The sequence below is a fragment of the Rhineura floridana genome, chromosome 14 (assembly GCF_030035675.1).
Source record: "Rhineura floridana isolate rRhiFlo1 chromosome 14, rRhiFlo1.hap2, whole genome shotgun sequence".
Lineage (NCBI taxonomy): Eukaryota > Metazoa > Chordata > Lepidosauria > Squamata > Rhineuridae > Rhineura > Rhineura floridana.
Window position 1 is genome coordinate 2,287,698 of NC_084493.1, and position 220,671 is coordinate 2,508,368.

A 220,671-nucleotide genomic window follows, 5' to 3' on the forward strand; every position below is an offset into this window, starting at 1 on the left:
TAGCTCAACCTGTGTCTATGCTAAGTTTACTTCAATAAACAGAAGACAAAGTTTTGGCAGCACGTCGCCCTTAAGGGTTTACTCTTTCAACCATGCACAACCACAAGGAATTTGTAAGCTTTTGTCTTCTGTGCTATGCAGATTGCTGCTGCTGCTGCTTTTTCCCCCTAAAGAGACAGCAGCTGGCTTCTAGATGAATCCTTATTTTTGGCAACAGAGAATACAGAAGAGAAAAAGAATAAAACACTTGACAAAACTTTGCTGTAAGAGTTTTGTTTGTTTTTTACGTGAAAGCTTTTTAGCCCAACCTATTCATTTAAATGTATGTTGTCAGCTATTTTGGGTCCAGCACATTGCACTTAACTATGATAATTGCACACACTTGTCCCATACACCTGACTAGCAAAAGTTGTTTCCCACCAACAATGGGTGAGAAGGAATCTGGCACAAGCAGGCCACTGTAATTCCAAGGATGAGAAGCACAGATTTTAGAGCTACAATTTTCAGAGTTCTCTGAGAAGAGGGATTGACTGTTAAACCACTCTGAAAACCGTAGCTCTGTAGCTGAGGGGAATAGCAGTCTCCTAACAACTCTGAGCACCGTTCACAAATGACACTGTCCAGGATTCTTTGGGGGAAGTCATGACTGTTTAAAGTGGAATAATAGTGGAATAAATGTCTGGTGTGAATGAGGCCCTATCTCCTTGGAGTCATGATTCATTACAGCCATGCACTTCAGGAGCTTTAGGGTGAGGATCAGTCTGCACTTATATAAGATGATTTCCCTGTTTATATATATATATATATATATATATATATATATATATATATACATATATATATATATATATATATATACATATATATATATACACACACACACACACAATAAATGCTTGGAATATAAATGCCATCTCTATAGTAAACACTAATTACTATGATGCATTTAATTTTCACATGCTCTAGGTTAATAAAATCCTTCTTGTGTGGCCTTTCATCTTGACAATTTAAACTTGATGATGGCATCAAATGGGACCAAGATAGAATATGAACAATATCTCTCACTCACATGTATTTATTTATTTATTTATTTCTCTTCAGCACTGGAGGCATTCAAGAGGCAGCTGGACAGCCATCTGTCGGGAATGCTTTGATTTGGATTCCTGCATTGAACAGGGGGTTGGACTCGATGGCCTTGCAGGCCCCTTCCCACTCTACTAGTCTATGATTCTATGATTTATTTAATGTACACAGCATGTACACAGTCCACACCAAGGTTAAAATATGTGAAGTGAGAAAAGAGTAGTTCACCTACTTCCAAAAGAAAAAAATGATGGCCTTGAAGAGTTAAAAGCAGTCTCTGATTTCCAGTCTAAATAACAGTAATCGAAATGTCTGCAGAATGACTAGTTTTCAAAAGCAAGAATATGTAAGACAGCTTTAAAAGGGAAGCTGGTTTCTTTTCAGGATTCAGGTTGCTGGCACATTCTGGCTCTTTCAATACTGCAACTGCAATCCTATACCCCCCACCCCACTCAGATGATGTTGGACCCCAACTCCCATCATCCTTGATCGTCAATTGCCAGTTCACTTATGGTCCTAGTTTATCCAGGTGCAAGTTGCCTCTTCACTGTACACTTTCAGTGAATGCTGAATACGTGCTTCTTTAATCTGGCCTCTAACATTTGAGATGTATCTTTTCAGGACCCACCCTATTACTCTGATTGTAATATGTTCTAATTTTTTTTAACATTGAATTTTAAAGTGTTGTAACCGATCCTGGGACCTGCTGATGAAGGGTAGGCAATGGGGCTGATGGGATTGGAGTCCAACAACATCTGCAGAGCCACTTAATTGCAATTACCATGTCTAGTTTTAAACATTTAAATAGGAGTGGAGGGTGATCAGGATTTGGACTGTGGTATGCAAGGTGAGGGTTAACCCTTCCCCCCAGGTCATGGTCTCAATGAGAATCCCCCCCCCAGCTGCTATTGACTCCAAGAGGAAAGCTTTCATTTGGGGCGGAGTGGGGAGGATCATCAGAATTGCCGCATGGGGAAATGGGTTTAAAAAAAACCTCCCCTCATGTCAAGGTGAGGTAGCAAAGTTTGCTGGTAGCCAATTGATCAAGGTGGTTAAAACAAAAGGAGCTCCAAAAAGATTTCTCCAAGCTGGGTAAATGGGCAGTACATCAGGAAATGCAACTCAATGTAAGCAACAATAAACTGATGCATATTGAAGCAAAAAATTCTGGTTTCACACACACGGTCACAGGGTCGGAATGGGCAGTGACTGACCAAGAACGATGCCTTGGGATTGTAGTAGATAGCTTGATGAAGGGTAGGGATGCACATTTACTGTTCTGCTGGTTCCAGTCTTTTCTAAAAAAGGAGGCACATGATGCTAGTCAAACCTCACCCCTTTTTACTGGAAAATCTGGTGGGATTTTCAGCTGAAGTTACTGTTTTGTGTGTTTTCTTATTCATCTTCAAACAGATTTCACAATTGATCAGCAGATCAACCCATTGCCCAGGTGTGACCAATGGAAACTCTTTGCTGTAGGGGACTAGTGTACTCATAGTCAAAGATGTCGACCCCATATGCAGCAACTGTGAACAGGGCGATTTTATCCTGTTTGGAAAAGAGATATTGCACCTGGACATTTAGAAGAGGACGAAGGGAGACTTTTGCAATAGTTTCATCAGGGACACGATTATAAACAAGTTTGCCAAAGTCATTATGCTCAGACTGTCTTCACTCTTTGAAATGAGAACAAAGTTATGAAAGATCTCCAGATCACAAAACAGCTGAGGGGGGATGGGGCAATTAACTGAAGATCATAATTAAGGCAGGTATAAAGTTGGTCCTTTCAAAACAAGAAAGAAAAAAGCAGGGATGCATTTCCTACTGGAGTCCCATTTCTAGAAGCTAGCCAAGTGTCCGAGCATCTTATCCTGGTTCGTGCTAAGCCCTCTGATGCATTTGTTTGGTTGGAGTGAACAAGGAGGTCAAAGGGAAGGGGCAGGGGCATGGAAAGAACCGGAGTGAGAGAAAAGGTGTTTGGCTTAGTACGAGCTGATAATTACACATTTCTCAGCAACTGCTGGGATAGGGGGGTGTACAATGCCCAATGATGAATATGGATTCAGAGAGAGTGCAACTTCACCAACTCTGGATAACAATGCAAAGCTCAAAAATAGTAGCATCTACTATTACACAAACAACATACATATAATTTGCAGGTAATTACTGCGAAATAATTAGCAGTGCTGGTTTTATATATGCCCTGCTTGAGATCAGTCAGCACTGCTGCTTCTTACTGCAACTTGGCTTGGTGCCTAACAGTGAGAGAGGAGAGCGAATACATTTGAAAGTTAGCAAAAGGCAGAGGTAGTTCAGGGGTCTTGGCAAATCAAACATCTGGGCCAGGGTTGGGGAACCCCAGTCAGCCGTCCAGGGCTCTCTATCTGCTCAGGCCACACCTCTTATCAACTTGCTCCTTCTCGAGTGCTTTTACCTGGCTGGGAGTGTCCTTAAACTATAATAATGCCCTCTGCCTGCCTGGATGGAGGGTGGAGCGATGGGCGTGTATAGAGGCCTCTCAGTTTTGTGTGGCCACTGGATTGGGCTGATGGGAGTTATAGTTCAAGAAAGTAACTTTTCCAAGCTCTGCTGGAGAGAGTCTTGAATGGCCAGACAGAGAGGCCTGGGGGCTGCATCTTGCCCCTGGACCTGTTGCAAGTTGTTGATAGAACTAAACCAAGGAAGAAACAAGAAGCATCATAGTTTAACTATGCACCATGTGAAGAAGTCCTTCCTTTTGTCTGTCCTGAATCTTCCACCATTCAGCTTCCCAGGGTGTCCCAAAGTCCTCATGTGATGAGCAAGGGTGAAAAATTTCTCTCTCACCTCTTTCTCCACACCATGCACTGGGGGACAGAGAGGATCAAGAAACGGAGATTTACTTATGTAATATCAATTAAAGCAAAGGAGAAGCGAAGCAACACAATGTGAAATTGTTGTTGTTCTTAACTTTTATAGCCCTCTCCGTTTATGAAAGTGTGACGTGCCAAAACCAACCAAACAGGTTCATTAGACTTGGAATTGTTGCTCAGGAAATGTTAATATGCAACAAAGCATCCAGGTAATAACAGCAACACAATTAAGTCAAAGATATTAAAAACTTTGAGTGAAATAATGAATCTCTGGCCAGCGTTTGCTAGCAAGGGTGCCAACAGGATTTACACTCTATGTAGGTTGGGCCTGCTAGACTGCAGGCCCAACTTGTAGTGTTACAAACATCAGAGGCACACTTGGGTGATCCAGCATAGCAATGATGACAGCCACTCCCACCAAGACTCCTACAAATCCCAGCACTGCTCTTCATGAAGCCTCCAAGTTAGCCGTGTGTTGTTGTCATAATATGCCTTCAAGCCATGTATAGAAAGAGCCAATCCAAACAAAGTTGGGAAGGTCCATTATGCAGAGTCAGACCACTGGTCCATCTAGCTCAGCACTGTCTTTACTGAGCAGTAGTGGCTGTCCAGTGTTTTAGGCAGGAAGTCTTCTCCCAGCTCTACGTGGAGATGCCGTTGAGGACTGAACCTGAAGCTCTGCCACTGAGCTACGGCCCTTCCAGACCCAATTCCAGACTCAGCCACAAGCATGCTGCCAGGAAAAAAACAACCTTAGCCCTTGCTTCAGGGTGCCTCAGGAACAGGAGCGATGATCTCTAGGGTTCCCCTAAAGCAGCCCAGAAGCCATGGCAGGTGAAATATAGACAGCAGCAGAACAAAAAACCCCTTGTGCTAGGGAAACAGCTAGCATCACGCAGGAAGGAAGGAAGGCCTTCTATTCTTACCTCAACAAGCTAACCACCATTTCAACACCAAACAGCTGGAAGAAAGCCTATATGTAGCCAGGTTCAAGGTTCTTGTATTAATTTGCAAGGCCCTTAACAATTTGGGTCCAGGATATCTTAAGGACCACCTGATCCCTTATATGCCAGCCCAGTCACTGAGATTTTTCAGAGAGTCTCTCTTGGTGGTCCTCCATGGCTCAGATGTACAGCTTATAACTGCTAGAAGCCGCGCAGTTCTGTGTAGGAAGCCCAACCAACTCCCTCCCAGTTGAGATTCGACAGGCACCCTTCTTGCTGAATTTCAGGTGCATGGCAAAGACTTTCTTATTCCAAAGGTATTATTACTGTTTGTTGTTGTTATTGTTATTCAAGTAAACTGTAAAGCAAGTAAATTTGACATTCTGCTTAAAACAGAATAGTAACCAAGAACACCTAAAAAGTATATACAGCACTCTTTAAGCATTGGTCAATTAACCAAGGATACCAAATAACAGGCTTTGTCATTTGAATACACAATATTATGAAATTATATGTATATTTCTTATATACATATATATATGAAATTGCATTTCTTTTGTGATTATCTTATATTTTTTACAATTATAAAATCCTCAATCTAATGCATACCCCCCCCAAAAAAACCCAACGGTGGTCTGTGTGTCCCCAACCTAGCGTATGCCTAGTAACTTAAACTGATGGAGACTGGAAATGAACAGCTGGAAACAGAATACTTAGTTACTCCTCTGTGCTTTAGGAATTCATGAGCATTGAGTTGTCTGGTCCAGTGGACTGATATTCTCACAGAAACATTTTGTCCTCAGATGGCAAGCCACAGATTATCACAATCTGCAATTGGAGTGTCGGAAGCACATCTGAAGCCACATGGGGAGACATTAACAAACCCCTCCCTAACCAGAAGATGATTTTCCAAAAGACAATCATGACATTGGTGTGAAAATGAAGTTTGTGGGAGACCAACCCAGAAACTGCGAAGCAACAGGAAGCTATACAGCATTTGGCAATTCATTGCTGGAGAGGTGAAGGGGGGAAGAGGAAGGGAGACAAACGGCAGGAATTGGAAGCCCCAAAGGCCAGAATGACCAGTTTCTCCTTTCATGTGCAGCAGCAATGCAAGCCTCTTGCATGATCTAATGCTTTGGGGTTTTGATTTAAGCACACCAGTGCGTTCAGGACAATGTGTCCCACAAAGAAATTGAAGTAAATAGCTTGTCGGTTAATTACAGTTTGTCAGTTAATTACAGCCTGTTTCTCTTATCAGCTCTCTGCTGTTACAGAACATGCAGTTATACAATGATCCTTAAAAAAGAAAAGAAAACCATGGAAAAATAGGTTCCCCTTCCGCAAAGTTGGCTTCATTGGCCTCAAGAAGCCACAAGACATCTCAAGTTGAAATGCTGCAATGAATTTATACCATCAGAAACTCAAGAGGGGAGCACGCCTTGCCTGTCTTCCACGGGTTGTGTCCAACTACGTTCTACTTAGAGTAGATCCACTGAAATTAACAAACCTAATTGCCCATTCATTCCAGTGGGCCTCCTCCAAGTATAACTAACACTGGCTGCAGCTCCGTTGTGTTCCTTGTAATGAAACTCACGCTGGTGAACGTTTTTCTTCCCTTTTTGGATCTATTCTTTTCCTGTGCAGTTTCTCCTGACACAGGGCTAGTTATTTATTTATATGCCGCTTACCTGCTAGCCAGACAAGGGCACCCTGGACAGCTCCATACAGGACTCAGGCTGGAGAGTCCGGATAGAGATATGCTCCCTGTGCGGCCGGTTCCAGCTCGACTCCACCTCTCCTTTCTGACAAGGGGGCATGTGGTAGTAGTCAAACCCCACCCCTTTTTACTGAAAAACTTGGTGGGAGCAGCTCAGCTGTGGGTTTTGTTTTTTTAAAAAAATTCGCTTCAGACAGATTTCACAACTGATTGTTATGCTATGCTATGCTATGTTTCTCTGCCACCTTTTGGCCAAAAAGGCCCTCAAGGCGGCTCACAAAAAATAAAGACAAATACAAAATACACATCAGAAAAGAAAGGTGTGGCCAATGGAGATGCTTTGCTATGGGCAACTCCTGTGTTCACAGCCTCCATAGGAGGAGCAGCATCTCAGTTGCCAGCTCCAGCTCTCAGGAAAGGAGCCTCTTCCTTGCAAGGGGCCCAGCCTGCTTTAGTAGCGATGGACTCCAGTAGAGTCAGGGAGACTGTGGTTGCACGAGAGCTTCTGAGTTGGTAGGGTACTGGCTCTACAGGCTCCCCTTATGGAAGGGCTTCCAGCTGGGTAGGTGCTTCTGGGTCTGGCCGTGCAGACAATTTCCTCTCCCACTCTGAATCCCCAGCCTCATGTGAGAGCTGCTCCGGGCACTGCTGGCTAGTTCCCACCTGGCCTGGGAGGGCAGGACTCTGTGTGACTCCATCTGCAAGGGCCCTGCAAAACTTGCTGCGCAGAACGTCCAGAGAATATCAGGCTAGGATGTTGTTTAGCAATTCTTGTTTGGGGTCAAGATGTCATTTGAGAGAAGCATCGTTTTTGTTGCTGGGATGATTGCTTTGTATTTTTATTGTTGCCCCTTATTATGAAGCATGTGAGGACCACTTAACTGTATAATTATCGAGATGCTTTCATTAGTTTATTGTTTATGACTGTTTACATTTTGTTATGTTTCCGAAACTGTCAGAGTGAATTATGCAAATGTTTTCACACCGTAAGCCGCCTTGAGCATGTTTTAACTATGCAAAGGCAGCATGCAAAATGATGGTGATGATCCACAGAGAAGGAGAACCCCTGACTCCAGGGACATGGTAGAGGAGAAAAGGGCCTGAAGGATGGAGGGGTCAAAAGGCAGAGGCAGGAAACCAAGGAATGGGGAATGCAGATAGAAGACAGAGAATGAGGGACAGAGGAGTGGACAGGGAACCTGGCCAGGAAAGGGTAGGGGGCAATGCGGGCTGAGGAAAGAATGGTGGGCAAGGCAGGAGGCCATTAACGGGGGCAGCTGTGTTCCATGCATTGATTTCAGACAGCCTGCCCACCCTTTGGATCAAGGTCTCTGTTCTGCCAAGGAATGCACGGTCTCCAGTATGGACCCTTTCCCCACCCCTATGGCCAAAATGCAAAGATATGTCATCCGCAATCACATGTGCTATCTCAGCCTCCTATCTTGGGATACAGCTAAACTGATCTCTATTCTTATTTTTTCCAGGAGGAAGGTGGGATGAGGAACCTACACCCTTTCACAGCCTCAAACATTATGCATTGTTTTACTACTGTAAATCCAAGACTAGCTACCACCCCCGCTCCCTCCCTCTGTGCATTTGTACTGCGGATCTGTTGAAGGGTGGGCAGAAATAACAAGGCAGTTCTGCACAAAAAAATAAAATGAACACTCCTTTGGCAGTCAGTGAAAGTAGCACGGTGTAGCAGCAGAGCGAAGGGTGCATAATCATGTTTTCAGTGCTTTCTGTCTCAGGAGCACTGTTAAAAAAAACAACTTGGCCAATTAACCCTTTCAGTGTTGTTGCGAGGCAGAGGCAGGCATGCAGAATGCTGTGTTTACAAGTGCAATCTCTGCGGGGCTGCAAAGTATTATAACTTCTGAACGTTTATGTCAGCCTTTCCCAGCTTGATGCTTTGGACTACAGCTTCCACCAGCCCCATCCAGCATGGGCAATGGCCAGGGATGATGGAAGTTGTGGCAATCCAATAAAAAAAAATCTTATTTGCAGCAAGACTTTCTGTTTCATTTGGCGAACATTTCCTCCACCATTCATTGTTTTACAAGACAAACTGATATAAATCAGGGTTCATATTATGGCTACTGAGAAAAGCAGTATGGGAACCAGGAGGGCACCAGGTTGACAAAGGCAGGTTTATGTGGTAGGTGGAGAGAATGTTGGGTGATGTACAGAAAAAAGGGGAACAGAGAGGTCAAGAATAGATCGCAGGAATGAGAGAGTGCCAAAGGGTCACAAAGGAGCATGTTAAACAAAGCTGTTGGTATCACTGTTGGCAAAATTTAGATGCAATCCAGAAGCCCTAACCAGGCAGTAAAGGCCCTGCCATCTGACTGCCAAGCTCACTGGTTCAAGAACATTGGTACTTTATAGCTGGCTTGGGAAGGGCTTTGTTGGAAGGCTCATGGGATACCCGCCACATGGAGGCCACCTTTAATTGTTTTGTGCTTTTATCTGAGCACATACAAAATGCTGTGTCCGCACTAGAACCATCTTTCCCCTAGCATCTGTGATTTGTGGATGCAGGGAAGGTTTACAGAGTCTTGGGAAGACAAGTCCTGGCCTCTCTCTTTTCAGAAATTTAGTCCCACTGGAATTAAGTCTCAAATTACAGCAGCCAATGTATTAAGCAGGAGTTTAGCTTTGCCTAAGATACTGAGACCTTCTGAAGGTATCCAGCACAATCCCTCCTCGATTCAAAGCCTCCACTTCCCAGCCAGATATTTAGAAAGTGGCTGCTCATATGGACTCCTAATGGAAACCTGTCAAAGTTGCACGGTCGGGCTTTTTTAGTTGGGAAGGCTGAATTATTGCCTGCTTTCAGTTTTCCCTCTCCACTCCCCTCCCCTCCCTCTGAGTGAGCAGGCATTACTCCAGGAATAATGCCAGGCCCCAGCTGCGCTGATGAAAGCCCTCATAAATTCATGGCGATGCCTGCAGCCCTGGGATGATGGGACTGGCTGATCTGCCAAGCTGAGTCACCGAATGCGCAATGCCCGGTCAACATCGGCAGAGGGCTCTCTTCTCCTCTACATGACTGAGCTGGTGCTCCACAGCCCATTGGGTTCTGTACTCTTCCTGTCACATCCCAGACTCCAGAATCTGGTGGCTGTGTAGGAGGTGTGGTGTGTGAGGGTTCACAGGCTCTAGGGGTCTCACCAAACCCAGTAATCTTAAACAGTCATATACAATAAGTTTGTTATGCGTAGTGATTTGCTGCAGAGAACCCCAATAGTCAATGTTTGGCTTTCCAGTGCTGGCAACTGTTTTGTCTCTCTTGCTAACTACATAAGAACAGCCCTACTGAAACAAGCCAAAGGACCATCTAGTCCAGCATCCTGTTGTCATAGTGGCCAACCAGATGCCTCTTCTGGGAAGCCCGCAAGCAGAACTTGAGTGCAACAGCGCTCTCCCCACTTGTGATTCCCAGCAACTGGTATTCAGAGGCATCCTCAGTCATACACACTTCTTGCCATTTTATCCTCACAAAACCCCTGTGAGGTAGATTAGGCTGTGATAGGTTGACTGGTGCAAGGTCACCCAGTGAGCTTCATGGCTGAGTGGGGATTTGAACTCTGGACTCCCAAACCTTAGTCCAGCTCTCTAACCAATACTCCAGACTGGCTGTCTTGCAAAGTTTGTACTAGGTACTGTCCCTAGTTTTGCCCTGCCAGCCCCAGCAATGGTGTCCTTGTGCTGGGTCATCGTCCCCTTATTTTTTGGGTAGGCGGAGCCCAGCCAGAGCCCTGGGTCTACAGTGTCCTACAAACCAATCAGAGTGGAAGTGGTTGAGTCAGCAACTGAGAAGACCACACGCTTCCCCTTTCATGCTGATTGGCTCCTAGGAAATGTCTGTTGTGAGAGAAGGGCAGAGAGACAAGTGAGTGGGAAGATGAAAGAATGTGGGAAAGGAAGTAGGTGGAATTGAGCTGCATAACAGAATTTTTCTCTCCCAATACCCAAAGTAAATGTGCTTTGGACTGCAGCCTTACAGAACATTCCTATGCATGCTTTCTCGAAAGTAAGTCCCAGTGTGTTCAGTGGGGCACACTACCAAGTAAGTGTGTATCTCAATAACAATGGGAGGAAGATTGTCAGAAAATGAAATCTCATGTGACTGATTTTTTGGGATGGGGGCTCCACTCTAACACAGTAATGCATCTGCCCTGAATGGACAAACACTCAAAGGGTGTGTGTGTGGGTATGTGTGTGTAAGAGTGAGAAACACTCTAAAACATCATAAAAACAGACTTTAAAATATATTACCACACAACCTCCTTAAAAACATATTAAAACAAAACATCTTTTTAAAAAAAAGCTTTAAAAACACCTTTTTAAAAAAGCAATTCCAACACAGACGCAGACTGGGATAAGGTCGGTGATACCAGAAATAATCTGTTTGCAAGCATGGGAACCTGGAAAATCATGGGAGTTTTTCGCTAGCTGCCACTCATGTGGCAGGCATCCCAGCATGCAGTGTGTTCCCGCCCTTTAGGTGCACTTTTTTTTTTGCCTGATGAAAATTGTACCGGTGTGATACGTCAGATGCTAAAGGGAGAGGGGTTGCATGGCAACAGGATGAGATCTTAGACCTCCTACACAGTGGGGAGTTACAGTGCGCATGTGTATAATGGGTGAGGGACAAATACAAGACGTTGTTCATTGCAGCCACATGAAAGACAGTTGAGTGAAATGCCAGTATATCAGCTGAAAAATCTACGGTTCCTTAACGCAACAGGTACTGCAGCGTGAAAGGAATTTTAGAAATCGGGACAGAAGGGCTACCATTTTAATCCATTAAATTAATGCAGTAAGCCCCATGTCTGAAAGCAGCCATGATGAGACCTTACTAACTTAGCCAAGGCAATGGGAAGCTGGAATATTATGTGTGTGTATGCATGTATGGGAGGCATTTCTTCCCTAGTTTATTTTTTAAAAGTTGAAAAATAATAGTGTACCTTATTTAACTTTTGTCATACAAACCTATGTACTACCAAATTAGGGTCTGTGAGATTTGCTGGTAGAGCCATCAGAAGCAGTGTTAGCTGGGTGGCCCAGGCCTGTCTGTAGAACAGAGATTGTGTGCTTGTACAGTTGATTCTAGCACCTGTAGTTTGGAAAGACATATAGTTCTTGTGTGACATGCTTTCCTTATGAAAAGTGATGTTTAATTTTTAAAGTAAAACTTCTCTTAATTGCTTTCCTGGCATGGCAAAGGAAACTAGGGACGTTCGTTCCGGGAAGCAGCTGCCTCAGGAGAACTGAGGCAAAGTTTATGAGCTTCCTAAAACATTATACCTGGACAAGGAAGCCTTTCCACGCATGCACAGTTTGTGTGCTGCAGGTCACCCCTTTGGTGCATCCACAGTTTGTGTGTGAAAATTCATTCTGAACTTTGACACGCGTTGATACCACACAGTCATTCAGTGCTTCATCAGGGAAAAACAAACTTCAGAGAATCAGAGCTGGAAGGGGCCTATAAGGCCGTTGAGTCCAACTCCCTGCTCAATGCAAGAATCCAAATTAAAGCATACCTGACAGGTAGCTGTCCAGGTGCCTCTTGAATGCCTCCAGTGATGGAGAACCCACCACCTCCTCCCAATTGGTTCATTTGTCGTGCTGTGCTAATAGTGCTAGAAACAACTGTACAGACACATAATCAGGCTGCCCATTAGCTACCAGGCCAAGTTGAAGGTTCTGGTTTTAGTGTACAAAGTCCTATGCAGCTTGGGACCAGGATATCTGAAAAATTGTGTTACCCATTATATACACAGTCAGTCTCTATGCTCTGCAGGTGAGGGTCTCCTGCAGATACCATCTTATCAGGAGGTCCGTTCCGTGCAACAAAAGGAGTGAACCTCTGGTGAAGTGGCACCTACCCTTTGGAATTCCCACCCTTAAATATTAGACAGGCGCCATCTCTGTTATCTTTTCGGCGCCTATTGAATATTTAACATTTTCAACAAGCCTTTAAGTAGAGACCTTATCACTTGGTGCAACCTTGGTGTGCCAGCCCTGGCCTGATGGTTTGGGAACTGATGCTTTGGAGAGCATGGATCAGTGCCAGAGCCCCTCTGTTACATGCATGCAGAGGATTCCAGGGTCAATCTACACCCTCTTCAGTCGGGATCAGTACAAGATATGTCACTGCCTTGAGGCAAAGAACAAGATGGCGCCCCCACCTCCATCCCATGAACAGAAGCTGCCCCATGGAAAACATTACCATCCCTGTTTGGCTTCTCCTGTCTTGAGCAAGGGGCGTCTGCACTTTCATTTAGGATACAACACCCTCTAGTGGGTAACTGGAGGTGTGCAATGCTTTCTTTATTCAGCAAACCCTACCAGAAGCCAAATCTATCAAATACACACTTTCCGAAACAACATGAGAACTGACACACATCCATCCTTCTAAATTCACACTTATCTGAATGTTACAGTGCAGCTCGGCATACAAACCATGTTTACAAAAATGCATATCTTTGGGGAAAGTGCATAAAAATGAATATATAAGTGAAAATAACATGCAACAAGGCATTGTATGAGGAGAAATGGCTTGCAAAAAAGTGTACACTATTCAAAACTGCCTACAAAATGTGTTTGTTAGGAGAAATTAGCACTGAAATGCTGGATAATTTTCATGAGGATTTTTTTTTAAAAATCAGAAATTGCTGAAGAAATGTGGAGAACTGGATTTAAGATTGGAAAAATGAAAAACGGAGAAAACCAAAATTGACAGACCGTTGACAGCCTTGTTTGTATCCTGTCTGACAGCTATGCTGACCCGCTTCTTTTTTCCTGATGTTTTTATGGAGTAGCCTTTATGAACATGCTTTTATGGAATGTGTTTTGCCTCACTGGTTTTATGATATTTTAATTAACCTATGGCTTATTAAGAATGCTTTTTTATGGTTGCCACTATTCTGATCTCATACGTACTGAGTCCCCTTGGATTATTTTTAGGAAAGGTTGGATGTCCTTTTTAAAAACAAAGAAACAAATAGATATTCAAAGGTGCACTGCCTTTGAATGTGGAGGTTCCATTAGCAACCATGCTCAGCAGTCCAGTATCTGTCAGTGTGTCCCCCATGAAGGGCTGTTTTCCTGGAGAGCTTTTCAGCCCTTTGATTCTGAAGAAAATCAGTATCAACAGCGACATTCCAGCACATCTACAAAAACCTCACTCTCTCTCACCTTGGACCTTGAATTTATCATGGCTTCAGAAAGAGGCGGATCTTACTCAAGTGCTTCTTTGGTGCCAAGCTGATTATTGAAAACTCCCCCATCTAGTTGGCTCTTCATTTTATTTCTTTCCAGGGTCTTTTATCCAGCTATTTGAAGGCACTCAGCGGCGTTGTCTCCCCCTCACTCAGACACTGACGTCTCATTCCCTCTAATTATTTCATATTGCACAGACTAGATCAGTTTCATAATTTCTAGTATATTAAGCACTTAATATGTTGTGTCATTTGAAACCACATCTTACAGTCAGCAAAGTACATTTTAATGAGAGCTAAGTGGTGTGAAAATACTAATCCCATATAACAGTTGGGTTGGTATTTTGTTCTGTTTTTTAATTTTAATTTTAACTCTCAGAGTTTATAAGCTTTGGCACCCTGCACAGAATATTGTTTGAGCAGGTGGTTATGCTAAAATAAAATTTGAATATATGGGTGTTTTACTAAAGAGTTTGTCATGTTGCTGTATGGGGTTGCCAACTTGTTGACTGCCCCCTGCTCCTGTGCCTTTCAACAGCAGCTTGGTTTGTACAAACTAGCAGCTGGCAAGGCTTAGTGCCATGCCATGAAAAATTTCCTTTGCTTATCTCTGCAGTTCAAGCTGTTATTAAAGGCACTAAAGCAAACTGGGGTTTTTACTAGACAATTGGCAACCCAATTGTAACTCTTCCATTAACAGTGAGCTCTTGTTATTGTTATATGCCTTCAAGTTGATTACAACTTATGGCAACCCTATGAATCTTTTTGGATGTATTCACAGGGTTTTCATGGTAAGAGGTATTCAGAGGTGGTTTACCATTGCCTTCCTACGGCATCTGGTATTCCCAGGCAGTCTCCCATCTAAGTACTAACTAGGCCTGACTCTGCTTAGCTTCCGAGATCAGAGGAGATTGGGCTTGTTCAGGGTAGTATGGCCGCAGGCAGTGAGCAGAGAATGGCTTATATGCATGACCTTTGGCCATATAGCAACAATGGGTGATTCCTCCTGCAGAATCTGACCACTAGCTCAGTACTGTATACCCAAACCTGGCAGCTCTCTCTCTCTCTCTCTCTCTCTCTCTCTCTCTCACACACACACACACACACACACACACACACACCAGCCACCCACCCACCCACCCACCCAGTCCTGCTTGGAGATGACAGGAATTGAGCCTGGGACCTTTTGCATACAGAACAGGTACTCTTAACACTGAGCTATGGCCCTTCCTCAATGCTTAATTTGTCAAACAGCCTGGGTATACAATGCCTGGAAGCCACACCCCCTTGACCACAGTTTAATTTCAGCCCTAAAAGCCCTATTCAGTCTACATTAGCTCTAACCCAAACCCCTGAAAAACACAACACAAATCGTGTTTGGGTACATTTTCCTACCTTGAGCTAATTCCATTGCATCTTAGAGTAGGAAAATGTCCCCAAACCCAAATGTTTTGTGTTAAAAGAAAGTCTGCATCTTAAATCTGCATCCCTTGGTCAGTTTTTGTTTGAAAAGGCCAGGTGACCTTTTAAAAAAAACAACCCAATACATTGCATTGGCTGGGTCACGAAAATACTCCAATAGCAAAAATGAATAATTTCTTTTTCTCTTCCCTACAAAAAAAACCCACAAAAACTCTTGGGCACTTAAACCTGCATCATTGGATCAGTTTTTGTTGGGTTTTTATTTTCTTCCAGCATGCTACAGTGGTTGAGATTAAAAAATATATTTATTTATTTATTTCCCGCCCTTCCCAGTAGGAGCCCAGGATGACAAACAAAAGCACTAAAAACACTTTAAACCATCATAAAAACACTCGTGAAAACATATTAAAACAAAAACATCCTTAAAAACATATTAAAACAAAACATCTTTAAAAAACATTTTTTAAAAAGCTTTAAAAACATCTTTTTAAAAAAGGTTTAAAAACACCTTAAAAAACAATTCCAACACAGTCGCAGACTGGGATAAGGTCTCTGCTCAAAAGACTTGTTGAAAGAGGAAGGTCTTCAGTAGTAGATAACAGAGATGGTGCCTGTCTAATATTTAAGGGGAAGGAATTCCGAAGGGTTGGTGCCACTACACTAAAGGTCCATTTCCTATGTTGTGCAGAGCAGACCTCCTGATAAGATGGTATCTGCAGGAGGCCCTCACCTGCAGAGCACAGTGATCGACTGGGTATATAAGGGGTAAGACGGTCTTTCAGGTATCCTCGTCCCAAGCTGTGCAGGGCTTTGTGCACCAAAACCAGAATCTTGAACTTGGCCCTGTAGCAAATTGGCAGCCAGCTGGTGATCTGTTTTAATTTTTGTGTGGTTTTGATTTTATTATCATTGCTGTAAACCACTTTGCTTTTTTAAAGAATGAAATTACCGGGGGGGGGGGGGGGTCCCAGGCAGAAAGAAAACTAAAAATGGTAAATGGCTGAAATTTACAGACATTGCTTACTACTGCAACAAAAGGTGCACTGGGGTATAATTTTATCCCCAGAGACCTGGATTATGGCTAGACAGATAACATGGCTGGGCTCTTGTAACTTTTTTTTTCTCTCCAGTTTAGCATCTTATCTATTCTGCTACCTGAAGAACTGTGTGTATCTTTAAAAGATTGCATCCTTGTGCATTGGCAGCTTTTGAACCACAGAAAACATCAACCTTGGAATTAAATACTTTGGTTCTTTGGAAGCTTGTTGTTAACCATTTTCAGTATCAAACAACCTAGCATCAAGTGCTACACAGATTTACTTGCGAGCAAGTCCCATTAAGCTCTGTGGGGATGGCTTCTCAGCAAACATGCACAGGATGAATGGCTCTCATAAACAGGCTACCAGTGCCTGCAATTCTGTCCTGTGTTCACGAGATGGCAGCCTTGTGATACGAAACTAAATTAATACGCCATCCAATGGGCACAGTTGTTTGTTTTGTGTTTTAAATGACACCATATTTTTCCTATTAATGTTTCATTTTACTTAATGAGAATTTCGGAAGCTAATTAAAATATATACCAGAAACCACAATCAGCAACAAATTGTATAATTATCAATAATTATGCACATTCCGATAGTTTGGCGGTTAATGCCTCAAAGAGGTGACATTTCAACAGTGTGAGAACAACAGGGGCTGCCTGCGCAATGGGATTTGGCTTTCCTCGTGGCAAACCTTAGGCTTCAAGTTTTAAAGCCCTTCCGTGAAACACAGGAACATGTAAAGCGGCTTCAAACTGAGTCAGGCCACGGGACCATGCAGCTCAGCATGATCTATGCCAGGGTGTGGGGAACATCTCTGACCCTCCAGATGTAGTCGGGCTACAGCGCCCGTCATCCCTGTCCATTGGCCATGCTAGCTTGGGGCAGATGGGCTCCCCACACTGACTGGCAGGAGCTCTCCAGAGGACATTCCTGGTCCCACCAGGAGATGCCATTGGGGATTGAGCCTGGGCCCTTCTGCATGCCAAGGAGATGTTCAGCCACTGAGCTATGGCCCTTCCCTCTGTGACTGCAGGCAAATTGAGAGTAACAGGATAAGCAATGCAAGATTCAAAAGGGGAAACATCCTCCTCTGCCATAGAGTGCATGGCTAGCAATGGCTACTAGCCATGAGGGCTACGCTTTGCCTCCAGAGTCAGAGGCAGGATGCTTCTGAATACCAGTTGCTGGAAACTGCAGGAGGGGAGGGTGCTCTTTGCACTCACGTCCTGCTTGCAGGCTTCCCGCTATGGACATCTGGTATGGCCGCTGTGACAACCAGATGCCACACTAGCTGGGCCACTGGCCTGATCCAGCAGGCTCTTCTTATGTTCTTATCTTGCCCCATAAGTAGTATTTATTGGTTTGTTTGTTTGTTTTATTTATATATACCCCACCTTTCTTTTCATGATAGAAACCCAAGGCGGCTTGCGTATGGTCCCAGGCAGTCTCCCATCCAGGCACTGACCACACATGACCCTGCTTAGCTTCAGCAGGGTGCTGGCCTCATGTGCCTTCAGACCATAGCCTGGGACCTAGTGTAGCTTCGTCTTGTCACATGCTCTCTGCCACATCTCTCATTGCCCTTCACAACTTCAGACTAGGTGGAAATTTAGCACGTGAGGCTTTTCCTTGTACCAGAGATGCAACTATAGAGGGGGGGAAAGCACCAGTGGTTGAATTTCAGCTTTTTTTGCAGCTGCTAAAGGCACATGAACTCTGCCTCAGAAAAGATGACAGCCACATCATGGATAATTAACCTGTAGGACTCCATGCCACCAGAGCTAGCAGTTTTTTCTCTCCTCCAGGGTGTGTGTGTGGTGGGGGTGCTCACTGGGCCTTCCACACTAGTGATGCCAGTTATCTCTTTGCCCAACATCCTCCCCTGCCTGCTGTATCAAACATCCTCTACACTCCTCCCTATTGACAGGCAAGGAAGGAGGATGGCCAAAGGGACTAGCGGACCAACAGTTAACTCAAGCTCCATTAATCTCAGCACAATTAAGTGAGTTTGGAATGGGGTCACTCAGTACATATGTGCATATGACTTGACATAAGCACGCTGAGTGATTGGCTGGTATACTATAATTCGCAGATTGGTAGTTTAGATCAGGGGTAGGCGACATGGTGCCCTTGGTAAATTCTTGGACTCCCACCTCCCATCACCTCCAGCCAGCACAAAGGTCTCAGATAATGCAGTTCAGCAGCATCCAAAGGGCACTTTGTTGGCAACCCCTGGTTCAGATGAGTAATTAGAGGGAGACAATTATGGATTGGTTGGGAATGATGTTGGAATTGGATTATCTCCACTCTTCCCATTTGGAAGGCAGGGTGATTAATATGTTTTAACGTAATAAAGATTGTAACAAGTCAGCTCACTATTTCTGTCAGTCTTCCCCAACCTGGTGCCCTCCCGGACTTGTAGACTCCAAAACATCTGGAGGGTGCTAGGTTGGTGACGGCTGATTTATGCACTCTGCGGCTGCAAGCGTGAAAGTCCCAGAGATGGAATCAGTTTCCCATTTAGCAGTTCCACTGCAACACTCTCCTCCTTATGAAAAAAGCCAAGTGCCATGCTTTGTACTGGAGGTTTGAATGAGCCACACTGTTGCCACCACCTTGGACATCAAGAGTGAAGTCGCTGTGTCTGAAAGAGGTCGACATTTGCCTTCCCCTTGCAGGGCTATGCAGTTTTCATATTTGATGGTGGAAAGAAATGGCTGAAAGAAGCCATCACTCAGCACAACCAAAAGAGGGTAAAATAATTCCACCTTGCATGTGGCTGCAGCCATCCTAGACCGTATAGGCATGTTTAGAAACGAAACAGGTGCTTCACCTTCACTACCCTATTGTGAACTACCCACATTGCATTTTATTTGGGGTAGGGGAGGGAGATCGATACAATTCTTCCTCAGATTGTGGGCCTTGCATGTGGAGCCTGGCAGATGTCTTAAGGAAAGAGCAGGAGCCCTCCTGGATCAGGCCAATGGCTCCTCTAGTCCAGCATCCTGTCCTCACAGTAGCCTTCCAGATGCCTACGAGATATAATTACATCCTAATTATCTCTGCAGCCCATGAACTGTTATTTCTGATTGGCTGGGGTCATTAAGTGAATCCTCGTTCAGCTTTCTGCCAGACTTTGCCAGTTCTAGTAACTGGAGCCACCCGTGGCTACTCCGTCGGAGGAAAGGCCTATAGCTCAGTGGTGGAGCATCTGCCTTGCATGCAGAAGGCCCCAAGTTCAGCTCCCCGACAGCGAGACAGGCAAATGGTCTGACTCAGGATAAGGCAGTTTCTTATCTTCCCATAGGAACATACGGTAAGTGTCGGCATGATCTTGTGCAACATTCAGGTGCTCCCAAATGTGCACAGGATGGCCAGCAGCGTCAGCTCCACAGGCCTGGTAAAGTCATCCTCAGAGATAACATGAGAGTATAAGAAAGTGCTACAGCTGGATTGGGCCACAGGGGGGCCCATCTAGCACAGCATCCTGCTCTCATAGTGGCCAGCCACATGCCCCAATGGGAAGCCCGCAAGCTTGACATGAGCACAGCAGCAGCAATGCTCTCCCCATCCATGTTGCCCAGCAACTGGTATGCAAAGGCATCCTGCCTCTGACAGTGGAGGCAGAGCCTAGCCACAGTGACTAGTAGCCATTGCTAGCCTTTTCCTCCATGAATTTGTCTAGTCCTCAAGAGAACTCTGCGGCTGGATCACACTAAGGGCCCATTGGATCCAGCACCCTGTTCTCACGGTGGCCAACCAGATGGCCGTGTGATGCCCACAAGATTCCCACGATAAGGAAGCAATCTCCCCATACATGAGGGCATATTCACATGTCCAAGCAAGCACAGAATAAGTTAAATGTGTCACCCAGTAAACATGGTTGTGTAAATCAGTTTGCACTGATTGCACAGTTTGTTGAATGTGTTTGTGTAGACTGTTCTCTCTCACACACACAGAGACACACAGAGAGAGTCCTCTTTTTCCCAAAGATACAGAATGGGACACTATTTCCGTTTTAAATTATCAGTAGATTAGGATAGCCCTTTGGTGCTTACAGTCAGCAAGGAGAGAAGGGCATTTTGTTTCTGGAGCCCAGAGGTGCATCCGCTCCACCATCCACCAGTGTCTTATAAATTATTATTATTATTATTATTATTATAGTTATTATTATTATTATTTATACCCGCCCTTCTTTCCAGCAGCAGCCCAGGGTGGCAAACAGAAACACTAAAAACACTTTAAAACATCATAAAAGGACCTTAAAATACATTAAAACAAAACAGCGTTAAAAACATTAAAAAAAACTTTAAAAACATCTTTTTAAAAAGGGTTAAAGATATTAAAAGACATATTAAAAGCAATTCTAACACAGACGCAGACTGGGATAGGTCTCAACCTAAAAGGCTTGTTGGAAAAGGAAAGTCTTCAAAAGGCGCCAAAAGGATAGCAGAGATGGCGCCTGCCTAATATTTAAAGGGAGGGAATTCCACAGGGTAGGTGCCGCCACACTAAATAAACCCTTTGTGGAAAGAGAGAATCATAGAATTATATATTTGGGAAGGGCCTTGGATGAAGGCCTAGCTGGCCTCCAATCAATCAAGTGAGCCTTCAGTCAACCAATCAGCAGGTTAAGGAAGGGTCTGAACTGCTGGCACCCTCACCAGTTCTGATATACTTTTCTCAGAAAGAAGAGGGAAGGCATGTACATCCACTGCACAACAAGAAACAATTATTTTAAACTCCAAGCAGCTACCTTTGGGTCAAAGGCTGGGAAGAGTGTCCTGACTGGGACTGCGTGTGAGCCCAGGAAAAAGCTGCCGAAAGAGGTTGTGGAATTGCCTACCTTCTGTCTGCATGCAAGCCAGGTGCTCTACCACGGAGCTATGGCCCTTCCATAAATCATACTAACAGAGGTAGGATTCGAACTCACACCCCCAAGAGACTATAGCCTTAATCCAGCACTTTGGACCGCTCAGCCACACATCCCCAGCAACTCTTGCCAACTTTTGCCCAACTGCAGGCAGAACAGAAGAAATTCCAAGCAAGGAATCATGGCTCAGGTCATCCAATTCCCGAGTCCAATGAAGTTTTTATGCACCTCATGGAACACTATACAAGCCTCTGCCCAACTTGGTGGGTCATAAGTAAGGGCATTTTTTTCTAGGGGTAGAATAATAGGTGGCTCCTTAGTGTGGACAATGGCCTTCACCTACCTACTGCCAGTGTTTGATGACTCAAGGACAACTGTTGAGGTTTCTTCCAAATTCAGTGTTCTGCCTTCTTTCTAATAGAGGTGTTTTTTTGGGGGGAGGGGAAGTCCAGACATGGCTATTCAGTACTGAGAAAAAATATACTCTGCATATGCTCAAAGGTTCTTATTGTCACATGTTTCTCAGATAAGCCCTGTTTTTGTCAAGGGGCCCATGATTTAAGATCTGCCGAAACTTGGTTGAAACAAAACTCCGAGATGGAGGCTTGGCGGGGGGAACAAGGAAGGGCTCAGTGGTAGAACAACTGCTTTGCATACAGAAAGTCTTTGGATCATTCCCCGGCATCTCTTTTCTCAGTAGTGCAGGGTCCCTCCCTGATAGTCATGCCACACTATCGTGTCCACTTTGCGCTGTCTCCTTTGCTCTCCCTGACTTATCACAAGTCCACACTCCACTACAACAGATATCCATAGAAACTGACCTGCATGAAAGGGGAGGCTGTCTGTGTTAGCTACTGAGAAGAGTCTTCTCAGTGGATGGCTCACCTCTTCTCAGTGGCTCCCTTTTTCATACTGATCGGCTCACACATAGGGACCTGGGTGGGACCCTGCTCCCCACAAAAAGTAACGGGCCTATGACCCACCCACCCCGTGACCCCGGACGACTACACCCCTACGCTTTACTTTTCCCAACTGCAGGCAGGAGCCAAGCAAGGAATCATCGCCCAAGGCCATCCGATTCCAGCGCCCTCTGCTGGCGGAAGGGAGAATCGCACGGGCGCTTGGGGAATTTTGATCCTTAGGAAGGGAGGCTGTTCTCAAAGTTCCTTTTAATTCATACTCAACAGGGAGGTTTGGAGGAGTAGCTGGAGAGCAAGGGGCGGTAATCTGACACCGTTGGAGAGAAGCAGATTGCAAGCAGGCAAGCTGAGCCACAGGGCTCCGTCGGGATTTATTCAGGATTAAAAGGCTGTTCCTGAGCCCATAAAAGCCGAAGCGTCTGGGTCAAGGTAGTGGTGGCCCTTCGGAGGATACAGCTAATAAAGCCGATCGGGAAAGGGGCGGAGAGGGTGGAGAGCTCTCTAGTGTGGAGGCCAGGCAGAGCTGGAGGGAAAGAAAGGCGGCGGCGGCGGCTTGTGGCCGTCGGAAGCCGCCTCGTCCTCCGGCGCCCCGGCTCCAGCCCGCCGCTCCGCTTCGCCCAGGAAACCCTCCCCCGGCAGCCCACAGCCCTGCTTGCCCAGCCCGAGAAGAGCCTGCTGGGCCGGGCCAAAGGAAGGCCCGTCGAGGCCAGCGGCCTGCGCTCAAAGCGCCCCGCAGATGCCGGGCTGGGAAGCGGGGCAGGCAGTCCCTGAGCGCAAGAGCGGCGCCCTTACCTCCGCGGGCTGGATTCGGGAGCGGGCTGGCTCCGGGCTCCGCGGAGGAGAGCAAGGCCAGGGGGCCGGTCGCCCTCCTCTCCACCGGCAGCCGGACGCGGAAGGGCCCGCTCAGTCCTCGACTTCTGCAAAAGTCTCTGCCCGATACCCGGAGAAGCGGCCTGGCCTCCGTCCTGCACTGCCGCTCGGCGAGGTGCCTGGAAACACCGCATGCCTTTCAAGCACCCCTGGCGATTTGCTGCCATTCCCGGCCCCGTCGCCCAGGCCTGTGCTTGACGCGTGTGGTGTGAACGTCAGACCTCAAGCGGGGCTGCCGTCGAGGCGGGACTTTGGAGCCAAAGCTCCGGGCCGCGCTCAGCAGCGAGAGCGGGAGGGTCCCCACGGGCCGGTGTGCCCCAAGGCGTACGAGGCGGCCATCAACAGAGGGGTCCCCGGCCAGGCCACGCCGCCCAGAGCCTCAAAGGCCCTCATTCGCACCTCTGCAGCCCAGCCTCGATGGGTCACGGAAAGCTCTCCTCGCTGTTTTGCAGGAACTTCTGGGAAGCTCAGAAACCTCGACCCAGGCCCTCCTTCCCCCCCAAAAAACCCCATCACCGACCAGGCGTGGCTTATGAAAGCCCAGGGGGTTGTTTAAAAGTCGGGTTTTATTAAAGAAGAACCAAACCAAATGGGAGAAGAGGAAAGCAAAACCAAACACCTGACAAATTTTCTCCGGGAACAAGGGGAGGGGGGAATCCGTTCTGGGAGCGGTCAAGGCTGGCGATGATTTGGGAGGCGCCCGGCGGGGTCCCGAGAGTGCCCCTCGCTTGTCTCCTTTAAAGTGCTGCTATACATCGACAGTTCACAAGAGATGATGGCGGGGGGGAGGGGAACAAACATACCGAATAAATAAACCAGTAAATAAATAGGGGGAAACCTCCACGAATACTTGACGGGGCGGGAGGAATCACAGTACGCTTCTATCCATTGCACGTCGCCACTTTGATGGCCGCCCTTCCCGCGTGCGCCACGATGGAGAGCAGCGGACGCAAAAGGGGGGGAGGAGGGAGAGAGCCGGAGGCCGGCCCAGGAGTTCGGCCGCGGGGGGGGGGGGACTCAGGGCCTGGCTTCCTCCTCCGTCTTCCTTTCCCTCCACCCCATCCAGCGGCTCTCCGCCGTCTCGGAGGTCTTTCGAGCCTCCTCGTGGTCCCGATCTGATCGGCGGAGCAGTCCGACGCAGCCTCTATTTACACGGGTGGGAGAGGGAGGGAACGCGGCCCACTCCGGATTCCCTCTACTGTCTTGTATTTATTTATTTACACGGCTGTGCTGTCGAGGCGGACGGGGCTTCGTCTCTTGGGGCGGTTCTGCCTCCTGGATTTCTCGGCTGTGAGCTGGTGACCCCCGCCCCACTCTCCAGCAGCAGCGACGGCTTCGGCCCCAGGCCTTTGCCTGAGGGGCTGGACGGAGGGGGTCGCTCACTGGGGCAGCAAGGGGGGCTTGAAGGAGCAATTCCCGGTGCAGTGGCGGGGGGTCAGCATTTTGCAAGAAAAATGGTGCAGTGCATCGTGCGCCTCTGGGAGGGGGAGAGAAAAGAGAGTGGTCAGATCCGGTAGCCCCATATCTCACCCCACGGGTGGAAGCGAGAGGCTCAAGATTCTTGGCAGCCAAGCGCTGTGACTGGGCCCCCAAATCTGGACTCTAAAGCACATCGACTGGACGCCTCACAGCCTTTTTTCTGCAAATGTGCGCGCACGGATTCCCCTTAACCAGCTGTGCGCGGGGCACCCCATTCCACACCTCCTCAGGGCCCCGATCCCTTTGAGATCCAAACCGGGAGAGTTCATCCTCTTGAGGTCTGGGTAAACCGGTCTTAAAGACTACATTGCTTTGCAAACATTGCTTTGGGGTTTTTACTTTTGTTTTAGTACCTTGCCTTGGAAATGTATCCAACCAACCCTCTCTCCCCCCCCCTTTCTCTCTGACTGGGCTCCTCACACCCTTTTTAAAAAAAGCTAAAGAAAGTTCTGTTGGCCAAAGACACGTAAAAAGGCAGAAACACCACATACATATTTAACAGGGCAAACCTGTACATCAGCTTTCAACAACCTGGTGCCCTCCAGACGTTTTGGAATACAACTCCCATCAGCTGTGGAAGTCTAAAACATCTAGAGGGTACCAGGTTGGCAAAGGCTGCTATAGAGATCTCCTTAAAAGTATATCCTGAGGAGTTCAGTTCTGATTACTTCCAGGTCAGTCGATATAGGACTGCAGCCTTAAAAGTTTCATTGAAATCAGTGGCACTTGCATCTGAATATGTTGCAGAGTAAAGATTACACCTTCCCTGGAATTAGTCAGATTGAGACTTTCAGCTTCCAGAATAAAGTAGTTCTTTCTTATTTTAAAGTACATACTTGATAGGAAAGAATTCTACATCTAGCTAAGTTGGAGACAAACACTGAGTGTTTGCCCTCATGCTGTGAGGAGAGAGACAGACAAAGAGAAGATATCTGCTCTCCCTGTCAAGAGAATGAAGGAGCCAGGAGATGTAGTCAACATCCTGAGAATATCAGTCTAACAGGAAGGAAGAGTCAGCAGGAGATCAAAGGACTATAGCCTAGCAATCAGGAGGTCTCCTCTCTATCTACCCTTTTAACACCATGCAGCCCCAACCCACCAGTTCAAGTTGAACTACATATTCCAACAGAATAAACATGCATAGGATCCACCAAATATAATGAGCCTGGAAAACAAACTGGCCTACCCTAGTGGGCTCTTGTGAGGCTGACAGAGATCATTACTGGGAAGTGCTATGACTGAACAAGTCCAGCACACTAAATAGATGCTTATTGCTCTGACTCTGATAAGCACCTGAAAATCTTATGATATTTTTATTGCTGTTAAAACAACTACATCAATACTAACGATATTGCAGAGTAGCTGAGAAGCACCAGAGGTTGCTTTGGGTCTGTTGGAATCCGTGCTAAATAGGTCCCCTTCCCTGGAATTAGTCACACTGAGACTTTCAGCTTCAAACTAAGGAAACTGCTTTCTTCTGGAAGGGCATCCTTGGCTAGGAAAGAGGTTCCTCATCTAGCAAAGTTGGAGATGCCACCACTGAGCCTGGCATTCACCCTCATGCTGGGAGGAGAGAGACAGACCAAGGGAAGCGCCCTTCTCTGTCTCCCTCAAGGGAACTAGATGCAGTCAGCATCCCAACAAGATCAGTTTACCCAGGGAGGAGGAGAGAGCAGATCACAGGCCAGGTGGGCCAGGTGCAGCCTAGTCCTCTGGGCCTACCCTTTTTCACCCCATGAAACCCAACCCATGGTTGGAGTGGAACCACACATTTCCCACAGATGAGGCGAGTCCCTCAGGTGAGAATTTTTATTTTTTTTTGCAGGCACACCAAGCAAACATCTGACTAGGCATCAAATGTTGGAAGGTGGGAATGCGGCTTGGACTTTGGTGGGTGTGCACGGGGTCAAAGCAGACAGAGACTTCCTTTGCATGTGGAAGGTCACATGCGCTGAGGGGCCCCAGCCTCACTCTCTAGCTTCCTCTTCCGTCTTCCTTCTCTTGTGGGGAGGGAAGACATCTTATATTTCATAGAATCATAGAATAGTAGCTTTGGAAGGGGCCTACAAGGCCATCGAGTCCAACCCCCTGCACAATGCAAGAATCCTGTTGGAAGTGGGGCAAGAGCAACTCCTGTTTGGGTGCTTCTGTTTGCATTCCAGAAGGGAGATTGAGTGAGGCTCCTCCAGCTGGCTAGGCTTGCCTACCTTTATCTGTGCTTTTCTCTGCCTAACTTCCTTCCGTTGTAAACTGATATGCTCAGGGAAGCTGACCTGCCCCTCCTTCCGTCTTCTTCTCTGAATGTCAGAGAGAGAGGAGACACCTTTGTCTCTGCTCTCTCTCTCCTAGCCATGGGGGCAACTCCCACGCCTGGGCATTGCGCCTCCAACTTAGTTAGAACGAGATATGCCTTTCTATCTACTATGTATTTCTATAAATAAAGTAGCTTTTCTTATTTTACTAAGCCTTGAGTCTCAGTGATCTCAATGCAGGGTAAAAGCCTGCTACTTAGGTAAATGCACACTCTGGCACACACACAGCTCAGACTGCTGACGATCTCTGCTCATTTATACATATTTACATAACATCTCCCCACAACCACCACCCAGCATGAGGGCAAAGACCAGGCATAATCTTTGCGCTTCTAACTTAGCTAGCTAGTTAGAACTCCGTTTTTTTTTCTATCAAGCATGTATTCCCTAAATAAACGGCTCTCTTATTTTTACCAAGCCTGAAGTCTCACTGTGACTAAACCCAGGAAAGGTGTGTTCAGGCAAAGGTGTGCGCACACAGAGCTCACTCAGCCAGTGTAAGCAATCTCATCAACATGAAACAGGGATGATTCTATTCCCAAAAAGGGCCCGTGATGGGGCTCCCAGCAACCAACCTTTGAGCTTCTGTTGGATGGCATAGCGAGCTTTTCTCTCTTGGTCTAGTTCATTGCACAGGGTATCTGGAAAGAAAAGAGGATTGGGGGGGAGAGGGAGGAAGGGTCTTTGATCCTCCCATACAGGCCATAGCCTTTCATCACTCAGGGCCCCAAGAACTCGCCCTGACTTACAAGACACTTTGCTAGCCGCTGAAGTTTTCAGGGCAGCGGGAAAGACTTTTTCTTTTTGCAGACACACCAAAGGAAAACCTGACCAGGCATCCAATGTTGGAAGTGCCAGGGATGTGGCTTGAATTTTGGCGGCTATGCATGATTGGGGCGGCACCCAGAGGGCAGCCCGCTCGCTCGCCAAACCCATGAAAAGCTGCTCAGGGAAAGGCCGTGGGCTGTAAGAGGGAGGAGGATCGTCTCACCTCGCACAATCTGCAGTTGCTGCACCATTTCCTCCCGGTATGCCAGCTCTCTCTTCATCTGGTCTTGAAAGTTATCTGTGGGGATTTAATTAAAAGGATATCTGCTACTTTTGGGGAAAAGGGAATCCTGTGTAGAGAATGCGAGAGAAAAACCAAGCAAACCAAAATGACCTTTCAGAGGTGCCCAGATGACATTTTCCTCCCTGAATGTATTAATCCGGATTAGCTGCTGGTTGCCACCATTCCCCGCTCTGCGCACAATCAATCCAAGATACTCAGAAACAATCTCAAACGGGCGCTTTCATTTAAATACTTTACTTTAAAAGTTTATTTTTCATTTCAAGGTTTTCATTTAAAAGTGCAGAGGCAAACTTTTCCCCCTTCCATGTCATTACTCCGGATTAACTGCTGGGATTTCCCTCCTACTGCTGCTTCTCCCACAATCAATCCCAATCCACGATTTACAGAATCAAACTCAGCTGTGCGGTTTTATTTAAGGATTTGTAACTTAAAAGTTTATTTTTCACTCAAAAGTGCTGAGACAAACATTTTCCCCGAATGTATCGATCCAGGTTAACTGGGGGCGCTTCCTTCCCCGACCACTACCACTCCAAATGCACAGAGCCCATCTAGATTTTATTATCATTGTTTAGGCTAGATTTTATAATAATTGTTTTCAGATTTTTAATGTCTAATGTATTGTATATTTTGTACGTCGCCCAGAGTGGCTGGATAATCAGCCAGATGTGCGACTAATAAATTCAATAAATAAATAAATAAAAATCTCGAGGGTGTGCTTTGCTTTTATTCTGGCTTTTTTTTCCTTTGGACGCTTACCAGGTGCCTGTTAAAACAATCTCTGCATTGACGATTGCAGGGTACCTGAGAAGCACCATGGCGAGCTTTGGATCTGTTGGAATCCGTGCTAAATAGGACCCCTTCCCTGGAATTAGTCACACTGAGACTTTCAGCTTCAAACTAAGGAAACTGCTTTCTTCTGGAAGGGCATCCTTGGCTAGGAAAGAGGTTCCTCATCTAGCAAAGTTGGAGATGCCACCACTGAGCCTGCATTCACCCTCATGCTGGGAGGAGAGAGACAGACCAAGGGAAGCGCCCTTCTCTGTCTCCCTCAAGGGAACTAGATGCAGTCAGCATCCCAACAAGATCAGTTTACCCAGGGAGGAGGAGAGAGCAGATCACAGGCCAGGTGGGCCAGGTGCAGCCTAGTCCTCTGGGCCTACCCTTTTTCACCCCATGAAACCCAACCCATGGTTGGAGTGGAACCACACATTTCACAGGCCAGGTGCAGCCTGGGAAGCGGGAGGGCGCCTCTGGGCCTACTCTTTTTCACCCCATGCAGATCCAGCCCACGGTTGGAGTGGAAACCCATATTTCCAACATCGACCTCCCTTAAAAGAGAAATTTGGGGCGGGAGGGGAGGGAAGCGGCCACCTTTTACAAGCTAACAGTTTTGAAGAGGGGGGAGAAGAGAGAGACGAGCTCCAGGCCTTGGTTTGCCTTCCAAGCCTGAGACCTTTGGCAGCTTCGCTCCCCTCCCCGCTGCCGCCGCCAGCAAGCCTTGAAAAGTCGGAGAAAAGTGGGGGATGTACCTATCAAAGTGCCCTCCCTTCCGTGCCGCGTCGTCGCTGTAAAAGTTCGCGGTCGGAACTGGCAAACGCCCCTCGAAATGCATGTTTGGGTCGCTCCAGCATTCCCCAGGCAGGGGATCTGAATGGATGAAGGCGCAAGCCGCCCGCACCAAAGCCCCTGGCAGCCCCTTTGCATCATCGCTCATTTATTCCTTGGATTTCTTACCCGCCTTATACCGCAACTCCCCAGGGCGAGTCACAACAGCACAAAACTACAGTATTAAAACCCGTCAGAAGCTTTTACAGTCAGGCGGGCTGGGCCCCGTCTCGTCCTTCGAGGGGCGGAGAACGAGTCGTTTCCTTTGAGCCGCAAGCCAGTCCAGCCGAGGACTGGGACCGGCTCGACACCGGGACGCCCGCATCGAAACCAGAAGGGCTTTATTTATTTATTTATTTATTTATTAGATTTCTTTCCCGCCCTTCCTCCCGGCAGGGGCCCGCCTCTGTTACTGGGGGCAATTCCGATGGGTTCCAATGGAACTCCCTTGCACGCCTTCAGTGGGAATGGCTCCCAGGGCAATACAGGACTGAAGCCTTAGAAGCGGCCCTGTAAGGAAAGGAAAAAAGGTCTCCTCCTCCTCCTCCGATGCCTGCCTTTCGGGCTCGGACACAAAATCCAGCTTCCTCCAAGCGCTTTGCAGTCGGGCAGTCCAGCTCAAAGCCCCTCAGGCGCAGACCTCGGTCACGCAGAAACTTGTCAAGATGAGGAAGAGTTAACCGATAGACTTGCAAATTAATAATCGATCGGTTGCTTCAGTCACGGCAAAGGCACGGAACATAAAGATATCAATTTCTGGCGCTTTCCAATGGCTGAAGAGTTTTAATGTCGCTTCCAGCCCAAACGTCGATTTCCCCTCAAGAGAAAAGCCGGCTGGTGAGCTGAGTCCAGGAGGTCTTCTCTGGCGACGCTCAACTACGCGGGAAACGGCCAGGAAAGACGCGCTGGTGCCTGTAAGTCCCTTCAGCGCAGCGGGAAGCTCACGGCAAGCTTTCCGAGGGGAAAGCCCACGTTTTATTCTCCAAAATCCAGACCAGGATTTCATTAGGCATTGCTATACGCGGTAGTAGCAAACTTTGCGTTCTCCAGGACTCTTCATCAGGTACCCAAAGCAATATCGCGCCCGTTGAAGACTTCTGGAGCGCTCCAAAGCTTGCACGCTATTTTTGTGGTTCCTAACAAAGGTATAGCCCCCTTTGTGACTTTTAGAGCCTTATTTGATTTTCCTTAGGGTCCTTTGCCTAATCGGATAGGCAAGAATCCATTAAATTGCAGCCTTGTGATTTTTTAATTTTATTTCAAATCATTGTAGAAATAACCAGCCGAGGACTTAAGCAGGGAATGAGGAGATACCTTTCAGGCTTTGGAATTCCCGTTCCAGCTTTTTCCTCAACTCCATTTGCTCCATGAGAAGTTTTTGCAACTCATCTGTTAAAGAAAACAACATTTTGGAGTGACCCTAGCAGAGAGGGAGGGGAGGGGACCTCCAACTGCTCATGTCCCCATGGATAGGAAGGGCAGCTTTTCATCTACAGCACGATAGTTATAAAACTGAATCGATTACTACATGGAACCAAGCATTTAAATTCGCCCAAAATAATTGAACTGCTCTAGTAATTTCGCGTGTTCCTTCTAAAAAATAAAGAAAATAAAAAATCGAAACATATCGAAACTGTCAGTGCAATCCTATGCGTCTCCACTGGGTTCAACGGGGCTTATCTCCCAGTCTCCCCTCTGAGTCCGAGACAAACCCCAGTTGCAAAACTGGGCTGAATTTGGGCCAGGAGGACCTTCCCTCCTCTTGTAGATCCTCTCCGGGATCCGTGACCCTGTGCGGCAAACATCCACTTTCCTGGATCCGCTTTGACGCTCGCAAAACATCTGTTAAGGGGAATCTTAAATTATATCACGACCGCCACCCACCCAAATCCACAACCACCCGGAAAGCAGCGAGGCTGTCAGTACGCGCTAGGAACGGGGTTCCGTTCTGGCTTTGGAAATTAGGCCGGATCGCTCCTAGATCTCGAGGCATCATCGCTGCTAACACATTCCTCTCGACTCTACATTAAGACAGGCAGACCGGTCCCCTAACCCGGAAAATGGGGCGTGAAAAGGGGGGCGTTTGCTTTATCCGGTGACCGAAGAGCGCTTTAGGCAGGTAACTGCAGAGTGCAGGTCAGCGTGAGTGGATGTATGGAGAGACAACAGTGAAAAGGAGAGGGGGGAGCACTTTATAACAGGGCACACTTTTATATGTTGCAGAGCAACGAAATTAGAGAGCATCTGAGTGAGCTTTGTGTGTTTGAGTCCTTGCTAAAGATTACACCTTCCCTGGAATTAGTCAGACTGAGACTTAAGCTGGAGAAGCAAACACTGAGTGTTTGCCCTCATGCTGTGAGGAGAGAGACAGACAAAGAGAAGATATCTGCTCTCCCTGTCAAGAGAATGAAGGAGCCAGGAGATGTAGTCAACATCCTGGGAATATCAGTCTAACAGGAAGGGTCAGCAGGAGATCAAAGGATAGGTATAGCCTAGCAGTCAGGAGGTCTCCTCTCTATCTATCCTTTTTAACCCCATGCAGCCCCAACCCACCAGTTCGAACTGAGCCACATATTCCAACATTATAAAGAAAGCAACAGCCTTTTTTACAGACTTCCCCAACCTGGTGCCCTCCAGATGTTGCAAGGGCTGCAGCAGGGTGGGACTGATGGGGACTATAGTCCAATGACATCTGGAGGGCACCAGGTTGGGGAAGGTGAACTAGGATAAAACAGGAAAACAAGAATGGCTGTTGATTACCTCTTTGGGAAAAGTATTGCATGCTTTTCACCATGCTTGTCCATGGTGGCCCTTATTTGCACACGCCCCGCCCCTTTCCTTGTTTGGTCCCAGACCAATTCCACCTCCACCCCACCCCCAAAAAGGCACTCTTACCTCTAGCCAGGTTCCCAATATCTTTCTCCCCCAGTTGAGTCCTGGTGATGTCAATGCTGACCCCCTCGTCTCCTGAACCCCAGAAAGAGGAAAGGCAGAGGGTGAAAAAGCCAAGCCCCAATGATCTCAGGCACCCCTCCCCACAGAACACACCCACCCTGGCAAGGGCTGCTGGGAAGCCCCCAGCTCCATCCTCTGCCCCCTGTGGGGGAGCAACACCCCAGCCTTTGATAAGCAAAGGTATTTGGAGCCTTTGATAAGCAAAGGTATTTAGAGTCTCTTAGCCATTTGTCTACATGACCAAGGAAAGGGCTGCTTCACGCAGCTGGACCCTCTCTTGGTGGCTCCTACATCAAGCAATCAGGGGTGAGCCCTCACTGGTCCAGAAAGCACATGCGAATGTTCTTGTCACACCTCTCCCGGCTTCACACATGCACCATGATTTTCTGCGGAGTCAGTTCATGCATTCAGCCCTGTTCAGGTGAAGAGCAATCAAGGGATGCCCCCACTGCACTTGTGAACTAGGCCTTCCTGGCATTGCCACTGCTTCTAGGAACACTTCAGAAATGTGCCTGGCCACTAACATCTCCTTTGGGTCCTGCTGGGGCCACCTCATCTCACCTCATGGAAGAAGTCTGCCATGAACCTGACAGAGCTGGGACCAAGTCCAGCCTGTGCTAGACTCTTTCTCTGAAAAATGGGAATAAAGGGCACTCCCTCTACCCGTTAGTCAGAACCAAAGTTGCAAAGATGGCTTTGAAAACAGATAAAGGCGACCTACAGCTGATTGACACCAGAGATCCTCAACCCCCCCTGCCTCTTTCCTTGCCAGCTCAGTTTGCGCCCAGCATCGCCTCCTAAGCACCACCCCAGGATATGTGGGTGTGAACAGCCATTCACAGATATAAAGGCCCCTGACAGGATTCGCATATTGTGCCAATGGCAAAGCTTTCAAATTCGCATGTCCAGCGGAGTGGTATGAAGGGGACCGTGACTAATGTTGGACTATTGGTAAAAGTTAGCAGAGTGTAGTTTGCTCAGCATTTCTGTGCAGTGTGAGTGTGTGTGGGGGGGTCACCTGAGAGAAAGCAAGCTTTTTTTTTTTTACCTTGCTTTGAATCCCTATGACTTAGACTTGGTGTCAAAATAAGAAAAGACTCTTCTATTAATAGAAAGGCATGCTGGGCCAGGACAGGCAGACCTAGTTCTATCTAACTAAGTTGGAGGTGCACTGCTTAGGCATTGCCCTCCTGGAAGAGGAGAGGAGACAGAGAGAATGTCAGCTCTCCCTCAGCTGCCCTAGAAGAAGGAAGGAAAAGGAAGGAAGGAAAGAGGGCTGCAAGTGAGGTCAGCTCCCTGAGAGTATCAGTTTACAAGGGAAGAAAGGCAGGTAGAGGAGGAAAGGGCAGGAGAGGCAATCTAGCCAGCTGGAGGACCCTATCTCTATCTCCTCTTAAGAGAACCAAAGGGCAATTGCTCTTGCCACATTTCCAACAACTAAGACCATTCAGAGGACCTGCATTCCAGGATGGACCAGGCCACAGCTTAAGTGGCTTCTGGATCCACTTAAGACACAACACAGGTGGAAACTACTGCAAAGTTTCCACTTCAAAAACACATACCTGTGTACATAAGTTCAGTGAAACCTCTGGCCAGAGTCTAATTCATAGCAGACAAGATTAGGCAAATTAATATTATTTTTATCTTAATATCCCTTTTGTCCTACATTTGGTCCTGTTTTAGTGCAGCCGGATGTTTTGGATGACAAGCCCCCTTGGGGCTGTACTATGCTGGGGCCGATGGGAGTTTCAGTCCAAAACATCTGAAGGCCTCCAGATCAGGAAAGGCTGTTGGGGGGGGGGAGTGTGCTGTAACACCAGATGCCCCCCTAATGTAGTCGATGAGTCATTGCCTAGCAATCAGTATCCATAAACACTTCCCCCCACCCCTTTCAATCGATTAGGAATTTCTCATTATCTCAATCAATAGAAAGGGGTGCCATTCGTGGCAAATTACAGCCAGATCTATCCATGGTGAAGCCTTCTTTGACCATGAAGGGAGCCTGGCTGCAAGGGTACTGGGACAACTGGCCTGGCCTGGTGGGAGAAGGACTCCGAGTGCAGGTAACACAGCCCTGCACCCTCTTGTGTGCAGCCTTGGTGCTGTCCCTGGGGCAAGCAGTGCCTTGGAAGTCCCCTTGCCCGCTCGGTGACCCCAGATGCTGTGAACTGCAACTCCCATCAGTCCAGCCAGCACAGCTGTATGGGGCTGATGGGAGTGGTAGTGCAGGCCATCTGCAGACGCCAGGTTGTCCGAGGCTGCTTTAAGGGGCTGGTTTCCAGGCCCCACCCCTTCCCCAAGGCTGCCCATCCTTTTACCTCGGTCGGCATGAGCTGGGCTGGACTGCGAGGCGACCCTTTGGCTCTGGTAGGATTTCTTGCTCTCCAAATCCTCAGCTGCCGAATGATTGTCTTCTTTATCTGGTTCTTGGAGCGAATAAACTGATTTTCAAGCACAAGCAACGAAAGTACGAGCCTGATATATCCTTAATTACATAATTAAGGACAAAGTCCTCATTAAAGCCTTCTTAGGGGACAGCCTAATCGCCATGCCATGGAAAGGAGGCTTTTATCCCACCAGTTTGCTATCTGCCTCTCCCCCCCCAGCTTCTCCAAGCAGAGTCCCAGCTGCCCCCATCCAGGACGGGCAAAGCTCCTCCTTCAGGGGAGGGGGGAGGGGGCGATTGCGCCTCCAAGGGAAAAGCACGGCGGAGCAGCGGACATTTCTGCAGAGATGCATCTTGGGGGGGGTAGAGGGGAATGGCTTTTCCTGTGGAGCGCTGAAAACATTTCATCGGGACCCCCCCCTTATATATTCTTGCAAAGGGGATGAAGGGCGGAGAGGATTGCCCTTCAGCAGAAGAACGATGGACTGCAGGCCTCCTCTTTCAATGCCATTTTATCCCCTTTAAAAATAAAATAGTGATAAGCCAAAAGCAGTATTACATAAAAAAATATTACCAGGGTAGATGGTTTAGGTGTCCCGAAAGACCCTAGGTTTCTTTGAAAAGTCATATATATGTATATATGGGTCAAAACATCTGTCTGTCTATCTTTAAATTAATGAGGTGGGAATGTTTTGACTCCAAACCAGACAATTATTAAGACGTTTGGAATTAAACACAGGGGAATTTCATTATTCCGCCCCCCCAACAACAAAAAAACCCACTATGGTTTCAAGGTTTCTGTGTATAGCCACGTGGTTCATATTTACCATTCCTCTCCGGGGTGCAGAGGTAAGTGGTTGTCGGGGGGGCCAGGGAGACGTTGCTTTTAAGAGCTTGCGAAGGGTCCTCTCTGTCCTGTGGGTACACCTCCAAAAGAAACAGGCAGATCGTTGGGTTTATTATTTTCGTATATACCGTTATTTAATTTTTAAAAATTTAATGTATGATGTTATGCCACCTCGGGCGAAAATCAAAATCCCTAAATAAGCCCAACAAATCAGGCAACCTGTGTTCCAAACGCAGCCGAACTGGAAGCCGTTCGCTGCCCAACGCTGCAACAACCGCTCCTCCCCAGGACAGCTTTTTGGAAAAACCGACACCGCCTCCCAGCTTATCTCTGCTCATTAAAAAAAAGAAAGAAAACTTCTTGTCCTCTGGGGAGGGGGGATACTTTTTCAGGAGAGCGAAAAGACCTCATGACCGGCACGGAAAAAGCCGCCTCAGCTGCGATCTCCTTAATTAGAGGTGTAATTATGGGTGCTCTAGAGAAAATTAGTCCCCTTCAAAGTGAGCGCTGTGACTCGAGAGTGCTTCAAAGCCTGCAAGCTTCGCCCCCCCCCGCCCACCTACTCATATCTAGCAGTACTTTCATTCTTGTCCTTCAGCAAATTGGGAGGGGGTCGAACGAGAGACCTCTTTCTAGCTAATTCCACGCTCTTGTCGTTTCCCGGGGCTGCACCTGAAACGCTGCTGTGTCTACACGGACGGGGCGAACCTAGGAAGGTGTGTGGATTGAAAGGATGGGCATGCTGGAGATCCAAGCCCTTCGGCGGCCGTTAAAATGGGAAGGAGGGAGGGAGGGGGGCTCAAGGGCCCTCTAGGCAGGAGAGGGAGTCCTACGTCTAGATACTGGAAGAAGAAGAGTTCGCCATTTCAGCTGAGCAAGCCGAGACCCTCCAAATTAAAGCGAGCGGGCGGGCGGTGTCCTTGCTACCGCCGCCTGTTGATCCCTGCTCACACTGGAAGAGCTCCATTCGGCGCTGCTCGCCAGCCCCCGCGAGTCTCCCGCTCGTCAGCTGTTCTGTTTGGGGTGAGGCTCCCACCGCAGGGCCTTGGCCTCTGAGAAGGTCTATTCTGCCCTGTGGCTAGGCACATTTGTGCAGCGTCAACAACAACAAAATCATGTGCAGCGTGAAATAAGTCTTTGCGCAGTTGAGCACATGAATTTTATTAAGGAGCTAGGTAGTTTCTAAAAAACAAAGAGTAGAAGCCATAAAAAGAAATAGAAAATGAAGATGAATACTGGCTCCTTTCTAGAGTTGATAGCTTTATACTATTAGTCAGCCCTTTTTCGGTAAAAAAATACTCTAGAAGGCAGTGCTGGTATCTTGATAAACGTACTGTGGGCGCCAGCACAACATGGCTGGCGTGGGCAGCCAAAAAGGAAGCGCCAGGACTCCGTACTGGGGAGTCCTGTCTCAAAAACAGCCCTGCTCAGAGTATATTCCGGGACTAATCACTGGCCTGTTTGGGGGTGGGCTGGCTGCTTGCGCAGGAGGGCAAACGTCCGAGAAGAACCCCTGGCCGCCGATCTATTCTGCGCCTCTCTGCGGAGGACTCCGCCCCTGCCTTCCGGGCTTTTGCGCCTGGGCCAGTTCCTACAAAGGGAGCAGGTTCCTCAGTAGGGTTCCGTGCCCCCCCGGGACTGGGCTGAGGAGGGAAACGGGCCTTCCTTTTCCAAAGCCCCTGGACAAGCCCACCTTGGCCTGCGCGCCGTTTGCTGCTGCCGGGGGAAGCGGGTCAAAAGCCACCGCCGCGGCTTGTGCAACATTAGTGGTGGGAAAGTGAAGCCTTTTGTCGCCTGCTGGAGCAGCTGCCGCGGACCCCGGCAAGACTTGGGTCAGCAGACCTTCCCACGTCCCGAACCCACCTCCCGGTTGAGCCCGGATCTGTCCAGGGTGCTGAATACAGCGCAATACCTTCACACAGAAGGGGCATCTTGGAGCTGTAGTTTTGCAGTGTGTGCCTCTCTGTGGCCTTTCTGGAGGGGGGGGCTTTGAAATTAGGGTGTGAGTTATTGCCCTTAGGGAGGTTTTAACATTTCGGCTCTTGGCCGCAATTAGGGTCAGCCCACCGCCTTCTTCCAACCCACTATGTACACTCACGGAGGGTCCTATCATATCACGTGGTTCAGGGCTCCCTATGTTCGTTTCACTGATATGCGTTCAATTTACTAATAAGAGTGCAGGCTTAGGAAGGCCTCACTCAGCTGCACTATGCGATCCTGAGTTGGCATAGGGCACTGCTTAATACCAAGTCACACCTTGGCTCATCTAGCTCAGTATTATCAACACTGACTGGCAGCCACTCTGTAGGGTTTTAGACCAGAGTCTTTTGCAGCCCTCTCTGGGAATGCCCGGGGTTGAACTTGGAACGCTCTGCAGGGAAAACAGGTGCTCCACCACTGAGCTACTGCCTTGGACCTTCCCCTAAAACAGTCGGAAGTATTATTAATATTGTTATTATTACATTTACATTTACATTTATATCCCACCTTTCCTCCAAAGAGCTCAAAGTGGCGCATATGGTTCTCCTCCCTCTCCATTTTATCCTCACAACAACCATGTGAGGTAGGTTAGACTGAGAGGCTGTGACTAGCCCAAGGTCACCCAGCAAGCTTTATGGCTGAGAGGGGATCTGAACCCTGGTCTCCCAGGTCCTAGTCCAGCACTCCGACCACTACACCACGCTAGCTATTGGCGTATTGACCTATCTATCTATTAAATTGATATCCAGATCTTCCTCCAGAAAGGAGCCCAGGGCGCAAGCAACAATAAAAACATCTTTAATAAGTACACTGTAGTATTGGGGGGGGGACATCTAGGCCACTATAGTTTGTTGGAATCCCAGAAATCGGCAGGAGCTGGAAACTAACCGGCTAGGGGTCTAGAATCTCCCCTCCCCTCGGGGTGCTGACTCTATGAAATGGTGTCCTGTGCCTAAAGCAGGTTCTTGCCAACTTTAAAACAAACTCTGCAACATTTTTGAGCAGTCCTGGGAAACCTGGAATCAAGATTCCCTCATACACACACACACACCAAATTTCCTGCCTGCAATTCAAACCCCTGGCTTCCCAGGGGATCAGCCATCACTTCCGCCCCCCTTCCTGCCTCCCTCCAAATAAGACTTTTCTCGGAGCTTAGCAAAACCTCGGGGCCCTTTCCTCCTATCGCGGGTCTCCTAGGCAGATGAGGTGGGGGCAGAAGATGAATAGGGACCTACTGGTGGATCTGCAAGGAAGAATTCTGTCTCCCGGTTGTTCAACAACAGCAGCAACGAACGCGCGCCCCTCTTCTAAGTCCTGTTGCTGAGATGAAGTAATGGGGCGGAGGGTGGGGGAAACCAGGCATGGAATTTTATGTGGCAGATCTTGGGAGCTCCCTTCCGATGAGGAAAACAAAGTCCCGGGCTGGGCACGACCTCGCTGAGCCACCCCGTGGCTTCACCACAATTGAGCACCAGGCCCCAGTTTGTGGGTCTAGCAGAATAAAGTCGCCCCTGAAAGCTTCAAGTCTACCCCCCAGGGCTCTAAACTATCTTCGCTCTCCTTCCACGTCGTAAAGACACCTGAGGGTAATGGGGGGGGGAGAAACTCCCTCTCCCCTGCTAGAGATGTGGCCACAACTAGCCCCGGAGGACTCTCTCTCTCTCTACCTGCATGGTGTGTTATTAGGGGCGAGGATGGGGGGGCGGCACTGCTGCCTTTTGATCCTGCCGGGCTCCACCGCCACCTCCCTCCCTCTCACCTCATAGCCGGCCCTGCTGTTGCTCCTCTCCGAAGGGCTCCCCTCAGGCTCCGCCGCCTTTTCCGCGGCTTTCTCCGCGGCTGCCAAGACGCCGACCCCGCTCCCGGGAGCTGCGAGCGGCTCCTCGGCCTCGGTCAAGTGCAGCTGCTGGGGAGGAGACCCTTCCTCCGCTTCCTCGACGGGCGCCTCTTCCTCTTCGTCCTCGTCCTCCGGGAAGCGGTTGGACTCCACGTCCACTTCGGGCTCGTCCACTGTGTCGTTGCCAGGGGAGAGGGACCGGTAGCTCGAGCTGCCCTCGCTGAGGAAGTCCGGGGAAAGGTAGCCGGGACACCCCGCAGGGCCCCCATAGGCCTCCCTGGTCCCGTAGAGCTTGGCTATGCTCTCTGCATCCTTGACGACAGGGCGGAAGGCCGACAGGTAGCTGCCCTTCCTGGGCAGAGGCAGCGGGGCTAGCAGGGCTTCGTCCCCGGAGCGCTCGTCTTCCCCGACGGCAGGCGCAGCTCTGGAGAGGGCGCTGGAGCAGCGCTCGCCGTCGGCGACCCCGGAGCCCGAGCCCTCCTGCGGGGTGGCGCTACTGCGCTCGCTGCCCGATGGCTCTGAGCCTTCCAGCTCCACGTGGCCATGGCTGCGGAGTCCAAGAGGCTCTGCCGCGGCTGCGGCGGCTGCAGCGGCGGCGGCCACTACGACCGCCGTGGCGGCTGCTTTGGCCTGGCTTTGGGCCGGGTAGGGGGGCACGGGCAGGCTCCCGGAGGCCGGCCAGAACATGGGGAAGGAGGGGTAGACACCGCTGTCCTTGGCCGAGCCCCCCGGCGGCGGCTGCTGCGGCTGGGGCGGATGCGGGTGTGGCGGCCCCCAGAACATGGCCTGGGGCAACGCTCCGGCTTTGCCCGGGTCGCCTGCTCCGGCTCCCCCCAAGGAGTCCTCCTGCTTCTTGGGACACAGCCCGAAGGCGGCGGCTGGGAAGCCGTAGGGGGGCGGGAAGAGCGGCGGGGGCAGCTTCTGCAGCATCCCAAACCCCTTGCTGGGCACCGGGATGACCGGGTAGCTGCGCACAGAGGCGGCCGGCCCGTGCGCCCCCGCCGGCAAGCCCAGCGCCCCGCGCTCCCCGGGCTGCTCCTCGGCCCCACTGCAGCGCAGGCTCTTGTGCACCGGGGCCAGGTCCGCCGAGGAGGGCGGCGGCGGGTGCAGGGAGCTCTTGGCCGCATGGGAGGCGCTGCTGTTGCCGCCGGCCCCGTGCAGGGAGAAGGTCCGCTTGCGCGTGCCTCCGTTGAACATGGCCTTGACGTCCTCCCAGGCGTGGCTGAGGTCGTCGGTGGCTGTCTTGTCGCTGAGCTTGAGGTGCCGGCGCCAGGAGTTGAAGTTGGCGGCGTCGGGCTGGGTGTACTTGGCCTCGGGCGTTCGGTGGGAGTGGAAGATGAACTTGTTGGGCGAGAAATACATGCTGCAGTAGCTGCACTTGATGCACTTGGCCCGCGAGCTGTTGTAGCGGGCCGGGATGAAGCTGCCCCGCGAGCCCCAGGCGCACTCGTGCACCACGTCGAAGGCGAAGTTCTCGGGCAGCTTGGGCGGTTTGTGCTCGCCCAGGAAGGACTTGCAGAGACGCTCGGCTTCGCGCTTGGTGATCATGCCGCAGCGCCGCGAGGAGATGGGCATGGCGCCGGCCCGGCGCAGGATCTCCAGCTGCACGGGGGTGCACTGCACGCAGGTGATGCCCAGCGCCACGCGCCGGTTGTGGATCTCATTGTAGCTGTAGTTCTTGAGCAGCGTGTTGGAGATCTGCGCCAGACACAGGCGCTCCTGCCCGTCGATGACCAGCGAGACGATCGGCACCCCGTACAAGGAGGTCTCCCCGACTTGGTTGGGCTTCAAGGGGCTGGCGCCCGAGTAAGGCTGCAGCTCCTGCTTGGAGTGGGGCGAGGAGGAGGAGGAGGAGCCAGAGTCTCTCCCAGTTCCCAGCTGACTGGCGGCGGCCAGCGACTCCATCTCCACCCCCCCAGACGGCGACACGTCTGCGAAGAAGAAGAAGAAGAAGAAGAGGCACTCAAGGAAGAAAGGAGAATTTGCCAACATTTTGCACAGTGGCGGGGCGAGGGGGGGAGGAGAAGGGGGGCTGGGCAGGGGGGGGCTCGATCCCCAGAAGCCAAGAGGCTCGCCGCCAAAGGAGGCCCTCAGCGGCCCAAGTCCCAGAACGCCCAAGCCTCCCTCTCTCGTCAGAGATTTAGGACAGCCCAGGGTCGCCGCCAGCCGGGCCCAGCCGCTCCAGCCCGGCGCAAGATTCTCCTGCGGGGGCCGGAGGGGCATCTGTAAGCGACTGTCTCTGCCTGACATTCAGGCGAGTGAAAGGGGGTCTAGGAAGATGTTGGACCCTGGGAAAAGCCGCCCCCCACTCCTCAAAGGTGCCGTTTGGACACCCACGAAACAACGCCGGGAAGGAGGGAGAGGCTGGCGGGTTGGGGGAAAGGCAGAGAGACACGCACACAACAATGGTAGAGCCCGGAGCGAAACGCCTCCCCGACTTGTGTCTCGAGGCTGGTCTGCAGCAAAACAAAACAAACACACACACAAACAACCCCCCCCCCCAGGTCCCAAAATATCGCACACCTAAAATGCGGTTTGGCTTTTCTTTGGAGGCGTAGTCTGCCCAGCACGAGTCCCTGTCGCTGCGTTTCCCTCTTTTACACGCGAATATTCAACGCCTCTCTTTTAAAAAGGTCCTAATTTTTTGCGTTTGTTTTTAAATCCTTGGGTGGTATTCGTTATTATTATTATTATTGTTATTGTTGTTATTGTTGTTATTGTTGTTGTTGTTGTTAAAAACACCATTGGGAAAACGGCGATCGTTTCAACAGGAGGGGGGAAGAGAAGAGAATGCTTTAATTAGAGCAGCCGGCAATTGTATTTACACGTTCGAGGAGCTGGTCCCCGAATCCGGAGCCAAATAGCCGCGCTCGCAGGGCTGGGATCAGGGCTGGTTTAAGTACACTCACTACCTTCCTTAGCCTGAACAGTAATCCTGCCCCAACATGATGCCAGGTGTATTTAACCAAAGACAACTCGCCTTCTCCTCTCTCACACACACTATGGCTCCCCCACAGCCAGATCAAAACACGAGGAAAAGATCCAGGAGCTTCCAAACGAGCAGGACGAGCTGGCAAGAGCGAGGATCCGCGCCAAGGGGTTTTTATTGCTCGCTCGCTCTTTGGGTCTCTAATTTCTACGTGGGGTTGATGGAACAGACTGGAAAGTAGTTTCGCACCCGCGGAGAGGCTGCCTCGCCGCCGCCTAGCCGTCTCCTCATGTCTTTCCAGGAGATTAGGGGCAGAGAAGATGCCTTCACCGCGCCGCTTAAAGACTCCACCGGTACGTTAACAGAAAAGCAGGATGAAAGGCGGGGGGGGGGGGAGAGGAGCAGAAAGAGAGCCTTACCCAGACAGGATCGCCCCGGATTAACCAAAAGCCTTTCCTTGTAATTACACAAAACAGTCCAGGCGTTTGTGCCTCTCTCAAATGTGAACACAAACTTCCTTTATCTCTTCTCCCTCCCCATCCCCGACACACACACATACCGCAAAGCTCTTTTCATTTCTCTTCGCGGCTTCCCCCCCCCCAAATAAATCGAATGAGCAAGAAACAGGTTCCAACCAAAAGGCGGTTTTTTGAAAAGAAAAAAAAAGAAAGGAAAGGAATTCGCCTTCACTTCAGCGTGAATCCCGTTTCCCCGGCCTCGGAGCGCCAAGGAAGAGCGCCCTTGGCCTGATGGTTGTTTTATGTGTCCGTCTGCGTCTCCTTTTCGGGGTGGCTTTGGAAAGCGGCTAATCCCTGGCAGCTCTGGCGGAAGCGAACCCGAAATCCAGGAAGAAATATTGACCTCCCTCCCCGCAATTTCGGAAGGACAAAGATGCACCCAGAATGCAAAAACACCCTAAAAAGCGGGGGGAGGAGAGGCGAGCACAAGAAAAGCAGCCAACGCCAGGCAGGCAGGCTAGGCTCCCCAAACAAAATGGGAATCCGGAGGAACTCTCTTTTTGAGGATGGGGGAAATAAGCCGAGGCCAGCCCCAAGCAGCCCTTGCGTTTGGCAAAGGACGCCTTTCGGGCGCCAAAGCCGGCGCTGGGAGGGCTTGTCCATCTCCTCCCCCGGTCCTAACCGCCCCCCCCAGCTCTGCTCAAGAAGGGCCGAGGAAGGCGAACGCGGGCCAGGAGCTTACCGTCGGCCAAAGGGCGGCTTCCACTCCCCCAGATCCTGGACGGGCTAGGAGCGGCGCCCCAGTCCGCCGGCCGCGGCGCGGAGTTTCATTGAGGCTGCTGCAGGCGGGCTCCTGCCCTCCGCCTCCGTCCGCCGGTGTGGAGACGCGCGCAGGAGGCTGACCACATGGCTAAGCTTCAGGGAAAGAGGGGAAAAGGGGGGGGAGGGGAGGAGGAAGGGAGGGAGAGAGGGAGGGAGGGGAGGCGAAAGGAGGATCCTGATCCTTAGTTGAAGACGTTGTACATTGATCCAGTGACAGCTAAAATAATAGGACGGCAACACCCACTTAGCAGCACCAACATATTTACCCGAAGTGCCGCCGGGACTCGGGCGCGTGTCAATCATCCCGCGGCGCCCGTCAATCAAAAGGCAGACGGGGCTTCTTGAAGGAAAAACAGATTGCTGGCTGGGGGGTGCGGGGGGGTGCGGAGGAGGAGGAGGAAATTTGGTGCGAATCAGCCGCCGGCGACGAGAAGGTAGGTAAGCGCGTTGGCCTGGTGGGTTGGGTTTTTTTGCACACCTTTTCCCAGGTCAGGTGTCTTCGGAGGCGGGCTTGACAGCAGAGGGGAGGGTCGGAGAGGTCATGTCCCCGTCCCTGTCCACAGACACCCGACAGCCTTTTAAGCCCTCTTCCCGCGGTGCCAACTGGGGCTCCTCGCCTTCCCAGGGCGGCTGGATTTCTTAAAGGGGGGGGGAGGCGAGGAGAGACCTGGCTGAGACGTGGGCGATGATCCCAGTTACAGATCGGAGGCGATAGAGCTTCAGTCCTCCCCCCACCAGTCCCACAGGACATCGACAGAGCTGCCGAACCGCTTAGCCTGGCGGGACGGCGAACTTCCCCGCCAGGGGCTGTTTATATAGTTTTTTGGTGGGGGGGGTGCAAGGATGGAGTTAGAAGTCCAGCGGGAGGAGCGTGTAAAGGAGGCTTCCCCCGGCTTCTCTGCGGCTCAAATGCTGGCGCTTTGCCTCCGGGCCAAGGCGTTCTGGCTGCGCCTTGGAGCTCTCCAGAGGGTCTCTGCCCCGCAACCCCAGCTTTCACTTTTTACAATCGAACTGTGCTGGAGAACCGAGACCAGGCAGGCCAACCGCCCCTCCGTCAATCTCCCCCTTCTCTTTCCTTTTTCTACCCACTTTTAATTCCTGCCCTACACATCATGACCAAGAATGGTAAGGGGTGGGCGGATTCTGAGCAACCCCTCGCCCCCAAATATCACCCTTGTTCCTGCAGCAGGGTCTCCCCGATGCTGGGAATTATGGGTATTGGGGATCTTCCCAAGACTTGGGGTTAAAGGTTGTTTAAAAACCGAAGACCAGACTTAGGGGGAGAGAGATTTGAGGTGGTTCTCTTCCGAGCTTTGAGGGAACCAGCATAGCCCATTTCTCCGCTGGGCAAAAGCGCTAGTTTAGTTGACAATCTCTGGCCGGGAGGGAAGGAACAGGGGGGCGTACAACGAAAAAAATATGCCCAGTTAACTATTCATGAGCCGATCAATAGGCAGTCCTCAGCTAAGGGGGTGGGGGTGCCCTCGATTTATAGGTACTGTTGAACAAAATCTGCCCTCTCCTCTCAAAATGGGACAGAAGTCTGTCCCCCCACTCAGTATGGTGGCCCTCATGGTCGTGATGCGATTAGCCCCCAGGTGTGGGGAAGGAGGGGCCTGGTGGCTTGATCAATCTTTTTAGCCTCATTGGCTCTGCTTGCAGGGAGGACATTTAGCCAAGCAAGTGAAAATATGCCTGTCTATACATACCTAATGGAGAGAGCCTGCTGTTTAACGGGAAAAGTTTCCACGTCTCGAGGTGCCTGGGACCGGCGCCAATAATGCATCCTGATATAATTATCCTAAAATAGTGCGTGTTGACATGAGGTACATACAACTGGCTACATGCCTGTTTTAGTTATACCTATCTTCCTGGATGCGGATGAAAAGACAGATTGGTATAGATATTTCCGAGGAACCCTTTGCGACAGAAAAGTGTATCTGAATCTTTAATTTTGATTTTAATCTACATACATGGAGATCGGGCGGGGGGAGAAGGAAGGATTTTTTCCCTTAAAAAATACACACACATACATCCAAAAACACCCGGTATATATAATGCCCATTTCCCTCGAATTTGTTTGGTTTCTCTTTCAAAAACGATTCTATCCCAAACCCAGACTTGACTTGGAAGCGACCGAGGGGGCTTCCAGTGTTGAGGATCGGGGCGTTAAGACATCTCTCGAATCCAGTTCCCCCTGGAACCGACGACAGAAAAAAGGGACAGGAAATCAAGCACGAGATATCGCACCGCTTTCAAATCAGTCTTGGCTGCTACCGGCCGCTGTAGGGGTGGACGGAAAGCGTTAAAATCTCGCTTTCAGGTGGAGAGTTCGGAATTGGTGCTTTTAAAAATTAATCTTGGGTTTAATTTCAAACGTGCCTCAGCTGGGTTTTTTCTTATTCTTTTTTGTGACGGTCGTTTCCTTGCTGTGGAAATCTTACCGGATGTATTTTCCCCTCAAACCAAAATGAGTATTTTTTAAAAAAATTAAAACGAACCCCCCATCCTCTTTCCTAGAGCGCGATTCCTCAGGCTGTTTCTCAAAGCGTCGTGGCATTAAGTGCTCTTAATGGACGCGTTAATTAAACTGTAATTAATCATACTGTCCGGCCCCAAATTTGAGCAATTACACTAATCAAACAGAAGTTAATAACGGCCCAGGCTGGCGGCCCCGGGCACTTTCCTGGCGCTCTCGTCCGCCAGGAAACAGCTTTCGCCCTTGCCCCAACATATGGGCTCCATCTTCCAGCGTGCATTGTGATGAAAATGCTCGCGCCTACTTGAGAGTTGATGTATCATGAAACGGAGTTTGTCCTTGAAAGCAGATTTGGGGGCATAAATCTCTGGCTAGGATTGAAGAAGGGGTCGCGCCGGGGGCTGGATTGGAAAAGTCTGTTTTCTGGCAAAAGGGGAACAGCCTGCCTGGCACTCGGGAACTGGGGGGAGAGGCAATTTATTCTGAGAAACCGTGGAGGGGGCGGGCGGTCATTTGAGAGGGATTTGCTTGGAGTTCTTATGCTTCTCTTTCCCAGCGAAAGGCGAAGGATGGGGCGCGGGAAGAGTTGCAGGCAAAAATGACTTTTGAATTAGTGCTCCGGATTTAAGGCGGCTTCTCCCTGTGCACTACACACACACACCCGTTTCTCATATTTCGCGTCGCTCCTCGCTGCCTCGGCAAGAGAAAAGGTAAGCTAGAAAATCCAGGCGGCGGCGGCGGCGGCGGGCCCTCCCGTAACCCTAACCTCGGCTCACCCTCGACGCGGCTCCCGTTTCTAGGAGCCGGTGGTGGCTTGCCATAATTACAATGTGATTCGGTAATTATTCCTCGCCTTTTAATTATTTAAAGCACACACATTGAATTCTGCATCGTGACCAATAAATGTTGCAGCTCTGGATGGTCAGAGCCTCTCGCCCCCTCCCTCCCTCCCTCCCTCCCTCCCTCCGCATTTGCCTTTAATTAGACTTTGCCCTTGCACTGGGAGCAGAGTGCCTGCCTTTTGGTACCCCCAGCCGGCTCCTGAACCCTCGCAAGCCTCGTCTTTCCCCCGCCCCCCAAACAGCAACAACAAATGCGTAGTTAAATATTTATTAGTCGTTATTACTGCGCCAACCGAGGCGCCGGGCGGCAAACCGAGGCCCGCCCGCCCTGCCGAGGAAGTTAACAAGATGAAACCCTTTCATAAGATCCAGCCCGAGAGGCTGGCGGGGACGCGCCGGCCGCCCCCCGCGGAGACAGGCGCTTTATGCATTATTTTAATATGGGTTTTTAAAAAAGAGAGAAAAGTGAAGGTTTCTGTATTAATCTGATGGAATGCTTGTTTGATTTGAAGGAAGGAGGTGTTTCCTTCGGGTTTCTAAAAACTAATTTTTATTAGAATAATCCACAGATCTGGATGGCTTAATGAGCTGTTTTAAGTTGAATTTCTGTGTTGTTGTTTTTAAAAAAACCCAAACAAACAAATAAACAAACGAACGTGCGAGGAGGAGATTAAATGTAATTTTAAATACTCACAAAGAGCGCCGTATTTAATCCGATCCCTTTCCCTCCTCCCTCCCCCCGTCCGCCCTTCGCCCCAGGGCTCTTAACCTCTGCAGAGCGGTTGATATTAGACCCGTCTGTTAGCCCAGAGTGTCAATTGCAAAAGCAATCCCGAGAAGGGGGGGTGGGGGGAGAGGCGCAGAGGGAGGTAAAGTTTGCCACATCAAGGGAAGTTGCTTCCCAACAGACCACCAAGTCATCAGGGGACCCCGAAGCGTTTCTGAGGAGGGAGTTAAAAACAAACAGTTTAAAATAGTGGCAGCTTGTTTACTCCAGAGCCAGTCCCTCCCCTCCCTCACCCTTCCATCCCAGGAGCGGGCCAGGAAGCCTCACCTCGGGAACGAATTTGGGGGACGGGAGTAGAGGAGCGGAGCCCCGCGTGTTGAGACGCAACCTCTGGCTCTAGGCTCACATCTAACTACACACCCAGTGCAACAACCAGGCTACCGAGATGGACCGGGAGGCAGCCCTGAATGCTCCCTTTGAACGACTCGGTAGTTAATTGTTAGGAGGACACGACGAGTCTGGCTGAAGAGGCCGTGCGTACTGATCTAGCCACGCCTCTAGAGCCCTGCCGGGAAGGATAGGTCTCTTAACTACCTCGGGAGGTTTTGGGAAATCGTGGGAAGCAAAAAGGGGGCAAACGCTGTTTCTTGATTTCCTGGAGCACATACTCCTCCCCGTCCCAAAGGCCTGAGATGACCGAGTGTGTGTTACTAAATATTAAGAAACGCAATCCAAACACAAGTTCGAAGCCGACAAGTTTAGGCTTTGGCGAGCTTTCAGGAGTGAAATTTCAGGAACTCAGGCCTTGCCTTGGCTTAGCTTGTGATCGGACAAGACCCCGTCGTCATTCTAGTCTTGGACTGACTAGGAAAGGCGGGGAGCATTATTCCGATTGCGGGCCGAGCGAGTCGCGACAGAAACAGAAAGAAGCCAATTTCAAAGTCGCCGAAGTGAATCCGGAGCGAAGCGGGCCTTGGCGTCCTATCGCGGCGGGTTTAAGGGAAGCGTCTCACGGAGCCATGCCTAGCGCTGCGCTGTCCCAGGTGCTGAAACAGAAAGTGGCCAAAGTGAATCCCAGGCGCTGAACCGACCCCTTCGCCAGAGTCTGCGGCGGTGGATTCAGGACCAGGGACAGCACCAAAGCGCCATTCCCAGCCGTTGCGGTCGGAGGTGCTGCCCAGGGCACCCCCTCCCCAGAAGGGAACCCCACCAAGTTCTCAGAGATGTTAGCTAGTGAGATAAAGGACTCTGGATCACCTGCCCGCTCCTTTTAAGAACGTCAGCTGGAAGCAGCGCTCTCTTTCCCGCTTCTCTCTCCCCCCCTTAGAAAGAGCAAGCGAGGCTGGCAACCAGCTGCCTCTTTAGGCTCTCGAATACTCCCCCTTACATAGGAATTTAAAGGAAAGAAAGTTGCGGGGCAACACACAATCGAGGATACCCGTTTTACTCCCAACCAACTCCGGCAAAATATTTTATATTCAGTGGTGTGTGTGCGTGTTCGGGCGCTTATAGGCTTGCTTGCTTTTCTCGTTCAGATAATTTTCTTTCTAATGCTGTTTCGGGATTAGGGGGGAGGGAAGGAGCAAGCGGGGGGTAGGTGGTCGAGCGAAGAGGGAACATTGATTAAGGATCCATGGGACAACCCTTCAAAATATTTCTTTTGACCTCCCAGGTCGCTCTGGAGGTCCAAGATTTCCAACAAGGATGACAACAAAAAAGAGTGCGGTTCGTTTGGCTTTAAGAGCAGAGGACTGGGGCCCAAGCCAGCTCGTAGTTTACGGCCCCCTCCCTGCCTCTTCCCGGTTAAACAGGAAGGGGCGGGGGCTCCAGGAAGGTATCTGTGCCCCCCTTTTCCTTTCATTGCTTCTCTTAAACTCCTTGAGATCCCATATCTTTTAACAGTTGAATTAACTGCAGTTTTTTTAGTCAGTTAATTAGGTTTAATTTACATAATTAGTACAGTATAAAGAGTATTGGGGATAATCAGGAGGTACGTCTCGCTTACTGTGTAAACACGGGTTCGGAATTAAAAATCAGATGTAATTAAGGCGTGTGCGTGCACGTGCGTGTGTGCTGGGTTTAATTGTAACAAATTTTAATTAAAACTCAATGATCACCCAATGCAAAGGGTTTTGGGGGATATACATGGTTTTCTGAGGGAGTGTGGGTTACGGAGATGGCTGAGATTCTCCACTTTTGCCCCTTGTTTTAGAGTATGAGCCCAGGGGTTTAGAGCTTTGGAGTCCAGGGGACTGGTCCACTGAGTATGGGTGACAGAAGAGGGTCTGGGTGCAACCTCTTGAGACAGGAAAGGGCAGGCATGGTCCTTGCCTCTTGGCCTGTTCACAAACCAGCTTATACGCAAGGTAGACAGGCTTCTCACAACATGTCCAATTGACCTAAGAAACATGCCCAATTGACCTAAGATTGCCATAAGGTAATCCAATTGCAACCTACCGAGTAAAAGCATTTAAAAAATGGATTGGATGAACATATGAGGGACACAAACCCCCACTCCTCTGCCAGTTGTTGCTAGCCAGGATTTTAACATGAGAACAAAAGAGCCTTGTTGGATCAGATAGATGTGTACCCATTGGCTCCAGAACAGCATCCTGTTCTCACAGTGGCCAGCCAGATGCCTTTGGGAAACAGGGCTTGAGTTCAACAGCACTCCCTCCAGTCGTATTTGCCAGCAACTGGTCTTTAGAGGCACACTTCCTCTGACTGTAGAAGAAGAACTTAGCCATCAGTGAAGGCCTTACCCTCCATGAATGTGTCTAATCCCTTTCTAAAGCTGTCCAAGTGGTGGCCATCACTACATCCCTACTCCATCTCTGCCTTCCATATAATAGAAATTAATAGCAGAGGCAGACAATTGCCATCACATCCTGTTTTGTGGACCCCTTGAGCAATCTCCTTGGCCTATGGGAGCTGGACCATAGATCTGACTCTAATGGCCTGTGGTGGTTGTTCAGTCTTAGACACAGGGATTCAGTTCTGGCTGTCATTTTCCCCCAGCAACAAATAAACATGTCTCTAATTGGTCTTCTCTTCCAAAGGCATATCTATCTATCTATCTATCTATCATCTATCATCTATCATCTATCATCTATCAATGTATCTCTCTCTCTCTCTCTCTCTCTCTCTCTCTCTTGTCTTATCTTTCCATACTACAAAAACACTCCACAAAGCCTGCCACCATCAAACAGAGGAAGCATGTGGAATGGAAATGGGCACCTCAAAGTTCTTGAGCACCAGGAAGGAGGCTTCTTGGTTCTCTCCCTTTGTTTCTTGAGCTTGATGGCTTCTGGTCACTTTTAAAACCAGATTTTGATTGCATTTGAACAGAAGAGTCCCTCCCCTCTTCCCCATACAGAACACAGGAAGCTGCCTTAAACTGAGTCAGACTACTGACCCATCCAAGCTCCTGTTGTCTACACTGTGGCTCATCAGTCTCAGACAGCTGACCTTGCCAACTCAGCCTGAAGATGCCAGGCTTGAACCTGGGACCTTTTACATGCCAAGCAGGTGCCCTATCACTGTGTTACAGCCTTCCCATAAGATCCACTTGGATTACCATGCAGAGCCCCCACCCCTTGTTCCCAATTCGTTTGTGCCTGCCCCCCTCCCCAAGTAGTAATGGAAAAGTAGTTTGCTCAGGAGGAGAATGGGCCATGATGGCCCCTTTTTACAATGGGATATTTGGGGGGGAATGACATCTGAAGGCAGGGAAGTGTTAGCATGCTAATGTGCAAAAAAGGGAGGAAGGACTTGTTGTGGCCTTCACTTTATTGGAGGGCAAATTAAAAGTGGGACCGACCATTTACTGGAAAAGGGGTTTCTCTGGAAGGCTTCAGTTGCGACAGAAGGAGTTTCTGAAGTTTTACTTTTAAAAGGGGGTGGGAGGAGGATTGAGGCTAACTCTGGTACATACTGGAGTTTTTTTGGGGGGAGATGGGAGTTTCTTGATCCCTTCCCCTAATTGTTTATATCCCAAAATAAAGCAGAAGGGGGTGTATGGGAAAACACACACCCTGACATCAATCCTTTATACTGCTTGTGCATCATCTCCCCACACTAACCCGTATATTTCAACCCTGCTGACCAAGAAGACACTCGCTGAAGCCGCAAAAGAAAAACCACCCTTGTATTGTGCTTTCGGTGCAGAGGGCCTACAAACAGGTAGCCAAAGGCTATTGACTGGGAGAAGGAAGCCCTGTGCAATGATCTTGGTTGTGCACCCGGAAGATTTCGGCTGGGCAAGCAGACCGGTGTCGATTCGGAGGCAAGTTCCTCCCCAATTTGTGTTATTTTATTTGTTGCTTCTGCACCCCGCCTTTCCACCCAGCCGTGCTCAAGACGGCTAGGAGAAGACCTGTGTAGAAATGCAGGAGTGCAGTGCCAGGCTAGGCATGGTTACTCAGAAGTAACTCTGACTGTACTCAATGGCAGTTACTCTCAGGCAAGCCAGCGTGCAGAGGACCGAAGCCCGTCGCAAGTGCCTGAAGGGGGGTGGGACTCTGCTGGTTGGCGCCTGTGGCCCGAGGCTGGCTCGACTTCCAGGTGCCCCGAGCGTCTGCCTGCCCCTCCAATCCTCTGCCTGCCTGCCACATCTCGGCGGAAGTCCTTTTCACTCCACTCCGGGTTAAAACTCAGAGGCCCGTGTCATCCCTTTATAAATATCTCTCGAAGAGGGGCCGCCAAGGTCCTTCCTTCCCGGCTCTCTTTTCTGGGGGGGCTCGCAGGCGGGAGATTGCCCCATAAATCACCGCGGTCTAATTCAGTGGAAGTTTAATAAACGCCTCCTATTGGAAACGAATGTCCCCCATTTAACAGTTGTATCAGCACCATATAAAACCATGACCCCAATAAATTTCATTTTAGCGGCAGATCAATCCCAACCCTCTCGCTATCGATCCTCACCAGGGCCTCGCTCCGCCGCCGCCGCCGCCGCAGCAGCCCGTCTGCCGGTGCCACTTCCGGGTGGGGGAAAATAGCCTTTCGATTAGACTCTTTATTAGGAAAAGATTGCTCCGAGAAGGCCTGAAAATTAAACGGTGACATTTTAATTACTGGACATTGATAAAAGAATCCGGGTAATGACTCTTTACAGCCTCGGCACACCCGGACGGGCCTGATGGAGTAATCAACCTGGACGGGGCGGGCAGAGGTCACAGGCGCGCCAACAAAGAGAGGCGACCCCCGGGGCAGGCGCGGGGAGAAAAGGAGCCTGTCCCTCCGCCATCACGAATGGCGCTCCGGTTCCTGCGCCTTCAGCCTCTGTCAGTGCTTCTTTTGGGCTACAGACCCTTCAGCACCTTGGAGAGGACGCGGGAGCCCGTCGGGCCCAGGCTGACGGCTCTTCAGCACCTTGGAGAGGGCACGGGAGCCCGACGGTGTCGCTGCCCAGCCACAGCCGTTGCTCGCTCAAGAAGCCCCAGGCACTGGGGGACCTCAGCTCACTGCTCTGGGCACAGCTCTTGGGGCTTCTCCATCCCAGGGTGGCCGCAGGGACCCGGTTCCAGTCAGGTGTGTTTAGGAAGGGGACAAACGCTGGCGTTCCCTCCCCAGAAGCACTTAGACGCACCCCTCACACCCACACCCACAAAGATCAGCGCAGGCTGGGGGACCTTGCGAGAGCCCTGGCTTAGCGGGAATGTGTCTCGTGGGACGGGACGACACGATTATTGGAGGATTTCCACTCAGACACCGTCTCCCTCCAAAGTCACTCATGAAAGCCCCGCCAGAGGCTACGGGGCTGTCCCCCAAAGCAGCTTATTGCGCGCGGGGTGGGGCGACTCTGCCTCCCTGCTTCGCTTCTGGATCAGCGGAAGAGCTGCGGCAGAAGTTGGTAAGTGACGGTTGCCAAATGAAATTTACGCGATCAATAGACAAGAGTTTATTGATTAGGTTAAAACAGCGTCTTCTGCGGCAGCTGCTGCCGGCCAGGCGAACAGGAGCTAAAAAGGCACAATTAACGCTTTCGCTGGCCCTCCCTTCTCGCCACCCAATCCGCTTTCCCCCCCCCTTCACACGCTGGGAGAGACTGAGGTGCTTGAGTGAACATGGCCCTTGGGAAAAGGGGGGGGGCTTGGAGATGAGGCGAGGAGGGTAGCAAGTTTTTCCAGCCCGCGTCTGCTGGAATTGGATGCTGGTTCGCCGGTACGCACAACCAAACTAGCAAAGACGAAGGCCACCTTTCACTCACCTGTCTTTAGAGTTGCCTCACGTACTGCCTGCGCCTTTCTCTCTCGGCTAGAACGTGTGGCGGATCAGCTGCTGAGAATTCCCTTCCCCCCCCCCCCCGCACGCACACACACACACACGCCTCTTAAAACCCAGCCTAGACGTTCATTTCCCATTAAAAATCTCTTGGGCTGACCAGCCACTTATAAACCTTGAACTTTCTCTCCAGGATTCCAGCTCAGAGCAGCTGCGCCAGGGAAAAAGGAAGGGGTGGGCTGCACAGGTTTGTTCTGCAATAGGCAGGAAGGCTTAGCCCATAAATCCTGCCTTTAGCCTGCACTTGTAGTTTATGGGCCTACCCTTTAGTGAAGGTAAAGTCCCCAGTCAGTACAAATCTTCAGCAATTGTACAGCCAGAGTCCCACTCCTATAAAAATGACACCAGGATCCTGGGCAACTCTGCTGAGACAGAAAAACAAACCACAGCCACAATTATTGTGGAAGTTTCTCAATCAGAAAGTTAGATAAAAGTGCATTGCCACTTCACCTCTTGCTTCCTGTCCGGCACCAGCTCCCAGGTGGAGATGTGGACCACATCCTAATGTGGATCAGGCCCAGAACCTAATCTGGAACCAGGATAGCCAGGTGACAACACTGGAATTTCTTTGCAGTGCCTTGGATCAGGTAACAGCAGCAGCAATAATTATCTACTTAGGTAATTATACCAGTGTGGTATAGTGGTTAAGGTGTTGGACTATGACCTGGGAGACCAGGATTCAAATCCCCACACAGCCATGAAGCACACTGGGTGACCCTGGGCCAGTCACTGCCTCTCAGCCTCATGAAAACCCTATTCACAGGGTGGCCGTAAGTCGGAATTGACTTGAAGGCAGTACATTTACATTTAGCATTTATACAGCACCTTTAATGTTCAAATATATTTACATTGTATCTCAATAATCCTTACAACAAGTCTGTAAACCAAAGTATGTCACTATTATTACCCTCACATTGCAGCTTAGGGGTTCACAGGCTGAGATAATGTGACTCAAAGTCACCCTGTGTGTTTATAGCAGAGGTAAGATATGGAGCAGGCCCTTCCTGATTCACAGGGGAGTCTCTGAGCCATTATGCTACACTACATCCCTCATGAAAATGAAAATGCGAGTACCTCTGTGCATGTGCAGAGAGCTTTGCCCTCTTTCCACCACTAACTAGCTAGTGCACCTGAAACTAGAACTAGGGGACTGAGCTTTCATCCTTGAGACCATGTTGGAGCCTCAGCACTGTTATTAGGTATAGATCAGAACTGCATGATGTATATGCACCCCAAATCCATCTACACTGCAGAGATTATTGGTATAGAGTCAGAGAATTATAGAATCCAAACTCGAAAGCACCCAAGGGCCTTCTAGCCTAACCCTGTGCCAAAAAGCAGAGGCAGTGTGGTGTAGTGGTTAAGGTGTTGGACTATGACCTGGGAGACCAGGGTTCGAATCCCCACATAGCCATGAAGCTTACTGGGTGACCTTGGGCCAGTCACTGCCTCTCAGCCTCATGAAAACCCTATTCATAGGGTCGGCATAAGTCGGAATCGACTTGAAGGCAGTACATTTACATATTTTTTTGCTTCCCAACTATAAATGTATGCAGAAGGATTTGTGTCAGAATAGGCCAGAACTGAACTATTAGTGCTGCATTGCTGACATTATGCAAGATTTATTTTTAAGCCTATTTTTTAAAATTACTTTCTAACTCCATAAAATTAGTTCAACCTTGCAGATCAGTTTGTTTGTTTAAGCTCTGGCCAAATAATATATTGCCAATCTGCATATCTGCACATAGCAATGCCAGAGGTTGGGTCTGGGTTAATATAAAAGGTTACATACTTGGCAGAGTGGCAAATTGCAAGCTGACTTAGGCTCATTAATATAAAGTAGGACTTAGTTGGACCACTCCTAAGTCAGCCATGTCCATTAATTTCAATAGGTCTACTCTGAGTAGAACTACCATTGGCAACAACCCTTAGTTCTTGATAGTTTTGAATCTGCAAAAGTGCTTTTTGGTTTAAAGTACCAAATATGAGTTTTGGAGGTCAAAAACTTTCCCTTTTCTTTGAATCAAGTTAATATTCTAAAGAATAATTTAATGAATATATGCAGATGATATGGTCTACATTACTAAAGATTTTGTGAGGATGGAGAATACATTATTTCTACATAGGAAGAAAAAAATTGTTGAAAGGGAAAGGTCCTCTTCTTCCTCTGAGAACTCTACACATTCTGTCACTGAATGGGACAGAAGAAGTTGAAACTTAACTTAAACGGAAGTACTGTTTGTTAATTTATTTGATTTATATCCTGCCCTTTCTCCTAGTAGGAGCCCAGGGTGGCAAACAAAAGCACTAAAACCACTTTTAAATATCATAAAAACAGACTTCAAAATATATTAAAGCACAACAGCCATCAAAAACATATTAAAACAAAACAGCTTTAAAAACATTTTTAGAAAGGTTTATAATATATATATTAAAAAGCAATTCCAACACAGACGCAGACTGGAATAAGGTCTTTACTTAAAAGGCTTGTTGAAAGAGGAAGGTCTTCAGTAGGTGCCGAAAAGTTAACAGAAATGGTGTCTGTCTAATATTTAAGATGTTGGCTGTTGGTGAGTGGGCTATCTTGGTTTGGGTTCACAACCTGTTCTGGATGGGGATGGATAGATCAGGTTCATAATTTGGAGGCACCCCTTCAACTGGTCCATCAGGTACAATTCTTCCTGACAAACCTGGACCTTGCTATGGTCATTCACATGACTTCCAGATAGATTACTGCAGTGCACACTATATGAAACTGCCCCTGTGAAGTATTCAGAAACTGCATCTAGTGAAAAATGCTGCGGCCAGATATTTTTGATTTTGTCACCACATGAGTTTTGCACTAACCTTTAAAGTCCCAAACAGTTTGGGATCTGTGAAACCTAAGGGCCACTTTCTTCCATATGTGCCTTCCTGCATGCTCTCATGCTCATCTGAGGCCCTAACTCCAGATCCCTTGAGGCATGCTTGACAGTAACCAGGGCTAGAGCCTTATCTGCATTGGTACCAATTAGTATGATGTCTTGTTAAGCAAGCTACATCAGGACCTTTCACTGTACTGTTTTTGAAGGCTGGTAAAGATGTGGCTGTTTAAAAATATTTTTGGCTGACCATCTCTTTTGTGACAATTCAAGTGGGCACTTTGATATTGCTACTGTCATTTCATATTTTTCACTATGTGTAGTTTTGTTTGGAATTGTGGGCTGTTTTATATCTTACTATGATTTGAATAATCACAAGCATCCATGAATTTATTTTGAAAATTAGGCTGAATAGAAGTTTTTAAAAATAATTAAATAATCTCTGCCTCATCTCTCTTGCTTACCAGGATCAAACCAGGGCCCTCCCTGTTTGGATAGGGAAAACAGCCTCCTTCCCAAATTCGGATGCTTCACATGGTTCTATTACCTCTCAATATGCTTTAAGTATCTTCCAGAGTGGTAGATACATTGGTCTAGCCATTGCATCTGATGCAGTGGACTCCAGTACATGAAAGCTTATACTTACACTTTTTTAGTAGTCTTTTAAGGTGCTACTTGACTCTGTGCCATTTTTCTTTAACTAACTTGATACTCTTATAATTAAGTAGTCAAAAAGAGTAGAGAAAAAGTGGTACATTTTTATTCAACCTATTAGAGGCAACATGATGAGGAAGCCACCATTGACTCATGGCAATTTCTGGAGTAACTCACTGTGACAATTAACATGATACTAACTACTGCCTACAACTGACTAGTACATTTACACAAAGCTTGTTGAATAACTTACCTCTTAGTGAGTGATATATACACATGGAATGCATGGGGGAGGGAGAGTGGAGAGTAAAGGGTTATTTTGAGTGTTTGTATTACTGAAAGTGCACAAATAAAAACTATTTTAAAAAAAGAAAACTCCCTCAAGATGTTCCTGAAGTGGCCATCTTTCCCTGTAACCTCTTGCAAACATTACATTTGGCACCTCGGGGTGCATGTAGCAACTCTCTTTAACAAACCACAGTTCCCAGGATTCTTGGGGGAGGGAAAGCCATGACTGTTAAAGTGGTATAAGAATGCTTTAAACTGTTGTGTGGATGTGACCTCAGTTCATGTGATAATGAAGCTCTGAAGAACTCATATTGTTGGCCTTTCAGCCTGTGGCTCAGTTCCAAATGTGGCCTCTGTCAAGAATTAGTTGCTGACTGGAGGCTTCAGGACAATAGCAGGTCCACCTGCTTTCCCAAAGCTGCTGTCCTCCAGATCTTTCCACTTCAGCCACACAACCTTGTTGCTTACTCCACCATGGTCATGACTGATGGGAGCTGCAGTGGAAACCATCTGGAGATCACCAGCTTGGGAAAGGCTGAGGTATCCGATCTGATCTAAAAGGCAAATGGACATAACATAGTTAGCTGCTTTCCATCTTTGGAACTGTACCTCAAGCAGCCAAACCAAGAGTTTATTTCTAACGCTATGCAAAACACACATTCCCCCCACATTTTTTGTGGTGGTGGTAAATTTTGTGCAATTTTGTGGCTAGAAATGAGCAAGGGTCTCTTTAAAGAAGACAGTTAAGTGTATTTGAATATGTGCAGCCTTTGCGGCTAATCCTTTGCAACTTGTGAGACAGACTAGCAAAAAAACCCCATACAAATCAGTTCAGAATATCAGGTGATAACTGCAGTTATGGTATGGTGGAAGTGTTGCATAAAACTCACCTTTTTTTTTTTTCATTTTGCCCCAGCTGAAAGAATTTGGTTTTGGAGGTTTTTTTGGTCTGTGTGTTTGTTTTGAAGACACAGTTTGATCCCTTCCATGAATTGTTTCCTTTGCCAATAAATCCACACACCAAGAGAGCTTTTTCAAACTGTTGAGAAAAGGAAGAACGATGCTTTGCCCTTGGCAAACTGACAGCAGGGAGCCTGTGAAAAGAATGCAAGGAACATTTTTTCCTCAGCACCCTGCTCTTGAAAACAAAAACAGGCCAAATTACAAACATTTGCAGGCTTCAGGGAAGACAGAGTTACTTTAAAAAAATCTTTCTGGGAAGCACATTTTTAGAAACTGCAAACACTTCAGCCCATTTGGAATGTGGAAAAAAATTCCTCCAGTGACTCCAACCCAAAACACATTATACTTTGAGCCACTAACATACCATTTCTATGTGGCATTTTGCTGTTGTTATGTGCCTTCAAGTTGATTACGACTTATGGCGACCCTATGAATCAGGGGCGTTGAGTAGCATCTGTCATGAACCACCCTGTTCAGATCTTGTAAGTTCAGGTCTGTGGCTTCCTTTATGGAATCAATCCATCTCTTGTTGGGTCTTCCTCACTTTCTACTTACTCCCTTCCATTTCCCCCAGAATTATTGTCTTTTCTAGTGAATCATGTCTTCTCATTATGTGTCCAAAGTATGATAACCTCAGTTTCATCATTTTAGCTTCTAGTGACAGTTCTGGTTTAATTTGTTCTAACACCCAACTATTTGTCTTTTTCGCAGTCCATGGTATCCGCAAAGCTCTCCTCTAACACCACATTTTAAATTAGTTGATTTTTCTTTTATGTGCTTTTTTCGCTGTCCAACTTTCACATCCACTAGAACCAGTACAGTTTAGGGCACAATAGCAAATGATTCCTTTCCTGTCAGCTTTCTCTTGGAATAGAAATTGTTGGAGGCAACACCTATTTTGGACAGTGGTCCAAGATGGGATAAAGCAATTGCACTGCAGAAAACCTTACAGTACACAGGTATATATGTAACAAGAACTGATAGGAATCATTCTACTAATTTTGCCAATAATAACAACAACAACAATAATCATACATCAGCCATTTTGATCTGCTGAAATCTTTTGCTATAATGGCAGGGGATGCCATTTCAGATTTTGTTGTGGGTTGGAAAAAGGTTTCAGAGGAGAGTGAATTCACAGTATGGTTTAGAGAACTGATCTTGGATATATTAGAGAAGAAATTCAAAAAAGAAAAGAAGTATGACTGTGGTTACTTGTGGACCCCATACCAATCAGAGTTACAGGTACTCTTGAGGAACAATCCCACGTGAACACATAAAGAATGGAGGTGCTCTTTCCCTTTCGGAAAAGGAGTTGTTGAAGGCATACAGGGTATCTGAGGTGGGAGGAGAGTTAATTTCTGGCTGTGTTACAGAAGGCAATGGAAGGCAATGGAGGGCTCTGAGCTTTTCAAGCATTGCGATTTAGCCGCTGTAGATGGCAGAGCTGAAATTCTGGCCTGGTGTACCACTGGTGAGATCTCCCACTAATAACTGGGGAGGGAGAAACTGATCCATTGTCAAATTTCAACTTGCCCCTTACAGGTACAGACACACATCAGGACACTCAAGCTGTAAACACACTAGTCACCAGATCAAAGAGTTTCCATTAACTACACCTGGATGGGGAATGGGTTGATCTGCTGATCAGTTGAATCTCTTTGAAGTGGAATAACAAAAAAAGCATACTCAAGCTGCTCCCACCAGGTTTTACAGTAAAGAGGGCTGGGGTTTGACTAGTGTTATGTGCCCCCAATTTCAGGAGACAGAAGTAGAGACATGCTGGAAGTGGCAGAACAGTGAGTGTGTTTCTACCCTCAGTGAAAACAAGTATTGGTGGAACTCCTCCTTTCCTCCCTTCACCAGTATGCCTGTACAGCAGCCATTAAACACAACCATCTTTCATGTGAAGCACTTGAGAATCATGGCTGGTTGGTACAGTACACCAACCATGTGGAAACCGTAGGGAAATGATTCCACAGAGAAGTGGCACACCATAGAAAGCCACTGACCACATAGATCTTCTAACGTGCCCAGAATGTCTCTATGCCTTCACTAGGAATGTGCAGAGAAATAGGAAGATATTTGAGGCCAGGTACATTCCCCCCAAAGCTATGGGCAATCCAGTCCTAGTTGTGCCGAACGGATGTTCTGTCTCAACTGAATGTGTGTTTTATTCTGAAACATCCAAGCATGTCAGTATTTCCTTGATGACAACATGAGGCCACCAAAAGCTAATTTCTTCGGTTTTGTTCTCCTTTTCTTTGAGTAAATTTGACAGTAGAGCTAGGTTATATAATATATATATAAGACAGTTTTGAAAGCAACAAACAGAACTTCACTCAAGCTTGCTCTGGATCCCTATAAGGATTCCGTTAATCACCTAAAATATATATAAACGTAATTGTGATTAACCAAACAGAGGTTTTTATTATATTAACAAAACATTTCAGCTTCTGCCTTCATCAGCTGCCAACATAGAAATGCTGTTACCAAGGTGGCAGTTATAGAGCTTTGAGGATGGAATGCTCAGAGGGGCTTCTTTTGCAGAAGCTAAGTGGTGGTGGTACTGTCCTCCAGGTTCAGGCCATGTGGTGCCAATGTGACCAGAGAGTAAATCCAAAAGTTCTCCCTTTTGGTCAATGCTGCTGGATCTGCTGGCATCTCTATCGCTGTTATGGAAAAGTCCAGGGTCACAGCCTATATATATATAAGGAGTCTTGACACATTGGGCTCAAGTGATCCTAAGTAGCATATTTCATGCACGGGGTATGAAGAGGAACATCAAAACAATTCTGAGGGTGTGCATATAGCATTTCTGAACAGCCAGTGAGAATGGGCTCCTATGCACAGACTGTTGGTACATGTCACCCAACTTTCCATCTCTTCCTTGCTGCCAAGAGTGGCCACAGAACAGTCCAAAGGCACATGCAGCAGTTGCACTGTAGAAAAGAAAAGAAATGAAACAGGCCTGATGGTCTTCGAAGGTGTCTGGATGAGAGATTGATTGAGAACAATACTGGACGGTGCTCCAAGCTCTTGTGGGGAAGAGCCGGGCGTAATAAATGAGTTGAGGTTCATGTCTGCTCCATCCATTGCTATCTCCGCAGACTATTCTGCCAATGGAGATGTATGATGTGGCCCTGTCCTGCATGCCTTTTTGATAGATAGATAGATAGATAGATAGATAGATAGATAGATAGATAGATAGATAGATAGATAGATAGATAGATAGATAGATAGATAGATAGATAGATAGATAGATAGATAGATAGATAGATAGATAGATAGATAGATAGATAGATAGATAGATAGATAGATAGATAGATAGATAGATAGATAGATAGATAGATAGATAGATAGATAGATAGATAGATAGATAGATAGATAGATAGATAGATAGATAGATAGATAGATAGATAGATAGATAGATAGATAGATAGATAGATAGATAGATAGATAGATAGATAGATAGATAGATAGATAGATAGATAGATAGATAGATAGATAGATAGATAGATAGATAGATAGATAGATAGATAGATAGATAGATAGATAGATAGATAGATAGATAGATAGATAGATAGATAGATAGATAGATAGATAGATAGATAGATAGATAGATAGATAGATAGATAGATAGATAGATAGATAGATAGATAGATAGATAGATAGATAGAAGGGGCAAACAAAATTGACATAACATAAATGTGAGTGAAACGGATAACGTGATGCCCCAGCAATTGTGTGGCAATTTTAGCAAGGGCGCTGGTATATATATAGAATTGCTTTGTGTACACATGCAAGTAGATTTCATACCATTTACAAAGGGTTAATACAACCTTGAAGAAGGGATGGTTGAGCAAATGGCTAATTAATTACTATAACTTATTGTCAAGTCCAAAGGGTTGTTTTTAACCATGCCACCACCTTCTCTCTAAAATTGCTAATTGATAGTTTTAGAACCTACGCTCTTCATCAGTTAACATGCTTAGACCATTGATTTGCATCCTTTATCAGTCTTTGATGTATGGCTGATAAACAGAAACTGGATGGGTCAAAACTGTACAACCCTTTGGAGCTAGGAGGCTAAAGAGTACAGCTTTGTGTATATATATATATATATATATATATATATAATTTTTTGTGGCCTAATTTTAATGGAAAGACCTTTTATATATGGAAAGTATATGTAAAACATTAGGAAATAAATATATGAAAGTACTGCCTCAACACAGTTGGCTCAAAGGAAAGAAATTTGTCTCACTTTTAGAAAAAAGCACCTGCAGCTACCGGTCACATTGAGTCATTCATTGTACTGTTATCTGCCAGAGAGGTTGTGACATTGGAGCAATTAAGACAAACTTTAGTCTATAAGTTCATGCCTGCAATCTCTATCCTTCACCTGAAGATTGATGATCCCTCTAAGGAAGGAAGCAAAGTATTTTCCAGTCTACCTCTGAAGTAATGGTTAGGATTTGTAATTGTTCAGCAGAAATTTCTTACAAGAGGCCTGCGTATTTCCAACCTTTTCATGATCCTCTTCAGGGTTTTAGTGACATAGCAGCACAAATGGCTACCTCAGTGTAAACACTTTCGTTTGCTATCATAAAGTCTCAAGCCACCAGAACATCTTGAAGAATTTTTTTAAAAAACCTGAGAAATAAATGAATTTGGAGATTTTTAAAATAATTTTAAATCCAAACACTGGTCTAGTAAAACACTTCAAAAGTATCAAGCAAAACTGGAATCAACAAAAGTGGAATACTAGAGGCTGCTCATAATTTTTCACCTGTCAAGATGGCTGCTAACTTGGAAGTCTAGTATTTGGACAGTGCTAGGCAGAAACTGGGGGAAGAAGGCTTTTTTTCCAGACAGGCCTCCTTACTCCCGAGGAGACTGTCTCCTGCCCCTATGAGAGCTGCACCTTTTCTGGTAGGGGTGAGTCCTCCAGGTAAAGACTATTCTTCCTCTTTCAACAAGCCTTTTAAGTTGAGACCTTATCCCAGTCTGCGTCTGTGTTGGAATTGCTTTTCAATGTGTTTGTAAACCTTAAAAAAAAAACACTGTCTTTAACCTTTTTTCTTTTTAAAGATGTTTTCAAAGCTGTTTTAAAAATGTTTTTAAAGATGTTTTGTTTTAATGTATTTTAAAGTCTGTTCTTATGATGTTTTAAAGTGTTTTTAGTGCTTTTGTTTGCCGCCCTGGGCTCCTGCTGGGAGGCAGGGCGGGATATAAATCAAACAAATAAATAATAAATCCAGGCAGAACAGCAGTATTTGAACAATGGAAAGGGGAGATATACTGCTGCAAAGACCATACACCATCACTTAGTCTTTGCTTTAGGGACACCACTCAGTGTACATTTTCCATTTGAGGCCATTGACAATGGGATGCTATATCCAACATTCTCTGCCTGATGGCACAAAGGCTCTTGTTGTGCGAGATTTAATGTTGTGTGACAGAGGAATCCAATGCAACAGATGCGCTCGCAAAAGCCCGTTCCACAACAGGTTGTGCAATGTATTGTGCAACAAATTTACCAGCAAACTATTTATGCATTCTCTTGCTCATCAATGTTCTGCTGGTGCAAAACATCAGTGAAAAAAGGATACCACTAAGTGACTTTAACTTAGCACTACATTGGATCCAACCCACTGTCCCAACGTCTCTTTATGGTGGGCCATTCATGTGTACTGCTTTATTTATTAAAGTATTTTCCTTAAACTGTTCCTGGAGCAGCTTGGACAGCAATAAAAAACAGGACAGTCCCTGTCCTCAGGCTGCAGTATTAAAAGCCAGGTCACACAAGGGGGAAAAGGCAAACTCAAGCACCAGCTCTTATAAAGGACCAGCCAGGATGGAAGCAGTTCAGGACAGCGAAGCACCAAAGGCAGCCACGTCTCTTAGCAGCAGAGCCGAGTCAATGGAGAGGCCTTGCTTCCCTTTATCCATCTACTGCAGCCTGATGGAATGGCTCATCACACACATCATAGCCCCCACTGGTGGTTTCTCTTCCCAGAGCCTACAGCGACTTCTAGAAACATTTGACAATGAGTAAGAGCCAAAATGTGCACCGGGGGCTCACCTGCATTGCCAGGCCATGATCCTTGAATGGCTGTATGGAACAGTTGACATGAAGAGGGATTTTCAGTTTACACCTCCAGGCATCAGTGGAGGATGGTCCATTGGGGCTAGTGAGACACTGCCCCACCAGCTTCAGTCTGCCCCCAGCTAGCCCCCACTTGCCTGCCTTCTTGCTTACAACCAGCCCCGGGGATGGCCTTGGCTGCCAGCTTCCTCCTCCTCAGTCTGCGTTGCCCTTGTAGAGCCAAGCATGGAGAGGAAGGGAACAAAACTAGAATCAGTTGGCTCTGCTTGTCATTGCCTCTGGCCCTACCTGCTGTTGGGAATCCCTGCATTCCACCCCACCAGCTCCAGCCATTTGTAGTGTGGATAGACAAGGAATGAGCGGCTTGAGCACAGACCCCGTGTGTTCAGAACATCTTAAGTATGCTGAATTCATGTGTCCACATGCACTGGGATGGACATTGTGGGAACAGAGTCCTTTGATCCGATCCACCAGGACAATCATTGTGTTATTACTGGTAAAAATAAGTACACCCAAGTTTCCATTACGTTATCCAACTAAAACAGGCAGAAACGCTTTGCACACTGACCTCATTTTCCTGTATGTTGCTCCTAGAGCTCCTTTGATTAACAGCACACTCGTCGATAATGAATACAAATTTAGCTCACATCCTGTAAGTGAGCCTCGTTAGACTTTTCATTCTTCCAATATCTTTATTTCCTCCGGCTGGCCAGTTTCCACTCATTTTGTTAGTTAAAATTAAAAACTCAAGCAGACATGACTCAGTCCACAGGACAGTTAAATTCATATCCAGCAATTTATCCAAGCTGCCCATTTTTTTTTTAAGCCAGCAAAACGTTCAAAAGGAGTATAAAATAGTCTGAAGCCAAGAAATATACAATAAGTTTAATAAAATATATAATATTGTCATAAGGTTTCAGGATACAGCATGGTGGATGATAATTGGGGTGTGTGTGTGGGTTAGTACAATCAAGAAAATAATATTTCCTGAATAAAAAGTCATCACACACACAGCCATATGCCTTCATCAGAGTCTCCCACCAAAGCATCAAAAAGGCTGGGTGGCCTCTGGCTAGTGCCAGCCTCTCTGCTACTTGGACATTCAGCATGTCTTCTGCTCACTGAGATCCCTGCTGCTGCTGCTGCAAACGCCTCTCCTCCAACATCCGGCACACCCACATGGAAACGACCTCAGCATTCCCATCATTGTACTGGACGACGAAGAGGTGGCCCTAAGAGAAGCAAAGATGAACTCAGACAAAAGATTTCAAGCATCTAAGAACTTAAGAACAGCCTCCTGATCAGACCAATGGCTCATTTCATCCGGGACCCTGTTTTCTCAATGGCAAACCAGACGCCTTCTGGGAAGCGCAAGAGAAAGGCCTCAGCACAGCAACACTCTCCCCACTTGCAATTCCCAGGCACCAACTGACATCGAATGAATGCAAGAAACAGCCTTCGGTTCCTTTTGACGGGAGGATTCCAGACCTGAATCAGGGCCCTTCTGCATGCAAGCAAGTATTCTATCCCTAAACGAAGGGCCTTGATGTTTTCCTTTTCCAGGGGGAACATTGTTTTAAAGTTAAAAATATATAAACTGGCGTTTTTGTTTTTTTAAAAAAGCCCAATCTGAGAAGGCGACAAATATTTTACAAGAAAAAAGGGTGTGTTGCCCTTCCAGTTCAGCCGAAGGGCAGAAGACAAATAGGCTTCCCAGGTGCTTATTGCTATCCTATAGTTTTTACTATAGTCATCGTCAGATTGTTGGCCTAACTTCCCAATATTAATGGAGATGCATTTCCCATCTTATTCCCAAGCAGATGACAAAGACATCATGGGAGATGGGGCTGGCAGTTACTTAGGTGGGCTGTGGCAGAGAGACAGAAAGCAGAGACCACACAGACCACTGGGGCACATGGCTGAGGGTAGAAGCTCCGTTCCCTCTTTCTTGGGAGCCCCATCCGGTCATCCCTTGGAACCTCTAGGAATGCAACACTTAGGATTTTCAGTTTGGTACCATGGGGGAAAGATACCTGCTTTTTTTAAAAAAAAGGAACACAGACCTTGAGACCTGTGCAGGAGCTAACAAATTTAGCTTTACGATGCATGGAATAATCAGACAGAAGGATATGCCATTGAGCATGCGTAGAATGCTTCCCCCTTACCGGCAAGCAACTTGAGGCACTTCCCTGCCCTGAGATTAGGGGCCAGGATCCCCAGGAGCCTTGGAACTTTCTGTCAAAAGTCATCCACTGACACACTTTCTCTTTTCATGGTGTTCAAAACAGGAGGCAGGTTAGATATCCCATGATACAGACTTGTTCTACTGGCTGAGTTGGACTTTGACCCTGGGTCTTTCCCATGGCCAACCTAGCATGCAGCCTACCGAAGAGTCTTCCAATCCCCCTCTTCCCGTATGGCCTTTTAGCCCAGCAGCACACAGCTCCAGCTGATCAAAGAACAAAGCAAACAAGCCTGGCGCCTTCAGTACTTTCTTTTAGGCGCCAGGTTAAGACCTGGCTATACTCCCAGGCATTTTAATGTTCAATGTGTTTCATTTAATTTTTTTTTTCATTTAACTTGTTGCTGATTTTATTGTAATTTTATTGTAATATTGTATTTTAATCTTGTTTTGTTCACTGCCCAGAGAGCTATTCGCTATGGGCGGTTTAAAAATGAAATAAATGAAATGAAATGAAGTCAAGACGACCGTGTTCTGGAATCATTGCACCAGCCTCATCAGTGGCCTGAAGGAGATCTCATTGTCTTTGTTTCCTGATAGCCAATTGCAACAGTTAAAATGGTGTGGGATGGAGTAATATGGACCTAAATTCTACAAGAGCATTTGGGTGTCTTATCAGCATAAGAGGGTGGCGGTGGTGAGAAGGGTGTACTGCCTTCAAGTCAGTTCCGACTTATGGTGACCCTATGAAGAGGGTTTTCATGAAGCTGAGAGGCAGTGACTGGCCCAAGGTCACCCAGTGAGCTTCATGGCTATGTGGGGATTTGAACCCTGCTCTCCCAGGTTGTAGTCCAACACCTTACACCACACTGGCTATGCTTAGCAAAAAGGAGATGGAGATGGAAGTGGGCCAAATCCATGGCAGAGGGAGATGGACAGAAAGGGAGAAGCTGGTGAGGATGGAGGTGGAGGAGACACAATCACATGTGCGCAAAATGTGAGATCTAGCAGGAAACCCCTGGACATGAGGAAAAACCCAACAATTTGTGCTAGAAATATTTCACCTGCCCTTTTTTTTTTTTTTTAACAACAGATTATTGGTATTTAGGCAAGCAAGTCGCTTCCATATTTTCTTGGCTTTTTAAAAAGGCTCTAATCACTCTGGATGGCACAAAGACACCAACGTTTTTTTAGGTTCGTTCTAAATTTGCACCATTTCTGCAACATGAATCTGCCTAAGAGACAGGCTTGCCCCGCTTCTCCTCCATCTCCCAATCACAATCATCCTGGGGGCAACAAGCCCCTCTGTCCTTCGACTGACAATGATGGGATGCTCTCCTCTCCCATGCACACAACTCCTGCTAAATACACCAAGAAGCGACAAGAGGAACTGCAAATAATTTGTACATTTTGCATTATTTTTCAGATTGGCTAACTTAGGCATTTATAAGTGCCAAAACCGGCTCCCTCTCCAATAACCTCCTGGTCAAGTCTGGTACTTCGTCTTCTGGTACCCAAGTGTCTTACAGTAATTACTCTTACTGACTTCACAGAATGCCACAAGGTTAAATTCACTTAAGTGTTTGTAAAACTCTTGGAGATCCCCGGAGGAAAGGAACAAATGTCCTTATTCACAATAAAACTTACAATTACCTGCCTGGCCTTTTAAATAAGCCAGCCACAAAGAATACTGGCAAACAAGGAAGGTCAAGGAAGAATGCAGAGAGAAACAAATAAAGATCCCAGAGACAAAAAGAGAAGCGCACACACTGGGCCAGTAAAACCAACCATTAAACAAAGTCAGTCCATTTCTACCATGAATCTCCTTTACAGTGGAGAAGCTCCCTCCTGTGGAAAAATCCATCTCACGCTATGTAAAAAGAATCTTGCCTTGCTCAGGATTAGCCACAGCAAGAGAGACAGCAAGGGTATCTGGAAAACAAAATGGTAACTCGCAGCTCTGGGTATGCCACTCGATGGGAGGACGGAAGAGCAATTGTGCTGCAAGAGTTAACCTGAGAGGTGGGAGGGCAGAGCTTCAGTTAAATTCACAGGGGGTTGCAAGCTCAGTGCTTAGAAGTGAGGAGGAGGGCAAGGTTGGGAACTTGTTGCTTTCATGGAGCAAAATCTGCTCAAACTCATGATTGTTTGGTGTGTGTGTGTGGGGAATGGCTTCAAAAACAAGCATTTCCTTACTATAAAGCACCATAAATCTATACAAATTCTACAGAAACTTCCCTTGGGGAAGAGTTAAAGCATGGTGGGAAAGTGCATGCTTTGCATTCAGGAAGTTGCAGCTCAGTAGTGAAGCACATGCTTTGCCATGCAGGCTTAATCCTTGGCATTTCCAATCCTTGGGAAAGACGCCTCTCTGAAACCCTAGAGAGCCACTGCAGACAGTATAGACAGCAAGGCATTAGACGGACCAGTGGTCTAACTTGCCTCCTGTGTTATGTTCTGTATATATACAAACCCAGCACTCATTTTCAAAAGGGATGGATTTGGTCTCACACTGTTGGGGATAAACAAAGATTAGACAGCACTGGTACGTGGAGGCACACAGTGTTGACTGTTAAGTTTCTAACCACAAGTTTGAAGTTCATGTAGAAGCAATAGGAAAAAAGGTAACACAAGATGAATTTAGCAGCAACTGCAACACAGCAGGAAAGAGACGGGCAACAATTTGGAGGGGTCTGTAGGTTTTTTGGGGAGGCATCATCACATTTTGCAGGCCAGAGTGGTCCTAGGTATGGAAGAGGGGAGGCCTTTTCCAAGCAGGTAGAGTCACAGAAAGAAACAAGTGTAGGCACAAGGAAAGAGTGCTTTGGAGGTAGAAACACAAAAAAAGAAGAGCCGCGAAACAGTTCCTTCAGTGTTTCCCCCACTGGTGAATGGATTCCACTGAGGTGGAAGACAAGGAAGACCGTAGGAAGTAAGGAGAGATACAGCTGGAGGGGCTGAATGAAGAGAGGGTGGGTGGGAGAGAAACAGAGCTGGCAGTTTGTGCAGGTATAATGACGTTCCAGGCTGTTAGAAAGAGACAGAACCCATTTGTTAACCAGACACTCTCATTCCTAAGGAAAGAAGAAACAAATACCACACACAAGCAGGGAAGGACATAATGAAAAAGAAAAGGAGGAAACTTGATGTTGCTCCTTGTACACGTCAGCAACAAATGAAAGTCACTGGCATCCATGGGACCCCCTTTGTCCTTGAGCAACACTGCTCCAAAACCAAATTTATTTATTTTATTTATTTTGTTGCATTTATATACCGCCCATAGCAAGTAGCTATCAGGGCGGTAAACAGCATAGGGTAAAATACATACATCATAATAGTAAAACACACAAAACATATACAACACAAAAACAAAATACAATTAGACAAAATGCAAGAAAATAGAAAGGATTAGTATGATAAGATTAAAGCTAAAAAGATTAAAATGATTAAAATGCCTGGGAGCATAAAAAGGTCTTTACCTGGCGCCGAAAAGATAATAATGTAGGCGCCAGGCGTACCTCTTCGGGGAGGCTATTCCGCAACTCGGGGGCCACTACAGAAAAGGCCCTAGATCTAGTAACCACCCTCCGGGCTTCACAATGAGTTGGTACCCGGAGGAGGGCCTTAGATGACGAACAAAGTGAACGGGTAGGTTCATAGCGGGAGAGGCGTTCCACCAGGTATTGCGGTCCCACGCCATGTAAGGCTTTATAGGTCATAACCAGCACCTTGAATCTCACCAGGAAGCAAATAGGTAGCCAGTGCAGGCGAGCCAGAACAGGAGTTATGTGCGAAGACCAACTGGTCCTCGTCAATAGTCTAGCTGCCGCATTCTGCACTAGCTGAAGCTTCCGAACTGTCTTCGAGGGCAACCCTATGTAGAGCGCATTACAGTAATCCAATCTCGAAGTTACCAGAGCATGAACAACTGAGGCGAGGTACCTTTGGTACTCAAATATTCCTGTATAGATTCCCTTCATTTTACAAGGTAATGTTGCAGAAATGTAAATGCACAGAAGCTTGACATGTATTTTCTCTTGTAGCAAACACTTCCCTGGACAAGAGTTGAATTATCTGCTTGGTGTGGGGTCAAGACCCACCAGCTCCTGGAGCTGGATTTGGAGCTTAGGAGAATGAGGATCTCCACTGCAAGCTCTATTCCATAGGGTGTTACCAAGGTGCTTTGCCTTGCTGACATCCCAAGTATTTCCCCCATCGCTTTGACTCCTACAACTTCACTCTGCATGTGGCTGGGCAAAGCAGAAGGCTTATGATGCAGCACAACAGAGGAAATGGGCTGTGGCATAACGTAGATGTCCTCTTCTATTGAACCTGTGCTCATCTCAAGTAGGGGGACCCCATTTCAGCAGGTCGCCCTCCAACTCTTGCAGGGCAATGAAAACAGTAAGGGGGCAGGGCTAGTGCACTCGGCCCTGTGGCCCTCTCCTCTGTGTTAAGTAAACCCTATTCTGAAAGCTTGAAGATGACCTTGGAGGCTTCGAGGAGAACCCAGGCTGGTTGCTTGCTTGAGAACTGCACTATGTGGTATCGCAGCTTTTTCTCTAGTTGTTTCTGGATCATCAGAGGCATCTTGTCCGAGAGCCAGAGTGTCTGACACCCCTCCCCTGAATTCATACTGAGCTGCTCTGAGAATCCTTGGCATTCAACCCTAATTTTATTCCCAGGTCACCAAGAGTACCAGAGGGGAAGCTTCTCTCCCTTCTCCCTGCTTTGAAACAGCTACCTATAGGGGCGTTTCAACCCCTCAATGTCTCTTTTCACTAATCTTGTTCTCTACTCTAGGAACATAGGAAGCTGCCTTATACTGAGACATTGGCCCACCTAGCTCAATACTGTCTGCACTGACTGGCAACAGCTCTCCACGGTTGCAGGCAGGAGTCTCTCCCAGCCCTAACTGGAGATGCAGGGGATTGAACCTGGACCTTCTGCATGCAAGCCAGATGTGCTGCCACTGAGGTATGGCCCTCTACTCTCACATGGCCCCAATCCATGATCCATGTCATTTACGGTTTGAGTTAGCCCCACAGCATTTAGGTCTGCTGGATCCCTTGTACCCAAACCCTCTCCCTAACTTTCCCTCACCTCCACCTCTCTTCCTCCACAGACCTAATCAACCAAGCCTGCCCTGGAAGGGGTAGCACCCACCTCATAGCACAAGGTCTCTCTTTCCATAATGCTACTCCTGAGGAGAGAAACCCTGACTGAAGAATCTCCAGCAGCAGGGACCCATTACTCCCTGGAAGCTGATGGTACAAATCCCTTACAATATCATATAATTTCTTCTTTTAGCTCTCAGTGGGCTAGCTCCCTTTCCCTTGCCGTTCCGTACTCTGGCTCTAACTTGCCTCTTCTCTTGGCTCATGTTTCTGGCCCTTCTTGAGATCTTGTGAACTGAGCACTCAGGTCCAGCACTGAATGGGCAGCAACACCCGACGGGCTAAATATGCATTGCCACACCACCAAGCTGGCTCAATCCACAAGGACAGCTCCTTCTCTTCTTGTAACTAATCTCTGCCCAGATTGCGTACGGTAAAAGTTCTAACACGTGGATGAAGAACCTGTGGTCCTCTGGATGTTGTTGGACCATAACGTCCATCAATCCTGACCAATGGCCACGGTGGCTGGGGCCAACGCAAGTCCTCCAACAACGTCTGCAGGGCCACTCCTGTTGTAGGGTACAACACAAGAAAGTGGAGCTGGGTGGAACAGAGAGACGCAGCACCAAGAGGAAGAGCCACACACAGGGTGTGTACTTGCATTAGTTGCAGAACAGGGAAATGAAGGCAGGAAGAATGCCAAAAGTGGGGATATATAGACTTAAAAGAAATTTGTAAAGAAATGTGTACCATATTTACTTCTGTTGTTATTCTTATTGTTACATTTACATCCCACCTTTTCCTTCAAGGAGCTCAAGGGGCACATGTGGTTCTCTCCCTCTCCATTTCATCCTCACAACAACCCTGTGAGGTAGGTTAGACAAAGAGTGGCCCAAGGTGTCCCAGTGAGCTTCATGGCTGAGTGGGGATTTGAACCCAGGTTGTCTCCCAGATCCTAGCCTGATTTCTATTTTCCTTGGAACCCTGAAGTTCTTACACTTACAAAATGGGACCATTCACCTCAGTGAGAGTCAGGAAGCAACAGAGACAATTATTATTCTGCCCAGGTACATTAAAGTAGAGAAAAATATGGCAATCCTCACCCCCCGCCCCAAATTTGCTACTAGCTTATCGTGGGATCAAAGCCTGGACAGAGCGATGGCCTGAGCTCCTCCTTCAAAAGAACCTGAAAGACTCTGGGGAAAGTTCACTCTCTCAGCCCAGGGAAAGGTCAGGTCGGATGGCACCCTGGGGGATGGAAGTGGGTGAGTGTCAGGCAGCCTAATTTTCTCTGCCAACTCTGAAAATGAGATAAACAATGACAAAGCGGGCATTTTAAATGGACTTGTCACATCTCATTTTCTAGAGAAGGGCTGCCTTTTGGAAGCCACTGGGCTTCTGCAGGGAAGATTAACCCTCTCTAAGATGAACACCTATTCATGGATCTGGACGATGCAGCTCAAACTCTCTGGCTTCGTTTAGTAATGACTCCCAAGCGACAGCGTATGGATTCTCTTCCTCCTTGTGTTTCCCCGTATTCCTGGGCATTACGTATATAGTCACTGTCAATTTATTTATATACCGCATTCCCCACAAATAAACATGTGCATCACGCAAACAACAAACAGTCCAAATACTGCAGGGAAACAATACATAACAAAAAGTGTAAGCACTTCAACACTTAAAAATGTTAATATACATCAAAGTGTAAATGAGCATAAAGCTCAACAATAACGCTAAAGCAAAAATATTGAAAACTCACCCCCAAGCTGATACAAAAATCTCTTCTGTCCCCCTGACCCTTATGCCTCAACCCAATGGGCCAGGAAGTCTTCTGGAAGAAGCTCCCTTTCGAAGGCTCCCAGGGCTGGAGGGCGGGGCACGTTTAATTGTTCGCTCTCTCGGTGGAGGAACTTTCCTGGACTGAAATCAACACCAACGAGGTGGCTCTGAGTTGTCCCATCTTCTGCCTTCCAGGACAAAGAAGCCTAGGAAGGCCACCTGGAGATGCCCACCTGGCGTTAACTTCAGCCACTGCAAGAAAACATTTTCATATGCAAAGGCTTTCCCTTGGCTACTGGTAATGGATGGAGTTGGCTTGCTGCTTTTATTTTAATCTTATTGACACCTCAGCTGAAAGATATTTTTGTGGTTTTTGCACTGTAGATTGACATCTATGTTTATTTTTTGCATCCTCTATGTTTTTGTAGAAGGGACTAATGGAATCATCAATATACGAAGATAAAGACATGCAAATACAGCATTTGTTTAAAATGAAACAACTGAAGTGGTTTATTACACAACACAATGAATTCAAAAGACATTTATTATAAATTATATATATAACATTTAATATTTTAAATACCCTCAACTGCACTCATGAAGCTACAAAGTTGAGGCCACGCTCCTACAAAATAAAGGCCTTCACATTCTTCTTAAAATGCCCCCTTGTGTCAGTCAAACCTTGGGGCAAGGCTGGAGTTGTCACAGAGAAGGCTCTGCTTTTAGTCCAAAGCAGGTGATAATTTATCTAAATAAGGGCATCCAGAGCTGGCTCTCCTTATTTCATAAAAGGTGTGGGAGCTCACATAAGGAGAAGCATTCCCTTAGCTAGGGTGGAACAAGCTACTTAAGGCTTAAAAAGGTTACAACCAGCATCTTGAAAATTGGTCTTGGATTTGGCAACCAGTGCAGCTGTAGCAAGAGGAGGCGTTATACAATCCCCACTGTCTTCACACCATAATAAGAATGTAAGAAGAGCCTGTTGTACCAGGCCAATGGCCCATCTAGTCCAGCATCCTGTTCTCACAGTAGCCAATCAGATATCCATGGGAAGTCCACTAACAGGACCTGAGCGCAAGAGTGCTCTTCCCTCCTGTGGCTTCCAGCAACTGAGATTCAAAAGTATACTGCCTCTCACCATGGAGGCAGAGCATAGCCATTATGGCTAGTAACCATTGATAGCCTTTTCCTCCATGAATTTGTCTAATCCTCTTTTAAAGCTATCTAAATTGGTGGCCTGTAAGAGTGAATCCTGTAGGAGTGAATTCTATAGAATTCCACATTTTAACAATGGGCTGCCTGAAGATGTCCTTCCTTTGGTCTCTCAACATTCCACTTCACTGGATGTCCAAAAGTTTTAGTGTTATGAGAGAGGGAGGAAAACTTTTCTCTATCCACATTCTTCATGCCCTGCATAATTTTACACACTTCTGTCATGTCACCTCTTACTTGCCTTTTGTCTAAACTAAAAAGCTCTCAATGCCACAGCCTTTCTTCATAGGGGAATTGCTCCATCCTCTTGGTCATTTTGGGTGCCCTTTTCTGAACCTTCTCCAACTCTAGAATATCTTTTTTTGAGGTGAGGCAACCAGAACTGTAAACAGTATTCCAAATGCAGTCACACCATAGATTTGTGTAACAGTATTATGTTGGCAGTTTTATTTTCAAGTCCTTTCCTAATAATTCCTAACATGGAGTTTGACTTCTTTTACAGATGTCGCACACTGGGTCGACATTTTCACTGAGCTATCCATGATAGCCCCAAGATCTCATTCCTAGTCAGTCACCACCAGTTCAGACCCCACGAGTGTACATGTGAATTTAAATTTTGTCCCATCATGCATCACTTTACATTGGTTTACACCGAATTGCTTTTGTTATTTTATTGCTCATTCGCTCATTTACTCAGTTTGGAGAGGTCATTTTGGAGCTCTACAATCCCTTTTTGTTTTAATAACCTTGAACAATTTAGTATCATCAGCAAACTTGGCCACCTCACTGCTCGCCCCAACTCTAGATCATTTATGAACAAGTTTAAAAACACAGGTTCCAATACCGATCCTTGAGGGACTTTGTTTTCTACATCCCTCATAAGAACATAAGAACATAAGAAGAGCCTGCTGGATCAGGCCAGTGGCCCATCTAGTCCAGCATCCTGTTCTCACAGTGGCCAACCAGGTGCCTGGGGGAAGCCCGCAAGCAGGACCCGAGTGCAAGAACACTCTCCCCTCCTGAGGCTTCCAGCAACTGGTTTTCAGAAGCATGCTGCCTCTGACTAGGGTGGCAGAGCACAGCCATCACAGCTAGTAGCCATTGATAGCCCTGTCCTCCATGAATTTGTCTAATCTTCTTTTAAAGCCATCCAAGCTGGTGGCCATTACTGCATCTTGTGGGAGCAAATTCCATAGTTTAACTATGCGCTGAGTAAAGAAGTACTTCCTTTTGTCTGTCCTGAATCTTCCAACATTCAGCTTCTTTGAATGTCCACGAGTTCTAGTATTATGAGAGAGGGAGAAGAACTTTTCTCTATCCACTTTCTCAATGCCATGCATAATTTTATACACTTCTATCATGTCTCCTCTGACCCGCCTTTTCTCTAAACTAAAAAGCCCCAAATGCTGCAACCTTTCCTCGTAAGGGAGTCGCTCCATCCCCTTGATCATTCTGGTTGCCCTCTTCTGAACCTTTTCCAACTCTATAATATCCTTTTTGAGATGAGGCGACCAGAACTGTACACAGTATTCCAAATGCGGCCGCACCATAGATTTATACAACGGCAATGATATCGGCTGTTTTATTTTTAATACCTTTCCTAATTATCGCTAGCATGGAATTTGCCTTTTTCACAGCTGCCGCACACTGGGTCGACATTTTCATCGTGCTGTCCACTACAACCCCGAGGTCTCTCTCCTGGTCGGTCACCGCCAGTTCAGACCCCATGAGCGTATATGTGAAATTCAGATTTTTTGCTCCAATATGCATAATTTTACACTTGTTTATATTGAATTGCATTTGCCATTTTTCTGCCCATTCACTCAGTTTGGAGAGGTCTTTTTGGAGCTCTTCACAATCCCTTTTTGTTTTAACAACCCTGAACAATTTAGTGTCATCAGCAAACTTGGCCACTTCGCTGCTCACTCCTAATTCTAGGTCATTAATGAACAAGTTGAAAAGTACAGGTCCCAATACCGATCCTTGAGGGACTCCACTTTCTACAGCCCTCCATTGGGAGAACTGTCCGTTTATTCCTACTCTCTGCTTTCTGCTTCTTAACCAATTCCTTATCCACAAGAGGACCTCTCCTCTTATTTCATGACTGCTAAGCTTCCTCAGAAGCCTTTGGTGAGGTACCTTGTCAAACGCTTTTTGAAAGTCTAAGTACACTATGTCCACTGGATCACCTCTATCTATATGCTTGTTGACACTCTCAAAGAATTCTAATAGGTTACTGAGACAGGACTTTCCCTTGCAGAAGCCATGCTGGCTCTGCTTCACCAAGGCTTGTTCTTCTATGTGCTTAGTTAATCTAGCTTTAATAATACTTTCTACCAGTTTTCCAGGGACAGAAGTTAAGCTAACTGGCCTGTAATTTCCGGGATCCCCTCTGGATCCCTTTTTGAAGATTGGTGTTACATTTGCCACTTTCCAGTCCTCAGGCACGGAGGAGGACCCAAGGGACAAGTTACATATTTTAGTTAGCAGATCAGCAATTTCACATTTGAGTTCTTTGAGAACTCTCGGGAGGATGCCATCCGGGCCCGGTGATTTGTCAGTTTTTATATTGTCCATTAAGCTTAGAACTTCCTCTCTCGTTACCACTATTTGTCTTAGTTCCTCAGAATCCCTTCCTGCAAATGTTAGTTCAGGTTCAGGGATCTGCCCTATATCTTCCACTGTGAAGACAGATGCAAAGAATTCATTTAGCTTCTCTGCAATCTCCTTATTGTTCTTTAGTACACCTTTGACTCCCTTATCATCCAAGGGTCCAATCGTCTCCCTAGATGGTCTCCTGCTTTGAATGTATTTATAGAATTTTTTGTTGTTGGTTTTTATGTTCTTAGCAATGTGCTCCTCAAATTCTTTTTTAGCATCCCTTATTGTCTTCTTGCATTTCTTTTGCCAGAGTTTGTATTCTTTTTTATTTTCTTCATTCGGACAAGACTTCCATTTTTTGAAGGAAGACTTTTTGCCTCTAAGAGCTTCCTTGACTTTGCTCGTTAACCATGCTGGCATCTTCTTGGCCCTGGCGGTACCTTTTCTGATCTGCGGTATGCACTCCAGTTGAGCTTCTAATAGAGTGTTTTTAAACAACTTCCAAGCATTTTCGAGTGATGTGACCCTCTGGACTTTGTTTTTCAGCTTTCTTTTTACCAATCCCCTCATTTTTGTGAAGTTTCCTCTTTTGAAGTCAAATGTGACCATGTTGGATTTTCTTGGCAATTGGCCAGTTACATGTATGTTTAATTTAATAGCACTGTGGTCACTGCTCCCAATCGGTTCAACAACATTTACATCTCGCACCAGGTCCCGGTCCCCACTGAGGATTAAGTCCAGGGTTGCCGTCCCTCTGGTCAGTTCCATGACCAACTGGTCTAGGGAATAGTCATTTAGAATATCTAGAAACTTTGCTTCTTTGTCATGACTGGAGCACATATGCAGCCAGTCTATGTCCGGGTAGTTGAAGTCACCCATTACTACCACATTTCCTAGTTTGGATGCTTCCTCAATTTCATATCTCATCGCAAGGTCTCCCTGAGCATTTTGATCAGGGGGACGATAGATCGTTCCCAGTATTAAGTCCCTCCTGGGGCATGGTATCACCACCCACAACGATTCTGTGGAGGAGTCTGCCTCTTTTGGGGTTTCGAGCTTGCTGGATTCAATGCCTTCTTTCACGTATAGAGCGACTCCGCCACCAATACGTCCTTCCCTGTCCTTCCGATATAGTTTATAACCAGGGATAACCATATCCCACTGGTTTTCTCCATTCCACCAGGTCTCCGTTATGCTCACTATATCAATGCTCTCCTCTAAGACCAAGCACTCCAGTTCTCCCATCTTGGTTCGCAGGCTCCTAGCATTAGCGTACAGGCACTTGTAAGCAGTGTCTCTCTTCAAGTGTCTTTGGCACTTGTGGTTAGGCCTGTGGTAATTTTGCTCTTCTGAATTGATATCCTGTGCCCCTGCTCTCACAATGCCTACTTCTAGGCCTACCCCTTTTAAAATTTCACAATTTCTTTGGTTTTTATCCCAGGGGGGAGGTTTATTCCGAACCGGACCTTTCTCAGCTCCTGTCGGGTTTCCCCCCTCAGTCAGTTTAAAAGCTGCTCTGCCACCTTTTTAATTTTAAGTGCCAGCAGTCTGGTTCCATTCTGGTTCAAGTGGAGCCCGTCCCTTTTGTACAGGCCCGGCTTGTCCCAAAATGTTCCCCAGTGCCTAACAAATCCGAACCCTTCCACCCGACATCATCGTCTCATCCACGCATTGAGACTGCGAAGCTGGGCCTGTCTGGCTGGTCCTGCGCGTGGAACCGGTAGCATTTCAGAGAAAGCCACCTTGGAGGTCCTGGCTTTCAGCATCCTACCTAGCAACCTAAATTTTGCTTCCAGGACCTCACGGCTGCATTTCCCCATGTCGTTGGTGCCAACGTGCACCACGACCACTGACTCCTTCCCAGCACTGTCTACCAAACTATCTAAACGACGGGCGATATCCGCAACCTTCGCACCAGGCAGGCAAAACACCTTGCGGTCTACACGCCCATCACACACCCCACTGTCTATGTTCCTAATGATCGAATCACCCACTACAAGGATCCCTCCACCCCCTGGAGATATATCCTCGGCACGAGAGGATAGCTGCTCATCCCCCAAGGAATGGGTCCCTTCTAAGGGATCGTTTCCCTCTTCCTCAGCTGGATGCTCTCCTTCCCCGAGACCATCGTTGTCCATGATAGCAGGAGAGCTATCATCGTTGGAGTGGGACACAGCTATAACGTCCCTGAAGGCCTCCTCCACACACCTCTCTGTCTCTCTCAGCTTTTCCAGGTCCGCCACCTTGGCCTCAAGGAAGTGAAGTCGTTCCCGGAGAGCCAGGAGCTCATTGCACCGAGAGCACACCCACGACTTCTGTCCAATAGGCAGATAGTCGTACATGCTGCAGGCGGTGCAAAACACTGGAAAGCCCCCACACCCCTGCTGGCTTCTTACCTGCATAGTTTTGTTTAAGGTTTATTACGTCAATGGGTTGGAGACTGCGGTATAGTTGATGTCAGGGAACAGACGGGCAGAGTGGGGGGCCCTGGCCTCCTCGCCCTGCTGCTGAACTCGCTCTGCTGCTTAACTCGCCTTGACGCTTCGTCAGCTGGGGCTCCCTCTAGCTCGTGGAGCAGGCTCCCTCGCTAGGGTGCTCTGACTTTATATGTGTGGCTGGTTCCTCCCAGCTACTGCTGCCAGCCAATGATGTGTTACTTGAGGCTGATGGCTATCAGCTGGGGCTTAACTCTTTAGTATTATTCTCTCAGGCTTCCTTCCTGAGCGAGGGGCGGGGCTGTTTAAGCTTTTGGCTGCTTTTAATCTCAGCAAGGGGCTGCGCCTTCCAGGCAAGTCTTTTGTGTTTGTTGTTTTCCCACCTAGAACAGCCGGACCTTTCTTTAACCTAGGGAAACAGAGCTTGTGGTTGTGTTTCAGGAAGGCTGAAGCTGCCCTTTTTAGCAAGGACTCAGCTGACTCTCTCCCTGTATGTATCGGTGGAGTTTCCTTTCCCCCCTTCTCTCTGACTGGAATTTAGCCTTGTTTACAGCGTCCCCTGAAGCTTTCCTGCTAGGGTGGTGTTGAAAACTAGCTTTCTATACGCTTCCTTCTCCTAGGATCTGTCTCCTAAGATATAGGTTCTTTCAGGATTTGGCTCCTAGCTCAGGGTGACCTTGGGCTGCCCTTATTAGTTATTTCTCTGAGCTGTTTTACTTCAATTAAATAATGGAATAAATGGGAGCTACTTACCCTCTTTTCGCTCTGCTGCTTAACTCGCCTTGATGCTTTGTCAGCTGGGGCCTTGACGCTTCGTCAGCTGGGGCTCCCTCTAGCTCTAGTCCTCCACTGGAAGGACTGCCCCATTTATTCCTACTCTTTGCTTCCTGCTTTCTAGCCAGTTCCTGATCTGCAAGAGGACCTCTCCTCTTATTCCATGACTGCTAAGCTTACTCAGGAGCCTTTGGTGAGATACTTGTGAAAGGCTTTTTTAAAGTCCATGTATACCATGTCAACGGGATCATTTCTATCTATATGCTTGTTGGCACTCTCAAAGAACTCTAATAGGTTGGTGAGACAGCCCTTACCCTTGCAGAATCTATGATGGTTCTGCTTCAGCAAGGCCTGTTCTTCTATATGCTTGGTTATTTTATCTTTAACTCTGCTTTCCACCAGTTTTCCCAGTACAGATGTTAGGCTGACCCACTGGATCCCTTTAAAAAATGGTGTAACATTGGCTACTTCCTAGTTCTCAGGTATGGAGGTTGATCTTAAGGACAAATTACATATTTTTGTTAGAAGACCAGCAATTGCACATTTGAGTTCTTGGAGAATTCTCGGGTGGATGGCATCCGGACCTAGAGATCAGTCAGTTTTTATTTTGTCTATTAGGCCTAGTACTTCATATCTCATCATCTCTATCTGCTTCAGTTCCTCAGATTCCCTTCTTGCAAAAGTTAGTTCAGGCACAGGAGTCTGCCCTATATCAAAAGCTGATCTGAGAAATGCTCAATTTCCCTAAAGGCACCCAGTGGTGTCCGTGGCTGTTATGGGCTTTGAAAACAGGATCAGCAATCACCAATAAACCAGACCATGTTTTTAGAAACGGTGAGTAAAGGCAAAAATTGAGCTGACAATTTAGTTATAAAATCAGAACTGAAGGGACAACAGCATTTCCATCAAACAGAGGAAACATCTAAATCCAGAACAATAAAATAAAAAGGAAGATCCCAACTGTTGCACTTGGAAGCAACCTGATTGGAAGGACGAAGGTGCCCTCAGATAGCACTTCAAGTACAGTTTATTAGTGTGTGATATTAAAAGGGTGTTTTTATTGCATGATATAATGCAATGGGAACGTGGGCACTCTGCAGAAAGACCTTGTACTCAGAAGTGTAATGAACCCAGAGCCCGACAAACATTATACTGTACATTAACCTATCGTTAACAGCACATTAGGGCTGGGGGCATTGCACGCTTGCTGGTCAGGACTCCAGTCAGGACAGCACAGAGGAAAAAGGGAGGAAAAGCACACTTAAAGCAAATAGATAAAATAAATATTCCTCATGGCTACAGGGCCCGATTGGTAAAAGGATCTTCTCGCAGCTTAGTATGCAATTGTGAGACTTCTCACTGCAAAAACAACAATGAACAGAGCAGCCTTATCTGGAGGTATTTAAAAATGAGACTTTGGTGGTCTCTGCAATGGTGCAGCATGGCTTTTCAATGAACAGAACATGGCAGCCACAGGGTCCCCTCTATCTAAATGTTGTGTACAATCTTCTTTGGGTCAACCCTGACACATTTTTATAACTGCTGTCTTTTCTTGTTAAGCTTCCCTTAGTAGTTGGTCTTTATTCTCTCCTGATCAGCAGCCACCAAAATTAGTTGGGAACCTTTGCAAAAGGGCTTCTGAAATAAATCTTGGAGTCAGCTTGTTGACTACTGTTCCCTTGTGACAGAGACCTTTGGCTGTTGCCTCTTCCTCCCCAAACTTCTGCCTTTGCAATGCTGCTCCATTTGGTTATAGCACCATCCCCAACACACTTCATTCATTCAAGTCCTTACTCAAAATCCAAAATATTTTTAGCAATGTATTTCCAGGCCCACTGGAGCCTTGCTTTACTCACTTCATCACTGCCATAAGACTCCCACCAAATGTGGCTGTGACTCATTGTCAGTTCCCAACTGCTCATTTAAAGTGAGTGTAAGACAGAGGCAGGACTGTCTCACTCCTGTACCTTGCACACACCTCCGTGGCACAGCTGATGTTGCACAAAGGTTAAACAGTACCAACAGCAGTACTAGAAATCAACAGTATCTGGGCCAGGTGTGATAAAACAACCAAGAATGGACTTCAGTACTTCTTGGTCCACTGGAAAGGTTTTTGCTATACTTGCCTACAGTAGAAAAGAAACAGACCAAGTGAGACAATAACCCTTTTATTTGGACCAATTAGTGTTCAAAAAAAGTCAAAGCGCTAGCTTTTCAGTTATACAAGACTCTTCAGAGGACTGGATGTCTGCAAGTTTTCAGACTATTAGGAAAGCTCTGAGCACCCAAAGTGCAACCAGTTCACTTCCACTGCCATTTGAAAATGGTGAAGGTGGCCTCTTGCACGGTTCGGCACCCTATCACACACTGTAATTAAAATGTTCATTAATGTACATGAGAGGCAATAGCTTTGAATTGTACAGAAAGCTCAAGATGAGGCTTTGAGAGTTGCCATTTTAAAATCTCTCCCTCAGAATCGCTGCAAACATTAATCATCCCCACACTTCAAATGTTCTGATATCCACCTGGCTACACTATTAAAATAAAACTTGCTGCCCCAGGGAAATCCTACTTATTCTTAATTGTTTTGAGGCTTTGATGGGCTTTTAATCTAAGATTAATTTATGCAATTTTAAATAACTCTTCTTATGATTAATAAGCTTGAAAATTAAAAGGAGTCTAAAGCAATTATAATGAGTATTTGGTCATAACCTCATTAGGAGGAGTGAAGGGATACAATACTGGAATCCTTACAAGATCACAATTTAAGGTTACTTCCAGAGAAGTCAAACACAGCTCTCCAAATCGCAAAGGCAGATTAAGCCAGGTCATTTGAGGGGAAATAGTGGGCCTGTCTGGATCACCACACTTACGTTATCGTCTGAGGAGCAATGTAAGCCTAAGTAGGAGAGAGAATCAGCATAGTTCAGAACCCAGCAAAAAGCACACTATTTCTGAAGTTGTTTTCCTTCAGGCAGTAATTCTTTCTGGTTTTCAAAACTGCCAGCAACTATTACTATCCTAAAATTACCGGTATGTGTCAAGACCTTGTGTACCAGCTCCTCTTCCAGTGAGATAAGAAGAGCCAGGCAGCTGTATCAGGCCAAAGCGGCCCATCTAATCCAACGTCCTGTTCTCACAGTGGCCAGCCAGAGGCCCCAAAAGGAGGCCCACAAGCAGGACCGGAGTGCAACAGCAGCCATTCCCACTAGCTACTAGCACCCAGAGGCATATTTCCTCTGATAGTGGAAGTAGTACAAAGACATCATGACTAGCCCTGGATAGCCTTATTCTCTATGAAATCCCCTTTTAAAGCTGTCCTTAACTGGGGCCATCATGATATCACGTGGTAGCAAATTCTAAGTTTGCACTGTGCAAAGAACTTCCTTTCCGATGTTCAAAATCTCCCAACATTCAGCTTTACTAGATGGCCCACTGGGTTCTAGTATTATGCAAGAGGAAGAAACTCTTCTCTCTGTCCACATTCCCCACACCATACAAAAATCTTACACACATCTATCATGTCCCCCTGTTATTTTTCTTTTTCTAAACTAAGAAGCCCCAAATATTATAACCTTTCCTCATGGGAGATTGCTCTACCCCCTTGAACATTTTGCTCACCCTTTTCTGCACCTTTTCTAGCTCTACAATTTCCTTTTTCAGATGTGGCAACCAGAACTCTGTATACAGTATTCCAAATGTGGTCACACTATGAATCCAGATTAATTTGGGTGGGGGAGGGGAAGGGAGAGAGGAAGGGAGAGTAAAGCTATTTAGGTCTGGTAGTGCCTAAAACCTTCATTGAACCAAGAATGCACTGTGGGTCGGGAGATCTGAACAGCCTTGATGTTACTTTGCGTTTCTTCATTCTTAAAGTAAAAAACTCTCATTGCACAATGGAATCTACCCATAAGCTGATTCACAGACTGGAAGCCAAGCCAAGGCTAAATAGCCCTCTGTCTAGAAGGACCCAACATGTGAACTCTTTTCATATGCCATTCTGTACATACCCAAAAAAGTGTTCTAGAAATTAATTAAATAGATCAAAAAGTAAATAACTTTAGCATTTATATAGCACTTTAGAACATTCAATGCATTTCCCGTACAATAATCCTTATAACAACTCTGCAGGTCGTATGTTGGCCAGAACAGAAGAGGTGAAGAGTTTGGGGTGGTTGTTGCTTTTATCTGGTGTGTCGAGAAAGGCAGGGGAGGGCTATTTTTTTCTACAATCCAAACTGGTCATGCACTTAATGTATGCTTACCACATCTGCGCTTCCACGTTGGGTTGAAACAAATGAGGGAAGGGAGTCTTTGATGTCAAAATGCCACTGACTCTCTTCTGCACAAGCTCATTGTCAGCTAGCCATGTTTTCCTTTTCCCTTTAACCGCTAAACCATCTCCACTACTCAGCTCTGCCAGGGCAGCACTTTAGGACAGAAGCCCAGGGCCCCTTTCATCAGAATGAGCAGCAGCCCACTACTCCCCACCTAGCAGGGCTGGCTCACCACATTTTGAAGTAAGTGAACTTATTGCCATCAAAAGAGCTCCCCCCTCCAATAAAACATCATTAACTCCAGAGTCTAATTGTGCTCATCTAATCTAGGCAGCCCGCACCCTTCTCTTCCCCCCCCCTCTCTCTCACACACACACGGCTAAATATTTTATTTATTTAATTTATATGCCACTCTTCCTCCTAGAAAGAGCCCAGGGTGGCAAACAAAAACACTAAAAACACTCTAAAACATCTCAAAAACAAAAGACTTTAAAAACATCTTAAAACAAAACATCTTAAAACAGCTTTAAAGAAGCAATTCCAACACAGATGCAGACTGGGATAAGGTCTCCACTTAAAAGGCTTGTTGAAAGAGGAAGGTCTTCAGTAGGCACTGAAAAGATAACAGAAATGGCGCCTGTCTAATATTTGAGGAAATTCCAAAGGGTAGGTGCCACAAACACTAAAGGTCCGCTTCCTGTGTTGTGCAGAATGGACCTCCTGATAAGATGGTGTCTTCAGGAGGCCCTCACCTGCAGAGCGCAGTGACTGACTGGGTATATAAGTGGTAAGACTATCTTTCAGGCATTGTCAATATATGTCAGTAGTCATGGCAGCATTGCCAGTGGGTGCCTTATTATTAATACTTCTATTTAATATTAAATTTATATCCCACCTTTCCTCTAAGAAGTTCAAGGTGGCATACAAACATGGTTCTCCCCCTCCCAATTTATCCTCACAACAACCTTATGAGGTAAGTTAGGCTGAGAGACAGTGACTGGTCCAAGGTCACCCAGTCCCAGGATTTTTATATATCTCTATCTCTGTCTATTTATATAAATACCACAACTGGTTCAACATCTCGAATTCTATTCCAAATAAGCAGATGGATTTGTAAGAGAGAGCCAGGTTTTCCATTATCTACAACGTCCCACTACTTGTGTTAATAAAACACAAACTTTGCAGTGGTGCAGTTAACAATCAGGGACCTTAGAGAAGTGAAGCGTTCTCTCTCTCTCTCTCTCTCTCTCTCTCTCTCTCTGTGTGTGTGTGTGTGTGTGTGTGTGTATAAAATAATGTTTACTTTAGAAATTAGAAAGTGGAGCAGGCAGCAAACACAGAGGTTGATTGAGACAAAATTTAAATTCCTGTCAAGCCCATTTAAACACAGGGGCCCTTCATAGCCAATTAGTTGCTCCGTGTGAATGCAGGATAAACTTAGGCCTGGTCACTGTTAGAAGAGAGCAGACCCACTGTGATGTGCCAGGGAAGGAAAAAATTAACTAAAATCAGGAGTGTATGAAATATTTATCCTCCCAGCTTATCACGATGGGGTTTGCAAAGTGTAAATGAGACAAAAATCGATTCCTCTTCGCCCTCAAATCAATCCCCCCAAATGGGTCGGGGCATCTGTTTCCACTAAATTTTGTTTACTATGGCAGATTTTGCCTTAATTGTGGTTGTTTATCTCCTACTGTCCCTAGGGCCCTAATCTCCCGATAACTAATACTTAACACTCATTCCATATCTAAAGCTACTTCGAATCCTCAACAGGTTTCGGGGGCTCTTAAAATTATTGAAACTGTGGAGACAGGAGACAGAGTCGCTTTGTGAGAGGAGCATTCTCTTCTCTACAACCAGCTGGGTCCAATCACCACCAGGGATGGAGACAACAAAGGTGCTAAAAGGCTCTTTCACAATTGCAATTGTGCCACCGGGAATTCAGGGGATAAAAAAGAGCTTTGATGGAGAAGGGGGGGCGGGAGAGAGAGAATCCAAACAAGAGATTTGTGGCAGTCTAGCCAAAGAAAGTTACTGTCATAATGAAATTCTGTCAATCACCATGAAAATCCAATTAAGAACTGTTTAGCATAGGCTCTCTTAAGTAGAACTACTTAAAGACGTAATTTTTTCAATTCCACAAATGAAAAAGTGCTTTTGGAGTTATTTAAACAAGATCAGGAGTTCCTCCCACAAATCCTGGGCATGCATGTGTGTGTGAGTACACAAACACACCAGTTCAATGTTTTAAAGGCATAGCATTGTATATACCCAATGAAGACCTTTCTTTAATATTTACACTACCCAAGGAGAGATGAAGGGCTACTACCATGATTTTTTTTATTTTTCAGTGTAAAGGGAGAATGCCTATTCCTGCCCCCTGCCTGTAGTATCTGCCAATTCAATTCATCCTGTTCCAGCTGAAAGTCTATTTTGATCTGTTTAGACATATCATTAAGGGACTTGAACACGTACACTGTTCATTTCAATGGGGCTTGCATAGGAGGAGTCCCCAGAGGATTATGTCCTAGATTAACAAGGAAGCATTGACTTATCTGCTGTTAACACTGCATGATATCAGATCAATTCATACAACCATGCACAGACCTCTGTAAACATAAGTACACAGGGCAAAATGGCGATGGCCCTCACTCAGGTAGAATAGCTTTCATCCTTCAGTGAGATATGTGGAAAACCTTGGTATACAATGAGTGGCCTCTGGGGAAAGGGCCTCCTTTGTGGTGGCACTCCTGTCACCAGGGAAGTTTGCCTGATGCTTTTCTTATCTTTCTGGTGCCAGGTGAAATCCATATTACTTTCATAGACCTTTTAACAGATCTACTCCCTGTCTAATTTTGTTTTATGCTGCTTTTGGTTGCTTTAAGTTATAATGCTGCTGTGTTTTTCTCTCGTTATGCTACCCTGGAAAATTTCTCTTGAAGGACAGGATATAAATAATAAATAATAGAGGAAAAAGTAACCATATCCTGTGCTACGAATCAGTCTGGCTGCTTGAGAGGAGGAAATCAGCCAATGGCTTTGCTATGCAGTCAACGGTAATACACACTGAACTGGTTGGATTTCAGTTGCACAAATCTACCTTTTGGGGCTTCTCTAGAAGATCAAAGGAGCAAGCGTGGGTATTTTTCTATGTTCTTATAGTATTAGTTCAAACTGGCAACGTACGTTTTTACCAGCATACGCAAAAGCAGGCCTGAAAGCATCAGCTGATTAATTATACCATAATTCAGTACATGCAGGTTTGAAAAGGTGGGATTTAAGTGGAGCTGTTCCATTCTGACAGCTCTGCCGTCAAAAATCGCTATACATCAGGCATGGAAACAAGCACCCTGTCACAAAGATTCCTCTAGCAGTCTGTGGGCTTGTGTGAATTTTGGTGGGGAAACACGGCTGTTTCTAACACAGCTCCACATCCTACTTCTGCCACATAAGAAATGTTTACATACATAGACAGAGGAAGATAGCAGGAAACTCTCCTGAGAGCTTCCTTTCTGCCTCCTGTCACTTGATGAATTGGCTTTATAATCCAGAAAATAGGCTCCTTTTTCCTGTAATTATACCACAGCATCTAGGAGTTTGAAACTATTACTTGCCAGCACTGCATATATTGTAGATTTAGTTACCAGCTTTTACGGTCAAATAGTTTATACAACTACAAACTTTTAATAGTAGGCAGGGGATACATTACTTCTGTTCTCTAGCGGGTCACAAAACTACAAGAACTTCCCAATGGTTTTAAGGGAAGATAAAAGCATGGGATTCCCACAACGTAAAAACATTGAAGATATTTTTTTTAAAAAAATGAATAGGCAGCTAACTAGAAATATTCAATATTTGCAGAAATCAAATCTAATCAAAGGCTGCATCTGTTATTTTTGCATAGGGATATCTGTAATTTGCAACTATTTCCCAACGTTTTTTAAAATGAGATATATTTTGAAAATCATGTAGCTACACACAGATATGGCAATTTTATTTTGTTAAAGGCTTGTTGTTTTATTATTATAGCTGATTTTACTCAGGGCTGACATCCAATGAAACCACCAATGCGGTTAGGCAAGCAACGCTGGCCCAGCTGAATTAGCCAATGGGGATAAGCCGCCTTTCCCTCTCCACTTGCACTTATAGTGAGGGTGTTGTTGTCCTGACTGGCCATAATGGCACCATGACATTATGACTATGTGATCCCTGACTGGCTAGGATCATGCAGTGCAGAAGCCCTTTCAAATTTAAAAAAGGACACTGAAGCAGCAGCCAATTCAGAGAAAAAAGGCTTACCACAGGTGTGTGTGTGTGCGTGCGGAAATGTATGAAAGAACGGAATGCAGGGGTTGTGTGCATGAATCCTTTCACATCCAAGTCCAAAATGGCAACTTTTGCATGACAAATCAGCGGTCATAAAAAGTTGGCACGGCATTTATCATCTCATACACCAAGGCTTCCCACTTAGATGCCCACCTGGCTCACTTTGCTTCTTATACTGCAATGGAAGGGTGAATTCTTGCCAGCTGGGCTGGGCTTTTCTGGGGCACAATCTGGCAGGCAGGAAGTCCTTCACATCCCCCATTCTTCCTGAACTGCTTGGTAGGAGTGGCGGGAGAAGGGGAAACCTCCAGCTGGAAAAGAAGCCTCGTTTATGAGAGAGACTTGGAGTGAGACAAGGAGAGCCGAAGTGCCAAAAGGGCCCAGAAGGTCTGGTCATCTTTGGTGTGGACAGAGTAGTGAGTCTGCTATGGGCTTAGCTGAAGGACCTTTTTTTCCTTCACCTCCTGCCCTAGAGCAGAGAATGCTTCAGATGAGGGATGGCCTTAAGAAACGCTCTGGTTTGCGCTTAACTTCCTAGCAATAGCACATGCTTCACTAGGAAACTCACCAAGGGACCACAACAGCGTCTTAAAAAAAAAATCACACAGCCGTGCAAAAGCCCCAGAAATGGGGCCATCTTTTTAAACAATTCTCAAAAGCAGGCCGGTGCTACTGGGAGACAATTTCCATGTTAGCATGCTTGCTGAAACACTCTCTGCCACTGAACAGCAAGAACAGATAATAACCATTAGTAAATCAAACTCCTTGGCAATATCCAGCTGTGTCTCGCACATTTACATACAGATAGAATGGGTATATGTTTTTAATATGTATGCGATAACGCACTTTCCCCACAGCTGAAGTGTGTCTTACAAAAGGAGGAGGCGAATGGGAACGGCATTGCCATGAGATAATAAAGTGACCTAGATAAAGTATTAGCCAGCGATTGATCTCAAACAGGGGAAGGCTGCCTTTCTCTGACCTGGTTACTTACTATGCATAGATTCCATTAAATAGAGCTTAGGAATTGAAAGCTTCGAGAAAACGGTGCCACTGAGGCTGAGATCGACAGTGTCCAGGTTGGAGTGCACAAATGCATAACCTTGTGTGCCACGTGGGTTCCCATAGCATTCAGCCACACCTGGAGAACACACCTCTCATCAGATAAAAGCAAATCTCCTACCAGGCCAGAGCCTGGTTTAGATTTCAGATAGAGGTGCATTGAGATAAACAATCCTTGTCATGTTTTTCTGAGAACCTGCAGATTCCTTCATGATACCGAAGCAGAAAAAGTGCTTTAAAGAAACCAAAACCATTGCCTATTTATAAGCCTGTAGAATGACTGAAAAGATGGATCTTTTTCATTTGCTCAAATAATAACTCAAAAATGATGCAAACTTTGTAAAGAATGACACAAGCTTTCAAGTTTCATTGAACTCTTCATCTGGCAAAATGACTAAGCAGTGTGGTAACATGGACAGTGAGTGACTTAGAACAGGGAGACTTGGCCTTGAATGTCCATTTGGGCATGACGCTCACTGGGTGACCTTGGGCTAGTCAGACATTGTCAATATAAAAACAAATCTGCAGGGCTCTTGTGAGGACAGAATGGGACAACATGCCCCTATCCTGGAAGAAGGACAGGATGCTAATAGGGTAAAATGAAAAATACATAGAATAGGCTTTTGCGTGTCTAAACGTGGGCTAATGCCGCTGTCAAATGGCAGACACAGTTACTAATTACATTTTTTCAGGCACTTGGCTCAAGGTGGAGGATCTCCCCAATTTTCAGGTTATTTTGCTTTGTATTTACGTGGAGCTTACATTAACACTCTCAAAAAGCCCCCTCTGATCTGTTGGGTTCAAACACGCACACACACACGCACACACACACACGCACGCACGCACACACACACGCACACGCACGCACGCGCGCGCACGCACGCACACACACACACACACACACAGAGAGAGAGAGAGAGAGAGAGAGAGAGAACAAACGCACTCTGTACCACCAGCTCATCTCTCTGCTACTCTTCTCTTGTATTTCAATTCATTTTAAAATGGGGATCTGCAGGAAAACCTCCTGGAAGATGATGCCCGAGGCCACGTCCTGGTGGAACGGATGCCCCTAACTTCAATGGGAGCTACATCAGGAAGGGATGTTGGGATATGAGATTATAAACACTTAAAAACCTGGCTTTTTGAAATGCATTTAATAATTTAGTAATCATTGTGGGAAAAGACTGGAGCTCAACTTTTTGCTGCCACCCTTTAATTATGCTAAATTGCCTGTACAGTCCCAATGCCTGCAATGGCTAATATCTAGAGAGCAGCACACATCCGTCTTTATTCCTCCTCCACCTCCTTCCCTTCACTGCTTATGAATGACTTACAAATGACCTACAACAATTTTCACCAAGCGGGTGCCCTCCAGATGCTTTGGACGACAACTCCCATTGGCCCAAGCCGGCAAAACTGGCACCAGGTTGAGAGCCTCTCTTATCCAGGAAGCTTTCAAAAGTCTTGCCCACCTTTTGCTTTGGTGGTTAGATCACTCACTATCTCTTTTCTGGAAAATTCAATGCTGCAGAATGAATTGTCAGAATATGTGGTGACGGCTACTAACTTAGATGGCTTTCAGAAAGGCTCAGAGAGAAATTTATGCAGGAGGAGAGGTTAACAGCTATTAGCCATGACAGCTAAAAGGAATGTCCATGAAACAGACCACAAGACACCAGAAGCTGGGGATAAACAACACTGAGAACATAGGAACAGCCCTGCTGGATCAGACCAGTGGCCCACTTAGTCTATAATTCTGTTCTCACAGTGGGCAGCCAGATGCCCATGGGAGGCCTGCAAGCAGGACCTGAGTGCAACGCCCCCCTCCCCACTTGCCATTTCTGGCAACACGCTGCCACCACCACGCCCTACATGTGAACATCCAGAAACATGTGGCTGGTCATAGTTAGAAGCAAAATGGGTCTTGACCTGGCCCAGTATGGCAGCCCGTATGTCCTGGGCCTGGGTTTCCTCAGATCTGATCCTCAAGCTGCTTATACCACTTCCGTCCCACAAACACACAGCTTCTAGGAACCTGACAACCCAGCACAATGTGTGTCCTGCAGATGGGTTTCCACAGATTTATTTTTTATATGTAACCAAGGGTTGCTTTGCTGCTGTGTTCAAATAGCTCTGCTTACCAAACATATCAACGCATGTGCATTTGCTTAGCTGGGGAAAGGTGGCATGAATAGGCAACATAAAATGATAGGCCTGTGCCACCTCACTTCAGGAGTAGAAGCAAGAATGTTGGGCCAAGCCAGGAAAAATCTGAGAAAGAAACAAAACAAATCTGGGGCACAATCTGCCAGGAACTTCTGTACAAGTCCCACTGAAATTAATGAAACGGTGCAAGAGCCATTTGGGTCCCTCCACATGTAATGTCCCCTGCCCTTTTGGATCCATGTCTGCACAAGTACAGCTAGATTTTTCTGCATAGCCAAGGACTCCTTCCAGTACTGAATGACCAGCCAGGCTTTAGAAGCCCATTTTCAGTGAAGGGAAAGCAATGTAGGAGAAAGCATTAAATCTTTAAAAAAACAAGTCTCTTTTTTGAAGCCGTCAGGCTTTCTTTTTTAATTATTAAAGGGTGGGGGAAGATACTGTCCTATGAATAGAATCAGGCACTTCAGGGCAGGTAGTTGGAAAGATATATAACTCTACGTTGCTTTTCCTATAGGCACTCACCCCTTGGCCTCCGTCTTTATGACTTTACACCCTGGAGTGGTGTTATAGCTTCTGAACACACACATATATACTGAGGGTTGGAAGTGTGATCTGCAGATGTTTTATTTATAAGTGGCAGGCCTATTGCATCACGAAAAACATGCATTTACAAAGAGATACAGGTTTTATGAAACCCCATTCTGCTGGTTTAATAGTCAAGCTACCCAGCCATAGAATAACAACGCGTAAGGTAAATGCATCTCCATCTCTAGAACCTGTTCCAAGTTCTCTCAGATGTGACTAAGTGCAGGAACCTTCCAACCATCAAAAGTTAATAAAAAAAAGAGAGAGGCAAATTAAGGCAGCCTCAACCATCACTACCCAGAGACAGAATATGGACGGTGTGGAGAAAAATACCAAGTTCCACCTCACTAAGGTAATTCAACAATTGCCTAAGAGCTCTCTTCAACATCAGCAGAAATTACTCACATCCAAATTTAGATATATGGTCAAATATCTGACAAACGTGATGCACACACAGAAGAGTTGAGGAGGGAGGTGGCATCTCTAGGGCTTGGACTAGAGCAGTGGCATTTTAGACTTTTCCCCTTTCAACAACACACACACTCCTCACTCCACCCTCCTGCTTGAAATCTGCTTTGTATCATCCTTTTAGGTTTAAAAGTGGGAGGGTGCACAGCTGTTTGAAGAGCACAGGCTGAAGCTCCCACCTGGTGGTGTTCAATTCTTTGTCTCTCTGACAAATGTTCTTTCATTTTGGTGGGGGACATGTAACCCATCTCACTTTCCTGCTACAGATTTCCACTGGAAAAGTGAAAAGAACCTTGGCTGATAAAATACAAAGGTGAGCTATGGGTAAATGCACACTGAAGATATTTTGTTTAAAAAAAGAAAAGATAAATATTTCATTATTATACACTGTTAGTACGGACAGAAACAAAGGGCAACCTAAAAAAAGGTTTTTTTAGGTTAATGAGCTTTGTTGCTTATTTTTCTTTGTGCACTGGTAAATGTTAACCTGTATGCAAAATAAAGGATGCTAAAAATAAAAGACTTTTTTTTTTTTGCATGAGATGAGATGTTCTGCATCTTGGTGAGGCAGAACATCTCATCTTATATGAAAAAGTCACACAGATGTCCCCAAATCAGTTTTACAATAGGAACATAGACTAGTGCCGATGTATGCCATAAATGCTGATACAAAGGTCATGGAAATTGATGGAACATTTAGTAAAGAAAAAAGTTTTAAAAGAAATCATTCTTTTAAAACTATTTTAATTTACTGAAATAGTTCAATAAATTAAATTAAGGAAGAAATCTGAGTAATTTCTAACACAGAAAGTCTCTTGCTTTGACCAAGAAACCTTTTCGTGAAATGTGGCCTTTACCTGCTGTCATGATAGTGAAACTAAGAGATACGTTTATGCATGTTTCACCATCGTCTGCTGATTGACAGAGCTGGAAGCAAAATTTTCATTTAATGTCAGTTAACTTATGGAGAACCCCCACCCCACCAAACATCTGCATGTAACAAATCAGTAAAACTTTTGTTGTTTGAGCCTCAATGAGAAGATGGAAGATTTACTCACCATTAATTCCTCAGGGGCTGGACGTTCCTTTGGGTGCTTTCTCATACTGTGCAACAAAAAGCCAACAAGACAGCAAACAGACTGTGTTAAAAAGGACTAGCCTTTTACCTAATTAGCTTAGAACATTAAAGTTCTTTTGTTAATAATAATAATAATAAAATTTTATTTAATTAGTCGCCCATCTGTCTGCCTAAGCGGACACTCTGGGCGACGTACACAATATAAATACAATGTAAAAACATATACATACAACAAATTACAATATTAACAGCAATTCATCTAACCATCCTTCAGTAATACAATATAAAGACCTAACCCACCCCAGAAATCCCATAGGCCTGCCTGAACAGCCAGGTCTTTAAAGCTTGGCGAAAAGCCATCAGGGAGGAGGCGTGACGAAGGTCAAAAGGAAGCAAGTTCCAGAGGGTGGGGGCCACGATCGAAAAGGCCCTCTCTCTGGTCTGCACCAGTCTAGCTGTTTTCACCGGTGGGACCGAGAGAAGGTCTTGTGAGGCTGATCTTGTTTGGCGGCATATTTGGTGATATTGGAGGTGTTCCTTCAGATAGACTGGGCCGGAACCGTATAGGGTTTTAAAGGTTAGTACCAACACCTTGAATGAGGCCCGGTACACAACTGGCAGCCAGTGTAACTCCATCAATACTGGGGTAACATGATCTCGGTGACGGCTCTGCTTTATTAAGCGTGCCGCCACATTCTGTACCAGTTGTAATTTCCGGACCGTCTTCAGGGGTAACCCCACGTAGAGCGCATTACAATAGTCTAATTGAGAGGAGACCAGGGCATGTATCACTCATGGGAGCAGGTGTAAAGGAAGGTAGGGACGCAGCCTTTGTACCAGACGAAGTTGGTACCAAGCTGCCCGGCTCACTGCAGAAACCTGAGCCTCCATAGACAGCTGGGAGTCCAAAATGACCCCTAGGCTGCGGACCTGGTCTTTTAGGGGTAATTTCACCCCATTAAGTACCAGGTCAAAATTTCCCAGCCTTCTCTTATCCTCCACTAGTAACACCTCGGCCTTGTCGGGGTTCAGCTTCAGCCTGTTCTCTCCCATCCATCCACTTACGGACTCCAGGCAATTGGACAAGGTCTCCACAGCCAACTCTGGTGAGGATTTGAATGAGAGATAGAGCTGCGTGTCATCCGCATATTGGTGACACTGCAGCCCAAAACTCCTGATGATGGCCCCCAGCAGTTTCACATAAATGTTAAATAGCATGGGGGAGAGGATAGAGCCCTGTGGCACGCCACAGTTGAGGGGCCAAGGGTCTGAAACCTCCTCCCCTAACGCTACTCGTTGGTATCTGCTGGAGAGATAGGAACGGAACCACCGTAACACAGTGCCTCCTATTCCCAGCCCCTCCAGCCTCTATGGTTGACCAACAGTTAAGAAAAATAAAGAACCCCCACCTCAGAAACTTGAAACTTGAAGAATGGCCCCAAAGGGTGTTTGAAATGTCACTACTTTTCTTTAACTCAAATGCTTCTGCCACAATGCAGTAACCTCACAGAACAACCAAGCCCAGACTGCAGCCTATGCAACTGGCTACAACAGAATGCTTCTTTCAACAGTGAGCAGAGGGGATCCTGTGGCGCCAGGGAAGGCATCTCCAGGCACATATGTGCCTATGTGCACCACTTTGGTGAGCCTTGGGCTAGAGCAGCCTTTCCCAACTAGTGGGCCCCCAGGTGTTGTTGGGCCACAACTCCCATCAGCCTCCGCCAGCATTGCCAATGGTCAGGAAAGATGGGAATTGTGGTCCAACAACACCTCGTGGCCCACTGGTTGGGAAAGGCTGGGCTAGAGCAACCAGTCATATTCCATTTCTCAATGCACTTGGTTTTGGGCCACTTCACACATTACATTTTAGGTGTTAACTCTTAAATATACACATGTGATATGTGAAAGAGACTTACATGTGTCATGCAAGTTTACTCACTCAGGGGCCATGACTGACCAAGTCAGGTTTGCTCCTGTGTAATGTGTAAAATGCACCTTTACATCAGCAGATGAAGGAAAGGTTCACACATGACTGCCCCCTCCCCTTTATGGCAGCTCTTCTTGCAGGAGCTGTACAATGTGTGAACTGGAACCTCACAGGGAATCCAGCTGCAGCATCCTCTGTTATTCATTACCCCCTTACCCCGATCAAGGAAGTTATGGCAACCAAGTTCTGCCTCTTCCAGTACTTACCACAATAAGCTTTTACATATAACAAACTTTTAAACAACAATTCACACATATTTCTTCAGCAACTCAGACAGCAACTCTCTGCTAAGGCCAGGATTAATATCCCCTTACTGAGGTGGAAGGCTAAGAGAATAGTGTCCTAAGGCCAGTAGGTAAATCTGCGTCTGCAATGAGATTTGAACTGGGAGCTCACCTGTCTTGCGGCTCACACTCTCAACCCCTGCACTACACCAGTTATGCAAGCAGACCACTCTTCTAAGAGGCACACAGTGGCTGTAACTGAGTGGCAGAGCATCTGTTTTGCATGCAGAAGGGCCCAGGTTCAATCCCTGGTATCTTCAGGTAGGGCTGGGACCCCTGCCAGAAACCGCAGGGAAAAAGAAGAGCCGCTGCCAGTTAGTGTTGATAATACTGAGCTACATGGACCAATGGCCTGACAGCTTCCTAAGGCAACTTCCTGTGTTCCTAATAGAAGCGGCAGAGTGTAGTATGTGAACTGGGCAGCCCTACCTGTTTTTTTCCTGGGCAATTTTAATGGCACAAGTTGCCATTGCACACAATACACCAGGCCTCTCTGCTGTGTATTCTCTGTCTGTTTCAGAGTGACCCATGTATGTCTTCTGCACAAGTCCCACTGAACTTAAAGGAGAACAGAAACAGCAGCAGAAAAACCTGGTGGATCGCTCCCCTTGTAACTAATAACCATGGAAGTTTGCATTCTTACAAGCCATTCAAAGCCGCCTTGGCAACACTCTTAATCTGACATTCCAAAGTAGCTGGATCTCATGGGAGAACAAGGACTATTATCTCCCATCATTTATGCTTCAGCATGACATCTGTGGACATTTCTATAGAGGTTAGCTCTCCTCCTGCCTCAATTAAAAAATAAAAAAATGATATCCTTTCAGATTAATCTCTGGGAAGAGACAGAAAGGTACAGCCCCCTGCACTTCAGTTAGCACAAGCAGGATAGATCACCAACAATTATGGCTGCAGCATAAAAACCTAATCTACCCCAAACGGGATCAGTCTTATAATAAGCATAAACCTTGTATTTATTATTTCAATTAACTGTAAAGTAACACTGTTAATTCTTCTGTCAAAACACACCCCTTTGGGACATTCTAGGGAAGGTTCTCTCACATTATTTCAAGTTTACATAATCTTGAGTTTATCCAAATGCCTCTCCTTGTTAGGAGCTGATCCCTGGCCAGTTCTTTGGAAGCAAATTCTATTGACGTCAATCAAACTTTTTACTTCTAAAAAAAGGGGGCATTAGAAGCAAGGACCCTAAGGGTATTTTCTGAGAATCAGTTGCGATCCGTATATTTTCACACACAGATTCCTATCAAAACAGCAAATAGTTGGCCCAATTCTGTTTGATGTGGAGCAGGCGTCTCCTTTTCTAGCTTCTTCAAGAAAGCACGTTTCAATCCAACCCCTCTCATAAAAGAAATGAGATCCTCAGTTTGTCTGAAAACTGTGTGTGTTTCACTTTGTTAAATTATATCCATTGAGAGATTTTGTCCAGAAAGTTCATTTTGACATAAAAAAGAGGAATTGTTCTTCACCAGATCCACAACATCTAGACCAAGCTAAATCTCTCTCTCATTCTTTTATCCCCGGCTTATTAGCTTTTTGTATAAATGAGACATTAACACGTCTTCATTGTAATAGGTTCTACTTAGATCTTTAACCTTTTGGTGCTCAGGAGACTCCTTTTTAAAACTAGATTCCTTTTTAAAAAAAAATCCCCCAGTTAATTTAAGTGGCCTTGCACTCAACAAGGCAGTTTGTTTGGAAGAAACAAAACATGCCCTACGGTGTGGTTTAAAATACAGCCCTTACCAATGAGAGCCCCCTTTTCAAAGAAGAATTCCATAAAATCACTTCTAAATGAAAAGCCCACAGATTAATCAAGTGCATTGTTTACCCCATCTAAAAAGGAATATGAGAATGCCTGAATAATAGAGTTATAAATATGATTATCTGCCATCCTTCTTTTTCAAGTGATTTAAAACGCACCGACCCACCCCAATTCCTTGAAAATACACCCAGATCCCCAACCGTTTATTAAAACAGGAGCGGGGGTAAAAATTGTCCCTCTGAAGTGCTTTTATGACCCTTTGTGTAAATAACGTTTACATAATTTAAACAGTTTGCTCAGCTTTGCTGGCCCAGCTGCCCAAGGCCTGCCAAGTCCCTGGCGTCTCTGGAAGGATGCAGTGAAAGCCATAAGGTCCTGTGGTACTGTGGAGTTAATGGCATGTATCATTTACATTGAGGGCACGGCACATTTGCAAACGAAGCTTACCATTGAGTGATGAAGTGTACAAAGGGCTCTGAAAACTCCCCAACCGGAAGGACAGGAGATTCCTGCAATTGAGTTTGGATTGGGCAGGATGGGGGGGGGGATGAGGGAGAGAGGGGAGGGAGACAACAACAGCAACAACATCACCAGAAAGTGAAAGTCCAATTTGTTAATTATATAGTAGATTTCAGATGGAAGACAAGCAGGTGTTGATCTTGATTTCAAAAACCAGACTTGGGGTGTGCGTGGGGGGAAGAGAGGGTGAAGAATTGGGAATTTGTTAGAAATTTCACGTTTAAAAATAATGAGTGTTACACAATGGGTAAAAATATGTAGAAGACCAAGAGGAGGTAAAAAAGGGACAATGATAGCCACGGGGCAGAAACGAAGGTAGGGAAAGTGTAAATGAGAAATTAATGATTATTTAAGTAACACCCAAATGGTCTTGTAATTAACAAAGAACTGGGAAATTATTCTTGTGTTGACCTTTGCTTCCTGCATCATAGTTGCTATTTATTTACACTTAGCAATCCCAAATCTTGTTAAGAGTTAGGCAGGAAAGGCCAGGGGGGCATATGTTGAACTAAAATAATAATAATTAAAAAATAGCAAATTGCAAGATGAGTCAATTAACAGCAAGAAATTCACCAAAATTCAAAGCGACTAAATACATTTTAAAAATGCAAGAAACATCCGTGTTATTTCAAAGAGGAATATTTCATCAGCAAAATAGGGATTTACAAATTGAGGAGAGATTCTGCCATGTCTCTTCTCCCCCCACCCCCTGCACGAATGACAGAGAGACTTGCCAGTGTTTATAGTGTAACAGCTCAGGATGTAATGAAATTGCACTGCGGAGTACTTTAACAGTCATCTCATTAGACCTACAGTTGGAACAAGAGAACCACATAAAACAGGAGTCAGCTGCAAATGACTCCGTTCTCATCTATTCTCATTTGCTATTAAAAATACCTTTCGGCAGCTTTTGCCACTGTTTCCCCTGCCCCCCCACTTCCCCCCACCCCGTCCCTGAGTGCTTTGCAAAGTATGATGCATGCACCTATTTAAATTAACAAAGGAATGACTTATTTTAATCTCGCCGTGCTTTGGAGTGCTTTGGCCATTTGCAAGAGTCATATATCATCACATACAACCTTCCAGTGCTGCAGGCAAGAAACTCAGAGCGTGCAGCATTTGGTGGGAGCCAAACAATTTCTCTCGCACACAACTGTGTCAAATGCATGTGTGGGGTTCATTACGGAGGGTTGCGAGGGAAATAGCTTTGATGTGGCGAGGGAAGGGGGGGATTAAAAAAAAGGAGAGGAGATGATGATGATGATGATAAAAGCCACCTCCACAAGATATGTGCGCATGTCATTATCAATGGCGGCAGGGAGATGCGACCACTGAGCTGCTGACGTGATTAGTAAATATACATATAATTGCGACGGCCAATTATCAGAAAAATGAGAGTGGTAATTACAAGACAGAAAATTAACTAGAACTCTTATTAAGGCTTTGTTTTCAATTCAAACAATCGGAAATTGCAGCAAAATACAATTAAATCAAAAGTAACTGAAGAGCAAAAGGCGACGGTATTCCAAGGGTTGCCTCTGACACACATTTTGAGGATTCTGCCATGTGGGGAGGATTACTTTGAACCTGGAAACTGAATGAGTCACAAAGGGTATGGCTACCATTCTCATCTCATCTCGCTTACTTACAACACCAAGAGAAGCAGCCTTCACACAAGCAGCATGTACAGATGCCACATATTCAGCAAGGATACCAAGCAGTTATAGTGCAGGTCAAATGTGCAAATCACATACTTTCTGTCAGTAATCCTGGCAACAGCCCTGTCAGGTAGACCCATATCACCATTCTCATATTGCAGGTGGGTGTGGGGGAGTGTGTGGATGGAGGGGGACTGTCAGGGTGCAAGTCTTGGACTGGGGGCTAGGGTAGGAGCAGTATCAGCTAGGGTTGCTGATTGTACACCACCACCCGGTTCTGGCCAAAGGAGGGAACTGCAAAGAGGCCACCTGCACCAAGAAAGGAAGCCTGTTTGCACCAATAAGAGGGTCAGGTGACATGCCTGTAAAAGGTAAGCTTACCAGGTCAGGCTAACTCACCAGCCTGGGAGAGTTGCTTTCGCTAGCTGCAGAGCCTTTGGCCTCCCCATACCCAATGTCGTAGACACACTTCCAAGGAGGAGACAAGACTGCCTTGGCTAACCCAATGAGTTTGAGACTGAAGCAAGGTTTGAACCCATTGAAGGGCCCAATTCAAGGTGTTGGTATTAACCTTTAAATCCCTATACGGTCTCGGCCCAGTTTATCTGATGGAGCACCTCCAGCGCCACCAACCATGCCGCCCAACAAGATCAGCCACACAGGACCTTCTCTCAATCCCGCCAACTAAAACAGCTAGGTTGGCGGGGACAAGAGAGAGGGCATTTTCAGTGGCGGCCCCCACTCTCTGGAACTCCCTCCCGTATGACCTTCGACATGCCCCTTCCCTGAATGTATTCCACCAAGCTTTGAAGACCTGGCTCTTCAGACAGGCCTTTGGCACTCACGGGGAGGGTTAAATTTTTATGACGAATAGCCTACTACTCTGTACTGGAACTGTTTTATTGTTTTATTGTTATATTGTATTTTATGATGTATTTTATTATGATGTAATGTATTGTTGTTAAATTGTACGTCGCCTAGAGTGGCCATTGGCCAGATAGGCGACCCACAAATTAAATTATTATTATTATTATGAACTCAGGATCTCTCCACTCACACTCCTTGGCAGAAGTGAAGAGTTACAAAAGTGGTGATTAAAAATAAAGGAAGGAAAAATTCCACTACTCAAATCAGCTGCACCCTCCATGACTACTAGCCCTGATGCCTAGGGGTTGAACAAAGGCAGCCCAGTTCTAGCTTCTAAAAACACTGAAAGAGGGGGAAAGAAAGAGAGAAAGAGAACCAACCCAACTGCTTTGTATATCTACAGTTTTGAATACAGAGAAGAGCAATTTGAGGGGGGGGGGAGGATGTTTTGAGTGATGCCTTTGCCTTGTGAATAATGAACAGTTCAGGAAGGTCAACCCATTACAACAGAAGCTGTTTAATTATTAATTATGCCCAATCTACGAGCAAAAGGACAAGTTCAGAATGTTTAATATGTGGTAAACCCCAAACAGGCCCCTCACTTGGGATTTTGCTACTAGCACTCGTCAGCAAGGTGCTCAAGCATAACACGCAAAGCAGCAGAAAATCTGAGCAAGGCAGGGGGAGGGAGGCGACTGAACTTTAAACCCATTCCCTAGTATTTAATTTGTGGAAGTGACAGCCCTCCAGGTGCAGAGCTGAACCATTTGACCAAAGTTAGTGGAATTAGCATTTCTCTGAAGTTGCTCAGAGTGGCAGTATTTTTAGGGACACTAGAGAAACCTCTAAAAAAGCTGGTATAGCCCAGTGGGGAGGAGAGCCTGGCTGGGAGTCCTGAGTCTGTGAGTTCAAATCCCCACTCGTGTCTCCTGGGTGTCAAGGGCCAGCTAGAGATCACCCCCACAGTGAGTGGCTCAGGGGTTACGTGCCCTGCCACCTGTGCAGCCGTGGGCAAGCTGCAGAGTCCCAAGGAGCCCAGTTGCCCCCCAGCTGGCAGTTGTGGACAAGGAAGGGGCTGGCTTGTGCAGCTGTGGCAAGCTGAGCAGGCCCTTGCCAGCTGGGGAGGACTAGCCTCAGAGGGAGGCAATGGGAAACCCCCTCTGAATTCGGCTTACCCTGAACACCCTATTCATAGGGCAGCCATAAGTCAGGATCGACTTGAAGGGAGGCCATTTCCATTTTCAGAGAAGCCTCTGCAACACTGAAGCATTGAGTGCCAATCCAAGGGTGATCCCTCAGAATCCTCTGATCCTTTCCATAATCCCTTTGATCACACAAACACACACTTGACCAGCAAGTTCTCTATATCCATGGACTGTGGGATTTTTAAAAATTCATTCTCTCCATTTCCCAACTTCATAGGCGGGTGTCAATGTTTATGCAGCCAAAATGACAATGCCCAAGCACAAGAGGAAAGTATCAGCATGCTTGGGAGAACCCCCCCCCCCATGCCCTACAGAAGTACAATTTTTAAAAAGCCAAACCGTGGTTAAAGAAATCTAAAACACCACCAAGCATGAAAACTGCGTGGTGGGTTTGTTTGCTCATTAGCAGTGAGCTCTAGGCAGCCTCCCTGCCTGAGGAGGGATGTCTGAGAGCCCTTAAAGGTCTGAGCCACACCTTCAAAGGTGCCCAGAGAGAGAAAGCGGGGGGGGGGAGTTGGTTGGTTGTGCTGTGATCCAACAGTTATTCCCCAGAATCCTTTGATCTTTTCCCTTAACACCTTTGATCACACACAAACACACAGCTGTTGAGCAAGTTCTCTGCATCCCCTGCCTGCTTCCCACTGCCACCCCCGCCAGCATAAAATATACAAATCGTTAAAATGTCTTAGGAAGGTGCAGGCTTGAAATGATGGCAGAACAGATATTTCAGGATGTGCCACCACCCAGTATTTCATGCTGCAAACTGGTTTCTAGGCTCATATTGAGAAACAAGTAAGGAATACCACTGAACACCGTCAAAGGACTATCCTATGGATTAACAACTGGGGGCCCCTGAAGACCTTCCCTAGAGGCAAGAAATGTGTGTGTATGGGGGAAAGAATGGTGATTGTTGCAAAGACACATGCTGGTAGACCATTTTCTTGTTGTGGTTATGAAATGTACTACCTGCCCTGCACCAGCAGGTCCCAGGGCGTGTTACAACAATTTAAAATTTAATACTAAAAACAATTAAAACAAATTACAATCACAAGAAGATTGAAAACTTCTTGAAAACACGGGGATGGGCAGGGCCCTGGTCCACCCTTCTCCTCTAAGCAGTCCTCAAGTAAAAGTAGTTGCTAACAAGCAACCTGTGAAGCCTGTTCCCAATTTCTAGCCGTAGCAGATTGTTAAGACTTGTAGGATGGGGACTGCGGAAAAATATGGGTTGCTTCCAGACAACCTGTTTATTGAGCATTTGCCTTGTTTTGTTGCACAAATTTGCAAGGAAGCCAGATGACATCAGCTATTTATTGAACAGTCATTCATTTGTTTGCAGGGAGATTATACGACGTTTCTTTCCAGTGCATTTTCCTTGTCACGTTCCTCATCGCAAAAGCTCCAATTTTCCAGGGTGAGGGGAATTGGTTTGTGGTACAGGAGCACCCAAACTTTAATTGTGCAACCGGAACTTGCCAGTATGCCATTGAATCCCACACAAAATAGCGCCCTTGGCTTCTAGTACACCAAGCGGTGCCATGCACAGAGAACTGCTACAGAAGAAGCTCCATGCATCCACTGGGAGGTGGATACACCAGGAGAGCTGTACGCACGCCACCGACACGAGGTGAGGGTTTGCCATCACAGGTTTCTGTGGACTGGCTTCTCCTGTGCTTGTGGCTTGAAAAGCAGCTGCTCTGGTAGGTTTCAAAATGTCCTTTTTGTATCAGCTTGTCTGCTATGGGATCCTGCATGTTTCAATATTGTACTGATTGCCTATTTCTAAGCTGTAAGCCAATTTCTGTGCTCCTCGGGAAAGAAAAATGGGATAGATTTTTTTTAAAAACACTCCATTCCTGTCAGGTACTGAACTGGTCTGCTGGCACTCACCTCTTGCACTGTGCAAATCATGCACATGCCCTGGGAGAACACCCACACTGCACATTGTAGGGGGAAGATGAGCATGTTTCTGCACCATTACTGAACTTCCCTGCCCCCCAATAAGCTTCCAAGGAACATTGCAGCTCCTTAGAAGCTGGAACACAGTTCGGAAGTAATTTGACCAGGCTAGTCTGTTACGAGCGACTGCTGCTGCTGCTTTCCCTATAACAAAAGAATCTGGGTTTTGCCATTGTGCCGTTCTCGCTGCAGAAAACATGGAGCACCATTTCTGTCCGTCTCCCTTCTCTCGTAGTTTTAAATAGCAAAAGGCACCGCAGCATGAAACACCATTGGTGCCCGAATCCACCAGAGGGACTCCCCTCAAAGAACGAAGCCCATTTATTGTTCGCTTTCACCCTTCCGTAAATGCCCCCATGCAGTCTTACTGCTTTTTCATAAAACACTGCCGCAAATAATCAAGCATGACCGTTGACACCCGCAAGATTGAGTTTTTAGGAACCATTAAATGAGTTTGGCCTCTTGGGAAAGTTTGTTTCTCAGGTTGGTCTAAAGGTAATTATTCAGCTATTCCTACCTGTAGTTTTACCTTGTTCCCATCTAGCCTCTGAATCACACACATGGGTAAGGTCACAATTTCTGGCTCCAGTAAAGAGAACAGCAGAAAACATTTGGGCCAAAGCGGAAGCAATGATGGATAGATACATTCTGACACTTGACTCTCCTCTGTACACCTACATTTAACAGCCAAGAGATGAAAGCACATGCTGTACCCAGCATTACATCCTCCCGCTCCTCACTTTTATTTCTTAAAAAGTTAATGCAATTGTTGAAATGTCAAAGTGATCATTCTAAATGTGATAGTCAGAAACAAGCCAGGGGGTTATTGCTATTCCAGTTTAATTGATCTAGAGTATTAGGCAGTGATCTTGAAACCTGTTTTGTTGCTATCCTTGTTTCCATCTTCAGCATATCCGTTTTTATCATTTGCAAAACCACCTGAAATGCCTGCCGGAAGGAACCTTCAAAGCTACACAGCCTTTCTGCATCAAGTCCAAGACTACCAAGATGTGTACCTTCCCTCCTCAAGGGCCAGATCCTGAACCAGCAGACAGCAACACAGAAGAGCTTGGCTCGTGGTTTTGATCAGGCAGCCTTCACCAACCTGGAAGCCTCCAGATGTAGGGAAAGGCTAGCTTCCTACACAACAGGTCTGATAATAGATGGATGGATGGGCTTTTACACAAATGCCCAATTTCCACCCGTAACACCTCCCCACCACCGGCCCACCAGTCTTGGAGAGCCTCCAAATGTCCATAACTTTAGTGCAGTAAAGAACACTGCAGCCTAAGTTGGGGAAAGTATGTCACTATCTGTGGGTTCAGGAAGAAACTTGCCATGCAAAAACAGCTGCAGACTGAAAGGGAGGGGAGTGACTCCCCCCCCCCAGTGAGTTTTAGGACCTTGCCAGCCCTTATTCGCTCTCATGAAGTTGCCACAGAGGGGAGCATTTGGCCCGAGATCATCAGTCTTAGAACACTAAACACTTCTAATAGCGAACACTCGCATTTTCATGAACGCATTGAAAACAACAGCAGCTGCACCATACTGGAAAGCAAACAGACCTTCTCTCATGAGGTCCTTATTTAGAAAGAGACACACACATTAGCACAATAAGTGGGGACTATTATTCTCCCCCAACAGGGCTACATCTTAAATAGAGCCAAGGGAGGGGAGTAGGAATAGAAGGAAGCAAGCAACGAGAGAAAACAAAACCAGGCTGTTATTACGCCAGTGTACGATGGGAAGCTGTAGGGCACCCACCAGGACCTGAGGAGGAATGGAAATCAACTCCAGTGGAAGGCAGGGAGTCTAGAAACCAGCATGGCTTTCATTGCACTATTCTGCACAGAATGTAGATCCAAAGCAGGTGGCACTCCTTCCTTAGAACTTCTCTCTCTCTCAACGCCCCCCCCAAAAAACAATTATAGTCCTCCTGGCTGGAGGGGGGATGTGGGGAAGCTTAAAACACGAGCAGGGCATTTGTTAAGATTAATTTTGGAGGACCTGTATTCAACTACACTGTGAAGACCCTTTGAAATTAATGAATTTAAGTTAATCATGTCCATTCATTTCAGTGGGTCTCCTCTGAGTATGACTAACATTGGATACAACCCAGAGTCAAGAGGAGTACATAAAAATCTAACGCAAGAAAGGCCATATGAGTGTCCACTTGTCTGGATAGGTGTGCTGGAAACCTGACACTGCACAGACATAATCTGCACAGCACCAAGGGGCTTACGGCACTACACCAGGGATGGGGGGCCTGTGGGGGACCTCTACATGTTGTTAGACTATGACTCCCATCATCCCTGACCATTGGCCACACTGGCTGCTAAGGCTATTGGGAGCTGGAGATCACACTACCAGGGAGGGTCACAGATTCCTCACCCCCCAACATTGCATAAACAAATATTAATCAGTAGTAACATTTTCTCCAACATGTGCACCTCACTCCTACAAGGCATGCAATTTTTCCACACTTTTCCTGGCAAACACCCTTACAGAATGGGCCTATTTGTCCTGTAAGAGCCCTCTCAACCAACGGTTTGGACATGATGGGCTTTCAGACCTGTCCAAGGGTATGATTTCCAGCGCACAGAAAGCCATGTGTGGAGGAGTTATTACGGCTACGCACCACATTACACCTATGCAACATGCATGTCAGTTCACACACATGGTCATAATTTGATGACTGTAACACCAAGTTGTAGCATGCATATGTGAATGGGCCATTATGGATCAAAGACCAAAGTAAGAACTTACATATCACTTCAGTCAAAAGGAAGTTAGTTCACAAATGCACCTATACTTTACATCACGTGTAAAAGAATTGTGTTTCAAGAAATCAGTCTATGTGCATATGATATGCATGCAAACATATGCACATATACATGAACTTGCTCCATTTTGAACAATGGTGTTGTTTGCTCCCACCCAGGATTGTCAGAAATCATCCCCTTCCACATGCACCCTAATTCCTTCCCTCCCAGGTCTCTCATTCTGTTGCATCAATTCCAGACTCAAGACTGTTTCATTAGAACTTGTTCTGGTAAGTGTAGTTCATAACCAAAAAATGTTCTGGGAATCAATTTCAGCAGCTAAGCACATGGAATATCACCCCATGCTAAGGCCCACTAGATCTGCCCTGCGTCCTAGGCATAGGACTGAATTTCAACAGCTGTAGGGCAATTCCATCACTTATAATGCTGCATTCTAAAGTGAATCTGTACCAACAGCAGAATATAAGTATACTATAGTTGGCTTTGAAAGAGGAACTCTGGTGACAGTGATTATGAGAAGTCAGCTCTCCAACAGAAATGGCCATCAGCAGAGCAAGCACATAAATGTTGCTGGCGCCGCCGATGTCTATATTAAAAATCGAAACACACACGCAATCAAATCCAGGTTGAAAAAATATGCACAGAGACTAAAATGAACCACCAATGGTTGGGATAAAAATGCAGCCTGTTTTTTGCTTTTTTGTTTTGTTTTTTAGAAAGATGGTACTTTGACATACAGGGTTTGTTTTGGGGGGGGGACAGAGAGAAAATCTGGTGCATGTACAGATTAAAAATGGCAGGAACATTTGAATAAGAAAACGCAATGAACATCATGACCTTCCACAGCTGAATGGTCTGGCAAGCAGAAACTGGGATAAATGGAAATCCAGATAAACAGGAAGACTGTTCCCATGGACTGCACTAGGGGATGAGGGAGGGAAAGGATGCATCGTGCCCTGACCCACAGGCCCATGTGTGCTCCAAGGTGAGCAAAAAGCTCTTGCACGGACACGATTCTCAACTAAATGCAATGGCTAGAGTCCACCCATGGCATGCCAAGGACAGCCCATGCTGGACAGCCCTTCTTCTGCTGAAATACATGGAGCAGGCCTTGTAGTTAGTGAGCTTCATTTAAGCACCAGAGCTTCTGCTCCTCTTAAGAAATCACTGGATCAGGACTAAATTAATTCAGGTAGACAACAGAGATATGAACAGGGCTCCTACTGTTTTGGTTTTTCTCCCTTTGGCAAAACTGAAAAGAGACACAGCATTCAAAACAGCTCTTGCTTACAATTCAACTCTGACCCCTTTTAACAGGGTCCCTTTTGCACACCTAGAGCTGCACGAAAGCTGGCCTCATTTAAAGGCAAAACGACAGCAGCTTCCATTTCTTAGCATTACCACATCTGGCAAGGTGGAGAGGTGATCAATTAACATGAGGGTTTGGGGGTCTCTGTTATCCAAAACAGAGAGAGAGAGAGAGAAAAGGAACTTTACTGGAAACGGTCTCCTTTTTCCAAGGATTCAAGAGGAAGAGTCAGAAAACAGCACAAAGCAGGACAAGGCCAGACAGCGCTTGACAGCTCAGAGCTGCACAAGGCAACTTGTATCGCAGTTGAGGACGTTGGGCCATTGTGCTTCATTAGGAAACAAAATATAAGCTTTCCAGTCCATTAGGAATGACTTTAGGAGTGAAAGCACATAAGACGGCGACTCACCTCATCAACAATGCACTGGAGTAACTGGAGAGGCTGTGATGGAAAGGGGGGGGAGAGGGAGAAAGAGGAAGAGAAGTATTAGGCTATATGCAATATCTTTACAGTGGAGTGGAAAGAAAAAATCATTAATGCAATAAAATATAGCAAGATTAATCAACAGCAGCAAACTCTTATAAAAACATTGCGGCTCAGGATGTCCTATTATTTCTAATGGTACCTAATCTAATACAGGCAGTTAAAGGTTTACATTTTCCACAAAATGCAATTTGCTAAGTTTAAAACAAGGCATTCAAGCATGCAAAGGAAGCAGCCATCAGGAAAAAGAAAAGTGAATTTTTTTCCCGAACTCATAAAGCTTACCATTAAAGATCCCTGGTTTTTCTGAATCTGAAAAGAGAAAAAAAAGGGAGGCAATATGTAATTAGCATGTCATAATCAAAATGACTCACTTGGACACATTATGATCACTGAGAGAAAATTATTGTATCGCTGGTGGCAATTTGTGGGCATGTGTTAACACAATTTACATAATGAAAATACACAAATGTTAATAGCTCGCTTCTCATTTATAGGCGAAAGTCAGCAGAATGTTAATTTCACACAACACTTTTTAGTACCCTCCAGGTTGTATTAGAATAGGGAGAAAAACCATAATCCATTTCAAAAGGCTGTTTACGATTCAGATATAAATAATGTTTTATATTGCTAGATTGTGAGCACTGCGCTTAATGTTGCAATCATTGCTAATGTTATGAAGCTCACTCTTTTTAAATTAAAAACCGATTTATTTAAAATTGAAATTAAATCATAGTCAGAAATTAGAATTTTGGATTACTGCCAATGTCTGCTCACAATCTCTCCCCCCTCTTTTTTTTTTTTTTTTAAGGAAACTTTAATTATGTGTCTGAACTATCTGCCTGTGCTTGGAGAACACCAGTTCATGCTCCACTTTTTAGAATTCCTTCTATGCCCCCCAAACTCCCACAGCTACTTTCTGAACACCAACTTTTTGGTATGATTGTGGTTTAAGACCACCAGCTGGCCTGCCCTTCCAAGACTGCAAATCCACAAACTTAATTTGATGTAGTCCCATTGGCCTCTCAGGGACTGCAGCAAATGGGCCATCCACATATTGTCAAAAGTAGCCCAAGAGCCACTGTAATGAGCTGCTCTTTACATTTAAACTAAGGATGCCAACTGTATAGGTGGGGCCACACTTGTGGCCTCATCCCTTCCAGCTGGGTGACAAAACTAACTCCCTTTCAGTTCTGCCACTAGAGAGTTAACTGTAATTTTCCAGAACCATACTTCAACAATGCTCTTCGCACATATCAGCACACGTCCCTTCCAATTCTGCAGTATGCTTCTTTGCCTAAAACTTCTTGGGTTCACTCACAGTTAACTTGGCCTGCCCTTTCCATTCAGTATTCTCAGCTGAGTAGTGCCAGGGATGATGAATGCCTGTACTTCTCTCATTGGCTTTGAAACCTCTCTCTTTTCTCCCTAGCTAGCCAGAGGCATTATCCTCTAAATCAGAGATGGGGAACCTGTGGCCCTCCAGATGTTGCTCGACTCCAACTCCCATCAGCCCCAGCCAGCATGGCCAAAGGTCAGGGATACTGGAAGTTGTAGTCCAGCAACATCTGGAGAGTCGCAGGTTGCCTATCCCTGCTCTATACAGGTAGTAAAAGGTGACGAACACAAATGCTCAACAAAAGCCACCAACTGAAACATAAAGAGAGAGATGGAATTGGCTTCCGTTTTTTCCGTTATCAGGGTTCTGTTGCACTTTTTATTTCTATGGTGATCTTCAGCAAAGGAAAATGGAACAGACTCATCATTCTGTTTGGTGATGGTGAACCCTCCCCCTCCGAAAATATACAAAGAAACACTGCGCAGTCACTAAGATTTCTAAGACATAAGCCCAGGGTTATTACATTTGAAATTCTAAACTATAAAAATAAAATACATATATCTGGGACATCACCTATAAATATGGCCTGTTAAAGAAGTATCACCTGTGCATCATACACATAAAAATAAATCTTCCCTAAACATCCATAAGATTAAAATATCAGTTCTCTGCACCCACCCCCCAACTCCAAATGCCTTGTTAAGCCAAATGCAAACTCTCTTTTGGGGTATCATAGAATCACTTCTATGTCTCTAGGGCAATACTGGCATGAAATATATTTCACAGTAGCAATGAAAGATTTCATTTAACAGAAGAGGTTGAAGGTCAAGAAACAATTTTACATTTATATCCTGCTTCCTCCAAGGAACTCAAGGTGCTGTTCATAGTTTTCCCTTTCCCCGTTTTATCTCTACAACAACTCTGTGAGGTAGGTTAGGTAGAGCAGTGGCTGGCCCAAGGCCACCCAGTGAGCTTTATGGCCGACTGGGGATTTGAACCTGGGTCTCCCCAGTCTTAATCTAACCACTATACTACACTATTATAGCAGGGTAGGGCATAAAGTTACTAGTATATCCAAAATGTGCTTTATTTGGGGCTGCCGTTGCATCTGGTCTGGAAGCTACAACTAGTGAGGAATGTAGCAGTCAGACTGTTCACAAGGGCTGGCTACTGGCCACATGTTAGTCTTCTGCTAAGAGAGGAGCACTGGTTGCCGATTTGCTACCAAGCCAGGTTTGAGGTACTTCTGTCAATTTAAAAAGTCCTAAACAACTTGGTCCCAAAGTATCTTAAGGACCATCAGATTCCTTATGCTCCACCTCAATCACAGAGATCCTCTGGTGGGGCACTTCTGGTGTTTCCTCATACTCTTGAGGTTCAGCTGGTGTTCACTAGGGACCGAGCCTCTAGTGTGGCAGGCCCTGCCCATGGAACTCCCTACTAAAAGTGGCTGGGTAGGAACCATCCCTGCCTTCTTTTAGATGTCTTCTGAAAACAGTATTGTTTAGACAGGCCTTCACAGTAAGAATCTCTCTTTTTAACCAACCAAGATTCATTGATGTTTTTAATGGTGCTTGCACTGATTTTATTATGATTCTGTATGTTGTATACTGCCTTGATATGCTTTTATGAAATGGTAAATGAATAATATGCATCCCCCTGCAGTGGAATGGGTGGTGCGTAAGTGCATGCGAGATCCTACTGGGGGGCTGCACTTTACGGAATGGGGGCATTTGGAGCTTGGCGGACGTCACTGGGGAAAGAGACCCCCACACACACTGTCTCACTTCTGAGCAACAGCAGCAACAACACCTTCTGTGAGTTTGCAATCTGGTACAGTCAACTTCCCCATCTGGCTAAACCTTGCCTTCAAAGAACCAGACACTCCACTCTAGAGAGGACAAGGTGCGTTCATGCCACTCTGATCAGACACATGACATAGGCATGGTACAGCCGATATCGTGGGGTGGCTGGATGGAGGCAGAGGAAGCCATACAAGCAGCCAAGTGCAGCATGCTGTATCTATATTTATTTTCAGCTACGCACAATTTGGAGCTATTATGATCCTGCGTAACACAATATGCTGTTTACATTACAGGGGGCAAAATATCTGGCCGACAACCCGTATTGAATATTTACCAGTAAAATGACAGCTAATTGGGTTTATGAAGGAGGATTTTCTTCCTGTCTCTAATGGGGCAGCATTCCTTGATGCAGGGCAAAATCCCCCTGTTGCACGAGATGAGATGATGCAGGGGCGGGGGGGGGGGAGAAAATGAAAGGGAACTACAGCTGATGGGTCCTCCTGCAGCACTATGAACTCGAGACAGACTGGGTTCAGTTTGAGTCTACTGACTAACTAGATGGGCAAAACAGAGTTATGGGATTCTACTCTCAGGAAACAAAGAAGGAAAAGGTGGACAAAGAATTGCGGCCAGAAGTTGTAAAGAAGAGCTGGCTAAAATCTTTCAAAAACCTCTATTGTACAAATGTTCCGAAGGGGCAGTCCTGTTAGTCTTTTGCAGCAGAAAAACAAACAAACACATTTATTACGGCACAAGCATCCGTGGACTCATTATTATGGACTGTAGTTTTTGCATCTCATTGCTATTCAGCCTCCTTGGATTATTCCCCCCTGGCTAAGGTTTCATTTCACATATCTGACAAAGTGGGCTTGAGCCCACAAAGCCTTAAGTCATAATACTGTTGTGAGCCACCCTAATCTCTGAGCGGTGAGAGACTTCCAGGGGTCCTTGTGCTTACCCAGAGTTTCATTTCCTAGGAAAGAAGGTCGGCGGAGACTGTGGTGTCTTTTAGGAAATATGGTTTTTATTGACACACATTCCAACCTGAGGTCAAGATGGAGGGGTTCACAGCATTCACAGTCCAATAGATCTTGCTTCTCCATCAGGCTTGTAGGAGGCACCCCAAGCCATGGTGCAGAAAGCAGGTCTCTCTGTGCGTCTTTCCAGCTTCACCCCTAAGACGAAACTAAAAACACAAGCCTCTCCTTGGCTCTAGGATGAGGGGAGGAAGCCCCCTCACCTGAAAGAATCCCAAAAGCACCCTTTGGATATGCAGATTGACTTGTAAATCCATTATCTCACAGGCTAGCTTAACAAAGGAAACTAGCCCGACCAGTAGAGGTTTCTTGCTTGCATATTCCAACTTGAAGGAGACACAAAGAAATCATCTATCTCATCCCTCAATCCAATAACAATACATTTATTAGTCTTTAAGGTGCCACAAGTCTCTTTGTTGTCTTGCTTGCACAGCAAATGAAGAGGTTCCAGATTCACACAAACTCTGCATGCGAAGAAGGATGAGATATAGAATAAACATCACAGCCCTTGAAATATTTGACCTGCGTTCCATCCAAATGCCGTGAGTGACTCAGGGGACGTTAGAGGACAGCACCACACTAGGCATTTGCTAGCCAAGCTGTACCAAGGAACATTGGCAAGACTTGCTGCCCATAGTTGGAGGAGCCATTTCTAAACATTGACAGCTGACGCCCTTCTCATGCTACATGACAGCACCGCAGGTAACATTATTACTACTCAAGCATGCGAAAAATCCCCCAATGTGCCTATTACTTGTAAACCTTCAATGTGCATGTGCGTGTGTGTGTTTACGTATGCACACAGAGGTCTAGAGCATGATTCTCACTTAGGGAGCGGCAGGTCTCGTTCAATCCTGGATGAGCCCGGCCAAATGGAGCTATGTATAGCTGAGCCTCAGCACTGCAAGGAGCCACTCAGCACAGCTGTGAAATCCTCTGCTGTGGAGGTTTTCAGAAGGATGTGCAGATACCTTCTGCTACAGATATCCTTTCTTGGGATATGAGATTATTATTATTATTAAATTTATATCCCACCCTTCCTCTCAAAGGAGCCCAAGGCAGCAAACAAGTGGCAAAACAATAAACAATAAAAACATCTTTAAAACAATGCCAACAGAGAATTGCACTGGGAAAGGTATTTAAAAGGCTTGTTGTAAGAGGAATGATTTCAATAGGTGTTGAAAAGATAAAATAGATGACATGCCTGTCTAATATTTCAGGGAGGAAATTCCGAAGTATGGATTAGATGACCCATAGTTCCTTCCTAGGGCCTGGCTCACCAAGAGGAACAAAGAAAACAACCTTCATAGGGCAAAGTGACCCTGACTCGCCACTGTAAGGTCTTGTACAGCAGGGGTCACCAACCTTTTTGGGTCAGAGTGCACATGTGGAATTCTGAGAGGATGCCATGGGTGCCAGTCACAGAATGGCTGCAGTGGAGGCACAACGTAACAAAATGGCTGCTGTGAGGGTGTAACACAACATAAAATGTCTGCTACATTTAAAATAGCAGAGAAGAGACAGGACCACAAAATGGTACAGGCACGCCCCCAATCAACTACAGCCACACTCGATCACAAAGAAAAGGCCTTTGCACCTCTCCTCCCTTCAGAACAGAAGGGAGGATATCCAGACTTGGCATCCAATGAAATGTGGGCACGTTCAAGGGATGTTTCCAATGCAGGAGAAGCCAAGCTAGTGCAAATAGAAACTGAGCAGGAACAGCACACAGTATCTCACACATTGTGGATTTCTGAGGGGTTATTTACTGGGACCTTTTGCAGGTGTCATAGGAAGTACTGCTGACACACTGGCATCTGAGAGGAGTGCCCTGGTGACTCTTGATCTAGAGGTGTTTGCCTATGCATACTGCTGCCATGGAAGATGTACCACTACCAAGAAAGATGGATCAGACACCACAAGAAGGAGGTAACTGCTTCCCCATGGGAAAAGTGTAAGCTGACCTATTTCCATGAACAAGCTCAGTTGCTGGTCATGGAAGAAGACTGCAAAATACTGTGTAATTGTACAGAAAAACCAGGGAAAATAACCCTCATACACAGTTTTATTTCTGCCACTAAGCACCGGGGGGGGGGCGACATACATAGAGTCCCTAGTTTATTGATAACACGGCCACTTTACAGTAACAGCCAAGAGAGACGGGAACCTCAGAAACTGGGTTTTGAAGGAGACAAATGTTTTCTTGAGGGGGGACAATTACAGGTCTCCCATTTCCAAAGGTGCTTTGGAGAAACATGCGGCATGAACTATAACTCTGAAGCACCTTTTGAAATAGGACAGCTTGTAATTGTTGCCCTTGAAGAAGACATTTGTTGGAACATGTTGGACAGAGCATTTGATCCATAAATTCTCCTTCAGGTTCTCCTGTCTTTTGCTGTTGTCCTTTTTGGCGGGATGGAGTTGGTTTCAGCTTGACACTCATGTAATCCTTTCAACAGGAGGAGACAGACCCAAATACACACAGCACAGTATTTGCTCAGCTTGGATAGAGGGCTGAGGTATTATTACATTGTTATTTCATAAATTTTGCATCAAGGTAGCTGGGCCAGTTACTTAGCACTAACTCAAGGTCTGTCTTAGGACCCTCAGTTACTTCCTTCTGCTGCTGCTGAGACCGATAGGCTGCAATATCACTGGTGTCTTGATCCAACATCAATGTAACTTTATTCATTTTCTCCATTAAATAAAGCTGGAGTGTGTGTATGTGTTGCACCTCAGAAATACCATAAAGACACTTTAAAAACTGCATGCATTTATGGTGATCTACTGCTCCAGGTAGATTTGTTTGTATGGCTCTGCTGCCTCCTCATCTGTTAACTCTGCTAGAATCTCTAAGTGCTACAGCCACATTTCCCCCAAACTCTCTACAGCAAGCTGCTCAAGCTGTACTTATATTAGATATATTTTTCACTATAAAACAATGTTGTTTACCTTTGCTAAGCCCACAACACTGGGGCGTCTCAGGAAAGATAAAACAACTGTACTACCTTTGCACACAGTTCACGGAAAAGCAAGGCATCTCGTTTTATTACTTTCTCTTAAGAGCTTTCAACAGAAAATGCTACTCAGTTTGAGCCCCCTCCTTGCCCCCTACCACTGGACATGTTCTTTTTCAGAGGCTGCATCAGGAACTCTGCTACAGCCTGCTTTTCCTAGAGGGCTGGAGTGCTCCTGGCAGTGACCCTCATCAGCCTCCATCCACCTCATGTCCAGTGCAGTGTGATGCAATGACCAAGAGACTGAGCCGTGAACCTGGAAGCCCCTGGTTCAAAACCTCACCTGTACCATACACTCACCTGGCTTGCTCATGAAGGCTACCTTGCTCTGTCTCTTAGCTTGACCATCAACCTGCATTATGGATATAAGCTTGCTGCCCTACCTTAGAATCATTCTCTTAATGATTACAAGAAGTACTTGGGAAAACTGGGAAAATGGACTGCCTTCAAGTTGGTTGCGACTTATGGCAACCCTGCAAATAGGGTTTTCATGGTAAGCAGCATTCAGAGGGGGCTTACCATTGCCTCCCTCTGAGGCTGAAAGGCAGTGACTGGCCCAAGGTCACCCAGTGAGGTTCATGGCTATGTGGGGATTCGAACCCTGGTATGCCAGGTAGTAGTCCAACACTCTAACCACTACACCACACTGGGTCTCTTTGAAAACTTTAATGCCCTACATAAATGTGTGTTACATAACAACAACAGATTATTTCTTCCCTGTTTTTAACATGGGGGGCATGTATATAACATACAGAACAAGCAAAGGAGAAAATATTACCATTCCACAAATTCCAAGATGCTGGCAAGCTAGACACATTCTCTGTTTGTTTCTATCTGGGAGTAGAATGGGTCACGAAAACCTGGTTAGAAATGCAAACATCCCCCCCCCCCAGATGACTTATAAACTTTATTTTGAAAAGCCACTTTTGGATATCCACTTAGTCCTAGTTCTGTCTCTATACTTTTGACAGAAAGTGGCAGAGAAGACCCCTGCTAGTTCTTTCTGCATTGCAGTCACAGACACAATCAAGAAACTCAAATGAATCCCTCCTTCCATAACTTGACACTTGCCACAGTTTCCATTTCCTCTTTTTCTTAATCCCTGGCACTGAAACCTGCCCTGTAGCCTTCGCTGGAGAAAGTTGTGAGTGAACAAGGTTAGCACCTCTTCCAATATCAACTAAAATGTGTATTTCCCATAGCTATATAGCTGTTCCAACCAGCAGAGCTTAATGAAAGAAAGGAAAAAACAGTAGCGAAAAGAGATACCTGGAGAGTCAGAGACATTTTGAAAGCATCTGTTGCACTTCGTTCTTCTCAAGATCTGAGCAATTAGATCTGAGCAAGATATGAACATATAACCTGCCTTATTGGTTAAAATGCTCCATTTCCCTCTCTAAATAATTAACTGTTGGGTCAAAGACAATTCTAGTTCCATTCTTCATACCAATAAATTAAACTCTCACATTTCCATGCTTCCATGATAGCATGGATGGAAAAAGATGTTGCCTCACACTACATATTATTTGTTTTCAGTTGCAAAGGAGCTTGAAATAGGTGGTCTATATTTAATTGCTTCTCTAGTCTTCCAATCACTCACTCACTCACTCACTCCGTATGTATGAAAGTGGATATTCATTCCCAAGTTTAAAAAGCCAATATCCTAAAAGAATTATGTTTTTGGCACAAACATAAGATGTCTAATAAGACCAGGAAAATCTATATCTGTATAGGATTTCCACATCCGTAGGATTATAATAGCCACTGTCAAATCAACTTTAAGTTATCCCCCTGGAATATTAAAAAGCAAATAGCAGATTTCTTCCTATATTTTCTGCAAACAGAACCATATACTATAAAGACTGACAAATATTACATGTAATGAAACATGATCTTAAAGATCTTTGATTATAATTCAGCACCGAAAGCAGCATCACTTTAGTATTAACATGTGAACAGTGTTTAATGTCTTTTAAATGGTTCAATATTATAATGTAAGTCGATGACGACAACACAGTTTCACTCTTACTTTGAAACCAACTGCTGCTTTTTTCAATTTATTCCCACAAAATAAATGAATGTTTAAATGACACATCTGTCAATTGAAAAAGAAAATCCCTGCAAAACAGCTTTTCCATGCTCCCAGTTAAACAAAATTATGTTGTTTCTGTTTTTTTCCTCTCCTTTGACAAGCGGTTCTTGCGCTGAAATGAAAACAGGCCAAACCTGGTCAATATTATGGATTACATATAAGAAAAAGAACCTTGGACCTCGCTAATATCAAGGAGCAGAAAGCAACAGCTTCAATTAAAACCAGCCAATTATTCAGCCCTTTAAGATGCAGCAAATAAATGAATTGCTTTTAAATGGAAGTCCTTGGATGAAGAGCTCTTTGACCCACTATTCAATTGCACTAGCAGGAATCATAATGAGGGAAGAATTTGCTGAAACAAAATATTTTTTTTCTCCTCTGGAAGGAAAAAAATAGCTTTTGAATGAGTAATCAAGAGGCATTTGCAAAATGCTCTGTATTGTACCAGGAAGAGAGGGGCACAATTATAAATTGGGATGGGTCACCTTGGGCCTTGTTTACAAGTTACTTTTCTGCTGGCTGAATTCTTAGCTTGTTGGATGCATCTCCCTGTGGCTCCCCTTCACTTGGCAATACCAGGCAGACTTTCACCCCAACCTAGAAGTTCAGGACACACAAGTCCTTTCCAATGAAATCAGGGGGAGATGTTGCTCTCTGGGCACATCGTAGCACCTGTGGGGTTTGATACTGGAGCAAGAAATTATGTGGCACTGGAGGGAGAAACCCAATTCTGCAAGTTAATCCCCCCAGTGTCTTTCATGTATATGAAAGGTGACCGCAACTAACTCACGAACTGTCATTCAAGAGACTCCCTCAATGAAACCAAGAAGGCACAGGTGGCCAAGAGATCTTCTGAAACAGGGAAACTTTGGACAGGCATTGTTAAACCAGTGGAGAAGTTAAGAGTTTTCTACAAAGTTTTAGTTCTTAATTTAAAAGTTTTAGTTCTTAGTTCTCGGTGGCTGCCCCAGGCTTTGGAATTCCTTTCCTAGGGAGGCAAGAATGACCCCCTCCTTGCAGTCCTTCTGCCGACAAGCAAAGACCTACTTATTCCAACAAGCCTTTGGAATTGAAAGCTGTTAAGGATCGGGCGTGAAGGGTGCTGCATTGCTAATGTCTATTATATTATTTTTAAACTAGTTTGAACTCTTTTAGCTATATGTGTGTATAGTTTTAATATTGGAAATAGTTTAATTTTATTTTAATGTAGACTTTGTATGTTTTTAATTATATGTATTTTTATCTGGAAGCCGCCGTGAGTTCCAGTTTTGGGGAAATGGTGGGGTATAAATAAAGACAACAACAACAACAACAACAACAACAATAATAATAATAATTTATTATTATTATTATTATTATTATTGCTACACACTCTCATGCAGTGTGTACGCGTTCATGACATGTCCAGAGTAAAATGAGAGATTCACTCATTTCTCAAGTGGGACCACTAAAGGCAGCTACCAACTTGAATTAAAGTAACCAAATAATTAGAATTGATAAAATTGCTGGGCAAAATGCTTCAAACACATACAGTAGGGCCCTGCTTTACAGTGATTCGCTAATACAGCGGTCTGAATTAGATGCAATTAGACAAAAGCCCCACTCATACGCCGCTTGTTCCGCTTTAATGGCAGTTTTCGGGTATTGCGCACCATTCTATTCAATGGGTTCCGCTTTACAGAGGTTTTCGCTTTACAGCGGGGGTCCGGAACATAAGCCGCCATATGAGTGGGGCCCTACTGTATATACATACATAACTAACCTTGTAAGTTTTAAATACACAATGGAGCTTTAAGGTTTGCTGACCTCCATTAAATGATGCCACTGATGTTGACAGTGTGTCACTGTAACCCACAAAATGAGGCAAAAGTGGTTGCTGCAATCCAGAGATTGTCCATGTGCACAGGGGCTACCATCAGGACATAACACTAACCTCCTTAGCAAGGGCTGCCCCATAATTGCACCCTCCTGTGTACAGGTGTGTGTCTAGACATGTTCACACCTTTGAACAGTTTTGCCTATGCATCAGAACTCATATGTGGTCCTGGATCAGGGTAACTCATGAGAACTGATCCAATACAGGATTTCTACCCCCCCCTTTAATAATGTTTTGGACTGCTGCCTTCCTTTATAAAATCAACCCAAAAGAGGAGGATGCTCAATCTTGCTCTTTAACATTTTCTATTATTCACTTTTGTTTCCATCGCGCTGGGTGTCTCTACCCGGAGAGAAGCAATATGTCATCATTTTGTTGAGCTAACTGGCCTAACAGTCTTGTCCCTTTGAGTTAGGAATACGACAGCAACACTTCATCAAACCGTTGGCAAAAAACAGGCAGGGAAAGGGCTGGCAGAAGAAATGGGAGCCAGCCAAATTTGCAAATTTGGTGACTTTATTAGCCATTATGAAAAGAAGCAAGGGGAAAATGTGTTGGCCCCAAAAGTTGTCCCTTTTTGAAGGGAAAGCTCACACTAAATATCACCTTCATCAGTCTCACCCTTGCAGTTTTGTAATAACTCATTTCAGTGCTTGCTAGATGAACACTTGAAAAGGCATCTTCTCTGCTTGCCACTTCTGTCTCCTCTTTTTGGGGTTCCCTCTCCCTCTCCCCTCCCCTCCTTATCATGCTCCTTATTTGAAACAGATTTTTAACAGATAATCTTGCTCCTTATAACAATATCTCGCTTGCATTTTATTCAAATAATTCTTAAAAACAGCTTTAAAAGCCGTTTGGAATAAACATCAAGCTCACCATCAATCAAAGGGGGGGGGAATTCCGCTGGCGGTTGTATAAACATCAGATCAACTCACTGATGTCTTCAAGGATTTCAAACTGAACCATAAAAAACTCCATTAACTTCTGACAAAGAATGCAAATTAATCGCAACATGGGGTGAGATGAAATTAAAGGCTCTTTTCTAATCAATGACAAGGCAGGATGAAATATTTACTCCTCTCTCTCCCCCCTCCCTCTCCCCCCCCCAACTCCAATGCTTGCTTGCGTTCAGGATTGCATTCCTCAAGGCAAGCCCCACTGGAAGGTGAGAGCATAAACTTGCCCACATCAAGAACTGCTTAGATCCTCTCAGCCCTAAAGTAATCTGCTTGCAAGTTGCACAGATCTAACACACACACCCCCTCCAAATCTCAGGTGCACCCAATTTGTTATTCACACTTGCTTGTGCCAGTGGAAAGGGGGGGGGTAAGGGAGCAGAGAGAAGGCTGGCACAGACAGATGCACCAGGAACCTGAAATGACAGTTCTGCCCTCCGGAAGTGCGATCACTACAGAAAAATCTAGTACAGCCTCCAGGTGAAATGTCTGGTGCTCCATATGGAGCAGAGAAAATTAACAACAAGATGGAAATCTCACAAGCAGCAGGGAGCTGGATTTTTTTTAGAGGGGGAGGGGGAAATGAAATTTAAAGATGAAGAAGGAGAAGTAATAAATTAATGGGGTGTGAAAACATTCAAAGCTTTACAATACCAGGGGCACTATTTGCTCAGATTTTTTTTTAAAGAAGGGGGGAAGCATCCCCCCTTCCAAACTTCAAGTCATTTTGATGTAATTTATTAACAAAGATCTGCAAGTGTATCCAAAAATAAGTAAAAAGGGTTTTAGCCAGATCCTGGAGGACTAGCTTAAATACATTTCTCAGAATCCTCCAGTTGTCAAGAGTTCCCTTAGAGTTCTAGAATGGATTCATCCTGCCTGACTCAGCACTTGAAGAGTTTGGGTACGCATGGAGAGAAAGGCTATTTGACAGTGGCAACTCTTTGGTATTTCTCCTCAGTTTTGTATTGTTACACATGCCATGCCTTCTGCTATGTTGGATCAGGGCAATCTGAATCTCTGGAATTGGAAACTATACACGTTTCAGCTCCTTTAGGTAGATTCAAAGAGTTGCCGCTTGCAAAGTGTAGTCCTTCTATAATACTGAACTGTCTTTTAGTCAAGCAATTCTTTCCATACAGAATCAGAAAATGCTGCCAAATCCATGTTAAGATGATCCAGAACTTTTGAACTGCAGCTTTGGGAACAAACTAGCTTGTTAGGGAATATTCTATTTCATGTTTGCATGCACAGAAAAAGACATGTATTGCCATGGAACATGTGCTTAAACATTTGTGCATCACTCCAGTTTTAGTAGAAGTTTGCAGATGCATCAAGATAAGAACCTGGTTGACCACTGTGAGAACAGGATGCTGGACTAGATGGGCCACTGGCCTGATCCAGCAGGCTCTTCTTATGTTCTTATGTTCTTAACATTCCTTTAAATTATTTCTGTGGGATAGAAAATACCTCAGGCCTTGGAAAGAATTTAGGAGTTTCTAAAAGATTGTATCCTATACCTTCTTAAATATTTTTTCTATTCCTAACAGCAAATTAATGGTTATCATCACAATTATAAGTTAATAAAAACATCAAGTGAATCAGCGATTTGCTGGATAGATCAAACCTAAGAGTTTGCTTGTGTAAACACCTGAGGACAGCAACGCCTGGTCTAATTATCACAATGTTTAAATGTTTTCTCTGCAAACTGACACTTTTGCAAGTGAGCTGCAAATGGAAAAAATACAAATAAAATTCACCATTCATCAAACCGAAGTCCTAAAAGCACTTACAAGCTTTTCACGTGACTTGCATACGAAGTTTTTTTATCCATAAGAATGAGGTACAAATTATACATAGGATAAAAATATTCAGTAGGAAACTCACACACTTTGCAAGTTGAAACCAGTGGAAGCTATTCTTTGTTTAACACTGGCTGTTATACCTCCAATGCTTTTAGATGATATGTTCATGCTGTCTTAATCCTCAAACAACTCCAAGTCCTCCCCCAAACCTGAGAGGAATTGAGAGGGCCACATATATACACAATGCTCAGTAGCAGAAGGACATACAAGAACATGGTGGCCTGAAAAAGGGGTGGCAAGGAATACCTGGCCTTGCAGGAATTCCATCATGGCCAGACTACCTATAACTGGAGATGGTGCGGGAGGTGACTGGCATTACTGGATCTCAATAGCCAGTTCTGCTCCTTTGCATGAAATGGTTTATCGCCTTATATTAACCCAGAAGGCAAAATTCACATAATTTGAAAGTAATCTTGGGACTTTTATGCCTATATGTGGAAATAGATATAGTTCAGGTTCTAGAGGGCTTAACATAGGAATTATGTATGATGGCTATCAAAAGGCATTGTGTGTGTGGGGAGGAACATGCCAAGATGCCCCTCGCTTCCTTCCAGAACAATTGAAAGCATCCAGTCTTGGCTTTCTTCTTGCACATCCTGATTTTGGTGTGTTCTCACGTTCACCATCTTTTGATACACACCTGCTACTTAAATTGCACATCCAACACACTTCTGAACACTCCTCCCTCCCACACAGCTGTTTCTACTAATATACGTATTTCTCAAGGATATTGCCTAAATGGATGCACATCTAGCCTATGTAATGTGCACAGCAACCTGCTTTCACCCCGCATCCTCCCTAGTAATTCCTGCACCATGGATTGGGATTGGGTCTACAGGATCAGGCCTGAAGCTACTGCAGTTAGGCGAGATATAGTTTTGCTCCACATCAGACCACCACCTGTCTAAATATGTACACACTTCCTGGCCGCCAACACCCCCCCCTTAAGAGCAAACACAGATGCATTTGCTCACAAAATATTAGAAAACTGGTTTAAAAAAGTCCTCCTAAAGATGAGGAAAAGACCAAATCTCTTCCTATTATTCAATAATTATTCAATAACCACAGTGATGAGGCATCTGCATAATCTAACCATGCATAAATTAGTATGCATTATTTGCATAATAATAACAAGTTAATAGATGCTTAAAGAGCACAGACCAACACCGACTTTAAATCAGACATGCCTCCAGGCACTTTAGCCTGTATCAACCAAGATGTTAGGAAAAATGGGTACAATCCACCAGGGAATGGCTCCTACACATGGACTACTGAAATGATGTGGAGCTGTGAGAGAGCTCCAGAGGGCTTGTGCACATCCCCCCCCCTTCATTTCGATGGAGCACACACAGGTGATGTTCCTGGTGGTGCGTTATATTCCATGTCTATAAAGTAAAAGACAAAAAAAATAAAATAAAAAGGAAGAACACCCCAAAGAATTCTTTTTTCCCCATGGACATCTCACATAATTATTCTAGGGGAAAAAAGAATACTTTTCTAGAAATAACAACAGACCTTTTCCCCCTTGAACTCTGCCATCCATTTTTGTCATGACAGGTATTTGCAAAGAAATACAGCCAAGAAAGGTGCAACTGAATAGCACAATTGGTAGTGGAGACTATCTATTCTCTCCTCTCCCCTTAATATTTTTATAGAATGTATTCAACAAGCATCTATGTTGTGGGGGAAGGGTCTCAAAGCACCTAAAACAGCATTGCCTTAACAACAATTTTCAGGGAAGTCTAAGAATATTTCCCTCCTGAGTTCAGAAGCAGTATTATTGGCTTTGACTGAAGTAAGACAGTAGACAAGAGAGAATATTATGATTTGAGAGAATAAGGAAGTAGCCGATATGGGGTGGATGGCCGTAGCATTTTAGTAAGTAACCAAGGCCTGCTTCTCATTGTCATGGTAGGCGCATGTCTTCAGCTGTACCAGGCTAAAGGTGGACACCCCCCCCTTAAACAAACCTAGATGGCCCTTCTCTCCAACATCTCCCAGAAATGCAGCTCTTCTATGTAAACTGAATGGAAGAGCATGCAGTTATAAGAGCTCCCACCTGTAGTCTGACATGGCAAAGCTCAAACACAGGCTTACTACTGCAGTGAGAACAAGGTCTCAGAGGCATCAGCAGGTCAGAAAAAGAAGATATTCTCTGGACCATGTCTAACTTTTCCAGCACAGGTTGGCAACCTTTTAGCCATGATGAACATACACAGTCTTATAAATGGCTCGACACATCTCGAACTTGGGAATCAACAAAGCCTTAAAAAAAACAAACTTTTGAACAAGGGTTGGTCAGCAACAGTCTGATGGGTTGAATGCTTCAGGCATACACATAGAATGGAGGTATTTGCATCACACATAGATGCTGTGTATTAATGGTCCCGGGAACCTGAGGACACAGGTCTTATAATCAGGGGTGCAGTTGTCCAGGGTCTTAGACCCTTTACTTAGACCCCCAAGTCTCCAGCATCCTGCAAGCCAATCAGCAGGAAAGGAAGAGTCTTCTAAGATGCTTCTTTATCATTTCCTGCTGATTGGAGCCAATCAGAGTTAAGGGAGGCAAGTCAGCCACTAAGAAGACTCTTTTCAGTAGCTAACACTCCTCCCTTTTCATGCTCATTGGCTACTAGAGACGTCTGTTGTTGCGGGAGAAGGCAGGAACAATGATCTCACCCAGCAGCAAAAAAAGGGGGAGGGAGCATGGCTGTGAGTAACATGGACCTTGCACTTCTCAGTTTTCCACTACACTGGTGCATATGAAATCTATGTGGACAAAAGCTCCTTTATCAGATTACTTGGGGTTTGCTGCAACATCAGCTTTTGCCACCTGAAATGCAGGCTGCAAGAGGATCACACTTTCTTCATTATTTATTAGATTTCTTACCCGCCCTTCACTGCGAGGTCCCAGGGTGGGTTACAACAACAATATATACAATTATAAAATGAATAAATCAGTTATAACCTAAAACAAGAAAAGTGTAAATACAATAAACAGTTCCATATACAAAACAATTAAAAACGACTCCACATATAAAGCAGTTAACAGAGATGGCACCTCTCTAATGTGTGGTGTGTGTATAGAATCCCAAAGGGTAGATGCCACTACACAAAAGCGCCAATTCTTATTGTTTAGTTTAGGTGTGCACATCAAACAGAGACAAGGTGGATTCTTCCCTGAGCAGGGGCAGGGAACATCAGTTACTTTTCTCCCATACCGATGACAATGTACAGGAACATCTGTCAGAAGGGACTGTGACCAGGAGTCTGGCTATCAGTCAGTAGCCTATCTGGAAATGAGTTTGAGGAGGGTGGCCATTAAGCTTGGCTATTGGGCTCATCTGGCATCAGCAATTGCCACAGACAACTGCAGGGGTTAATAGGATGAGCGGCAATATTCCTTTCCCAACAGGATGCTGCAACTTATTTAAAGCAAATTCACTTAAAACGCAAACTAATACTTGTTAAGACCCCAGCCTCAGCCAACCCTGCCACATACCAAACAAGTTTAAACATAGCCCTCAAACAAACAAACAAACTCATCTGTTTTTCAAAATTAAAATCTACATTAAAAAAGTCCTAATAATTCTATCCAACAATCTGGAGTAATGCAAGGCATCATAACCCACATTCCCCATGACACATTACCAAACTCATTTAATAGACTTATACAAAATACATTTAGAGTTTAAAAACAGAACTAGATCGATTGCAGTTCTGGACAACTCTGAAGATATTACTGTTTGATTTAACAGGGCAGATTTATATGAGCCACATCATAAGGCTCGCAATTGCTCTCTGCAACTTCATACATAGGAATGAACATCACAGTGGCAAACAGAGATAATGAACATTCTTACCTGAGGATACGGGAACCTCCCAAGAGCAAGCTGGGAAAGGAAATAATATTTGTCTAGTTAGAGAGATTTGCATTAGGGGTTGGGGAAAAGCGGGTGGGATAGAGAGAGGAAAAAAAGGTTTTCAAAAAAATGAGTACAGTATTGAGTGTAAAATGGACAGAGAGAAGAGACTGAAGCAAAACTAATATCTAAACTTGGAGAATAGCTATATCTTGAACAGACAACCACACACAAGGAGCAGATCTGTTCATGCATCTGCCAACCTGCCCACATACCAGCCATGCCCATCTCTAATACCCCAATCCAAATTCTGTGCTAACAAGTAACACTGTGAGAAAACCTAAACCTGGAGGTAATTTACATCATATGTTTGGATTTCAGCGCCGGGGCTGTTAATGAATTCAAGATATTTGGACAAAGAGATAAAACTGTATGAAGCCAACAGTGTGGGGAAAGCACCCAAGAAGCCAGAGTGTGGACCTTGGTCACATCCATCCCATATATTTAAAGCACTCTTACACCACTTTAACCGCCATGGCTTCCCTCAAAGAACTGTAGTGCTGGGAATTGTAGACCCCTGTGCGAGGGGTCTTCTAACAACTCTCAGCATCTCTAACAAACTATACTTACCAGGATTCTTTGGGGGAAGCCATGACTGCTGAAGTGGCATAAGAGTGCTTAAAATGTATGGTGTGGATGAGACCAGTGTCAAGAGTGGAAACTGTAACTGGGGGCCCTTTTGGTTTTGAAATGCAACATGCAGGAAATGAGAGCTCCATATCAACTAATAAGGAAGAACCACCACCCTTTGGGACTGTGGTTCCCATCAGTAACACGGATTAGAATCCCCACATCTAGAAGCCATGGGAAGGTCTTTGTCTTACCACCCCAACTCCAAGTATGGAAGAACACTTAAAAAGGGTGCAAAGGATAATAAATCCAAAAGAAGTGATTGCTCCCCCCATTGGGGCCACCCAGGCCCATTCCAGCCAGCTCTGTGGGGCTTGGGCTCCATTCAGTTCTGCCAGAAGTTGTCACTTCAATGAGGATGCAAAGGCTAGAGGGGCATGAAGTTCTTCTACCCACACAACTGTGGATCTTTAGCCTGCACCCGGGACTCACATTTCCAGACAAAGGTGTCTCCCCCTCCCAATTCCTCCCAATTAAAGCTTCATGGGTGCTCTTCTACAGACACTTGCTGGGTTTCTGTAGAGCAGCAGTTAAGGCACTTGATGTGGGAAAACATCTATTGTTCATTGGACAGCCTTGTTTTCTCTCGCTTATTTGAAAAGGGGAAACGTAAAGGTTGCAGTCTCTCCTGATCCTTGGAGACATGGTGAGAAAGAATTCAAAATCTGTATCCTGATAAAAATGATACTTTGGTTCGAAATTTGCTTGCAGGGAAGTGCAAACATGCTTGCCTGTTCGTGCACCCAAACCGCAGTTCAGCACCCAGCATAGCAGCAATATCCTTAAATGTTATGCAAATTAATACAAATGAGGCATGCTTATGCAAATTAAGCATATCTATGCAAATATAACTTATTCTGAACACAGAATTGGGTTTCATTGATATAAAATTTGTTGTTTTTGCATACAGAGTACACACACAAACCTGGACAATTATTTTTTTGTTTGTTTAAAATACGGGCATCTCTGTTGGGATTTGTTTCAAATACAAAGAGGCAGCAGCACCCTAGCAGCAAGAAACCCAATTCAAGAGCCATTGTTCTACTGGGCAAAGCAGTGTCCTCCCCCCTCTCCAAGATTGTCAAGGTATTATAAATTAAGAAACTCACAAAAGAGTCTGTAATCTTCCCCGAAATAGCCTGCAGATATGTCACTGTACTAAATGTGTTTCAGATTTAATGAAGCTTTAATGTCCTTTTTAATTTTGCCTGTTTCAGTATCACCAGGGGTCGAGCAAGGCAATCAACACTCAAGAGGATGGTTTGGTTTAAAACTAGGAAAAACTCATTTGCTTATGAGTTGCACTGTATTTTCTTAATTAAATTTACTGAGTAAAATGGTTTTAAGTTCAACCAACCAATGACCTCTGTATGCAGATTTAGATTTATAAATAGGCCAACAGCTAAAGCATAGAAGCCAAAAAACAAAAACAAAACTCAACCACAAAAACAAACCGATTAGGGCTTTGCCAACAGGAGCACTATATCCACAAAACAGAAGCCATTTGGACATAAAATGATATATAATCCCAAGAGGAAAATTGAAAAGATAAAAGAACACAGCCTAAGACAGTCAATCAGAAAACTCTCCTTGCTCTGATGCTGGTTTAGGAACATATTCCCATTAGCCTTCTTAACTTTCGAACCCTCCCAGCTTGACAAGTTAATAGATCGATGCCTCAACACAGTGGAACCCTTCTTATTTGAATCCCAGTCATCCAACGCTCTTGCTTATTTAAATTCAGCACCTTCTACTACGTTCCAGAATGAGACTCTAAGCAGACCAGCTTGCCATAGGTTGGCAGCCAAAACTAGGAGGCCTTTCCTTGTAGCAACCACATGCTGAGATGGTTGTATGAAAAGGTCCAGACTCTGCTTACTCTGTAGATTATGTGAAAAGTCGAGGACAAGATCAAAACCTATTTCCACATTTGACAAAATGCCAAGCATTCCCTCCCAAAGGGTAAAAAAAACCCTGCCACAGCAATTTTATTGCTGAAATACATTAATACAATAATATTTTAGAGGTGGATTCTTTAAAATTCAAAATATGCCTTGGAAATTTGCTATTTTAAAATCCGATCCTCAACAATTGAGAATAAGTGAATTAATGAAAAATTTGGTACCAAATCCAAATTGGGTGGAATTCTAACACATCCCTAGCATCCAACCAAGTTCTACTTAGAGTAGACCCACTGAAATGAATAGGCCTAAGTTAGTTGCTTAGTTCAATGGGTCTGCTCATGGTTACAACTTTCTGTGTTGTTTTCCCCACCAAGAGTGGGAGAAGAGACAGGGTCAACACCCTACAGAAATGTCGGGATGCATCTTTTTCTGTAATGTGCCATTTCAAAAAAAGAAGGTGCTTCTGTCATACTCAGCTGCAACTTGGTGAAGATGAGGGTGAGGATAGGCAGCGACTTAAGGGCACTTGGATGAGCACAAGCAAGCTGCAGTTCAGCGTTAGAGTAAACACTTTGCATGCAGGCAGTCCCAAATTCAATCCTGACATTCTGGAGAGGTGTGGCCCTCAGAGCAGACAATACTGAGCTGGATGGTACAATATAAGGCAGCTTCATGAGTTCATAGGCTCAGAATTGCCAGCTAACCTGCTGTCAACATTGTTTCCGTCAGTGAACATCACCCACCCCTCTGTGGTCTACTGGCACCAGGAGGTGACCCATGGCTGGTGTCTCTGCTGTTCCCACCTTTGGCCAGGGTGGGTAGCAGTGCACAGGTTAAATCCCAGCCTGACATGGATAGTTCAAGCCCCACTACAGGCTTGGCTTGAATCCTGACAATATTCTAATCAGAAAGTAGCTGAGGAAGGGCATGCTGAATATTGTTTCTAAGGACCATGATGTTATAAAGTCTTCTGCCCACCCTTAAATTACTTTGCATGACTTGTGAGTTTGTTTGGTTTCCCCCCCTCAAATTTACAGTTATACTGAAGTGCACAGGATGGCTTTATTTAGCCGCATTCCATGTTTCTCAGCATAACTGCAAATTGAAAACAAGCACTTACAATACTGCTTGTGATCGAGCTAAAGAAGAACTTTATAGTCTGAAATGTTCTAAAATTTGTTCTTAATTACTTTGTGCACATTTTACACAATTAAATTTCCATCTGAAGATTTTGCATTTAGATTGTGCACTGCAGTTAAACCCTACATTTAGAGGAAAGCAGCCGCCAGTTTGGAACATTCAGACATTGGAAACTTAGAAAACAAACAAACGCAGGCATAACAACTGGATTACCTGAAACTCACACTATAAGATTTCATTTCCAAGACCAATTTGTAGATTTCTGGATTCAAGGTTTAAAACCGCCTTAACATCCCACTGACAGACCCTGATAAATATTAAATACTGCAAGAAGCAGCCTTATCATTTCCACTTCTTACCTATACCAATTCCTCTGTCCCCTTATTGCACAGTTTAAAAAAGAATCCAGGAGGATATAACTGCAATTTACTCATGTTAAAGTGCTTTGGAGGTTAAATTGGCAACAAAGAACAAGAGACGCAAACCACCTTGAAATAGGGTTTCAATTAAATGAGAAGGATTTAGTAACACAGGGCCAAAAGAAACGGGGGGGGGGGAGAGTTACAAATTAATTTAATCTTCTCCCTATAGTTTGCAGCTGCACTCCAAAGTGTCTAGGGCTTAGAAAGGCAGCAAAGTAAGGCTGCAGAGCAAAGAAAGCTTCCATTTTTAATGTACAAGGCCATTAGGTGATAACTTGTGGAATGTGCGACCGCTGCAGAGGGCCATGAGCCCAAGTAACAGAGACAGATGAGATGGCATCTCTGTTTGGGGCTGCACCTAGGCGAGGGAGGGAGGCCACCAGAGCAAGAAACAGGCCCTCTGGGACCTCCAGACAAAAGAGATTACACCCCAAGTTTAATTCACTTTCACTAAAGCATTATAAATCAAAAAGAATCACATAGTGCTGCTAAATTCTGCATACTTTTTTCCCCGATCACCAAACACATTTTTCAATTACTTTAGGAATGGAAGCTCTGGTTTTGAAAAAAGTGATACTGATGTAGAGCTATCTCCATTTGGTGAGAGAGCTGCAGTCACAGGTTTGGCGAACAAGCTGAAAATCAATGTGTTTAATTTGAGCGCTGAAGAGGACTTCCTGCGGTCTGAAGGATGAGGCTTTGGTGCTCTGCAAAGCTCAGCGAGTCTGGTTCACGTCAGTGGCAACCAGCATGGCCAATGGCCAGGGATGAAGGGCTTTCATCTGGAGGCCCACAGGTTCTCTACCCTGCCTTAGGGAGTAATAGCAGAACAACAAATGAACATACGAAGAGCCTGGCTGCTGGATCAGACCAAAGAGGGCCCATCTAGTCCAGTATCCTGCTCTCTCAGTGGCCAACCGCATGCCGGTGATATGCCCACAAGGAGGATCTGGGCGCAACAGCCCTCTCCCCACTTGTAATTCCCAGCAACCAGTATTCAGTAGGCATAATGTCTCCAAATTAGGCAACATAAAATAAATACATGTAAAGGTGCTTCATTCAAATGATCATTTTGGATCTCAAAAGTTGCACCAAAATTTGACAGAGGATAAGCCTTTGGAGCATAGTAGACCTATTTTGCATCAGCATCTGGACCACAGTACACCTATTAGGAATCAACTTTAAGTGCTGGTGTTAACCTCTGAAGCCCTAGTCTGGGACCAAGTTACTTAACAGGATTGCCTGTGCCCATATGAACGTACCCGCCAATCCACTTTGGAGGCCCTGCTTCTGGAGGTTAGGTTGGCGGGCATCAGAGATGGAGTCTTATGAGTGATGGCCCCACAATGCTGGAATTCCCTGTCTGAGGAAATATAACTGGCCTCCTCCTTGGTGCTGCCTAGAAGGCCTAAAAAACATTTTACTTTCAGACGGCGTATAGATGAGTGTGTAGTTTAAGTGTTATCTTGTTCTTAGTGGCTTCTCTGTTAGGTTGCTGAAACGGATGTTGTGTTTTAATCCTTTCCTGCTTATTATTATTGTATGGTGCATTATTGTGATATTGTGTATGTTTTTAAGTTGATTTTATCAGATATTAATCACAAACACGCCATACACTTGAAGCACTCTTATATCACTTTAACAGTCATGGTGTTCTCCCAAAGAATCCTGGGAACTGTTGCTTGTTAAGGGTGCTGGGAATTGTTAGGAGACTTAAACTACAGTTCTCAGGATTCTTTGGAAGATCCCATACTATTAAAGTGATAAGTGTTTTACATTTATGGTGTAGATGTGACGTTATAAACTACATTATTTATTTTATTTATTTATTAGATTTATATCACACCCTTCCTCCCTGTAGGAGCCCTTGAACTTGGCCCAGAAACTGATGGGCAGTCAGTGCAATTCTTTCAGCAGCGGGGTGAAATGTTGGAGATACCCTGCCCCAGTGAGCAGTCACGTTGCCACATTTTGCACCAGCAGCATCTTCTGGACCAACCTCAAGGGCAGCCCCACATAAAGTGCATTACCGTAATCCAGCCTGGAGGATACCAGTGAATGGACATCAGTGGTCAGGCTATGCGGATACAGAAATGGCCGCAGATGTCTTGCCAGCCAAAGCTGGTGAAAGGCATTCTAGCCACTGAGGTCACCTCAGCCTCTAGCAACAAAGATGGATCCAGGAGCACCCCCAAACTACAGACCTGCTCTTTCAGAAGGAGTATGACCCCATCCAAAGCAGGCAACTGACCAATTATCCAAACTCGGGAACCACCAACCAACAGTGTCTCTGTCTTGCTAGGATTCAGACTCAGTTTATTGGCCTTCATCTAGCCCACCACCAAGTCTAGGCACCTATCCAGGGTTTGCACAGCCCCTCCTGATTCAGATCTTTTAAGGCGGCTGGAACCACTCCCTCCCACAATGTTGCATTGACCACACTCTGGATCCACTCAGTCAAACCCCCTCGGCAAGCTTTAATAAGCCAAGAAGGGCAAGGGTTGAGAGGACACATTGCTGGCTGCATTGCCACAAGTACCTTGTCCATGTCATTAGGCTGCATGAACTGAAAACGATCCCAAGAAGTTGCAGCGCTGGGACTACAGTAGATGTGGATGGGGCATCAAGACTGCTACGGAGGCAAGCAACTTTACCCCCAAAGTGCCTTGCAAACCATTCACAGTGGGCATCCGAAGGGTCTAAAACTCAATTTACTAGAGTTGATGTCAACAGACCCCTGACAATACGGAACGGTTCCATTGGACAGTTACTTGAGGATGCGATGGTGGCAGAGAAGTGGGTCTTTTCCGCCGCCCTCACCACCACACAGTAAGCACAGTTATGATGTTTTGCTTGTGCCTGATCAGCCTCACAGCACATCTTTCGTCACTTGTGCTCTAGCCATCGTCTAGCCTGTTTCATTGCCCTTAGCTCATTGGTGTACCAAGGTGTAAACTGGGCTCCACAATGCTGGAGAGGGCACTCAGGGGCAACCGTGTCAAGAGACTGACACGCCTCCCTGTTCCACAGCATTACGAGGGCTTCAACAGAGTCACCTGCTCTATCTACTGGGAACTCCCCCACGGCATTCAGGAATCCTGTGGATTCCATTAGTCTCTGGGGGAGGACCATCTTAATCTGTCCATCACCCCTGCAGGGGAGGATTGGAGCCATAAGTCTAAACTTCATCAGGAAGTGGTCTGACCATCACAATGAGGTGACATCCACACCCCCACCTCTAGACCACCCCTTCCTCCATCTGCAGCAAAAACCAAGTGTGCCCTGCCTTATGCTTCGGGCCGGTGACAACTTGAGACAGCCCCACGGTCATCATGAGGCCATGAAGTCCCAAGCTGGAACACTAGAGGCAGTCTCAGCATGGACATTGAAAGCACCCAGTACTATTGTTCTGGGCTCCTCCAATATCACAGCTGAGATGGCCTCCGCCAGCTCAGTCAGAGAAGATGCCGGGCAGCAGGGTGGATGGTACACCAGCAGCAACCCTAGTTTCCTGTCTCCTTAGCCCGACACCAGGTGCAGGCCCTCAGAGTGGTTTCCTGGTGACAGAGATGGAAGTTCTGTAGACCACAGCAGCCTCTCCCCCACCATCCCTGCAGCCTGTGCTGGTGTTGTATGTTTTTCCTCTGTTTAATCTCTATTTCCCTCCCTTTTGCTTGTTTTCCTTTGTCAAAGTTGAGATTGTAATCTCCTTGGGGAAAGGAGTCTCGCATTCTGGCAAGAAATACAATTGCACTATCATGAGTTTCAACTTGCACTTTTCTGGCTGTTATTGGTGCACTCGTAAGCCTCACTGATATATGGGCAAGGCTTGAATTTAGCGAGTGAATTATTACTACATTTGTCAGTCACTTTATACAAAGGAAAAACTCTCAAAGCAACTGAACAAGATAAAACACCATAAACAAAAGCAATTAAAAACCAGAAAAATTTAAAGACAATGAACAGAAAATGCTCAAGAGCCAGAGAGCAAGGCCCTGAAGGTAAATTAGGCTCCTTCCTGCTCCTTCCTACCTCTCTCAGCTTCACTTATTGGGGGGGAGAGTGGAGTTAGATGGGGCTCCTGAGCTCCCAGCTTGCTGCAGACTTGGCAGGATGGGACCGCCAAGACCGAGCAGGGTTCTATGAACTGTGGTTTGCCTTATGCCTTTCTGTGAAAAAAAGGGCAGAAGTAGCGATAAAAATGGCTAATTACTTGAGTTTTGTTTATAGATAGATTTGTATAGGAGAACCATACATAGAGAACCATACATAGAGAGAGATTTCTTTCATTACTTGTACACTTCTCTGTTCAAACGATTATGTTATTTATTTCTTCAGTATAAAGCCTGTCTGCTATAGCCCAGTAATGAATGCTGGAAAAGAAATGATGCATTGAGGTCTCAACCTGGGCAAACTTTACCTAAACTTACATGTTATTGCAGCTCAGTTCACACTCTTCCCCTAATATAGGGTTACCTCCCAGTGCAGCAAGCGGATAAATCATTCTGGAATATTACTCTGGCTAAGTTTCCCTGCAACTGGAGCATATGCGCTTCCAAGCCACTGAAGCAGAGGCCCATAAAATACACTAATTGCTAGAAGTTATGGTCACTGGGTGATTGATAGCACTCTGCAAGGCAACTTCTTCATTCCCAGCTTTTCTGATGGGCCTCACCCGCCACAGAGGAGGCAGTTATTAATTCATGACCCAGGCCTTGGGCACTGAAACCTTTGCTTCCAATTCTACCGCCACTAAAACGGTAGTACCACTAACACTGGACGTCAGCTTCTGTTGTGACAACAGAGAATTGGGTTTCATACAGACCATCTTCAATTGGCAAAAATCATGAAAGAACAACTAGAATGGTCTCTCTCTTACACACACACACAAACACACACACACACGATTGAAAAATGCAATTTATCCAGAATGCATCAGTCTGTCTTTCACCGCGTATATGTCCCTGTAGCACTGTACATTGATACCCCAAAACAACTGCTGGAATGGCTGTAGTTCCATAGTCAGGGAATGTTTAAAAACTGCTGGTTTTAACCTCCCAAATCCTACATGGCTCGACCTCTAGATAGCTCAGTAAGTCCACCTCTTCCCCTACAGCTCCATCACTCTTTAAGACCAACCAAGAGCACCCTCTTTAGTTTACCATCGGTGCAGCAACTATGAACAAAGGCACACAGTGAATTAACTCTGGACTGCTCTTCCTCTTGAGTCACCAGAGCCCAAGCTATGAAGAATGTACCATGACAATGGAGCTAAGTAAAGGTTAACCAATTTTTATATTTCAGTTTAGGAAGTTTTATAATATTTTATGTTGGATGCATTTATTTATTTTTATCTAGTCAACAGACCATCACAAAGCAAGAATTTAACAAAACAGAACTACCTTTCTGGATAAAAGTAACAATCCTGTAAAGTTATAAAGTTATATAAATTATATAAAACTATGAACAAAACTTGCAGTTCTGAATTTCCCTGGCAAGATGTAGCATTCTCCCTTAAACATTTCCTTGACTTCAGTTACTGCAGAGAGAGAATATGCAGTTGCATATCTACCATGTCCACACAGCAGACGGATAACAGTATCATGGATGGACATCCTTGCATTTCTCCCTACAATCCAGCCCCAATGTTATCCCCTTGGCACATTATATAAAAATGGAAATGGACTGCCTTCAAGTCTATCCCTACTTATGGTGACCCTATGAATAGGGTTTTCATGGTAAGTGGTATTCAGAGGGGGCTTATCATTGCCTTCCTCTGAGGCTGAGAGGCAGTGACTGGCCCAAGGTCACCCACTGAGCTTTGTGACTGTGTGGGGATTCAAACCCTGGTCTCCCAGGTCGTAGTCCAGCACCTTAACCACTACACCACACTGGCTCTCTACATTATATAAAGAACTATATATACTATGTGCAAGATCTTCAATCTATTTCAAAACCTCAAGAACACAAGGGCACTCAAAATATACCCTGTTCTTGTATCTCCTTTCTAAAAATGGTGGAAGGCATCAGATTTAACCAAGACTGTCCTATCTCTGAATTTTTGCAAATCCTTTAATACAATAAGGTATGACAAGTGGACTGTAAGAGAAATTCTTGTCCAATGATGCTATCTTGGTAAAAAAAGAGAAATATAGTTGTTCTACCCATCTGCACTGATATCTCAGTCTCTGCTGCAAAATCTTTTTCTTGGGTTCCATCCCCACACTCTTTATGCACAATTCAAAGGGGCCTAATTTCACCACTAGGGATGAGACATGCTCATTCCCTCAAAGGCTATCCTAAGAGGACACTAAGGTCCACTAAGGATAGATTCTAATCAATAGTTTATAATCATTTTATATGCCACAGTTCATGTTGTTACTGTAGTCCTGGGTAGCCAACAAGGTGCCCTTCAGATGTTTTGGACTACATCTCTCAACAGCCCTACTCAGCATGGCCACTGATAAGGGAGGATGGGAGTTGTATTCCAAAACCTCTGGAGGGCATCATGTTGGCTACTCCTGCTGTAAGCTAGCTCACCTCCACATAAATTGGAAGAGATTGAAGGGGTTGGGGAGGAGGCGACACTAGCAATGATAGTAAAAAATCTGTTTTGAAGTAAGGGGCTTAAATTCCCAGAAGGATCCCGGTAGCTCCAGTGCCGACGCTACCAGATGTCTACCCCGTGTTCTATAAAGACATTTATTGCTGGCTTGTTATCTACCCAGAACTGAGCCAGATATCAACACATAAAAATAAATGGCATTGTCCAGGAAGGACCAAAAACTCAGCCTGCAAATCCAGAAATAGTCCAAAGGAACATCAGGGGGCCCCACCTGCATGAACTTTATGAGAAAGAGATACGCCCTTTAATAATTCAAAGTAATATAAAACTGACTGTAAAAGAGAATGAAATGAGGGGCTTTTTTTCCTTTTCTTTACCAGCTGTCACCTCATCTCAACAACATGGGGAAAGTACCAGCTCTATGAAACCACAGCCTCCACTACTGGCAGCCTAAACAGAAAGGCAACGTCCACTCTGCATCCAGCAGCGCTTGTATCCATTCTTGTCAAATACAGAATCTGGCAACAAAACAGAGTTAGTTTCCTTTCAGAAGACACTGCATCTCCCTCAGGAAACAGGTGCTAGGGGTTGTAAGATCACTTGTGGGGCAGACACATCCTTCCAGTGACGTTGCTGATCCTGATGGCTGTATTAACTGTGTTAACTAAGCAAAGGGCCAACTGGAACTGGAGTCAGCCATAACTGCACATGCAAGAAAAGTAATTTGGGGGCAAAGATCATGGAAGGCTGGTAAAAGAATCAGAGGCTCTGGAGATCTGAGCAGCTCCGTGGGCTAGATGTAGGCCAGCCTTTGGCAGCCTAATGTCCTCCAGATGCTTTTATCTACACTTCCCATCAGCTCTAGCAATCACAGCCTACACTGGGCAACAAACTAGGCCGGCCTTCCCCAATCTGGTGCCCTCCAGATGTTTTGGACTACAACTCCCAATGGCCATGCTGACTTAGGTTGATGGGAGTTATAGTTAATAGTCCAAAATATGCAGAGGACACCAAGTTGGCAAAGGCTAATGTAGACTATGGGATGCTTCTTGAGGCAAATACATCTAGAGCTTTTATTATTAAGATGTTTTTAAAACTATAACTCAACCTTTTGGTTTGCCTGTTACTATAATGAAGTGATTTGCAGCCACCAAATCGCTAGCTGGTTCCTTGGATAGCTGGTGAGAAAAAGAGTCTTGCTTTTTAAATCTAAAGCAGGTTGGAAATGTGGCAAGGAAAATAGTTAAAGCAATTTAAAACAAATCATACCGTAAGTACTGAAAAGTGCCCAGATCTGTCTAATGTGTTCAATTAACAACTACTTGAAATCTTCAAAGTAAGAATGAGGAAATAATGTTACTCTAAATGGGATTAGTTAATACTCAGCTTCTGTCTTGCAGAAGTTGACAGAGTTAAAGATGAGTGACACGCAGCTTGAACTTCCAGTAATGAACCGAAAGTTATCACGGGCCATGACTCCCTATGGAAGCAGATAGGACTGGATCTCTATGGCGCAAGCCCTCTTCACCTGGCATTGGAAATCCAAGAGGTGACCAAATTCAATTTAGCAGCAGATGTGCCAAACAGAATTGCATTGGGACTAGGACCTGTGAGATAGTGGCAACATCTAGGAGCATAGCAAGCTGCCTGAAGCTGAACCAGACCAGTTGATTCATCTAGCTCAGAACTGTCCACATTGAATGACAGCTGCTCTCCAGTTTTTCAGACAGGAGTCTCTGGCAGCTTTATCTGGACATGAAGGGGACTGAATCTGGGTCCTCCTGCATGCAAAGCAGGTGCTACTGCTGAGGGATGCATTGTTTTAAGATGCAGAGGAGCCACATGATGGACACATTGACACTTCTGGATGCTATTGATGATGACAACTATTAATAATAATAGTTTCTATAATACTTTTCAGTCTGAACACCAGCTGCTTCACCAGCCTGTGCTTTCAGGTTGGGACAACGACATATGCTAAAAAAATGCCATGGTCTGCTGACCAGGTCGGAATGTCAGCGTGAGAAAGCAGCTCACACAAAATACCCTAAACAATCCTTTCAAGAAGCTCTTGGGAGGTTTTATGGCACACAGATGACAACAGTGGCCCTAGCACAATATTACAGGCTTCATAACCAGATCCCAAGAGATGGCTCATGTCTCTTTTGTTCCTGTCCAATTTATCTTTTTTTAATACTACTAGGAACGAAATAAAGAAAAAAGGGAAAACACACAAACCCTTATGCTTCAGTTTATATGTTTCTCACAGCAAGAATATTTCAAAAAAGGACAATCACTTCAGCCAAAACATTTCCTATACGAATAAAGTAGCGTTGCCAAAACTGGTGCCCTCCAGATGTATCTGGAGCGTACTAGATTACATAAGAATGTAAGAAACATCCTGCCAGATCAGACCAAAAGCCCCACCTAGTCCAAGAATTGTACTGGCTGCCCATTTGCTACCGGGCCAGGTTCAAGGTTCTAGTTTTGGTGTACAAAGCCCTATACAGCTTGGGACCAGGATACCAGAAAGACCGTCTTATCCCTTATATACCCAGACGATCACTGTGCTCTGCAGGTGAGGGCTTCTTGCAGATTCCATCTTATCAGGAGGTCCATTCCACACAACATAGGAAACAGACCTTTAGTGTGGCGGCATCTACCCTGTGGAATTCCTTCCCCTTAAATATTAGACAGGCACCATCTCTGTTATCTTTTTGGCACCTATTGAAGACTTTTCTCTTTCAACAAGCCTTTTAAGTTGAGACCTATCCCACCCTGCGTCTGTGTTGGAATAGTTTTTTAAGATGTTTTTAAAGATCTTTTGTTTGAATACGTTTGTGAAGATGTTTTGTTTTAATATATTTTAAAGTCTGTTTTTATGATGTTCTAGAAGGTGTTTTTATTTGCTGCCCTGAGCTCCTACTGGGAGGAAGGGTGGAATATAATTTTAATCAATAAATAAACAATAGTTTAGAGTAGACAATGCTGGGCAAAATGGATAAATAGCTTGACTTGTTCCACCCACCCCCTTGCTCCAAGTTTATAAGGAAGATTATAGAAAGGAATATCAAACTGGCAATAGAGTTGGCCAAGTTTAAGCAGGTGATCTCTGAAGCATCGCTACATTGCGATTTGACTGGGCTCTTTGCCGCTGCACACTGATGCAAGGAGTAGCCTTTTCAGGCCTGGTAGGTGGAGGAGTGAGCAGAATGCATTAGTGCTCAGAACAAATGGCCCAACGCGTCTCAACTCTCAGCTTATTCCCCTAACATACAGTTACTGAATCTACAGAACACAATTGGCCTACTGCTGTCCAGGTGTAAATCACCCTCCCCCAATCAGGTTCCCCCCTAGATGTTTTGGACTACAACTCCCATCAGCCCCAGCCTACATGGTCATTGGGAGTTGTAGTCCAAAACATCTGGAGGGCAGCATGTTGGGGAAGGCCAGTCTAGACTGCTGCCCAGTGTAGGACTAGCAATTTTGCCAGAAACTTTCAATACTAGATCTCAGCCGTAACACACATGACACAATTGTTCAGAAGACAGTGTGTCTGCTGTCATGGAATGCCTCAGCATCATGACTCAACCGACTGCCATGTATGTGGGATCCAGGGCCCTGATGCATTTCTAAGCCGTGGCATGTTTTCTTTTTCCAACTAAAAGAGATCACCGAAAGAACCTCTTTAGCTTTACCCAAGTTTTCTAAAGAAACACACAAGCTCAGTGACATGGCTCAAAAAGGGGTGTTGGGAAATTCCAACATAAAGTTCAGCTGTCCTCTCTGAACGCTACCTGGCCCAGTCCAGTGTCAATTGATAATGTGATTTTCACAGCAAGGACCTTGCATGGCTTCCTGGAGCATCACCTTCACCTTTCTAAAGACATTTCCCCTTGTTTTCCTCTTTTAACACATCACTCAAACCACTTAAACAACGATCATGTTGAGGAGAGGTCTCCAAGGAGCCTATGCCACACCAATTAACAAAGTACACAGAGACAAATTGTCCCATATATGTGATTCAGAAGACAGATGGAGGCAGAAGGAGAAAAAGAGGGAAATGGGTTTGCTTAAGGAGAGGCAAATAGTAGGCCTCAAGTGATGGCACTGCCCACACCTAGAGCTGCTTGCACAAACCCTATGACATCATGTTTAATGACCTCCCCTATAAGGTCCAAACTTTTAGTTGTGGGGTAGCAGACTGTCTATGTGAAGTCACCATGCAAAGCTAAAACACAGGAAGCAGAACTGTTCCTCCCATTTTATCATCACAAAAACCATGGGATTATGTTAAGATGAGAGATGAGCTTCATGCAAGGGATGAAGATTCAGGCTGAGATCTGTGCTCAGCTTCACCATGACAAATCCACGGGGCAGGTTTTTGTAAAATTCTTAATCTCCATATAATAATTGCTGTTGCAGTCAAGAGTGGATTTCCACCTAGGTCAGAAATACTTTATAGAATCTTGATTGGGCCAGGGTATAAAGACTCCACTCATTGTCCCAAAAAACTTTAGGAGATGAACATTCCTGAACCCTTGGGAGAAACTTCTTCATACAGAACAAATCCATTCTAACATAGAAACTGATCATTTTATACTACTGAGCATGCAAAAGAATGCTGCAAAATGCAGTCACGTTGTAATCTTAGTCCAAGTTCATATGCGTAGAAATCTCTCACCAAGATTGGCCCTGCCTTCCCCCCTCAGCTGTGCAAGCAGTGTGTGAGCTAGGCTATCCATGCTGATGCCTGATTCTCTGGAAGCCCCCATTCACATGTCTCTCCCTCCAAAGAGGAGGGCTGGGTGGGGGTGGTGAATAAACCCTCTCTGATTTAGGCATCAGCATGGACTACTTGGCTCATATGTTAGTTCCTCCATGCAGTGACTTCATATACAGGATTTCTTTAAAAAAAAAACCTTGCATGAATGAGGACTCAAGACTCAAGTGTGCTCTTTTAACACAGCTGAAAAACAAAAACATATAAATGCACCTACCTCCATGAAGGAAATTCCTAGACTCCAAACATCAGAATGAATGCCATATTGCTCTCCTGAAATTCGTTCTGGCTGTGAAAAACAAAGGGGGGGGGAAGAGAAATAGTTGAACCTAATAAAATGCCAACAAATGAGAACACAACCTAATAATAATAATAATAATAATAAATTAAATTTCTATCTCACCCCTCCTCCCAGAAGGAGCTCAGCGCAGCAAACAAGGGACAAAACACTAACATCTTAAAAACATCTCAAAAACAACATCTTAAGAAAACATCTTTTTTTAAAAAAAGAATCATTAAAAACATATTAGAAAGCAATTCCAACACAGACGCAGACTGGGGTAAGGTCTCTACTTAAAAGGCTTGTTGAAAGAGGAAGGTCTTCAGTAGACGCAGAAAAGATAACAGAGGTGGCGCTTGTCTAATATTTAAGGGGAGGGAATTCCAAAGGGTAGGCACCACTACACTAAAGGTCCGCTTCCTATATTGTGCAAAACAGACCTCCTGATGAGATGGTAACTGCAGGAGGCCCTCACCTGCAGAGTGCAGTGATCAACTGGGTATATAAGGGGTGAGATTGTCTTTGAGGTATCCTGGTCCCAAGCCATATAGGGCTTCGTACTGCAAAACCAGCACAAATAAAGTAAAAGTTAAGATTCTTAGTTTTTGATAACATGTCTAAAGGCATTTACTCTGCTAAATTTGTATGTATATAATTGATTTGTTGTAAAAGATAAGTAACAACATATCTAAACAAGAAAAACCTGCTAAATTTATAATGATAGCAAAAGGAAGGGCTGAAAGTCTCCATCATCCTAATTAGGACCCATGAGATAAGCTACTGTGTGGACTATATTGGCAGGAGAGGGAGCCACAATCATTTCTGCACAATCACAGTGGGCTTGTCTACACGGTGGTTTACTGTGTGTTCGGTGCTACTCACATCTCCTTTAAATTTGCATCGTTCACATTACCTTACCGGCAAACAGAAGCTATTGATAATAAGAAAAGGGAAGGAAAAAAGTCTTCACTCTCTTTCCCTAGTGCTTGCAGATGCTTTCTTCTGATGCTTTTAGGTGGGTGTCTCATTCGTTCCCCTCTCCACACCCACTCCCTCCTCCTCCCTTCATGCATTTTATTTCCTATAGGCTGACAAGTAACTTCTGGTTGCTCTCCTCCATTCTGCTGGCCTTTTTTTATGTTGCTGCAAATTGTGTCTTTACTTTCTTTTTTCCCTAACTTGTGTGCAAAAGCATAATGTTCAAACAAAGATTTGTATTTCAGCTGTATCCTGGCAGTGAAAACACAGGTATTAGCACTTCTGTTTTTTTTTTTAAAAAAGGAGCAACTGCAGCTGGAACAGACTGAGCATGCTCAGTTACCTAGAAACCAGAGGGAGTGGAAATGTATAATTAGGGGGTGGGGCCACAAGGAAAAAGCAAGACTAATCCTCCCCAGAGGAATGCCTGTTTGTGCAAATGGGAAAAAGCAATTGGCAGCTGGCAGCTAGCAGCAGGAACTGTGGACGATGCAAATGAAAAGTGAAGGTAAAAGAAGTATATTTCGTAAGAAGAAATGCTCCAAAGTAGATGAGCCCAGTATGAGAGGTATGCTGACTGGGATTTGAGGGAAGCGCTCCTGTAAAGAGCAGAGTTGAAGAGGAGGCAATCAAATATGAAGTATTTGGCCAGCTTGACTGGGGTGGGTTATATGAGTAGCAAAGAGTTTATGGGGCATACAGAATTGCCAACCAGGAACAGATGGGTTTGAAGAGGGTGCATCACATTTAACCCAGTTACTGTCCCAACGGCAGTGTACCAACCTCAGCTGTATGTAGCTTTGCCTAGCATTATACAATTACATCATGCACCAATTGTCCTGTGACATCCAATACTGGATGGAGCTTGCAGGCAGTGTTATAGTATCGTGTGCAGCCTCACCGATTCAGGGCTAGTATTCCTTGCATGTTCCTAACTGCTTTTCTAGAGCATCAGGACCTCCGTCCTCATGCTGCAGCTGAGCAGCATATGGCCCAAAATGTCCCAGGGGAGGCCAATTTCTCTCCAATGGCAGTATCCCTAAAAATATCGCCATTAGGGAGCTTCCTGGGGGTCCCCAAGGAACAAGGCCAGTCCTCACTAAATGGACCCTTCAATGTTACTAATTTCTGGTTTTTATCCCCCTCCAACACAGAGAATGTGATCAAGCCATAATAAATGTAAACATATACACAACAAAACCATCAAAATAACACTAGATGTCTTGAACCACTTGGGACATAACTTTCCCACCTCTCTCACCACTGTTCACATGCACATAGCGAGGCCAGAGAATTCCGTCAGAAATGGGAGCAGAAACAATTCACATGTTTGTCTGAGGTCAGGAACAAAAACCATGCAAGCAAATACAAGTGGAATTTGCTATCTATTTTTGGTCTGCAAATGCTACATAAATAATTACTGTACATTATTCTCCACATTGTTTTTGATGTTTCCCTTCATTGGAATTAACTACGGTTTTGGCCATCACAGATAGTAAGACAAACAACGTAGGTTTTAGCGGAAGTTGAATTCTAGTGGTATGGAAACAATGCTGATTGCTACAAAAACAGAATGGGATGGGAATTGTTACCTCCTTATATCCCCCTACATAAACCTTCCTATTCTCACGTAGCCCATCTCATGCAAGTAGGTAATATATTTCTATTGAATGTGTTAAGCAAGGAGAGTTGCTACAGAAAACCAGCTTCCGTTTAAATGTTCCCAAACTAATGTACATTGCAACCTGCAAATAAAAGAGGTCTAGCTCACACCAATTAGCAGCAAGTTTAATACCACTTGAGACAGCAAGGAACGCAAAATAGTCAGCCAGCTTTCTTACTCAGAAGCTATGCTCTAAGTATTGCCAAGGTCAAGTACAGTGTGAAATGCAACAATAAAAAGATTCGACAAGACTCTCTTTCCCACTGTGCTGTTAATGCACCTGTCTAGTTCAGGCACCTTGCACAACTCCTCTCCCCCTCCATTCCATAATAACCCAGAAGCCTTTAGAGAAAACAAATGCACCCAAATTAGTGCCAGTCGAACGTGCTCAAGGATGCTTCCTCTCAGCTGCTAATCCTAGGTCAGGAGCTTCTAGCGCCAAGTAAACGTTAAGTAAAAAACACAGTCACAATGGCCTAATGGTCTTTAAGACTCAACCTTCTAGACAGTACAGAGGCAGAACCCTCCCAGAAGCAAAGACCAGCGGACAACAGACTACAGCACTTCTGAGCTGAGCTCCTATGAACAAAGGCAAATCAACAGGGTTTTAAGATGTGCCTTTCTTATCCTAAGATTCTCAGGAACTGTGGGGCTTGAACCGGGGACCTGTGAGGTTAGACTCCAGATTCCTCCACTGTCAGAGGGATGCCTCCGAGTACTGGTTGTTGGGAATTGCAAGTGCTGAGAGCACCGTTAGGTCCTACTTGCAGGCTTCCCATAGGCATCCAGTTGGTCACTGTCAGAACAGAGTGTTGGACCAGTTGGGCCTTTGGCCTATACAGCAAGGCTTTCCTTATGTCCTTATGACAGCTAGTTGGGGAGGGAATCACAGGCTGATGATGCCGGAGAGCCAATCCCAGCTTCTGCCTATGTATAAAGCTTCCAGGTCTGCTGCTCTCCCCTCGGGCCACACAACTTGCCATGGAGGGTGGCCACCAAGCTATTTAGACAGGCAAGAACCCATCTTCTGTGGTGTGTAGAGGCAACCATGCAAGGGTTCAGAAGCCCAGCTATGAACTCTTCTTGAAAAGTAGTTTGCTTTCCCCTCTCTAACTTCTCTCTCGGAGCATTTGATAGCCTTGACAGCTATGCCAGCTGATATGATACCAAGTTTGTGAAGTACCTACACTCAAGCATAGCCATGACATTCAAAACAAAAATATTCAAGCATCAAATATATAAGGCTGCATGTATGCTGTGATTTTATAAGGGAGCAGCAAAAGGAAAAGGGGGGGAAAGCACAGAATGTGATGTTGCTGCAGAATTTCACTTCCTAAAAACCCCAGCTTTCATTTCTTCAAAAAAACCAAAACAGCCAAGTTTTTAGCCCTTATGGCTGCAAACATATGCTGAGCAATGCCAGCTGAAATCTCAGACAAGGTTTCAGGGGTCGACCTATCTCTTACTCTTCTCTGTAACTTACCAGTAGTAGAATAAATTATGCAAATATGCTCAATTTGCACCATGAATACAGGATGCATCATTAATACTGGACACAGTTTTCCTTAGCACAGAGTCTGAATTGCCTGGGCATCAATTTATATAAAATCATGCAGTACATACAGTTTTGGGAATCTCTCTACTACTCAACTTTTAAGGATACACCCCCCCCCCAAGCAGAATTACTGGCACATTTTCCTCCATACCTTGATTGAAATTTGGTAAGCCCACTAGGGAACCAATAGAATTGCTCTGTGTGCCAGGTCGAACTGGCAGGTTGCCACGCTTGTTTCAGACTTGAAGCTGTTACGCAGGGATTTGTCTGTTTTTAACCTATTTTAACAATTTAATTTTAAGCAAATAATCAAAATATTAAGAGGATTGCTTCGAAGTAGAAGCTTGTATTGTAGTATCCATGCAGCCACATTGCTTAGGCACCAGCTTGCAAATTCCTTGAAGCAATTTGCCAGCACCACAGCTGAAAAGCCAGAGGGACAGCAGAAGCATCCGACATCTTGAGGCAACGTTTCTGAGTTGCTCCCATGCCAGGTGACAGCAGGCCAGCCATGAGACACCTGATCCACCATTAAAGGTGCCCTTTTGAAAATATCTCAAAGCAGAGCGCTCGAAGGAGTGGGCAGGGGAAGGAGGATTTCCTTCAATGGAGGTGCAGAAAGTTTGCCAACAAGAAAAACCGCCACTCCACTCTTTGGAAAGACTTGTATGTGTATCCAAAGTATAAATAATACTCCTGGTATAAATTTCATAAAGTGAAGTTTAGACATATGTGGGGGACTGACTACACTGGTGTGTTTGTTCTGTGTTACAAGCTCTTCCTAATTTGAGACCAACCAATTGGGTTTCGTTGCTTGCATTTTACTTAGCCCCATGCCAGCCCTTCAAATAACAAAGGCACTGTAAGGAGTCCCGAAAACAGTTACATCTGCCCATCTCATCCCCTGTGCATCCGATGGAACAGGATACATTTCTGCACCCCCCTCCATTCCTAGTGTTTTTCTTTATTTCAAGTTGAAACCAAAAAAACTTGGTGACTGGAAACAAATTCATTCAAGCAGCAAAGCAGTCCTCACCAAAGAACTGACAAAACATCTTACAGCTTTAATCCTCACTTTTTTCAATTAACAGATGGATGCATCACAGTCATCCGTAAACAATAAGAAAAAAAGTAATTTCTTTAATGCACACCTGGGAAATAGATATGTAATCGAGGTTTGTACATTAAAAGGAATAATACAATTTAATTATTACAGCTATTTAAAGTCATCAAGAAAAGTCAGATAAAATAATTTGTTTGAAGTCCCCCCACCCCTGAAATCAGAGCGTTCGAGCTCTTGTGGAGATGGAGATGTGACCACCAGCACAGCAGGCATATCAAAAGCAATACGTTTTGAGTCCCTCTAAACATTCTCCCTTCTGCTCTTTAAGAGGCCAAGTGATGTATATACATACATTGGTCAGAAAAATATAATGCAAATCAATGACTGCAAAAGTAAAGAATCCTAATGTCTAGAGTTTTCACAATTCAAGATTCCTCATATTTCTGCTGGGCATGCAAGCAATCTTTCCTCTAAGCAGAAAGGTGATGGCAATGGGGATGCCTGGACCCAAGGGCATTGGGCACACACACACACACACACCACTTTCATCTGTAGTGCAAGCAGGGCTCCAGAATGACACAGGCCCATCTACCTATGTGAGCTGAGCATACATTTGGGCACATCCAACCTGTAAACATGCCCAAGCACACATTTATAACCTCTTTTCTCAAAACATCTGCAGCACTAAAGTATCATGCAGAGCCAGGACTGGAATCAGGGCTTGCACTAAACCCTTCCCCATCCCAGTGCCCTTCAGTTGCTTTGAACTACAACTCCCATCAGCCTCAGCTAGCAGAAGGCTATGCTAGAGCATGAACAGCAGGAGGCAGGAGCAACTGCGCTGGCTGACCAGGCAAGAGCAAAAAGCCGATCCAGAGGTTTTATACTGCCTGCCATTTGCAGAGGTGATCTCTCACACTTCTGTGCTCTTCTGTACCTGAGCGTGCAAAGTAGCTTACTAGGGAAAGCCCCAAGCTCAGCCCGGGAAGTCCCTGTTTAAGTTCCACAGTCTCTTGACAGCAGCAAGTCAAGAATTACACATGCCCACCCACTTGCCTTCCTGCATGGTCATAGCCCTCATAGCCCTCTGCCCCTACCCAAGAACTTCAAAACTTAAGTGACAACCATTTGTCTTGGTTTTACAGTATAGTGCTTTCCAGCACTTTCCCCCTTCTTCTTACAACCCTGGGTTACACAGAGGGAGCAGACAGCGGCCTTCATGGCGGAGCACAGATTTGAAATAAGCCCCCCCCCAATCTAGTACATCTTCCAGGCACTGCACAAGCCCCCCTATGCCCGCACAAAACCTTTGTGCACATGGGGCACTACTTTTATTATAGGGATGAACCCACAGAGCTGCCTCTTCACTGAACGGTCAGTGAATGGACTGATCTTGCACAGGAGTTCGGTATGAGCACTTTAAATCCTTCTTTTACTATTCCCCATTCCTAAAATACTGTTTCCTTATTTCCAAATCTGTTTTCCAAAATAAATAAGTAAATTTTAAGAAACACAATAGCACTAAGCCAAACTGCAGACGAAACTGAGCAGCCCACGAATAAAAGTATCTGCATATCTTTACTTACCGCCATATAAGCATTTGTCCCAACATACGTCTTGGCTATGGAATTCACCAGCTATCAGACAAAACAGCCTGTTAGAGCCATATAAAGATAATGTGGGAATAAAACGGGCAATTATTCCTCATTTAACCTACAATCATTCGATGTACAAATCAGCTAAAAATCATATAAAGTGTGTGTGTGGTGGTAGTGGTAGAACAAATTTGCCTGTGAAGGCATTAAAAATGATGAAATCTCCCTTTCCTTTCGAACAAGAGCCCTAATTTAAAACAACCACGGTACTTCACTTTATAATCTGAAAGACAATTCTGTTTTAAATCAGGATGCGTAGAGATTTGAGTACTGTACCAACCAGTTGGATATAGTCAATTGGAAGGAGGATTCTACTTTTATTTTATTTTCAGCATCTCCAGTCAGTCCTCTTCCTCCTCCCCCCACTGTCAGCTGGCTCAAGATGTGAATAAAGTCACCTTCATTATCAGGCTGGAATGAACACTAAATATGCTGGAGGGACAACAGACTTTGACAACGTATAATGCAGCAGTGACCTTCTCTTTGGTCCTCATGTTTGGCTGGGAGGAAAGGTGGCTGCAATTCAATTCAACATTGCAGCAAGCTCATGGGTCAGTATCACAGAGGTTCTCAAGGGAAACCCAAAATGGAAATTAATTAAAATTTGTGCTGCACATTGTTGAAGCCCACCACTATTGTTGCTCCCAATATTAATTTTTATTGTGGGCCAGTTGGGCTCCCCAGGCGCTTCCTCGCGCTCTGCCCTCCCTTTTGTCTGATCCAAACGCTTTCATAGCCAAGCTGCATATCAATGAAGTTTGCTATTCGTAAGTAGTAATTACAATATCAGCAGTTTTTACTGTCATTAAACAATGAACAATCATATTCTGATGAAGAAAAGTCACCAGGAGATTAAAAAGGATGAATCTCGTGTTCCCAGCAGAGGGGAGCTTCCTGCAAACGGCTCTGTTTGTCTTGCAGCCAGTTTGGAAAACATATTTATTTATTTATTTATTATTTGATTTATATCCCGCCCTTCCTCCCAGCAGGAGCCTAGGGCAGCAAACAGAAGTGCTAAAAACACATATCATAAAAACAGACCTTAAAATACATTAAAACAAAACAACTTTAAAAACATTTTTTTTAAAAAAAGCTTTAAAAACATCTTTAAAACAGGGTTAAAAACATATCGTTTAAAATAAAAAATTTAAAAAACATATTAAAAGCAATTCCAACACAGATGCAGACTGGGATAGGTCTCAACTTAAAAGGCTTGTTGAAAGAAGGCACCGAAAAGATAACAGAGATGGTGCCTGTGTGATATTTAAGGGGAGGGAATTCCACAGGGCAGGTGCCGCCACACTAAAGGTCTGTTTCCTATGTTGTGTGGAATGGACCTTCTGATAAGGTGGTATCTGCAGGAGGCCCTCACCTGCAGAGTGCAGTGATCGACTGGGTATATAAGGGATAAGACGGTCTTTCTGGTATCCTGGTCCCAAGCTGTATAGGGCTTTGTACACCAAAACTAGAACCTTGAACCTGGCCCGGTAGCAAATGGGCAGCCCCCATAACATAAGCTAACAGAGGCACGAAGGTGGATGAAGGGCCAATGAACCATACCTGTGTGCTCACTCCAAAGTCGCATAATTTGACCTGGCCTCTTGTGTTCACCAACATATTTGAGGGCTTCACATCTGTACGGGGAGAGGAAAAAAAGCATGCCGCTTTCATTGTACATTAAATGTATCTTGCTATTACTACTAATAAAGGAGCATAAAGTTTTCTAGGTGCTGTACTAAGATTTAGAAATGTCACAGCTGTGCCTGAAGGCTTACGCTCAAGCAGGTAAAGTACAAGAGGAGAAAAGGGATGAGGGAGGGAAGGGGGGCAGGAAATCAAGCAAATCCGGGCATTCATTCTTTTAAAAGTGACATATTTAAAAGAGCAGCAGGAAGGGAGCTCTGGGAGAGGAGGGCCAAGTGGCAGCTCACCCAGCTGAGCCAATGGAGGGGGTTATGCTATCTTATCTCTCATCATGCAAACAAAGCACCACAGTGACATTCCTCTGAGCTAGAATCCAAACTAGCTTTTCCCTGCCTTGCTAGCCAGAGCCCATCCCTACCCTGGCATTCTGTTTCCAACAGCAGCGAGCCAGATGCTCCTGGAAAGCTCCTAAGGCAGGGCATAAGGATGATGGCCTTCTCTCAGTGGTTAGTCCCCACAGTTCAAAGGAATACTGCCTGTGTAACATGGAAGTCCTGTCTACCTATCACAGCTTATAGTCACTGATAGGCCAATGCCTCATGAATTTGTTCAGCCCTTTTGAAATGCTGTGTAGGCTAGCAGCCTGGCCATGACTACACTCTGCTGCAGTGAATCCCACAAATTAGTCCTACACTGTGTGTAGTTGTGCTTCCTGCCATCAGTTTCTTTCATTTGACATAGTGTTTAACCTTGTAATAGCCCTGTTAATAGCTTTGCATGCAGGTGAACACCATCGCTGGGATGTAAAGGGCTCCTTAGAGATCTGCACATAGTCCTTTCCTTGTACCAGTGCTCCCTTGGGTTAGCTGATTTTTTACCTATGACCACAACTCCTCACAATATACTAGAAGCCACTTCCTGAGATTTGGAAGCAGCTAAATCAGGGGTGGGGAACCTCACCAGGGTTGAACGAGGCCCTCCAAGCCTGTTCATCTGGCCCTCAGAACTCTCCCCAGACCACACCCCTCACTTGCCCTGCTTTAAACACCAAGCTGATTTGCTTGGCTAGGATGAGAACTTTGAAAATGCCTCTTGCTTATCTAGATGGAGGATAGACAGGGGTGTGTGGATGTGTGTAGAAACAAGCAGTACTGTACCGAAGTAAAATTTGCATTAGTTGCTCCACCCAGTTTTCCCTGTGGCCCCACCCACATTGGCATGAGGCCCTTGGAAGGCTGCCCAAAAGGGACATCAGCCATCAGGCTCAAAATGGTTCTTAAAAACAGGCAGACAGTGCAAACAAGTTCCAGAGAGGAAGAAGTGCTAGTCTGTTGTGCCAAAACCAAGAGAGCGTTTGGTGGCACTTTAAAAACTAACAAATTGCCATCATAACATTTTCTAGTCTTTAAGGTGCCACAAGCCTCTTCTTAGATTGTGCAAAACCAACCAGACACCAGAAAATCCACCACAATTTTTTTTAAAAAATCACATTTAATAATTTCTTTGTTTAAGAAAATTAAATAAATAAGAGTGTATACGCATAATGTTTTCCTAGAGCAACTGTTTGTGAGTAATGCTTCCATTTTGAATGTGGAAGACTTTAAACAAGAGCCAAAATGGGACATTATGTGCCCATCATCACAGGCGTCTCCTTAAATACAAATTATTTATATGAAACAAGCCTTATGGAGGATGGACAGATGTCTTTGCATTCTACCTCTATCTGAGCTGTTTTTACCAGGCTATGAGATGAATGGGATGTGGTCATTCTCTTCTTGTCATGACAGAATTGTCAAGGAGGGGGTCAGGATGTTGAATACAGAAATTTTCAGTTGCCTTATTCAAAACCAAATAGATTTTTTAAAGAAATAAATCTATTTGATTCAAAATATTTTTTATTTTCCACCTTAATTGCACACGCGCATTATAGTGCAGAATTCTAAAGTTCAAGGAAACAGAGCAACGCAAAACCCTGTTTGAGATGCAAGTTGCTAAGAGATCATTATCAGCAACAACACATATCTATAATTATATGTATGGGTCCCCCCCCCCGCTCATTAGGAGTAGCAGCAGCAGCAGCAAAATTGTTGCTGCTGTTCTGACCCTGATCACATGCTCCCTCTGGAGGTTACAGGCTATTTTAAGAATTCAAGGGTGGGTGCACAAATTAGCTCATTTAAAGATCAGACGGCTGCATCATTAGGAACTACTGGGCTCTGGTCAAAATCTGCAGTTTGGGTTCCCACTGGATGTTTTTCACTATGTATTTCAGCAGATGATGGCAGATTTGTATGCTCCAAATGAAAATGGAGACCCAGGCTGATACTTCACAAAGAGAGGTTTGTCAGCATGGGTTGCATCTGCCATACTTCTCACCTGAGCATCAGTTTGGATGTCCAAAAAGAGGACTGGCAAGACAAGACATGGAGCCAATCCGCTCCAAAGTGGAGAATGCTGAGCCATAATATAGGGGCCTGAACAGCTCCAGGAAGGTGCCATATCACTGACTAACTCTGTGGCTGACACACTACTCTGAGAAATTATTCCTGAGGGGTGCATGGTCATAGAAATATCAACATGTAAATTACTTTTCATTGGCTTGGACTGTATTCACAATATTTCAGTCATCAGGAGCAATCTGCACTCCCATAATTTTCAGTTTCGAACCTCAGTTTATTCGTCAATGTATCCCCGTGCTTATATGTACCCAGTCAAATTTTCACTTCATCCAACAGATAAAATAGGTTGCTGCCTTTAAGAAAAATTCATTCTACCAGAACCAGTTAATCTCGAAGACATCACAGTGATTCTTCTTCTGAAATTAAAACAAACTATGGCACGCACCAGGAAAACGCAAGAACAAATCCACAACTCACCTCTATGTAAAATTTTTAGGCTCCATAAATATGTAAGGCCTTTAACAACCTTCAAATGAGGGAGAAAAAGGAATGATTGAAGAGATGCATTTTTATTTTCTTGAGTTATATTCCAATGATGTAAAAATTACAACATAAATAAACCAGGTTTTTTTACCACATTTGAGGATATGAATCAACATATAGCCTATCATGCCAGCTTTTGACTGTCGAAATAGTAGCCGCTGATGGCTTTAGTTGTTTTTAAAAAGATAATCATCTGTGCTGCTAGGAGGGCACAGGTCAGCAAAGGCTGTATTAGTAACATAGCTGGCATATGTAAGGGGCAGGTGTTACACTGATTGCTGCTCTACTTTCTTAATTTCTGTATTGGGAACATTTATCCACGTTCTGTAATAAAAAGTATCAGAAAACACCTGTTTACTTGCCTAGAAAAATGCATTTCTTCTTGGCTTTATGTAGAGCCAATCCAATCAACAGCTAAGTAATTAAAACTGCCAAGGTGTGGAACATCTTACTCTCTTACCACTGTAAATTTTGTTCCCAGTTCTGCACCTGTTAGCTGTTCCACACTTTTGGATTCATTGTCCTGATTCAAATAATTCTGGAATGTAGTTTTTGTTTTTTAAAAAAAAAAAATAAACAAGGAACTAGTCCTTATAGTGGAAGAAGAATACTAGAAGCTGGCCACATGTTTCAAGTTGAGTCTTCACAAATAACTACAGCAGAAGTGGGGGGAAATCAGTTATACGCAACAGCACATCAGGGAGCAGAGCCCACACCAAAGGCGAAAGCATTTTGCTGCTCATTACAGGACAGGTACACGATGGCATTGATTTTTAATTATGGATTTTTAACCAAAGGAAGGAAAGACGAGGAAGACAAAATGCACACAAATATGAGCTCATTAAGTGTTTTTGTACCAAGGTATGTCTACTGAATGAGTGGTTATAAAAAGTACCCTCTTAATCAAACAGGTTTTCCATTGCAACTATACAACTTTTTTAAAAAAGAACATTTCACAACTGCAGGTCCAACAATGCCCTATAACCCCTTGCACATTGATCAGAAATCACAGCTATTCATTTACATTAAATAAGAGTCCATTTACTGATTCAGAATGCCGACACAAGGTATTAAGCATTATATCAAAGAGATGCTGGCTTAGAATCTATTTTGACTGAGTACTCCAGAAGATATTGCTGGTATTCAGTATAAGTAGGATTTGACAACAATGACTTGACAAAGCCTTGACACAAATAGTAGTTAGACCTGCCATCAATCACTTGCTCTCTTGACAGCTTAAGTGCACATCTTCTGCAGGAAAAAAACTTCAATCAACATTAGTGCTCAAAATATAGTGCACGGTGTCACTGCTTCAAGAATGGAAAGGAAAATAAACATGTGAAATGGCAAGCAAAAGGCAGTTTAGGAATGTTTGGTAGCCCAGTCTTAGCTTAGACACAGGGCTGGAGGAATGTCCTTATCTTTTGCCTGCAGTAGGTGATGAAGCTGTGTTGCACAGAGCAGGAGCAAGACGCTCGTGTCGAATCCTGGGTTTCAGTTAGAGCTGAATGAGACTGGGAGACAAAAATTCCTGAATCCTTAGCATTCACTTGTGGAAATCCAGACTACTTATATTAAACTGGATTCCTAAAGAAAGGATGCTGTTGAATAAAGGGAATTTGGTGATGGTGTTGGGGATACAGACAGAATCTGGAAAGTTGATACTTAACTGTGTTCTCTTAAACACATCAGCAAGATATTTGTCCTGATCCAACTGGAGGCTTCTGCACTCATATCCCTATCCGGTCAGACACTACACCTACGCTTCCCCTCCCCAATCCAACTGCCCAAATTCCCACCCATCGGCTGTTCAGGAGCAGTAGCAGGGGCAGAATTCAAGGACACCCCGCTTCCCACTCCACCTTCTTTGCTGAGCCGGTGATTGGCAGAATTTCCTTAAAGGCTCTTATTATGTAGCCTTGACTCCTCCATGCACACTAGACCAGGGGTTACCAAATTGGTGCCTACAGGGGTACCTGCACCAGCACAGGCCTTCCCTGGTGCCTGTAGGGTCTTCTCTCCCATCCCTCTGAAATTAAGCTTGAAAGGAGTATTATGTTGTTGCCAGTAGGCTAGCCTGCAATATGTGCTTGGAGGGTGGGGTGACATCCACACTAGTTTATCCTATTTGCAAATGTGCTCATGGAGCCAAAAAGGTTGGCAGCCCCTGACTAGACTGTACTAGTCAACTTTTCAACAACTGTGCAACATTTTCATTTCAGCTTGGCAACAGATCCATTGTGTGGCCTTGAACACAGCATGAGGTCCCTGCCTGTGTTTTTGTTTTAAGATGCTGCCTCAGAACACTCATCAGGAGTAGAAAGTATTTGTAATTTACAGTGAACTATATAAATGATTGTTATTTAATAAGACCATGCAAATCCTCTGGACTGCAAAAGTGAAACACTTTTAGTCTCGCAGAAGAAAAAAAAGAAAAAGGCAAGCTCACCGCACTGGGCCTGAAATACAAGCCCATCTGCAACTGCTCTAAAGAGGCAGCATCAGATTAAAAGATGCTCTTCGCACATGCAGCTAAAGTGGAGAGAATGAAGCTGAGCTGCGAATTACAATGAAAGAAGACTAAATAGCTGCCTGCATTAGATTAAAGGATTTCACTTGTCAGCTTGATGTATAATGAGTGTGGAAAACAGGCATTTAATTAAATGGTACATTATAGAATAACTTTTTGTTCTGCTTTAAACCACTAAAATTATCAAAGCCTGCTTCAAATTTAGCAATTGTTCAGCAGCACCCTACGCCATGACACCTTCCTTCCTATTGGTGTTGCCTGCAGCTTTAAAATTATGATACATTCTCTTCCTATATTTGGAAAACTCGGCTTGTTATCCCTGGCATGGTGTGAAGGGACAAGATCTAATATGCATGCAGCAACTATTCCGAAGCTAAGCAACCGCTGGATGGTTTCTTGGTAAGAGACATTAGGGGCCTTCATGCACACCACCTTGGAGAAGTAGTGAGAGTGTCACATGAGGGCCTGGGAGATGACCGGGGTTCAAATCCTCACTCAACCACGAAGCTCACTGGGGAACCTTGAGCCCGTCGCTGCCTCTCAGCCTAATCTACATCTCACAGGGTTGCTCTGCAGATAAAATGGAGCGGGGGAGAAGCACGTGTGCCACCTGGAACTCTTTGGAGGAAAGGGGGGATATAAATGCAATAAATAAAGGAAGGAAAATGCAAACAGAATAATGGCCAATTTTCTGAGAAAAATAGTTCCAGTATCTACATGTATGCTGCATGTGTGTATGTTGTGGAAGAGCAGAACTTAATATCTGGGACTACCTAGTTTAGGAAAAAAGAAGCATTGTGAAGGTTTACAGAATTATGGTGGATAGAGTGGAACTTTTCTCCCCCTGTCACAACAGTAGAATATGGAGCCACCCCAAGAAGCTGTGTGGCAGTACATGAAGGACTCCCAAAAGGAAGGGCCTTCTTCACATACCTCTTCGTGAACATAAGAATTTGCTACCATGCAATAGGATGATGGCCACGAGCTGAGACAATTTTAAACAAAGTTAACACAAATTCATGAACGATGATGGTTCTATCAAGGGCACGTGCACTCCAGATATTTTGAACTACAGCTCCCATCAGCCCCAGTTAGCATGACGGACATCAGACTTGGGAAGGCTGATCAAAGGCTATTAGCCATGGCAGCTAAATAGAAACTCTGCATGAAATTCTGCATGCTGGTGACAGTTTGAATTAGCATAGGTATGAAACGGCTGTTGAGATCAGCTTTATTATTGATACAAACAGTGGATCCTTTAGGAAGAAATAAAACAAATATGGGAGAGAGATCTGTGAAAGACATATCACAGGTACCCAGAGGAAATGTATGTTAATTAATGGTATTAAGAAATGATGACCTACACCAGGAATAGCTGACATGGCACCCTCCAGATGCTGTTGGACTCCAGCTTCCATCAGCCACTACCAGCATGGCCAACAGTCAGGGATGATGGGTTGTAGTCCAACCACATCTAAAGGGTACCACATTGGCTACTCCTGCCCTATAGCCTGTAACGTGAAATAATTTTTATAAAATCAATCTGATATATTACTTAACCCGCAGAGAAGCTGAATCCAAATCAACAGTGCAAATTATTTGCAGATGACAATGAGATTAATTTAACATAAATTTCTTGGTGAACATGTTAAGATGATACAAGTGGTATGGAATTGAACAACAAGTAACAAACATACCCTTGAGCCCTCTGGGTGTTACTGTGCGGTTGTTTGAAAAATGTGGTCCTTTAATGTGGCCTTTAGAATTGGTTTAGAGCGTTTTGAATGTCCTAACATTAGTAAAACAAGTATTGCACTATAATGGGAACTTCCAGACATCTCTATTGAAACAAAACTTTTAAGGGAAGAAAAAAAAATTAAGGGTCTGTTGAAGACTAACAGATTTTGTTATAGCATAAGCTTTTGTGGACTGCAGCAAGGAACAAAGTAAACTAATCCTTAAACACTTATGCCATAATAAAATTGTTTGCCTTCAAGGTGCCCCAAGACTCTGAGTTGCTTTTTTGTTTTTCCTCCCATCTCATCTTCTTATATTATTTCTACTGTGTATACAAATATCAGCTATGATAAGTACTTAAGTATTTAATATTATTACATTAAAAACAAAACCCTAAGGTACTCACTGCTACTGCTATTCTTCCCAGAACGTGTTCTGGAATTTTTCTGTAGACATCCAAAGAGCCCCCTGCAGGAACAAACAAAATATACTCAGATAATATCAAATAAAACAGAGAGCAACTTGCTTGTAAAGATGATAACTCCAGAATAAAGGATTAAGCCTGTGATAGCCAAAGTGAGATTCCCAACTGGTCTCCTTTGCTTGTCCATAGGGCCCACTGCACTGTATCATCTGAGAGGCATGCACAATCCTGGAATAATGCTCCAGCATTCTTTGTGGCATTGCAAGAGATATGGGGGTGCATATCTTGCTACCCCAAGCAACTGTTTGAGTCACCTGTGCAGGTTCATCTGCCTTGTTCGTCTGAGACATTTATAACTGGATGAACACTGGGGCTAAATTCCTAAGGAAAACACCCCCCCCCCATATCACAGTTGAACTAAAACTCTTTTATCTTGCTATTCCCAACCAACTGCTTGCTGGAAACACAAAGGACAATGGGTGAGCCAATAGGCTTCTTTAACAGAAAATCTGTGTTGGCGACTGAAACATTAGAAGTGGGAACAGCTGTTTTGTCAGTAAAGACAGATTGTATGGAAGTTGAAAATATCAAGCCGTAGATAAACCAGCATTTACTTCTATTTAAATTTTCAATAAAACGTCAATGCAGCTCCATTCAAGAAAATGTAACTTACTTAACATCAAGCAATCATGACTCTCGCCTGCCTGATGTGTTAAGGCTTGTGAAAGGTTATTATTATTTTTAAAATGCCTCCTTTAAAAAAAAAATCTTGCACCATCTGTACTGGGAATCGCTTTGTGCTTCTGCAAGATGTGCACAAACATTCAAATTGATTTCCCAATTATATTTTTTTAAACAGTCGAGGCTTTTCAAGAATATACAAGCGTACCACTCACCATCCATGAATTCAGTACAAAGGGAAATCCTGTTTTCTACAAAAAAAGCACCATAAAACCCTATGATATAGGATGAATCACACTGTGAAAAGGAGAGAAATAAAAAAGCTGTTAAAGCTGAAGACAAACTACAAGCAGAATTAAAACAGAAATGCTAGGAAACCATACCTTATAAAGAATTTCTAACTCCGACATAATCTGCTTTCGAAGTTCCAGTGTAATATCTAAAGGGATCACCTAAAAGTAAGCATCAGAATATTATCTTTCTAGAAATTAGATAATGCATGTAAACATTGTGGCAATCCACAAGCCTATTACTGCTCTTTTCCCTTAATGCCTGGCCTGGCAGATGGAGATTGCATGATGTATTTTTCAAGTGTCACATCTTTCTGCCCCACTACTTCTAAAAAGTCAACTGGCTACCACCAACAGTTTGTGGCTAACAAACAGGAGCCGTTCAAGTGACAATCAACACCGCTCAGGATCTTGGCTACTAACAACTAGAGCTCACTCCTGACTAGTTAGAGGCTGAAATCTACCTTCACTGTACCATTTGAATCACCCTATAAGTAAGGATGGTCAATGGGCAACTACTATATCAATTTTATCTGACCCTTGGCAGTGGCAACAAACATTTAATGAAGGTATGGTTTTATTCAAGAAAAAAATTTAGAGCTGTAAAATGCAGAAATATTCTACTTTAACTTACATAGTTCACTTACACCCACATATATTGTATGGCTCATAATGCCTCCAAGTACATACTCTGCAACTGCTAGACAGTGCCAACTTTATCATGGATCATGACCGAAGGAACATAGGGAGTTACCTTATACCACGTTAGGCCAATGGTCCATGTAGCTCAACTTTGACCACACTGAATGGCAGCAGTTCTGTGTTTCTCAGACAGAAATCTTTCCCAGCCTTACCAGGAGATGCTGGGGATTGAACCTAAGAACTTCGGCATGAAAAGCAAATGCTCCACCACTGATCTGTGGGCTTTTCCCAAAGGACTGGATACATGAGGGGTCAAGATTTCATGGCAAAACTCACCTTCACCCCCATTCAGGAGGAGCAAGTGCTTACCCCATAAAATCCCTACCCTAGATAAGCTTAAGAACTTAAAATTTTGGTACTAGTGTACAAAGCCCAGTGAAGCTTGAGACCAGGGTACTTAAAACATAGTCTTTTACTTACCCGCTTGATCAATGCACTCTGCAGGAGGGGGCCTCCTGTATTTATTTATTTATTATTTATTTAATTCAATTTTTATACCGCCCATAGCAAAGCTCTCAGGGCGGTGTACAACAAATAAAAATATATATTTACATTTCAATATTAAAAAACCATCTAATTCTCAAATCAACAGTTAAACAAACAAATAAAACATATAACTAACAAATACAACATTAAATACAAATACTGAAATACTAGAATGTTAAAAATATTAAAAAATATTAAAATGCCTGGGCAAAGAGGAAGGTTTTCACCTGGCGCCGAAAGGATAGTAAAGTAGGTGCCAGGCGTACCTCGGCAGGAAGGGTGTTCCATAGTTCGGGGGCCGCTACCGAGAAGGCCCTCTTTCTTATAGTCGCCTTCCGGGTGTCTTTCTGAGTAGGCACCCTGAGGAGGGCCTTCGATGTTGAGCGTAGTGCACGGGTAGGTTCATATCAGGAGAGACGTTCCACCAGGTATTGTGGGCCCGTGCCGTGTAAGGCTTTATAGGTCAAAACCAGCACCTTGAATTGGGCCCGGAAACGTATAGGCAGCCAGTGCAAGACGGCCAGAATTGGTGTCACATGTTCCGACCGCTTGGTCCCGGTTATTAATCTGGCCACTGCATTCTGCACAAGCTGCAGTTTCCGAACCGTCTTCAAGGGCAGCCCCACGTATAGTGCGTTACAGTAGTCCAATCTCGAGGTTACCAGAGCATGGACAACTGTAGAAAGATGTTCCCTGTCTAGATACAGGCGTAGCTGGGCCACCAGCCTAAGTTGGTAAAAAGCACTCCGTGCCACCGAGGCCACCTGCGCCTCAAGAGACAAGGACGGGTCCAACAGCACTCCAAAGCTACGCACCTGCTCCTTCAGGGGGAGTGTAACCTCATCCAGAACAGGTCGAACATCCAACTGGTCAGGGGATCCATTTACTAACAGCATCTCAGTCTTGTCTGGATTGAGCTTCATTTATATATTGTAAATTGCTTTCGGGTGCCTCATGGGAAGTGATTCATAGGTGAAATAATAATGAATGAGGTCCGTTCTGTACAATATAGGTACTGGACCCTTCGTTTGACAGTACCTACCTTTTGGAACTTCCTTCCATTACTTATCAGACATGTGGCATTTCAACTGTCTTTTTGGCACCAACTGAAGACCTTCCTTTTCCAACAAGCCTTTTAAGTAGAGATTTTATCACAGTCTGTATTGAATTTGAAATTGTTTTTGTATGTTTTCACTATTGATGTTTTTATTTTTAATCACTTCAGGGTGTTTCATGGGACGCTATTCCTAAATGTTGTTGTTAAATGATACTATTGCATCTGCTGATGCAAAACATTTTGCCAGTGGAACAACTAGATCACTAAGTGACTTTAACTTAGCACTACATTGGATCCAACCCAATCATCATCATCACCACCACCGCCACCCCATCCTCCCAAAGATTTGGGTAGTTCTTGGAGGCTCAAGAATGCTTTGCAGAATTAACACAACCAACAATTCATGGGGTTGCCAATGAAAAACAACATGGCTGCCAGTCTCAGAAATACACACATACCACACACAAAGGAGCTCATTTCCAAACCTACATTTTACAGTATTGATGTCTGTCTAAACCGGGGGGAAAGAGCACAACCAGTTTCTATCAAGAATTTGCTTTAGGGTTATTTATAAAAGCTCTCACTAAACTAAATTGTAACTGTAATAGAAAAGCTGCCAAGAAAACATTTAACACATTTCTCCAGATCAATAGTCATTTGGCAACAATATTCACTTACATTTTTTTTCCAGGGTGGAAAGCTTAAAACAAAGTAACCTGCTGGAACAGTATATCAATTTTGCCCACTAAAACAACAACAAAATTTAACCCTCTATCATATCTAAAAGAGATTGCCTTCGCAGTTGTTAAAACCCTGCTTGAAACCAGGCTTTCGCCATTGCAAAAGCTTTAGCTGAATATTGACTAGATTCAGTGTCACGGATGGCAAATGCTGCATCAGCGAAGACATGAAATGAAGAAAGTCCCTCAGCTGCTGTGAATTACAGGCACATTGATTTTTAAGAATGGAATGGACTAAGTCCTGCTTCATACAAAATGGCTGCCATGTGGCTGCTACTCAAAACTGCATTCCTAATGGCAACTGCTCCACACAGCAATGTGTTCCTGAGCACCACAAGGATTGGCTCCCACCACACAATATCAGTAGACACCACTGCGAAAGAGAGTGGCCATGGCATGCCATGTGGAACATCCACCATGCAATTTTAAGGAGCTTCCGTTTTGCCTGAACTAAGTCCAAAATAGTAGCGGTGGCTGATTCATCACTCTGGTCTTAGCCACAATTATTTTTTAGGACAGAGGCAAGGCCCATATTTCCTCAGGGGCTGCATGCTGGCAGTGGGTAGGACCAGAGCCCAAGATGGGCAGGGCCAGCATCTCTCTCTCTCATCAATAGCTTCTCTCTCCCTGCTCAGGGAGATCAAGATTGTTCTTGCCAGAGGTCTGACTCGATTGTGTGCGGAGGACTGTCCCCCCCACGCCCGTTTTGGCATTCCTCCCAATTTTGTTCCCGTCCCACCCTCCTCCTTTCCTTCCACACTCCTGGCACTTGCTGGAAATTAGGCAGAGGGCCACATGCAACCTTGAAGCACCAGCAACCCAACTCTGATTTAGGGGATGATAGGAAACTGCCGGGGATTCAAATTGCTGCCTGATACCATATGAAGTCAGGCCCACAGGAATCCACTGATTTCAGCATGATGCAAGTTCCTCTCAGCTCACTGAGGGTTACTCAAAGTAAAGCTGTGGAACACCTTCCCCAAGGAAGCCCACCTTGAGCCCTTGCTGCTATAATTTAGGCACCAGGCAAACATGCTTCTGTTTCCCAGGCTTTTAAGAACTACGGATGCAAGCATTTCACAGAGCAGTTTGATTTTGCTATCCATTTTAATGGGCTGCTGCTATTTGCTTGCTGTGTTTTTATTATTATTATTATTATTATTATTATTATTATTATTAATTATTTTAAATTGTAATTTGCTTCTTGTTACTTTGTTGGTCATCCTGAGAACACAAAATTATGGTGAAGTTGTCTAGGATTTGGCTGTTGGATAACTGACTGAAACTGCAGTCCTAACCTTACTTATCCAGGAGTAAGCCCCACTGAATTCGATAGGCCTGGCTTCTGAGTAGGCATGGTTAGAATTGCACTGTATACCCGAGCTCCGAAACACCTACAGATCTACATTTACAATACCGAAATGGAAAATTGAGTGCTTGGATGTGTCACTGTTTTCAGGCTCCTAATATTTATTAATATGGGAGTTTGTATGGGAGTGTGTCAGGAAGAGGGGCTGTAAGGAAGGAACAGGGTCAGGGGATATGTCCATAAGTTTCAAGGGTACCCTATTTCCCAATTTAAAATGGGAAAAGGTGCCACCCAGCTCGAAAATTATTCCCCCACCTTGTGTTAAATAGCAGTAGCAACAGAAACAGCAATCAAGTTCCTATCTATGGTGGCTTTGAGATGGAACACTTCAAGGGGAAAGGGTTAACCCTACGCGAAATACCTGAGCCCATTTTCTCCACTGCTCTCCTACACCTCCAGGACAAATAAGGATGAGTTGTCAAGTTAAATACAAGCAGTCAAGTGACTGAATTATAATTTACTCGGTGCTCAATTTAAATTAGTGAGAGGCTATTAAAATATACAGTATAGCAATGGCAATTCATCACCGGCTGTCATGGATGACTTCATCTATTTGCTGGAATGGTGTGCGTGCCACTAAAGGGAGCGAGAGCAAAATCACAGGTCAAATTAAGCTGCAACTCCATTTTAATTCACTTATTTAATCTGCGGTGACATAATTGTCTTTTACAGTATGTACAACTCAGAGGAAATTTGGGAGTACGATAGTCAGTATACAAATGATTAATCAAATGGACCATTTAAATGCTAGGTTAAGAGCATGGAAAACTCGCAGTAGTTGCAGAACAGCACACAGCCACCACATATTCAATACAAGGGACAGGCTGCAGTTTCCTCAACTGTGTGGCTCCCCACAGGAGAGAGGAAAGCTCATAGAATCAGAGAAGTATAGAGTTGGAAGGGGCCTATAATGCCATCAAGTCAACCCCCTGCTCTATGCAGGAATCCAAATTAAAGCAGACCCGACAGGTGGCTGTCCAGCTGCCTCTTGAATTCCTCCAGTGTCGGACAGCCGACCACCTCTCTAGGTAATTGGTTCCATTGTTGTACCGCTCTAACAGGAAGTTTTTTCGGAATAAGGAAATCTAGCAGGTTTCACAGGCACCAGCTGATGGAAAGGCTTTGAGAAGATCTGAGCCCACAAAGCAGGAGTTTTGTTTCCTTTCACTCTTATTTCTTGCACATCTAATTCACACGGATCCCCTCCCTTTTTTAAATAAAAGGAGAAAGTTTTGAAGCACTGGATGAGGGGGGAGAATATGAACTGCTCAGCTCTCTCCTTTTTCCATCTCTTCTCCTTCTGCCCACAAAAGGAGTCTCAAGACATTGTCACACCTGAAGCAACAATTCAAATGCATCCCTGTGCCCAGGGTAAAGCACTGTAAGTCTCCACTTGGTTTCGATGCCAGAGGCCCAAGGCATCTTGTACTCTGAGTCAGCGGGATGACTTGCCATAGTGGAGAGCTGTTGGCCCTGCTCTCCACTGCATTTATATGCCACCCCTACCATCAGGTGACACGAGTCCAATGAGATTCCTTCTTGTCCTATACTCTGGGTCCTCTGTCTACGCACTTGTTGCCCAAGGAAAAGAGCAAACTGCTCTCAGGTTGTTCACCTCTGCTCGTCAGCTGGCCTGCTCACCAGCCTTCTGGCCTGAGTGTTTGCCTTGACAGTATTGACTGGCTCTCACAGTAGTCAGCACCTGCTTTGCCTCCAAGCCACCTATCCTCACAATCCCATGAATGGCTGGGGTGATCCTTTACCTTCAAGCCGCTACACCTGTGCAACAAAGGGACAACGGTAATTGCTGCAATCATTGCACCACATCCTAAACCTTGATCTACTATCACTGAAAGTCTTTGAATAAAGCATATATTATTTTATTTATTTCATTTATTAATCACTTCCCATAAAATATCCCAAATTGATTCAACAATAAAAATATACCTAAGAACAATTTCAAAACCAAGACAGATACAGACGTGGATAAAAAATTCCACTTCAAGCTTGAAGGAAAGGAAAGGTCTTCAATAAGTACCAAAAAGACAATAGAGGCAGTGCCTGTCTGATATGTAATAGGAGCGAGTTCCAAATCAGGGCAGTATTTGGTGTGAAATCATTATTACTTAAGAGAAGAACTAGGGTTAATTCTTCCAGCAAATAAGCTATGCGTTCCAAAAAGGAATTCAATGCAATTAATCTAGCACAGCCTTCAACAACATAGTTCCCTCCAAGATGTTTTGGACTACAATGGCTGTGTTCACTGGGGCTAATGGGAGATGTAATCAAAGACATCTGGAGGGCATCAGGTTGGCGAAGGCTGATCTAATTGAAAGCAACTTTAAAGAGAATTTTGTTGTTCTCCCAGAACATTCAAAAGTCTTATTAGTAGAAGAGAAGGTTTTTGAGGAGATGCAGTTGAGAGAAGACCCATTTTATAAGGAAGCTGAAGAAAGCATGCAAGAACATGCTCCAGGAACACTGAAGGCCTCATCAACAGAATGGACAAGCAGGCCCAACAGGCCTGGCCACCACCATTATCCAAGATTTTCTGATTGACAGCTGGCAGTTCACTGGTCACAGAACAAGTAGTCTTGAGAGGGACTTGCATGCACTGGAAAAAATGTATATTTTTCCAGTGCATGCAAATTCCTCTCAAGACTATTTGTGTGATCAGAAAAAGGAGCTGAGAGTGTGGTGGTGCTATATAGTTCATCACTGGATAAAAATGTACTCTGTGGTGCTTTTTGTGCTATGGCCTGGAAATTTATATTTATGCAATAAGACAAATTAAATCCATCACAGAAAGAAGAATTTGGTGGTTAGGGGAAATAATTTTTTAAAAAGTATATTTGTGAAAGAACATACCTTTACGGCTAGTATTTTCCCACTGGGGACATGGTTAGCTCTGCATCCAGAAAAGAAGAAGACGTCAGTTCAAATTAGAGGGGGGAAATCACATCCATTTTTTAGATTTGTGAAGTACATCAGTTCAGGCTTGCAGCTAATGCTATTCTTGAGCAACTTGTTAATTGGGGCGATACACATCACAGACTGTAGTTTCTATGAAGGAACCATCTGAAGATCTCCTTCCACTCTGAGAACTCAAATCTTGCATAACTTGTGATTTGCCAATTGAACACAACCCACTGACTGCGTAATGTGGTCCAATAAAAGCAGAATAAGCCTCCTATTGTTGCTGCCTGCCTGCGACTGCAACAAAAGAGGAATGTGTGGTGTGGATATCATGGGCTGTGTTTGGCTTGGCAGGACACAAAGTGTGCAAGACTGACCAAAGGAATGACTCAGCCTCATTATAAAGTGCAAGGAGGCTCCCCAACCTCAAGGGCCAGTGGACTGCATGCAGCCTTAGTGCCTCCACTTGGAAACGTTCATATTTTTATTATATAGCACAATACAAAACAATCACACTCAAAACTCTGTGTTTCTATTATTTCATTTTTAACTTACAAAAATGACATCCCTTTAAAAAGCATGCATCAGAGATGCGATTTCTTATTTGCAAGCACAAATAACATTTTAGCAGCGTTTTATGTAAATCCTAACTATACTTGAAGAAAAACATTTAAGTGCCGAAAAGAAGAATATCCACTTAGGTGATAATTGAAAGACTGACAGCAGAAGGCACAGTCAATAAACCAAAGAGGAGAAGGTGATCCATGAAGTAACTATTGATGAACCAACAATGGCAGAACATTTTGACTTTCAGATCAGCAGAAACGATAAGAAAACAAGCATCTGAGATAGCATGCTTAACGTCTGTTAGTTTAATATGTATTGTGCCGGGCAGTTTGGCAACTTAATTAGCTTGTCAAGAAAACTGATCCCCCCCCCTTCTTCTTCTTCCATGAGAGGAGTGGGGAGGGGGGCTGGTCTCTTGTTTCCAAGTGAATTAAAATGAAAGACTTGATGATTTAATTATGATGCACGCCAATTCATCCGTGGAAGTTTGGGTTAAATTTCCAGTAAAGAGCAAGTACCTGGTTTGGTTTACAGAGCACTGATAGTAACAATTTAACTTTTAATTATCATTGAGAAACAGATCACAAAACAGATACAGTGCCCACAGGGGCAGAGCATCCCCTTGGCTTCTGCAAGTGCCACGCTACCTGGAAGAAAGGAAATTTGTTTACTCCTGACCGCCATGGCATCTCAATTGTCTTGACCTCCTCCAGCACATTAACTGTAAAGTGATTAATGGAGTCTGAATGGGAGCTTTGGTTACACCAAAAGAAAACCGGACACCTCGGCAGTGTTTTAATTAACAGCTAACACTTCAAATTAGGCTGTAGCTGCTGCAGTAATTACCTGTCCCAATGAGTTTGCTGGAAAAACATCCCCCCCCCCCGCCATGAATACTAAGTAGAACTACAGATTGACATTGGTCATTTAAAGTATGTACTTACTACCCTGATCCAGTTAACAACCCTGATTCAGGGCTACACATAGGGCACACGCAGAGCTTCTGCACCCAGCGACTCTTCCATTTCTTGAAATATAGGGGAAAAGAGACACATACCCCAAGGAGCGTATGTGCCAATCTTCTCCCTATGGTCAAACAAATGGGGGGGGGGGACAGAGCTGCTCCATGCAGTTATTTCCCCACTGGGGCAGGAAGTATCAGAAGGCAGCAATTTTCTGGATCTAGGTCAATATCTTTAAGATAGCTCTCTTAAACAATACATGACTTGGTCAAAATTTATATCCTCAAAATATATTATCACTTGAGAAAATTCAGTGCTATAATCTATTTTCCAACTAAATGTTTTTGATCAATTAACAGGGTGCTGAAAATCTTGCAGAACAGTGTGGGATACAAATAAGTCATCCTCCCCCCAAAAAAGTATTATTTATAAATTAGAACAGCATTGATTCATCATCTCTGATTCATCACATCAGTCACTTTTAACCCCTTTTCCACTCACCCAATTGAAAAGATTAAACAAATGGTAAAAATTGGCAGTTTTCTTTCTTCCAAATAATATTTAATGGCTGAAGCAGTCATTTAAATCCTCTGCAAGACCACATTCGATATTCCTACCCCATTTAAACAGACCACAGCAAAGACAAAGTGCCAGTTGCTGCCTTTTTGACATCTCCCCACCAGGAAAACAAAATGCAAAACTCTAGTGCTGAATGTTACCTATTTGTGTTCATTACTCTGAAGCTTCCATATCCATTTACAAAGAACAGCTTTTAAGCAGGACCAGCACAATTGTGTCAAATATTTTATTAACCTTGACTATTAACCATATCCCCAGACATTTGAAACCCTGAAGGGACTGGTGTGGGCCAAGTCCATTTCGCATAACTCTGAGCTTCTACCACTTGGAAAATCAAACGCTTCCCTGCAGGGAGCTCTGAGAAGGCAATGTGCCCAGACCTGGTAAGATAGCTATTTTGGGCACAGTAACGCACGGTATGTGATCAGAGGCAGGCACGCGCGCACCCCTCCTCCACTTGAGCACAAAACCTTCCAAATTTTCCCCAATGGTCCTGATGAAAGGGGTTTTACAGAGGGAGAGAGAGAGAAAGAAAGAGAGTAGTGAGATCATCAGTGATTTGGGGGTAGGGGAGGAAGGGAACCAGAACAATGATCCCAGCAGGCAAAAGAAAAAGCTTTCAAGAGCTATTTACTTCTATTGTTTACACTGAAAATCCTACACTGAAGCCCATGAATGTTGACAGCTTCTACAGAGAGAGAAAATCCAACCAACCTGGAACTGTTTTCTTCAGAATCCTGCAAGTTCCCAGCACAGTGATGTACTGAAAGTGATGGGTGCCTCTTGGGACCGGCATGTTCCAGGTACAAAAGATGACCCACAGAAGAGGGCTCTCCATTACCATAGTTTCCCCCTTCCTGGCTGAAGCTATAGGGCTTCTCTTGCTTCCTCTTTATGGGACAGGAAGCACTAGCAGGTATGCAAGGGTGAATGGAGATTTGCAGAGTATATAGAACCTATGTTGGATCAGGCCAAGGGCCCATCGACTTGAGCATCCCGTTCGCACAGTGGCTAACCAGATGCCCCAAAGGGAAGCCCACAAGCAGGAGAGGAGTGCAACAGCAGTCAAAGGAAATGTAAGAAGCTACCTAATACTGAGTCAAGGTTGGTCCATATAGCTCAGTGTCGTCTACACTGACTGGCAGTGGCTCCCCAGGGTTTCCGACAGAGTTTTCTCCCAGTCTTACTTGGAGATGGCAGGGATTGGACCTGGGGCCTTGTGCATGGAAACCAGGTGCTCTGCAACTGAACTAAACACCAAATAGGGAAAACAGTCCAATATAGGTGCTATGCCATGGGCTGCTCAAAAAGGGAGAAGGACTAAATGCACAAGCTGGCAGCTCAGAAAGCCTGCTGGAAGAAAAGATGCCTCTAAAAACCATCTCCACCCTCTTATTTTGGATGCAACATGACTGCAAGGCAGCTGTTGACTTGGCTCCATAATACATTACTCAATGATAGCCTTCAGTGCTCAAAAGCTCCTGGATGAAAAGAAGATGGAGGACTGTGCCACCAAAAATGAAAGAAGAGGGGGAAACAATTCATCACATCCTCATGCATGGGAAGCTCATTTTCTCTCAACAGTAAGCATTGTGCAAGGCTAGGGTGGTCACTAGCTGTAGACAACACACAGCAAAATCACATGCAGATTTAGTTCCAGGCCTCTGTGTGTGTTTGTGCGTTTGTTTGCTCTAGACTGAGCACTCTGTTCTGTGCTAATGGCCAGAGTTTGGGAGTTTTAATGATGATATTTTCACATACCGAAACAGCCATCTAAAAAGGAAAAGATTCAGATGGCTTCCAGGAAATTAGCACTTTGACAGTTGTTGCCTTCTGTAATAGGCAAGCCCATTAGCCTGACTTGCTGGCTGTTAAAAAGAGGATATTCAGAAGTGAGCAATGCTAGTAAAGAACAGCTCTTATTGGGACTCTGCTCATTCAAAGCAACCATCTATGCCAGCCTTCCTTCTGTCTGAAATCCCACCGCAGATGCTTGAATGATGACCACAAAATGATTCATTATTAACTTGAAGGCAAGCCCTGGTCCACAGACTGTGTGCCTCTAAAACTCTTCCAATGATTCAAGACCAGTTACAAAATTTTTGGAAGGGCGGCAGTTAGAATAGACTGTACCATTTCAGGCTGCCGGTGTGTGTGTGTGTGTGGGGAGACACCACATTTCTGAATGTGTTCCATTGATTGATGATTGATTGATTGATTGGATTTTGTAGCCATCCGCTGTAAAGTTCTGGGAGAGGTTAAAGCAGTAAAATACTCTATTAAAATCATTTTATTTTATTACATTTATATCCCACCTTTCCTCCAAGGAGCTCAAGGTGGTGTACATGGTCCTTCTCCCTCTCCATTTTATCCCCACAACAACCTCGTGAGGCAGTTTAGGCTGAGAGACTGTGACTGGCCCAAGGTCACCCAGCAAGTTTCATGATCAAATGGGGATTTGAACCCTGGTCTCCCAGGTCCCAGTCCAACACTCTTAACTACCACACCACAGTGTGTAAAGCTACACAACAAAGGTACCCGACACAGCACTGCATAGAGGGAAAGCCACAGCTTAGGGGCTGCCAGCCCTTGGACCTCCCGCCGCCTCTGCTGATCTTAATACCTAAGAGGGTCTGCAAGGAAGGAGCCAATCTAAGTAGCTTCGTTGTTTTTAATTACGTAGTTTTAAATGGTTGTAACCACCCCTAGGGGAAAGGGTGGATAATAAATAAATAAATAAATAAACCCAGGTGTTTGGGGCCTAAATTGTTTAGGGCTCAATGCCAGCAACTTCAATTGGGCCTGGAAATGAACTGGCAACCAGCGTGGCTGTTTTAGAAAAGGGATTATGTGTGTTACTGACAGGTGGGCATGCACCTCCCCCCCCAAAAAAGGTCTTGTTGCAAAAGAAAGCAACTACTTCTTGCTTGTTTTACATGGGAAGACAGCCAGCCAAGATACAGGTTATTAAAGACCAATCCATGGGACTGTTCTTCGCCTAACCTTAATAGAGCTCAAACAAGTCAACAGTATTGAATCCTATCTCCTACTACAGCACTAGGGCTTCTTCTGTTCCTTACCAAAAATACCTGGCTTATTTTTAATCAAAAACAACTTAACTTTTTGCTGAATATTCGGAAGGATGAGTACACAGTGTGAAAAAACAAGTTTAATTTAAGAATCAACCAGTTTCTAATTAAACTGCCCTAGGCAGCTGGTTGGATAAGTTTTAATCAGTTTCAGTCACCTATTGATTGGGATACTGAAGCTTAAAAAATTAAAAGTAAAAGTAAAAGATGATTGGGGAATTGCTCCATCTCAGAACAACAGTGCAGCCCTCGGTAAATAACTCCTCTTTTAACCATCAGCTAAATGAACACTTCAATACCGTAGTACAAAGTCTTCTGCAAAATTACTTTAACTAACAAGCAGAAATTTATCAGCTTCAGCCAAAATCAATGCTGAAATCAATTTGAACACTGGTTGTGTCTAAAGGGGCTCATTGGCAATTTAGGGAAATTACACCATGTAAATGTCTGTGCTTTAATTGAACAGTTTCATCAACTAGGCTGTGATTGCTGTCCATTCATTTATTTACTTTCGCTGCAGCGCCAGTTCAGCAGAAGGAACGTTTTTTTGTCAAGGCTGGGAGGAGGCACTTCATCTTTATTTTATGCACTTTAGTGCATAACAGATTTTATAAGCCAGGCAGCCAACGGCTGGGGTCAACGGGAAGAAGTGAACTGCAATCACCGGTCAGTCTCGGTTAACCTGTAACGATTGTCCACAGGAATTTGGTGGGGCTGTAGCCCAGCTATAGTCACAGCAATCATCAGATGAATGTGAGAGGGGAAAAACAGACAAGAGGAGAGCGAGACAGACAAACAGGCAATACCTTGTGGGGGGGAAATAGACTGATGCTTCAGTGACTGAAACAAAAAAAATATAGTAGGGCTACTTGTGCACTACATTTGTTAAGCCTGCTTAAGAACAGGCCAGTATAAGAAGATCAGACCCGAAAGGTACATCAAAGCTCAGCCTTCTGTTCCAGTCACAACCATCTGGGTGCCTCTGGTAAGCTCACAAGCAGGGCATGAAGGCAATGTGCCTTTCTCTGTGATTTGTCCCTAGCAGCTGATGCACAGAGCATACTGCCCCTGAACATGGAGGCTCCATTTAGATATCATGGCTTATAGTTTATTGATAGGCCAATCCTCCACCAATCTGCCTAATCCTTTTCCCCCCAAATCACCTAAGCTGGTGGGTATCACCACATCTTGTGGTGGTTATATACATAAAACATCCTTCTAATATTTATTTTATTGAAACATTTATATCTCACCCTTCTGGTGCAAAAGTGCCACTCGGGATGGCTAATGTTTCAAATGGCAATTTCACAAAAACAACAGCAACATTAAAAAATAGCCAACCGAGGAGGCAGGAACAGCAGTTAAAACCAAGCATAAACACATCATCTGCCGCATACAATGAAAGCCTGCCAGAATAAAATGGTCTTCAATGACTGATGAAAAACAGCGAGAGAAGGGACCAAACATACTTCGCGAGGCAAGGCCTTCCACTAAGGCGTCCCCTTCTCTCTCATCCCACTCAAAATGTGCTTCCACTTGAGGTGGGACACAAAGAAGAGTCCTCCCTTCTGATTTTAGGAAGTATTTTTAGGACCTTCAGTAGCCAGAGTCCATGGGGATTTCCCCCTCCCTGCAAGGAACACAGGCTTGTGAAGAGCACTTTCCTGGCCCTGATCACTAAATAGGACATTATACTAGAGTGGAGAACCCCATGCTCAGGAGCCACCTTTGTCCCTCCAAGTCTCTCTTATCTGGTCCCTCAGGACTCTCCCCAGCCCTTCTCTCAGGCCACAGCCCTCGCCAGTCCCACTTTGCACCCTCCTGAAGTGCTTTCGTCTGGCTGGAATGTGTCCTTCAACTGAGATCATGCCTCTTGCTTCCCTGGAGGGAACACAGAGAGGGGTGTAGTCAAGTGTGCGTAGAATACTGTACTAAGGCAAAATTTACATTCATTGCTCCACCCACTTTAGCCTCTGCCCCCCACCACCACTGGCATGTAGCCCCTGGAAGGTTGCCCAGAAGAGAATGTGGCCCTCAGGACGAAAAGCGTTCCTCACCCCTGTGGTATATCTACAAATAACAAAATGCAAGCAGGCAGCTGGGGAGGGTTGCCTCTTTCGTGGCCGCCTTGCGAGGTTCCCAGAGGAATCTGGTTGGCTGCTGATGGAAACGGGAAGTTGGACTTGACTGATCTTTGGTCTGATCCAGCACGGCACTTCTTAAATCTAAACCAAGTTCTTAAAGCCACAATACTATATGAGTTTACATGGAGAAATATGTGGAGGACCTGAGCTAGATGAACCAATGGTCTGACTCAGTATAAGGCAGCTTCTAACCTTTTGGAAGTTTAAATGATGAGATTCAAGTGAGAAATATAATATGTTATTTACCAGTGACACAGTTTTATATGATACTAATAAGGTGTTTTTGTTCTAAATAATTCAGTGCTGTTTCTACTCAGCCACGAATGCTACAAAGGGTGTTGTGTATTATAAATCACATTGTTAACATATTTCACTGGAAACAAGAAAGCAATTTTTTTGGGGGGGGAAAGTGATTTCTCAGAGCTCTATAAATCAGCAATGGAACTAAAAATTGTGGCAGGAGACAAACCCACGTTCAGTGCTGCTTGGCCTTTCCAGTGAATTATTTTTCAAAAAAGCAATTTAAGTAAATACCCAAGATGCTGCTGTATACAAACATTTTCGAATATATACACAGGACCCAGTATGCTCCATCATACCTGCTTTTAGCAAATATTTATGGGGGAAATAAGATAAAATGTCCAGTTTAAATTAGGTAGAGTAATAAATCCATAGCATATAACTACATTTGATTGAATTCTAGAAACAACTCAACTGGAAATCAAGTACAGTTCACAATGTATTAGGATTTCATAGGTCTGGCAGTTCTCATCACTGGCTGCTGTGAGCAAGGGAGAGGAAACTCAGTCTGTGGTGGAGAGAGTTCTACTAAATACAACAGTTGGGATAGGGAGGTAGGAAATTGTGACACCCAAGGAACATTCAGACAAACCGATCATATGCTGAAACATGCCTCATAGTAGCTCTGCTGCCTAAGCAGTTTTGTCCAGGGCTTCCTGAAACTCAGAGGAGCGCTTAAGTTCCGGGTGCCAAGCTCTAAATGCTTACCATCCCTTAGTTATGAAAATGGGAGAAAATAAACTTAACAGAAAGCTAAGAGCTATAAACCACCTTTTCTTTAAACAAACAAAACGGAAGGACAAAAAAATGGGATTCAGCAAGTTCTCTCCAGAAATATTGCTATAAGAGTATTGATTCTTTTTTTTTAAAACCCAACTCAATTGACTGACAAGTTGTTTGTATAGCAGTATTGGCCTAGGCAATGCACTGGAACAATTTTGCTGCACAGAGTAATCAAGTGCATTTCTGAAGTATAATTATATTGTCATAAAAATGAAGCAAAGATACCCTCTTTCTCTTCCAGCAATAAAGCTACAGAGGCAGTAAAAACCCTACAGACACACAAATGCACACACAAACACATCTACACATACTCCAGTGAATTGGTGTCTTCCAAAAAGCACAAACACCCCTCCCATCTCTCACTCTTCCCTTAAGCCACGGTTAGCATGAAAGTGATCAATACCTCAATCTCCATAAACTATTTCAATAATAGTTAGTTCACCTGGAAACAGAACTGAACGCTCCTGCTCAGCGACCTGAAACGTTCCTTCTTGTTTGTGAAATGCAAGTAATATTTCATTGCCATAATGGCTATGACTCAGTGCAGGGTTTTAGGAACAGACACACACACAGTTGTACTTCAGTTACAAATCAATATGAGGTGCACACATTTCAGAAACGTGTGGGAAGCTGGCAGCCGGGAAATATAAAACATAGCAGCAGAAGTATTTGTAATTCATTTTATTTGACAAAATGATCATCAATTGCCTCCAATGCAGTATGTGTGGCTGCCTGTAACCAGAGAGAATTCACCCACCTGTAAGCTTTCAAATGGGGTAATTTCAATTTGGCTTCTGCTATAACACAATTCATGGTGCTCACACTAGTGTTTAAAGGCCAAATATATGAAAGACCCTGCCTTCCCTACAGACCCTTTTGGGGATTAAGACTGGTAGACGGGGCCCTCTCGATAGTTCCACTGCCTCTGGAAGTTAGGGGGCAGTGGGGGTAGCTGGGAGAGGCCATTCTCTGGGCAGCCCCTAAACTGCGGAATCCTTCCTCCACACAGAGGTGCACCAGCACCTTCATTGCATAGCTTTTCTTGTATGCTGAAGATACACCTCTTTATCCTGGCCTGATATATGTATTTTAGGACTGATCCTATTCTTCCAATTGTAAATGGTTTTAACCTATTTTTAATATCGTATTTTTATATTGCTGTAACCCATCCTGGGACCTTATGTAGGGCAGGTAAGAAATCCAATCGATTAATCAAATCAAGACAATATAATCCGGTACAGGATATAATTAAGCCCAGTCTCATAAGTGGAGCATTTCACCCAATACCAGGAAATATCCCAATATAAACATCCACAGCTAACGACTGTTCTGATAAAGCTTACAAGGTCCTAAATGGTTTCTTGTGTCCTGCACTTCAACAGATAATATTCACCAGTGAACACATTAAACAGGCCAAGAAAACAGTTCTTCATCTATTGGCAGAGCACCATGTTACATGGGACAGGGGGTGACACTGAAAACAGAATCACTGCGTTGCATTCTCCTGCCCTCCCTGCAACATCACTAACCCTACTAGCCAAAGATGCGGGCAAGGGGCTGGTTGTAAGTGCTATAACACATTAGGCAGCCTTTGCCAACCTGGTGCCCATGAGATGCTTTAGACTACAACTCCCATCAGCCCTAGCATCATATGGCTGGGCTGACTGGGACCTATGGGAATTGTAGTCCAAAATATCTGGCAGGGACTGGGTTAGCAAAGGCTGGATTGAGGGGAGAGAACTTAATACAATAACACTGTCTGTGAGGGTAGCATAACGTGCCATGTAACATGTGAATCCAACTCAAGTGAACAGACATGCACACCAAAGATACTCTGCTGGAGTGAAACCAAGTTAACAATGTAATATTTTCCGATGACAGCATAGTGAATAGAATTCTATCACTTTAAAAGCATGTTGTGGTTTCAAAACACTTTAAAAACAAAACCAAAAAATCTTATAATGCCAAGAAAACAAAAACATGTGTCTTGTATATGGAAAACACTTCTCCTTGGAAGAAATATTTATCATTCCCTCAGGGCTTTTCTTCTGAAGTTTTATCTTAATTCCTAGTGGGATATTTTTCATACACTACTGCAGACTATTAAGTGTGAATGCTTGCATTATGGGACTTAAACTTTTGCACTATGCAGGAGATAAAGACTTTCCTGTCAAATAGGCCACCTCATTGCTATTCTAACCCTGAACATTAATAAGAGTTTCTGTAGGCAGCTGCTACAGGCAAAGGGCTGAGAGAGTTCACAACATCAGGTTCCCGTTGGGGTGCATGTGAGGATTTTGTTTTAAGAGGGGCGACAAGCACATATCAAAGTGGGAGAGCATCGAGGGAGCTGTCAACATAAAACATGCATTACTTTCAAAGCTAGTTGGAACTGAAGAGGTGCAACTGCAATGATGTGGTGAATGCATCTCTTATTTTCAGGCTGTATGAATAACCATAGAATAACCTCCCAGTTCTGAAAGAAGCTTTGCCATGGCTCATTTTTTGGTTTCTACCTAGAGATGTGAAGGTCCAGGGGGGGAAAAGTAAAAATTGAAGGGGAAAAGAACCCTCCCCATCCCCCATTTTCTTTCCAGGCCTTCACGTCTCTGCTTCTGCCTATTTTATTTATTTATATACTTATCACTCAATGCCAATAAAGGCTTATAAGCAGTTTACAAAAATATAGAAAACATGACAGCCATTAAAATATAAACATCCATAATTAAAATACACAGTAAAACAATCCCATGAAAACAACAGAGCAATTACAACAGGGGTCTCAGGTCAAGAGATCAAGGAGGTGTAAACAGGTTCATCCTCAAGAGCCAGCAGAAGGCCAGTTCAGATGGGACCACTCGTATTTCAGGAGGGAGTGATTGATGTCTCTCTACCACCCACCCCTACCCACCACCCACCAGCTTGTATCAAGATGCATCAAGATAAGCCCAGCTCAAAGAGGCAAACTCATCTGAAAGGGTTAAATTTTCAACCAGACCAAATAGCATTAAGCAAAAGGGCTGAATTTTGGGAAGACCGGAAAATCCAAATCCTTAGTCTCTTCTTTGAGAGTTGTTCTGAAGCAGTTGCTCAATTAGAACTGGACAGCTCATCAAAAGGATGAAACTGCTCCCCAAATTGTGCAGTGATGCAAGATTTAACAAGTGCCCTTATGCATCCATATAATAACAGGGGAGGCTGCCAAATCTTAAACCAATTAGATGATTTACTGATCACTGAATTTCAAGAGGTGGCAACTTCACCATTAGCAAACTTTTCTTGCAACTACAGGTACCATACACATATATTGAAAAAGATGGTCAAGCTCTCAAAAGACAGCTGTAGTCGCCACAATGGTTAAGGAAGATCACACAAATCTATCCTAAAGGGCAAAACCCCACACAAAAATAAAAACAAAAACCATACATCTGATGAGGTACAAACAGCTCCAGTGCAAAGCTAGGCAGTAAGTGGGGATGTGCCATGCAGTGGTTAAGAATCTAGCATTGGGCTGGTCAAATGATTCATCTAGAACAGCATCTCATCTACCAACAGTAACCAAGAAGACACTTTGGAAGGTTCATAAGCAGAGCATTATGGCGGTATACATCCCCAAGCACCAACTGTGATACATGAAATGGAGGATGGATAATAACCAGCAATATTGCTATTCTCCATGTATACACATAATCCTTGCTAGTGGGCTGGCTATTGCAGTAAGCAATGGTAATGAGTTCCAAAGGTTGATTATACAGTATCTGGCTACTAGCTGCGGACTGAACTATCCTCCATGTGTACATCTAATCCCTTTCTACAGCCATTTATACTTGGTATCAGATGTTGTGATGATCACAAGAGATTTCATTAGCTGATTAGGCATTGTACAAGTAACTTTTTTTTTTTTACTTGTCTTAAGCCTACTGTCTAACAATATATGAAACACCAAGAAGAGTATATTGGCTGTGTTTGCACTTAATGCTAAACTACGGTTTGTTCTATCCTGGGTTTTTTTTCTTTTTCTAAATCATGAGTCATCTCACAGACGAGCAAACAAGTCATGGCTTGTTTCTCTCAAGTTTGATTTGTTTTCCAGCTGCTGTTATCTCATACCTTTGTAGCTTGGCAAGCGCTAGGTTGGCCAAACAAGACATGGCTAAGCAAGGCTGTTGGTTTCAGGTATAACCCCAATGACAGTTAAAGCAAATTATGGTTTGTGAGCCACCAACACACCATGTCTTCACATTGTGGTTCGTTGGCAGAAAACAAACCATTGTTAGTCTGCTGGGCTGGGTTCACACATTCAAACAAACCATAGCTAGTGTAAACAAACCATGGCTTAGTGTCCTGGGTGAACTATGCCACTGTTTAGTCAATGGGATGACATAGAGCTATTCTACTCTCCCCACCTCAGTTTATTTACCCAGAAGAAGCAGAAGTGGCAACGCTCCAACAATAGCATCTTCAGAGTACAGTAGCTACTTTCCATATCCACCTTGGATTCAGACAATGTCAAACAAGATATATTAAAACAGGGGCTATTTTTCAAGACCTAAGGTAATTATAGCAACTCCTAGAACCGTTAAATACAATCAGTGCCTCATAGAGGAAAAAGAAAGGCTAGACACCTTATGACACATTGCTGGGGAAGGGGAAAAAGCCACTGCCCATTCCCTCCCAAAACTTGGGAGTAAGAAAAAGGAGAGGGGACACTCACTTGTAGACGGTTCCTCCATTGCCGTGACCGAGGATGTCTCGATACCGTATGTCTTGTTCATTCATCTCCACGAGAAAGAAAGAAAAACAAAAGAGATGTCATGCCGTGGATGGAAGTGTCAAGGAGAAGCAACTCTAGGCCATAAACAACCAGCCGTCTGGGTCATTTCAAGTTCAGCTGCAAGAACGAGGAGATCAATACAACATTTGCTGTCCAATTTATAAAAGACAATACCAAGGGACAAAGTGATGGAAAGTTTAATGACAATTTGTTTGCCTGGGTCATTTCATTAAAGTTTGATAAAAGGTGTCAAAATGGAATGATAACATAGCTCAAGAGGAGCAGATCACAGATACGGAGAGGAGAAAAGGGGTCTTGAGTGCAGAGTACAACCAAGGCCTAGGTTGGGAGGGGGCTTGACAGCCCCACAGCCAATACTCTGACATTAAATGTGGCTAGGAACATATCGCTGCAGTCCATTTACAATTTAGTTCTAGAGCTGCAGAAGAGCCACCATAACAAGATATTCAAACTTGTTGGAAGGATGGTATCTTGGCTGACTTGAGATCACAAAATAAAAGTATGCAGAACAAAAGCCACTCTCTTTGCAGTTAAGAAATTGAGAGTCAGCTGCAGATTCATGTCTTCCCATCCCACAGTGAATTCCCCCCTCTTACCCTAAGCACGTAAGCAGATCTTGTAATAGCAGTTAAGACAGATCAAGCCCTCTGCATGCACCTACACAGATTCAACCCCTTGAATTATGTCCAGAACACAGTTCTGGGAGCCAATACAAACACATCGGCACCAGTGAAAATAAAGATTTCACAAGTGTGCCATAACAAGAGCATATTCCTACCATGTCAGAAAATCCTGAGTTTTGTTGGGCAAAAAATTTCAACATGCTGCAGATAGCAGATTTCAGAAGCAAATCCCATGCTAAGATAAAATGTTTAAAAATAATCTTGAAGGCAACAAAAGCCAAGCTTAAAATGTTCTCTGCTGCACTATAATGCAATGATCAGTTATCCAGGGAAATATTTTTTCTCCTATAAATGTCCAGGTCTAAACTTGGGCAATCTGTGATCATTAGAAGCACAATGGCACAAAAGTGGACTTCATATAAATTGCCTGTTTAGTTTGTTGAGGTAAACTTAATATATTGAAATTAATTAATACACAGTGGCCAGACATGAATCAAAATTAAGGCTTATGCTATGGGATTTTTTCCTGAATGATTTCCCCCCCTCTTTCAACAAAAGAAGGGGGAGAGATTTGGAGAAATTCTATCTTTTCTGAAATACTGTGTTTCCTCACAAAATGTATGCCTAGGAAAAAACAAAGAGAAAATGCCACCTAGACTCATGAACTTAGATATCTCTGAAGGACTTCTTGCCCCAGAGCTTTAGAAATGGACACACTGTGATCCAAGTAAATACAAGTGAAGGATACAACCTACACAAACTTCTCCTGAACAGCAATCACCAATCATTTCAACGGGCATGCATCGGAAAAGTTCCTCTGATGAATTCTGATGTAGGCCACTTACTTTAAACCATCTTTATTCAGAGACATCAGAAAAGAATCACTTTAGATTTGCATCACTACAAATATCCTTTTGGGAGAAGCCATTTTATTGCTTAATTATATGAGATTCGATTCAGGAAGGACCAGTAAAGGTTACACAAGCACAGTTGTACGGGGAGTTTTGCAAGAATGTTTCCTCATTCCAGTTCGTTTAACCTGTGTTTGGTTAAGCGGTGTGAAGTGACTGGCCCCCACCCGAGTTGCCTATTTTAAAAAAGAGTTTGCTGTCTTCCCATGCCCATGCCCTAGAGTGCACGTTCTTCACCACTAATCCTTTTAAACTCTGTCTCTTCCTTCATTGGTTGCATACATAACAGAGACCAGGACTTAATTATCAAAGTGTAAAGTGGGTCCAGGATTGGCCAGAGGCATTTTGAAGCCAGAGATTAAAAAAAAAAGGCATCCCCCGTCTCACACACAGACTGCTGTGGACCACAGTGTATCAGGTTCTCCACCAAAATGACTCGGAACTACACACCTGCTTACTACTCTTAGTGATGCCCCAATCCTGATGTCCCAGTTCTGCTGCCTGAGTTGGCTGCCTTGCCTTGCCACACAACAGGGCTGCCTCTAGCTGCCCCTCCCACCCCAAGAGAGCAGAGGTGGGTGCGTGAGTGATGCAAGCTTTGCATGTGCCAGAGTATTCCCTGCCATCCTCTCAATCACTAAAATGGAGGTGGGCAGGTGCCAACAGAATGACGCTCAAAGGCCTTTTTTCTCTCAAGGAGTCTCCAATTCCAAGTTAGTCCCACGTATTCTTAACGAGAACAAGAGCCCCATCACAGGCTGTCTTGGCTGGGCCTTCAGTACAAATGTGGAGGCTCAAATACTACACTACCTCAGCCTTCACAAACCTGGTGCCCTCTAGATGTTTTGGACTACAACTCCCATCAGCCCAATCAACATGGCCACATGATGGAACTAATCACCTAGAGAGGTAGTGGGCTCTCCGACACTGGAGGCATTCAATAGGCGGCTGGACAGCCATCTGTCGGGGATGCTTTGATTTGGATTGCTGCATTGCGCAGGGGGGTGGACTTGATGGCCTTATAGGCCCCTTCCAACTCTACGATTCTATGATTCTATGATTGCTGGGGCTGGCAGGTGCACTGCTGTGCTGGCTGAGGCTGATGGGAGTTGCAGTCCAAAACATCTGGAGGGCACCAGGTTGGCAAAGGCTGCCTTACTTTACTGATGTAAGATCCAGTTTATCGCCTCAGAGAGACATGTCAAAGATAGCTAGCAATTCATCAGTTGCAATTACAAAACTGGAAGCCTCAATAACATCATAACTACAACTTCATAGCAGGTACCAGTATACTAACTTTTGTGAAACAAACTTGGTTGGCTGCCAGTATTAACAGAACTAATGGAAAGTAAAAGAGTATCCAATTATGGATCAGCAAACAAAACACTCTTTGTTTATATCTGCTGTCCTGGAGAGAAGCAGCATGCATCTCTTATAAATCATTAGAAGCAAAAATGCTCAATTAATCCTTATTTGATACGTAAAGCTCCAACAGAAGTCTGGCCCTATAAGCTATACCTCCTCTATACCAATCGAAGCCCTAATGGCTTCAGAAAGCAGTCACACTCTATGAGCAGACAATTGAAGAGATTTAGTAAATCCCACTTTATAGAGCAGAGACTAATCGGAAAACACAAGCCAGTCAAATGTTTCTTATGAACTGTTGACACTACATCAATGTTGAATCAATCGGCGGCATTTTCTCTGAGTGACAGAAAAGAAATAAATATTTATATCACATAACCTATATCAATGAACCTAGGCAGAAAGCTATTTCTAACCTGTCAATATTTGATTATCTTGAAGAATTGTGTCCCCTTTCTTTTAATGATTAATATGAATTCCTTATTAAACCTAAGTGGAGGCTATCAGGGAAAAATGTCTTTATTAATACTTCCAAGCAGAAGGTGGGAAAAAAACATGAAATAAAGAATATTCCCTGTACTAAAGCTATACTAAAGCATAGCTTAAACCATCAAATTGTAAAAACAAAAAAAACACCCAGAAGTTACTTCCCATGTTGTGCTTCTGTATTAAACAGAGTCTGTAAGAGCAACAAAACTGTTCTCTTTTAGGAAACTTGACATTAATTCCCCCACCCCACCCGCCCGCTCCACAAGTTAAGAATGTTATGATTTCACTGGCATCAAGAGAACTTAAGCTAGACTTAGGCTAAACCTGGCATGGATTATATCACCCCTGTTTCCTAGCGTGCTGTGTGTGCACCCTTGTGCAAGCATGCATTCCCATTTGCTTTAATGGGGGGGGGGAGAGAATATCTACACCTGCACCCCTTCAGAACTCACTGCTGAAATGAGTAGGAGGACTTCCTGTGCACACTGGAACTAAGAGTCCAATTAAAGGTACAATTATTCATTGCCTGCAACAGCCCTTTGTTCAATTATTTTTTAAACTGAACATCCCATAACACTAAAGGTGCATAGCTAAAGCCCACAAGTGGGTCTTCATAGCCGATCTTCCCTCTGTGCAAACTCTTTACATGAACGGGCTTCCCAAAGTAATCTACAGGAATCATTTTCTTTCCCCATCAGGCATTACAAATCCTCCTAATTCTATATACTTCTGTTCTCAATCAGATTACTTGTTTTAAAAAATTGTTTCCCTAATGACACCCTTTTTCCCTCCTCTGCCCCAAGAATCTTAAATATTTATTACAGAAAAACATTTGTGAAAGATTAAATAAAATACCGAGGATGGGTAAAAGTAACAGTCATGTATTTTATTTCATTTTTATAAAGCTTAGAAGAAACCCCTTCCCTATCTTTCAGGCAAGAGTCACAGTCTAGGCTTAAGAAAGAAGAACTGAAATCCATATTCCTAAGTTTTATTTAAACAATTCTGATCACAAATAAGCAAGGCTACAGTGCAGGTGACACTAGCGGGACCATTCTCATCTATTAAGAGCACAATGTTGCAGGTGATCTGCTGAAGGACAAGCGTGAAGACCAGCTTTTATCTTCTTGACACGCTCAACTACAACTACTTGATTCATGAAATGCCAATGAGGCTTGGAGAGGTCACTGTGTGAAGGCACTGAATACGCATCTGAGATAATTAAGATTTCAGCCTTCGAAACATGGAAGGGAAGTGAACAGCAGTTAAGAAAATCAATAAGAGTCTTTTATTTGCAGTGACACAGATGTCTCAGTCAATAGTGTCTAATAGGCAAGCCTGATCGCTGTGGACAGGTGCCTGCCTCCAAGGCTATCAAAGGGCTTTCACCATGACAAACATTAAAACTTATTTATGTTGCTATTGAAGGATCCTGCTGCCTCGCAGGTACTTTCATTTAGTGGTGTATATTTAAAGTCATTATGCTACTACTTTGGTCCTTCCCGCGTATCTGAATCAAAACTGGCCAGGAAGGACTAGCCCTGAAGTGTTTGTTTGCCCATCAATTGTGAGGCTATTGCCTTCAAGGAAGCCTTCTACAGATTTTTGCCTCTTTTGCAGAGCAAACTGGTAAGAAACATGGGGCTCCCAAGAACATGACAATATGTATCTTCAGCTACCTCCTCCGTTCTTCAACATTTGGCAGTGTGTGCGTTTTAAGCCTATACGAAAAGATCTCACAAGCCAGAAATCCTATTTGCTATTCAAAATTGATTAAGTTTTCTTCCCCTAAATTGAGGTAGCAGAAGAACGACGGATGCAAAAGGCGCTTCAATCTATTTGGAGCTAAATCTGATTAGTGCATTTTGAGAAAGGGGAAGCAAATTGGTGTGCCAATCCAAATCAATCAGGACAGAGGCACCTCTGTAATACGAGCACTTTCACAGCCTCTTCTCTACTTTATTAAAAGAACACATTACTGATAAGTGAGCAGTAAGCATCTCTGAGGCCAAGCTAGAGCACAGGGCATTTCTGCATTCATGCAGGAGCCCCTCTAAGCCTTCATCCAGCCCCAATCCGATGCGCTTACCTGGCCATTAGCTAAGATTTTCTTCAGTTCTGCAGAAGACTTCTTCAAACTGCACAATCAGGAAAAACAGAAAAGGAAAAAATGTATTTAGCGACTGCACAACTGCATCTTACTGAACGGAACTGCAAGCTGTGTGAACTCAGTGCCCAAATAATCAGTTTAGAATTATCACAGATTTACCTTTTTCATTTATTCCCCTGAAGATTCAGAGTTCCTTTAAAAAAATACTTTCAGAGGAAATGGTAGGGTAGTAGAGAAAACAAGCAGGGGGTAAGAGCAATGATAAAGCCAGAGTGGTGCAGCAGACACAAAGTTGGATTAGGGAGCCCCTAGTTTCGAACTGGCCTTGGTCAAATCTCTGGGTTGGTTCTATATCTGTAAAATGGGAATAGTTGCAACATACCACTCACGGCTGTTGAGGGAATAAACATGTCAATCTGTTCTAAACACTGGTGCTTTAAATGTAATTTTAATTGGTTATTTTTAAGCTAATTGACATCCACACAAGGCTTCAGGACAGGATGGGCTAGGGGCACCATCCAGTAGGAAGTTTTCCTGCATGAGCCTCATTGAAATAAATGGGGGCTGTGCTTGAACATAGCAGTGCTTTTGCACAGCCCTCCAGCCATTCATTTCAGTTGGGCCTGTGCAAAGAAGTTTCCTGCTGTATGGTGCCCCTCAAAAGCTAAAAATGCAACAAGATGCAATCAGTATATGTATCATTAAATACATCTGAGGGTTAAGGCCCTTAATAAGCCAGGACAGGAGTGAGGAGGATGTAGCTGCACACAACTCTTTCACTGCGGCTTCACTCCTCCCTTCGCATGAAAGGCAAAACAGACCTATAGCTTATAGCTGGCTTCTGAATCCTGTCTTGACAACACAAAACAAGCATTTTGCTTGGAGCGCTTTGTTTGGAAGCTATTTACCATAGCTCCCAGTTCACACACAACAGAAAACTATGGTTAAGAAAACTATGCAAGCAGGTGTATACAGCTTGTGCATATCCTAGTTTATTAAGCCAGGATTCGATCGTGCAAATGCAGCCATATTCTTGACAGGAATGAGTGTCTTGATCACTGATCATGTTGATTGAAATAAAAACATGTATTTGGTATCTTTGTACTTTAATAAGCCTCTTGTCTGCTGGACTACTTTAAAGAAAGAGTGCTTTGCCAAATGAAATGTATGCTCATCTTGTCATCTCTTACAACCAAGTGTTTTGTGATCATAAAACAGAGGCAGGCTGTCAATGACTTCAAAACACAGTCATTCCTAATGCAGGCAGGTTTTGGAAAATGAAAGTCAATTAACTGCCCCATTAGATGTCAGCCTCTACACAAGGCATTGCTTTCAGGGCATTTTCAGAACCATCTCAAAGTATGTGCTGAAAACATTTGACCAGAGAACAGGGACTAGTTTGCAAAGTAGGACAATTAAGCATCAAATGTTTTAATAATACAAGTTACAAGACTAATACTTTGCTATCCTTCTCCTGCTCTTGATCAGCTACAGACTTGATTCCAACTCTAGACTATCGCAAGTTTGAAGTACAACACAGAATGACTTCTCCTGGGCTAGGCTAGCATGGCTTTTAGCTCCAACTATGAACAAACATCTTTCCTCGCATTTCCTAAATGCAACAGGCAACAGAAGGATCACCCTATCTCTCAAGCTTTTCTCCTTCAATGACTCTTCATCTTCACTTCCTGTAATATATAGAGTAGCAGCCAACATGGTGCCCTCCAGATGTTGCTGGACTCTACAGCTTCCATCATCCCTGACCATTGGGCCGTGCTGGCTTGGTGTGATGCAGTACAACAATATGTGGAGGGCACCACAGTACTTGACTGAGAGGTTCCTACAGGTCTCAGTGCTTGTCTACTTACTTTAATTAATCTTCAGTATCTCTCCCTGACGCCCCGAGACTTCACTCATTGTCATAGCTTTGTAACCACCATTACATGAAAGAAAGTTGAACCTTCTGTCCCTTTGAACTTCTGGCCAATCTTTATTCTGCAGAACTGTCAGCGAGACAGATGTCTTGCAGCAGAAGACACATAATCTTTACCGCCATCCCCTCCATTTCCCATCCCCTTTTGTAGCTTACAAAACTGGAGCCATTCTTGCCTCCTCCCTTTTCTCCAACTTACCACATCCAAGCAGTATGCAAATCCTGCAGCCTTTTCTGTTTCTCCTTGACCAAAGTCCACCCCGTCTGCTATCTCTTGCTAAAATCCCCTAGCCATGGATTTTGTTACAAGTTCTGTCTTCAGATGGTTGAAAACACATCTGAAACCCCCTCCCCCCCCTCCTTAGGTAGCAAAGAGAGACTTATCACAGACAGCAGGATTGGTCTATATCAGAGAATATTCCAAAAAGAGACAGGAACAATCTACTATAATTTATGAAACGTAATGTGCAGACTTTAGCCTGTTTGACTCACATGACTTCACTAGACTTCACTAATATCCCCATTTTACAGAATCAAACCTGAGGCTGAAAAGAGGCGACCTGCTCAGAACCCAGTACATCAGTACCTAGGTAAGGACTTGAAATCTGGTCTCAGAGGACCTTGTCCACAATCTCTGTGCAATGTACCAAACTGGCTGTCTGATTTCCTTCACTGCAATCTACGTAGACACAACTAGCATTCATCACATTAGAATAAACTGTTTTTTTTTCACTAATGTGAAACAACAATAAACCCAGGAAGCCTGTATGCAGACTACAGAGCACGCCAAGTTCTGGACTGGGGCAACTGTGCAGAAAGAGCCTCACAGAAATAGGCTGTCGAAAGGAGCTTACTGCACAACAGACGCAAAGTCGAACATTGCTTGTGACACGCCACAAAACCTTCCTGAAAACTGGTCAACTGAATCTCCCCAAAGTTATCTGGCATTTCCTTATTGGATTCGGTTAATTACTATGCAGAAATCACTTCTGGGGTTCTGCTTTATTAAAACGCATGCACACTCTCCTCAAATCTTACCTATTGCTTGGAAGGGAATCCGGGACGGCTGCACCGCTATTGTTAGCAGACCCTGCTCGTGTATTTACCTGCAGGCAGAAAAGGAATCTTTATCAGTTGTTTTTATTCAGAGGACATGGCTCTAATTAACCTTTAATTTGCCATGAATTTCCTATTTTCACTAGGAAAGTTAATTAGCTGGTTGCCCATGGTAGAAATCCAGCCTCTATGTCGGTTACCACACTGTGTTATTGAGGAATCATACTCTTTTATTCACTCTGCATTTGAAATGCTTGGTTAAGTAATACAATCAAGAACAGGCACACAATAAGGCTTTCATTTCATTCCTATTAAATACATATTGCTCATTCCTCCTGTCCCCTCCCTGCAATCGCTTTGGAGTAATATATCAATTACATTTGTCTAATGTGACACCAGAAAGTCTGAGATATACTCTGCATATGGTGTGCAAGTCATGATTTGAAACTCAGGTAACATTACACAGAAGTGCGTTGATAAAATGAAAGTTAAAACATAAATACAGGTATTACCCAATGTTTGGGCTGTGCTTAAACCAGTACTGATTGACTCCGTCAAAATTAATAGGATATTCTTTCTTTGTTACAGATATTGGCTCAGTCCAAAAGCACAGCTCCTGCACAACTTTGAGATTTGAGGGGGTCACCAGGAGGAGATGGAGGAGGGTGAGCAGCAGGGATGATCCCTTGTGTCTTTTATTGTTATTTATTTATATATTTTAACAAAAGCAAGAAAAGAAACAATTTCAGTCATTAATAAACCAGCACAAGTTATTCAGTTACACAGTCAACACCACACAGAAAGAATATTTTCTTCGCCCCATTTTTTAGAAAAAAATCTGCTCGTCAAAGCTCAGAAAGTACAGTTTTGTTTGACATTTCAATAAGTGGAACACAGCATTGCAAATCCATCTAAGTTTACTGAAACAATTATTGAAATTCCTACCTTCAGGCCATGTATGTTCCGTTTCCCAGGAGGTTTGCAGGCTGAAACAGTAATTGACTAAATTGTAGAACACATCAGGACCATTTACAAATTTGCTCACAATGAAATCTTTCTTTTTTTAAAATGAGGGTGATACCAAAATTAGTAGAGAGGGAAATGAGTCAGAAATGGCTCCTAAGACCCAAAGCAGGAATTATGACGAAGAGTCTCTAGACCTGCAGGAATAAGCATTTTAAAAATGATTTATGAAACTAGCTAATATAAATTCTAATTTTTGTCTTAAAATTCATCAAAATAAAGATAACTGTGAGCCATAACAGACATCTTCTGATCCAGTTCCCAGTAACTACTGTGCATTTTAAATTCTTCTTTTTCAGTTTTTTTAAATTTTAGCTAGACATTTTTTTCAGGATATACTGTGTTTAGGAGAGGGGACCCAAATGGATTGGGAATGGGGGTAAATGATGACATAGCTATGCCGAGGTGCCAGACACCCACACCTTGTAACTGGGATCAAGGCAGCCAGCACATTTTTGTTCTGCATATTCTCATTTGAAAATCCAAAGCTGGGGTCTAAATTGGAATCTCTTAGGACACTAAGGAGCAGGTACGGCATCAATTGAGGTGATCTCCTTGGTTATTTACACAAAACTCATGACAGGCTGTTATGAAATATAGGTTTTAAGATGAAGTACTGCAGAGTGAGAAAGAATTATTTCATTAAAATCTCTCGAACTCCACAGTGACTTCCTCTCCTGCTACCCTGCCGTGCAGTGGATATGCCTTTGTCAAATGTTCAAGCCACAAAGGCTTCGAGCTATATGTTACGGACAGTTCCCATTTTAAAACTACAGTGCCCTACAAATTGTATGTTAAAGGGCCTGTCAATTTTGATTGATTGTCTGGGAAAGGATGAATTTGATTTTCCCCCCCCTCTGCTCCCCCCCCTCCTTAGAAATACATGCATTTCTCTCCTGGTTTTGACGGAAGGAAACAAAGCTATTTATTAGTCAAAAGGACACAGATGATAGGTATTAAACACACCAGTTAGGGTAGGCCCATGCAATTTAGGTTATGTTAAATGTTACCATTATATTCTTAAATAAGAAATAATGGGTTACTAGTCTGAGGGAAGAAGACAGGAGGTAAATCTGAAAAGCAGCCAATGAAAATGTAATCAGCCATTCCCAATTTGGGGACAGAAGGGAGAGGAATAGTAAATAATATTTTACCATTAAATATTTAACCAAGAATCCTTTCTTTTTAGGACATATACCAACAACAAACGCCATTAGGTGCCAAGTTAAGCTATGATCGGACAGCAATTTAAAATGCCACAATCAAAACAATTCCACCACACAGAAATCATTACAGTAACTTTAACTCTGGACAGCAGGAGGTCACTTCAGGAATTGCAAGCTTGCTTTTTGGTGCTTTAGGTTGCAATCCTAATCCCACATAACCCCTTAGTATAAGTGCCATTGGATTCACTAGGACTTACTTCTGAGTAGACATGGTTAGGATTTCACTGTACATCATTCAGTCCGCCTGACTTAATTCTGAACTCAATGGATTTCCCTCATTAAATAAAAGCAAAACAGAGTTTTCTGCATTTGATGAGTTACATGTCCTAACCCAGTTACATGCCTTTAAACCATTTCTATCTCACAGACTTTTTAAAAAAGTGTTTTGCCAAAATGGAAGACCACTTGAGGAGCAAACTTGCACTTTAAAAAAAAATCTTTTTATACCTGCATTTGGGATGCACTGAAAAGAACTTAGAAATTGACATGGTGCAAGATGAGCCCTTTTCCCACTGGTAGGAACCTCACAGACTACATGCCCTCCCTTGTCTAGAATGAAAAAGGGCCTCAGCATCCTAAAACCACATTCTCTTCCACATAACTGATCTCCAAACTAACAGCACCATCAAGACTCCTTTTGAGATCTTATTAGCATGTGTTAGAGAATCTTGTTGGTTAATTGCCCAATTCAAACTTTAGAGAGTTATAAGTAATGAAAAGACTAGTGTTTTTAATTGGGAGGCTCATATTATGATTATAGTAAAGTGAGGAAGAGTTTAATTTTGAATTATTTTAATTAATTTATTGCAAGGAGATTTACTTGGAGAATTGAAAACAATCCCTGTTTCAGCAGTATACAACTATACTTTCAGAAATGGGAAAGGAGAAAAGCACACAATATGCTAAGATACATGTGATGAGAAAAGATCCCCTTATCCTAGGTCTCAACAACATTCCCATTTTTGTAGTCCTAGATAGGCAACAAAGACATGGGCCACCAAATAGGGCTAGAGGTTATTAGTTGTGTAAGCCTGACGTAACCTATTCATCTCCTTAGGATCTGTGCACATCCACACCTTTGTACTTGCCATTTTTAAATGGACACAAGTTGTACAATGCAAACTCAAGTCTTGTTAGCCTAATTTGCTTTGGGAAATGGCTTTTTATCTGCAATAACTGTAGTGTCTCCAGAATAATGAGTTTCTCTTTCCAAAATTAAGACATAAATGTGACATTACATGCCTCTGAATCCGTAATTGCTGATGAAGCAGCTTACAGATATCACGGCTGGCGATTAGAACTTTTTAAAAACATTACCTCTTGGATAGATCTGCAGAGGCACTATTAACTGTCCATTTACTTGCTGCTCCATTACTGTGGTGCAATACTGCAAAAAGATGTGTGAGAAAGAGATCACTCAGTAACAAACATAGGCTGGCAACAGCATCTCTTGCTGAATTCAACAATTCCAGAGAAACCACCTTAATTGCAGCAAAGAGACTGACCAATACTCTTTCATCTGTCACAAGACATTTTGTCCTCTTTGCTAAATTCACAGCAATATTTTTAAAAGAAGTGGCTATTGTACCCTTGCTTACCATGGCACTGACTGCAAAAGAACACTGGAGAAATTGCCTGCTCCTGTACAGATCTGCTCAGTCACTGTGGTCATCTTCAAAGGCCTTCCTGATTGTGTGCTGCAATATGCAAATATCCCTCTGGCAACAACCATGAAGAGAGACTTCTCTGTGGTGGTTCCTATACTCTGGAATAACCTCCACACATACACAAAGTATGCGTCAATGTTGCTGCAATTCCAATGCATACTGAAGACCTTTCTGCTCAACTTGATGTTTGCTGGCTGACCAGCCATTATGGTTTAAAGCATATTTTTTTTACTACTGTTACTGAATATTTTATATGTTGTATTCTGCATTTTTATTTGTGTACACTGCCTAGAAATGGCAGTACAGCAGGCTGTATATAAATATTTTTAAATAAATAAAATAAAACAAACATGGTAAGATTTATCATTTCTTCAACATCATAGCATGCAAAGAGCTTTACAACTATAATTTTAATTTTTCCTCACTACAAGTCTGCACAACAGGCCAGCAATATCTCAGTTTTACTTACAGGAAACCACCACTGCAAGCTGTAGTAATGGCTGCTGGCTTTTAAAATGGCTTAAACAAACTTAGGGACATACCTGTCAACAGTAATGAGTGCCAAATGGAACCTCTTACACATAGTAGATGCAGGGGACAAACAAGGATAGCCAGCACCTGCATGTCCTGCTGCCAGATATCCAGAAGCATCTGGCTGGCCACCACGGACAACAAGATGCTCGCTGAGAAGGATCTTGCATCTAAGCCAGGCAAGACAGTTCTTTGTCTTAAATGATGGTGGGAAGCTGTGACTTGACCAAGCTATTCAGAATCTCAGAGCTGAGCAAAGATTTGAACCCCTATAGAGCTGTCCATGTTCTACGCCAGCTAACCTGTGGTTCTCCAGATGATGCTGGACTACAACTCCCATCACCCCTAGCCACTGGACATGCTGCTGGAGCCACAGGTTAGCACTAGTGGCTAACCTGCGACCCTCCAACAAAATATGGAGGGTCACAGGTTAGCCACCACTGCTGTATGCAATCTGCTGGACCATGTTGTCACCCTTCTCCAGCAAGGAGCAGAGAAACCAAGCACATGCTTGAAACCGGATACCAGAGATATGGCCCAAGGGTCAGCACCAGCCTTCAAACCCAGATAATTACACAACTGCCACTCATTTTAGTGGGGCTTGCACCAGGGAGGTTCACAGTAGATTTTGCCTTATGTTTCTTTAAAAATAAAAAAATAACGTCGACTTCTCCATTACTCAAACAGAGATGACAAGTAAATGAAATATCAATCAAGTCAGCTGTCAACCTTTTGGGACAGCAATAACTGTTAACAAGTAGTCTGGAAAAATTGTCCAAAAATGATTTGTCCTCTACATACGAGTACTTGAGGTTGCCATGGAAAGTTAAGATGCCAGTGGCTATTTGGAACATTGTTCAGGTATTCTTTTTAATGGAAAATTTGCCAGTTATTGATCCAAAACGTGTACCCTTTGCTTCCAGATAGCTGCAAGCAACTTTCCAATCAGTGGCTGTCAAAAAAATTACTGCCTTTTTATACCAATAGGAGTGGCAGTGCAGCTCAACTGTCACTTGATGCCTCTCTTTTAATTAACCAATAGTAGAATAAGAAATTCATTTTCATTATCTTACTATGGGATTCTAAAATAGGCAATTAAAAAAAATCTTTGTTCCCTATGCAGCAAATTTATTATGGCATTACTTTCAAACAATGTCTGGCAAAGATCTGAAAACAACCTTGGAAAATACGAGGTTAACATGTGAAACAAAACACAGCCTTCTCCAAAGCTGACTTCTATATATTTCTCAGTTAAAAACGAATCCTCCGTTTCATATTTCTAGATGTTTGCTTTGATGATAGCACAGTAATGTTACTGGGAATATTTCATTCCACTGTGCAAACTCTCAAAGAAAAGGCCTCATGCTTCTCAAAACTGTGGCTATGCTATTCTCACATTATGGGCTATAATCTCTTTGCACCCAGACAGCTTGTGACGCATGAAGCTGAAGGCAGGCCACTAGCCACATACCGTGGCTTGCCAGGGACTTCACCCTTTCTTAAGCTGCTCGTGGCTGGTTGCATTTGGCTTAACAAGTCAAAAGTTGTGCAGGTCTGCCCTAGTTCATAACTAATGGGAAATACAGTTGTTGAATCACACAATGAAAGCTAATATTCTAATACTGTTGATTTTTAAAAATTCAGTGAAAATATAAGGGCATGCTAACATTCATATATTTCTGACTGCTGGGAATAAGACAACTTAAAGGAATTTAAGTCTGTCATCTGAAAACAAGTTCAGGATAAGAAACAGCCTGCTATATCAGGCCAAGGGCTCATCTAGTCCAGTTCCTGTTCTCACAGCGTCCAACCAGATGCAACAGGACTCTTCCCAACTACAGTTTCCAGCAACTGGAATTCAGAAGCTTACTCCCCCCAACAGTGGAGGCAGAGCAGAGCCATCATGGCTATGAGCCACCAATAGCCTTCTACTCATCCATGAATTGGTCTAATCCTCTTTTAAAACCACTCAGGTTTATGGCCATCACTGCCTCTTGTGGGAGCAAATTCCAAAGCTGAACTACGTGCTGCGTGAAAAAGGACTTTCTTTTGTCTGCCCTGAAACTTCCAACATTCAGCTTCCCTGGATGTCCCCAAGTTCTAGCATTGGGGGGGACGGACTTTCCTTTACCCACTTTCTCCATACCATGCATAACTGTATGCTTCTCTATCATGCTCCTCTTACTTGCCTTTTCTCCGAACTAAATAGCCCCAAATATTGTTACCTTTCCTTCTAGGGATTTGAAGGGGTCGGTGATTTTTCTACTATGCAGCAGTTGACAATATAGGCCACACAAGTGCAGAACTGGCCTCATTTCAGGTGTCGGATAATACTGCACTTGTAAGAAATTGTTCTTTTAGTGTGGCAGCGCCTACTCTTCGGAACTCCCTGCCTACTGACATCAGGCAGGCGCCTTTGCTGTATTCCTTTAGGCGCCTGCTTAAAACTTTTTTGCTTAGGCAAGCCTGTTCAGATGCATAGATGTTGATGTGTTTTAATATTTTTAGCTTGTTGTTCTTTTGTTTTAACATGTTTTAATTACCTGTTTTATTTTAATGACTTTTGAAAACCTAGGGGTTTTTACAATCAAGGGGTACATAAATATTGTTAAATAAATAAATGGAAACAAGTTAGAACATGGGAAGCTGCCTTATACCGACTCAGACCATTAGTCCATCTAGCTCAGTACTGTCTACACTAACTGGCAGCAGCTCTCCAAGGGTTACAGACAGGTTTCTTTCCCAGACCTTCTTGGAAATGGTGGGGATTGAACCAGGCATCTTCTGTAGGCATAGCAGGAGCTCTGCCACTGAGCTATGGTCCTCTGCTGTTGCTACATAAGCTCCACTGTGTCCGAACATTTGCTCTTTGGGGCCTGAATTAGCCCATTGAAATGAACAGAGGTTGTGTGACAGCCATGATTAGCTTTGACAGAAGCAAACCACATACTTGCATCCAAAGAACTACTCCAAACATGCCCAAGGGCCAGTGCTAGGCCCAGGAGGATTTTATTTCTTTCTTTCAGCAGGGTTGCACTTACACATTGCCCAAAAAGGGTAAATGAATCTCCAAAAAGGGCAAAAGAGGTCTCAGATTTCATATGGTAATTTATATCTACAGATTCAAGTACTGTACGGTACATCGTAACATAGCAGGGAAGACTATGACATGTGTGTGCCTGCGCAGTCTGCTGTCCAAGTCTGCTAACTGTTGATGGGCAACTTCTCTCCTTTCTTAGGGTTCTTTATCTTTAAACTGGACTTGGATCAGACAGCCTTTCAAACAGAGGACTGTCTTCTGTAAAGGAGGACACAAGACAGGCTCCCATACACCATGAGCATACTGGACAGTAGAGAAACAGAAGACAAAAGCCCTCTTGGATGCACAGAACTAGTTGCATGCTTTCATGGACAATGAGTGTGGAGTTCCCCTGTGCACAAGTTTTCCCATTTACTGCAGCGGCAAGGTCAGCGAGATATATACTCCAGTTGTCTCCCCTCACTGAAATGACTGGGAATTCACTGCATACAATGAAGCTCCATGTGTGTATTGGAGACTCCATGTGCAAAAGGAACCTCTGGGCTAGGCTGTCACAGCACAAGGCAGAACTCAGGCCTGCTTTAATTATTTATTTATTGCATTTATAACCCACCTTTTCTCCAAGGAGCTCAAGGTGGTATATATGGTTCTCCCTCTCCTCATTTAATCCCCACAACAACTCTGCGAGGTAGCTTAGGCTGAGAGGCGGTGACTGACCCAAGGTCACACAGTGAGCTTCATGGCTGAGTGAGGATTCACACCCTGGTCTCCCAGTTCCTAGTCCAACACTCTAACCACTACACCACACAGGCTCTCTCACTGGCTTTGAAGAAGAAAAGTCATCATTGTCTCCTTTTAAGAAGAAAAGATGTGAAAGTCCACTGAATAAATATCATGTTACTCTATTTTAATGGGGGCGGGGGGAGATAATGGCTAAACTCATGCTCATTTGTAAAACACAAAGCAGAAGTCATTTATAAAGTTGCCTACAAGTCATTGAGATTCAATAAGTAACCTTGTTTTCATATTTTTACAGTTATTAAAAGACAATGCATCTTTAAAATCTTCTGTGCATGCTGAGCCTGCAGCTAAAATATAACTCTTCTGAGAGAAGGGGTGAAAAAGTCTCCAGATGAAAGCAGATTTTGTTTTAAAAAAACATTTTTTTAGAGCCAAGGGGTTCATTTTTAATGAGCCGTTACTTTAAGTACTGCATAAAAAAATACAAGAAATTGATAGTCCATTTAGCTTGCACTATATCTAATGCAAAAGTCATTAGGATGCATTACTCTCAATGTTCATGATATGATCTGTAAGTGTACTCTTTTTTTCCTAAAAAGGAGAGAGCACTTCAAACTTTAACGTGTGAGATCCCTGCACCAACACTACAAACCAACATTACTACAACAAAAATAAACGAACCACAGTTTCCAACATTTCCTTTAACCGTTTGGTACACCAGAAAAAGAAAGGGGAGGAAGGAATAAAGTTGATCAGAAGCCACCAGAGGGGTCTGCACAAGCTGCACTGAAATGAAGTCACATGATCCTATAGTATTTGCCATTGATTTCAAAGTCTCTTACACAGATGTTTTCTGGTAGATTAGGGCTGATATCTCACCCGATTTGTTATAAGATATACCTACATAGGACAGCATAGCTTTCATTTCTTCATCACTTCGAACGGTAATCCGATCACCATCCTCATCTTCATCTGCGAGGGGGGAAAAAGGCCATGTGTTTAGAATTATTAATTTAAAAGAACACTCATTTCACAAAACATATGCTTAATAAATTAATGTTGACTGGCCCAAGCAAAAATTACTAGAAAGTGGAATAATTTTAAAACATTAACAAAGTAAGATGGAAGGTTAAGAATGCACTGCTAACCAAAGTAACTTCAGATGATGATAAATACCAACCTAGTAGCCCATTGGAAGCTGACTTATACTGAGATAAATAATTGGCCCATCTAGCTCAGTAATGTCTACACTGATTGGCAGTGACTTCCCAGGGTTACAAACAGGGGGCTCTCCCATCACTACCTGGAGATGTTGGGGACTGAACCTGGGACCTTCTGCATGCAAAGCAAGTGCTCTAGCATTGAGCTATGGCCTCCAATGAGGAGAGACAAAAGAGGACCAGAACAGAATACTCAAAGTCATACCAATATTATGTCTTCAGATACTCCCTATGGTCCACAGCTGTACCAATGTATTACTTTTTCTGCCCAAGAACACAAAAAATGATTTCAGTTTCCTTGGATGGAATTAAATGGCTGTAGAATTTCAGGTCATAATGGAAGCATTATATCTGCAACAGGTGATGACACTATAGGAAGGTGGATTTAGGATAAACATTAGGCAGAATTTCCTATCAAAGCAATTTAAGCACTGGAATGTTGCTCAGAAAAAATATGGCCATTCCTCCTTCGGAGGTTTTCAAAGATGACTGCAAAGACAACTGCAGGTGATGCTTTCCTTCTTACTGACCCCCCCTCCCTCCAATTGTCAACATTTAGATTAAGCTCCTTGTGACAGAAGTTTGCTTATCTTACTCTGTAAATGTTGTGTAGATCGATGGTGCTGGTGCTGCAACAACAACACTGCAGGTGAAAGATACCCTGGTGTGAAACGAGATGATTCAGTTCTATCACTTTATGACAAGGGAGGGAAGAAAGTAGACTGGGATCTACAGGTAGATCCAAGTGATTTGAAATAAATCAGCAAGGATTTCTCTCTCTCAGTTGTTTAAGTATGGCAACAACAAAATGAAGAAAGCTAGTTGTGAGGGGAGGAGATTGGATTGTTCTGTGAAAGGACTATGAGCTCAGTTCAGTCCTGCTACTCAAAGCAAATGTCTGGGTTCAGAATTCTTTAATTTTTACTGTATGACTTCTGCACCTGGCTCCAGTTTCAGAATCTCGAGGTTCTGGTAAAAAACAAAGACTGAACTCTGCTCTCCTCTACTCCACAACTTTGTCCCTCAAAATGAAACAGGAACGCAATTTTTGTACCTTCAGCAGAAGCCGTTGGAATAGTGACTGCTATGAAAACTCTCAACACAATCTGACTCTAACTAAAAAGAGCTAATAAAAGAACAGAACAGCAAAGAGAACAGAATCCTTTTAAAACAGATACCTGGAAGGAATATTTTGTAGCAAAAAGCTAAGACTTGAAGAGCTTATAAAAGAAACTTAGGAAGCACTTCATTACTGTTGGTCAGCTCTAAAAGCAACACAAGCGTTGGAATTCTCAGGTGAAGTCGATCGCCTTTCCTGTTCTTATCACAGAAACATTTATGTACAAGACAGACGGTTGATGGGTATTAAAGGAAGCAGTGTCTGTCTAAAACAAATGAGCATAATTTGTTATCTGATGTGGAGGGGAGGACCCACTAGATACTGTATTTCTCATATTGAGTAGGAAGATTCTTTACCATTCCACTGGGGAAAAAAATCTATGGAATTGCCCTCAAAATGATTCTGCACAACACACAGGTTCAGAAGGGTTTTATCAAGCCCCTCTACTTGCCTAGAGCACAAACAACATGATCTTCCAGCCCATTAGGAAAGCAAAAGTAGAACTAAAAAAAAAAATAAAGCCTGGATTTTACTAATGCCACATCCTCACAAGACACCAAACAGAATGCAGCAGATGGCAGTCAAATATTCCAGAGCAATCTTTGCAAAAGATGCAGTGTGTCATGCATGCGCAAAATGGTTTGGGATAAAAGGACCATAACGAGCCATATGTCGTTAGTAGCTTTATTTGTAGCATCATGGCATACAACAGCGAAAGGCCCATCAAGGTCCAATGGTGAGGGAGAACTACAGCCCCAGGTAGAAGCAGTCACAAAAGACACACTGGAGATAGCAATAACTAAGCAAACATGAGAGGAAGCTGCTGTGGATAGCAATTAACTGCCTCTGAGAAAGCCATCAAGTAGCTGAGAAGATGCTGAAACCAGTACATTTCAAGCTTTCAGCATGGAGAAGATAACCCAGAAACCAAGCAGCATCAATATACATTAACATACTTTTGATGCCAGTTAAATGGCAGGGGAAACAGTGTCATGCCTTTGTAAAATGACAGGAGGAAAGCAAGAACTGGAAAGCAGAACAGCAGGTGTAAAATCCATATTTCAGGACAGGTTCTGCCCAGTGGTGTCAGCTACATGGATTACTGCTCCGGCTGCAGCACCCGTTCCTGGCACACAAGAGTTCGGCGAAGGCTGATGCACCAGGCAGGAAAGCTGAAAGGTCAGTGTTGGCAGCAAGCACAAGTCTTCACACAAAACAGCTACACCAGCTTGACCCAGCCCTGAACTCCTGGAGCCCTTTCCATGCCTCAAGAACTCTTCCCCAGGAATAACATAATCATGAATGCCAAAATAGTGCTTTTTCTTAAATGTTCACAGCAAACTCACCTACATTATCTCAACAATCTCTGTACGCCAGTCCTGTAGGTCAGGCCAGCATTACCTTTCACATACTACAGACTGAGGGCAGGGGAGTGGGATTGAGATATGTGACTTGCTTAAGACCACCTGTTAGGTTCATGGCTGAGCAAAGGTTTGAATGCAAGATACCCAGGCATCTTGCTCTCGTGCTCTCAACCACTCTGCTACAGAGTACTGACAGTTCTGCCATCAAGATGCCAGGAATTTACACTGGATCAGTTTTTGGAGCCTGAGCTGTCCACAGCTGTTCTCCCACTAACAGGACAATCAGGGATGGGCCGAGAGGTTGTCACCTGAATCTAGAGATGATGACGTTTCAGCAACCAATTTAACGCACAGTGTTTGTAGATCCAACTAAAAGCTAGCTACTGATTTCTGCTTATAATAATAAAAAATAAATAAATAAATAAAATTTGAAAATTAAAATCTCAGCCTACAAAGCCTCTAGGTACTTTATACTTTTCATTTAATTTGAGCAATATAATTGCAGTGCGTACAAAGAACACTGTAAGGTCATGCTGGTAATTAAAGCTATATTGTAGAAATATGTGCTCTCAAGATGTGATTAAATAATAAAATATTACTTAGCTGGGGTTGTCATTAAACTTGCATAGATGTATAAATATTTAACTGTAACATATCTGAACATAAACAATACACAGTTGTCATTTTTTATAATAAATAATGTGAGTACTGAGCTCATCTCAGACTCACATTCATACTCACATTCAAAAGCGGTTGTTGTCGCATCAGGGAGAACCTGGCTGATCACATCCTTTAAAAAAATTGAGGTAGAGTTAGTGATATTTCTAACAAGACTTTTTGTAGAACCATTCATGTTCTGATCCTTTTATCAGCACATTAACAGGTTTTTCTCTCTTGCTGCTGGAACAGAAAGCAAAGGTGAAACCAGATCACAGAGTTAGAATGTACTTTATTTTATTTATTTATTTTAGTATTAGATTTACATCCTGCCCTCCTTCCTGGTAGGAGCCCAGGGCAGCAAAAGGTCAAAGGTCTTCAAAGGTCATCCAGTCCAACTTCCTGCCAATGCAGGAAACCCAGTACTACAACAACCCTGGTAGGCTGCCATCCAACCTCTCCTTAAAAACCTCCAACAAAAAATAGAGTCCACCAGCTTCTGAGGTGTTCCTGTTGAATAGCTCATACCAAGTTCTTCTTAATATATAGTCAAATTGCCATTCTTGTAATTTGAACGTATTTGTTTGGGTCCCATCTTTGAAGCAACAGAAAACAAGTTTGCACTATCATCTAGGTGGCAATCCTTCAGATACTCAAAGATGGCTATCCCATTGCCTCTTAATAATCTCTTCATCAGGCTAAACATATCCAACTTTTTCAGCCCTTCATCACAGGGCCTGGTCTCCAGATCCCTCATCTCTCATCCTCTGCTGGACATGTTTCGGTTTGTCAACACCTTTCTTAAACTAAGGTGCCTGAGAACTGGCCAGAGTAGTCCAAGAGGGGTTTGACCAAAGCAAAATGGAATGATACCATTACTTTTGTAATCTGGATGCTAGATTTCTGTTGATGCAGCCAAGAGTTGTGGTCCACTAAATCCCCTAGATATTCTCTACATCTGCTGCTATCTAGCTAGGTATCACCTGCCCTTTATTTGTGCATCTGATTTTTCCTACCCAAATACAGAACTTTACTACATTTATCTCTGTTGAAAATTGGTCCAGTTCTCCATCCTGTCAAGATAATCTTGGATCCTGTTTCTGTCTTCCAAGGCAGACAGTTATCCTGCCAATTTTGGTGCCATCCGCAAACTTGATGAGCATCTCCTCTATTCCTTCATTCAAGTCACTGATGAAGATGTTGAACAACGGGTCCAGAAGAGAGCCAGGACACATGTGACGTCTTTCGAAGCTGGCAAGGAGCCATTGATGAGAACTCTCAACCAGCTACCAATGCACTCAACAGCAACACCAGCTAGCCCACATTTTACCTGCCTGCCAACAAGAACACTGTGGGGATCCTTGTCAAAAGCTTCACTGAAATCAAACTACACCCACAGCATTCCCTTGATCTACCAAGCCAGTAACTTGGTCGAAACAAGGAGATGAGCTTAGTGTGACTTATTCTCAAGAAACCTGGGAAGTCCACTTCAATCATCTACCGTCTTGGAAAAGATCCAAGAACCTAGCATGGCATGTAAAGATGCCATTCTCAAGATTTAGGCTAAGTATTTTATTGATGTACAACTCTGCAGCTGTCAGAATGTTTGCAAACTTGATATATTCACCTCACTAACATAGGCTACAATTTTTCACAATGATAGTCTGCTTAAATCCCTGTGAAATCAACTGAAATTGAGCATCCTAAATGTAGGATTGAAGCTATTGTGCATCTCTCCCATGCCCGCATTCTTCTCAGTCCATTTCAGACAGATGATGAAGCTGAACTATGGAATTAGTGATGGCACCAGGCAGGCCCCCAGACTAAGAAATACCCTCCCCTGTGAGATAAGAACAGCTCCTTCTCTTCCCATTTTTAGATGGCTGCTGAAGACCCATCCTTTTAAACCAGCATTTAGCTAAATTTCTACCTCTTTGTGCTGATGTTTTTAAGGATTTGTTTATGTATGGCTCTTTGGATGTTTTTGTATTTTTAAATTTCTGTATGGTCTTATGTATGCTTCACATTTTTAAATCTATGTAATCCGCCTCAAGACCTGCACTCCAGGTGAGAGGCGGACAACAAAAATAATGTATTATCATTAGGATGTCATTAAAGGAGTTTAGAAAAATCCTTGGAAGACAAGGCTATCAGTGGCTTCTGGTCTAGCCATGAAGACTATGCACTACCTCTAGAGTCAGAAGCAGAATACCTCGGAAAACCAGTTGTAGGGAACACAAGTGGGGAGAGTTGCTGTTGCACTCATGTCCTGCTCGAGGGCTTCCCAGAAGAAGCATCTAGTTGGCCACTGTAAGAACAGGATGCTGGACTAGATGGGCCGTTTGACTGATCCAACAGCTGGGCTCTTCATAAGTGGGATACCGCCTATGAAAGTTCAAGTCACAAAAAGAAGTTTAATCCCACGATGGGGAATGTTTTTCAGTCCGAAGGCAGCATTCATTTCTGGACAAGCTTCCAGCAGGCTCGTTTCTACATACACCCCTCTCTGTCTTTCATCCAGAGAAGCAAGAGGGTGATCAGAGTTCAAGGGCATATTCCAGCCACGCAAAGCGCTCAAGAGGAGCACAAAACAGAGCCAGGGAGGGGTGTGCCCTGTGAAGAGTCCCAAGAGCCAGACAGAGGGACCCCGATGCCAACACTTGGCCCCTGAGCCTGACGGTCTCCAACACTGGTCTAATCTCTAAAGGGGGGACGGGACAATTTCATCTTTTTGTTGTTACAGGTGATTCTACATTTCCAAACAGATGTGGTTCACCCCCACGTGAGCTTTTCTTCTGCACTGTACGCAAAACTACTTCAGTGAACATTACACTACTGCTACTCCTCTTTGCTTTGCCACCAATCTAAGATTAGGCATTTTTGTTGTTGTTATGTGCCTTGAAGTCCATCATGACTTATGGCGACCCTATGAATCAGTGACCTCCAAAAGCATCTGTCGTGAACCACCCTGTTCAGATCTTGTAAGTAAGATTAAGCATAACTGTTCTTTATTCCCATCATGCACTCAATGAGCATTTAGTGTTGCTGGTCCCAAGCTGTCGAACGCTCTTCCAGCAGACATTCTGGCAGGCATCCTTGCTTTTGACCTTAAGGTGTCCATTGAAGACACTTTTGTGGCAATAGGCCTATGCAGATGTTTGAACTGTCGGTTGAGTAGCCAGTCATGTTAATGTTTGTTTTGTGTTGCTTTAAAATGTTTTTGTGTTGTTGTACACTGCCTTGATGTTTTGTGAGGGGGCAGTATAAAAACTTTTATAAATAAAGCATATACCAAGCATGCTGCCACTGAAGAGGGCAGTCTACCCAACTATCTCTGCCCAGGAGACTTCCCACACTCTTCTCCAGAATCATATATACCGGTTTCCAAGCAAATTTAATGCTGAAGTCTGTTAAAGACACTTCTCAGGTAGGAACACTCAACAGTCTGGACATGTACGAACCCAAAAGCAAACTCAAGTATGGATGCAGATATGGCTACTTGTTTGGATTTTTAAAAAAATTAACATGCATCTTAAAAACTGAAATTAACATGCATCTTAAAAACCCAAAATTCATGCAAATATTTACTGTATTAGTGTCAGATATTGTCAACGTGAAGTCAGTTTCCCAGGGAAATAAGCCTTTGATGGTTCTTAAGATACTGTGAAAGGGATATCACACTGACAAGGATCTTAACATGTTGATCTCGAAATCCCTGTTGAGGAAGTATCCTGTATCTACAAACGATATACATGGTAAGTGATCTTAAGTGTGCGTTCACAAATATACAGAGAAACAGCAGAGGGACTCTTTCCTTTTACCGCTGGTTAGCCTTCTTGAATTACATGTACAAAAGAATGGTTGAATCGCATGAAAGCTTGGTTATACACATTACATGACTCTGTAAGTACTAGATCAGCCCAAAGAGAGGAAACCAAGGAGCCCACAATTTAGCACTCTAAAAGAAAAGCCATGTGGACATCTGAAGCTGAGGGATATCACAATAAAAGGGGGGACAAGATCTAATTGATATGGCTACAGATCTGAACCTTCTTGCAAAAAGGCTAGTTCCATGTTCTAGAGTAGTAGTCTTCAACCTTTTCAGACCTGGGACTCACCTGTTGCCTAAACATGCATGTGGGGACCTTTGTAACTTTTCTTGTCACCCACTTTAGGTGAGGCTATGATCTAGCAGCAGGTCCTGACCCACCGGTTGAAGACTCCACACAATTTTTTGTGACACTGAAATTCATTGTTATGACACAAGAAGCGTTTATTGTATGTTGCATGATAGTTTGTGCTATTTTCATACATATCTACCACATATCACCAGCTTCCTATACTGCAAAAGAACATGCCATCATTCAAAAGTTACTTCCTCTTTTTGTAACTAGGCTGCAGTCCTAAACACACTACTTGGGAGTACGTCCCATTGAACACCATGGGGTGTACTTCCAAGTTAAACATGCACAGGACAAGTTGACATAACAACATGCAATAATTAGCTTACCAATATCAGGATATCTGCACTATCTATTACTGTTTCTTGCAAACAGTTCCTTGGCCCGCTATAAGTGTTAAAATACAATCACATCTAATGCTATAAAATGTTAAAGGTATGTTTATTTTACATGCATTTAAGCTGTAATCACAGACAGTAATTCCTGCATCTCACCGCCATTCAACCCCCACCTTGCAATCTTCTCCTTTATGTACCTGCCAACTAAGATTTCACTTCACACACCTGAAAGAGTGGGCCACTGACAGTGTTAAGACCCTGTCCTCCTCAACTGCCAGCAAAGTCTCCCTACTTGCAGTTAATGGGAGTTCCCAATTCATCAGGACAACACCCCAATTCTCACCTTGGTTATGACTGTGGCAGGGAGAGTCCAGGACTATTTCACAGCATTTGCTCAGGTTAACTAGCTGTTAATCCGTTGTAAACAGCAGCATAGTGGCAAATTCGAAAGTGCTGGGTCCCTTCATGGTAGTCACACCACACCCCTTCACAGCCACGCCTCCTCACTTGTTCTCCATTGTCATCTCCTTCTCCGACAATAGGAAACATCCCTAGGAGCCAATCAGCATGAAAGGGGGGAGTGTGTTGGCTACTGAGAAGAGTCTTCTCAGTAGCCGCCATCTCCTTTCACTCTGATTGGTTCCAATCAACAGGAAAGGAGAAGAAAGCATGCTAGAAGACTCTTCTCAGTGGCCAACACACTCTCCTTTCACCTTGAATGGCCGGTAGGACACTGGAGACATAGGGACCTGCCTGGAACTCCGCTCCCAAAAACGTAAGTGGGTCTAAGGCAGCCCCCTGGTTGTAAGGAAGCGTGCAAGAGAAAATCGTCCCAACAGTCCTGGCAAGCCATCCTTTTCCCCGCCTAAACCCCTCAGGTCGGACAGGGTCAGTGAGGCCATTCTGAAGCCGAACCCCACACCGGGAAGGGGGAGAATGCGGGGTGGGTAGGTAGGAAAGAAGCCATCGCTGCCCCGCCAAAGAGGACTCGCCCCCGGGTGGCGGCGGATTCTGCGCTCCCTGAGGAGGGAGCAGCGGGGAGCTCCATAAAAGCGGGCAGAGACACCCCCACACCCCCGCGTGGTGGGCACCTAGCCGCCTGGGCACGGGGGGTCCCCAAAACGACCCCCCGATCTCGCCCGCCTTCCCCCGCAGTCAGGCAGGCAGCCACTCACCAGCACGTCCCTGAAAAGCAGCTGAGGCGCCGGGTGGACGGTCCAGTCCACGGCGCCGCCGTCCGGGACGCGGATGCGGATGACCAGCGCCGGGTTGGGGGGCTCCATGGCGGGGCTGAGGCCGGCGGCGGAGGCGTCGCCCACGGCCAGCAAGAGCATCCCCGGAGGAGCAGCCGCCGGGGCCGAGGAAGGCGCGGGGAGGCCGGCGACGGCGGCTTCCCTCACATGGCTGCTTGGGCTACTAGGCCGAGGCGGGCCTCAGAGAGCGAGCGAGGAAGAGCCGGCCGGGAGTCTCCTCAGTCGGGACTAGGCCGAGGCGGGCGGCGCCGGCGTCCTCGTAGCCGCCGCCTGCCGCCGCCGAGCTGAGGGGAAGTCCGGAAAGGCTGAGGGGAGGCGCGGGTGGGAGCGGTGATAGGGCTGCTGTCGCCGCCGCGCCGGGAAGGGGGCCAGCCAGTCTGCTAGGCAGGCAGACAGTCGTTCTCCAGGGCAGAAATGCCCCCTTCGCGCTCCGGGATTGTCTCCCAAGCTGGGCCTCGCGCCGCCGCAGCCCCGTTTCCCGTCAAGGGCTGGAGGCTGTTGCCTCCCGCTGCATGATCTGCCTCCGGCCCCGGACGGTCCCTCGCCCCGTGTAGGCCCCTTTGCTCAACACCAACTTCCCCGGCACGCCAGGCGTTGCCCCATGGCGCACAGGTTTATTTTTATTTCTTTCTGCAATCCGTTTACCCGGCTTTCTGCATCCCGTGCATTCAAGGAGCCTTACAGTGTGTGAAATAATTCACAGTAAAAGAAAACACACTACATATATAGAGAGACGTATATTGCGATTTTTGTGTGTGTATGTGAGAGAGAGAACTATAAAATATATTTCAGGACATTCAAATCCGCTGTGCTGAAAACACCAGCAGCTTTTGACCCCTCTACTCCTTATTTATTTATTTATTTATTATTTGATTTATATTCCTCCCTTCCTTCCAGCAGGAGTCCAGGGCTACTTCAAGACACCTTGAAGTCTTTCAATCCCAGCAGGTCCTTACAAGAACTCTTTAACTAAGATATAGTCAGTGCCTGCCTGTTGTTTTTTTCCTCCTCCCCTCCTGGTCCTTTTTCCTTTTGTGTTGTGGTCTTTTGGACTGTAAGCCTGAGAGCGTGAAATGACCTATGAGTAACATTTCTTAGCTGCTGTAGAAGCCTTTTTTAAACAGAAGAAGAAGGGGGTTGTGAATAATGCTTAAACAAACAGATTTATATTTTAAAAAGCTTGAAACAGCAGTTTTATTTCCACCACCCTTTGAAAAGCAGCCAAGGGTGGGGTCAGACCAGTCTTTCTAGGGTGGCCACTATGGCATATTCTGTGTACTTCCAAAGAAAAGGCCCTCTCCCTCTTCTGCACCCCCCCCCCAGGGCAGGAAAACACCAAGGAGGATCTCAGTCATGGGGGGGAGAGATCCAGGGCATGTTTTCTGTGTGGTGGGAGAGAGAGTTCTTCAGGCATCTTTGCTCAGCATCATCTACCCACACAAACTGAAATTCCCCCACATGTTGAATGGAACCTGGAAACAAAATGACAGTTGGTACCAGATTGGCATGATGAGGTTTGATCTTGTATGGCTCTAGACAAAACCTTGGCTGCCACATTCTGGATGAAAAAAAGTTCCAGACTGTCTTTAAGGGCTGGTCTTTGCAAAGTAAATTACAATAATACAACCTGGAAATGACAAGCATGAATGGCTGAAGCCAGGCCAGCTCAACTTCTCCAGAGAAGGGCACAGCTGACATACCAGATGAAGTTTGTAAACTGCCCCCCTCCCCGAGTATCCAGTGGGTTTGGGCAGGTAGGCAGAAGGTAGAGTAGGGTCTATTGGTAGATCTCTGAGTGGTCTGCAGTAGACTGGCAAGAGAGTCTAATTTCAGATTGCCTACCAACAACTTAAAAGCTTCCTCTTCTAAAAGAAGAATAGTTTTCCAAAAAGAACCCTTGGGGGAATGCCAGGAGTGGATTTTTATGTGGAAAGACTGACACGCTTGATTCTGGTACTGATCACAAATTGTAGGATTGAGCAGTGAGCATGTGCTCTTTAATTCGAAGTGTATTCCTGGTTTAAGAGCACCCCCAGCTGCAGACCTGTTGCTTCATGGGGGTGTACAACCCTGTCCAGCACAGTGGTTGTATCCCTCTGCCTGCATCGGTAGGTGTCCCCCCCCCCCCGACCAACAGAAACTCTGTCCTCTCTGGAGTGAAACCCATCCCATCCCAAATTGCTTCTAGATGCTGGTAGCCCATATCAAAGCTATTTTAGGGACACTCATGGATCTACCAAGTAGGAGTACAAAAAAGAACAAATTACTGTATCTTACTACACAATGATTATTTTTTAAAAATATTCTTGAATGTATTCAAGATAGATTATTTAGGTTTTGCAGTAAATCCCGGTAACAAACTGATAATATTGCCCCTCTTAAAGCTGCCCAAGAGCCCCTCTGCTGCCTCTACTAGATTTCTCTTCCCATCCCCGGAACTCTAGGACATCTCAAAAAATTATAAGGAAATGAACATTAGGAAGAAAATGATACCCCCCAAAAAACAGTTTTTTTCACACAGTGAGAAATTACCTTTGGGAACTCATTACCAAAATATAAGGTTATGGTCACAAGCCTAGATGGTTATCACCCACGAGAGATAGAACCTCCATGTTTGGTAGCAGTAATCTGATTATCACACAATGAATGCAGACAACACGGGGCTATCACTATAATGTCCAGCACTTGTAAAGATGTATGTGTCACGTCGCCACCCTGCCAACACTCCTTTAGCAGAGAGAGAGAGACGTGGATTCCCTTCTCTTCCACCACCTTTTATAACAAAGCTGCTGTTAGGGTCTCTGCCTATTTCTCTCAGCCCGTGTTATAAACATCCAGGTTTCCAGTGAAGCCTCCCCCCATATCTTTATGACTCTCAAAGATAAGAGCCCTTTGTAGGTCCTCTGTAACCTGCTACAGTTACTTTCTCAGGTACTTCGCTGCTACCATTGATACTGTTTCCCCCTTTATGTTTTGCCATCCTTGTATTCTTCTGCTGGCCAAGAACCAGGCGTGTTTAAAAAGAACAAATAAGTTTATTTGTTTAACTGATGTTTCTTAAGCAAGATGGTTTATGTTTCGAGTAATCAAGCATGTGGTTTCTAAATACATTCCTCACTTATACAGTTCCAGCAGTATTTACTGTATTGTCAATTAATGTTAACCTGCCTATATAACCCTCTACAACTCCCTCACACCCTCCTGCCCTCTCCCTCTAGACGTCAAACTGTCCCCCTCTCCAACTTCAATCCCTATCCGTCAACCATTTCAGATATATATCAGTCATTCCACATTCACCCAATTGCACACAGCATTCGCCAACACCCCATATTCTCATTCCCCCCTCCCAACTCTCACTAGTTACCATACTCAACCTATTAAAACCTCACTTATCATAAACATTGAAATAAATCCACAACGATTTACACAGGAATATGGAACATCACAGTATGGTGTGTCACCTTCTGTCAAAATGTACAGGGAAAAGGGCTGGCACCAGGCCAGACTGGGTGCCCACCCACACGCCCCCACTTATCTCGCATTGTCATGTGACAATGTGAATGACATGCAAATGTGGTGCACATGCCTGCCATCAACCAAGATGGCGGTGGGGGCATCAGCCCCTTAGTTGATGGCAGGCATGCGCGCACAGCATGCTCTGCCTTCTCAGGGACAGGAGAGATAGATGAGGCTTGTGTGCGGGCTTACTGAACCCCATGCTGACTGTATTGGGGGGGTGCCTGGGAGCTCCCTCTCTGTGATCCATGGCAGGGTTGGGACCCGACGCTGCCATGGATCACAGAATGGGAGCGCTACCCCACCACTCTAACGAGGGGCCCTTTGGGGGCCCCTCTGGGCCACAGGGGCCCTCAGCCAAGGCCCAACCTGGCCACCCGGCCCTGATAGGAAAGCTCATACAGCACCATGTTTGAAGAGGCTGTCTTTATTATTCAAGGTGAATGACAAACCTCATAATTTGATTCAACTTCATTACATTTTTAAGAAGGGGTGGATAAAGAAGAGCCCTGCCAGCAGTATTTGATATAATTCGTGAGAGTCTTTGGCTCCCCCTCATTAAGATTCTAGGTAGTTTTGTTTTTTAAAAAAAGTTTAATCCTTGAATGGCCATTAGCAAAGATAAATTATCCTTCTGTTCAATAACTTTATAATTTAAACTGCTACAGAAAAAAATCCTTAATAGCCTCATCTCGAGAATATTCCAGGAATAGTGGCTGTCCACATGGACATTGAACGCTGTTGAAATGAACCTTCTGCCTGAAGTCCCCATGTACCTTTCAATGAAGATTCATTTTCTATTAAGTTGTAAAGAATAGGCTATGAAATCATAGCATTTGTATGGCCTCACCGTTTTTTCCTAATATATATATATATATTAATTCATAAACCAATTGGGAAAACCAATTCAACTTGTCAGATTTGCATAAATATTATGCTGCTTTTCAGCATGGCTATTCTCTGCTGCAGTTCCTTATTCAAGTTTGCGTTGAGACAGCAGTAATCAAACTTCAGCTTTTTAATATTTTTCCTTCTAAAGCATCTCAAATATTTGTCTAGCAGCAGTGTTTTCAATCCTATGGAGAGCAGAGGAACAAACAAACCAGCAACAGTGCTTACAAAGAAAGAAATCCTAGACCTATAAAACAATGGCTCTGACATTGACTTAGATTGCATACTCAAGATCACTTAATGTCAGTGAGTTACCCCTTAAGACATTTATTGATTAATTTATTCAAAGCACAGTACCAAAGGAGTTTGTGTAGTACAAAGGTTAAACAGATGAGAAGCATGAATTAATTCTACTAGACTCCAACGCACAATTTTCCAAATGTCACTTGTATGTTTCAAGCCCTGCCAGTATATGCTTTCATAGAATCACAGGTCCAGTTCACTTGATTACTGCAGCATCAAGCGGTGATTTGCATATGTGAATAAATCAACACAGATCAAACACCACAGACAGAACTTTCATATCACTTCTTCCAGCACAAGACGGGCTGGCTGGGGCTGATGGGAGTTGTAGTACAAAACATAACGTGATACATCAGGTTGGGGAAGGCGGATATAACTCATGCAGGAAGACAAATTCAAATATGGCTGCAGTATATGCATGGAAAACAAATTATTTCTCAACCCCAAACATAGCCCTGGATCCAAAGAGCCGTGCGAATTGTTCTGCATGCCCAAGGCATATTGTATTTCTCAAACAGCACTTCCCCAACCCACTTGGCACCGGAGGTCTGTTGTTCAAAGGGGGAAAAACTTTCACTACGTGCATCCAAGTGTAAGGATGCTCCTGAAAATAACTCTTTGGAACCCAACCATGGTGACTAACCAGACTGGAACCATGAGCAAGACTGGATTCTCTCTCCTCTCCCCACAAATGTATATCTAACTATACTGATTTCCATTTCAACTAACATCCTTTGTCCGATTTGGCGATTCCCGATAACCCTGAGGATGTGAAAACTGCAAGATTCCAGGCCCCCATTTTGTTAAGATATCTACATCTTGCCTTTTGTAAGGCGATGTACAAAACCAGTCATACAGCCTATAAAAAAACTATTTAAAATCTGCATTTAACCCCTTTTGAAATGAGCAGTAAAAAAGTAAAAGACACAACATAATTAATAAAAATTAATAAGAAGCAGATCAGATATGTATAGCAGTGGATGGAGAACAAGTTAATACTGCTTTTCATTTAAAATTCAAAAAGCAGTATACAGCATGATGTAAAAATAATAAAACTGACACCTATATAATAATCATAATAAAAACAGTGATTCCAAAGCAAGCAGATTAAGAACAGACTGGCTGTCAATTGCCAGCAAAGGCATGGGAGAGTAAATGAGTTTTCAGGAGGGCTGAAATACCATAAATGGGGATGCCTGCTGTAACTTGAGAGGGGAGATGGTAATCCTAGTCATAACAGAAGTTTGGATGTTTCAGTGAAGTAAGAGTAAGATCCTCCAAATTTTCTTCAAAAGGTCACTTTGGTCTAAATGTGGTGGTGCTAGCACAACCCCCTCCTCATAACAGTGGGCTACCATTATCTCTACACTTTCTCTACCCTACATATTATCTCTACACTTTCTCATGTGCGCATCCCATTTATTTCAGGGCAACATACAATTTTGCCCATTTCTCCCAAACCAAAATGAAAAGGTGCTTAAGTGCAATATGCACTACATTATTACACATTCAGCATGAAAGGTACAGATTGGGCAACAATAACAATGTTACTCAACCCCCTTCCACCAGCTTCAGGGACTCTGTAATTGTTTTTGCCAACCTATAAATTTTTGAGTAACAACAAAATTATTGTGATTTTTCTTACTAAATTATTCATACATTACAAAGCATATATGTAACAAGGCCCATGAATCACAAGGCATATAATGACCATATCTTAATGTCAGTTCTTCAAAGAAGAATTCAAATAGATTTATGTATTTGGGTTAACTAAGGCACATTGTTTTTATAGCGTTCATAATTTTACCTGCCCTCAACCCCAAAAGAGAAACTTCATACTTATTTTTCTTTAAAAGTGCTACATTTTTTAAAATTTAAAATCCAAAGCTTTCAGATTGGGGGTGGTGGTGGAGGCAAACAAGGCTTTTGTGTTAACAAGTTCTTTATACAGTATCATGTTTTGCACTTGGGTTCAATTACTATAATTGAAAAGGAAGTTTTGTAATGAACCAGCCCAGAGCTCATAAACTGTGCTTAAAATGATGCAAGCGTCATTAAAACATGTCTTAGCTAGGTGTATGGTACCTTGCTTTTTTATTAAAAAAAGATTGTGATACTAGCTCTTAACTCTGTATGAGTGTCAATACACATTTGTATTTTAAATAGCAAATACTTCTAATCTGAACTAATCCATGAACTCAAATTAAGTGTTCCCAACCTGTTCAAAATTCCTCAAGAGATGCTACATAGCAGTCTGATATCAGTCTTGCATTGTCATGATTTCATTATTTTATAAAATATAGCACAATATATTCGACATTAAAAAGGTAAAGGTGTCCCCGCACTTGTAGTGCGAGTCGTTTCCGACTTAGGGTGACGTCTTGCAACGTTTACTAGGCAGACCGTATATATGGGGTGGGATTGCCAGTTCCTTCCCCGGCCTTTCTTTACCCCCCAGCATATGCCGGGTACTCATTTTACCAACCACGGATGGATGGAAGGCTGAGTGGACCTCGACCACTATTACCGGAGATTCGACTTCCTCCTTTCGTTGGAATCGAACTCCGGCCATGAGCAGAGCTTCAGCCCCATTACCGCCGCTTACCACTCTGTGTCTAATTCGACATTAGGAAATATTAATGTAAATCATTAAGCTACATGCATCCAAGTAGCATAAACATATGTCTCTGATACATTTTCCTGGCTGGTTTAAACTAAATTTGTTCACTTAAATTTTTGTTTGGTGCTGATGTACTTGCACATTAATTTCATCTGTGAGTAGTTTTACTGTCTTCTTATGGAATGATCAGGGTAGTTATAAAAAAAAGTTTCACCATATCAGGTTTTGCAAGATCAACAAAGCCAAACAATAGGAATTAATGATGAGTGACAATAGGCATGATTTTACTTTCTGTGTACAACAGGATTTGCCAAGATTTTTTTTCAATAAATAAGAGTACCTAAGATGCCATTTTACAAGACTATTCGAGATGAGAAAGTCACTGGATTATATTTTTTTTGATACTGGGTGCTATTTCTTGTACCTTAGGGCTAAACCTTAAATATCTTAACAGCTTCGCTAACCTGATTTTATGAAAAGTACTTTAATCCCGTACTCAGTCAAAAAAAGACTCCCAAAGTGGCTTACAAATGTCAGTAATAAGGTAATGCCATCCCTCAGAATTATAATCGAAAAGACAAGGCATAAAAGGAGAAGAGATTAGGACGGAAGAGAAAAAAAGCAAACCCAGCCACTATATCTTGCTGTGACCAGGTGGAATGGAGTGTTCAAGAAGAGGAGGATCCAAAAATTGCTGGTCTCATATAGCTGAACCCACAGAAAGATCCTAAAGTCCCATTTAGAGTCTGTTTTTTTAAAACAATTGCTAAGACAAATGGGTCTCCCACTTAGTGCTGTATGTATGTTTCCAAGTGCCGAAATGGAACAACTCCTCATGAGTTCTATTGGAGTGCTCATTTTGCTTTTTCATTACTTTTAATTTAAAATGTTCTGGTTAGAGCTAAGTTTAGTTCTGGAATTAAAATAAATTCCCATCAGATCTGAGAAATCGATCTTTATGCAAACACAGATGCTTAAGACCATTACATATTGACATTAGTAGGCATTAATGCAAGCAGGACATTAACACAAATACACAAAACATCTAAGAAATCCCAGCCATTTGGATTAGCAAACAATACTCCACGGAACAGGGCTTCTGTTAATAATGTTTCTTATTGTTGGGAAATCTCTAGTGGACCAAATTTGTCAAACACACAAAAGGTCTAAAAGTGAAATATAGTAATTAAGACTCTCACTTTATTGATTGAGCAGCTTAAGTAATTTTTCATTACGAACATAAGATTTAATACATATAAGTAGTTAAAGATTCTGCCTTGGCACTAGCCATTAGCATGTAATTGAACTAGTAAAAAAGATCAGTTTAACCTATGTTGATTACCACCTTATCTTTGAAAGGCAATTAAGGACCTCAATCATTGCAACAAGATTTGATTGTGTGGCCTTTATTGGACATTGATCTTTCAGCAAGCGCAGTTACATTTTCCATTAATTTACAGTAACGCAGTTTAACTTCGATACCTTAGACCATTGACCCAGGTAAGATGTCAGGCTAAGCACTTGTTTAGGTTAAGATGCTCCCACTAGTCATTACTGTTTAAAAAGGGGCACTGAAAAAATGCAGATACTTATCAACTAAGTTAAGACTAAGGTTTCAGTTATCGGCATTTGTTTCATTGAGCTTAACAACAAAGTTCCTAGCCTTTATAATGTCACCCCCCTCGCTCTTTTAAACATCATCCTTGTATAGAGTGAAAGAGATAATTAAAGCAAGAGGTACAAGGCCACTCCTATTGTGTTTCAAAGGAGAAGAGAGCAGATCACGTTTCCTGAAAGTTGAAGGGTCATGATGTATTCCGGTCAAATATACAACACATATTTCAGAAGTGTGTACAAAAAGCACATCAAGAACAATTTATGGCCAATTGCACAGAATGACCAAGAATCAAAGGTGGATGTTGAGCTCCCCTCAAATCCAAAGACAGTTTACTATGTAACATGGAGAGGCAGAGAGGTTATTTGAGAAACGCAGGCCTGAAGCCACCAGATGGAAACTGCTCTATGCCTACTAAACTAATCCATGTTTATCAGCTAGCCAATGCTTTCACACATCACAAAGTTGACTCAGAGCTACTAATTATTTAGTCACTAGGATAATTTAACCTGATTTTATACTAGATGGAAACAGCCTTAAACTTCAATAGGTTATACCCACATTACTCAGAGTAGACACACTAAGTTAGTCATGTTCATTAATTTCAGTGGGTCTACTCTTGAGTAGGACTGGCACAACCCAATGTTTCTAGGCTCCTATAAAGAACATATTCCCTAGATAAAAGAGCATAAGAAAGGATTATGGACTCTTCTTTGGGCCTAGAACAAACAGGTATCAAAACCCACAGGTCAAGTGCCTCCCACACGGGTCTAACTCAGAGTAGGAACACACTCACTTTTCTGCCGATTGCAGTACATCTCCACCTCTCTCTTCTGAGAATGCTAGTCAAACCCTGCCCCTTTTTGCTGGTGGAAGCCGCTTCAGTGCAGGTTTTTTACAATTCAGCTTCAAAGAGATTTCACAACTGATCAGCAGAGCAACCCGTTCCGCCTCCAGGTACGGCCAATGGAAACATGTTGCTCTGTCAACTAGCGTGTTCACAGCCTCAGAATAAGGTATATTTCTGTGTCCCTATTTACCAGGCTCAAAACTAAGGAGAAGTGTCTCTCTTCATGGGCTGGCCCTTTAAGAGACTCTTAAGCTGTCCACAAATGGGCGCTGCCTATGAGAGGTGGCTGGGAGACAGAGGTTCAAAAAGCTTTACTGTGCTTCCAACCCTTGCTGCAACAGGTTGCCAATACTCACTATGAACTATTAGTGGTGCTGGCTTGCTCCAAGGGCTACTTTGGGAGACCAGAGCACCCTATGTAGCGTGCATATGTGGATCTTCCCCTCAGAATAGTGCTTCTCAACCCTTGTGAAGTAGGACCTATCTGTAATCTTAACAAAACCTTTCAGGACACACTTGTAGAGCTACATCACCTTTTGAGCCCACTCTCTCTACAAGAGAAAACACAAGAATATCACATCAGTAGTTAAGACTGAATAAGTTTATGCTTATGGTGGATGTTCACCCTGTTCTGGATGGGGTTACACTCCCCTTGAAAGAGCAGGTTCGTAGCTTGGGAGTTCTTTTCGACTCTTTCCTGTCTCTTGAGGCTCAGGTAGCCTCAGTGGCACGGAATGCTTTCTACCATCTTCGATTGGTAGCCCAGCTACGTCCCTATCTGGACAGTGACGACCTCGCCTCAGTCGTTCATGCTCTGGTAACTTCTAGATTGGACTACTGCAATGCGCTCTACGTTGGGCTGCCCTTGAAGACAGTTCGGAAACTACAGTTAGTCCAGAATGCAGCGGCCAGATTGTTGACGCGGACCAGAAGGTCCACTCATATAACACCTGTTCTGGCCCGTCTGCACTGGCTTCCTATTTGTTTCCGGGCTAAATTCAAAGTGCTGGTTTTGACCTATAAAGCCTTACACGGCATGGGACCGCAATACCTGGTGGAGCACCTCTCCCAATATGAAACTACCCGTACACTGCGCTTAACATCTAAGGCCCTCCTCCGAGTACCATCCCATCGAGAAGCTCGGAGGGTGGTGACTAGAAATAGGGCCTTTTCGGTTGTGGCCCCCGAACTGTGGAATGGTGTTTCCGATGAGGTGCGCCTGGCGCCGACGCTGCAATCTTTTCGGCGCCAGGTGAAAACCTTTTTATATTCCCAGGCATTTTAATGTGTACTATTAATATTTATTGTTGTATTTTGCTGCTATTTTGATTATTTTTGTTTGATTCCATTGTATTATTGTATTTATATATTCTCTGATTGTTTTATTATTATGTACACCGCCCAGAGAGCCCTTGGGCTTAGGGCGGTATATAAATTAAATTAAATAAATAAATAAATAAATTTTCATTTCTAATTTTATTTATTTATTATTTAATTTGTAGTCTGCCCTTCCAGCAGGAGCCCAGGACGGCAAACAAAGCCCTAAAAACACTTTAAAACATCATAAAACAGATCTTAAAATACATTAAAACATCGTTAAAAACATTTTTTTTAAAACAACTTTAAAAAAGGGTTAAAAACATTATTAAAAACATATTAAGCAATTCTAACACAGACGTAGACTGGGATAGGTCTCAACCTAACGTTGATATACATGTATTTATAGGTAGTGGGTTGCGATCTACAGTCTGAGAAACACTCCTGTAGACTTTTGATGCCTGACCGCTTGCTATAAAGTGACAAAAACAAAACTAAATGCTATGAAAATGCCAAATGTTTGGTGGAGTTTGTCATTGCCACTAAAAGGCATTGAAAAACTGAAGTATGTGCCTCATGTTAATACTGTGCAGATATATCCTTTTATTTATTAAAAATATTTATAATTCAAAGATCTCAACATAAATAAACATAACGCCAGTAAAACAAGAAGAAAATTATCAAAATACACACAAAGTCCAGTATTTAAAATAAATATCAGCTGAGGGCCAAAAGCCTGCATAAAAAAGCCAAGTTTTCAGCTGGCAATGAAGTCACTTCAGGGCAGGTAATTCCAAATCCCATTTTCACCTATCTCCTGACATACAGGTCCAAACTTAAAAAAGGAAGAAGCCTTTAGGTAGTAGGAATTTTGAGAATGTCACCCCAAAGGAAGTCATCCCCTGCAAAATAAACAATCAATCTCTCTCACCTATAGAAGAATAGTGTTACATTTTATGAATAGCGTAAGTTCTCTTTCAGTACTTCAACAGGTCACCCATTAGTCCTAATGAATCCAGCAAGTGATATTATTATATTTGAACTCTGCCCTCAGCTGTCTTCCAAGTTCATCCTTCACCATGATCAACTCAAGAAGTGCAAGAGGTCCATTGATTTTCATGTAATAAAAGAAAATATTACATTTGCTTAATTGTTACATAGTGAGAGTAGAGCAAGAAATCAAGTCTCTGTTTAATACTGCAAGCAGCACTGAATTGTACAGAATCAATAGAGTAGTTTGTCAAAAAGGTTCTCCAAGGAGGGATGCCCATCGCTGCATGGACAAGGAGTCATGTTGCCTCCACTTATCGAAAAACAGGTAAGCAAAGTCAGCAGTCTCCATTATCAGAAATCAAATAAGCTGCAGCTAGCAGAGGGGCCACTCCAAGGAAAAGCTGTATTTATAGTGTGGTAATTAAAAAACATTTTATCAGTCTTGTGTTGAGACAAACCTTTACAGCAGAATATTGACAAAATAAAGAGCAATGAATGAGCAGTATTTGACTCTAAACTTATGAGTTGCATTTATTTAATTTGGCCGATTACTGAGAAAACCCACTTCTCGCCAATCTAGCAAAATGCTAATAGTCACTTTTATTATTAATGAAGCTTAATGTAACACACCAGCTACTCCGCAGTGTAAACTATTTATTTAACCCGTATAAGAAATATTCT

At 44.3% G+C, this 220,671-nt stretch overlaps 3 protein-coding genes and 1 pseudogene across 8 annotated transcripts in view; all 4 read right to left on the reverse strand.

The window, feature by feature from the left end:
* Window positions 1-14,652: 14,652 nt before the first annotated feature.
* On the reverse strand, window positions 14,653-14,771 carry LOC133370094 (5S ribosomal RNA; annotated as a pseudogene).
* A 9,564-nt stretch (window positions 14,772-24,335) lies between these two features.
* On the reverse strand, window positions 24,336-41,334 carry SKOR1 (SKI family transcriptional corepressor 1). Its single transcript, XM_061595840.1, has 8 exons — window positions 39,352-41,334; window positions 35,593-35,680; window positions 34,698-34,805; window positions 32,320-32,391; window positions 30,739-30,813; window positions 27,739-27,813; window positions 27,323-27,388; window positions 24,336-24,433 (listed from the first exon to the last, which is right to left on the reverse strand). The coding sequence occupies exons 1-8, from the start codon at window positions 41,332-41,334 to the stop codon at window positions 24,336-24,338; spliced, it is 2,565 nt and encodes an 854-aa protein (XP_061451824.1).
* Window positions 41,335-65,716: 24,382 nt separating this feature from the next.
* Window positions 65,717-208,493, reverse strand: MAP2K5 (mitogen-activated protein kinase kinase 5). Of its 6 annotated transcripts, none has more exons than XM_061595525.1 (22): window positions 207,808-208,491; window positions 202,198-202,246; window positions 198,657-198,724; window positions 193,091-193,160; window positions 190,470-190,510; window positions 189,507-189,574; window positions 186,515-186,563; window positions 180,957-181,021; window positions 167,771-167,810; window positions 160,642-160,710; window positions 160,474-160,555; window positions 159,560-159,621; window positions 154,821-154,869; window positions 151,861-151,934; window positions 150,232-150,282; window positions 143,324-143,395; window positions 127,603-127,632; window positions 110,038-110,064; window positions 109,678-109,710; window positions 99,416-99,477; window positions 94,892-94,937; window positions 65,717-66,078 (listed from the first exon to the last, which is right to left on the reverse strand). In XM_061595525.1, the coding sequence occupies exons 1-22, from the start codon at window positions 207,964-207,966 to the stop codon at window positions 65,965-65,967; spliced, it is 1,380 nt and encodes a 459-aa protein (XP_061451509.1). In that variant the 5' UTR covers window positions 207,967-208,491; the 3' UTR covers window positions 65,717-65,964. The 6 variants fall into 6 exon arrangements, with proteins under 6 accessions (XP_061451509.1, XP_061451510.1, XP_061451512.1 ...); XM_061595527.1 differs by lacking the exon at window positions 65,717-66,078 and adding an exon at window positions 83,139-83,316 and having other exon boundaries at window positions 207,808-208,493; XM_061595526.1 differs by lacking the exon at window positions 127,603-127,632 and having other exon boundaries at window positions 207,808-208,492.
* An 11,677-nt stretch (window positions 208,494-220,170) lies between these two features.
* The window catches only part of C14H15orf61 (chromosome 14 C15orf61 homolog), a 4,443-nt gene continuing 3,942 nt past the window's right edge, over window positions 220,171-220,671 (reverse strand). Inside the window, exon 2 of the mRNA XM_061595913.1 lies at window positions 220,171-220,671. This exon is cut by the window's right edge and continues 1,297 nt beyond it. The gene's annotated coding sequence lies outside the window, so the exon portion shown is untranslated.

Excerpts from the sequence above, each read along its gene's own strand:
- SKOR1 (XM_061595840.1), bottom strand. The coding sequence starts at position 41,334 with ATGGAGTCGCTGGCCGCCGCCAGTCAGCTGGGAACTGGGAGAGACTCT. Across the intron at positions 35,681-39,351 it reads ACAGCAGGGCCGGCTATGAG|GACAGAGAGGACCCTTCGCA; the intron begins GTGAGAGGGAGG and ends GTGTACCCACAG. Across the intron at positions 24,434-27,322 it reads CATCCAACAGAAGCTCAAAG|AGGCGCACGATGCACTGCAC; the intron begins GTTGGTTGCTGG and ends TCCCCCTCCCAG.
- MAP2K5 (XM_061595525.1), bottom strand. The coding sequence starts at position 207,966 with ATGCTCTTGCTGGCCGTGGGCGACGCCTCCGCCGCCGGCCTCAGCCCC. Across the intron at positions 160,556-160,641 it reads AGTTAGAAATTCTTTATAAG|TGTGATTCATCCTATATCAT; the intron begins GTATGGTTTCCT and ends TCCTTTTCACAG. Across the intron at positions 154,870-159,559 it reads TGGGAAGAATAGCAGTAGCA|GTTGTTAAAGGCCTTACATA; the intron begins GTGAGTACCTTA and ends CCTCATTTGAAG.